The following is a 288,358-nucleotide window of genomic DNA, read 5'->3' on the forward strand; positions in this document are numbered from 1 at the left end:
AATCATAATCGTCCTAAAGGGCATCAAACAGAAATAAAATAAAAAATCTGATATGTTTAAGCCATTCCACTACCCTATCTACGACAAAAAAAAAAAAATAATGTGCCTTTAAATTCACTTAAAGTGGAGGTTCACACAAAAATTGAACCTCAGCTTTTCAGAACCCTACGCCCCTCCAGTGTCACATTTGACACCTTTCAGGGGGGAGGGGGGGCGCAGATGCCTGTCTAAGAGGTATTTGCACCCACTTCTGGACATAGACTCCCACGGGAGTCTATGCCTCTTCCTGTCCCGCCGTGATGCCTGCTGGGACACACATGGGTCCCAGAGACAGCTCAGACCATTCTCATTGTGCTGCGCGACTCACACATGCGCAGTAGGGAACCGGGAAGTGAAGCTGCAATTCTTCACTTCCTGATTCCCTCACTGAGAATGGAGGCGGCAGCAGCTCGGCTTCGGCTGCCAACATCACTGGACTCCAGGACAGGTAAGTGTCCATTAATTAAAAGTCAGCAGCTGCAGTATTTGTAGCTGCTGGCTTTTAATCATTTTAATTTTAGGTGGACTCCCTCTTTAAATACCTACAACTGTACTGTGTTATACAAGCTTGACCCTTAATCCCACAATATCTGATCCATATTGGGGCACATCAGATGGGTTATGTCAGTACTGCGCATTGTGATAGTTGAGGGGGGGCATTTTTGTGGCACATTCTGCGGTTATAACTGGAAGATTCCTGGGCAAAACTGGTGAATGTTACTGTATATTAAATGTTACATAGGGAAGCGTTTTTCCGCATGATTGGAAAGGTTTCTACACTGTGATATAATCACAGGAAAAGCAAAAGGCAGAGGGTCTAAGGCAGTGATTCTCAACCAAGGTTCCTCCAGAGTTTGCTAGGGGTTCCTTCAGCATTAGGCAATTTCTGCCTCTCAGATAAGTTCCCACTGACTCCATTGATCTTTTTAACTGTCTGTAAGGAGGTAATTCTTCCCAATGACCACAAGTATAAGGAACATTCTTCCCACTGCCCATCACACTAATGTATCATGAGTTGTAGCTTTCTAATTTTTAGCAGGGGTTCCCTGAGCCCGGAGAACTATTTCAAGGGTTCCTCTGTGTTGAAAAGGTTGAGAAAGGCTGGTCTAAGGCAACTGTGGACTCTCATGGTACGGTAAGGGCTTACATAGACATTTGTATAAAAATATATAACTATTTAGCGAGACAAAGACATGATTAAAAAGGTCCTAAGAAGAGGGAGTATACAATACATATAAATTAATTCTCTGAAGAAGACCTGAGCAATTGGACATGCATCCATCCAGGGAAAGGAATCGGAATGTCATCCTAGATCAGTTCAAACTCGACATATTTTGCGGCGTGACCGCTTCTTCAGGAGCATGTTTCCACATTATAGACATTATATGCAGTTATTTCTATAAAGGACAGACAAATAAAAAATTAAGCTTATAAACAAATCAATAAAAAATACATGCAATAATTATTGTAATGATTGGAACACATATGGACACTCCTCAAATCTGCCATAGAGGTGAGCACGTTCAAAAATCCAAAGATCCCCAGTGGGGCACATCAGATGGGTTATGTCAGTACTGCGCATAGTTGGGGGGCATTTTGGAGGCAGATTCTGTGCTTCAATTATCCCAATTATAACTGGAAGATTCCTGGGCAAAGCTGGTGAATGTTACTGTAAATTAAAAGTTACACAGGGAGGCGTTTTCCCCATGATTGGAAAGGTTTCTACACTGTGATAAAATCACGTTTAATCCAGAGTAGACAAGATACATCAACATAAATGAATCACTTGACTTGCTGATTCTGACTATTTGAAGAAGTGTATACTGTACCTGTCTCCATAGGCAGGAAGTGTATGAGTATGTATTAATCATTTGTTATTCAAAGTATTTGGCACAACGTTGAATTTTTCCTGTCAAGACAGAAGCCAACCTACACACAGCGGAGCGCTCAGATTACCATACAGTTGACTCATCTTGTCAAGGCATGTCTGTACATCGTTCTAATTGGCTTATGCATTTACTGGCCGGCTGCAATGCAATGCAAGGCTGGTCTGTTTACTATGAAGGCTTCCTCGCAATTGTTCAGGTAAACCTGCTATAATACTAAACAAATACAAAGTCAGTTGCATAAGTAAACATATTTACATGTGGATTAAGGCAGCCAACCAATTAAAACCATGCCGTGTGTGCACTATAGAAGATTTTAATAAAATGCTTGGTCTGATGGTATTACCATTATCACTTTATGTATTTTTCAGGTGATTTGCAGATATGTCTGATTACACTAAAATGTACCAAAAGTTCAGCAGGAAGTGTAACAACAATAAATATACACACACACACAACACATTGACTCATTGCCATTCACTGCATGTCTCTCACCCATATACTAAACATTAGGCTGGCTTCATTTACAGTTAAGAAAAAATGTAAAGTATAAGCCCCATACACACTATCAGATTTTCTGCTGATTTTTTCCTACAGATTTACCAAAACCATATAATATGAGGTCAAACCTTAGAAGTTTCAAGTATGCAATCAGGCAGGCCCTTCTACCACATGGTTTTGGTCAATCTGAAGACAAAAAATCAGCAGAAAATCTCATAGTGTGTATGGGGCTATAATTTCAGAACAATTTTGCTCAGGCTGGCCATAGATTTTTAAATCTAAAAGACTTCTCCATCCGCACTACACAGCACTGGCGAATGAAACCCCTGCTGGACCATTTTATTATTGATTGGATGCAGCCGTTGTTCGATCAACAATATTCTGCCCAGCTCCTTCAATTTTTCAGTCAAAGGATGTCAGGCCAAAGTGGGTAGATAGGGTCACCCACAAAGCAAAATTCAGCTAGTTTATCAGGAACCAGACAAAATTTGCATGGTATATGGCCAGCTGAAAAGTAGATGGCTTCCAATCATAGCAGATCACTTCCCACACACCAAGCTTAAAGGAGAAGTACAGTTTCTTCTGCACTCCTATGACCTGTTGGCTGACATCACAGAGCTGGTCCAAGCTGGGAAAAGATTGTGACCATATGGTCAAGATCCACACAGGAGCCTGAACCAGTACCTGGCTCAGCCTCTCGTAGAGCCACTGAGAGCCTGGGCCAGCTACTGCCGTCTCCTCCACAGCCCCGGGCTCTAGTGAGCATGACTGACAATCACCAGCTCTCTGCCTACAGAGCACTGAGAACTGAGCGATCAGCAGTGTTTGATCACTTGTTTCCCAGTCTTATAGCCAGCAAGGAACAGATGTAGCATTGGATCGATGCTGCATCCGTCTAGGTAAATATGATTTAAAAAAAAATAAAAAATAACTTCTCTTTTAAAACCTAACTCCTGCTTTAGTTGAAATCTTCCTCCTCCAACCCCCCCCCCCCCCACCACCACCACCCCACCACCCTCATCACCCTAATTTTCCAGTGCAGAAGGAGTTAATGGAGCTGAGGGACATGCCATATGCACTCATTAAGAATGCCAATTATGCCTGCCCTTTCTGCCCAGCTCTTATATTCATAGATGCTCTACTATAGCCTTGATGAATCAAAAACGATCTGAAAAACAAGGACACATGGGTGATTTAAGGGGTCCACCTTCTTCATTCATACATCGCAGTTCAATCATAAAAGCTTTAGCAAAGCTTCTATGAATGGAGAAAGGAAGCGTAAAAGGTGGACATAGCCAGCACTCTTGATGAGTGAATATGACAGATCGCTGGGTGGTTCTGTTGACCCCCTTTGCACAGCAGTATTACAGCAAGTGGGATCAGAGAGAGGGAGTGGGATCAGAGAAGGAAGATTTCAACTAAAGCAGCAGATAACAGCACAAGCTTTGTGTTAAATATGCTATGGGTACAATGGGTACAGAAGAATATCTGTTCATGTTAATCCTGCCAAACATCCAGTGAGCTTCCAACTTCCTGTTTCAGCTTACATAGTACTCAGCCATAAATATTATGGATAACATCTATTTGATTAGCCTTTTTAGCCACTTCTCTACCATGCTATAGCTGAAGGATGGCTACAGCACCACTATTTAGTTCTGGGAGGGCATCCATGGACATTCTCTCAGAACCACATCTCCCGCGTGCCACCTGGGGCATGCTCTGAGACCATTGTTTCCTTTGGACACAGCAGATTGCGGTAAAGGGCCAATCACAGCAGCCCTTTACCATGTGATCAGCTGTGTCTAATACAGTGCCCATCAGTGCTGCCTCATCAGTGCCCATAAATGCAGCATATTAGTGCCCATTAGTGCCGCCTCATCAGTGCAGCCATAAATGCAGCCCTTTGTCCGTGCAGCCTCATCAGTGCCCATCAGCAAAGAAGAAAATATACTTATTTGTAAAACTTTATAACAGAAACTAAGATTTTTTTATCTTTTTTTGTTTGTTTAGCAAAAAAAAAAACAGTGGTTAATAAATATCACCAAAAGAAAGCTCTATCTGTTCAAAAAAAAATGGTAAAAATTTAATTTGGGTACAATGTTGCATGACTGTGCAATTGTCATTGAAAGTGTGACAGGAAGTGTGACCCAGGACAGGGCCTCTGTGAACAGAAGTAATTCCCTTCCTGAAAATTAATCAGTAATCTAAACAAAGTAATTAGGAGCAGAAGTACTACTGCAACCAGCATATAACATTAACCATAAGTATCCAGATACACACCAGTATGGGGAGAATACCAGCTTTAGATAGTAAGGTTAAAATATCCAATGTACAAACAGGTAATATAAACAAAAGGTCTGAGTGGAATTGTGCACCTATACCCAGGTATATATACTGTATATACTCGAGTATAAGCCGAGATTTTTAGCCCTTTTTTTTAGGCTGAAAGTGCCCCCCTCGGCTTATACTCGAGTCACCGCCATCTGCCTACCTGATCAGGCATGTCATGTAGACAGACGGTGGCCAGCGTGTCATAAAAACATACAGCGGCCATTCCAGTATTTAAAAGCCGCGCCTCCTCCTCGTCTGATAGGCAGAACACTCAATTTCCCAGCAGTCAGTTTTCAGCCTATCACGGACATCCCCTCATCCTCATTCCTCATACCCCTCACGCCATAGGTTTTTATGACACGCTGATCGGTGGCTGCAGATGGGCACAGGGAGGCATGCACAGGACACAAAGGATGAAGATTAGCACAGGTAGGCTACAATGGACACAGGGAGGTATACACAGGACACAGTGAGGTAGGCAGATCTGCACAGGACACAGGGAGGCATACACAGGGCACAGTGAGGTAGGCAGATCTGCACAGGACACAGGGAGGCATACACAGGACACAGTGAGGTAGGCAGATCTGCACAGGACACAGGGAGGCATACACAGGACACAGTGAGGTAGGCAGATCTGCACAGGACACAGAGAGGTATACACAGGACACAGTGAGGTAGGCAGATCTGCACAGGACACAGGGAGGCATGCAATAGACACAGTGAGACATGCAGCTGCAGATGGGCATTGTTGACCCTCTTTGCCACTTACAGTAGCTGCTGCATTTCCCACCCCCGGCTTATACTCGAGTCAATAAGTTTTCCCAGTTTTTTGTGGTAAATTAGGGGCCTCGGCTTATATTCGGATCGACCTATACTCGAGTATATACGGAATGTATATTTATTAGAAGAGATACCTTCAGATGAATGCTGCAGCAAAGTCCTATTTCAGGGGCCCCTGAGAATGATCACAATGTGGCGTCTATCTCGTCGTCGAAGACCTGAACACAGATTATGGGGAGATGAACACTGATGATGGGGAGATCCTACAACCATTGTCCAACAAGTCTGGAATGTAGCTTTTTACCAGCAGAAGCCATGATGTCAGCCTAGCCTGCTTCTTAGTCCCTAGTAACTTCTAATCTGCCAAACAGCTGAACCATTAACTACCTAATGGGATGTTGATGCCTAACCTGGCTCTAGCCCATGCTGGTTATTGAGTCCTGAGCTAAAATTAGCTATAGCATCCCAGACCAGAAGGGGCAGGGTTAACTAAAATAAAAAGAGCTGCAAATAAACTACTGCAATACACATTTTCACCTGCCAATATACTGGAAGGTGACCACTACACACATACAGTTGTACAGACCTAGCTATCTGGCACTGTGCATGCGGGATAACAACAATAGGACAGGGACTTGTTTGTCACTAGGATTCAGATCAAGAAAATATGGGTGGGTATAGTTAAACAGCCAAAACACAGGAATAATTACCTAATAGTCTCTGCTTCTGCAACAATCAGGCCATTTTAGTACAGTAAGTGGCAGCTCTGCATGGAACAAATTTCCAATGAAAATTATACAATTATTCCAGTCACATGTTGATCCTTCAACATATTTGTTTATCAAATAAAAAAGGAACAAAGCTTTTTCTACATATACTTAACATCCTTCTATTGAATACATCAGGAAGATGACTGAATTTGTGGTTGCACATAAGTGCCGATTCACACAGGGGCGACTCAGATCCGACTTCAAGTCGCCCCTAGTCACCTCAGGTCGCACAACATGTAGAAATCAATGTAAGTGAATGAGAGCTGTCTTAATGCACGCTACTAAAGTCGCTCCGACTTCAGAAAAGGTTCCTGTACTACTTCAATCCGACTTGTAGGCGACTGGTACCCACTGATTTCAATGGAGATCGCCTCCAAGTCGGATCTCCGTCTATACAGAGGCGACTCTCAGAGAATTATCAGCTCTCAAAAGGAGATCCCCCCTAAGAGCTCATTCTCTGATTGGCCACGGCAAGTCGCCTGGCCTGGGGCGACTTAAAGTAGTGTTGTAAGTCGTGTCCAAGTCGCGTCCAAGTCGCGTCCAAGACGCGTCCAAGTTGCCTCCAAAAGTCGTGTTGCCCCTGTGTGAACCGAGCCTAAGTCACGAGATAGCACAAAAGAGCCATAACAACATAATAAATAGACACACACTTGAAATGGGTTTGATGGACAAAATTGGCACAGTGTTTATTTTAGCCCTTGTACACACAGTCGGACATTGTGACAACCAAATCCGTTGGATTTTGTCCGACGGGTTTTGTCCAAAACTGTTGCATACACACGGTCGGACAAAGTTGTCAGAAAATCCGATTGTACATAATGTGATGATGTTATTTAGTTACGACGGGACTACATTCAGGCTAGTAGCCAATAGCTTTGGTCTAGGAATTTAATCTGAGCATGCGTGGCACTTTGTCCATCGGAGTAGGCTACACATGATCGGAGTATGTCCGATCGGAGCATTTTGTCGGAAAATTTTACCGGCAAGTTGGAAAAGTTGGTCTGTCGGATATTCAGACAGTATAAACAGTCCGATGGAGACCACACACAGTCAGAATATCCAACAAAACGGTCCGATAGGACACATTCCGTCGGAATCTCTGACCATGTGTACAAGGGCTAAGGGGTGACCCAAACTTAATTTTAATTAACAACGAGTAACCAACTTAGATCTCATGTATAACCTAAAAGCGATTGTAAACCTTCACCTTTTAAAACAACTGACTCAGTTTACAATTGAAATGAAAGGCAAAACATTTGAGTATAGTTAAAAAAAATCCTAATTTTTCCTGTTTAAAATACAGCAGCAGCTCCTGTATGTGGTCATGTAGTATCCAAAATCCTCTCTATCTACTTCTGAGGTTTTCAACTGAGCCTCCCAGAGACAGGAATCGCATATATAATTAACTGTGTAATATTAAGAACACACATATTCAGACATACAGACAGTCATGGGCGTCCGCAGAACTTTTTCCAAGGGGGGGCATCATTTCAAGGCCACTCATGCTCCGCCCCTTTTCGACAATCTCATGAAAATCTTTCCACTGGTAATACATATGTGTTATATAACAGATAATTCATCTTCACTTTGTATTGGAAGTTACTCTGGCAGCTGTGTTCCAGGCCCATATAGCCTAGAGAATGTACATCTTTTTACATTGCAATACATCTGTTGTGGCCATATTTTGATCTCATACTGTCACTGTATTGGCTGTTTTCATCAAGATAAAAATATGGCAACAACAGATGTATTGCAATGTAAAAAGATGTACATTCTCTAGGCTATATGGGCATGGTACCCAGCCACCTGAGTAACCTTGCGGACGCCCATGCTTTCAAATACCAGCCCAGGAATTTTTTTTATACCAGCCTCACAGCATTATTATACCAGCCCAACAGCATAACGTCATTATTTTCTTGTTCATGAAAGGGAAAACCATACATTTTAAAGCACATTTGATGAAGAGAGTATTAGATATAGATATGAAATCACATAGGGCTTTTTATATATATATATTCAAATTCCAGTTAATAGTGGTAAGTGATCAATCATCAAGGGGGACCCCAGAAACTCAGAACGTGGGGGGGGGGGACCACCTTCTGCAGAAAGAATACTCTAAGGTAAGGGGGGTGGGTTACTAATATAAGGAGGAAACCCTTTATATCGGTGCCCCTTACATTATCGTATTCACCCCCCCCTTACATCAGTGACCCCCGACTGGCCTGGCGGTGCTTTCACTGACCTCCTCTCAGGTGCACTGGGCAGGGCTCAGTCAGTCGGCTCCAGCTTGGAGGTTTTATCCTATAGTCTCCTGTCCACAGTCCACACAAGTCTGACTTCTCCCATGACCCCCATCCTGGCGGTGCTTCCACTCTTGACTCCTCTCCAGACTCCCTCAGAGACTGCAGACATGCTACAGGAGATGGACAGAGACTGCAGACTTGAAACAAGAGCTCAATGCAGCCTCACCAGTGCCCATCAAATTCAGCCTCACTGTGCCCACCAATGCAGCCTCACTGTGCCCACCAAATGCAGCCTCACTGTGCCCACCAAATGCAGCCTCACTGTGCCCTTCAAATGCAGCCTCACTGTGTCCATCAAATGCAGCTTTACTGTGCTGTGAATGCAGTCTCACTGCGCCCATCATTGCAGCCCCTCCTGTGCCCCATGTCCCAGTCTACAGTCCGTGTCTGTGGGAAGGTGTGTTGTTGATGCTTGGTACAGTACCTTACATGCCAGCAGGATATCCATGACGGCCAGCAGCAGGCAGGGTCTGTTCTCGTTTTGGATGGGGACGGTGCTCCTTCCAGAGAATCTGTCTGCTGTGGGATGGAGTGGTCCCTGGCCACCTGCACCTTCAGCCGTCCTCATTTTCTGGCCCCAGTCAGCCTGCCCTCTGGTCCTGGGGAAGTGGGGAGCACTGAGTGGGAGTTGGAGAGAAGGGGGAGCAAAGAGTACTGGAGGGGTTGGAGAACACATGGGTGGGGGCAAAGATCAAGGGGGAGTGGAGATCACAGGGGTGGGGAGCGGAGAGCGCTTGGGGGGAACTTGAGAGCACTGGGGGGGCCAACAAGAACAGGGGTACAGAGCACGGTAGGCTGAGAGCACTGGGGGGGCTAAGAGTGTGGGGTGGTGAAGAGCACTGGGCGGGTACAAAGAGCAGGGGGGAGTGGAGAGCAATGGGGGGAGCTTGAGTGCACCAGTGGGGGCCAGAAAGAACAGGGGTGGAAAGCACGGGGGACTGGAGAGCACTATGGGGGGTGGAGAGCACATGGGTGGGCGCAAAATGCAGGGGGAGTGGAGAGTACAGGGGTGGGGAGTGGAGAGTGCTGGGGGGGAGCCAAAAAGAACAGGGGTGGAGAGCACGGAGGGTAGAGAGCACTGGGGGGGCTGGAGAGCACCAGGGGGGCAGAAAGAACAGGGGTGGGGAGTAAGGGGGGCTGGAGAGCACTGGGGTGGGGGCTGGAGAGTGATGGGGAGAGCTGAAGAGCACTGGGGGGGGGGAAAGAACAGGGGGGGGAGCATTGGGGGGAGTGGAGAGCACTGAGGGGGGAGCACTGGGGGGAAAGAACAGGGGGAGAGAGGAGAGCACTGGGGGGGAGAAAGCACTGGGGGAGAGCACTGGGGGGAGTGGAGGGCACGGGGGGGAGAGCACTGGGGGGAACAGGGGGGAGAGCACTGGGTAGGGGAACGGGGGGGAGATCACTGGGTAGGGGAACAGGGGGAGAGCACTGGGTAGGGGAACAGGGGGGAGAGCAATTAGATGGTGGCTAGAGAAGGATGGGGAGAGCTGGAGAGCAGCAAGAACAGGGGAGGAGAAAACTGGGGGGGGGGGGGGCAGGAGAGTGTGGTGGTGGAGGAGAGCACTGGAGGGGTGGCAGGAGAGTGTGGTGGTGATGGAGACCACTGGGGGGGGCAGGAGAGTGTGGCTGTGGAGGAGAGCACTGGGGGGGGGGGCAGGAGAGTGTGGTGGTGGAGGAGAGCACTGGAGGGGGTGGCAGGAGAGTGTGGTGGTGATGGAGACCACTGGGGGGGGCAGGAAAATGTGGCGGTGGAGGAGAGCACTGGGGGGGGGGGGCAGGAGAGTGTGGTGGTGGAGGAGAGAACTGGAGAGGTGGCAGGAGAGTGTGGTGGTGATGGAGACCACTGGGGGGGGGGGGGGCAGGAGAGTGTGGCGGTGGAGGAGAGCACTGGGGGGGGCAGGAGAGTGTGGCGGTGGAGGAGAGCACTGGAGGGGTGGCAGGAGAGTGTGGTGGTGGGGGAGACCACTGGGGGGGGGCAGGAGAGTGTGGTGGTGGAGGAGAGCACGGTGGTGGAGGAGAGCATGGGGGGGCAGGAGAGTGCGGTGGTGGAGAGCACTGGGGGGGGGGCAGGAGAGTGCGGTGGTGGAGAGCACTGGGGGGGGGGCAGGAGAGTGCGGTGGTGGGGGAGAGCATGGTGGTGGAAGAGAGCATGGGGGGGGCAGGAGAGTGCGGTGGTGGAGAGCACTGGGGGGGGGGGCAGGAGAGTGCGGTGGTGGAGGAGAGCACTGGGGGGGGCAGGAGAGTGCGGTGGTGGAGGAGAGCACTGGGGGGGGCAGGAGACTGCGGTGGTGGAGGAGAGCACTGGGGGGGCAGGAGAGTGTGGTGGTGGAGGAGAGCACTGGGGGGGGGCAGGAGAGTGCGGTGGTGGAAGAGAGCACTGGGGGGGGGCAGGAGAGTGTGGTGGTGGAAGAGAAGAGCACTGGGGGGGGGGGCAGGAGAGTGCGGTGGTGGAAGAGAGCACTGGGGGGGGCAGGAGAGTGCGTGGTGGAAGAGAAGAGCACTGGGGGGGGCAGGAGAGTGCGGTGGTGGAAGAGAGCACTTGGGGGGGCAGGAGAGTGCGGTGGTGGAAGAGAGCACTGGGGGGGCAGGAGAGTGCGGTGGTGGAAGAGAGCACATCCTTCTATCCAGGCACTGTAGCACGGATGGACATCTACTCCTCTGGATCATAACACTGGCTGGCTCTGTGTTCGGCGGCCGCTCTGTAACACAGTCCCGCCCCCCCCAGACCAGCTCATGTCATAGGCGGAACATGGTTCTCTCTACTATCACACAAACTGGTCTGGGGGGGGCGGGGCTGTGTTACAGAGCGGCCGCCGAACACAGCCATCCAGCGCTGTAATCCAGAGGAGAGAGCGGACTCAGAAAAAAAAATGCAGCATGGAGGCGGCGGTGGCAACACCTTGGGAATTCCAGGGGGGGGGCACTTGACCCCCCTTGCCCCCTGCTGCGGACGCCCATGCAGACAGTAGAGACAGCAGATCCCTACAAAAGGTTTGTGCCCATATACTGTGTTTCCCTGAAAATAAGCCTGACTCTTATATTAATGTTTGCAACAAAAGACACAGTAGGGCTTATTTTCAGGGTAGGTCTTACCATGTAATGTGCTGGCTTCTCTACCCCTCTCCCTCCCTGCCTCTCAGGAATGCCCAGTGTGAACCGAGTTAAAATGCTTGTAAAATTCTATAATCCACTCTATTACAGTAGTATATAATGTACAATGTGTGTGTTTCTGTAATATAATTGTGCCAAATACCTTTGTTACAGTGCCGCTCAGTGCTTCCGTGACCCACCAGAGCTCTCTTTCCCGCACTGAGCACTGGTGGGAGGGGGGCAGTTCTGCTGAGCGCTGAGCAGCGATGTTCTGAAGGTATTGGACACAATTATATTTCAGAAACAAACACATTGTAAATGATTTACTACTGTAATAGAGTAGATTATAGGATTTTACAAGCATTTTAAACTAGGGCTTATTTTTGGGGTAGGGCTTATATTGCAGCCCACCCCGAAAATCACAGTAGGTCTTATTTTTGGAGAAACATGGTAGGTAATGGCTGGGCAGCTGAAGCTTGTTGAAAAATGAAATCTTTGAAAGATGTGGTTATAAAAATATGTCAATAAGTATGACAGATCTCTAAGTATGATACTGCTAAATGAGTGAACTAGGCAGGGAAAAAAGAAGTGGCTGAAGCAACAGCTTTCAAATGTTAAAAAAAAAAATTTAAAAAAATATATGGATTTTCCACCTAGCCCGTTTAGTACTGAAGAAGATATTGATTGCCTGCAGGTTAAAGGTGTGCCATACTCAGCTAGATAAAAGCAAGTTATACAAAATCAATCATCACTTGCAACAATCAGGCCATTTTAGTACAGTAAGTAGCAGCTCTGCATGGAACAAATTGCCAATGAAAATTATACAATTATTCCAGTCACATGTTGATCCTTCAACATATTTGTTTATCAAATAAAAAAGGAACAAAGCTTTTTCTACATATACTTAACATCCTTCTATTGAATACATCAGGAAGATGACTGAATTTGTGATTGCACATAGGTCACAAGATAGCACAAAAGAGCCATAACAACATAATAAATAGACACACACTTGAAATGGGTTTAATGGACAAAATTGGCACAGTGTTTATTTTAGCCCTTGTACACACGGTCGGACATTGTGACAACCAAATCCATTGGATTTTGTCAGACGGATTTTGTCCGAAACTGTTGCATACACGCGGTCGGACAAAGTTGTCAGAAAATCCGATTGTACATAACGTGATGACGTTATTTAGTTACGACGGGACTACGTTCAGGCTAGTAGCCAATAGCTTTGGTCTAGGAATTTGATTTGAGCATGCGTGGCACTTTGTCCGTCAGAGTAGGCTACACATAATCGGAGTATGTCCGATCGGAGCATTTTGACGGAAAATTTTACTGGCAAGTTGGAAAAGTTGGTCCGTCGGATATTCCGACGGAAAGAGTCCGATGGAGACCACACACAGTCGGAATAGCCAACAAAACTGTCCGATAGGACACATTCCGTCGGAATCTCCGACCGTGTGTACAAGGGCTAAGGGGTGACCCAAACTTAATTTTAATTAACAACGAGTAACCAACTTTGATCTCATGTATAACCTAAAAGCGATTGTAAACCTTCACCTTTTAAAACAACTGACTCAGTTTACAATTGAAATGAAAGGCAAAACATTTGTGTATAGTTAAAAAAAAATCCAAATTTTTTCCTGTTTTATAAGTGATCACATTTCCTCTGTTCTCAACTGCATAAGAGCTAGGGGAGGAGAAGCAACAGCACACTGTGCTTCACAGTGACTGGCTGTGCAGGTAGGACATGTCAGGACAAGTCTGATCATTGGAGGAGAGCAGACAGAGTTCCCAGCTCAACTGGGGAGTGACCACACTGTGCACTCATACCTAGCATGGTCAGTTTTTAATAGGAAAGCAGAGGAACTGGCAGGAACACCAGGGATTTCACACAAACAAAGCAATACAAAGAGAACAGGAGACTTCCTCATACAAGCACATGGTACAGCAGGCACATACCAGGAATAGGAAATGTTGGGATAACAAACTCTTTAAAGACATATACTAAACGCTAGAAACTATTTCACAAATTAAATCATAATTTTCATCCAGCCTAAATAACAAAGTTACAGATCTAAAAAAAAATATTAAACAGGGAGGGTGTATGGGAGTTGCAATCCAGTCCTCTCAGATAACTAGTTGTGCAGGAACAGTGGAGGTATCAGCTGCAGCACTACACGGGGTGTAGAGCCCTCCAGATTCATCCAATCGGGGTGCTGCCGCTGGAGGAGAAAGGGGCTGCAGAATCCAATGGCAATCTACAAAAGAAGAAAGGAGGTGGAGAAATAGGCCAGAGCTTTTTGTGCTATCCCATGAAGGTCTTCACTGAACACTATGTACCCAATCATCACAGGGCAGTAAGATTTCTCACCTCTTTTTACTCTATTCTAAGCCAGTTTAGGCTGCTTTCTTACTAGGGTGGGCGGACATTGATGGTAAACCGCAGGTAGTTTTAAGGGTACTTTACCGTCATTTTAGCGACGCTATTCAGCCACTAGCAGATTGCTTTTAACCCCCGCTAGGAGGCGAATAAAGGGTTAAATGTGCCCATGTAGCGCCACTGCCGAATCACTTTGCAGGTAGCGCTGCCCATTCATTTCAATGGGCAGAAGCGGTGGAGGAGCGGTGTATACACCACTCCTCCACCACCCCAAAGATGCTGCTTGCAGGACTTTTTTTTAATGTCCTGCTAGAAAATCAGCGCAGCGGGAAAGCAGTCTGGCTTTCACACTGGGACTGCAGGGGAGGCGTATTACAGGCGCTATTTTTACCCCAAAAGCATCTGTGAAAACGCCTCAGTGTGAAAGGGGTCTTAAAGTAGGGTAAGTATATATAGGCAGTCCATGTATGTTTCTTTTTTTTTACTGTACTCTGAATCACTGCAGGGCTGCACAGTGAAGATCTTAGAACAGGGGGGTGAAAGGAAATGACAAAGAACAACTTCACTAAAAGTCAAGTTGTCCTTTAAGCTACAGTTGACTTCCTGCTGCCTGCTACACCCCATTCCCTTCCCACAGACGTCATTTGTAAACTCAGCCACACTAAACGTACAGCTTAGGACATAGTATTGCAGAAATCTTGTCAGCGCGTTCCTTTAACCACTTTCAGACCGGACCAATTTGCTGGTCAAAGACCAGACCACTTTTTGCGATTCGGCACTGCGTCGCTTTAACTGACAATTGCGCGGTCGTGCGACGTGGCTCCCAAACAAAATTAACGTCCTTTTTTTCCCACAAATAGAGCTTTCTTTTGGTGGTATTTGATCACCCCTGCGGTTTTTATTTTTTGCGCTATAAACAAAAATAGAGCGATAATTTTGAAAAAAACGCATTATTTTTTACTTTTTGTAATAATAAATATCCCCCAAAAATATATAAAAAAACATATTTTTCCCTCAGTTTAGGCCGATACGTATTCTTCTACATATTTTTGGTAAAAAAAATCGCAATAAGCGATTATTGATTGGTTTGCGCAAAAGTTATAGCGTTTACAAAATAGGGATAGTTTTATAGCATTTTTATTAATAATTTTTTATTATTATTTTTTTTACTAGTAATGGCGGCGATCTGCGATTTTTATTGTGACTGCGACATTGTGGGGGACCCATCGGACATTTTTGACACATTTTTGGGACCATTGTCATTTATACAGTAATCACTGCTATATAAATGCAGTGATTCCTGTGTAAATGACACTGGCAGTGAAAGGGTTAACCAGTGGGTGGCAGTGTAGGGGTTAAGTGTTCCTAGGGGTGTGTTACTAACTGTGGGGGGGTTGGGCTGTCATTTAGTGTACACTGATCTCTGCTCCAATCACATGGAGCAGAGATCAGCGTCACTAGTTGCTAGGCAGAATGGGAAAATGTTGTTTATACAGCATTTCCTCCATTCGGCCGCTCCGTGAGACGATCGCGGGGATGCCCGCGGCGATCGAGTCCGCGGGTCCCGCGACCGGACTCACGGGGGTCCCGACCAGCGCGGGAGCGCGCCGCCGGCGGCGCGCTCCCGATGGCACGGCGGCAACGAATATTGGACGTACATGTACGCCAATATGCCTGCCCGTGCCATTCTGTCGACATACATCGTCGTGCGCTGGTCGGGAAGTGGTTAAGGAAGCCAGATCATGCGTGGAACACAAATTGTCATCTAGATATAGACATCTCATATACAGTGCCTTGAAAAAGTATTCACACCCCTTGAAATTGTCCACATTTTGTCATGTTACAACCAATAACGTAAATTTTATGTGATAGACCAACACAAAGTGGCACATGATTGTGAAGTGGAAGGAAAATGATTTTTTACAAATAAATATCTGAAAAGTGTGGCATGCATTTGTATTCAGCTCCTATTACTCTGATACCCCTAACTAAAATCTAGTGGAACCAATTACCTTCAGAAGTAATTAGTAAATAGAGTCCACCTATGTTTAATTTAATCTTATGCCGCGTACACACGTTTTTTTCCGGCAGAATAAACTCTGACAGTCTTTCAGGCGGAGTTCAACTGAAACGGACTTGCCTACATACGATCACACCAAAGTCCGTTTGTTTAGAACGTGATGACGTACAACGGGACTAGAAAAATTAAGTTCAATAGCCAGTAGCCAATAGCTGCCCTTGCGTCATTTTTGGTCCGTCGGAATAGCATACAGATGAGCGGTTTTAGATAGGGTTAAAACATGTTCTATTTCTAGGTCCATCAGAATTTTTGAAAAAAAAAGTCAGATGAAGCCCACACATGACCGGAATATCCGATGAAATGATTCCATCTGATCTTTTCTGCCAGAAAGTCTGGCCATGTGTATGTGGCATCAGTTTGAATACAACTGTACTGTAAAGCCCTCAGAGGTTTGTTAGAGAACCTTAGTGAACAAAAAGCATCATGAAGGCCAAGGAACACACCAGACCAGTCAGTGCTAAAGTTCTGGAGAAGTTTAAAGCAGGGTTAGGTTATAAAACAATATCCAAAGCTTTGAACATCCCACAGAGAACTATTCAATCCATCATCCAAAAATGGAAAGAGTATGGCACAACTGCAAACCTACCAAGACATGGCCATCCTCCTAAAGTGACAGGCCAGACAAGGAGAGCAATAATCAGAGAAGCAGCCAAGATGCCCATGTAAATTCTGGAGGAGCTGCAGAGAGCCACAGCTCAGGGTGGAGATTCTGTCCACAGGACAACTATTAGTCATGCACTCCACAAATCTGACCTGGAAGAGTGGCAAGAAGAAAGCCATTGTTGAAATAAAGCCATAAGAAGTCCCTTTATCAGTTTGTGAGAAGCCATGTGGGGGACACAGCAAACATGAGGAAAAAGGTTCTCTGGTCAGATGAGACCAAAATGTAACTTGTTGGCCTAAAAGCAAACCACTGCACATTACCCTGAAGACACCATCCCCACCATGAAACATGGTGGTGGCAGCATCATGTTGTGGTTTTCTTCAGCAGGGACAGGGAAGCTGTCGATGAGTTGATGGAAAGATGGATGGAGCCAAATACAGAGCAATCTTAGAAGAAAACCTGTTAGAGTCTGCTAAAGACTTGAGACTGGGGCAGAAGTTCACCTTCCAGCAGGACAAGAACCCTAAACACACAGCCAGAGCTACAATGGAATGGTTTAGATCAAAGCATATTCATGTGTTAGAATGGCCCAGTCAAAGTCCAGACCTAAATCCAATTGAGAGTCTGTGGCAAGTCTTGAAAATTGCTGTTCAAGATGTTCACCATCCAATCAGACAGAGCTTGAAATATTTTGCAAAGAAGAATTGGCAAAAATGTCACTCTCTAGATGTGCAAAGCTGGTAGAGACATCCCCAAAAAGACTTGTAGCTGTAATTGCAGTAAAAGGGGGTTCTACAAAGTATTGACTCAGGGGGACTGAATACAAATGCACACCACACTTTTCACATATTTATTTGTACAAAATGTTGAAAACCATTTATCATTTTCTTTCCACTTCAAAATTATGTGCCATTTTTTGTTGGTCTATTACATAAAATCCCAATAAAATACATTTATGCTTTTGGTTGTAACATGCCAAAATGTGGAAAATTTCAAGGGGTGTGAATACTTTTTCAAGGCAATGTAAAATAGTCTCAAATTGAAATAGAATTGTAGGAAAAATTTTATTTATTTTTTTTGGATAGAGTAAGGGAGGGTTGTAACCCTTGTCAGTTTTTCTTTTCCATCTGTGTCCCATTGGGGAGATTTCTCATCACTTCCTGTCTTATAGCCAAAACAGGAAGTGAAATCTGAAAATTAGGGGGATCAATTGCGATCACCCAGGTCTCTAGAACCAGTGTCCCTATTAGAATTTTTTCCCTCTATTACTTTTCTGGGGACAACCCAAAATGTGGGATTTTCTATTACTGTCATGTTCAATGATAATGGTAATCAAGACAAATAGAGAGGGAGAATGTCCCAAACGGGGACAAAGACCAAAACTCACAGGTGTTCTAATCGCTCTCCACTGTCCAAAACTAAAAAAAAATCTTAATCTTAAATCTTTTGTTTCATTTTCTAAAGTTGGTTGTGTTTGTCAATCGTATTTGGCACAGGCCTTTTGCTATGGGTCTTCAGAAGTGATTACATTTACTTTTTGTGTCTATATTATTTAGCATAGATTTGATATGGTACCTTCAATTTAAGCAAAAAGTCACATATGGCTATTGTCATAGCTCCCAACTGTCCCTGATTTTGAGGGACTGTCCCTGTTTTGGAACAAAGACCCTCTGTCCCTCTTTCCTCCTCATGTGTCCCTCATTTTTGGTCTGATCTATATGGGTGTATATAGTTTTGCAATTTTATCTTTCAAAAAGTGTTTCACAGAGCAAAACGTTTTATCCAAATTCTAAATTACTGCATTTGTAAATTTCAAAAGCCAGAATGAAGGAATAGTACAGGGGGTCCCCTACTTACAAACATCCGACTTACAAACGACTCCTACTTACAAACGGATAGAGATAACAGGAAGTAAGAGGAAATCTACCTCTAGGAAGGGAAATTCTCTCCTATAATGCCGCGTACACACGATCGAATTGTCCGGCGGACTTAGAAAGTAGTTTTGATTCAAAATTTGCCTGCCGGACTTGGCTTTCAGCGGACAATCCATTCGTCAGTGTGCTAGTCTGGCGGACTAAGAATGACGCATGCTCTGAAGAAAGTACAAGAAGGAAGCTATTGGCTACTGGCTATTGAACTTCCTTTTTCTAGTCCCATCATATGTGCTGTACGTCATCGCGTTAGAAATCGCCAGACTTTTTGGCGGATTGTTTGCCGGACCAAGTCTGCCCGACAATTCGATCGTGTGTACGCGGCATAAGAGTTAATATGGGGAAAAGGTGTCTCCATTGATGCTTTATCACCAATCCTTGTTTCCCTAACAGCCCAAAATTTTCAAAATCCAATTATCATTGGGACAGAAAGTGAGGTGAAATCTTCTGAACAGGGGCACAGACAGCAAAACAAATGTTACAGGGGTGATAACCCTTCCCTATGTAATCCAAAAAGCTTAAAAATAGATTTTTTTGGCTGGAGCTACACTTAAAAAATGTACGTGTTCCGACTTACAAACAGATTCAACTTACGAACAAACCTATAGTCCCTATCTTGTTTGTAACCCGGGGACCCCTTGTAGTGGTAAAAAAGCACTAGTGGGTTTAATAAATTTATTTTTTTGTATAATTCTTCTTTAAGGGGGCATGACAGGGGATGTGTCCTATGCCTACATACTTTTGCTAATAGGTGCCCCTCGTTACCATCTCAAAAAGTTGGGAGGTATGCTATTGTTAGAAGATTTAGGTTAAAGTGGACCTTCAGTCATTTTTTCATCTTTCCATCTATGAAATTTTCAGCCCTTGTTGTTTTAATTTTGGATAGTAAAACATTTTTTGCCTGCCAGCAAATACTTTATACAGCCCACTTCCTGTTTCTTGTCTGGAAAAAAGCCTAGGCTTATGACATCATGCACAGCTCTCGTGAGAGTTTGCCAGGAAGGGGAGGGGGGGGTGAGTCATAAGAGGGCCAATGAGAGCTGCAGAGCTGGAGGCGTGTCTGTGTAAATCCAGGAAGTGAACAGGCAGCAGCTTTAGCTGCCCACAGTTAAAATGGTTGTAGCCAGACTTAGTAGAGGGGGATTTCTGCAGCATATTTGGCAAGTAAAGAATCACAGTATATATAAAATAATATGGCAAAGATGTTTTAATTACAAATTATCTTATCTTAAAGGTTAGGCCGCGTACACACGAGAGGATTGTCCATCCAACTTAGTCCGCTGAACCGTGTTTCAGCGGACAGTCCGCTCGTGTGTGGGCTTCAGCGGACTTTTTCAGCGGACAGTCTGGCGGACTAAGTCTTTCGGAATTTCCGTAATACAGTCCGTCCAACTTTGGTTTCAGCGGACAATCCGCTCGTGAGTAGGCTAGTTGGACGCACTAAGTATGGCGCATGCTCAGAAAGGAATTACACGGCCAAAGGTTGCATTGCAGTGTATTGGACGTCGTATTTCTAGTCCCGTCGTACGTGCTGTACACGTCATCGTGCAAGCTTTCAGCGGACTGTCTGTTCATCGTGTGTGGTCAAGTCCGTTCATTCAAAAGTAGGACGGACTGTCTGTCGGATTGTCTGACGGACTTAGTTGGACGGACAATCCTCTCGTGTGTACGCGGCCTTAGATGTAGGGGTTAGGTTGAGGGCTAGGCATTAGATTTGGGTGAGGTTGGAGACTGGAAGTTAGGCTGAGGTTTGTGGTCAGTGGCTGAATCGGTTAGTAATAAATAATTAGTAGTTTTCACAGATGAAAATAAAAATCCAATTTATTATAATATATGTCAGATCTCAGGTGTTAAAAATGTCCACACTGATGTTTAGAGTGAATTCTGTATTAAAAGATGACATTGACTACTTCCAGCACCCGATACAGTATGGAAACGTTTATATATGAAACTGTGAATATTATGATCAGCTTCTTTTTGTAAGTCAGCTTGTAATAAGTGCATGATGTCCATTTAGATTCTACATACTGCTAATTCTACTGCTTATTTTACCTTGCCTGTCCTAATGTTGAAAATACAAAATCACTTGACAGGACTGTATAGCTGAGAATATATTATCTGCTTCCTTAATGCTGGAAATTTCCCTTTGTGCTTCTATTTTCAGTATAGGTACTAAGTCGTTTCCTGCTGCAGCTATAGACTATCTACCCTTTAAAATATGGTGTCAGAAGAATAGAGGAAAATACACTTCCTCTGTATTTTTATGACGGCTGAGCTGGTATGATTTGACATTTGTCAGAGACGTAAATAGATGAGCAAATCGGTTCATCTCAACTAGGATTGGGCAGATTTAACGGCACTTGGATGTCCAAAGAAATTGCCTGATCCACTGTGAATGTCACTCAGATTCCTCTTTAAATGAACTGAAAAAAGATGAATCTCCGATGAGGAAAACAAGAGAGGTACTTTATTTAAATGACTGACAGCAATGCAAGGAGTTATGGCGTAAGAATTCTTAACTCCATGTCATTTACCCATATAAAAGAAATATTGACTGGTGGTTGGGAACCATTTAATACAAAAAAAGAAAAGGCATTGTAAATACCCAACCCTACGAAATCAAAGGTACATATTTGGTGGACTACCCACTACTAACGGAGTGGATTCTCAATAATTTGCTCTTTAAAGACAAGAAGCTTACACACGCACGCACGCAAGCACACGCACACGCACGCACACACACGCATATGCACGCACACACACACGCATAAACAGCCAAAGACAGAGGAAAAGCATGGCATCCAAAAGACTGGTATGCATGTAGCGCAATCACAAGCAGATGTTTAATTATTTTTAGTCAAAGCACAACCATATGAGTTCATGGTGTATCAGCCATTACACTTCCTTCGGAAAAGACAAAATCACAACGCTTGAGATCTTCTTAGCTTCTAGGTTTCTAGGTTTCTATAGGATATATTGTTTCTTTTTTGCTCACCATTTTCTAGGTGCTGTTTTTTTCTTTTTGTGGGATAAACCATGCAAACTGTCCCCTCCCTGTCCAATGAGAGTGCCTCCGTGGCTAATGAGAATGCTCTTAATGGTCAGAGAAATGACAGTCAGCAGGGTGTAACCCAGATGTCTAGAAAATCAGACCCCTTAATGACAGAGTAGGTCATGGGTGCTCCAACTGTGGCCCTCCAGCTGTTGCGGAAGTACAAGTCCCATCATGCCTCTGCCTTCATGAGTGATGCTTGTAACTGTCAGCCTTGCAAAGCCTCATGGCTAGTTCTGCAGCAGATGGAGGGCCACAGGTTGAGCACCTATGGAGTAGATGCCAGATTTCAGTGGACGAAAGGACTTTTGCTGATGTGAAAATGTGACTTCAATAGATATGTATAGTAGGTATCTTCAGAAGGAATCATAAACGCGCAGCATTTTTACTCTTAAAAGCCTAAAGCCCAATTCTGGGCTAGAGTGAGCCCTTCCCCTGTAAGCCCCCTTGGAGCTAACATTAAACTGTAATATAATAAAAAAAAAAAAATAAATAAAAAAATCAACACATAGCTCTGATCAGATGATGTCAAAAGTCCTCTATTTCCTTGGGAGTTGGGCAGATTCTAAATGCTGCAGAGAGCAAGGCCACTTCAATGTGGGGCTGCTTTTTTACCAGCTTTCAATGGACCCAATATTGGGAGATTTACTATAACTGGAGTGTGCAAAATCTGGTGCAGCTTTGCATAGCAACCAATCAGCTTCCAGGTTTTTTTGACAAAGCTGAAGTTAGAAGCTGATCATGCACAGTTGCACCAGATTCCGAGTGCACAATTTTTCGTAAATCTCCCCCCACTGGTTGCTTGAACCCTTAAATTAAAATTTGTCTTTAATAGCTGACAGGAGCACTTTAACCTCCCCGGTGGAGTGTGGATTTTTTCAGTATAATTTTTAGTACCAAAAGCGGTAACCCCGAGCCACACTCGGGATTGAAACACAGGATCCAGGCAAAGTTACTTACCTTGTCTCGCCGTTGTGTGTGCGAGCCATGTCCTCCGCTCAATTCATCACAGTGCCAAGCTCCGTTCCCTGTGAGGGTCGGGACACATGGGGACAGAGTCCCGACGGCAAATCCAAAAAAGTTAAAAACACACAATACATCCAGTGCACTGTAATCTTACAGATTACATTACTGTATCAAATTATTTCACATCCCTTTTGTCCCTAATGCTTTGTCCAGTACCCTGCATGCAGTTTTATCCCTTTCGTGACTAAGCCTATTTCTGACATTTGGTGTTTACAAGCTAGAATCTGTATTTTTTGCTAGAAAATTACTTAGAACCCCCAAACATTATGTATATTTTTTTAGCAGAGAATCTAGAGAATAAAATTGTGATTGTTGCAATATTTTATATCACACGGTATTTGTGCAGCGATCTTTTATATGCAACTTTTTTGGGAAAAAGACATTTTCACGAATTTAAAAAAAACAAAACAGTAAAGTTAGCCCAATTTTTTTTGTATAATGTGAAAGATGATGTTACACCGAGTAAATAGATACCAAACATGTCACGCTTTAAAATTGCGCAGACTCATCGAATGGCGACAAACTACGGTACCTAAAAATCTACATAGGCGACATTTTAAAAAAAATGGTTACCAGGTTAGAGTTACAGAGGAGGTCTAGTGCTAGAATTATTGCTCCCACTCTGACAATTGCGGCAATACCTCACATGTATGATTTGAAAACAGTTTACATATGTGGGCGCGACTTCCGTATGCGTTTTCTTTGTTGCTCGAGTTCGCGGAGATGTGGCGCTTTAAATTATTATTTTTATTTATTTATTTATTTTACATTGTGTTTTTTTAATAAAAAATAAAAAATTTTGATCTCTTTTATTGCTGTCACAAGGAATGTAAACATCCCTTGTGACAGTAATAGGTGGTGACAGGTACTCTTTATGGAGGGATTTGGGGTCTAAAAACCCCCGATCCCTCCTTTAAACTTCAAAGTATTCAGATCGCCAAAAATGACTATTCTGAATACTGTATATTTTTTAAAAACCGGCGCCATTGGCAGCCAAGTAAACAGGAAGTGCTGTCGTGACGTCACTTCCGTGTTTACAGAGAGAAGACTGGAACAAAACTATTTCCGGCTTCGTGCCAGTCTGTCTCTAGCCGCCGGAAGTGGCGGATCGAGGATCGGGTTGGGACGGGAGGCCTCCAGGTTAACAACCAATTGGCTTTTAGCCACATCGGTTGTTATCCCTGGATAGCTGATCGCCTGCTCTAAAAAAATTTACCAGGATGATGCCTGCAGCTGCAGGCATCATCCCGGTATAACCCCCTAAAGCTGAGGCTGCATATCTGTGTACACTCGGCGTCAAGGGGTTATATTATATATACTGTTCTTTCTGCCTGGAAACTGGAGAATGTCAATAGCAAACAAAAAGTGTCCCTTTACATCAAAAGTGGTTTTAGACCAGGGATAATAAATTAGAATCATTCGCAGAATTGAGCGATAGTGATTTGTGGGGAAATTCGTCATCAAACACTGAAAATAACGACAGCGACAATTCTGCAACTGAGCAAATTTCAGTGTTTTTGATTTGACTACATTATTGAATACATTTTATTATCATTATATTATTATTTGTTATAATTATTTATAGTTATTTATTATATTATAATTTCTGATTTCGTATTTCAAACTTTATCATACCTGGGATGTCTACTAGACTCTGGTTTGGACAGATTTAAGTGAGTTATTCCTAAGAATTACAGGCCTACAATATAAAACGCCAAATTTCAATGCAAAACATTGTACCTCTTTAAGCATCAAAAATCTGACATAATCACACCACCAGAGAGGTTAAAGCCTCAGGTACAGAGGCAGCACATACTTGTATAAGGCCCTTTCACACAAGTGGTCCAATCAGGCAGGGCTCGAGTCCTGCGGGAACGCGTGGGAACGGCGTCCCTGCACTTTTTTCACAACAGGAACGCCGTTCCCTTTGCAGGACTAGAGCCGCCCGAGGCTCTAGCACAGGCATCAACTAAATGGTGGACCGCGGGCCAAGTCTGTCAATGATCTGTGCGGCCCCGGCGCGGTCACGCCATTTAAGATGTGCATTCTGCCGCTGCCTGCTAGCTTTGTTGTCTTCACAGAGCTGACATCGGAAGAGCAGCACAGCGATGCACGGAGGGCAGGGGTTGGCCCAGTTAACTGATTGGTTAATAGAACCGCTCTGCATTCTATCAACCAATCAGTTAACTGGGGCAGGTCCCGCCCTCTGTCCATCCCTTTGCTGCACTTCCGATGTCAGCTCGGTGCCTCCGATGACATCTGCTGTGTCCTGTGTAAGGTAAGACAGGGAAGAGGGCACTGTTATGAAGGAGGGAGGGGGAAAGTATCAGAAACTGAAAGGAATGAGGAGGGGTGATATAAAAGGGAGGCAGGGCAGGAATGTGAAGGGGGGTTCTACAAAGGGGTTGAGGACAGGTTTAAATTTTAAAACTGGCTACTTGGTCATCTTCTGTAGTATGTAACATTCGCATTCTGGTCATCTCCTGTACTATGTCGCATTCGCAGTCTGGTCATCTCCTGTAGTCACATTCGCAGTCTGGTCATCTCCTGTAGTCACATTCGCAGTCTGGTCATCTCCTGTACGTAGTCGCATTCGCAGTCTGGTCATCTCCTGTACGTAGTCGCATTCGCAGTCTGGTCATCTCCTGTACGTAGTCGCATTCGCAGTCTGGTCATTTCCTGTACGTAGTCGCATTCGCAGTCTGGTCATCTCCTGTACGTAGTCGCATTCGCAGTCTGGTCATCTCCTGTACGTAGTCGCATTCGCAGTCTGGTCATCTCCTGTAGTCACATTCGCAGTCTGGTCATCTCCTGTACGTAGTCACATTTGCAGTCTGGTCATCTCCTGTACATAGTCGCATTCGCAGTCTGGTCATCTCCTGTAGTCGCATTCTGGTCATCTCCTGTAGTCGCATTCGCAGTCTGGTCATCTCCTGTAGTCGCATTCGCAGTCTGGTCATCGACTGTAGTCGCATTCTGGTCATCTCCTGTAGTCACATTCGCAGTCTGGTCATCTCCTGTAGTCGCATTCGCAGTCTGGTCATTGCCTGTAGTCGCATTCTGGTCATCTCCTGTAGTCGCATTCGCAGTCTGGTCATCTCCTGTAGTCGCATTCGCAGTCTGGTCATCGCCTGTAGTCGCATTCGCAGTCTGGTCATCTCCTGTAGTCACATTCGCAGTCTGGTCATCTCCTGTACGTAGTCGCATTCGCAGTCTGGTCATCTCCTGTACGTAGTCGCATTCGCAGTCTGGTCATCTCCTGTACGTAGTCGCATTCGCAGTCTGGTCATCTCCTGTACGTAGTCGCATTCGCAGTCTGGTCATCTCCTGTAGTCACATTCGCAGTCTGGTCATCTCCTGTAGTCGCATTCGCAGTCTGGTCATCGCCTGTAGTCGCATTCTGGTCATCTCCTGTAGTCACATTCGCAGTCTGGTCATCTCCTGTAGTCACATTCGCAGTCTGGTCATTTCCTGTAGTCACATTCGCAGTCTGGTCATCTCCTGTACGTAGTCGCATTCGCAGTCTGGTCATCTCCTGTAGTCACATTCGCAGTCTGGTCATCTCCTGTACATAGTCATATTCGCAGTCTGGTCATCTCCTGTACATAGTCGCATTCGCAGTCTGGTCATCTCCTGTAGTCACATTCGCAGTCTGGTCATCTCCTGTACGTAGTCATATTTGCAGTCTGGTCATCTCCTGTACATAGTCGCATTCGCAGTCTGGTCATCTCCTGTAGTCGCATTCGCAGTCTGGTCATCTCCTGTACATAGTCATATTCGCAGTCTGGTCATCTCCTGTACATAGTCGCATTCGCAGTCTGGTCATCTCCTGTAGTCGCATTCGCAGTCTGGTCATCTCCTGTACATAGTCATATTCGCAGTCTGGTCATCTCCTGTACATAGTCGCATTCACAGTCTGGTCATCTCCTGTAGTCGCATTCTGGTCATCTCCTGTAGTCGCATTCGCAGTCTGGTCATCTCCTGTAGTCGCATTCGCAGTCTGGTCATCGCCTGTAGTCGCATTCTGGTCATCTCTTGTAGTCACATTCGCAGTCTGGTCATCTCCTGTAGTCGCATTCGCAGTCTGGTCATCTCCTATACGTAGTCGCATTCGCAGTCTGGTCATCTCCTGTACGTAGTCGCATTCGCAGTCTGGTCATCTCCTGTAGTCACATTCGCAGTCTGGTCATCTCCTGTAGTCACATTCGCAGTCTGGTCATCTCCTGTACATAGTCGCATTCGCAGTCTGGTCATCTCCTGTAGTCGCATTCTGGTCATCTCCTGTAGACGCATTCGGGTCATCTCCTGTAGTCGCATTCGCAGTCTGGTCATCTCCTGTAGTTGCATTCTGGTCATCTCCTGTAGTCGCATTCGCAGTCTGGTCATCTCCTGTAGTCGTATTTGCAGTCTGGTCATCTCCTGTAGTCGCATTCGCAGTCTGGTCATCTCCTGTACTATGTTGCATTCGCAGTCTGGTCATCTCCTGTACTATGTTGCATTCGCAGTCTGGTCATCTCCTGTACTATGTTGCATTCGCAGTCTGGTCATCTCCTGTAGTATGTCGCATTTGCAGTCTGGTCATCTCCTGTACTATGTCGCATTCGCAGTCTGGTCATCTCCTGTAGTCACATTCGCAGTTTGGTCATCTCCTGTAGTCACATTCGCAGTCTGGTCATCTTTTGTAGCATGTCGCATTTGCAGTCACTGTATTTTATGTGAAATATATATATGCATATGAGCATATCTTTTTTTTGGTGGGGGAGTGGATCTTGGGTGGGAGTTCCCACACTTTTTCCCCCAGGACTTGACCCCTGCAATCAGGTCTGCCTGTCTGTTTTTCAGATGGACCTCATCGGACCCTCTATTCTCCTCTATGGAGCGGCAGATGTAAAACAGAATATAGCCTGTTTACACCCACTTACCTTTAATCTGATCTGATCCGGCAAAAACAAACGGAAGGAGATCTGTTCCCCTTGGTCTGGCAGAATTTAATTGGAGGGCAGTTGGGTGTGAATTGACAGCTGGTTGCTTTTACACCCGACTATCCATAGAGTAGAGAGGGTTGTGTCAGCTCTGCTTAAGCGGAGCAGACATGGACCGGTCATCCACCCACTTTGCTCAGCTCTGCTGAGAAAAATTGATCTGGTCTGTGTAAAAGGGCCTTAATGTGTAGTATACTGTGTAGTGTGAGGAAGTGGTTAAAAGCCACATGCTTAATCATGCAATGTGTTTAATTTAGATAACTTAGATAACTTAATTGTTTGGTCAGACAGAAAATCGTATTTACTGATATGAAAGTATGTAAATGCAAATACATTTAAACTCATGTAAAGTGATGCAACTATACTGATGTAAAGTGTGTTTCAATATAGGTGGAGACATATAAACTGGATTTCATTAAGCATAAAAGGTAAAATACTATTGTTTCACTCAACATGCTTCTACATGCCCAAGAAGACCATTCTTATGTGAATGAGTACCAAACACAATCTGTCTGTACATGTTAGGCCACAGGCCACATCAGACATGCAGCTGACCAGACTGAGAACTTATGCCACATATGTCCCACCTAATAACATTTGTTTTCAACCAAATATATTTGAGTGATTCTGAAATACCAATTTCACTAAGCCAGGGTTATGTTTTCTTTTTTTTTTCTTTTTAATTTGATCAAAAATTTGTGTAAATCGAGTCTAATCATCTGAAGGTATGATTGAAGGTATGCCTTCTTGTGCAATATTTCAGTCTGAATGATAGCCTTTTTCAGACAAGTCATAACAATAGTAATGTCAGATACTTATCTTTTTCTTGTTTTTTTCAAAACATTTGTTCTCTGCCAATTTCTCAGACAAGGAAACTGAAGGTATTTGAGTTAAAGTTCATTCAACTTTTACAGCCCGTTCACACCTGAACGTTTTGTAGCCCTACGCCTGAAGCTACAAAATGCTGGAGGGGAAAAAATCCATTATTCTCAATGGAGATGGTTCACATCTCCACTCTATGTCGCCTGAAGCTCTACGCCTGAAGCTCAAACAAGTTCCGGACCCTTTTTTGTCGCGCGAATTGGGCTGATTTGGGCGTTTTCATTCCCATAGAAACTAATGGAAACGCTCGATTCGAGCGTTTAGCGCGACCACGAGCGTTTCTACGGCCGTTTTGACGCTGTATCTGCTCAAGAAAAAATAAGCAGATGAAAAATATTTTTCCTATTGGCTGAAAAAAAACGCCGAAGTTAAAAAACGCCCGTTGACGCGCGTTGTAGTGTGACAAAACGCTCGTTGTCGCGCGTTGTAGTGTGACAAAACGCTCGTTGTCGCGCGTTGTAGTGTGACAAAACGCTCGTTGTCGCGCGACAAAACGCCGGTAAAAACGTTCAAACACGCTACGCTCAGGTGTGAATGCAGCCTTAGAGCAGGAGCACTATAGAGCATAGAAGTATATTAGGACTGTTACTGATTAAAATGTTTGTGTTCGATTAATTTTTTTTGTTTTTTTTTTGTTTTGTTTTTAATCAATGAATCAACTAATTTCGATTAACCACTTGACCACTGGGCACTTAAACACCCTTAATAACCAGACCAATTTTCAGCTTTCGGTGCTCTCGCATTTTGAATGACAATTACTCAGTCATGCAACACTGTACCCATATGAAATTTTTGTCCTTTTTTCACACAAATGGAGCTTTCTTTTGGTGGTATTTAATCACCGCTGGGTTTTTTATTTTTTGTGCTATAGAAGAGAAAAGACTGAAAATTCGGTAAAAAAAAGAATTTTTCTTCGTTTCTGTTATAAAATTTTGCAGATTAGTAATTTTTCTTCATAAATTTTGGCCAAAATTTATACTACTACATATCTTTGGTAAAAATAATTAAAATCAGTGTATATTATTTGGTCTTTGTGAAAGTTATAGAGTCCACAAGCTATGATGGCAATGTCTGAAAATTGATCACACCTGAAGTACTGACGGCCTATTTCAATTCTTGAGACCCTAACATGCCAGAAAAGTACAAATACCCCCCAAATGACCCCTTTTTGGAAAGAAGACATTCCAAGGTATTTAGTAAGAGGCATGATGAGTTTTTTGAAGTTGTCATTTTTTCCCACAATTCTTTGCAAAATCAAGATTTTTTTTTCCTTTTTTTTTTTTCACAAAATTGTCATATTATCAGTTTATTTCTCACACACAGCATATGCATACCACAAATTATACCCCAAAACATATTCTGCTATTACTCCCGAGTATGGTGATACCACATGTGTGAGATTTTTACACAGCGTGGCCACATACAGAGGCCCAACATGCAGGGAGCGCCATCAGGCGTTCTGGAGCACCCAGGACAATTCTGACATTTCTCTCCTACATGTAAAAATCATCATTTATTTGCTAGAAAATTACATAGAACCCCAAAACATTATATATATATATATTTTTAGCAAAGACCCTAGAGAATACAATGGTGGTCATTGCAACTTTTTATCTCGCACGGTATTTGCGCAGCAATTTTTCAAATGCGTTTTTTGGGAAAAAAACAGTTTTGTGCTTAATAAAAAACAAAACAGTAAAGGTAGCCCAATTTTTGCATAATGTGAAAGATGATGTTACGCCGAGTAAATAGATACCTAACAGGTCACTCTTCAAAATTGCACACGCTCATGGAATGGTGCCAAACGTCGCTACTTAAAAATCCCCATAGGTAACGATTTAAATTTGTTTACCGGTTAAATGTTTTGAGTTACAGAGGAGGTCTAGAATTATTGCTCTTGCTCTAGCGTTCGCAGCGATATCTCACATGTGTGGTTTGAACACCGTTTTCATATGTGGGCGGGACTTACATATGCGTTCGCTTCTGCATGTGAGCACATGGGGACAGGGGCGACCTGTCACATGTCCCAGATGACTGACAGGAGGCTTAGCCCTTCCTGTGCCAAAGGAAAGTGATGTCAGGAGCCCAGGCACTGAAGGAGGCAGACTACGAGGGACCCCCTAGCAACAGGTATTTCTTTCCAAATCTTTTTTTTATTTTTTTAGGAATTTTAATAATTTTTTTTGTGTGGAACACCACTTTAACTCCTTCCCTGCCAGTGTCATTAGTACGATACTAGTGCATATTTTTAGCACTGATTACTGTAATAATGTCCCTGGTTCCCAAAAGAGTGTCAAAAAAGTCAGTTAGGTGTCCGATGTGTCCGCCGCAATGTCGCAGTCCCGCTAAAAATCACTGATCACCACCATTACTAGTAGAAAATAAATAAATAATAAAAATGACTTAAAACTATCCCCTATTTTGCAGACGCAATAACTTTTGCGCAAACCAATCAATATACGCTTATTGCGAGTTTTTTTTATAAAAATATGTAGCAGAATACATATCGGCCTAAACTGGTGAATACATATTTTTTTTAAATGTTTTATAGCAGAAAGTACATTTTATTTATTTTTTTCAAAATTGACACTCTTTTTTTGTTAATAGCGCAAAAAATAAAGAGGTGATCAAATACCACCAAAAGAAAGCTCTATTTGTGGGAAAAAAAAGGACATTGGGTACAGCGTGCAATTGTCAGTTAACGCAAAAAATAAAGAGGTGATCAAATACCACCAAAGAAAGCTCTATTTGTGGGAAAAAAAAGGACATTGGGTACAGCGTGCAATTGTCAGTTAACGCGACGCAGTACCATATCGCAAAAAATGGCCTGGTCAGGAAGTGGGTAAATCCTTCCGGGGCTGAAGTGGTTCACAGTACAGAACTGTTTTTGTTGCTGTGCTGAATGAAGCAAAAATCAGCCAATCATTTCCCTCCCTTTGGCTTTTAATTATCCTAAAGCAGGACAAGCGAAAATTGTGGTTGTCTTGTTTAGGAGGTCAGTTCATTTCTCTATTAGTAGGCATTTTTGCTCTAGAAGAAAGTCACAAACAGGTATGTTTATTAGCAATCAAGAAACCATGAGTAAAGTATGGTATTTAGACTTACAGCAACCTTTACAATGTTTACTGAAATTACCATCATATACGTTTTTCATAGAGAATCTTACTGGTATATTATCAAATGACAAGGACTCCAGTTCCAGTTTATCACCCAAGACTGAGTTACTTTCCTGTTGGGTGCTGCCGTCTAGAGTCTCACACAGCATATACAGTAGGTGAACCCAGATTTTTAACCGCAGCCTGCATGTCAAGGATATGACAGCCCTTCCTGTGACAGTTATGTGTCACAGCGTTCTGCATCTGTCTGCGGCCAGGAGGAGTAGTTATTGATGGAGATGATACCAAGTAACCACTATTTAGTCTTCTTAGGCTGACTATACATTATACAATTTTCTTGTACAATTTTCCTTTAGAGTTACTAAAACCATATAATATGAGGTCACACATAAACATTTTCAATTTGTATGCAACCAAGCAGGCCTTTGCACTACATAGTCAATTTAAATAAGGAAATGTAATAAGAAAATTGCATAATGTATGGCCAGACTTAGGCTGCACTTTCAGTACCCAATCATCTGCAAGGGAAATAAAAGAAATAAAATAAAACCTCTGATAGCACAGAGTTGGGTATTCAAAATGAACAATGGTTCACTTTATCTACTAATACTCACTTTGCAAAGTGAACATACACTTTGCTAACCGATCTGCCTCTACCTTTAGTAAATCAACCCAATTGCACCTTGAAGGTAATATCAGTTGAGTTTGCTTACTCATTAGATAATCCATAGTGCTCTCAGATTCCTTTATCTTGTGTTACCGATTAAAGATTATATCAGTGTTTCTCAACTCAAGTCCTTAACGTGCCCCAACAGGTCAGGTTTTCAGGCTTTCCATTATTTTGCACAGGTGATTCGGTCAGTTTAATTGCCTTAGTAATTACCACAGCTGTTTCACCTGAGGGAAATCCTGAAAAAATTACCTGTTGGGGTGCCTTGAGGACTGGAGTTGAAAAACATTGGATTATATATATATATATATATATATATATATATATATATATATATATATATATATATATATATATACACACACAGTTGTGCTCATAAGTTTACATACCCTGGCAGAATTTATGATTTCTTAGCCATTTTTCAGAGAATATTAATGATAACACAAAAACATTTCTTTCACTAATGGTTCGGATGAAGCCATTTATCAATCAACTGTCTTTACTCTTTTTAAATCATAATGACAACAGAAAGTACCCAAATGACCCTGATCAAAAGTTTACATACCCTGGTGATTTTGGCCTGATAACATGCATACAAGTTGGCACAAAGGGATTTGAATGGCTATTAGAGGTAACCATCCTCCCCTGTGATCTGTTTGCTTGTAATTAGTGTGTGTGTATAAAACATCAATGAGTTTCTGGAATCCTGACAGACCCTTGCATCTTTCATTCAGTGCTGCACTGACGTTTCTGGATTCTGAGTCATGGGGAAAGCAAAAGAATTGTCAGAGGATATGTGGGAAAAGGTAGTTGAACTGTATAAAACAGGAAAGGGATATAAAAAGATATCCAAGGAATTGAGAATGCCAATCAGCAGTGTTCAAACTCTAATCAAGAAGTGGGAAATTAGGGGTTCTGTTGAAACCAAACCATGGTCAGGTAGACCAACTAAAATTTCAGCCACAACTTCTAGGAAAATTGTTGGGGATGCAAAGAAAAACCCACAAATAACTTCAGGTGAAATACAGGACTCTCTGAAAACATGTGGTGTGGCTGTTTCATGTTTCAAGATGCACAATAAGGAGGCACTTGAAGAAAGATGGGCTGCATAGTCGAGTCACCAGAAGAAAGCCATTACTACGCAAATTCCACAAAGTATCCCGCTTACAATACACCAAACAGCACAGAGACAAGCCTCAAACCTTCTGGCACAAAGTCATTTGGAATGATGAGACCAAAATTAAGCTAGTTGGTCCCAACCATAAATACTACATTTGGAGAGGAGTCAACAAGGCCTATAATGAAAGGTACACCATTCCTGTGAAACAGAGAGGTGGATCGCTGATGTTTTGGGGATGTGTGAGCTACAAAGGCACAGGAAATTTGGTCAAAATTGATGGCAAGATGAATGCAGTATGTTATCAAATAATACTGGAGGAACATTTGCATTCATCAACCAGGAAGCTGTGCATGGGACGTAATAATGATCCAAAACACAAGGCCAAGTCAACCTATCATTGGCTACAGCAGAATAAAGTGAAGGTTCTGGAGTGGCCATCTCGTTCTCCTGACCTCAATATCATTGAGCCACTCTGAGGAGATCTCAAACATGCAGTTCATGCAAGAAAGCCCAAGAATTTACAGGAACTGGAGGTTTTTTGCCAAGAGGAATGGGCAACTTTACCACAAATACCACAAAATACTTCAAGCTGTCAATGAGTTAAAGGGGGCAATACACTATATTAAGAACTGGGGTATGTCAACTTTTGATCAGGGTCATTTGGGTAGTTTCTGTTGTGAGTATGATTTAAAAAGAGTGAACACAGTTGATTCATAATAAATGGTTTCAGCCAAACACTAACCATAAGGCCGCGTACACACGGGCGGACTGTTCGCCCAACTTTGTCCGCTGAACAGTGTTTGGGCGGACAGTCCGCTCGTGTGTGGGCTTTCAGCGGACAGTTTCAGCGGACAGTTGGACGGACAAAGTCTTTCGGAAATTCCGAAAAACTGTCCGCTGAAACTGTGTTTGAGCGAACAGTCCGCCCGTGTGTGGGCCTGTCCGCTGTACTTTCGAAATGAGCGGACTGTTCCCGCTCGGAAAGTCCGCCCATTTCGAGCGCGTGTACAGGTAGGCGGGGCCCGCGAAGGAGACGTCGCGGGCTCCGCCGCCTGGAATGGGCTTAAAGGGGAACCCCAACGCCGAAAAAAATCGGCGTGGGGGTTCCCCCAAAGTCCACACCAGACCCTTGTCCGAGCACGCTACCCGGCCGGCCAGGAAAGGGGGGCGAGCGAGCGCGCCCCCCCTCCTGAGCCGTACCAGGCCGCGTGCCCTCAACATGGGGGGGTGCCTTGGGGAAGGGGGGGGCCGCGCGGCCCCCCCACCCCAAAGCACCTTGTCCCCATGTTGATGAGGACAAGGGCCTCTTCCCGACAACCCTGGCCGTTGGTTGTCGGGGTCTGCGGGCGGGGGGCTTATCGGAATCCGGGAGCCCCCTTTAAGAAGGGGGCCCCCGGATACCGGCCCCCCACCCTATGTGAATGAGTATGGGGTACAATGTACCCCTACCCATTCACCTGTGAAATAAAGTACAAAAAAAAACACAGGGGAAAAAATATTTTATTGCACAGCTCCGGGGGTCTTCCGTCTTCGGGGGTCTTCTCGCCGGACTCCTCCGCTATCTGTGTGTAGCTCTTTTACTAGCGGAGGAGTCCGGCTTTCTTCCTCCCCGCCGCCGGCCTCTTCTCCCGACTTCGGGGGTCTTGTCCCCCTCTTCGGTTCTTCTGCCGGGCCACCGCGCCTTCTTGTAGCTCTTTTACAGGCGGTGGCCCGGTCTTCTGTCGCCGCTGCCTTCCGTTCTTCTGTCGCCGCCTTCGGTTCTTCTGCCGGGCCACCGCGCCTTCTTGTAGCTCTTTTACAGGCGGTGGCCCGGTCTTCTGTCGCCGCTGTCGTCGCCGCCGCCGCCGCCGCCTTCCGTTCTTGTTCTTCTTCTTGTTCTTCTGCTTCTTCTCCTGGAGATGTTGACTCGACGAGCTCTCCGGCCGGAATGCCAGAGCCGCGCTGTGCGGTCACTTATATAGTGACAATGGGGCGGTGTCACATGGTATATGTCACATGGGTTGGTCACATGGTGACCCCGCCCCCTTATGATGTCATAGTCCCCATGTGACATCAACCCATGTGACCAACCCATGTGACATATACCATGTGACACCGCCCCATTGTCACTATATAAGTGACCGCACAGCGCGGCTCTGGCATTCCGGCCGGAGAGCTCGTCGAGTCAACATCTCCAGGAGAAGAAGCAGAAGAACAAGAAGAAGAACAAGAACGGAAGGCGGCGGCGGCGACGACAGCGGCGACAGAAGACCGGGCCACCGCCTGTAAAAGAGCTACAAGAAGGCGCGGTGGCCCGGCAGAAGAACCGAAGGCGGCGACAGAAGAACGGAAGGCAGCGGCGACAGAAGACCGGGCCACCGCCTGTAAAAGAGCTACAAGAAGGCGCGGTGGCCCGGCAGAAAAACCGAAGAGGGGGACAAGACCCCCGAAGTCGGGAGAAGAGGCCGGCGGCGGGGAGGAAGAAAGCCGGACTCCTCCGCTAGTAAAAGAGCTACACACAGATAGCGGAGGAGTCCGGCGAGAAGACCCCCGAAGACGGAAGACCCCCGGAGCTGTGCAATAAAATATTTTTTCCCCTGTGTTGTGTTTTTTTTTGTACTTTATTTCACAGGTGAATGGGTAGGGGTACATTGTACCCCATACTCATTCACATAGGGTGGGGGGCCGGTATCCGGGGGCCCCCTTCTTAAAGGGGGCTCCCGGATTCCGATAAGCCCCCCGCCCGCAGACCCCGACAACCAACGGCCAGGGTTGTCGGGAAGAGGCCCTTGTCCTCATCAACATGGGGACAAGGTGCTTTGGGGTGGGGGGGCCGCGCGGCCCCCCCTTCCCCAAGGCACCCCCCCATGTTGAGGGCACGCGGCCTGGTACGGCTCAGGAGGGGGGGCGCGCTCGCTCGCCCCCCTTTCCTGGCCGGCCGGGTAGCGTGCTCGGACAAGGGTCTGGTGTGGACTTTGGGGGAACCCCCACGCCGATTTTTTTCGGCGTTGGGGTTCCCCTTTAAGCCCATTCCAGGCGGCGGAGCCCGCGACGTCTCCTTCGCGGGCCCCGCCTACCTGTACACGCGCTCGAAATGGGCGGATTTGCCTCCGCCTTACGTGGGCGAGTCCGTTCATTTCAAAAGTTGAGCGGACTGTTTGGCAAACAGTTCGTTGAAACAGTCCGCTCGTGTGTGGGCAAGTCCGCTCATGAAAATTTTGAGCGGACTGTTTGCCGAAACTGTTTGACGAACAAGGTTGGGCAAACAGTCCGCGCGTGTGTACGCGGCCTAAGTGAAATAAAGGTTTTTCTGTTATCAATCAAATTCTCTGAAAAAGTGCCAAGAAATCATAAATTCTGCCAGGGTATGTAAACGAATGAGTACAACTGTAAACGGTAAAGTCTAATTCCGGTGTCTTTGGGAAAGAAGTCAACATTCTCCAGTTACTGTGTTCAGCCACCAGGACAGAAAGCTCTGTGAACGCTATTAGTCAATAAAGTTTTAGTGTACATGTGGCTTTGGATCCTCTATGTAACAGTGCGACCCGGAGAAGAAGAAAAATGACGTAGAGTCGGCATGACTAGGGGAGGAACAGGTCCGGGGAAGGGTTAACAAATAGGTAGTTTGTGGGGAGTAGGGGGCGTCTCTTACCTGATTGGTGTATTTGGGGGCTGTAGTCAGGATGGAGCTGCAGGGGGTATAGTTCATGCTAGGGATTATGGGTAATCAGTCTGGAAAAGCTTGGTGGATTGAAGAGTTCCCTCCCTCCCGCCTTATATTTGGTTTTAGGGGTAAGTTGGGGGGTTTGATGCTGATGTTTCCTGTTCGTGACATAGAAAATAAAACATTAAAAAAAAATTATAAATAAAAATAATAAAATAATAATAGAGATAATAAGGATAATAATAAAACAAAAGAAAAATCAAAAGAAAAAAAATATTATTTCTTCTGTCACAGCAGCTGGCGGGTCAGGGGGTCTTTGGGGGGGTCAAGGATTAAACAGATTGGAGAAGAATTGGGGGCCCATCTAGGGTATGGTGCTCACATATGTTTGGTTGTTGGTGGTTCTCCCAGAAGCTAGGTCTCCTGGGGGAAAGTCAAAATGTGGAAATCGCAACGTCTTTGAGCCGGATGGGGCAGGGCTGAGGACATGGTCAGTAATAACAGTGGCAGTGGCGGCCCGTCCATAGGGGGTGCTCGGGCACCACCCCCCCAAAAAAAATGGTCACTAAGAGTGACCAGGCACCGGTCAGCTGATTGCAGGCTGGGAAGCTGATTTGCCATGTTTTGGGGAGTGGTCAGAGGACGGTGGGTGGTGCTTTTTGCGGCACCACTTCCAATTTTCCAGCTTACTGCTGTGTGGGGAGGACGGTCAGGCTGAGCTCGGTGCGGTGCTGTTCTGTCGGCGCTCTGCCCCCTTGCCGTACCCCGAGGGGTCTGGTTTCTGGGGCTGACGGAGGATCGGGCGGAGTAGATACTGAGACCCCCATCCGGAGGAGGGAGCGAGGAGGCCTCTGCTGCTCAGGGGTTACGAGGAGGATCTGCTGTGTGGGTTCCCCAAGGAAGATCGGCAGGGATGGCCGGGATCCTGAAAGTAAGAGAGATCCACAAATACATTTGATGGGCACAGTGGCAGCATTTGATGGGCACAGTAGCTGCATTTGATGGCACAGTGGCAGCATTTAATGGACACAGTGGCTGCAATTGATGGGCACAGTGGCTGCATTTGATGGGCACAGTGACAGCATTTGATGGGCACAGTGGCTCCAATTGATGGCACAGTGGCGGCATTTGATGGGCACAGTGATAGCATTTGCTGGGCACAGTGGCTGCAATTGATGGCACAGTGTCTGCAATTGATGGGCGCAGTGACAGCATTTGATGGGCACAGTGACAGCATTTGATGGGCACAGTGACTGCAATTGATGGCACAGTGGCTGCATTTAATGGGCACAGTGGCAGCATTTGATGGGCACAGTGACTGTATTTAATGGTCACAGTGGCTGCATTTGATGGGCACAGTGGCTACATTTGATGGCACAGTGGTGGCATTTGATGGCACAGTGGCTGCATTTAATGGGCACAGTGGCGGCATTTGATGGACACAGTGGCTGCATTTAATGGGCACAGTGGCAGCATTTGATGGGCACAGTGACAGTATTTGATGGTCACAGTAGCTGCATTTGATGGGCACAGTGGCTACATTTGATGGCACAGTGGTGGCATTTGATGGGCACAGTGACGGCATTTGATGGACACAGTGGCTGCATTTGATGGCACAGTGGGGCACAGTGGCTGCATTTAATGGCACAGTGGCTGCATTTAATGGGCACAGTGGTCGGCATTTGATGGGCACAGTAGCTGCAATTGATGGGCACAATGGCTGCAATTGATGGGCACATTGGCTGCAATTGAGTGTACAGTGGCTGCAATTGATGGGCACAGTTGCTGAAATTGATGGGCACAGTGGCTGCATTTGATGGCACAGTGGCTGCATTTGATGGGCACAGTGGCTGCATTTCATGGCATAGTGGCTGCAATTGATGGCACAGTGGCTGCAATTGATGGGCACAGTGGCTGCAATTGATGGGCTCAGTGAGGCTGCAATTGATGTTTTTTTGTAGTATTTTTCAGTTGGTTTGCGCACCCCCAAAAGTTTTGAGCACCAGCCACCACTGCTGCACTTTGATACTTTAACTGACAATTGCACGGTCATGCAACGCTGTACACAAATAAAATATATGTACCCATAAATTGAGCTTTCTTTTAGTGGTATTTGATCATCACGTTTTTTTATTTTTTGCTCTATAAACAAAATAATTCCCTGTACACACAATAGGATTTTCCAGGGGAAAACGTTTGATAGGAGCTAGTTGGTTCTCAAATTTTCTGACAACAAAATCCATTGTCGGAAATTCCGATTGTGTGTACACTATTCCGACACACAAAGTTCCACACATGCTGGGAATCAAGCAAAAGAGCAGCACTGGCTATTGAACTTCATTTCTCGGCTCATCATACGTGTTGTCACCACCTTCTTGACGTTCGGAATTTCCGGCAAACTTTGTGTGACCGTGTGTATGAAAGACAAGTTTGAGCCAACATCTGTCAGAAAAAAAACATGGATTTTGTTGTCGGAAAATCCTATTGTGTGTACAGGGCATAAGACTGACAATCTTGAAAACTTTTTACTTTCTGCTATAAAACATATCCAATAAAAAAATGTAATCTCTTCATAAATGTAGGCAAATATGTATTCTACATGTTTTTGATAAAAAAAATCCCAATAAGCGTATATTGATTGGTTTACGCAAACGTTGCAGTGTCTAAAAATACAGGATATATACTGTAATTTGTATTTTTTTTTATATCAGTATTGGCAGTAATCAATGACTTACACGGGGACTGTGATATTATGGTGGACAATCGGACACTAACTGACACTTTTGACACTTTGCAGGAACTAGTGACACTAATACAGTGATCAGTGCTAAAAATATTCACTGTCACTGTACTAATGACACTGGCTGGGAAGGGGTTAAACATCTAAGGTGATCAAAGGGTTACATGTGTGCCTAGCCAGTGTTTGTGTCTACTATGTGTGCTGCTTTTACTAGGGGAAGAGATGGATTTGAGTCCCTGCTTTGCAGGAATACAGAATCCATCCCTTCCCCCATCAGAACGGAACTCTGCCATGTTCACATAGGCAGAGCTCCATTCTTAGTCTCTGTTGAACGATTGGCGGGTGCCAGTGGACATCGAGTGGCCGGCACCTGCAGTTCGGCTTCTGCTGTGAATAAAGAGTGTTGGCGGTGCTCGTGTGCCCCCTGCTGGCTGAAGTGCACAATCACGTATATATACATGATCCTGTGCACAGATGCTGCCCTGTAGCAGTAAAAGGGGTATAGGGCGGTCAGCATGTGGTGACAGAAAGGGAGTCCTGGCTCGCAGGTAGGTTTAGTATACTATGCTGCTATACCCATAGGAGACAACATAGTGTGATTTTTTTTTGTAAAGCTGACTTTACACTTTAAAGCTTTTTCATTAAAGCTTCATCCACTTTGCACTGCAAGTCCACTTGGAAGTAAAGTTGCTGTAGATCCGAGGGGGACATACAAGGAAAATAAAAAAAACAGCATTTTAGTTTGCACATGATTGGATAATAAAATCAGCAGAGCTTCCCCTCATTTCAGATCTACCCCTCAGATTTACAGCGACTGTACTTCCAAGTGCAGTGCAAAGTGGAGTTGCCTTTCGTAAATAACGCCCGATGTCCCCGAATTTTTGAAAACGCATTCACTGCAGTGTACTGTTTTATGGTGTGAATATGCCCCTAAAATATACATTTTCTGATAAAATACAGCATTCCTGGAAACAATTTTCACATGTGAATTGATATTCAGGCTGACACACCTTGAGAAGAGAGGAGTGTCTCTGTGCAGGGTGTGAAAGGCCACACGTAGGGCTAGTCCGATAATGCGATTAGCATATTGATGATGTAACAAAGCTGGAACAGGGCACGTTGTCTAACATAAATGTATGACAAATGATACTGTAATTAGCAGAGCCTTTGTGTTTGCACTGTGTGACCTGCACTGACAACTTCAAAGTATATAATGTAACCAGGTTATTTAATGCTGAGTTATTTATGGTTCTTTGGAGTGTAACAGATCTATATTCAAATGTTTAGTTAGTCATTTTACTGCAAAGCCATGGTTTACTTAATATCAGATGTCAGCAGTCCTCAAAATTCATACATTTACTTTATTATTGCTATAGGGGATACTTTACAATAAAAGCAAAGGGGGTTATTTACTAAAGGAAAATACACTTTGCACTGAAAGTGCACTTGGAAGTAAAGTCGTTGTAGATCCGAGGGGGACATGCAAGGAAAATAAAAAACAGCATTTTAGCTTGCACATGATTGGATGATAAAATCAGCAGAGCTTCCCCTCATTTCAGATCTACCCCTTAGATTTAGAGTGACTGCACTTCCAAGTGCACTTGCAGTGCAGATTTGCCTTTCGTAAATAGCCCCCAAAGTTTCAGGGATCATCCTAAATAAAACAATCCGCATGCAGTTTTTGATAGATAAAATGAGTTCAGTTGAACTAAACAAAAGATCATTTAATGTCCTCATCGGAACATGTCATATTCTCTAAAGATCAGGCTAAGATTACAGCAGATGTTTTCTAGCCTCAGAGATGCAAATCTCCCAGTAACAAGCCCCCCGCTGTTCTGCCCAACTGCTGGAGATATGATAATGGCACTCAGGCTTTTGATCCCTGTACTTCTTAATGAGACAGTTTGGGTGTGGATCCACACAACATGCAGTCGTTCCGGGTTGTCAAGGTAATTCATGTTTTTCTAAACAAAACACGTTTAACAGACTTTACAACAAAACTCTAACTGGATTACCAGTATCAACAGTCTTTTACTTTATTTGGTCCCTGAAATGGGGAAACTGAGGGTTTGCACATTGTCCTGTCTACATCACCAGGCTAAACCTAGAAGTCTGTCACATTGGGACGTATTCACACTATGCAATCCATGATGTCACCGGCTGCATGTACAGTAAATATCTCCTAAACTGTGCACTTTTAGGAAAAATGTACAGTACCTAGAGGTAAGCTTTATTATAGACTTATCTATAGGTAAAATTATTGTATGGGAGTTTACTCCCATAATCCACTTACAGACTGCCCGCCATCATTATACATCGGCTCTTTGAAGTGAAATATCGTTGTTATGGCGGCAGCTAGTTGCCATAACTCCGGTATCCACTTCTTCAGTGGGCGGTCCGCTTTAAGTTAAAAGTGGTCTCAGTGACAGATTCGTTGTGAGATTACTTTTATCAGTGACGGGAGAGTGCCTCCTGCTGTGCTCCAGTGCCCTGCGACGCTCACCGGAGCCGCTGGCAGCGGCGGAGGTGATCGGATCCTGTCCCCTGCTTGGCATGGAGCTGAGTGAGGGGAAGATGGTCCCCACACATCTCCATACCATTGCAGGGTGAAAGCCATGTCAAAATGTCACTTCTGCCCATAGCTTTTATTGGGACATTTTTTTTTTCAAACAACTTTTTTATTTTATTTTTTATTGCATTTTTGTGTAAATATGAGATCTGAGGTCTTTTTGACCCCAGATCTCATATTTAAGAGATCCTGTCATGCTTTGTTTTCTATTATAAGGGATGTTTACATTCCTTGTAGTAGGAATAAAAGTGACACTTTTTTTTGTGTAAAAATAAAAAATAAAAGGTAAAACAAATAAAAAATGTTAATGTGCCCCGTGCCACCGAGCTCGCATGCAAAAGCTGCATATGGAGATTTTTAAGGGTAAAAGTTTGTCGCCATTCCACGAGCGGGCGTAATTTTGAAGAATGACATGTTGGGTATCAATTTACTCAGCGTAACATCATCTTTCAGATCTTTAACATCTTTCTCCTTAAAGGAGAATTAACCAAAAAAAGGTTAATTAAATTCACAAGGACTCTTTACCACTACTATTCCTTTATATTGGCTTTTAAAATGTACAAATGCAGCAATTTCGAAATTGGATGAAAGGTTCAGCACTGGGAAACACTTTTTGAAAGCTAAAAAGTGCTTTTAATATACAAATATATGGATCAGACCAAATTGAGGGACACATTGTTCCAAATCAGGGACAGTCCCTCCAAATCAGGGACAGGTGGGAGCTATGCATTAGTAAAACCCCATCTGTAATATGCCGTTCAGTTTTGGGCACCAGTTCACAAAAAGGATATCGGGGAACTGGAGAAAGTGCAGAGAAGGGCAACCAAACTGATAAGAGACATAGAGGAATTTGGTTATGAGGTAAATTAGAGGAACTGAATTTATTCTCTCTTGAGAAGAAGAGTTTAAGGGGGGTATAATCAGCATGTATAAATACACAAGTGTTCCATTTAGTGAACTCGTGTAGAGTTATTCACTTTAAGGTCATCACAGAGGACAAGGGGGCACGCTTTACGTCTAGACTAGAGGAAAAAAGATTTATTTTCCAAATACGGAAAGGCTTCTTTACAGTAAGAGCAGTGAAAGTGTGGAATAGGCTCCCTCCAGAGGTGGTTCTGGCCAGCTCAGTGCTTTAAAAAAGGCCTGGATTCTTTCCTAAACGTAAATAATATAACTGGATACTAACATCAATAGGTAAAGTTGATCCAGGGAAAATCCGATATCCTCTCGGGGATCAGGAAGAATTTTTTTCCCCTGCTAGAGCAAGTTGGATCATGCTTTGCTGTTTGTTTTTTTGCCTTCCTCTGGATCAACTGTAAGTTGTGTATATAGGATTGTACATGTTTTATTTATTTTCCTTTATATTAGTTGAACTGGGTGGACTTGAGTCTTTTTTGAGCCAGACTAACTCATGTAACTATGTGTGAAAAGGGCCTCAGGCACAGGGAGAAAATGCAAACTCCAGGCTACAATCATTCATTGTATTGTTCCTATAAAGGAGAAGCCGTGTCATCCTCAGCTGCTCTCATGATTGGAACTACAAACACCTCCCATTAACCTCAACTCCATTACATTAAAGGGCGTTGATTTCAGTTCAATGAACAGGAAGTTAAACAAACACTGGATTTCTGACAGCATCAAACGGTACATTTTAGTGCTTATAGAAAATAAACAGCCTTATAAGAAAAAAAAAAAATGCTACCACTACATTTAAGAACTTGTAAGCTGCAATGAATAATATTTTTGTTCTTGGGTTTAGATTAACTTTAAAAGAGAAGCATGGACTTACAAAAAAACAAACATCTGTACTCACCTAGGTGGATACAGCATCAGACTGACCCCCTGCGGTTCTGCAGTGAGAACTGGGCAATCAAAGACCGCTGAACGCTCAGTTCTCCCCCTCCACTCTGAGCAGAGAGCTGCTTAGAGACTGAGCCAGGTGCCAGTTCAGGCATCTGGGTGGATCCCAACCACATGGTAAGGATCTTTCTTGAGCCTGGATGGGCTGAGTGATGTCAGCCGACAGTAGATTTTAGCCCGCTGTTGGCGGAAAATGGGTCACAGGGGTGCAGAACGAACTGAACTCCTGTGAACTAGAGGAGACATTTAGCCAAAATAGCTTTGGCTATGTTTCTCCTTTAAGTTTGACTTATCTCAACAATTCCTTGATGTATGAACACTTTTTGGCCCGTACCTGTATTTCTAAATAAATGTTTTCTAAACAATTGTATATGTTTTTTTACATTTTTTAAATAACCAGAAACTTAAGGTGGCCATAGATGGACCGAAATTCGAAGAGTTCAGCAGGAACCGATCTTAATGTGGCTCTCCTGTTAGATCGACTTCTATCTATGGAAAACCTTCATTGATCAGCTGCATCCATTGATTAGTGTATTCTGACAGCCTCGTTTGTGTTGATGGAGGAATCTGTTTTTATTTTCACTCAGCCAATACACGGCCCTACATGATTAGTTGGTTTTTGTTCAGCCAGTAGGCTGAACAAGAAAAAATAAAAAGATTCCTCCTTCAGTTGATTGGCTGCAACTGCTGTTTGATGGAAAATTTTCAAGCGTGCCCTACGACAGATTAAATAGTCAACTTCTGTCAAGCAGGTAAGGTCACACACTGATCGAAATGTAATCGGTATTGGCCATCTTTAGCCCTTGTACACATGGTTGGAGATTCCGACAACCAAATCCGTCGGAGTAATTCAGACGGATTAATTCCAGAAGAGGTCTGGAAGTGATGTTGCATACACACGGTCGGACTAAGTTGTCGGAAAATCTGATTGTACATAACGTGATGACGCTATTTCATTACGAGGGGACTACGTTCAGGCTAGTAGCCAATAACTTTGGTCTAGGAATTTGATATGAGCATGCGTGGCACTTTGTCCGTCGGAGTAGGCTACACATGATCGGAGTATGTCGGATAGGAGCATTTTGTCGGAAAATTTTACCGGCAAGTTGGAAAACTTGGTCTGTCGGATATTCCGACAGAAACAGTCCAATGCAGACCACACACAGTCGGAATATCCGACAAAACGGTCCGATAGGAAACATTCCGTCGGAATCTCCGACCGTGTGTACAAGGGCTTAGACTTTCTAGAATATTATTTGTAACTGTTTACTTGTTTATTTGACTGACATATAACAAGAGTACCTCTGGCTAATTAACTGTGACTTACATTTTCTGGTGATCATTTAGGTTTGCAATTATCCAATTGTCTTCTCACCATTGCGTTAGGAAGAGGGAAGGTTGGGCCAGGTCACACTGTGATTTTATAGCAAGTTGTAAAATCTCTATAGGGGCATTGAGAGCTTTTCAGATGTCATATTCACAAACCAATGTCCTGAGGGCAGCCCAAATACTTCTCTGAGCACCATAGAATTGTGACTGTATTGGGACATTTGTGGCCAACTTTGCACATTGTTAAACTATACCAAACAATTGATAGTTAATTGGCAATTATCTTGTGTATGCAAATCAAATTAGACTGTGGAAGCCAGATACCTTCCAGTTAATAATAGGCTGATAATTCTATCAGTGTTTAGGGGTTGGGAAGCCCAGGAGCATTCCCTCCAGCAGCTAACATGCATGGTCTGCATTGCCCCACTGCCTGGTCCTGAAGACCGTCAATCAGGATAGAGTGTGGAGACCCCAAGCAGTAGAGAGACAAAGGCACTTCATGTAGGGTGGGTCATGTTGGGTAAAAAGTGAAAAGACCTTTGTATCTTGGAATACACTCTTCCCATGGGTGGCAGACATTACTCTCATGCCTATGAGCACTGAGTGTTACATCACACTAGGATCCTTGGATTGAAACAGCCATCCTAGATGGTAAGCTCTATCGAGCAGGGCCCTCTGATTCCTCCCGTATTGAATTGTATTGTAACTGTACCGTCTGCCCTCATGTTGTAAAGCACTGCATAAACTGTTGGCGCTATATAAAAAAAATGCTGACCCACTGGGGGGCTGTTCAGTTAAGAACTATGAAGGACAAGAGCTGCAATAACAGCACTAACAGACACTTCAGCACATAGTCCATTTTAAAGGATAATTTCATCTTTCTGACCATGTTCCATCCATATTTAGGGTGTAACATGAAACGTGGTCAAGGTACACAGCCCTCGTGTCCCAAACCAACTCCCTTCTTCTCCCCGCTGGCTCCTGCCATTTTTCAAATTTGACCATGCACAGTCTTGTCATTCATTCACTCACAAGATGTTGTAGTCCTAATTCAACACAAGTACAGTGATATCACCACACTTGTGGTCCGCTGATACGTCCAGCAGCTTTGTAACTGAAAGTCCATAGAGCTATACGAAACCAGGCAATGAAGGAAGAGCCTGCAGGACCTATATTGATGCACATTTGATATACTGACTGTGCTTTCAATGCATTGGAGGCTAAAATACAAAGTAATAATAATAATAATGATAATAAGTGTATATTTTTTGCAAAACGGTGCATTTATTATTTTTTTGCGAAAAGCGGACTTCTCCTTGTCAAAGGAACATGTTTCTGAGCGTTCAAACATATCCATTGGACCAGGCTTGGCAGATGTTTCAGGGAACTTGGTGTAAAGTGCACTTACAGTATACAGTAGTCAAAGTGAAACCACATTTGTCGAAGCACACCACAATTACAGACGTTGACATTCTAAATGAGATTAGAATTTGTTTTCTTTCAAATCTACATGGACATAAGGAGGCAAGGCAGACCATATAAAACTAGTTCCCCTGTCAGAACACAATAGCTCAGCAGGGAGATTGCTGTACTAACATCACCTAGTTAGTACAGCAAGCTACTCCCAAGCTACTCAGTTCCTTGGGTTGAACGGAAAAAAAAACTGATAGCACGTACCAGGCTTAAGTCCACCTTAAAGAACATATTGCATGTTACAGCCATATTTAGGGTTTAATGTGTAACATGGACCTCCCCCCCACATCCAAAACAGCCCTCCCTCTGACAGCGTTTGGGGGTTCTTCTCCCCCACAGCAACTGTCAGATATCAAATCAAAGTGGCTGTTTGGGGTTCCAACTGCATAGATGTGTTATTAGTTACAGAGATCTGTAAAGGAATAGACTACAAATCCCATCTTCCACCACGATGGATGGACTTGTAGTTCTCAGTGGAGTGATCACCCCACTCATTGTCCATTAAAACTTTCTTTAGCTCTCCAACTGAAAGACTGCACCTCTGTATGGGCATAGAGCTGGAAAAAGAGTCTGCGGGAGCCTAGCATTGCACCCATGGACCACTGATTGAAGTTACAATGCTGTGAAGGTTCATTTGCAAACAAATAAAAAAAAAAATACAATTTTTTTCTGACAATATACATTATATTGTCAAAAGTATTGAGACATTTGCCTTTACACGCACATGAACTTTAATGGCATCCCAGTCTTAGTCCGTGGGGTTCAATATTGAGTTGGCTCACCCTTTGCAGCTATAACAGCTTCAACTCTTCTGGGAAGGCTGACCACAAGGTTTAGGAGTGTGTCCATGGGAATGTTTGACCATTCTTCCAGAAGTGCATTTTCTGAGGTCAGGTGTTGATGTTGGACGAGAAGGCCTGGCTGGCACTCTGCCCTCTAAATCATCCCAAAGGTGTTCTTTCGGGTTGAGGTCAGGACACTGTGCCTCCACCCCAAACTCGGGTTGAGGTCAGTCAAGTTCCTCCAGCCCAAACTCGCTCATCCATGTCTTTATGGACCTTACTTCATGCACTGGTGTGCAGTCATGTTGGAATAGGAAGGGACTGTCCCCAAACTGTTTCCACAAAGTTGGGAACATGAAATTGTCCAAAATATCTTGGTATGCTGACGCCTTAAGAGTTCCCTTCACTGAAACTAGGGATCCAAGCCCAACCCCTGAAAAACAACTCCACACCATAATCCCCCCTCTCCACCAAATGATTTGGAACAGCGAACAAACCAAGGTCCATACAGATATGGATGAGCGAGTTTGGGATGGAGGAACTTGACTGGCCTGCACAGAGTCCTGACCTCAATCCGGTAGAACAGCTTTGGGTTGAATTAGAGAGCAAAGAGAAAAAAGAGAAAAAATTTGTGTAGCGCTTCAATAGTAATAAGTGTAATCAACATAAATTGGAAAAAAATAATCAAATAACAAAAATCATATAGTTAATATAAATAATTCAAGACGAAAGTCCATAAGATGCCCCTGTCGAAGACATTTATGTCGAAACGCGTTGGGCTAGCTGTTGGCACCCTACATTGCTTTTAACTTTATTTTATTCTATTTTTGTGATCACCAAGTCATTAATAACTTTTTGACTTCAATAAATTCGCATTTTATACCGTTTGACCCGCACCATGTGGAGCTCTTTTTTCTTTTTTCTCTTCTTTTTGGTCTAAACCCCCAAACATCTTCCTCCCCACTTGGGGTGATTGGAGTATCGGTGTAATGGGCCGCGTCTGAGCTGGATTTCAAACTACCTCGATGTTCCATCTGTGAAACACACCATTGAGCATACAGCCGTTTGAAGTTCCTCCACCAGTCCAACGGACCTCCCTCCATATACCCCTTGGTCCCAGATTGTGACCTCAAGCCTTTTCAGACTCAACTGTCATACGACTGTGTGAGTCCAACAGAGTTGGTAAGAAGTATTTATCTACCCTCTTTGACGTTTACAGACAAGCTGACTTACATGAACACATCTGCTTAGTGTGATCTGTTTTTGCCTTATGACGGTCCAGTCATCTCCATACCAGCTTTATTGTGAAATTGGTGCCCATCTTATGGACTTTCGTCTTGAATTATTTATATTAACTATATGATTTTTGTTATTTGATTATTTTTTTCCAATTTATGTTGATTACACTTATTACTATTGAAGCGCTACACAAATTTTTTCTCTTTGTTTGCTGAACTTTGTTTGTTTTTAGTGTTAGCTGCTATTTTTGGCTGTTGAGGCCGTTTTTTTATATATGTTTAACTTTAGCGCAGTGTTTTCCCCCTAATTTGAATTAGAGAGCAGACTGCCAGCCAGGGCTTCTTGTTCAACATCAGTGACCGACCGCACAAATGCGCTTCTAGAAGAATGATCAAACATTCCCATAGACACACTCCTAAACTTTGTGGACAGCCTTCCGAGAAGAGTTGAAGCTGTTATAGCTGCAAAGGATGATATTGAATATTGAATCCTATGGACTAAGACTGGGATGCCATTAAATTTCATGTGTGTGTAATGGCAGGCGTCTCAATACTTTTGGTAATATAGTCTATGTGACTTTATCATTTTCTTCCAAAAGGTACACAGCATTAAAAGCATTATCACATCACTATCAATAAGCTATAGTGGACTACTGTGGCTGATGTTCTGCTGAGAATTGCTGTGTGGGCTGTCACGTTACAGTTCACATCCATAAAAGTTTATAATCCAAAGGAATTTAAGTATCCATTGTAAATATTGTACTTTGTACATGAGTCAGGGATGATTTCATGGTGTAAGGGAATACCTGGCCTATAAAGCACAACTTACTATTTACAGTACTGGATTTGATTTTATAGATTTTCTGAAAGCCAAACCCAGCCCCTCCTTAAAGACTCAAACAAAGCTTCATCATTATTGTATGTTTCATATTAGGATGTGTCATATTTTCCCATGTATGGGTTGTATAGTAACACAGTAGAAAATATAGAGAAGAGTGTGGTGTTATACAGTAGGCCACATGCAGCTTGTAGGCCATGTTTAAATAGAAGCTATAATGATATGCGACCAGTTTTCTTTGATAATATACAAGTTTATAGCCTGATATATCATTTTCATCACTTTCATAAAATCTGGGAAAAAAACTTTTTTGGCAGCATACCGGCTTAAGACGGTTCGAATCTTGCCCAGTTTAGCAGTAACTGGCCCAGATTAGAACCATGTATGGGCAGGCTGAATGTACCCAAGTTGATTGATTGATCAACTTGGGTACAACCAGCCTGTTGGGTTTTACATGTGATTACTGCTAGCAGCTGTTATAGCTGCTAGCAATATTCGCTGTGTTCTCTGCTGGAGGGATTCCCGCGTCAACACTAATGCTGCGTACACACCACCGGACTTTTCCACGGACTAGATCCGACAGTCTTTCCGACGGACTTTCGGCGGAGGTCCGACGGACTTTCCGAATAAGCGGACTTGGCCACACACGGCCGGACTAAGTCCGTTCGAAAGTCCGTTTTGAACGTGATGACGTAAATGGGACTAAACAAGGAAGTTCAATAGCTAGTAGCCAATAGCTGCCCTTTCGTCGTATTTGGCCCGTTGGACCAGCATACAGACGAACGGTTTGCATGCTAGAAAGCCGAGTCCGTCGGACAGATTTGAAACATGTTTTATTTCTAGGTCCATCTGACTTTTGGGAAAAAAAAGTCAGCTGGAGCCCACACACGATCCAACTGTCCGCCGGACCAAGTCTGCCGGAAAGTCCGATCGTGTGTACGCAGCATTACTATGATGGGGAAATCAAGCGATTTTCTTTCCTGCAACCCATGATTGCAGGAAAGAAATCGCTCTGTCTATAGCTGGCTTTAGGCAGGCCATGGATGACTCGATTTTCTTTCCTGCAACCTGTGGTTGATGGAGGAATCCTTCCAGCGAAGCTATTGTGTTATTGTGGCAGGGACTAGAAATCTGGCATCGATGGATCAACACTGGTACATCCTGCCCATACAGGAATCAAATCCTAGCTGGTCCCTGCTAAACCGGCTGAGATTCAAACCATCTATGGTTAATTCGCACCCCCGTGCCTTGAAGTGCTAGGGTCATCAGTCTGAATCCCAACCATGACCATTGAGTTCATCGGCATGTTCCCCTTGTGCTTCTGTGGATTTCCTCCATATACTTCACTTTCTTCCCACCTTCCAAAGACGTACTGGTAGGTTAATAGGCTTCTGTGTAAACCGGCCCTAGTATGTGTATGTATGCATGTGCGGGAGGGACCTTAGATTGTAAGCTCCTTGAGGCAGGGACCGATGAGAAAGCACAATAAAACGCTGCGTAAATACCTGCAAAAAAAAAAAACATAAATAAGACAACTATTTCCATAAAATTTAGGCTGTACCGGCATTTTAAGAGTGAATTTCATCAATGAATTTTCACTTACCTGTATCTCCAAGCAGGTCCATATCTACTAAGAGAGATGGAGAGCAGGGGCGGACTGACAACTCATGCGGCCCCCAGGCAATAGGAGATTATGGCACCACACAGTATACACACACACAGTATACAATCACACAGTATACAATCACACAGTATACAATCACACAGTATACACCTACATGTACACACAGTATACACAGACATGTTTCTATTGGCTGAGAAGGTACTGGAGAGGTGGGGCAGCTATAATCTCTGGATTTTTAGACCAAAATGATGTCGGTAAGGGACATTTCAGAAACAGATGTAAAAAAAAAACACAGATTTTTACATACTGTCGCTGGTTTTACTGAGGTTGGCAACCCTGATGGGGGTTTACTACCACTTTAATAAAAGATTAAAAATATTAGAAATGACCTTTGAAGTTTTAATAACATATTAAAATGTATATGAGATTGTGATTGGATTGACGTCTCCTTTAGCCTACCATTACAATTTGGATTGTAGGAGGGGGTTGAAGTGCACAGACACTAATATTATGCTGTACATGCTTGGGCATGTTTCTGGCAGCTTCTTCACATAAGATAACTTTTTTGGTCTGTACTGCATTTCTATGTGTGGATCAGGACACAATTCTAATGAATGACCAGTGAACCCATACTTTGGTGTTGTAAGCTGATGTGCAGTAAAATTTGCACATTTCTGTGCATTACTGCAGTGCATAGCCAGCTTTTGCAGAACTACAAGTCCTATGAGGCATAGCAAGACTCTGACAGCCACAAACATGTCACCCAGAGGCAGAGCATGATGGGACTTGTAGTTTTGCAACAGCTGGAGGTCCGCTAATTGCATATCACTGGACTACACCCACACTTGTGTGATTTTTCAAGATGCGCTTTCCATTGAAATCAATGGAAAGAAACCAAAACGTGGTGACAAATGTTGGATGGCAGGTTTAAAAATTTTCCACGAACAAATGCCTGTTGTTGGATTTTCCGAGCGTGTGTACATAAGTCCGTCGGACAAAAGTCCAAAGTACAAACATGCATGCTCGGAAGCAAGGACGAGCCAGAAGCGTTCGGTCTTGTTAACATTTGTGACGTTGCGAATTATGAAATCTTGAAATGCAGCTCACATTCTCTTCTTCTATAATGGGATAATAATGAAGCTGCTTTGCTGGTGATACTGATGGAGTTATTGCAAACACATTTTCAAAGGCTTTTTTTTTTCTAGTGATATCAAGAATAATATTATTATGCTTTTTATTTTTTTTATGCAAGTTAACACCAACACCATTATCCCGTAGTTTTTAAGATCAAAGATACAACTATGTTGGTGTCCCTTGTTAATTTTACATTGTATTTTTTTAAATGTAACTGCCTATTCCCAAACTGTCATTTGAAGTAAAACACATAGCCAAGTATTATTCTACACAATTCTTTTTACTTCGCATTAAAAAAAGAAAACAAATAAAATTAGACATGTTATCTGCCAATAGAACTTAACCAAAAAGTGCTTTCTATGCATCCAAAAATATAGAAAATATAACAAATAAAATCATTATTCAACCAAAAAAATAATGTCAAAGCAATAACTCCAAGGCCAATAATAAATAACACGCTATCACCTCTGATTCTGCAACATGGCTGGTTGGCGAACGGCCGTTCAGAAATGAACTGAAAAGTGTGAATAGGGTTTTTTGAACAGGGGGACCGGAACGGTCGTTTCCTGGCAATGTTAGCGCAGCATGATCTACCTCTGACGGTGATACCCAACATCACATCTCCCTCGGGCGACTCGGTCTCTTCCCTTCCAGACATATTGGCCGTATTTCGGCAATACTATAGCTCCCTCTATACCTCACACCTGCCCCCAGACTTTAGGGCGCAAGACCTGGCACCTTGGCTGGACCCCCTAGCACTCGGCTGGCTTTCAGACGCTGAGAGGGAAGCCTTGGTGAGCCCCATTACCCCAGAGGAGGTTCTGAGGGCCATTAGATCCTTTCCCACCGGCAAATCCCCAGGTCCAGACGGTCTCCCCATAGAGTTCTATAAAACCCAAGGAGACCTACTTGCCCCCAAACTGGCCCAGTTAGACTCCCATTGTCTGACGGAAGACGCTCTTCCCGATTCCATGAGTCATGCACACATCATACTAATTCACAAAGCCCCTAAGGACCCCACATTATGCGCCTCCTATAGACCTATAGCCCTACTTAACACAGACTTCAAAATTCTTACCAAACTGCTTACTATGAGACTACAGCCCCTATTGCCGTCTATCATAGAGACTGACCAAACCGGTTTTATGGCTAATAGAGCCACAGATGTCAACCTACGATGCCTATTCACCAACATTCATGTGCAACACCTCAATGAGGGTTCACCGGTAGTGGCCTCCCTAGATATAGAGAAGACCTTTGATACCGTGGAGTGGCCTTTTCTGTGGGAGGTTCTCCGCAGAATGGGATTCCCTTTGATTTTTATCGGGTGGATACAGACGCTCTACAGACACCCCACGTCGGCCATTAAGCTGGGGGGGAGTCTGTCTCGGCCCTTCCCTCTTTGCAGAGGCACGCGGCAGGGCTGCCCTCTCTCTCCGGCCCTTTTCGCCATTGCCATGGAACCTCTGGCGGAGGCCCTGCGCACTTCCCCGCACATTAGGGGCCTGCGCGTGGGCTGGCTGGAGGAGAGGGTTGCCCTGTATGTGGACGACCTCCTTCTCTTCCTCAACGATGCAGACTCCTCACTCACAGGGGCTCTGCAGATTCTAAACTCATTCTCCACTGTTACGGGCCTTAGAGTTAATTGGTCGAAGTCTCTTTTGTTTCCTATAGACCCTGCTGCGCGCACCAACGCCCCTCCCGATATACCCCTGCAATGGGTGGATAGTTTCAAATACCTTGGGGTGGAGATCTCAAGGCAGGCTTCAGACTTTTTTCCTCTGAATCTGTCCCCAATAGTGCAGGAGACACGACTGCTACTGAGGGCGTGGGAGTCGCTGCCTTTATCACTGCTAGGCCGGATAAATCTGCTAAAAATGAAAATCCTGCCCAAATTTACCTACTTGCTTCGCCAATCTCCGCAATGGATTCCCAAATCCTTTTTCACTCGGCTACATAGTCTCTTTGCCTCCTTTGTCTGGGGGACCCAGTCCCCCAGATATAGTTGGTCAACATTAGTGCGCCCGGCCTCTCAGGGGGGACTTGCGTGCCCTGACCTGCACAAATATTTCCTGGCCACCCAACTAGTTACAGCGGTCTGGTGGCTCAATCCAGATAGGACGAACCCTGCCACCTTGGTTGAGGCGGCCGTGTTGAAATCATTGGAGGCGCTGAAATTTTTACTTTTTCGTGGCCCAAAAGCCCCATACCAGTTGACCCCCTCCATGCGCACCACACTTCGTGCATGGGCGGTGGGACTTCAACTTGAAAAATACCCTAAAACTGCATTCTCCCCGGGTGCCCCCTTGTGGTTAAACCCTATCCTAGGACATTTTTACAAACTACCTGAACCCCACGCTTGGACTAAACTCGGCATAAAAACGGTGGTCCAGGTGATCTCCACTCAGTCGCTGGTTCCATTTTCTAAATTGATCTCTGACTTCAATGCCCCGCCAAGCTATTTTTTTTAGGTACCTCCAACTCTCCCACGCCTTTAGTCACCAATTCCCCAACCCCCCCGTCCAGATCATTCAATCCGCCCTGGAGGACCTCCTCAGGTCCGGGTGCACACATAAGCCCACCTCACGACTCTATTCCCACTTAGTATTGACCTCCCTTCCCACTTTGGAAAAACTTAGGAATAAATGGTTGCACGACATCCCGGACTTCTACAATGACGATTGGGATGACGTGTGGGACTTTCCTTTTAGATCCCTGGTCTCCCTGAGAGATCGACTAGTACAATTCAAGATGGTCCACCGTGCATATTTTACCCCACATAGGCTACAAAAAATGAACCCCACCTCCCCCCCCAGCTGCTGGCGTTGTGGGGAAATACCGGGTGACTTCACCCACATTTTCTGGACCTGCCCACCCATTGCCGAATACTGGAAGGAGATACTAAAGGTCATTACACAGGTCACCACCATATCGATCCAACCCTCCATAGCAATTTGCATACTGGGCCTGATAGAGCAACTGATTCCCACTGTGGCTAACCGTACTCTGGTCGGGCTGCTTCTCTTTTACGCCCGCAAAGCCATAGCCCTTAGCTGGCATAAGCCCACTCCTCCTCCTCTCTCTCTGTGGAAACGACTAGTCAACGACAGCCTGCCCCTATACAAAGACTGTTATGCCAATAGGGGTTGCCCCCAAAAATATAGTAAGGTCTGGTCCAAATGGCTGGCAGATCCCTCCACGGCTTCTGACTTGCCCCCTTCTTAAATCTTAAACCTGACACCCTCCCCCTATGAATAAGAATTTGTGATGGTAAATGTGCTCTCTGTTTGGTGATAGACGTTCTAGCCCCATGGCGCCATATCACCCTTGCATGTCACAGGCTGGGACCATCGTGAGATCTCGAGCTCACTGATATATTACTAGTAATTGATTGCCTCATCTTATGTCTTTGCGGGCTCCAAAGCCCATTATTGTCACGACCAATGTGTGCTGCCTCTTCCTTTTTTTTTTTTTTTCTCTCTTTCTCTCTTCTTATTAGTTTTGGTTTTGTTAGTTGTCTTTGTGTTTTGCTGTTAAATGTTACAAAACTCAATAAACAGATTTTCAAAAAAGAAAAAAAAAGAAAAGTGTGAATAGAAAAGTGCAAACTGAAAAGTGCGAAATGAAAAGCGCAAATAAACACTCAATAAACTTCTACTAACACAAAATTAGCAGAAGGAGCCCAAAGGGTGGCGCTAAAGAGCTGAAAAACAACATAGTACGTCACTACGTTCGTATTTGTTGGCCAACAATTCCTTGCTATTTGTATGAAAGACAAGTTTGGGCCAACGCCCTTCGGACAAAAGTCCGAGGCTCTGTTGGCCAACAACCCGATCGTGTGTATGAGGCTTTAGAGTTTTCCCCAGGAGAAGAGCTTAAGGAAAATCTTCCAAAAGGGACATCTGTTCTAGACAGAATGAAATTAGGCCGGTCCCTGCTAAAGCAGCTGCATTTTAATCCATCTATGGGCAGGCTGGTTGTACTAAAGTCAATCTATCAAGCAACTCCAGTACAATCATCCTGTCAGTTTTTTTTTTCATGTGATTGATTACTGCAGCAGGCTACGACTAGCAGCAGTAATCGTATTCTGATTGCGGGAAAACTCATTTTGGACAATTTCATGCTCCCAAGTTTGTAGGAACAGTTCGGCGATGGCTCCTTCCTGTTTCAACATGACTGTGCACCAGTGCACAAACAAGGTCCATAAAGACATGGATAAGTGAGCTTGGGGTGGAGGAACTTAACTGGCCTGCACAGAGTCCAAAAAAATTGTTGTTTTTCTTTTTTCATAAATTTTGGTCTTTTTCCGTTTCTTTAGCATAAAAAAAAAAAAACTCTAGTAGTGATTAACCACTTCCGGCTGGCAGGGCATACATGGACATCTTCCGGTTCCAGTGGTTAAACTGGGATAATGACTGCCCCTACAGGATTCATCCTGGTATCGGTCTTTTCAGCTGGCAATTCTGTACAAGGCAAAAGTGATCTGAGTGGCTAATTAGCCACTCGATCACTTCTGCAGGTGGCAAAAAGGGGTCCCACCCCCCTCCTGCCACCGCCTCTCCCAGGCTCTCTGGTCCCATTGCGGAGGCCGGAAGCAATGTGGCCGGTGGCCATGACTGCCCTGAATGGAGAGAGAGGAACTGACGTCCTTCCCCTCTCTCTGTAACCCCAGAAATTGGGAGGGACGAGTAGTTTGTCACTTCTGGTTCCGCCCCTTTGTTTACCTGGACACCAATGGCCAGGTAAGTAGCCGATCAAACCGATCTGTGTCTGATCAGCTACATGGCAGGCCAGAGGAGAGATCTGGGTTCTAACAGACCCCAAATCTCTCCAAAAAGAGGACCTGTCACAGCCCATGCTATCACAAGCGATGTTGTTCAGCCCTTGTGATAGCAATAAAGTTAGTACAAAAAAAGTGTAAAAAATAATATTTTTGTATAAAACAAAAAATAAAAAAAAATATTTAAAGCCCTGTCCCATCGTGCTTACGCGCAAATGCGAACACATACATTACTCCAGCATGCATATGTAAATGCCGATGGAAATACACATGTGAGGCGTGGTCGCGAACATCAGAGTGGGAGCAATAATCCTTTCACCAGACCTACTTTTAAACTCTAAACTGGTAACCTGTATAGGAGTTTAAAGCGTTGCCACCGTAATTGCCACCATTCCATGGGCAGACACAATTTCTTTTTTTCTTTACAAACTTTTTATTGTATTATTATAACATAAGGATACAAAGAAGCCTGATATGAAAGTCACAAGGCATCAGTGGCATCTCTAGGGGGTGGCTTTTTGGGGTTATAGCCCTGAATCTGGGGCCCATAGCCCAGAGTCTCTGCAGGAGTCCCCAAGGGGAGGAGAGGCTCTCTGGGGATCCTGATGCAAGGGGAAGGCTCTCTGGGGACTCCGATGTAAGAAGGGGCTCTCTGAGGACACTGATGTAAGGGGGGGGGGCTCTCTGGGGACCCTGATGGAAGGGATAGGCTCTCTGGGGACCCTAATGCAAGGGGGAGGCTCTCTGGGGACTCTGATGTAAGAAGGGGCTCTCTGGGGACCCTGATGTAAGTGGGGGGCTCTCTGGGGATATATACACACACATGCGTATATTACTGTATTTACATGTGTATGCCCACCCGAGCGTATGACTTTCTTTACTATGTTGTTATGTGCTCTAGCCCCAGATCGTTTGTAGACCTAGCAATGCCGCTGCAGGGCAGACACATTTTTTTTTCTTTACAATGTTTTATTGTATAATAATAACATAAGGATACAAAGATTATTATTATCATTATTATTATACAGGATTTATATAGCGTCAACAGTTTATGTAGCGCTTTACAATATAAAAGGGAGACAATACAGTTATAATACAATAAAATACGACAAGAAGAGCTCAGAAAAGCTTACAATCTAATAGGGTGGGGCAGGTGGTACAAAAGGATGTAACTGTGGGGAATGAGCTGTTGGAAGTGGTAAAAGAGACTAGCTGGAGACATGATAGGCTTTCCTAAAGAGATGAGTTTTCAGGGAGTGCCTGAAGGTAGCTAGAGTAGGGGATAGTCAGACAAGTGAAGGTAGCGAGTTCCCGAGGATTGGAGAGGCTCTGGAGAAATCCTGGAGACGAGCATGGGAGGAGGAGACGAGGGAGCTTGAGAGTAGGAGGTCTTGAGAAGAGCAGAGAGGACAGTTTGGGAGATATTTGGAGACAAGTTTGGTGATGTAGCTCGGGGCAGAGTTGTGAATGGCTTTGTATGTTGTGGTTAGTATTTTGAATTTAATTCTCTGGGTGATTGGGAGCCAGAGTAGGGATTGGAGGAGAGGGTTGGCAGACACTTAGGCCGCGTACACACGGGCGGACTGTTCGCCCAACTTAGTTCGTCAGACAATCCGACAAACAGTCCGTTCAAAATTTGCATGAACGGACTTGACCACACACGATGAGCAGACAGTCCGTTGAAAGCGTGCGCGATGACGTGAACGGCACGTACGACGGGACGAGAAATTCGACGTCCAATACACTGCAATGCAACTTTCGCCGTGTAAATCCTTTCTGAGCATGCGCCAAACTTAGTCTGTCGAACTAGCCTACACACGAGCGGACTGTCCGCTGAAACCAAGTTTGGACGGACTGTCTTACGGAAATTCCGTAAGAATTTGTTCGTCAGACTGTCCGCTGAAACAGTCCGCTGAAGCCCACACACGAGCGGATTGTCCGCTGAAACACTGTTCAGCGGACTAAGTTGGGCGAACAGTCCGCCCGTGTGTACGCGGCCTTAGCGGTTGGTAAGGTGGATAAGTCTGGCAGCAGCATTCATGATAGACTGAAGAGAGGATAGCCTATGGAGAGGCAGGCCAATGAGAAGGGACTTGCAATAGTCAGGGCCAGAGATAACGAGGGAGTGAATGAGGAGCTTGGTGGTTTCATTTGTTAAAAAGGGGTGAATTTTAGAGATGTTATGGAGGTGAATTCTACAAAGATGGATGGTATATGTTATAAAGATGGAAGTCATAAGGCAGACGTCATTTTAACCACTTGGGATCCGCGCTATTGCAAAATGACGGCAATAGCGCGGACCCACATTTTCGGGACTACGTCTATTGACGTAGTCCCGGTTACGAGCGGCCTGCGCGCCCCCTGAGGGGCGCGCGCGGCGCGCTCTGTGATCGGCGAGTCCGTGAGACTCGCCTGATCACCGATCCGTGTAAGGGGTCGATCCCGACCCCTTATCACGTGATCAGCTGTCAGCCAATGACAGCTGATCATGTGATAAAACGGAGCCGGTAATCGGCTAGTATTCCTCCTCGCGCTGACAGCGCGAGGAGAAAAAAAAAAAGCCGATCGCCGGCGGCCGTGTTCGGGACATCAGTCCCGATCACGGCCAGTAATTTAAAAGGACACCTGCCCCCTGCCAGTGCCCACCTGCCACCCGCAGTGCCATCCTGAAATAAAGTAAGTGCCCCCCTGTCAGTGCCACCCAGCAGTGCCCATAGTGCCCACAGTGCCACCCAGCAGTGCCCACAGTGCCACCCAGCAGTGCCCACAGTGCCACCCACAGTGCCACCCAGCAGTGCCACCCACAGTGCCACCCAAAATCTGCCTCAGGTGCTGCACCCCAGTGCCGCCCATCAGTGCCCAGCAGTGCCGCCCATCAGTGCCCAGCAGTGCCGCCCATCAGTGCCCAGCAGTGCCACCTATCAGAGCCACCTATCAGTGCCCATCAGTCCCATCTATCTGTGGTACCTATCAGTGCCCATCCGTGCCACCCATCCGTGCCACTTATCCGTGCCACCCATCCGTGCCATCTTATCTGTGCCCATCTTTGCCCATCAGTGCCGCCTTATCTGTGCCCATCGGTGCCGCCTTATCTGTGCCTATTAGTGCCGCCTTAACTATGCCTATCAGTGCCCACCAGTGCAGCCTATCAGTGCCCACCAATGCAGCCCATCAGTGCCCACCAATGCAGCCCATCAGTGCCCACCAATGCAGCCTATCAGTGCCGCCTAATCAGCGCACTTCAATGAAGGAGAAAAATGACCCGTTTGCAAAATTTTATAACAAACTATTAAAACATGATTTTTTTTTTTTTTTTTTTTTTGCATCTTTTTTTGTTTGTTTAGCAAAAAATAAAACTCCGAGCTGTAACTAAATACCACCAAAAGAAAGCTCTATTTGTGGGAAAAAAATGATAAAAATTTCATTTGGGTACAGTGTTGTATGACCGCGTAATTGTCACTCAAAGTGCATCAGCGCTGAAAGCTGAAAATTGGTCTGGGACTGAGGGGGGTTTAAGTGCCCAGTAAGCAAGTGGTTAAAGTGTGACATGTTAGGTATCTATTTACTAACATAACATCATCTTTCACATTATACAAAAAACTTGGGATAACTTTAGTATTTATTTTTTAATTCATAAAAGTGTTTTTTTTTTTTTTATCAAAAAAATTGTGTTTGAAAAACCGCTGTGCAAATACAGTGTGACCAAAAAAAAAAAATGGCAACACTCACTATTTAATTCTATAGGGTCTCTGCTAATAAATATATATATATATATGTATATATATATATATATATATAATGTTTGGGGTTCTATTACATGTAAAAGTGAAGTGATAGAAATGGCAAGCGGGTAATACCACCAAAAGAAAGCTCTATCCGTCTTAAAACAATGATACAGGCATACCCCACTTTTAAAGCGGTTGTATACCTGCTGATTTTTTTTTTCCACACCTGCAAAGCAAAAGGCATAATGAGCTAGTATGCACCGCATACTAGCTCATTATGAAATACTTACCTTAGAACGAGGCCCCGACATCTGTCCTGATCCACGCCGAGGGAGCTGACATGTTCCCTCTGCGTTTCTTCCGGGTATCGCGGCTCCGGCGCTGTGAGTGGCCGGAGCCGCGATATGGTTACTCCGAGATTTCTCCCCCCGGCAGGGTCCGGCGTCTGCCGGGCTTCCAGCCGGGAATCCCCTGTGTGCATGCGCCGCTGCAGTCAGCGGCGCATTGCGAGGGCAATATCTTCTAAACCGTACAGGTTTAGGAGATTTTTTTTTACCTACAGGTAAGCCTTATTATAGGCTTTCCTGTAGGTAAAAGTCCCCAATTTGGCTATACAACCACTTTTAAAGTGGTGTTGCCACCAAAAATATAACCTAACTTGTATGTGCAGCAAAGGGTCTTAATAAAATTAATTGGATAATAAAAAAATGTTTACTTACCTATTTCTTGCGGTTGCTAGGTGGTCCCACGAAATCTGCCTCTTCCATTGCCCGGGCTAAAAACGTCACTTCCCTCGGCAGCCCGGCTCGCTAAGGCTCCTGGGAGAAGTATGTCACCATTTCCCAGGATGCCTTGGGCATCACCGAGGGTGTAGTGTCATATTTTGCTGCCTATCACAGGATGCTGCGGAAGTGACGTTGCGGCCAGAAATTGCGTACTGCGCATGCGCGATGTGTTCCAAACACTCGCGCCGTGCGTTCCAACAGGCAGCAAAATATGACACTACAACGGCGCTCGATATAGCGCTGACTGCGCATGCGCGAGATCTAATCGAACGGGTGGTGCATGCTGGTCTTTTATCAGCGTACTCTCCCGGAAGAGGATGCCTGTGGGCTTCACATGCCCACAGGCAAAATGACAACTGTCAGGAGACGGTTTTATAAAAATCTTTTTTAATGACAAAACAGCATGCTGCTGGATGGAAAAAACGAAAAAGCAAGTGTTAGATTTAATTATAATAATGATTGTCAGTATGCAAAAAAAAAAAAAAACGATCAAGACAGTGGAATCCCGCTTTAACTACACAATGGGCTTTATTTACTAAAGCTGGAAAGTGCAAAATCAGACTCACTTCTGCATATAAACCAATGAGCTTCTAACCCCAGCTTGTTCAATAAGGCCCCTTTCACACTGGGGCGGTGTGGGCGTCGGCGGTAAAGTGCTGCTATTTTTTACCATCGTTTTAGCGGCGGTCTGCGGGTTAAAACCGCCCCGCTAGCGGCAAAATTTTAGTGCTTTATAGATGCCAGCTATACATTTTTGGTTCTTGGACTTTTATGTTTTTAAAGTAGGAGAATAGGGAAGCTGGTATTCTTTAACATGATAGAAGATCGTCTTCACGGTTATTAATGCTCACCTTTAAGGCCCCTTTCACACTGGGGCGGGAGCGGCGTCAGCAGTAAAATGGCACTATTCGGCCGCTGGCGGGGCAGTTTTAACTCCCCGCTAGTGGCCAAAAAAGGGTTAAAAACGCCCGCAAAGCAACGCTGCAGCGGCGCTTTGCCAGCGGAAAAGCCTTGCTGCCCCATTGATTTCAAAGGGTAGGAGCGGTGAATACACGGCTCCTTTCACCGCTCCAAAGATTCGGCTAGCAGGACTTTTTTCACCGTCCTGCTAGCGCACCGCTCCAGTGTGAAAGCCCTCCGGCTTTCAAACTGGAGTGAAAGGGGCCATTTTTTTCAGGTGCTACTTTTAGCGCTGTAGCGCCTGAAAATCGTTCCAGTGTGAAAGGGGCCTTAAGGTTTGGTAATAACACCTGGAAGCTGAGTGGTTTCTATACAGAAGTGAGCCTGATTTTGCACTTTCCAGCTTTAGTAAATAAACCCCATTGTGTACTTAAAAGCGGGGTATGCCTGTACAAATGTTGTTCAGGTACAGTGTCGCAAGACCGCGCAATTGTCATTCAAAGTGCTAAAAATTGGCCTGGGCACAGTGGGTAGGAAGGGGTGAAATTGCCCTGTGTGTAATGGGTTGCATGTTGAGTACATATACACTTTTGGGGGTCACTCTATGAGAGGGAAGGTAGGGTGTGGTGTGTAGAGCGAGCCCTGTGTGTGCACACAATGATTACAGGAAGAATGCAGCACACACAGCAAGCCCGGGCTCCACATGACCAGCCAATGGCCAATGACTCACATCTGACTAATGAAAAGACTTTCTCTGCGGCTAAACGTCACAGCCAATCACAGGTCGGCCTTGGCAGGCCAATCGCGGCTGACAGCCCGGGCAGCCAATAGCGGACGAGCAGTTGCAGAATGCATTGAGTGTAATTGAAGATAACTAGAGCCGCTGCCTTAGAAAGGAATGGAGAGTCGGGCAGCGCCGGAGAGCGGCAGGGCTAGTCCATCACATCGCCGATGAAGTGAAAGCCGCTGAGCCTTCCTTCCTTCCTGCTCCCCCCCCCCACCCCCGGCCACCATGAGAGAATACAAAGTAGTAGTGCTTGGCTCCGGCGGGGTGGGCAAATCGGCGCTCACCGTCCAGTTTGTGACCGGCTCGTTCATCGAGAAGTACGACCCGACCATCGAGGACTTCTACCGGAAGGAGATCGAGGTGGACTCGTCCCCGTCGGTGCTGGAGATCCTGGACACGGCGGGCACCGAGCAGTTCGCTTCTATGCGGGATTTGTACATCAAGAACGGGCAGGGCTTCATCCTGGTCTACAGCCTGGTCAACCAGCAGAGCTTCCAGGACATCAAACCCATGAGGGACCAGATCATCCGGGTCAAGCGCTATGAGAAGGTGCCCATGATCCTGGTGGGCAACAAGGTGGACTTGGAAGGGGAAAGGGAAGTATCCTATGGGGAAGGGAAAGCCCTGGCCGATGACTGGAACTGTCCCTTCTTGGAAACTTCGGCCAAAAACAAAGCGTCTGTGGACGAGCTCTTCGCCGAAATCGTCCGCCAGATGAACTATGCTTCCCAACCCAATGGAGATAACCAGTGCTGCTCCTCTTGTGTCATCCTCTGAGGTTCGACCCCCCCCCACCCCCCTCCCTTTTCGCTCCACTTTACAATGCACTATCTCCTCTTTTTACTTGTAACATGATTGCAACCAACTTTGCATCCAACGACTCCGGAACAGGGTGCGTTGTGCTGGTTTTGGCCGAGGTCACCCAGGGCCACCCGTTGAACGATCAGTGGCGGTCAACCAAAGCTGCCAGCCCTTGGGACCCCTGTTAAATTACTGGCAGCAGTCAACTTGGGCCACCAGTGCTTGGGACTTCCAGTCAACCACTGGCAGCAGTCACAATGGGCCATCTGCTTTGGGCCCCCTTGTTCAACTACTAGCAGTGATCAACCTAGGTCACCTGTTTAATTACAGACAGCAGTCACCTTGGGTCACCAGTTTTTTGGACTTCCATTCAGCTACTGGCAGAGATCACATTGTGCCACAAGTTTTGAGTCCCCTCGTTCAACTACTAGCGATCAACCTGGGCCATCAGTTTTAGGGACTTCCATTCAAATAAGGGCAGCAGTTACCTTGGGCCAACAGTTTTTGGGCTCTGTATCTAACCATTGGTGGGCACCCTGGGCCACCAGTTTTTGGACCCCCTGTTCAACTACAAGTTGTGGTCGCCAGTTTCGGGCTCCCCTTCAACTATTAGCAGCAGTCACCTATTCAGCTACTGGTGGCCACCAGTTTTTGGAACTTCTGTTCAGCTAATGACAACAGTCATCCTGGACCACCTGTTTTTGGGCCCATCATGTCAGCAGTTATCCTGGGTCACCAGTTTTTAGGCCCTTGGTTAAAGAGAAGCACTTAACCGTGCATGGATTGAAAGATAGGACTTCATAAAAACAGGAGGGGTCCCAGGGGGAGGGGGCCAGCTTGGTCTAACATCTTGTATAAATGGGCCCCCAAGGGCAGTTCAACAGTCTGCACAAATGGTATGTCCGCCCCTGGCTGAAATGCCATCATGTATTCACAAGCAACTTTCCAACTTGTGGTCATCAGGGTCTGCAGAGCAACAAAGAAAAGTTTTTCTTTCTGGAGGGGTGTTGTTGGGCTACACCATGCCCTGACGGAGAAGGTGGCACCAGGAGGGTGAGAGGAGAGTGACCTCCATGAGATCGGAGTCACCCTAGACTGTTTAGCCGATGACTCTCCTTTTCTATGCAAAGTGGGATTATTGTTACAAAGTATCCATTCATAAGTATTGCACATCTTCAACTGAAACAAACAATGCCAACCCAGTGGGGATGGGGGGTTGCCGGCGTTGGCACCCTTGCTGCTGGTGTGTGTGTGTGTGTGTGTGTGAGAGAGAGGGGGGAAATCTATTTTGTTTACCTGCTGTATAAAATGGGAATTTGGGAAGACTGTTAGTATTTTTTTATCAGCTGTGAAAATTGTTACATACGTTTTCTTCTTTTTGTCCTGTGAGCTGGCTAGAACTGATTTTTTTTTTTTGATGCCCAGCTTCTATTTAAAGTACAGTGACATGACTTCTGCTTACTGGGGTCACCAGCACCCAACGTTCTTAGAGTGCCTTCAAAATTCAGCTGTTCCAGCCGGTGCCAACCTGTGAAAATCTCCACACAATCCCATTATCTCCTATTCTGCAAACCACTTAACAGTTTCCTCTCGGTAATCACACTGAACAAGTGTGGACAAAAGGATCTATTGTCCCTGGAACCCGTTTCTGAGCCTGTAAATGTAGTTTCCATGTCTTGCACATTATTTTTTTTTTTTTTTTTTTGAGGGGGTGGGATGGAGGGGATATTAGTTGGTTAACCATTTCTGTGCCATACTGAACGCACATACTGACACAGAAAGGGTGCGGATCTTTTACAAGGTTTTTAGTTTTTCTTTCCTTTGTCATGTTGCAAGCAGTGGTTTTAACATTGCGAAGCAGCCCTGAGATTTTTAAAATGAAAATGTGATGTACCACAAGACCATGAATACGTGTAATTTTGATTTTCTTGGGACGTGCTGGCACAAGCTTGTCTTTTATGTTTTAAACTATGTTGAATACAAAATTCATTGTGACATAACATGAAGTGTGTTTGTTTTTTTTTTTTTTTTTTTTTCTTTGACTTGGGGCGGGGTGATGTGGTGGGTTCTCATGACACATTGGCAGGCTTGGTATAGTGCGACTTGCAGCGCTGCCAGCTGTGAGCGTGATGACGGATGCATTGCTGAAGACAATGATAACCTTTTACATCAAATATTAGGGGCCCAGTCTCTGTGTTTGTGACTTTTGCTTTTCCTGTGTTGCATGTCCTGAAATGACATACACTTGGGGTATGCCCATACTGTATTCATTTTTAATAAGTTTGCAGATTTGTGACAGGGGCATATATATATATATATATATATGGTAGTACTACCCAAAGCATAGACATGGCAACATGCCTTATGTCCTGCTGTTGCGTTGGTGTGCACTAAAAATAAGTAGGGTAGGATACATTTTTATACAGCGCAGAGTGTTGCAATGCATAAAGTTGAATCAAATGATATTCTTTGACATTTTAATAACATTTAAAAAAAAAGGTAAACGCAAGGCATTATAAAAACTTATTGAGCTTTCCCAGTGTTTTATTAAAAAAAACAAAGAAAGAAGTTATAGTGAGTATCTATATATCATTGTTTTTTTCTTTATGTTGGGGGCCCATTCATTCCAATGGGCGCACGTTATACACAGCATAACCTGCTCCTGCTGGTGTGAGTGGTCCCTTGATGTAAAAAGCTGTTTTTATTACAAAGCAAAATTTTAGTGCTTTATAGATGCCAGCTATACATTTTTGGTTCTTGGACTTTTATGTTTTTAAAGTAGGAGACTAGGAAGCTGGTATTCCTTAACATGATAGAAGATCGTCTTCACGGTTATTAATGCTCACCTTTAAGGCCCCTTTCACACTGGGGCAGGAGCGGCGTCGGCAGTAAAATGGCGCTATTCGGCCGCTAGCGGGGCAGTTTTAACTCCCCCCTAGTGACCGAAAAAGGGTTAAAACCGCCCGCAAAGCAACGCTGCAGCGGTGCTTTGCCGGTGGCATAGCCGCGCTTCCCCATTGATTTCAATGGGCAGGAGTGGTGTATACACTGCTCCAAAGATGATGCTTGCAGGAGTTTTTTTAACGTCGTGCAAGCCCTCGGCTTTCACACTGGAGACACAGCAGCGGCTATTTCAGGGTACTTTGCAGGCGCTATTTTTAGCGCTGTAGCGCATGCGAAGCCCCCCAGTGTGAAAGGGGCCTAAGAGAAATCTCCCCTCACTTGTCCTGGTGACAACGTTTGTGGAGACGCAGCAATAAAAAGCTACTGAGGTTCTAGTCTTCCCCCATTCTCCTATTGGAGGAGCTGCGCTGTAGGACTGCACAATGCCTCACATACTTTGATCCATAACATATGAGGAGGTGTTCTGTAGTCCACAGAGGTAACTTAAATTGGTATTTGACCCAAAATTGGAACTTCGGCTTTAAGGACTCCTCACCCCCTGTTTTTTTTATTTTTATTTTTTTTATTTTTATTTATTTTTTTCTTCGGGGGGAGTGCCTAGGTTTGACAGGTACTTAGCTGCCACTTCTGCTCATGCTGCCTAGGCGGCGTCTCCTTTTCCCCTTCCCTCCCTGCGATCTTTGGGTCACGTCACAGGTCCCAGAAGATTGCTCGGCCATTCAGGAGGCGCAGCGCCACTCGTGTAGTGCGCACCCAGCTGTGAAGCCGCAACCTGTCACAGCCGCGTGCACACACTTGCAAAGCTGGCGCTGGCGACAGGAGTGAGGCTTTGGACTGTGGGACAGGTGAGTGTGTGTTTATTAAAAGTTAGCTGCTACACTTTTAATAAACAGAAAAACTAGTGGAACTCTGCTTTAAGTCCCGTACACACAAGCTGAATGTCGGGAGACATCAGGCGGTTAACAAAAAAAAAAAAAGACTGACATTCGGCCCGTGTGTATGCCACCGTGCCCGACAGAAGCCAGCCGAGCATGCTGGAAAACCAGCAGCTGACCGACTCCCGATCGGTGCTCTCTGCCAATCAGAGTGTTCTGGCAGGGTGCTGTCCCCCTGTCAGAACACAACAGCCCAGCGGGGGAGATTGCTGTACTAACTTTGCATAGTGAGTACAGCGGATCCAAATGGAGCTGACAATTTGTTGAATGAAAAATTCATAGTGTGTACCAGGCTTAAGGCAGGAAGATAAAACTGCTTGAGATAACATTGCAGAGGACAGCACTGGATTTCTGGCAGAATCCACAGGTATTTGCATGTATAAAGATGTAACAAAACATTTTTAAAAGTATATTTAGTAGATCAAAAATTAACAAATAAAAGCTTGTTGTTGAGGTTTAAATACCTTTTAAATTAAAGCAGACTTTCTAACTTTTGCAGAGCTGCAGTGTTTGCTGACTAGAAATGGCCTTGCTGGTTGAATGGAAATGCTCTTTGAGGCTGGGTTCATACTATTACGAATTGGATGCAGCCTTCTCCACATCCAATTTGCATGTCAGTAGATTGTGACCGGCTCTCTATGGTACCAGTTCACACAATGCCAGGGCAGGGATCCAGAGCAAATTGCACAGGAGTCCTGTGCGTCTTCTGGACCCATCTAAGGTCCGAATTTAGGCTGAAATCGGACCTGAAATGGTGAACAGGGATGCACCAGTGATCCGCTCCGTGCTTCAGTGTGAACCCAGCCTAAAGCCTTTTAAAGTGAATCTGAGTAGCTTCCAGCTGACGTCCTGAATGGTTGGTTTACTGATTTGGGCCCTTTCACACGGGGTGGACTCTGCTCCAGCATGGGATCTGTCTGCTAGTCCCCGTTGAGCAGGCGGGTGACAGGTCTGTGGCCAATCCGCTTATGCAGAGCCGACACAACCTGCTCTCCTCTATGGGCAGTCAGATGTAAACAGATCGCCTGTCCATTTACACCCGGCTTCCATCCGACTCAGTGGACGGAAGGGGAATGATCCCCATTCGTCTGTTTTTTTAGCGGATCAGATTGGATTTAGTTGGGTGTAAACTGACACGTCCATTTATACCTGTTACTCCATAGAGGTTCTGATGGGGTCCACCTGATATAAACACGGCCAGACCCGATCAGAACATTTGTGTGAAAGGTCTTTGGAAATCATTTGCAGCCTGGGCTGAACGGAAGGCCTTTCCCACCAGAGGCTTTCTAGTTTATTGAAAATAATGCCTGGTAATGTCTATAAGTAGATCCATCACATTATAATAGAGACATTTGTACATGTCCATGCAGGGCATAGTGACCGTGTCCCTACAAGGGGTCCCCCCCCCCCCTCCATATACTCAGGGGGCTATGCAATGACACTGTCACTTTGACCTGCATGGACAGGGTTTTTACTTTAACATTAAGCCAAACAAATATAATAACCAAAAAAGGTGATGACTAGTCAGGACACACACAATAAATGCACAGTTTTTTTTGCAAACATCAACACAGATTGGTGCTATATTTACATATGGTATAAGTGCAAAGGGCCAATTTATATCTTCTCTTGTTACACACTCCAGCTGTTATTCCTGCTTAGGAGTACTGCACAGTTATTGTTCTTTGTGTTGGTACACTGCCTGCATTCAGGGACCTGCACCCACACAGATGTCATATTGGGACACAGTGACTGTGGCACGGAACTGTGCATGTCAGTGTGGGTAATTGCATCCTGCACAAGCATATAATATTGAACGCCTTGTGTGAAAGCAGCCTAGAACTGATTCACCCTCTCTTTGTCCTGGTGACCTGTGAAAGAAAATCCCAAATTATAAGGACAAGAATAGTGGAAATCTTCCAATGGGGACACTAGTCCTGGTGACTACCAAAGATTCCCTCACTTTGGAGCGATTTCCTCTCACTTCCTGTTTGGCCTATGGGACAGGACGTGAAAGGAAATCTGTTCAATGTGACACAGATGTGTCTCACCCCCCAAAAAAAAACTGACAGGGATTGTAACCCTCCCCTTGTATACAAAATGGGGAAAAAAAGTTTCCCTTTTAGTTTGCAAAGTGGCTTAGTTACCAAACATCTGTGAAGTTTATTTCTTAATGCCAATACAAGTAGTATCTGTGTGCTTATATATATACTTGTATAGCGCTGTCAGTTTACACACACATATTTTATATATAGTGTGTGTATTATTATTTTTTTTTCACATCAGTATCTGCCCTCAAGGAGCTTACAATCTAAGGCCTACATTCATACATATATTAGTGCCAATTTATACAGGAGCCAATTAACCTACCAGCATGTCTCTGGAACGTTGGAGGAAACTGGAGTTGCCAGAGGAAACCCACACAGACAGAACATGTAAACTCCAGGCAGGTAGTGCCACGGTTAGGATTTGAACTGACGACCCCGGTGCTGTCAGGTGGAAGTGCTAAGCACTTAGCCACTGTGCTGCCCCACGATTAAGATGATTAGTGTTTGATATTATTCGTTTAAAGCTGAACTGAGGTGTAAAAATACAATACCTATAATTATAGGTGTCCCATTACTGGCTGCTGTGAAACTCTTATGCCCTGTACACACGATTGGATTTTCCAACGACAAATGTTGGATGTGAGCTTGTTGGCTGAAAGTCTGACCGTGCGTATGTATGCTTCATAGAACATTAGCTGTTGGACTTTCCGCCAACAAATGTTGGCTAGCAGGTTCTCAAATTTTCTGCCAACAAAACTTTGTTGTCGGAATTTCCAAACGGTGCACAAAAGTTCCAGGCATGCTCGGAATCAAGCAGTAGGAGCCTCACTGGCTATTGAACTTCCTTTTTCTCGTCGTACGTCTTGTACGTCACCACGTGCCCACGTTCAGAATTGTAGGCCAACATTTGTGTGACCATGTGTATGCAAGACAAGTTGGAACCAACATCCTTCGAACAAAAATTCAACTCTGTAACAAAAAATGAAGTCAGCAGCTACAAATCCTGTGGCTGCTGACTTTTAATAATAGAAAGCTTACCTGTACAGGGACCCAGCGCTGTTCTCACCTGGACTAGTTCTTCACTAGCCTTCGGGTTACCAGTGCCGGCATCTTAAGTGTGGGCTACACAAGTCCGCTGTACTTTGTTAATGGTCCCGCAGTCTTATGGCACCTGTGATGTGTTCCAAAAGACTGCAGGGAGAGAGTGGGAGAGGAGAGCAGAAGTGAGATCTGGTACCTGTCAAAGCTAGGTACCTGCTACACCCCCCCCCAAAAAAAAATAAAAAATTGCATGCCAAATAAGTTAGAGGAGGGGGGAGGAAAACATAAAGCATAATTTCTCCTTTTGGGTGAAGCTCTGCTTTAAATGTTTAAATATAATTTGTTATGGGTTACTACACAACCTTTTTCTTTGTCATATAATATATGTCTGGCAACATTTGCAGGTAAAGGAGAAGTATGGGAATCAAAAATAAACATGCATATTCACCTCTATGGCTGCAGGATCGCTGTGGTGCTGCAGCTGCTCCCCACCTGCTTTAAGACCGAGAACAGAGCTATCATATGACTAAAGATCTTCATTGAGCAGAGAATGGTGACTCTCAATCACTACTCTCTCTATTCTGCCCCTCCAGTGGGCTACTTGGGGGGAGGGGGGAGAGAGAGAAAGAGTGGCTGGCCCAGGCTCTCAGCAGCGTGCTGAGAGGCTGAGCCAGCTGGCAACTGGGCATCTGGGTGGATCCCAGCATTATTGTTGGGATCCTTCCAGAGCCTGGAGCAGCTCTGTGACATCAGTTGACAATGAGTTTTACCCCACTGTCAGCTGGTTCTGGGTCACAGCAGAGCAAAAGTAAGTGCACTGCTGTGCCCCAACAGAGAAGTATGGCCAGAAAAACTTTGGCCATACTTATTTTAGATTAGGTTCACTAGGTTTAGATCCAATTTTCAGTGTGACTGTAGTGCAGAATTGCACTGGAATCGCACCAAAATAGTACAGGAACCATTTCTAAAATCGCACCAGGCTTAGTTGCATTGATGTAAACGCATACCACAACCAAAACAATGTGATTTCCATTGTCTTTTGATTCGGTGTGACACAATTTGCATCTGAAATAACATGTTAACGGAGCCCTAAAGCTGAAGTGGGGAGAAAAAGGCTGTAATAATTGCCCCAGCGCTCTTTTCAATGCTTTGGTTTGGTGCAGGCCCACAACATCCTCGTATTCAGTGCAGGACCAGTGTTCCAGCTTTGTATGTGATGGTGTTAACCCTAGGTGCTGACAGTACGCAAATATGCGGCCTATCGGTAGGTGGGCCTTGGGGCAGAGCAGCTGCAATATTTTGCCAATTTGCCAACACAGCTGTGCCAAGATCATGTGCCCTGCTCTCCCATCACAGTTACTGGCAAGACATCGCCTTGACAGCCAATCGTGGTGGTCACATGATTATAAACTCCACATCGCAGTATCAGAAACGCCTTAAAGGGCTGGGTGGTGACGGCACAATGGGGTTAACATGCAACCGTCATCTGGGAGGACCATAGAGAAAAGACCTCTGGTGGACCAGTTACACAGCATGGAGGAAGACTGCCGGAGCAAAGAATTAGGTAAGTATCACAGCACTTTAAGTCGTTAGACTTAAAGTGCTTGTAAACTCTGTTACACCACTTGTACCTACAGGTAAGCCTATAATATGACTTACCTATAGGTACTAAATATCATCTAAACTTGCAAAGTTTAGGAGATATTTACTATATGCACTGCTGCTGACGTCATCAGCGCATGCGCACTGAAGAAACGGCCTGCTCGAGCCGTTTCTTCAGTACCTGTGCCATGACTGGTGGCACCCGTGCACATGCGGGAGTGAAGACATCTCCTTTCCAAGCATAATATGACCAAAGTGTAAGTTCCCTGTACTCACCAGGGCACTGATATCCACCATGAGGAGACATTTGCCTTTTTTATTGGCAAAAGCAGAACTAGCAGCAGCAGTGTTGTACTGTCTTCTCCATCAAAGAAATCCAAACTTTCAAAAAAGCAGAACTATAATTATAAAGTAAGGGAGGAAGTAAAAGGCTTGTCTTTCATTGAATGAATTGAATGATGATAGAGAACATATGGGTGTGTATATTAAGTGCAATTTTATATACATTTTTTTTCCTTAAGCCAGTTTTATATTTTGGTTCAGTCTCCTACTTTTTTTTCTACTTTAGATACACATCTACCTATAAGTAATTATCATTATAAACCCAATACAAAGCCCAACTGTTATCAAAACGTTGTTTTGGGTAAACTGGGAAAGAGTCAGACGTTCAGCCAGGTCTTTATTGCCATTTGTGTCACCATTTGGGGCCAAGGTCAGGAAGTCATGGTAAATCTCTCCCCATCAGGGGCACATTAAAGGCAGTAGTAAAAAATGGGCTTACTAGCACATTATGACAGACTTACCTGAAAACTAACCCCTCCAGTGGCACATTGTCAATACTGTAGGTGATTCCATCTTCACCCGGTCTTCTTTCTGGGTTCATGGGCTTCGACCATATGAATGGCCGAGCAGCGATGATGTCACGCCCATGGCACAGAGTTCTGAATGGATGGCACAGTCCATTTAGAGCCCAGTGCCCTTGTGCTGATGGCATCATTCTGCTGCCAGAGTAAATATCTCTGCACATTTAGGAGGTATTTACTGTACCTATAGGTAAGCCTTATTATAGGCGTGCCTATAGGTAAAAATCAAAGAAGTGACTTCACTACTACTTTAAAAAGCAAAAACCCTCTTTTCATAAAGTGGGTTAAAGGTTAGAAATTCTGACAATTATTATTCAGGATTTATATAGCGCCAACAATTTACGCAGCGCTTTACAATATAAAAGGAGACAATACAATAAAATACAAGAGGATTAAGAGGGCTCTGCTCAGAAGAGCTTACAATCTAATAAAATGTATTAATGACTGTCTATGCCTTCCTGCCCTGGTGACAACCACCCCTCCCCCCCCCCCATTTCTTGTACAGTTGTCACAGAGACAGGAAGGGAGGGCAAAATGTCAGAAGGATATAAAAATGTAAACAGAAATGGCAACTGCCCCATTTTAGAACCAGCTTCTACAACAAGGTGCACATTGCGGTAGTAAACAAAACAAAATCAGCTCTTTTCTGTTCTCTCCAAAAACTGAAAGAAAATAACGACTGCAACTAGGCTTTATTATTATGTGATCAATGAAGGATCGAATCCGATTTTAGGCAGTGTTTGGACGTGAATAAGCAGATTAATTCTAGAAGGATTTTTCCTCCACCACCTGAGCACAGCTTGCACATTCATATCTTAAACATTCACGTCTATGTGACCTCAGCCCCGGGCACGGCTATTATGTGGGTGTAACAATGTCAGCCACATTCTCCAGCCTGCCAGACAGGCTTTTCCTCCGGGGGGAATTGTGCCATGGATGTCTGCAGGAGACTGAAAGACTCAAATGACATTTTGTCACCTAATCCAAACTTGCAGTAATCAGACAAAGGTCATCTAGTATCTATGGGTAAAGGTGCCTACAGACACAAGCGAACACTCATCTCATGGTTTATGGTCTGATCAAGGAATGTGCGAATGTCTCTAGGCCTTTTCCGAGATGTCCGAACAATGGCTGACTGCGTAATTTGAGGGGGCAAAACAATCCATCAGAATGGATTTTCCTGGTCAATTTCAATTATGCCCCTGGTTTAAAGTGGAACTAAACTTAAAAAAAACAAAAAATACACATGCATTCGGGGTTATTTACGAAAGGCAAATCCACTTTGCACTACAAGTGCAGAGTGCACTTGAAATTGCACTTGGAAGTGCAATATCCGAAGGGTAGATCTGAAATGAGGGGAAGCTCTGCTGATTTTATCATCCAATCATGTGCAAGCTAAAATGCTGTTTTCAATTTTCCTTGCATGTCCCCTTTGGATCTACAGCGACTTTACTTCCAAGTGCACTCGTAGTGCAAAGTGGCGTTGCCTTTAGTAAATAACCCTCTATCTCCATTCTGCAATACAATGCTTACCTACCTGTTCACAGTCATCTTTAGAATGTACACTAAGCTGTGCATGCATGGAAGAGCGATGTCATCCTGTGCTGGCCAATCCAGGTGGCCTAAGACAAGCACCCGGAAGAAGCTGGGAGAAGATGGCGGCGATGGTACAAGTGTCAGGCAGTTGGGATGAAGGTTATTATTCTTACCTTTAGTTCCACTATAAGCTGCAGCTTTCATAGCCATGTTTTTTTACCAGTCCCGTGCACAGCTGCCATCTAAAGAATGTAGGTGCCATAACTTTAGTCACTTTTATTGCAGCTTGTTTTATCAATAAATACATGTAGAGAGCAATTTTAGGTATAGTGAAAGCATTCAGTGATCTGCTTATGGCTGTGATTAAAGCCTCATACGCACTACTGACAGCTCAGGGCCACGGTACTAAAAATCTGATGTTAGTACAGCGATCTTCCCTACTTTTCTATTCTGCTCTAACCGGAGGGCACCCCCCATCAGAACACTCCGGTCAGCTCTCTCAGCCATTGGTTGAGCATGCTGTTAGTGAGCCAGTCGGTTGAACTTTCGCAGGGCTTCTAATCTTCTACACCGCCATCTTGCATTTGAGAGCTGACGCTGTCACCTTGCCCACAGCCCATCCCCTGCTGCGCATGCATGAGATCACAGACTACAGGGAGGTTGGTCCTGTAGCCTCCTGGGGTGTATGATTTGTATCCCAGGAGGCTGTGGGTGGACTGAGGATTAAAGCCAACCGAGGAATTTTCCTTCCTGCAACCACAGGTTGCAGAAAATAAAATTGCTTGATTCCCCCATCAAAGCAGTCAGTGTATTCTCCCAGTGGGGGAAGCAGTCCTCCCCTGGAGAACACAGGGGTTATTGCTAGCGGCTGTAATAGCTGCTAGCAATAATCACATGTAAAATCTGGCAGGCTGGTTGTACCCAAGTGGATCAATCATCTTGAGTATATTCAGCCTGCCCATACATTGGTCAAATCTCGGTCGATTCCTGCTGAGATTTGAACCATCTATGGCCAGATTAAAGCAGGACTTTACCCATAACAACTTAATACAAAATAATGTTCTTTAGGAAGGAACATACATTCCACATTAATAACAATGCCAACAAAATGATTGTGTGCTGTAAATTGCCTCCAGCATTGCTCCTGTTTCTTCTTGCTGGAGGCTGCCATTTTGCTGAAGCCCAGAGCCCCTGAACAGCAGTAAATCATAAAGCGGAACTAATCTCATTGATTTAATAGTTCCAAAAAAAAATTCCTGGAATGCCAGGATTGTTAACTGTGACGTTTGTGTCCTCAACCAAACTGACAAACCATCAAATGGCTGGTGTAATAACTGAACTTATGTGCAGCACTATGGCAGATCAAACAGAAGCAACTTCCTTGGCTGTAAAGTATAAGAGAGTTTAGGTCCCTTTAATTACTACCCTGTTTCCCCTAAAATAAGACCTAGCGTGATTGTCGACGATGGCTGCAATATAAGCCCTACCCCCCAAATTAGCCCTGGTTAAAGTCCTTCTATGTCTTATTCTCAGGGTAGGGCTTATTTTCGGGGAAAGAGGGTGGGGTTTATTTGGGGGTTAGGGCTTATATTGCAGCCTTCTCCGACACTCATGCTAGGTCTTATTTTAGGGAAAACAGGGTAGTTCACACCAGATGCAGTTCTGTGCACTTTTTTCTGCACTAAAAATGCATGCACAGTGTTTTCCATGTATTCCAATGGCTCTAGTTTACACCATGCAGTCAGTTTCCAGTGCAGAAAAAAAAAAATAGTGCATGCTGTATTTTTTCTGCACAGAACTTTACTGGAACATAGCAAATTGTTTCAAAAATGCACTGGAACTGCGTGTGGTGTGAATTGTAAACAAAAAAAATGATCTGGAGCGTATCTAGAGTGCATTTTTGTGGTGTGAACTGGCCGTAAAAATGCATCCACAGTGTTTTCCATGTATTCCAATGGCTCTAGTTCACACCAATGCAGTCAGTTTCCACACCAAAAAGCAAAAAAAGATACTTGCTGCCTGGGGAAAAAAACCAAAAGCTGTGTTTGTATCAGACAGAGACGATTGTTTGGGTGATCCTCTAGAACATGTGTACTGCCCGAATCCTTTGCTGAATTACATCTTCTGTCTCTACTTTCAGAATCCCCAATTACAAATGGATTTCTAAGAAAGGTTTGAATCTGATTGGCGGCTGTCAGAACTTTTAGTATTGGCATAGTTTGGGGGAGAAGCTGCAGGGAGTGTTATGACATCACCAAAAGGTGTGTTCCAGGATCACCACACTATCAGTAGAAGGATGTTGGTGGCATACTAAAGCCGGCCATAGATGGATCAAATCTTGGCCACTTCATCAGGGACCGGATGAGATTCGTTCCATCTATGAGCAGGCAGCTTGTACTGAAGTCCACCCATCAATTGACTTCTGTACAATCAGCCTGTCAGATTCTTTGCATGTGATTACTGCCGACCGGTACAGCTGGGAAGCCTTTCCAATGGGAGAACACAGTAGTGCTGTGGGAGTAGAGTTGACACCTCATCCCTTTAAACCCGAACACATATGAATTACACAGGTTCTGAAGCGAATTGAATGCAGGTGAGGCACGAAGTGAGTTTAATTACCACCTTAATCAGCCCCAGAACCTGTGTAATTAATATGTGTTTGGGTGCGGCGAGCAGTATGAGCTTGTACATTGTCCTGGAGAAATAGGGCACCCTTAAGCCTCGTACACACGATCATATTTTCCGACAAAAGTACAAAACACACATGCTTGGAAGCAAAGACAAGCCAGAAGCGGTCGGTCTTGTAAACTAGCGCTCGTAATGGAGAATTAACATTCACGACGCGGCAAATTATGAAATCTCAAAATGCAGCACACAATTCTCTTCTTTAATGGGATAATAATGAAGCTGCTTTGCTGGTGATACTGATGGAGTTCTGCCAAATGTATTTTAAAAGGCTTTTATTTTCTAGTGATATCAAGAATAATATTATTATGCTTGTTTTTTTTTTCTTTGGGCAAGTTACCACAACACTATTATAACATTATCACACTATTATAACATTATTACATTATCCCGTAGTTTTTAAGATCAAAGATACAACTATGTTGGTGTCCCTTGGTAATTTTACATTGTATTTCTTTAAATGTAACTGCCTATTCCCAAAATGTCATTTGAAGTAAAACACATAGCCAAGTATTATTCTCCACAATTATTTTATTGTGCATTGAAAAAAGAAAACAAATCAAATTAGACATGGTATCTGCCAATAGAACTTAACCAAAAAGTGCATTCAAAAATATAGAAGATATACCAAATCAAATAATTATTATTCAACCAAAAAAATAAAATAAAAGCCTTGTGCTTGTGTCCTGCTTATTAATATAGGGGGCCAACAAAGCCAAGAGTTGGTGAAAGCAGGGGTCCATCATCCAGAGAGAATTCTGAAAATAATCTGGATTACTCTCTTGGAGCTCCCGCAGCAAAGGCATATGACATAATTGGTCACGATTAATAAAGCAACCAATTTTTGGTCCAAGAAATTCTCCTCCTCCTGTCCCTGGACTGGACTTGGGTCAAAGCAATAACTCCAAGGCCAATAATAAATAACACCTTATCTCCTCTGATTCCGCAACATGTCTGGTTGACGAACGGCCTTTCAGAAATGAAATGAAAAGTGTGAATCAACACTCACCAAACATCTAACAGGAAATTAGCAGGAGTCCAAAGGGTGGCGCTAAAGAGCTGAAAAAACACGTAGTACGTCACTACGTTCGTGTTTGTTGCCCGACAATTCTGTGCTGTTTGTATGCAAGACAAAATCCAGACACACGCCTTTGGACAAAAGTCTGAGGTTTTGTCTGTGGAAAATCCGATCGAGTGTACGAGGCTTAAGAAACAGTCGCCAAATACATGCTTCATTTTTAGGGCTCGTTCACATGTAGTGTGGCAACTGCTGTTTTTCTGCACTGAAAAACCCCTACGGCACATAGAAAATGAATGTTTTCCATGGGCCACATTTGCAACGCAATGCAGCCGGAGTTGCGGTGAGCTGTGTAAAATGCAGACATGTAGCATTTTACTGCAGCTCACAGGAAGGCATTACATGCTGTGCAAATAAAGGAATGAAGTGTCACTTTTTAACACTTCTAACATAAAAGTAAATCATCCTATGCATTGAAACGCACATGGCACACCCCCTAACTGCAAGTTGTGATAATACTGCGGGCTGGGCACCCCAAAGGCTGTGTGAAAGGGCCAAGTCAGCCATGTTTTGTAACACTAGGAGACATAACAGCAATGATTGCCTTTACATAATCTCAGGAAGGCATATTGTACAATTAACAAACTTTTAGCTGCATTCCAATGACTCCTATCAGTACTTTGATAGGATTAGCAGAATCCAACACAATCCACATCTCAGTCTCCTGGCCATCATAAAACTTTCAAGCTTTCAGGCTTGAGTAACTAGCGTAAATGTAACAGACATCCCTCTTAGTATCGGATTTATCACCTGTTGTAAATAGCTCAGCTGCTAGACCAGCCAAATACGCATATACAGATGGCTGTTAGCAAAGAATAAAAACTTCAGTGTACTTTATAGCTGGTAATAGTACAACCAGAACAAGGATACTTTTATCTGTATCAGGTAATTAGCATCATTTTAAGCCCAAACACCACTATATTACAACGGGGCTTGACAAATTTGCTTTGAATCTAGGAGCCAGCTAAAAGTTAGGAGCTTGCCTACTGGGCACTTTCACCCCCTTCCTGCCCAGGTAAATTTTTAGCTTTCAGTGCTGTTGCACTTTGAATGACAATTGCGCGGTCATGCAGCACTGTACCCATATGAGATTTTTATACATTTTTTCTTTTGATGATATTTAATCACTGCTGGGTTTTTTATTTTTTGCTAAACAAATGAAAAAAGAACATTTTGAAATTTTTGTTTTTCGTTATTTCTGTTATAACATTCTTCACTGATGTGCGCTGATGAGGCTGCACTGATGGACACTGATAGGCTGTACTGATAGGCACTCATGAGGCTGCACTGATGGGCACTAATAGGCTGCACTGATGGGCACTGATATGCTGTACTGATAGGCACTGATGAGGCTACACTGATGAGCACTGATAGGCTGTACTGATAGGCACTGATGAAGCTGAAATGATGGGCACTGATGAGGCTGCTCTGAAAACCGCTTGAGGGGTGTATCTAAGGGAGGGACTCACAATTAAGAAATTCTGTATAGGTGATTGATGTGTATATGGCCCTCGGGAGTATGGGAAAGTAGTAAACGTGGCAAGCCAGCTATATGCCAAGTGGAAGGTATCTAGTACTAGGGCTTCAGGAGGGAGTTCGCAAGCTGTAAGTCAATACATAAAGCCTCTAAGTACAGATATTTCAGAAATGCTAATAAGTCCATCAAGCAGTGTTGTGTTTACTATGCCTGTGTGGAAGGATTGGGGAACAATACATAGCACGGCATGCCGCTGCCTGTCTCCTGGAGTCATGTTCCATGTACAGTGTGTGTACCTGGTTGTTCTGCAGTTCCAACAGGGCCCCCAATTTGTGGGTAGCACGGGCTCAAGGGGCAGCTGCTTTGGGCATGTGGCAGCTGTCCCTTTTGCCCCTCATTAAAGACAGCCCTATGCAAAATGCATCTGTTGTTTTGGGAAGGAAAAGCTGAAGTTTTTCTTTAAGCAAGCTGCTAGCAGGCTTCAGCAGGCTTTCAACAAGCTTCAAGAAGTCCTGAATCTTGCTAGCAGCTCATTTAAAATGGCAGTCGACACTCCCAGTAGGATCTGTGTTCAACAGTTATAAACTGGAGTTGAATGGTACTTTAAAAGCTTCAAAAAAGCTTGCTGAAAGCTCTGCAAATGTTTTGTGTGAAACAGGCTTAAGGACTAGTGTATATATCCCACGGTACCTAGCTGCCTGCAAACTGTAATTCATGTACTGACTCCTCTTGAAACTTTCCTCTCAGCACCTCTGTAGAAGGCAGGCTCTGTGAAATGTGTGACACAGCAGTGCCTACTCAAAGGGCATAGTGACTATGTGTCAGAACTCAAGGTTTTAAATGTAAATGATCTACTGCTCCCTGTCATCGGGAGCAGTGATCGCTGTCATGTCAGTGGTAGCCCATCCACGCAACAGCTAGAATCACTCCCTAGGACACACTTAACCCCATGATTGCCCTCTAGTGTTTAACCCCTTCCCTGCCAGTGTCATCTACACAGTAATCAGTGCATTTTTATAGCACTGATTGCTGTATGAATGACAATGGTCCCAAAATAGTGTCAGAAGTGTCCGATGTGTCCGCCATAATGTCACATTCACAATAAAAATCGCAGATCGCCGCCATTACTAATAAAAAAAAAATCAATAATAAAAAAAAATGTAGAAGAATACATATTGGCCTAAACTGAGGAAAAAAATAGTTTTTTTAAAAATATATTTTGGGGGGGATTTATTATAGCAAAAAGTGAAAAATATTGCTTTTTTTTTTTTTAAATTGTCACTATTTTTTTGTTTATAGCGCAAAAACTAAAAACCACAGAGGTGATCAAATACCACCAAAAGAAAGCTCTATTTATGGGGAAAAAATTACGTCAATTTTGTTGTGGTGTAACATCGCACGGCCGCGCAATTGTCAGTTAAAGTGACGCAGTTCTGAATCGCAAAAGGTGCTTTGGTCAGAAAGGGTGTAAAATCTTCCAGGGCTGAAGCGGTTAATGAGCACAAGCTAAAAAGCAAGATGTGCCACATATAATTTCACAGCCAGCAGGAAAACCTGTGTATGCAGGAGAAAGGTATAGGAGGAAAAGGAAGCCGTAAATCAATAATATATATATATATATATATATATATATATACTGTGATCCGTTCAAGATTGGGCAGTTTCAGGATTTGTTGAGCACATAAGACTAGCTTCCCACAGACTGTTCTGCTGGCAGCTGTAATGCAGACATTTTAGTGGGTGGAAAATGGCAGCGGTAATCTTTTTATAAAGTGATGTATGCTCACACAAGCATCTCCCCTGAGCTGATTCACTTTTAAGTTCATGTGCCTCAAAAACGACATATGGCTGCGTAAATTCGGCTTCTTAGTGCAGTAGTGAGACTTTCTTTGCATGAAACTTGGAGGAAAGATGAGATGTCACATGGCTGTCCAAATTTGTAAAGCACCACTCACACGTATGTGACCCGCTGTCATGTGAACGATGGTTGCTTTTTATCTTTTCTCTGCTTCAGAGTACTGTAAAATTGCCATTTGAGTGTAGCGTGATCTTAGATTTAAATAGTGCTTATGCAATAAGAGACGCTGCTGGGAAGTGAATGTCAGCCCAGAACCTATTTGCAGAAACAAAGTACCAGTGTACTAAGCAATGGCCACCCGGGTAGAGGCAGATATAACGGGCGATCTCTGCACAATATTTTACTGATTCTCTTTTTAGAACCTAATTTACAGGTAAAAGAAGAAAACTATTCAATTATCTTATCAGTTATCAATTATATATACACCAATACTCCTGAGGCGTCCATGTGGGTGCATGTTTGCACATTGCAGACTGCGATAGAACACAAATGCCCTGTACACACGGTCGGACTTTTCCGACGGAAAATGTGCGATCGGAACTTGTTGTCGGAAAATCCGACCGTGTGTGGGCTCCATCTGACTTTTTCCAGCAGAATCTAAAATTTTCCGATAACAAAATCCGATAGTTTAAATTCCGATCATGTGTAGACAATTCCGACGGACAAAGTGCCACGCATGCTCAGAATAAATTACGAGACAAAAGCTATTGGCTACTGGCCCGTTTATAGTTATAGTCATACGTGTTCTACGTTACCGCGTTCTGAACAATCGGATTTTCTGACAACTTTGTGCGGCCGTGTGTATGCAAGACAAGTTTGGGCCAAAATCCGTCAGGAAAAAATCCAAGGGATTTTGTTGTCGGAATGTCCGCCCGTGTGTACAGGGCCCAAGCCTAAGGGCTGGAGTAGCAGGGAAGCTGCAAGGAAAAGAGCTGACAGTGGAGAGCTTGTTCTTTTGAAAAACAACATACTTACTGGCTGGATCACGAGATGAAAATAGAGGAAAGAGAGCCTAATAAAATAACAAATGCAGCCAAGCCATTACATCTAACACACGAGCGGAATATCCGACAGAAAAAGTCAGACAGAGACTTTTCATCATATATTCCAATAGTGTGTATGCCTCACTGGACTTTTTTCTTTTTTTTTATTCTGAGGGACATAGAAAATAGAACATGTTTTAAATATCTCCGATGGAACCAATTCCTATCGGGAAAACTGCTCATCTGTATGCTGCTCTGACGGACCAAAAATGACGCATGATCTGAAGCAAGTACGAGATGGAAGCTATTGGCTACTGGCTATTGAACTTCCTTTTTCTAGTCCTGTCGAACGTGTTGTATGTCACCGCGTTCTTGATGATCGGAATTTGGTGTGATCGTGTGTACGCAAGACAGTTTCAGCGGAATTCCATCGGAAAAAAACCTTCACAGTTTATTCCGACGGGAAAACCGGTCATGTGTACAGGGCATAATAATTGTTTTTAAGGAGTTTATTCTATGGTAGGTGTTTTGTATTTTGGGGCAATAACGCTACCTGGATGGTGGGTCCACATGTCCAAAGAAGTTCCTCTGATGGTGAAAGGCCCTGACTGGGTTTAGAGCCACATGTGTGTCACTGACCTTCCATGATAGGAGGTCTGTGTAAGCTGGTAAGCGAGCACTCTGTTTATGGTGGAGGTGATAGTTGAAGGATCACACACAAAGGTGTTTCTTTTCTTGCACAGCCTGCAGGCTGAACTAAAAAAATCTCCCAGATTCCTCCAACTACTTTATACAGCACAGATGGATGAATCAGCAATGCTAGGTATTGTAGTCTGACAGCCAACGCCTTTGATTTTTTTCAATTGAATTGTAGGGTTGGAGAGTGGCAACACGGCCATCAATTAAGCAAATTTTGTCCGGGTTCTTCATTGGTGTATGGCCAACGTAAAGTGTTTTTCCACTTTTGCATTCAAGTTTTAGAAAACGACACTATATGTTATGCGTTAACATTCACACAGCATACCCAATTATTTTTCTTAACTTTTAGATGTTTCTTAGGCTAAAGTGCCATTACTGGCTTATGTTTCTCAACAAATTCATTGTGAATCTGTCCCAATAGAAAGGCATAGGGCAGGCTGAGTTTCCTCTCATTGACAAACAATGTAGAAGGCAAGCTTTAGGATGGATAAAGAGATAAAGAGATCTGACAGCACAGTACAGGGATAGGGTAGTATGCACCCAGAAACAAATTCCTGGAAATCAAGCAGTCTGTGTTTTGGGCATTCATCCCTGAGCACATACAACCGTAAACATTAGTAGTGCTCAGTGTATCACAGGGAAAGTCGGTCTCTCATAGACTTTACATGCTGCTGGCAGCAGGGCTGACCTGTGTGCCTGTACCTTCCTACAGTTCCTACATGCAGAGGAGTACCTATAACCTTCCAGCCCCAGTGCAAGAAACCATAAAGGACTCTCCTGATCCCTGGCCACCCCCCTTCCCCGTGGTGGAAGGGCCTGATCGCAAGTGTGACCTTTGCGACCCTGGTAGTTCTGCCATTGGTGTGAGTATTTTTTATTTTTTCTTGTTTTTTTTGTTACTTTATTTATTTATTTTTACCATTTTATTTATTTATTTATTTATTTATTTATTTTTTTATGAGCCCTGATGGAGGGCTTTGGTGAAATATCAGGGGTCTAAACAGACCTCTGATGTTCCACTTTTGACACAGAGAATGGAGACTGAGGACACAGCCTTCAATGTCTGTCTCTGAAGCCTCATCTGCACAGAATGAATGGACAGGAATAGCTCTGTATAGAGCTTCCAGTTTATTATCAAACTGAAGCACAGTAAACACAGTTTACTACACCTTAGTTATGAATGAACAGAGTTTTCAATCGGTACAGATCATTGACTCTATTATTTCCTGAATTGTCCCCCGCAGCAGCCGGAAGGATGAGTGGGGCTAGAAGAGAGCACAGGATCGATAACATCAGAAGGTTGATTGGAAGGGTGGCATGTAGAGGAACTGATCTCCTTCATTTTCTTCCTGCAGCCACTGAAGGGCTGCAGGAAGAAAATGGAGGTGATTGGTTCCTCTACATGCCGCCCCTCCTATTCAGGTGTACAGGGGGCCGCACGGGCCCCCCTAGAGCATGGGGCCGGGTCACAATTGTGACCCCTGCAACCCCTGTATGTACGCTCCTGTCTACAAGTACAATGGAACCTTGGTTAATGAGTAACGTGGTTAACAAGCGTTTTGAAAGACAAGCAACTTTAAAAAAAAAATCCTGACTCAATTTGCGAGTGTTGTCTCACACAACGAGCAGCGTTCAAGCTAATGTAGTGTGCAGTAGCGCATTTGGCCAGAGGTGTGGGGGCGCCGGGACACTCGGAACGGTTGGGAGCCGTTCGGAAATATTTGGAATCACTTGGAAATACTCCATTCCTGAGTGTTTCCAAGCCTTTCCAAGGGTTTCAGAGGTCAGCCGAGCTGTCCCCGAGTATTTCTGAGGCTCTCCGATGCCCCCCACCTCTGGCCACAGGCGGTATTGCATGCAATATAAGTCAACCTGGAACGAATTATCTTAGTTTCCATTGACTTCTATGGGGAAACTTGGATTACAAGAATTCTGGAATGGATTATGCTCGTAATCCAAGGTTCCACTGTAAATTCCCAGCAGCTGTGCAGGAATGCTGTGTGGGTGGAAAGAGGAGCTGCTGCTGCTGCTGCATAGTGCAATATTTTCTGTGATGGCTAGCTTTTTTTGGAGCTTAAAAAAAAAAACAGTGCACAAAAAAATAAAATGCTGGTAGTTCATCTGGAGCCACACAAAGTCCACATGGCTAAACTTGGTAAAGAAGCTTATTAATGATACAGTTTTTCTCATTTAATCAGCGGGTTGATAAAAAAAAATGGAATAAATTCCCCCATCCACACTTGCGAGGTGGATGGGGGAATTCTCCCCACTGAGCTATTGTATTCTGACAGCAGGAATACATCCCTGCCATCAGAAAACACTGATCAGCAAATATATAAACAAAAGACTTGTTGGTGTGGAAGAATGGGCCAAAATCACACCTGAGCAATACATTTGCCTAGACTAATTTCTCCACACAGGAGGCGTCTTGAAGATGTCATTACCAACAAAGGATTTTGTACACAGTTTTAAATACATTTCAGTTAGCGTGTGCAATACCTTTTTTCCTGTGTCATTCCATTTTATTGCATATAACTTCATTTCTGAACGTATTTGTTTCGGTTTCTTTGTATGTATGGATAGGATGGGCAGTTACTGACGTGATGAAAATTTCAATAGCACCTTTAGAAATATATTTACCTAGAAGAATGGTGACGTGTTCAATACTTGTTTTACCCACTGCATAGCTCCCAACTGTCTCTGATTTGGAGGGACTATCCCTGATTTGGAGCAATGCCCCTCTGTCCCCCATTCCTCCTCATTTGTCCCTCATTTTGGTCTGATCTATATAGTTGTATATAAAATGCACTCTTTATCAAAAAGTGATTGGGAGGTATGCCGCTGTATGTATTGTGGTCTTGAAGTGGATAGAGAAGCACAGAGGACCAGTCATATGACGGGCAGGTGGCGTGGCTCTCGTTCTGGGTGGGTGTCATATGTCGTCCATCCATTTAAACAGAGAATGTGCGTGATCATCATCCTTGTTCCTTCTGTGGCGGCATGTCATGGAGACACCACTCACCACCGAGGGGGGTGAACAGCCATTGGGCATGGCTGTTTACCACATAATCGGCCGTGATGAAGTCATGGCTGATCTCAGATGGTACCACTTTGCATGCGCAGGAGCGTGCTGTGCATGCATGTCGGTGGCAGCGTGTTCCCGGGAACACTGCTCATCACCCAACGCTGGTAGACATCCATTGGCCGGCGGCTGTTTACCACGTGATCGGCTGTGATCCTTTCACTAAATTTAAATATAGAGCGGTAACAAGATGTTACCGGGTTCTCCTCCTCACACACCGATCGTGTGTGAGAAGGAGATAACATCTTATTACTGCATACAGTGTACACCAATCACACTGATTGCCCCCCCAATAAAGAGGACCTGTCGCCACCCATCAAAGTACCTGTCACAGTTCATCTGAGTATCTCTCACAGTCCATATGAGTACCTGTCACAGTCCATCAGAGTACCCGAGTTCCTGTCACAGTCCATCTGAGTACCCGAGTTCCTGTCACAGTCCATCTGAGTACCCGAGTACATGTCACAGTCCATCTGAGTACCCGAGTACAGTTCATCTGAATATTAGAGTACCTGAGTACTTGTCACAGCCCGTATGAGTACCTGAGTACCTGTCACAGTCCATGTGAATACCAGAGTACCTGAATACCTGTCACAGTCCATATGAGTACCCATGTACCTAAGTACCTGTCACTGCCCTTCAGAGTATGGGAAATCCAGTCACCAGCCCATCACAGTACCCGAGTACCTATCTGTAGCCCATCAGAATACCCGAGTACCTGTCAACAGGCCATCAGAGTAACCGAGTACCTGTCACCAGGCAATCAGAGTACCTGAGTACATGTCACTAGGCCATCAGAGTACCCGAGTACCTGTCACCAGGCCATCAGAGTACCCGAGTACCTGTCACAAGGCCATCGGAGTACCCGAGTACCTGTTACCAGCCCATCAGAGTACCCAAGTACCTATCTGCAGCCCATCAGAGTACCCGAGTACCTATTTGCAGCCCATGCCTCATAAAATATACGTTAGGGTGTTTGCTTTCCAAAATTGGGTAATTTTGTAGGTAATTCCATTGTCCTGGTGCTCAAGAGCCTTCAAAAGTGTGATAGGTAGGAATGAAATGAGATGTGTAATTTATGCTCCTAGAACGCCTGAAAGTACTACTTCAAAGTTGGGCCTCTGTATGTGGCCAGGCTGTGTAAAAGTATCACACATGTGGTATCGCCATAATGCATTTTCATTTTTTTTTTTTACACATTTTCCAAAAACTTCTTAGAAAAAAATTAACTGTTCAAAAGACTCATTATGCCTCATAGATTATACGTTGGGGTGTTTGCTTTCCAAAATGGGGTAATTTTGTGGACAATTCCATTGTAATAGGTGGCTGAGAAATGAGATGTGTCATTTATGCTCGTAGAATGCCTGAAGGTGCTACTTAAATGTTGGTTCTCTGTATGTGGCCAGCCTGTGTAAAAGTCTCCTCACAGCAGAATGTATTTTGGGGTGTAATTTGTTGTATGGATATGCTGTGTGTGAGAAATAACCTGATAATATGCCAATTTTGTAAAAAAAAAAAAAAAAAAAAATAATTTTGCAAAGAATTGTGGGAAAAAATTACAACTTAAAAAAAACTCACCATGCTACTTACTTAATACCTTGGAATGTCTACTTTCGAAAAAGGGGTAATTTGGGGGGGTATTTGTACTTTCCTGACTTGTTAGGCCTCTTTCACACGGGGCGGATCATCACTGATGGTGGATATCTGCTTGCTCAGTGGGGATCGCTCTGCCGATCCATGCTGAGCGGGCAGATGACAGGTCCGTCTCTGCACACTGTACAGGTACGGACCTGTCAGAGTGCCGCTCTCCCCTATGGCAAATCGGGTGGCGATGGACCGTAGAGTCCGTCGTTACCTGATCCGATTTTTTCTCCGTCACACTTTTTCGGATCGGACATGTCACCTCTGACATCCGACGCTCCATAAACCTCTATGGAGCATCCATTCAGGTCTGCCTGAAAAACTGACAGGCGGACCTGAACGGATCGGCCGCGTGAAAGAGGCCTTAGTGTCTCAAGAAATGAGATACACCTGATGTTCTGAAGGCCTGATCAGATGTGATCAATTTTCAGTGATTGGCACCATAGTTTGTAGACTCTATAACTTTCACAAAGACCAAATAATATACACTAATTTGTGTTATTTTTACCAAAGATATGTAGAAGTATAAATTTATGAAGAAGAATCACTAATTAGCAACATTTTATGACAGAAACAAAGAAAAATGCATTTTTTTCACAAAATGTACAATCTTTTTTTATTTATAGCACAAAAAATAAAAAACCCACTAGTGATTAAATACCACCCAAAAAGAAAGCTCTATTTGTGGGAAAAAAAGGACGCAAATTTCATACGGGTACAGTGTTGCATAACTGAGTAATTGTCATTCAAAGTGTGAGAGCACTGAAAATTGGTCTTGGCAAGAAGGGGGTGTAAGTGCCCTGTATTGAGGTGGTTAAGAATCCACTGAAGCAAGAGGTTGTTAAAGGAATACATATTTAGGCTCAAAACATTTTAGAATCTTTTATTTCTCTTTCAAACTATGCATCTAAAAAATATTAAGTAGTTAAAGCCCTTTGCTCTAAATATGTATTACTGAATTTTGTGCGTTGCCTGCAGCTTTCCCTTAAGACACACTTGCAGACAGTTAAAATCTGTAGATGACCCTTTGCTATATACATGTTTTAGTGTGTATATTCATATTTAATTACTCTTTCACATTTCAATCTTCAAAAAAACAAAACATTTTGTTCAACTCTCTGTGTCGATCAATAGTACATATATTTTACAATGTAAATCTTGTTTATGGATCTTAAAGAACGTGATGTGCTAAGTTGAAAGTCAGCTGTGACTTGAGAAAACCGTCCATGCAGACTAAAGGGAATGGGGTCAGTGAATTATATGTTTGCATTAAATCATATGAGTCGCAATGAATGCAGGACTGCTGCTGACATGTCAGAGTGAATAAGATCTTCCTCTCCGTGCACAGTATTTGTGATTGACGTGCTGTTTCGATGCTCTAATATTGTAGCTGGAAGGGTAAGGGCACCAACACAATAAATCGCATCTAGCTATTTTTACTAGAATATTTTCTCTCCAAAGTAAAGTATAGAATCGATTTTTAGGAAAAAATACATCAAATAAGGAATGCAAAGGCAGCTTCTTGCTTCCGAATGCATACACTATAGTTATTTTGTAGTCAGCTATGTGTTAAGGGGATGTCCATATCTTCACCCACCTGATGTGCAGTATAGGAAAATACCCTCATGCTATTATAACATACAGTGCCATATCTGAATAGTCACTTGGTGGTGGTGGTGCTGCTGGAGGAAATGAAAATTCACAGAATGTGAGGTGGAGAGGGGGTGCAAGCTTAACCACCTCCGATCCAGGAAGGTTTTACCCCCTTTCATGACCAGACCATTCTTTGCTTTTTGGCACTGCGCTATTTTAACTGGTAATTGCGTGGTCATGCAATGCTGAAATTTATATAATTGTTGTCACACAAATAGAGCTTTCTTTTGGTGGTATTTGATTACCAATGTTTATTTTTTATTTTTTATCATATAAACACAATAAAGACTGAAAATGTTGAAAAAAAAACAATATTTTTTACTTTCTGCTATAAAACATATCCAATAAAATAAAATGTAAAACAAAAACAAAATCTCTTCATATATGTAGGCCAAAATGTATTTTGCTACACGTCTTTGTTAAAAAAAAAACTATAAACTATGGTATATATACAGAATTTATTTATTTTTTTAATACTACTAATGGTGGTGATCAGCGACTTATAATGGGACTGTGATAGTACGGCAGGTAATCTGACAATGAGTGAGAACTGACTAACTGCCACTGACATCACCAGTTACACTAGTGCCGTGTACACACGACCGGACTTTGACAGCAAAGTCCTGACGGAACAAATCCGTCGGACAATTTGATCGTGTGTGGGCTTCATCAGACCTTTTCTGTCGAAAAACCTGACGGACTTTAGAAATAGAACACATTTCAAATCTTTCCGCCAGAACTAGTTCCTATCGAGAAAACCGCTCGTCTGTATGCAGGTCCGACGGACCAACAACGACGCTATGGCAGCTATTGGCTATTGAACTTCCTTTTTCTAGTCCCATCGTACGTCATCACGTTAAACGATCGGACTTTGGTGTGATTGTGTGTAGGCAAGTCCGTTTCAGCAGAACTCCGTTGGAACTCGGTTGAAAAGTCAGTCGAAAAGTCAGTCAGAGTTAATTCCGACGGAAAGTCCGGTCGTGTGTAAGTGGCATAATATTAAAATCAATGATAATATTATACAGTCACCGTACTAATAACACTAGCTGGGAAGGGATTAACATCCTGGGTAATCAAGGGGTTAAATGTTTACCTAACAATGTGTAATGTGTGCTGATTTTTAGTGAAGATCTTTGTTTCTTCTCCCTGCTTAGCAGGGAGAAGAAACAGAGAGATTGTTCCCTCTGTACAGAGCCCTGTGTTCATTATCAACATGGCTCTGGGCTGTGATTGGACACAGGTGATCAGAAGGTCCCAGCCATGAATCATTTGCTTTGCCTGTACGGGCCCATCTACAGTGCATTGTGGGTGGTCCACAAGTGCTTAAAGTATAACCAAACCCAAGAGCAACCAAGAATAAAAATGTAATATAGTGCAGCATTCCCTAGGGGAGCTGTGACAAAATGCCTAAAAAATTCCCTAAATTGCCATAAAACTGTCAACAAGCCAGCAGGTGGATCAAACCCACATTTTATTGTTCCATAAAGCCACAAGTTTTTATTGTGAAACATTACAACCTTGGGCACTGTGTAGGCTCGTCGTCAGCGTCTTCACAACCGACGACGCCACCAGTTGATAAGGAGCACATCAAGAGTCTGCACAGCATCCTTGTTTATTCCTCCCTATCAGGAACTACATTAAGGAGAAGAAAAGCGCTGGGATACTAGTGAGTACCAATGTGAAAAGGTATATTTGCTTTGTAAAAATAAATCACCTCCAATGTTGGGTGACCTATGTCTGTGGATGCTCTTGCTTTATGTTTTTTTTTTTTATTATAAATTGGAGTGCCTCCAGATTGTGCATGATTTTTAACCGCTTAAGGACTGGAAGGACTTGCCCCCTTAATGACCAGGCCAGTTTTTTTGCGATACACACTGCGTCGCACTCGCTTTAACTGACTATTGCGCGGTCGTGCAACACTGTACCCAAACAAAATTGCATCCTTTTTTCCCAACAAATAGAGCATTCTTTTGTGTGCTATAAAAAAAAAAGGGCCAATTTGGAAAAAAATAAAAAATAAATTTACTTTTTGCTATAATACATAACCAAAAATATATATATAAAAAAAAAAAATTCTTCATGAGTTTAGGCCGATATATATATATGTCTACATATTTTTGGTAAAAAGGAGAAATCACAATGTGTTTATTGATTGGTTTGCACAAAAGTCTACAAACTATGGGACAGATTTAAGGACTTTTATTTATTTTTTTATTGTTTTTACTAGTAATGGCAGTGATCTGCGATTTTTAGTGGAACTGCGACATTGCGGCGAATAAATCTGATCCCAGTGATACCAGTGACATTATTACATTGATCAGTGCTATAAAAATACACTGATCAATGTACAAATGACACTGGCAGGGACAGGGTTAACACTAGGGGGCGATCAAGGGGTTAACTGTGTTTCCTAGGTGTGTCCTAACTGTAGAGGGGATGGGCTGCCAGGGACATGACAGAGATCACTGTTCCCGATGACTGGGAACAGTAGATCTCTGTCATGTCCCTTGTTTACAAAGGTAGATCCCTGTTCTGCCTCTGTACTAGTGGTGGGTTGCCGGTGGACATAAGAGTCCGCCCGATCTGTGGGCTCGCTCGTGCAGCGGGCGCAAGCACAATAGCTCAGCAAGGGGGGATTGCTGTACTAACATCACATTTTTAGTACAGTGGCCATGATCTGAGCTGTCAGATTTTTTTTCCGTTCAACCCACTGGGTTGAATGAAAAAAAAAACAGTGGTGTTTACCAGGTTTTAGTGTAACTACCCTAGGACAGGAAGTATGTTAATAGCAGGATTACTAATAGAACATCTAGGGAAAAATGCTGAAAAAGAAAACAAATGCATACAATTCAGCTAAGGACAGGCAATATTCGTTTTTGGGTTTAGATATAAAAATGTAAGTACACCCTAACAATAGACTTTTCCTATTTACTCCCCTTTGGCCTTCTAAATATATCATGGACAGTGTTTTGTTATTGATATGTATAGAAAATACCTGTTACCTCTTAGGGCACTTTCAGATTGAGTCGACAGGGCGTCGGGGGTAAAGAACCGATGCTTTTAGCAGCACTTTACCATCATTTTAGGGGCGCTTTCGGCTGAAAGCGGGGCAGTTTTAACCCCCGCTAGTGGCCGAAAAGGGTTTAAAAGCGCCAGCAAAGCACTGCTGCAGTGGGGCTTTGCCGGCGCTTCTGCGGCGCTACTCATTGATTTCGATGGGCAGGGGTGCATTAGGAGCCATGTATACACCACTCATAAAGCGGTGTCCTGCTGCTTGCAGGACTTTTTTTAGCATCCTGACAGCGCACCACTCCAGTGTGAAAGGCCTCGGCCTTTCACACTGGATTGAGAGGAGAGGCTCTTTGAGAGCGCTATTTTTAGCGCTATAGCACCTGTAAAGAACCTCGGTGTAAAAGTAGCCTTATGCCGCGTACACACGATCGGAATTCCGGCCAGAAAAAGACAGATGAGAGCTTTTCATCTAAAAATGCGACCGTGTGTATGCTCCATCGGAATTTAGCTGTCCAAATTTCTGCCAGCCAAAAATTGATAGCATGTTCTCAATTTTCCCGATGGAAAAACTTTCTATCGGTAATTCCGATCATGTGTATGCAATTCCGACATGCCAAAAATCATGCATGCTCAGATTCAACTACGAGACAGAAGCTATTGGCTACTGGCTATTGAACTTCCTTTTTCTAGTCCTGTCGTACGTGTTGTAAGTCACCGCGTTATAAATGATCGGAATTTGATGTAACCGTGTGTAGGCAAGACAGCTTGAGCCGAATTCCGTCGGAATTCCGTCGGGAAAACCATCCGAGCTTTTTCTGATGAGAATTCCGATCGTGTGTACGTGGCATGATGTTCATAACTTCCTGTGCTCTCTATCTACAAGGAATAGTTATAGACATGAGGAGGGGTTATGGAAAACACATAGGTCTATGTTCTTTGTAATCCATAAGAATGAAGTAGGCAGGGCTGACCCCACGTGCTGAGGAATTCAGTGATGTGTTGTCATGTAAAAGCAGAGTTCTGACTACAAAAAAAAAGAAACTAAAAGTCAGCAGCTACAAATACTGCAGCTGCTGACTTTTAATAATTGAACACTCATCTGTCCCAGGGACCAGTGATGTGGGCAAACAAAGCCCCGCTTGTCTCCCCATCCTCTCTGTGGCGTCAGCATTGAGACTGTGGGCACACACTGCGCATGCGTGAGCCGCGCTGAGCAATGTGACTGGCCGGGCAATCGTCGTCTGTGACATGTGACGTCCCAGAATATTACCGAGAGGGAGGAGGGAGAGCCCTCTAAAGAGGGGGTTTCCACCCCCCCCCCAAAAAAAGTATGACATGCCAAATGTGGCATGTCAGGGGGTCACCTTCCCTTAAAGTGGAAGTTCCATTTTTGGGTGGAATTCCGCTTTAAAGTAGAAGGTAGTAGCACTTTATATTTCTGGCGCATTCACTGTTATTTTTCTTTACTTGCATTGCGTTTAAAGGGATAAACATGGGGAAATATTCATGTGGCCCAGAGGTGTATTAAATATGTTTTTTGGTCGAGTATTTAGACAGCTCTAACTGCCAGAATATAATAGCTGGCCCTGGAGAATCCTCCTTTCACGTTGTTTAGAGTAGATGGAGAAATATATTGATTTTCTCTCATTTAGCCACAGGCCGTGTATAGCTAGCATAAAACCTACTAAACTAATAAATAAGATGAGAGTCAGATTCCCATCAGCAGCATAAGACTTCTATCAAACATTTGATTTTGAGAACAATTGTCTAAACAGAAAGGTATCTTCACCATGTTCCTCCACCACTCTGTTCTTCTGCTGGAACTGTAAGTAAATACTCAGTGCTCTTGGGTGTGATTAACTGGCCCCAATAAGGTTACTGAACCAACCATGGCTTCCTTGGAAGGGGAAGAAATCATTAACCTTGTGTAAGCTCCCACACCTTTCCAATAAGAGCTTACACAGGGTTTGGATTCCCAGAACCAATGAACAAAAAAGGCACCCAGAGAAGCAACAAAGATAAATATCAGTAGGTGGGGGATTATTCTTTCAAGAGAACCTGCAAGTGTTTCGACATAGTAATATAATTTACAATCACATTTTCTAAGTCATCTTTATTGTTAGTGCCATTTGTAATGAAATGAGTGGTGTGGAAATAATATTAAAGATTGCCCAGTAAGAGAAAGGAGAAGAGATTGCCTTCAGCTCCCTATTATCTTATGAGAAATTAGTAAATGCTGCAGTAGAAATGGCATTTTACACAAATACTTCCCCATTTTACCTCCAAGTAAAAGAAAAGATGCTGATCTGGATTAAATAGTAATGAGCTGTGCACATTTGACAAAATTCCAGTATGTCTTCGGACTGACAGAGTCTGTTGCAACATGTCTGACCTCTGTAAATAAAGAAATGTATCATCAGTAATACTGATTCTTGTGTTTGTAAAGCTTCATTTTTTTCCCCTAAAAAAACATACTATACCTATCTGCTCTGTGCAATGGTTTTGCACAGGGTGGCCCTGACCCTCTTCTGGGTCCCCTTCCAGTGCTTCTCTTCTCTAAGCGTTTCCATAGCAAGCGGCTTGCTATGAGGACAAATGTGCAGGCGCACTCCTGAGCCAGGCTGTGCGCACCCATAGACACACACAGCACAGCCCCACCCTCCATGCTCTCCTTGCAGTATTTGATGAACAGCAGCAGGAGCCAATGCTTCCTGCTGCCGCCGGAGTCTTTTGTGAACACAGGAAGAGGGGAGAAGAGCTGCTGCAGACTGGAGAGCGCTGGATCAAGAGAAGACCCAGGTAAGTGTTTAAGGAGGGGCTGATGGGAGCTGCTATTGAAAGGTTTTTTGCCTTAACCCCTTCAGCCCCGGAAGGATTTACCCCCTTCCTGACCTGGTCATTTTTTGCAATACGGCACTGCGTCGCTTTAACTGCCATTTGCACGGTCCTGCGACCCTGTATCCAAACAAAATTGATGTCCTTTTTTTCCACACAAATAGAGCTTTCCTTTGGTGGTATTTGATCACCTGCGGTTTTTAGTTTTTGCGCTATAGACAAAAAAAGGGACAATTTTGAAAAAATCATAATATGTTTAGCTTTTTGCTATAATAAATATCCTCAATTAAAAAAAAAAGTTTTTTTTTAAACTAGCAGTTTAGACCGATATATACTCTTCTACATATTTTTGTTCAAAAAATCACAATAAGCATATATTGATTGGACACTTTTGACACTTTTTTGGGACCGCTGACATTTATACAGCGATCAGAGCTAAAAATAGCCACTGATTACTGTATAAATGTCACTGGCAGGGAAGGGGTTAACACTAGGGGGCGATCAAGAGATTAAATGTGTTCCCTCTGCGTGTTCTAACTGTAGGGGGGGGGTGGGACTGCCTTGGCGAGGAGACAGATCGTTGTTCCTATATACTAGGAACAAACGATCTGTCTCCTCTCCCCTGCCAGAACATGGATTTGTGTGTTTACAAACACAGATCCTCGTTCTGGCTCTGTCAGGAGCGATCGCGGGTGCCCGGTGGACATCGAGGCCGCTGGGCATGTGCATCGGCTCCTTGTTACCCCGGCGGGGGCGTGAGCCTCTGGTGGTGCGCGGTGGCTCCCTATACCTCTTAAAGTGTCCGCCGATCGGCAAGTGGTTAATGTAGAGAATGCATGCAAGGTAAAAAAAAACTTTTCCTTTAGAACCACTTTACATTTTTTTTTTATGATGGTGATAAGAGAACCACTACGACCCTTACACAGGGTGGGCTCCGTTGGAGTCCGCCTGCTCAGCCGAGAATGTAAACGGATCACCTGTCCATTTACAGTCGACTCCCATATGATCTGCCAGGTGGATGGGGAACAAACACATGTCCATTGATCTCTTGATCGCCCCCTAGTGTTAACCCCTTCCCTGCCAGTGACATTTATACAGTAATCAGTGGCTATTTTTAGCTCTGATCGCTGTATAAATGTCAGCGGTCCCAAAAAAGTGTCAAAAGTGTCCAATCAATATATGCTTATTGTGATTTTTTGAACAAAAATATGTAGAAGAGTATATATCGGTCTAAACTGCTAGTTTAAAAAAAAACTTTTTTTTTTAATTGAGGATATTTATTATAGCAAAAAGTTAAACATATTATGATTTTTTCAAAATTGTCCCTTTTTTTGTCTATAGCGCAAAAACTAAAAACCGCAGGTGATCAAATACCACCAAAGGAAAGCTCTATTTGTGTGGAAAAAAAGGACATCAATTTTGTTTGGATACAGGGTCGCAGGACCGTGCAAATGGCAGTTAAAGCGACGCAGTGCCGTATTGCAAAAAATGACCAGGTCAGGAAGGGGGTAAATCCTTCCGGGGCTGAAGGGGTTAAGGCAAAAAACCTTTCAATAGCAGCTCCCATCAGCCCCTCCTTAAACACTTACCTGAGTCTTCTCTTGATCCAGCGCTCTCCAGTCTGCAGCAGCTCTTCTCCCCTCTTCCTGTGTTCACAAAAGACTCCGGCGGCAGCAGGAAGCATTGGCTCCTGCTGCTGTTCATCAAATACTGCAAGGAGAGCATGGAGGGTGGGGCTGTGCTGTGTGTGTCTATGGGTGCGCACAGCCTGGCTCAGGAGTGCGCCTGCACATTTGTCCTCATAGCAAGCCGCTTGCTATGGAAACGCTTAGAGAAGAGAAGCACTCATCCCCTTCATTCCAGAAAAGGAGAAAGCGGTAGTAGTTGGAACAATCATCAATTTGCGACTCGACTACGCAAATTCCCTCTACATAGGACTACCTAATTGCTAGATTGCCCGCCTACAAGTCATCCAAAACACAGCAGCAAGACTAGTCACGGGAAAGAAACCCTGGAAATCCATCTCCTCATCCCTAAGGACCCTCCATTGGCCAACGGTAAAGGATAGGATCACATTCAAGACCCTCTGCCTCACCCACAAATGTACACAAGGAAACTCTCCTCAATACCCATGTGAGAAAATAAAACACTACATACCCAAACGCAGCCTCCGCTCAACAAACCAAAACCGCCTCCTCATCCCCAAGTCCCACTACAAATCTAAGGGAGAACGAAGATTCCCAGTCCAAGGACCATGGCTATGGAATGCTCTACCCACCAACATCCGCATGGAAGAAAACCATCGGGTCTTTAGAAAAAAACTCAAGACCCACCTCTCCTAAGAAGCAGAACAACACAGCACAGACCAAGCGCCTTGAGGCGATTCAGTTCGCATTTGCAGTGCTATACAAATCATTTATTCATTTATGGTATGCTAGGCAGAACTTATATTTAGCCAATTTTAATATATCAAACATTAGTAATAAATAAACAATAAACCAATATGTGTGGAGTTAAACGGCCGCGGCCTTTTTATTATAGGTTTAAATATAAATCAATATATATCTATTTTATTCAGCATAAAATTGTCAAAAAACACAAATTAATATTTTAACAACATTAACATAGCTTAGCTATTAAAGCTCAAGCCATTTAAGCACACAGAATAAACAGTCCCTTTTCAAACAAAAGGACAAATAACCTCATAATACAGGCCGCGACATGGGAAGGGGGGGCGGGAACGTCTTCTTCTCTTCTTGTCCTGGTAACTGCCACTTGTAACGCACTTTTCTCTACCCTTATAGGCAGCAACTCGTGCCAGGACCGTTGCTGCCTGATACCACCAATCATAGGCAAGCATTTTAACTGTTCAACGACAATTGGTCTGCCAGCATCCCATACATGGTGGGTGGGGACAATTCTTGCCCCTCCCACCATTTTCATGGTATGCTAGGCAGAACTTATATTTAGCCAATTTTAATATATCAAACATTAGTAATAAATAAACAATAAACCAATATGTGTGGAGTTAAACGGCTGCGGCCTTTTTATTATAGGTTTAAATATAAATCAATATATATCTATTTTATTCAGCATAAAATTGTCAAAAAACACAAATTAATATTTTAACAACATTAACATAGCTTAGCTATTAAAGCTCAAGCCATTTAAGCACACAGAATAAACAGTCCCATAAGCCGAGCTTATGAAACATAAGCAAGGCACCCCACCCGGCCCACGGCCAACTCCACACTAGATTGGACATTCATATTAAGAATATCCAAAGCAATATCCGACAGGTGAATGCCGTCATAGCGGTAAAAGCCCAGCACACCACCCTTCAGCTCCACGTGTCGGTAAGCAAAACCATCAATAACAGTCTTTAAATTAGCAAGAGATCAATTAATTTTCTTTCTCATTTTCTCAAAATGCCTACAAGGAGGCGAAAAACATTGTAAGCAAAGAATGACCTCGGAAAAAAAACAAAAACGCAACCAGGCATAATATTATGAAAGCAAAGTAAATCAGCCTTCATATTAGCTAGTAAATCCAAAGTTCTAATACAACCGAGGTCATTCCCAGCCAAATGGAACACCACAATATGCGGAATAGGCCATCTGGAATGCAAGAAAGAAAATACCCCTTTCAAATGATGCCATCTCATACCCTTTTGTCCATACCAATGTAACAAAAATTTTGACGAAGAGAAATCCAAATTAACACCATAGCATCTGGAAGCCGCTCTTTCATGGGCCCAATAGACAAAGGAATGGCCGATGATCCACACGATGCATTGAGAATCTGAAATTTAAACAGAATTATTAAGACGAACATAATTACGAAAACATTGAGATCGCCATCTACCAATACATTTAATATCACCGGCAGAAAGACCTAATTTAGCCGCAGCAGTAGCTGCGCCAATACGAAAGGAATGGGAAAAAAAAGGCCAGATGATCCAATTTCAGATAAACCAAACATCGTTTGAAAACAGCATTAAATTGAAAATTAGTCAATGGGGAACCATCGGAATGGATCAAAAACTGCTTGTTAAAAGAGGGCCTCAAGGTCAAATAAGAAAATGTTAGAGAAACTGCACAAATCTCTACATTCACATGACAGCGAATAGTGATCCAATGACCACGACCCAATTGATCAGATTTACTCTTGGTCAAAAATAAACGGAGAACCCCAGCATCAAGGTGAACCGAAGACATTGCCATGCCTAAACTAGAAGACTTATTCGGAGGAAGAAGCTCAGATATTCTCAAAGCTCCATAAAAACACAAACAAAAAGACACTTTAAACAATAAAGCTTTGAAAGAAGAAGAACACACTATGTCAGTGGCAGCGCAAAGCTTACCCAAAACATCAACAGATATAGGCAATCTTCTATCAGGAACCTTAAATCGTTTACGATACCCTTTAAGAGCCAATTGAACAGAAAAATATGAAGTGCATGAAGAACCACCATTTAATTTACGAAAAAAGGAGACACCAGCTAGAGTCTTAACAATATAAGAATATGAGTAATTTTTTAACATTAAAGAATTAACAAAAGCTAAAACTAAACCCTCTGAAATATAAGCACAATCAAGACCATAAAGGGACAAAAAAGAACACCAAAACCCCCACGCGGCTTCGTAACATGCCCACGTGGAAGGGGCCAAAGATTGTTTAATAGCAGATTGTACTTGCATCAGACCAACGTCCACAAAGGAGGAGGACAAGGTTCCCCAATCGCCTCTGCATCCGGAACCAACTCTCAAAATTTGCCGATCTGTAGGCGAGATAAAGCATCAGCCACAACATTGTGAACACCACACACATATTTTGCTTTCAACCAAATATTAAATCGTAGACATTGCAAAACTAAACAACGTAAAAGAGAAATAACAGGTAAAGATTTAGATACTAAACAATTAAAAACAACCCCTTTATTATCAGAATGCAAAAGTATGCGTTTGTCCCGAAAATGAGAGCCCCACAATTCCAAAGCAACGACAACAGGAAAAAGCTCAAGAAGAACGATATTCTAAAGAAAACCTTGCTCAGACCAAGAAGGGTGCCACTTTTCAGCCGACCACTTACCACACCAAAAGGCACCATATCCAACACCACCCGATGCATCAGTATAAAGATTGAGTGCAGAAGCCTCACAAAATGACGATTGCCAAAGGGAATATCCAGTAAAAGAAACCAGGCACTCTTGCCAAACTAACAAATCCTCCCAAATATCATGAGTTATTCGAATATAGTGTTTTGGCGAGGAAACACCAGAAATAGCCCGATAAAGTCGTCTAGAGAAAACCCTCCTTACAGGAATAACCCTAGCAGAAAAGGCCAACAAACCTAATAAAGATTGAATAGTCTTTAACTGTACTTTCCGCTTAGACAAAATAAAATCTAACAAAAATCTAGTTTTAAGAATTTTGTCCAGAGGAAGTCGGAACTCCATACGTACCGTATCTATTTGAACACCCAAAAATTCCAAACACGTACAAGGCAGCACCGATTTTTCATCAGCCAACGGTACTCCAAAAAGGTCACAAATAAATCGGAATTGATTAAAAAGATTCAGGCAATCAGAACTATTCGCACTCCCTACAAACAAAAATTCATCAAGGTAATGCAAGCAATTACTAGAATGAGAGCTGAAACGAAGTACCCAGTCTAAAAAAGAAGAAAAAAGTTCAAAATAAAAACAAGAAATTGAACAGCCCATAGGTAAACATTTATCAAAAAAGAACAAATCATCAAACACAAAACTAAGAGAATTAAAGGCAGCAGGACGAATAGGCAGAAGCCTAAAAGCTGACTTTATATCAGCTTTCGCCAACAAAGCTGATTGACCAACACCCCTGATCAAGATCAAAGCATCATCAAAAGAAGAATAAGATACCGCACACAATTCAGGGTCAATATCATCATACCCTCAGGGTAAGATAAATGATGAATAAGTCAAAAAGTACCTTTCTCTTTTTTAGGAATAATTCCCAACGGAGAAATTCTAAAATTAATAAACGGAGGAGTTGAAAATGGACCAGAAACCCTCCCGGCCGCAATTTCTTTATAAATCTTGTTCCGAACAATCTCCGCATAAGTAGAAACAGATGCTAAATTCCTATGAATAGTACAACCTTCCCCAGAAAAAAACAGGCAAAAGGAAGCCCAAACGAAAACCATCAAGCAAAATGTCCACCTTCTTGCGATCTGGATTCCGAAGCAGCCACAGGAGCATTCTTTCCAAAATCACCGGCATTACCGCTTTTAAGAAAGGAATCCTTCACATAGGAAGGTGCATTATGAACTTGTTTCTTGAAACAACGGACCGCAGGGTGTAAACCAGCACAATGAGCACATTCATGCTTGTATTTACAATTTTGGAGCCATTTACAATGACCTTCATTAAAATTAAAACATAAACCTTTACGAAAAGGTCCAATTACAGGTAGCAAAGGTTTAGCCGCAGGTTTATGGGGTAACAAAAGATTAAGCCAAAGACCCACATCCTTCATACCCCATTTCAAAGAGGTATGAATAGAAAGTTTTTGTCTAAATGCTTTGTCATAAAAAAAACAAGACAAACCCGGAATTTTTTTTATAGGCCTCCAAAATAATGTCAACGTGCTGGAACATACCGCAGCACAAATCTGAACGTCTTTCACCCCTTACACTTGCATATATACAAAAAGCTTGCAACCAATTTTGAAAATTGCGAGGGCTCGACCGATGTCTCTCAACATCCAATTTGTCAAATTCTCTTTTATCAGAACGATGATCTTTAAAGGACGGCAAAAGCGTCATTAAATCAATATATTCACATCTCCATATTTTTTCTTTAAGAGCCATAGGTAAATGAAAATTCAACGGTGACAGCTCACAAGAAAGCACCTCTTTTAAATACGGTTCAGGAACCGAACATACAGGAACATTGGAAGGAGACACAGACAAATCAACAGACGACAAATTGACATTATGTAATACAGTAGCATCTTTAACCGCATGCACATTATCCTTCCACACTGAAGCCAAATGAGACTGATCGTCAGACGCAGAAGAAGCCGGGTCATTTAAAAATTTGTTAAATAAAGCTGACATATTAAAAACAAATTCACGTAGAACAGAGGCATCCAAAGACTCACCTCTCGATACAGTAGCAGGGGTATGATCTATAGCAGTGCCAGCAGCACGGACGACATCCAAAGGGACAGCCTGTTCAGCAGCTGTAGCAGAGTGATGTGGAATAGTAACCATAGCAACATCCTTAACAACATCAACTGCAGTAGCCATAATAGGATTATGTGCCATCACAGAGTTGCTAGTCCCTGAAACACCTTTGTCCAGCATATTGCTATTTAAATGTTTCATTTTTTTCTTCTTTTTCAAAGAAACAGCATCTGTACCTGTTTCCGAACGAATCTGTATGTCAGAAGATTCAAATCTTCGCGGCAGTCTTCTTGTTCTCTTTTTTCTAATAGCCGGATCCACTGCGCATGCGCCGTCTTCCGAGATCGGAGAATACGCCGATTCAGCGCGGAAATCTCCGAATGACGAACCTTGCATCACGGGGTCAATAGGAGGAGCCCATCGGGAGGAAAAGGAAGTCACAGGCGGCGGAACATCAGGTCAGGTTAGGAAGATGGCAGAAGATGGCAGAAAACCGGGGAATCGCTTCTAGGTACAGCCAAACAAGACCGTAACCATTGCTCGCCATCCTCAGTGCCAGCCCGCTCAAGCACTTGCCGCAGCAACGACTCCATAACGCTAGCACCGGAGAGCAACGTCTTCTTCTCTTCTTGTCCTGGTAACTGCCACTTGTAACGCACTTTTCTCTACCCTTATAGGCAGCAACTCGTGCCAGGACCGTTGCTGCCTGATACCACCAATCATAGGCAAGCATTTTAACTGTTCAACGACAATTGGTCTGCCAGCATCCCATACATGGTGGGGGGGACAATTCTTGCCCCTCCCACCATTTTCATTCATTCAGTTATTTCAACAGTTACCCCACAATGACCAGCTAATGTTTGTATTAGGGAAGCACTGTTGCTTTGCTATCCACAGGAGCCAGCGTTTGATTTACCCAGAGCAGAAATTACATCACCAGCCATAAACTCTAACCTACGCATTTCATCACATCCTGATGTTGTCAAGGTGCGGTGGACAGAGCATTTCAACTAAAACCCCATCCAGCTTTAAAGGACCAGCCCTTCAATCTGCTGATAGCTATTCAAAAGTAAATTGTTATTTCTGTGTTGCAAGAATTGTTTTATTTCTCTCTTGCCTCCACTGAGAAAGGGTGACTGGACAAAGGGCTAGAAACCTGACTATATATACAAATGCTGACTGTATATCCACTTAGCGGTCGACCACAATCTACTGTGGACAATCGGCTACTGTAGGAAAAGCGATGTACTGGCAAGTCACTGCCTACTTCTGGGTTTAGGGAGCGCACATGTTATTGTACACAGCGGGAGACTGTCAGAAAGTCCCAGCCAATGATTCACGGCCGAGACATGCTGATCAGCTGTGTACATTCACAACCCAGACCCCTGTGAAAACATACAACACCGAGCTCTGTAAACAGAGAATGATCATTGTTTCTCATCCCTGTAAAGTAGGAATGAGAAACTTAGAGACCAGTTAGTAAAAGCAGTACACAGACACACATTACTCATTGTTAGGCACATATTTAACCCCTTGTTCACCCTAGATGATAACCCCTTCCCAGCCAGTGTCATTAGTACAGTGACAGTGTATAGTATTATCACTATTCACTGTATTAATGACACTGGTGAGGTCAGTGGCAGTTAGTCAGTTCCCCCAGCTTCAGTTAGTGTCAGATTGTCTGGAGCAATGTCACAGTCCCATTGTAAGTGGTTGATCGCTGCCATTAGTAGTATAAAAAAGTAGAAAAATAAAAATTCCGTTATATACAGTGTCTTGAAAAAGTATTAGTTAGGGGTATCATGGTAAGGGGCTGAATACAAATGCATACCACACTTTTCAGATATTTTATTTGTAAAACGATTTATCATTTCCCTTCCACTTCACAATTATGTGTCACTTTGTGTTGGTCTATCACATAAAATTCCAATAAAATACATTTACATTTTTGGTTGTAACATGACAAAATGTGGAAAATTTCAAGGGGTATGAATATTTTTTCAAGGCACTGTATACCATAGTTTGCAGACACTATAACTTTCACGCAAACCAATCAATATACACTTATTGGAATTTTTTTTTTTTTTTTAATCAAAAACATGAAGCAGAATACATTTTGGCCTAAATCTATGAAGAAATTTGTCTTTTTACATTTTTTTTATTGGATAGGTTTTATAGGAGAATGTAAAAAAATAGGGATTATTTTTTCAAAATTTTCTGTATTTTTTCAGTTACATCGCAAAGTATAAAATCCCAGTGGTAATGAAATACCACCAAAAGAAAGATCTATTTGTGTGAAAAAAATAATATACATTTTATGTGGGTACAGCATTACCTAACCACACAATCACCATTTAAAATAGTGCACTGCTGAATTGCATGAAGTGCATGAAGGGCTGAAGTGGATACACAAGTGTTTGCCTTGCATTTGTATTTTATACAGAATGGGTTGTTTTACAAGAGATGGGTTCACATATATATAGCGGTAGGGGGATGTGTTTTTATGATTTATTTGGAGAACTTGGATAGGAGAGGGGAATTGGTAGGATACTCCAAACTAATAATTTCCTAAGTGTACGTAATATAACTGGGTACTAAAATTTATAGGTAAAGTTGATCCGGGGAAAATCCGATTGCCTCTCGGGGGATCAGGAAGGAATTTTTTCCCCTGCTTTAGCAAATTGGATCATGCTCTGCTGGGGTTTTTTGCCTTCCTCTGGATCAACTGTGGGTATAGAATTGGGTATATGGGCTGGTATATTTATTATATATATATATATATATATATATATATATATATATATATATATATATATATATATATTTTTTTTTTTTTTGGTTGAACTGGATGGACTTGTGTCTTTTTTCAACCTGACTAACTATGTAACTAATATTCACAAGCGAGGACGACTTTCTTAATAGAACTGTGTAGCAGGCTATCAGTAGAACTATGCAGCAGGCTTTACGGAATAGAGCAAGTCCCTTTGTAGAAGAAGGAATTTAATGGACTTTTCTTCTTCAAGACATAGCCAGTGTCCCCTTTAGCTTACACCCAGTATGCTGACTTCTATGACCAAATGACCAAGAGGGGGATTTTAGCAACAACAGTCTCTATGATCACTGTGGGGGGGTTGTCTGTACTCTCAAGGCCCTGGCCGCAGGTCACCTTCCTTGGTGAAACCAGACAGGAGCAAGTAATTATCAAACTGTATCCACTGTAATCCAGCCCAAGTCGCATATTACTTACTGTTTAAAGAGAAACTTTAAAAAAATTGTTTCCAGGGGTTAGGCAGCGCCATCTTAAGTATTGTTTTCTGAGTCCACAGTGGAGTGTATTTCCGCCCTTACATGGAGCACTTCCTGTACTGTTAACCAAGCCTCCTTCTCAATCCAACTTTTCTATGGCAACCCTGCTTCCCTGTTCATAGCTTACTTGTTTTATTTCATTGTTCCGTCTAATGTCTAATGTTTGCCTGTGTCAGTCTTATTAGCTTCAGCTGGCCAGGTTTACACTGCATGTGATGTCACATGGTCACATGGGGGTGTAGGAGGAAGCTCTGAGTGATTATGCAGCCTCCAGATAGACAAGCACATCAAGAATGTTTCGTAAATCAGGGGAGATCTGGGCATGCTCAGTGACGTCATTCTAAAGAACAAAAATGATTACAACCATATTAAGCAAGTAAGGAGATATCTACAAGCAGTGTTCATTAGGGTTTTTATGCAGATTTACATGGGACAAAGTTGTGGGAGAGAGTTTACAACCACTTTAACAAGAATCATGCATTTTAGTTTCAGTGTTTCAGGCCCTCAGGTCACCCACCTGAGGCCGCATGGCAGCCTGTGCTGGGGAGAAGCAGCAGCCCCCTCCCCACCTGGACCTCTCTCTCCAGAGGAAGACTGAACCTTAAGCCCATGTGCTCTTCTGATATAATTACAGTTACCCAGCATACCTTGGGGTACATCCACTTCTATTTGGCCAGGGTTGTAAAGACACCGGTGTTCTCATTTTCCAGGTTTCCTCCTACCATCCAATATGCTTTATAGCTATTGGATCAGTATGAAACATCAAGACAGCATGAGCAGCACCAGAGCACACTGAGCAGGCTCTATAAATTAATCACAGCCCTCTGTTAAGCAGACAACACATATATTTGTCTCCCTGATAAGCAGAGAAACCAAAAACTATATACACTCACTCTAACACCTAAATAAGAGGGCACTACATCCACCCCCGCCAAAAATAAGCCATGTCCTCATTGGCCTGGGCAGCTGCCCTTACAAAAATGTTGTACATAAATGTAGGCGGAGTATCCGACAAACTTAGAAAAGGTGGAAAAGGGAAATAACAAATGAACAGTTGGCCAGTATGTACAAAATAAGTTAAGGTGAAAAAATATAAGGCATCCGCTGTAAAATATATACTAGTTAAGGCACTTTTTTTTATGCAACCCCCGTCAAACAAAGAATGGTTGGTAGGGCAAGATAACCAACACAACCTGACTAACTAAGCTATCTACAAAATATATTACAATAGAATGCCTCGGCCAAGGCATTGACGCTCCCTGCAATCCTGCAGATGAAAAGAGAAAGGAAATGCATATATACATCGCTGACAACTTACAGTGGGAATATCCTCTCCGCACAGGCGACCTTTCCTCCTGACATGCACCTACTACTAACATTCACGTAGAGGCAACTCTGTGAATCCTGCCCCCTAAGGGCAACTCTTGACACGTTGTCTCTCTGTGTTCCTGTAAGAAAACAAAGCAAACATCCTACCTAATCTAACTAGCTAGGAATGTTTAGATAACTTTTTAGCGCAAAAATGGAAAAGTCCCTTTAAGTACCTGGGTTCTGATCCCTGCCTGGTCCACTCAACTGGTACCTGCAGTGCACCACTTCTGCAGTATCAGGAGCAACACATCTTCTTCTTGGAGCAAGCCATTGTCTGAGCCTACAGCAATGACTCCCCTTTATGCAGACAACAAAAAAGAGTCCATTGAATCTGGAGAAGCTTTCAGTGGAAGTCCTTTTCCCTGGCACTTCAATTGTTGGAAAACTGAAGTAGATTTCCGTAGAAGTCCTTCCTCTGGCATATTACTTGAAGAAAAAAGGTGCCCAGCATGCCTTCTACGTGGCCAGGGCTGTACAGACATCAATGCTCTCATCTGCCAGGTTTTCTCCCACCATATAATATGTTCCATAGCTATTGGATCTGTGTGAAACATCAAGACAGCATGAGAAGCACCAGAGCACACTGCGCAGACTCTATCAATCAATCACAGCTCTCTGTTAAGCAGACAGCACATACATTTGCCTAGCTTTCACTCTGTTAAGCAGAGAAACCAAAAACTATATACACTCACTTTTTAACTAGGAGGATGCTACATATACTTTAAGACAAACATTATAGTGGTACCAAGAAACAAACATGGGAGGTGATGTCATGGGTGTAATCTAGGTGTCATGTGTTAGTCTGCTGCAGGCAGGTGGAAGCAATTCCTCAGTTTCCTTTTCTTTAGCGGTCAGACTGCAACATTGTAACGTCATAGCAACAAGGTAACAGGCTGCAGAAAGGGTTGATATGTGGCAGATATTTGTGAACACGACCAATAATTGACCAGGCATCAGTGGTTGCTGGCTACCCTCTTAGCTTCTTGTGAACCTAGCATCAGCATGTGCATGTATTATTTGTGTATTATAATGTCACACCTATAAAGGACCAGTCATTACCCAAAAGCAAAGGTCAGAGGTGCCGCAGACAAATTTGGCCAGTCTGTGGGTTACCACGTACCATCTAAGCCAGGGATCCTCAAACTACGGCCCTCCAGCTGTTGCGGAACTACGTATCCCATGAGGCATTGTAAAACTTTGACATTCACAGACATGACTAGGCATGATGGGAATTGTAGTTTCTGAACAACTGGAGGGCCATAGTTTGAAGACACCTGATCTAAGCAGTCATTTTCTGTTGACTCTAAGTATTATCTTTAATTTCTAAAAATAATTCATACACATCCACTATCTAATGGCCCTAGAATCTATTTTTCATAAAATTGTTCCTTATTGTGTTTTTCTGCCTCATTATAACATCCTCCATGAGATTCCAAAACCTTTCCTTTCCCCCTTCATTTTTGTTTCTTTGTAACAGACAGTACACGATACCTGCCCTTAATCTATCCATTAATCTATCCATTCTTATATGATCCATATCTACTATGGAGGTCCTGGAAAATTTGAGTTAGGATGACAGTATATACAGAGATTCCTCGGAATGGCTACTGCTGCTTACAGTGCTGTGTCTTGGCCTAGACGGACATGGCCCAGGCCTAGGGTGGTAGTTTGTGGGGGGGCAGCAAAAAAGCTGCCCCCTGCATGAAAAAAGCCCCCTCCTCCCGCACACAGAGCCACCATCTCGGGTTAAATTCTGGAGCCCAGTGCCACAACAAGTTCCAGCATTGAGCTCCGGTAACCGGCCTGACAGGGGCGCGCTAGCATGGGCACCTTGGACATCTTCCCACACGCGGTGATCGCCCATCTTTTGCAGCCGATACCTCTCCCCCCACTGACAGCCAGATGTAGTTTAACGCGGATCCTCCTCCCCCTCCCCGGTTCCAAAGTTCTGATGTACACAGACAGGAGAAGGAGGAGCTGGGGAGGAGGGAGATTTCCTCCCATGGCGTCCCTCTGTCACTCTTCCCACAACGTCCCTCTGTCCCTCTTCTCTTCTCAATGTTCCTCTGTCTCTCCTCTCATGGCGTCCCTCCCCCCTCGAACATGACATGACAGATCTTAAACAGGAAGGTGTGTGACCTTGACAGGAAGGGATGAGTCATATTTAAATTAGGGGTGCACAAGTTTACTCAGGCCTAGGGCAACACAAAACCTAAATACACCACTGTCAACTTATACATTTTTTTGCAAATGTGTGCAGACAAAACCCTCTGTTTTTAACGTAAACTGTTACACCAAAGGACCAATTTGGTTGTTTTGTAGGCTGGTCAGTAAGTGTGCTGGGAAATTTTTTGTTTGCTTGTGATAAGCAGTACATGATAGTTGAAGTCATGCCCTGCTCAAACTATGCATCCCATAGTCCATACTCCATCTTGGGAGTGAGCAAGAGAGGGTGGCTACATTTCTACATACAGTGCGTTAATCCCTCTATAGTCTCCCCATAGTCTATGCTCCATCTTAAGAGTGAGCAAAAGAGGGCGGCTACACTCCTACATAAAGTGGGTTAATCCCTCCATAGTCCCCCCATAGTCCATATTCCATTTTTGGAGTGCGCAAGAGATGGTGGCTACACTCCTACATACAGTGGGTTAATCCCTCTATAGTCCCCCCATAGTCCATACTCCATCTTGGGAGTGAGCAAGAGATGGTGACTACACTCCTACATACAGTGGGTTACTCCTTCTAACAAGAATCTAGCTGATCACAGCAGGAATTTTAAGATTTGGAGTAGGTTGGGGCGGGAAGGAGGGGGGTAGTGTTACTAATATCCTGGAGTTAAGCTTTTAGACAGAACTTTTAAAACATTTTGTGATATGTAGAAGACCACTAGAGCGAACATATGCAAAACTGCAGTAATCCAAATATGGAACAGCAAACATGTAAAAGCAGGAAACAAATAAGGCAAATGACATCATAGTTTAACTGTAATATAACTAGATTTACAATAACATTTTAAATGTAACCATATTTTAATATAATACTACCATTGCAAAGGGATTTGTATCAAATGTGGAAAGCATTACCCCTCTGTAACAAGAAGTTGTATAAAGATTACCAAAGGCTATCACATTACTAGCTGTCTTACCCTTTATACACATCACTTCCAATGCCAATACCATATTTACTCAGTAAACTGATCTCTTCATAATCCTCAGTTGCAGTTCCAGAACTGAATGCATGAATACTTCTATTTGTACAATGTGACTGAATATACGGTGCTTCATCTTGACTACCATGTGCTATAATATTGACGAAGAAAAAACAAGGGTAACAGTCAAGTATGTTGCACGTTTTAAATGATTGGTATCTTAAAGTATAGCTAAAGGCAAAACTTTTTTTTTTTAGTTTTGCACAGAGTGGAGCGGGATTTGAACACCTATTAGGTTGTATGTTGCTGTCTGTGCACATCAGTGTAATTGGTGATCTCACTGACCAATGGTTACATAGTGTTAGGGGATTGCTTTAAAGCCCAACTCCAGGGAAAGTAAAAATCACACCTTGCAGTGGGGAAGAGCTTTTAAAAAATATGAAAATAAGAGCCGGTTCACACAGGGGGCGATGCGAGGCGACACGACTCGCCTCGCCTCGCTCTCGCAAGTCGCCCCCGTTCTGTACAATGAAACCGTTCTGAGAGGAGCGACTCGAGTCGCTCCGACTCAGAAAAAAGGTTCCTGTACTACTTTTGGGCGACCTCGGGGCGACTTGCATTGACTTCTATACAGAAGTCATCTGCAAGTTGCCGCTGAGGTCGCGGCAGGTCGCGGCGAGGCAAGTCGGAGTCGCCTCGCCTCGCCTGCAGTGTGAACCGGCCCTAAAGGAACACTATTATCGTTTAACTGTTACAAAGAATAAAACAGAATATGTAAAAAGGAAATCAAGGACATAAAAATTCAAAACGAGCGACAGATTGCAAAAGATAGTAGAACAAACCCCCAAAAATTCTTCAAATATATTAATAGTAAAAAGGTCAGGTCTGAGCATGTAGGTACTTTTCAAAATAATCTAGAGTGGGTAACTGGAGACAAAGAGAAGGCAAATGTATTAAATACTTTCTTCAGCTCTGTGTATACAGAGGAGCATGGTGGTAGTGACTCAGCCCCAAATGATCCACAATGGCTCAAAAGTGATATGGTCCAGAAATATTTAGACAGACTAAAGGTGGATAAAGCTCTTGGACCAGATGGCATCCACCCACTGATCCTAAAAGAATTGAGCTCTGTCATTTCAAAGCCATTGTTTCTAATTTTTTAGGGACTCATTAATGACTGTAATATTACCACTGGATTGGCGTAAGGCCAATGTGGTGCCCATATTTAAAAAGGGATCAAAGTCTTTACAAAGTAACTATAGACCTGTTAGTTTAACTTCTATAGTTGGGAAGATACTGGAGAGTTTACTAAAAGGCCACATAGATGAGTTCTTGCTGGAAAAAAATATTTTAAGCAACAGACAGCATGGGTTAATGAAAGACAGAAGTTGTCAGACAAACCTGATTTCTTTTTATGAAGAGGTAAGTAAAACCTTGGACAGAGGGGTGGCGGTGGACGTGGTATACTTGGATTTTGCAAAAGCGCTTGATACAGTTCCCCACACATGGCTAATGTGTAAGGTAAAGTCTACAGGCTTGGAAGTATCCGTTTGTAAATGGATAGAAAACTGGCTGAAAGACAGAATTCAGAGAGTAGTGGTTAATGATTCATACTCTGAATGGTCTAAGGTTATCAGTGTACCCCAAGGTTAAGTGTTGGAACCCTTAGTTGTTAATATCTTTTGTTATAGGGTCTGGGATTAAAAGTTGCATTTCAGTCTTTGCAGATGACACCAAACTATGCAGTGGAATATTGCCATTACAGGATGTCTCCAACTTACAAGCCAACCTCGATGTCTAATTGGGGGACTATGTGGTAGGTGAGGTTTAATGTAGATAAATGTAAAGTTATGCACCTGAGGGCTAAGAATATGAAAGCATCATACATACTAGGGGGAGTACAACTGGGGAGATCCATACTGAGTGGAGAAGGATATGGGGATTTTTGTAGATCATAAGGTCAATAATAGCATGCAATGACAAGCTGTGGTTTTCAAAGTGAGCAAATTCCTTTCTTGTATTAAGAGAGGTATGGACTCCAGAGAGAGAGAGATCATTTTGCCCCTGTACAAACCATTAGTAAAACCTCATCTGCAATATGCAGTTCAGTTTTGGGCACCAGTTCACAAAAAGGATATCAGGGAACTGGAGAAAGTGCAGAGAAGTGCAAGCAAACTGATAAGAGGCATGGAGGAGCTCAACTATGAGGAAAGATTAGAGGAACTGATTTTATTCTCTCTTGATAAAAGAAGATTAAGGGGGATATGATCACCATTTATAAATATATAAGGGGTCCATATAGTGAACTTGGTGTTGAGTTATTCACGCTTTGGTCAACACAGAGGACAAGGGGGCACTCTTTACATCTAGAAGAAAAGAGATTTCATCTCCAAACAGGAAAGGTTTCATCATAGTAAGAGTTGTCAAAATGTGGAATAGACTCCCTCCAGAGGTGGTTCTGACCAGCTAAGTAGATTGCTTTAAGAAAGGCCTGGATTATTTCCTAAATGTACATAAAATAACTGGGTACTAACATTTATAGGTAAAGTTGATCCAGGCAAAATCTGAAGGATTTTTTTCCCCTACTGTAGCAAATTGCATCATGTTTTGCTGGGGTTTTTCGCCTAATCCCTTGTTCCCAAAAGCTTCCTCCACGCTATATGACCAGCCCCCCCATGCAGTCTGCTGTGAGATACAATGCAGGACCAATAGTCCTACATTGTGTGCAAGGGCACTTAGGTACCACTCACAAGCCAGAGTGTCAAGAAGAAGACAACGGTGCCAGCTGTCGGGAAACAAGGTAACTAAAAATCCTTGTTACTAGGACCTTAGGCATAAACATGTATTTAACACTTGAATTACGGTGGAAGCTCTACTGCAAGGGAGGAGTTTCTTTTCCTGGGGGTGTTCAGCTTTAAAGATGACAGCCTTCAACTGAACATTTCCAAAATATAACTGGAAGTTGCACTCAAAATACCTCTGACTTGTGAGCAAATAATTAGAATGTAAAAGAGGAACAACACAAAATGATGATTCATTCATAAAACAAAATGTCTTTTCCCCAACTGATCTATGAGCACTAAAAAAGTGAGACCATCCTTTTACCCAAATATTTTCACAATCTTGTTTTTAATAAGGTAATAGGTCACTGGTGCTGGTGAATTGCACTTTACTTTGAACCCCCATGATCTCAGGCTCTAGAATGTGTATTTAAAGGGTTCACCTTTTTTTTTCTTTCTTTTTTTTTTTTTTTAACTCCAGCTTCCATATGTACCAATATACCATTAACATACTGTACCTGTTGCGGAAAAGAAAAAGCTTTTTCTGTATTCTAGAGCAGGTCTCACATCAGCCCCCAGTTTCTCCTATAGAAAACTCACACAGGTTAATGGAAATGCAGAAGTATTTTACCTTGGTCAATTGCCAAAGTTTTTCAGCACCTATGACCCCCATACTGGGATACCTGGCCTTCATTCCTGGTGAGTCAGACAAACTTTTTGGAGTCTGGGAAACTAAAGGGCTACTACCGAAGTTCCACCTCTAGACCCTTGGTGTAAACTGCAATTGTCTCACTTGTTGCATTCTGTCCTGACCCGAAACATTTTGCTTGAGAAATTACTCATGTATCAGAAGGCATGTCTCTCAGAGAGGCCGGATTTCCTTTCCAAATGGGAAAAGGACCTGTGCGTGACTTTTTTCAGATAGGAAAAGGTTTTTCCTTTTGAAATTTTCCAAATTTTTTTCATGTTACAACCAAAGATGTATATTGGGGATTGTATGTGATAGACCAACACAAAGTGGCACAAAATTGTGAAGTGGAAAAAAAATGATAAATGTCAGGCGCATGCGCGGCAGCTTTTCGGATGGACGCCTGATCCAAGAGCTGTGCACCGCTCCGGCCGTATAACCCCTCCGCCCGGCGCCGCTCTTAAAGCAGAGCCCGGCCGCTTATAGTCCATGTGGCTAGGGGACACACCACAGGATCCCAGGATGGCAAGTGGAACAGCCAGGAGAGACCTCTCCCGTGCCCTAGACACTGGACCGGGACCCGCGTCCTCAGCCAAGATGGGGCCGAGAAGGAGGTCAGGAGATGGAGGAATCCATAGCAGACTAGGATGTCTGCTCAGCAGGGCCGCCTGGCCCCACAGTGAGTAATCACACACATGACTGCATGTCTCCCACCTCCACAGAATCACTTATTAGCAGGACCCTGGAGGACCCTGGAGGACATGCCACTCTCCCCCATGGAAGACTTCACTGCCAGCCCAGAAGCCTGTAAGGCCTACTCACAGGGCTTACCCTCCACCCCTCAAGACTTTTCCTCCATGATGTCTATATTTGCTACAATGCTAACAAGGGGTCTTTCACAAACTGATAACCAAATTACCGCTTCCATACAGGCTGACCTACAGCATTTAGGTGCACTAATTGAATCAATCAAAATCAAAGCAGACCAGACAGTAACTAGAGTAAACAAGAATACTACCCGTATCCAAGATTTGCAGGACCAGCTTGAGAATGCATTCTCCAAAATTTACGATCTTGAAAATCGTTCAAGGAGATACAACTTCCGCATTAGGGGGGTCCCTGAATCCTTCAATTACACTGATCGCATTGTAAGAACATTCATTAAGGAACTTATCCTCAACATCCCAGAACATCGCTTAGAGATGGATCTCACCCACAAAGCACTACAACCTCCCTACCGAGATGGGCTCCCTAGAGACATTATAGTCAAACCGCACTTCTACAAGGTCAAGGAGGAGGTGATGCAACAATCCCGAGCAAAAGGGCCCCTGACGTACCAAGGTAATCCCATACAAATCTTTGCGGACTTATCCCCCTTCACTATACAGAAAAGGAGATCTCTAAAACCGCTCCTCCTGCGCTAACCCAGAAATCGATCACCTACAGATGGTCTTTCCTCTTTTACCTTTCATTCACCTTCAATGAAAAACCGTATGGTTTCTCATCATTTTCGGAAGGAGAAAAGCTCCTGCTCCATCTGGGTCTCATCTCCCAGGATCATGAGTCGACACAGACCAGCAGAGCACCCAACTCGTACTCCAAAAGGGCGCCACCACGAAGCCCCATCTCTCCAATGTGGCAGAAGTGCCTCTCCAAGAAATCCAAGGATTCCAGGCCTCCCTAATAGAAACCTGAAGCACGGGTACCACCTGGACCCATTCTGACCCTCTCTGATCCACCCGGATCTTTTGAAGATCACTTTCACACCACTACCCAATTGATACACCAGAGGTAGCACTCCTTGTCCTGACTCCATAGTCGGAAATTGCTAAACAATAGCACCCATGGGGTTCCACTCCCCTTTTTCTTTTTACAAAGTTTTTCAAGAAACTGTTCCATTCTGGTTGATATCTTGAAGTTTTCAGTTTAACTGTTTTTGTTGCCTTGTCGCCCTACATATAAACACCTCCTGTATATGATATAGTCACTAAACTATTATAATTTTTTTTTTGGGCTATTCTACCTGCAAAGGTACACCTGGGCAGCTGAGAAATAGCTAGTTAGGGACTTATATGTTCATGGACTGTACTGTTGCAGTCTTCAAGAACAGCTTTGTTAACTGTTCTTGAATCTGGCCTGAAGTTACTTAAAGGGGTGCGTGGTGGTACATGGAGTATCTAGAAAAACAGGGCCTGTAAAGCACACACAGGGTACGAGAGGAAGGCCACCACAAAGGCTGAATGACAGGAGAGTCATGAACTTGTAAGCGGAACAGCAGCCAGCTAGCATGGAGTAGTACCCGTCTTGGATGACAGGTCCTCAAGTAGCGAGGCTGTTGGCTCCTTTCCAGCTGTCAGTTGACATGGAGCAGAGTGCTTCAGAGGAACACTATACAGCTGCATGCAGTTGACTTTCACATGAACGTGGCCCCACCTGGTCCTGGGCATTGAGGAGTGTGTGCACATGAGGAGAGATACCCGCCCCCTGTGCAGGGCGAGAAGGCCCCACCTACACACTGCTCCCAATGTCATATTGGAAAACTGGGAACAGAAACTGCGCTACGGAATTAGCAATAATCTTAAAAATTGTCTGAGAAAGACCTGATGGAAGCTGCAATTCTGCTGTACACCAACAATACAGAAAAAAATTATATGGAAAAAAATGTGAATTGCTCTAAACCTATAAAATTTATTTAAGTGTATGTGAATGAACCATGAGTTATAAATCATATGCTCACTTTAACAGACAGAGTCAGACTACAATGATCACGAGAAACTTCTCAAAGATCATATGAGTCTGAACCTGTCACCAAATATTGTGCCCAACCCTACTCCAACACGTTATGATAATATAAATATCCAAAGCGCACCAAATTTAAGTGAAATGCTACCTAGTGCTGCAACACTTATTGAATAAACAATTATCGCAAATTAGTAGTAAGTAGTAAGTAAAAACATAAATAGTCCACCCAAAATAATATGTGAAAGAGTCCAACAAAAATTCAATGTATATATAAAGTCCAACAATCAAAATTTTTTTCCCACCCATATGTGAAGAGGTGAAACACACAGCAAGTCCAGATGCGACTCTTCAGATGTGTAAACCCTATTGAATCCACCACCACCTATGTGAATATTTGCTCATTACCAGAAAAACATGACCCTCCCCATAACAGAGGGTCACAAAGAGCGTAAGAATGGTATTGCAGCCTCTCGAGCCGTCAAACCGTCCCACTGATTTTGTAGTCTCCACAGCACAGGGTTAAACCAATCCTATCCAAATCCTTCCCCTCCCGCACAAAGCTCACCGATCAATGCAGTTGCATATAAAAGATAGGAAGGCTCCAAATAGTGTAAAACCTTAACTTTAATTGTATAATAGGTTACGCTCCTGGACGATGTAACCTATTACGGCACATGTAGGGCGGAGCAACACGCTGACGTCACCTCCTGTTTGTGTTCACAACATCAGGAAGGACAGGTTTGTTTGTGTGCACCATACTTGAGGCCTGACATATCCAGTGTTTATAAGTGTATTTTACCATTTTTATACAAATAAAGTTAAGGTTTTACACTATTTGGAGCCTTCCTATCTTTTATATGCAACTGCATTGATCGGTGAGCTTTGTGCAGGAGGGGAAGGATTTGGATTAGTTTAACCCTGTGCTGTGGCGACTACACAAAATCAGCGGGACGGTTTGACGGCTCGAGAGGCTGCAATACCGTTCTTACGCTCTTTGTGACACTCTGTTATGGGGGGGGTCATGTTTTTCTGGTAAGGATCTTCACATAGGTGGTGGTGGATTCAATATGGTTTACACATCTGAAGAGTCACATCTGGACTTGCTGTGTGTTTCACCTCTTCACATATGGGTGGAAAATAATTTTTGATTGTTGGACTTTATATATACATTGAATTTTTGTTGGACTCTTTCACATGCTATTTCGAGTAGGGTTGGGCACAATATTTGGTGACAGGTTCAGACTCATATGGTCTTTGAGAAGTTTCTTGTGATCATTGTAGTCTGACTCTGTCTGTTAAAGTGAGCATATGATTTATAACTCGTGGTTCATTCACATACACTTAAATTAATTTTATAGGTTTAGCGCAATTCACATTTTTTTCCCAATGTGACATACATGCAGATGTGGGTGCACGGCCCACACCGAGTGCAAGCCTTAAAGGCTAAGTTCACCTTTTTTTTTCCTCTAAATTCCAGCGCCCCTATGTACCAATATAGTATTAATGGACTTCTTTTGCAAAAAATAAAAACGCTTTCCATTTATTCTACTCCCGCTTACCTCACTCTCTTCATGAATGTTTAAAAACCCTGCTCCATTACTTCTGCCTTACTTCCTGGTCAGACTTTAAATTATGACATAGGAAGGAGTTGACCAGCTGATCTCATTAGCCCACACCCTGCATCATCTACCCTCAGCTGGTCAACTCCTTCCTGTATCATGATCTAAAATCTGTTCAAAAGAAGGCATTAATGCTATATTGGTACATAGGGGAGCTGGAATTTAGAGGAAAAAAAAGTGAACAAAGGTGAACTTGGCCTTTAACTGTTTGATATCCGCGCTATAGCCGAATGACGGCTACAGCGCGGACCTGCTTTGTCGGGATGACGTCTATTGACGTTGTCCCGTGCGCGAGCGGCCTACGTGCCCGCGTGATCAGGCGAGTCTATGAGACTGGAGCAAGGGGTCAATCCCGACCCCTTACCACGTGATCAGCTGTCAGCCAATGACAGCTGATCATGTGACACAACAGAGCCGGTAATCGTATTTAAAAAAAAAAGCCGATCACCGGCGGCCGTGAGAGAGACATCAGTCCCGATCACGGCCAGCTTATCAGTGCCCACCTGCCCCCTGCCAGTGCCACCCAAATAATAAAAAAGTGCCCCACATCAGTGCCACCCATCAGTGCCCACAGTGCCACCCATCAGTGCCCACAGTGCCACCTATCAGTGCCCATAATCTGCCTCAACAACAGTGCTGCACCCCAGTGCCAGATATCTGTGCCCATCAGTGCCATCTACCAGTGCCCATCAGTGCCGCCCATCAGTGCCCAGCAGTGCCACCTATCAGAGCCACCTATCAGTGCCCATCAGTCCCATCTATCAGTGGTACCTATCAGTGCCCCTTAGTGCCACCCATCTGTGCCACCCATCCATGCCACCCATCAGTGCAACCCATCAGTGCCATCTTATCTGTGCCCATATTTGCTCATCAGTGCCGCCTTATCTGTGAACATCAGTACTGCCTTACCTGTGCCTATCGGTGCCACCTTAACTGTGCCTATCAGTGCCCACCAGTGCAGCCTATCTGTGCCCACCAGTGCAGCCTATCAGTGCCCACCAGTGCCGCCTCATCAGCGCATTTCAATGAAGGAGAAAAATGACCTGTTTGCAAAATTTTATAACAAACTATTAAACATGATTTTTTCATTTTTTTTATTTTGCATCTTTTTTTGTTTGTTTAGCAAAAAATAAAACTCCCAGCTGTAATTAAATACCACCAAAAGAAAGCTCTATTTGTGGGAAAAAAATGATAAAAATTTCATTTGGGTACAGTGTTATATGGCTGCGCAATTGTCATTCAAAGTGCATCAGCGCTGAAAGCTGAAAATTGGTCTGGGCAGGAGGGGGGTTTAAGTGCTCAGTAAGCAAGTGGTTAAAGCGGAGTTCCACCATTTTTTTTTTTTAAGTCAGCAGCTACAACTACTTTTAAAATATGGATGCTTAGCTGTCCAGGGTGCCTGCGATGTCAGCACCAAAGCCGATCTATCCCTCGGCTGTTGGGTGCTGCCGCCACCATCCTTGCTAAGGGAATCAGGAAGTGAAGCCGCCAGGTTCCCTAATGTGCATGCTCGACATGCGCTGCGCTATCCCACTGGTCCCTGCTGTTTTCTGGGACCCATTTGTCTTCCAGAATACAGCGGGGGGAACAGGAAGTGGCGTAGATACGTGCGGGTGGCTTGGGTATCTATGCCTGGAAGTGGGAGCAAAATATCTGCTCCCCCCCCCCCCCCCGAAAGGTGCCAAATGTGACACTGGAGAGGGGGGGGGAACCAGAAAAGTGGAAGTTCCATTTTTGTGAGGAACTCCGCTTTAAGGTTAATTGCTTGTACACACAGACAGTAGATCAGCCTCAGTGTTTGATAGAATTAGCAGCTCACAGACTGGTTATGCTTGTTGCTTTCTTATTATGATTACAGAGTGTGATCACCTATAATATAGAGTGGATGATGACAGCTCACCAGGGTCATCCTACAAGCAGCCTTTTTCTTCTAGCTGTTGCACATCAGCAGTTGATAGTGTCGCTGCACACTGCAGTGCATGTAAGTGGAACAGAATGTGTTTCCATCTGTGAATAAAAGGATATGAAAGAATGAATTAGCCTGCAATCATCTGTATATGTCGGCAATGCACACTTCCCAGTCATCTGGTCACACTTGTCTCAGGTTCAGCAATTGACTTACAGGAAGGAAGGGTGGGTCTGCTTGAGATTTCCTGTCTTGCCATGACTCACACATAGATAATACTGTTCTATGCATTGCAGCTTCTTATATCAGAATGTCAGGAATGTGATTGTCAGTGTAAAGTACTTTACGTTTCTCTAATCGCTCTGCGCTCATGTGGTGCCGACTTTGTTTTATCATAAGAGCTCTCAAGTAATCAAATTTCAAACCCAATAAACATAAATGATTCACATACCTACTAATAACATTCTTCTATAAAATATAAAATGTGTTACTTTTTACACACGGTAATATATGGATACTGCTGTCCTGATGATCGCTAGTCGTTCATTGCACAGCTATCTCATTACTGGGAAATAATACCAAACTATTTTCTATTTGGAAGGTGAAGTGTATTGTCTTTGTGTTTGGAAACAGAAGTCAAACAGTCTAGAATAGTTGTTTTTCCTCTTTAAAGTGTAAGTTCACCTTTACAGAAAATTTGTAAGGTGAACTTACATTGGACCCCCTCCCCATCTCCCCCGGTCCTACTAACCTGGAGTCCGGCGTTTCCCTGCACTGGCATCTCATATTACCACTGTACTGGTCTAGGGATTTGAAATCCCCCGCGACTTTCTTTCCTCTTCACCTGTGGTGACAGGATGGGTTAAACGGTTTCTGATTGGTTGACATCGACCAATTAGATTGCTCCTAAATGTACCTCCTGATGAGATACGTTTTTGATATAAGCTGTGGGGGATTTCTAAGACCCCCAGCGACCCAATGTGTCAGTGCGGGTGATCGTTGTGCTCCAGGTCAGCAGGACGGGGGGGGGGGGGGGGGTGTAGGAGGGCATCCTGTGTAAGTTCACCTTACAGATTTTTCTGTAAATGTGAACTTACCCTTTAAAGAAGACCTCCGGGCAAACTTTTTTTTCCCTCTTTTATATGGGCAGTCAGGGGTTGGTAAAAACAGGAGGGTTGAGTGCTGGTTTTACTGTCCCCTGACCGCCCACCTAAAACCTAACATACAGCCTGAGGGGTCTGAAAACATGATGGGGCCACAATGCTTTGCACTGCAGTTGTTGTGGCAAATTTAACAACTTTTTGAGTTGACAGGCAGTGCCATCTGAAATATTCACTCAGTCCAGTTAATTGGGCTTGCACTACAACCGTGATCCAAATGCTTGGCCTGCAGTTGCAGCCTGTCAGTAAGTTAGTTGTACTGTTTAATGGCTTTGTTCAACTATTTTATTGAAAAGATCAACAGATAGTATAACAGATATTTTATAAAGAAGTACCATTGTGTTGAGGAATAGTACAGGTAAGAGGAAAAAACTAGCTGGCCTATCTGTTGACAAGCTGTGTACCTAAATTCAAAGCAATAAGACTAAAACCGCGTACACACAATCAGACTTTCCGAAAACAAAACCATGGAATTTTGTTTGAAGGATGTTGGCTCCAACTTCACACAGGCACACAAATGTTGGCCAACAATTACGAACGTAGTGACATACTAGGCATACGGTGAGCCGATATGATACCTCCATTACAAGCGCTTCCGGCTCATCCTTGATTCCGACAGACTTGTACTTTGGACTTTTGTCCGCCAAACTTGTGTACACACAATCATAAAGTCCAACAACACACATTTGTTGGTGGAAAATTTGAGAACATGCTAGCCAACCTTTGTTGGCGGAAAGTCCGACAACAATTGTCTGATGGAGCATACACAGGGTCGGATTTACGGCCAACAGTCTGACATCCAACATTTCCTGTCTGAAAATTCAGTCGTGTATTCGAGGGTCAAACTTACATATATAGACTCACTTTGAACAAAATATACATTCAGCAGTCCCTCAAGAGTATGATACCATGGTCATCCAACTGCTGAGTTACGGCCTAGTTATACCCCACAATGGAGGTTACTTGACAGAAGAGGTAACAGGGGTAAGGTGGGGGAGGGAAACGGAAGCAAGAGAAAGAAAAGACAGGAAGGAAAAGGGGGAGAGGAGGAGGGATCCCCAAAAGCAGAGCTACCACCAATGTAGTATTGAAAAGAACATGTGGCTGTGCTCTGCTACCAATGCTAGACAGTGGCGGCAGACAGTGTGCAGTCCATGCTTACTGTTTAAATTATGCTGGGGCAGCATGTGTACAGCCCTGAGCAGCTGCATGCCCAGATTCAGGCAGACAGTTTAAAGTGATTATAAAGTCTCATTTTGTTTCCTAATAAAAATAACAAACATGTTATGCTTACCTGCTCTGCTGCAGTGGATTTGCACAGCGCAGCTCAAATCCTCTTCTTCACGGGTCCCTCTTCGGCTCTCTTGGCCCCTCCCTCCTGTTCAGTGCTCCCACAGCAAGCAGTTTGCTACGGGGGCATTCAGACATGGAGCCCTGACCTGGCCCCACCCCCTCTCTCCCCTGATTGGGTAGCTGACTTTGATTGCCAGCAGCAGCAGCCAATGATGCCGCTGCTGTGTCTCAGCCAATCAGGAGGGAGAATCTCGGACGGCTGAGGCACTCATCGTTATCGCTGGACAGGGACCTCAGGTAAGTGTTAGGGGGACTGCTGCACACAGAAGGCTTTTTATTTTTAAAATCATTAAAATCATGCCATTCGGTACTGTGCAAAAAATTAAAAATTTAGGCAGGAGTGAAGGAATGCTGTCAATTAAAGTAGAATTATAAGCAAAACTTTTATTTCATTTTGGATAGAGAGTAAGGGAGGGTTATAATCCCTGTAAGCCCCCCCCCCCCCCCACTCCACCTGTGTCCCATTGCAGAGATTTCCCTTCACTTCCTGTCCCGTAGCCAAACAGGAAGGGAGAGGAAATCAGAGCAAATTACGGGAATTTTTTTGGGCCCCCCAGGTCACCAAAACTAGTGTCCCCATTGGAAGATTTCCCTTCTATTACTTTTCTTGGGACAACCCAAAATTTGGGATTTTCTTTTTACTTTCACTTTCAGGCTGGGTTTACACTTATGCAAATTGGATGTTGGTTTTCCCCACATCCAATTCGCACGACAGGAGAGTGTGACCGGCTCTCAATGGAGCCAGTTCACACATCTCCAGGGCGGCTCCATTTCAGGTCTGAATTCAGGCGAAAATTCGGACCTGAATTTCCCCAGTCTCAATGATAGTGATAAACAGGACAAATAGAGGGCATGAATTTCCCTAATGGGGACAGACAACAACAATAAAAACCTGATAGGAGTTCTAATCCATCTCCACTCACTCACTATCCAACACAAAAAAAAGTTTTGCCTTTAGTTATACTTTAAGGATGCTTTCATAAATAGTGAAATAGTGTTAATAGTTTATCCCATACAAACTTATACCCTTATCTTATACAATTAGAAGGCATACACTGTACAGTGTGGCACGATAATACAAGATAATACATACACTTTAAGTGGATAGAAAGGAGTTGTTCCCAATAAATTTTTCTTATATATTACAACTTTTTTTTCTGTTCCATAGCACACGGTTTACATACATTTAACAAATTGGAAAGCAAATGAACAGAAGAGAAATCCAAATCAAATCAATATTTGGTGTGACCACGCTTTTCCTTTAAGGCTGGGTTCACACTGATGCAAATTGAATGCGGTTTTCTTTGCATCCAATTCGCATGACAGGAGAGTGTGACTGGCTCACAATGAAGTCACACCTCCGGATTGGCCGCGGTCAAAATTGCAGAAGGGTCTGTGTGTCTTCTGGTCCATTTCAGGTGCAAATTCAGCCCAAAATATGGACCTGATTCCCACCTGAAATGTTGAACAGACACGCACCGGACCCCTAGCCGCAGCTAGTGTGAACCCAGCCTAAACCAGCATTAATTTTTCTAGGTAGACTTGCAAATAGTTTTTTGAAGGAACTCGGCAGGTAGGTTATTCCAAACATCTTCCAAACAACTAACCAGAGATCTTCTGTGGATGGAGCCTACCTCACATCCTTCAATTCCATCATGTAATCCCAGATAGGCTCAATGATGTTGAGATCTGGGCTTTTTAAATTACAAAAATAACTTTCTATTTCTGAAAACATTCAGTAGTGTGTGTTTTTTTTTTGCTCTCTTCAAAATGGAAAAAAAAGTTTTAGCTGGTGTTCCCCTTTACTTAACTACTTTTTTTCTACATTTCTGCCAGTTATTGTTATGAAGTTGGGTAACAAAATAATGTTTATGATTTTTTTTTTAATTACTGCCCCTACCTGTTATGAGCAATCTGACTGGTTTTGTAACAGATGTTTAGTTACCTATTTATTAAACCAGTTTGCAACATGACTTTTCCCAACCCCACAGATAATTACAATTGGATTACACAGCAAGGTGACAGTTCTTTGTTCATTGCTGCAGGAAGTGATGCATGTGGAATTATTCTACTAGTAGGGTGGATTCCACCAAACAGCCACAGGGCAAATTAAACTTCAGAGAAGTACCAGCTAATAGGATTTGTCAGACAAAGTCACTGTGCAAAGATGGCCATAGATGGATCAAAATTCATATGGCTCAGCAGTGACCAACCAAATTTCAGTCCATCTATGGGCATGCTGGTTGTACACAAGTCGATCTCTCGATTGACTTGTGTACAACCAGCCTGTTGGAAAAAAAATTCTCAATCAGTGCCGCCAGCTATAGCCAGCGCTAATAAATGTATTTCAACGGCAGGGAAGCTTCCCTACTGTCAGAACATTATAGCTCCACGGGGAGGGGATTCCTCCAACCACCTTTAATGTGTGGATGAATGAAAGAAAATGGACCATGTATGGCCCGCCTAAGGTACAGTTTCTACATTAAAGTGTAACTAAATGTAAAAAATAAAAAATTGTGAAAGGCAAATGTCTCTTCTGCAACAAAATACATTTACCCATCTTTTCACAATTCTCTGTGGAATGTACTATGAGCTGTGCATGCACACGAGATTCATGTGACATGGAAATTAGAGCCATGGGTGGCCTTGTCGATACCACCAGGCTCGACAGGCTCAGCATCAGGGCTGGACTGGGACAAAAATTTGGCCCTGGACTTCATCCAGACCGGCCCACTTTAATTTTGCAAACACGCAAAAAACAGTATATAAACTATAAATCAGGGTCCCCAGAGAGCCCCTCTTACATCAGAGTCCCCAGAGATCATCTGCCTTACATCAGGGTCCCTAGAGAGCCAACCCCTTACATCTGGGTCCCCACAGAGCCCCCCCTTACATCCGGGTTCACAGAGAGCCCGTCCTAATATCAGGGTCACCAGAAAGAGGGCAGGTAGTGGGCCGAGACCTTGTGGTTGGGGACTCCTGCACTGACTCTGGGCTATGGGCCCCAGATTCAGGGCTATAGCCCCAAAAGTCCCCCCCAGCGATGCCACTGGCTGTCACTGAAACCGGCCCACTGAGCCATCGGCCCACCGGGAAACTCCCTATAGTCCCTATGGCCAGTACATGCCTGCTCAGCATACTGCCAGCATGCTAAACAGTGACTGCGGTCAATCAGATGTAGCTGCTGTTCGGGTATTTGGCTCTCAGAATTGGCTCAGCACACTTAACCACTTTCAGACCGGACCATTTTGCTGGTAAATGACCAGAGGTCTTTTTACACTTTGGCACTGCGCTGCTTTAACTGGTAATTGCGCGGTCATGCAATGTTGTACCCAAACAAAATTTGCGTCCTTTTCTTCCCACAAATAGAGCTTTCTTTTGATGGTATTTGATTGCCTCTGCGATTTTTATTTTTTGCGATATAAACGTAAAAAGACCGCAAATTTTGAAAAAAAATGATATTTTCTACTTTTTGTTATTAGAAAAATCCAATAAACTCAATTTTAGTCATACATTTAGGCCAAAATGTATTCAGCCACATGTCTTTGGTAAAAAAAAAGTCAATAATTGTATATTTATTGGTTTGCGCAAAAGTTGTCACATCTACAAACTAAGGTACGTTTTCTGGAATTTACGCAGCTTTTAGTTTATGACTGCCTATCTCATTTCTTGAGGTGCTAAAATGGCAGGGCAGTACAAAACCCCCCCAAATGACCCCATTTTGGAAAGTAGACCCCCTAAGGAAATTGATAAGAGGCATGTTGAGCCCATTGAATATTTTATTTTTTTGCCTCAAGCAATTGAATAATGACAAAAAAAAAATTTTTTTTTTTTTTTTACACAAAGTTGTCACTAAATGATATATTGCTCACACATGCTATGGGCGTATGTGAAATGACACCCCAAAATAAATTCTGCTGCTTCTCCTGAGTATGGGGATACCACATATGTGGGACTTTTTGGGAGCCTAGCCGCGTACGGGGCCCCGAAAACCAAGCACCGCCTTCAGGCTTTCTAAGGGCGTAAATTTTTGAGTTCACTTCTCACTACCTATTACAGTTTTGAAGGCCATAAAATGCCAAGATGGCACAAAACCCCCACAAATGACCCCATTTTAGAAAGTAGACACCCCAAGCTATTTGCTGAGAGGCATGTTGAGTCCATGGAATATTTTATATTTTGCCACAAGTTGCGGGAAAATTACAAACTTTTTTTTTTTTTTTTTTTTTTTCACAAAGTTGTCACTAAATGATATATTGCTCACGCATGCCATGGGCATATGTGAAATGACACCCAAAAATAAATTCTGCTGCTTCTCCTGAGTATGGGGATACCACATATGTGGGACTTTTTGGGAGCCTAGCCGCGTACGGGGCCCCGAAAACCAAGCACCGCCTTCAGGCTTTCTAAGGGCGTTACAGTTTTGAAGGCCATAAAATGCCAAGATGGCACAAACCCCCCCCAAATGACCCCATTTTGGAAAGTAGACACCCCTAAATTTAGGGGTACACTAGTGAGACTAGGTAATAAATGGCGGGTGCCCTGAAACTATAAAAAAATAACTAACCAACCAGCGTCACCTGTAACAGTTATATGGTGATCACTGGTGAAAGGGTTAACTAGGGGGCAATTAGGGGGCTTTATGCGGTAGTATATGGGGGTCCCTGGCGCTATAAAAAGCTGCAGCGAACCTAAATACCTACCTGCCTAACTAGCGTCACCTGTGACACTAATACAGCGATCAGAAAAACGATCGCTTATTAGGCTGGGTTCACACTGGAGCGATGCGGGAACGCCACGAATGCGCGGCGGGTTCCCGCATCGCATGCCTCCCGGCGGCAGTTCACACTGCCCTATGCGAACTGCTGGGAGTGTCAGTGAAATGTTACTGACACCCCCAGATCAGTTCGCATATCGCAGTGCGATCTGCAAACTCGGATCGCATGGTGTGAACACCCATGCGATCCGATTCTGCTGCGGGCCAAAAAAAGGGTCCCGTGCGAATTTGCGGCGGGTGCGGCGAATGGCTGAACTCGAATCGCACAGAGATCGGATGTGATTTGCACTGCAGTGCGGTGCGAATCACATCCGTTCTCATAAACCGCTGCAATGTGAACCCAGCCTTAGTGACACTGGCGACGGGGGGTGATCACGGGGTTAAACCTTTATTGGGGGGGTTAGGGGGGTACCTTAGAACTAAAGGGGGCTAACCCTAACTGCCCTAACAGTTATTAGTCACAAATGACACCCGCCGGGTGATCAGGGGGTTAAACCTTTATTAGGTAATAAATGGCGGGTGCCCTGAAACTATAAAAAAATAACTAACCAACCAGCGTCACCTGTAACAGTTATATGGTGATCACTGGTGAAAGGGTTAACTAGGGGGCAATCAGGGGGCTTTATGCGGTAGTATATGGGGGTCCCTGGCGCTATAAAAAGCTGCGGCGAACCTAAATACCTACCTGCCTAACTAGCGTCACCTGTGACACTAATACGGCGATCAGAAAAATGATCGCTTATTAGGCTGGGTTCACACTGGAGCGATGCGGAAACGCCGCGAATCCACGGCGGGTTCCCGCATCGCATGCCTCCCGGCGGCAGTTCACACTGCCCTATGCGAACTGCTGGGAGTGTCAGTGAAATGTTACTGACACCCCCAGATCAGTTCGCATATCGCAGTGCGATCTGCAAACTCGGATCGCATGGTGTGAACACCCATGCGATCCGATTCTGCTGCGGGCCAAAAAAAGGGTCCCGTGCGAATTTGCGGCGGGTGCGGCGGGTGTGGCGGGTGCGGCGGGTGCGGCGAATGGCTGAACTCGAATCGCACAGAGATCGGATGTGATTTGCACTGCAGTGCGGTGCGAATCACATTCGTTCTCATAAACCGCTGCAATGTGAACCCAGCCTTAGTGACACTGGCGACGGGGGGTGATCACGGGGTTAAACCTTTATTGGGGGGGTTAGGGGGGTACATTAGAACTAAAGGGGGCTAACTCTAACTGCCCTAACAGTTATTACAGTCACAAATGACACCAATGCAAAAAAAAAAAAAAAAAAAATGACATTGGTGTCACTGTGACTGGGGGGCAGGGGTAATTGGGGGGGTGATCGGGGGGTAAAGGGGGGGTGTGAGTGTGCCTGGCATGTTCTACTGTGTGTGTAGAGTGTTGGTGCAACTTACTGATCCTCTCTCCTCCGTGTCGGAACGAAAAATACCGACACGGAGGAGAGAATACATCACTTCCTCTCCTGTGTTTACATTACAGGAGAGGAAGTGATGTCACCGGGGATTTCTATTCGTCGGGAGCGATCGCGAGGGGGTGGCCATGAATGAATGGCCGTCCCCTCGTCCGGGATCGCTCCCGTACGAATACCGACCGCCGCAGGCACCGGGCGGGGGCCCGATCGGGCCCCCGACCCGCGGGAGGCAAGGGACGTACATGTATGTCCTTATGCCTGCCCGTGCCATTGTACCGACGTACATCGGCGTGCGGCGGTCGGCAACTGGTTAATCAGCTGAAATGAAAAACCGTGGGTGACCCTGCTGACACCACCAGGCTCGACAGGCTCAGAGCATACTGCCAGCCAGCTGAACAGTGACTGCAGCCAATAGGATGCAACCGCTGTTCAGATACTTGGCTCTCAGAATACATAGATGGCAGCAGGAGATTTGTCCATCCATGCTATTTAGTGTGTATTTAGGAATCTATGAAGAAATGTTTACATGTGGCCTTTCTCAGGAACACAGGATGCATTTATCTTAAAGCAGGCCATACATGGTTCAAATCTCGGCCGGTTCAGCAGGAACCAGCTGAGATTCAAACCGCTAATGGGCGCAAATAAAAACATTGTAGATTAGGGAATTTTAAGTATGTAGCACCCTGCTAGCATTAGGTGAATAGGTGTAAGCCCTTGTACACACGGTCGGACATTCCGACAACAAAATCTGTCGGATTTTGTCTGAAACTTGTGTTGCATACACACGGTCGGACAAAGTTGTCGGAAAATCTGATCATACGTAACGTGATGACGTTATTTTGTAACGTCGGGACTACGTTCAGGCTAGTAGCCTTTGGTCTAGGAATTTGATCTGAGCATGCGTGGCACTTTGTCCGATCGGAATTCTCAACACACAATCGGACAAAGTCCGATCGGATCATGTTGTCGGAATGTTTTATAGCCCAGCTCTAAAACTTTTTGCGTCAAATATTCAGACGGAAACAGTCCGATGAAGCCCACGCACAGTCGGATTATCCGACAACGCGGTCCGATCGGACATTTTCCATCAGAATGTCCGACCGTGTGTACAAGGGCTTATGGTTAGGTAAATTTCGTTTTGGTTAACTGTATCCAGTGGAGTAGCAGTTCCTTGTTAGTCAAATTTAGTTCTGGCTCAATGTAGCCAGTATGACTGTGTGGATTGTTCTGGTCTATTCTGTGTTTCAGTGGCTGCAGGACTGACTGTTTCCCCCTGGCTGGTCCAGAAAAGATCTGGAAGTTAGTGGGCAGGAAGAGTCTACCCAGCAGCTAAATATTCGTGCTTGCCCCTAGGCTCTTCTGCCATGAGCCTGTGAGGTATCAAGGCCTCAGGTGGGTGACCTGGAAGCCTGCTTTGCTGAAAGTGGCTTAAAACTGATTGAGGGACTGTCGACTAAGGATCTAGTCTGGTATCACAGGATAGTAGTGTCGCAAGGATATTGGAAGGAGGCAACCTTCCAAGGACAAGCACATTTGTGAGTAAAGACTGGTGAGAGAGATCCTATAGACTCTGTGCTGAGACCATCCCTCACGTTCTAGACTCAGCAGGTTTGAAGGGGACACTGTGTCCTGAAGTGCATAGTGTAATTCTCAGTGAAAGGATTCTACTTGGAATTTCCACAGAGGAAGATAAATCTCAAGTTGCTAAAGTCCAGTTCACTCTTTGCTTTTAGAAGGGCTTGGCTCATAGTTCTGCAAGAGAAAGTTCAGTGTCCTCAAATCATTGTTAAGGGTTACTGGAGTATCTCACCATTACCCACAACCTATCCAAGCGCTACAATAAAGCATCAGAAAAAGCATACCCCTAGACTGGTTAATGAGCATGAAGAGTGATTGTAACTCTGTGTTTTCTGCAAGAAAACTATTTGGAAAAGGATCCGGGACAAACTACCTAGCGGCTCCCACTAGGGTAGCGCTACAAATATAGCATTCAAAAATGTATATACACACCTTGGAGAATAATATATCTACTGTATAGTATATGTACACTGCCTTGAAAAAGTATTTAACCCCTTGACATTTTCTACATTTTATCATGTTACAACTAAAAACCTAAATGTATTTTATTGGGATTTTTTGTGATAGACCAACACAATGTGGCACATAATTGTGAAGTGAAAGGAAAATGATAAATGGATTTCAATTTTTTTTTACAAATAAATATCTGAAAAGTGTGCTGTGAATTTGTATTCAGCCCCCTTTATGCTACTACCCCTAACTAAAATCTAGTGGAACCAATTGCCTTCAGAAGTCACCGAATTTATAAATAGAGTCCACCTGTATGTAATTTAATCTCATTTTAAATATAGTTGTTCTGTGAAGTCCTCAGAGGTTTGTTAGAGAGCCTTAGTGAACAAACAGCATCACAAAGGCCAAGGTACACACCAGACAGGCCAGGGATAAAGCAAGTAAGAACAAGTAACTGTTTTCTTCAGCAGAAAAGACACAATTGAGCATGTGCAGGTTGAGGTTGGCTACCTTGCCTGCTCTTTCCAAAGTAGACATTGCAGGAGGTGGAGAATATATGCATACAGGATAAAACAGCCTTTTTATACAATGCAGAGAACTAACCCATAAAGTTCCACAGTGAGTATAACAAGCATCATACTATTCTGCATATACAGACTGATTTTACTGTTGTGGGTTTAGTAACACTTTAACTTTTTGGCCTAAAAGCAAAATGTTATGTGTGGCGGAAAACTAACACTGCACATCACCCTGAACACACCATCCCCACCGTTAAGCATGGCGGTGGCAGCATCATGTTGTGGGGATGCTTTAGCAGGGACAGGGAAGCTGTTCAGAATTGATGGGAAGATGGATGGAGCCAACCAAATACAGGTCACGCTAAAGCCTCATACAAACAATCAGAAATTCTGTCAGCAAAAGTCGGATGTGAGCTTTTGGTCAGAAATTCCAACTGTGTGTATGCTCCATCAGACTATTTTCTGGCAGAATTCCAGCCAGCAAAAGATTGAGAGCAGGTTCTCTATTTTTCGGTCGGAAAAAGTTCTGATCGGAAATTCTGACCGTCTGTACTAATTCCTATGCGCAAAATTCCTACGCATGCTCGGAAACAATTCTACGCATGCTCGGAAGCATTGAACTTCATTTTCTCGGCTCGTCGTAGTGTTGTATGTCGCTGCGTTCTTGATGGTCGAAAGTTCAGAGAACTTTTGTGTGATCGTGTGTATGTAAGCCAAGCTTGAGCGGAATTTAGTCAGAAAAACCATCCAAGTTTTTTCCGATGGAAAATCCGCTCGTGTGTACGGGGCATTAGAAGAAAACCTGTTAGAGTCTGCAAAAGACTTGAGACTGGGGTGGTGGTTCACTTTCCAGCAGGGCAATGACCCTAAACATACAGCCAGAGCTACAATGGAATGGTTTAGATCAAAGCTTATTCATGTGTTAGAATGGCCCAATCAAAGTCCAGACCTAAATCCAATTCAGAATCTGTGGTAAGACTTGAAAATTGCTGTTCACACTTGCCCCCCTCCAATCTGACAGAGCTTGAGCTATTTTGCAAAGAAGAATAGGCAAAAATATCACTCTCTAGATGTGCAAAGCTGGTAGAGACATCCCCAAAAAGACTTGCAGCTGTAATTGCAGTGAAAGGTGGTTCTACAAAGTATTGACAAGCATTGAGAGGTTTCAGAGTAAAGGGGACTGAATACAAATGCACGCCACACACACATATTTATTTGCAAAAAAGTCTGAAAACCATTTATCATTTTCCTTCCACTTCACAGTTATGTGCTACTTTGTGTTGGTCTATCACATAAAATTCCAATAAAATACATTTACGTTTTTGGTTGTAACATGACAAAATGTGGAAAATATCAGGGGCTAGGAATCCTTTTTCAAGGCACTGTATATATATATCTATATATCTATCTATCTATATCTATATCTACTGTATATCTATATCTACTGTATATCTATATATATATATATATATATATATATATATATATATATATATATATATATATATATATATATATAGAAGTGTGTATGTATATATATATAGTTATATATATAGTTGTGTGTGTATATATATATATATATATATATATATATATATATATATATATATGGATGAAAGTGCATAAAATTGATTTGATAGGTTTAAAAACCTCATAAATACATAAGTGTGAATGGCATACGTGTGACCACCTCAATTACTGATGTTCAGACATACTATAATCACAGATTAACATGCTTCATGGATTTCCTCCAGTTATTTATGACCACTGTGCTACATGATCATAGTTTTATAATTAACTGTATTGTGGTCTTCACACTTCATCAAAAACAAATAATTATCATAAGCATAGAAAACAAAGGGAACATATAATATGAAACAAAATTGAATAAATATAAACAATGATCTATTTGGAAGTGAATGATGGTGGAATCTGGAATGATGTATGTTAGGGACTCTTGTCTATGTTATCCGCCTGTGTAGCTGGTGGGGACATTCACTCTCTCTATAAGTCATGGTGACCATTTTCTCTGGTACAAAAAGTAATAACCAAAATGTTTAATTTGTCATAGGAACAGAAGGTGAGGGAAAATGTTCCAATGTGTAAACCTGTTCTGGTGACAGCTACATAAAAGGGGATATATTTTTGCTTTTAATAGATCTCATGTTTTTTTTTTTTTATTGGAAAAAGCCAACTTTATTTGGATAAACGTCATTTTACAAAGTAGCTGCTTATGTGGAATAATAAACAGTACATTACAACAGTCATTTTGTGTGAGATCCTTTGTACATCCATGCTAAGACACAAGTTTATGAGGGTATAGACATCCAGTATTTGAGAGACTTCATGTCATTCTGCTACCAATACAGTTCTGATTAAGATTGTCATGGTTTACACCTTCATAGAACAGTCACTTTCTACTTTCATCTAAGTAGGCCTGTCTGCAGGGCTTGGAGTATTTTAGTCACATGTTTCTTCATCCTCTCCAGCTTCTCCATCTATCCCACACCTTTGAGTACTCATGCACACACTTTCTATGGGCATTTTTTTAAGTGACAGTGCATCATTAACGCCCCTCTTCCATTGGCGTATGGAGGGAGGCTGAGCCTGCATACCTTGGCTATGCCCTTACGCACCATAAACAGAGTTTCATTTAGAAATGTAGCTTGGTATTTGTCAATTTCTACATCTGGCAGAAGTCCCAGAAGACATAGTTTGGGGTCTAATACTACTGGGGATCCCATATTGTCATGTAAAAACTGAACAATCTGCCTCCAATATGTCTGAATGTTTGGGCAGCTCCATATGATATGGAAGAACGTACCTGGTGCTGCGTGGCACAAGTGGCATTTCGGGTCATTTGTATGGAGGAATTTTGCCTTTTTTAGGGGAGTCAGGAAGGCATTTGACCTACAGTTTCTGATCTTTAGATACAGGGTCAATAGGAGTTTAGAGGGTTCCTCTCCCAATTATTATATCCAGAACTGGGGGAGAATCTGACACTACCTCCATATTTGGTAATTGTGTTTTTAATGCATGGCGGAGTTGTAGATACTTAAAAGCCATCTGGTTAGGGAGTGTATATTCTTCCTTAAGTACTTGAAACTGCTTGAGTCTGGAGTTAGATAACACCTGATGGAGGTATATTATGCCATGTGTAGTCCATACTGTCGATTCGAAGAAAGATTCTAACTCAGGTATAATAGATCTCATCTTACTTCCTGCTGTGTCTTTGGGACGAGAGGCAATGGGAAATCTTCCCAAGAGGACACATACAACAACACCAAAAAAAATAAAAAATAATAATAGGGGTCTTAAAGCACTTCATCTACAACGAAAAAAAGTTTTGGCTTTATACACACTTTACCACATTCTAGAGAAACAAGCAGATATTTCTTGCTTTCGTTTTAGCCACTGTCACTTACCTCCCATGCTATTATTTTACAATAGTACTCTTGAACAAACACACAGTATTAACTATTATGGCAACTACAAAGCAGAGACAATAAAGTGAGGAAACAAAAGGGATGGTAAGAAGGTAGAACAGTAGAAAAATACAATTTCTCTGAGTCAGAACTTATATTGTATTGTCCATATTCCCATTGCAAACATTCCTGGGCATAGGGTCGTGAGTAGTGGGTGCTGTAACTGCCAGCTGGAGACTAAGCTTGTCATATTTGCCAACACTCCGTGGATCATCAGATATCATCCAAAACTTTTACTGCAGAAGAAGCATATCTCGAAGGACCAAGTGCAACTTTTCAGATGACCCCTTTTTGAGGATTGTGATATATTGGGTCTCTAGTCCCCAATCCTATTTATACCCCTTCCTATGGATATATGTAGGGTATGTATGCAATCACATTGACTTGGGCACGAAAGTAATACAAAGCCCTTATAGATTCTGCTGCCCTAGGAACCAGTGCTTACCAATTTCTTTTTGTAAGGTTCTCACTTCTCACCTTTTTTCACAAGCTGTGATATGCCACCGTTGTCATTCGATTTAAATTACAGTGGGTCTGATGTTCTTATCCATAGCAGCCAATCAGCTTCCAGCTTTGTTTTTACAAACTAGGTTTAAAAATAAATCAGTGAAGAAGATAGGTTGCTATAAGTAACCATACATTTTGCCTTTAGTGCCTTCAGTCAATGTCATACATCAGGACCAACATTTTGTTCAAGCAGTACGGTATTTACATTGTATGTATGCTACCATGGGATTGTGCTGCCCACTTTTCAAGAGCCGGTGAAGAAAGAGAACATGACTGTTTGTTACCTCGGCTATAAAGAGTCACGTGATTCTTCTTAGCATTGCATCTAATTCTGCTGAAGACGTTTCTCCAAAGTTTTATGAAAAGGGGAGGGGAAAACTCTGTGGGACTTTAAATGAAACGTATGTGAATACGCATTCATCCCTAAATCAGCAGGGAAAACATATAGGTGAGACTTTAAATGAGGTATGTGTGGCAGCAGAAAAACAGTCAATGTAAAAACGCAATGTTTATTTCTGGGTGATATGTTAAAAAATTCACTAACAAAACATTGTAAATAAAACTGGCAACAACAGCAAATTGATAAATTGTATAATAGATATATGGGAACTGTCAGCAGCATCAAAATAATGCATTATAGGATAAATATGTAGCAGTCATCCTAGATGACATGGACCACCTCGGAGATAGAATATCAACATGAAATCTGTATGTATAAAACAAATTGAACCATGATGCATCAAATAATCCGTACGTGTTTCATGGATTTATTTGACGCTTCAGGGGAAAATGCATCAGGTGAAAGTTTCCTGAAAGCGGAGTTCCTGGCTCCTTCAGAAAAAAATTAAGTCTGCAGCTACAAATACTGGAGCTGCTGACTTTTAGTATTAGGACACTTACCTGTCCAGGAATCCAACGGTGTCCTCACTTGAGTTGATTTTTTAATCGGCTCTCGGGTGCTGGTACAGCCATCTTGGCTAAGGGACATGCGCTGTGTCTGTGAATGACCTGCCGGCAGGGGAAGGAGGAGGGGGGCTGAGCTTCCAGCTGAATTTGCCACGGCAAACTCACCAGTCAAATCCAGGTCCCCTAGACAAGCAGAGCTTCCTCTTTTAGGTGTAGCTCTGATTTATGTGGATAGACAAGGCAAAGAAAAAAATAAATAAACACATTTTGTAAATGAGATTTTGAAGAAGCCCCTGCCTAACCTACTAACCCACAGCCCTAGGGTAGTCCTAAATGAAGAAATGTTTTCCAGTAGCATCATACATTCTACATATTGTCCTGGGAACAACACTGATAATTATTTGTTTTACGATTTCAAACTATTTCAGGTTTTCTGAGCTCTAAACACATGAAAACACACTTAATAAAAGTAAAAGTACAAGAACCCTTGTTTTGGCCCTGTAATGTTTAGCACTTGGAGCTCATCCAGTCATCCAGTCCAGGACTGCAAATGCGCTCAGCCTATCATTCAAGCTTTTACGCTACATTTCATTTCATTGAGGCTTCACATTGACTTCTTTGGAAATCGGCCAAACTGCTGAGTAGTCAGTATGCCTGTACACATGGAATGATCCCTGCCTTCTTCTGCTGGCACAAGCTGTAATTAGCAGCTTTGTTTACACTGATCTGTTATAAGGTTGAATGAGAGTGCCCGGGCACATCTGACCAGGATCAGTAGGCTCCCTATTTGTGTCTGTGGTCATGAGGTACATTTAGTGATTCAGCAGTCAGCTTTTTATAAATCAAAAAACATTACAGTGTTCAATTATTTTGTATCCACATTTACACATTCCCATTACTTAAGAATCCACAGCCTGAGATCATGTCACCAACACAAAAAATTACACGTAAAAAGACATCAAATTAAAGTATTGTAAATGTTTACAAGCAGTGATTTTTTTTTAATTAATATTTACTTGCAACGTACCTTTGAATTTTCTAGAATTTGACTACTCCAACAGAGTCAATTACTTAACACAGCCACCTTTCTTCTTGTATGTCATAGCCCTTTCATCTTCTGGAAGTGTCTAATTACTGTCTTTGCTGGCCCAGCTCCCCCGCCTCTCTCCACACTTCTATACATAGAAGATGAAAAAGCTTGAACAGACCTCTAAACCACAGACCAGAAAAAAGTTTACATTATAATTTATTAACAATGGGAGCTCATAGTAGAAAAGCAATGGATTGCCAACCTTGTATAATCATCTACTTTAAAGGGCTACCACAGGAGACATATCATTGTAGACTCAGAAAGGGAAATGTATTATTCCTTGGACCCTCAATAAACAAAAAAGAAAAATATATATGCTGCCAGCTGCTTAATAAACGTCTTTTTATTGTATCTATTACTTTAAAAGAACCAAAAACATATTTAGGACACATACAGTAGGTATACCGGTTAAAAACATTAACCCAAACTAGCTGATCCCTAAATAATATAAAGTAAATATAAACATCCCAAACAATAGAAATGTAAATGGGATTGTAACATGACTTTTATGTAGTTGTTGAGGGATACACAAACTGGAATACTATAGAGCAGGGATTGTGTCAGATGCGTCTAGCACTCCTGTTCTTTGATAGCTACTGATCTCATTCTAGCATCCTGATTTTGGTTGTGATGCATTATTCCTGCCTGTCTGTCCACCTGAAAGATAATTGATGTAGCCAGTCTCAGGGCGGAGACCATACCTGGATTTAAGCCAGCCAAGCCTGCAATCTTATTCTTGTGACACTGTGTGTAACACATGCTCTAAGCTCCCTGTTTGTCGGCCCCTGTCTGCTAGTTTGTATTCCCTTATTGATGACCTTGGATCAGATATTGAATATGCTCAGAACTCTGCCTGCCTTTTGACTACTTATTTGACCCTGACTGTTCTGAACCTTGCCTGCCTTGTACCTGGACTTTTATTGAACCACCCTGCCTGTCTACCAACCATAATTACTTGATTGCTGTGCTCAGTTCACGCCTGCCCCAGCATGGTAGCTAGGCACTATAGTATTGTGTATATACGTCCTGGGGGCAACCAAGTATTGGTAACCCTGCTTGCCTTATGAGAAGGGTTGCACCGATACCGATACTAGTATCGGTATTGATACTGGGCATTTGCATAAGTACTACATGATGCTTGTCCCGATACCTGGGCAGCCTCAGGGATGATCGGTACAGAGGTGGGGGGAGTTACAAGCACTGATCTCCCTGTTCTCCTCTTCTCCCTCCTGTGGCGATCAGGGAGATCGGTGGTCACCCTGCGTCCTCCCTGGCTCTCTATTTACACCCCTGATATCTCACCCAAACCACCCCCCCCTCCCAACAAGGCTGATAAATAAAATGTAAAAAAACACTGACACCGTCCCACACATGCATTGTAAAAAAAAAAAATAACATAAAAATATAATATTTAAAAAAATTGTAAAAAATATTATTGTAAAAACAAAAAAAATACTGACACATGTGCCACTGTTACATGACATAAAAAAAAAAAAGTATTGTTAATCAGTATTGGCAAGTACTTGAAAAAAGTTTCGGTACTTGTTCTCGGTCTTAAAAAAGTTGCATCGGTGCAACCCTACTTATGGGAAAAGGGGGCAACTATAAGTGAAGATCACAGAAGCTTGCTATAGTGCCTGACCGCCTGCGTTTGATAGGCAACCTTTGAGGGTTGGAGATCTACCTGAATGACATGAAAGAGATCAAAGATCAGAGGTGCTGTGCCCTTTATTTATTTATTTATTTTAATATCTAGCACATCCCAATTAAAAGTTAGAACAACATGAAGAAAACTGTACATAGGTCAGTAATATGTATGGCAATGTAAAGATGTCAGTAGTTGGTAGAGCGGTGTACAGAGGTCAGTATTATGAAAAGAAGTGTGCAGGAATCAGTAGGGCAGAGGAGAGAGATAAGCAAGGCAAAGGACAGGGGGTCATTAGGGTAGAGGTCAGTAGGTCAGAAGACAGAGGGTCAGCAGTACAGATGACAGGGATCAGTAGGGCAGAGTGTAGGGCCTCAGCAAAGGCAGAGGACAGGGGTCAGCAGGTCAGTGTATAGGGAGGTCAGGAGGGCACAGTATAGGGGAGTTAGGAGGGCACAGCACTCGGAGGTCAAAAGGACATGGCACTTGGGATGGCAGGGGGCATGGTACTGAGCGATCAGAAGGACATGGTACTGGGGGTCAGGGTACTGGGGAGTCAGAAGGGCATAGTACTGGGGGATTCAGGAGAGTACACTACAGGGGAACAGGAAGATACAGTACTGGGTGTCAGAGGGCACACTACAGGAGGGTCAGTAGTCTATATTACAGAACCGATTTATTGATGGAGAGCAGCACAGGGAAGCTGCTGTGGCAAATCTACCTCTTTTGGTGCACTGCTTCCCACCGCCCTCCTCTCTCCTTTATTCCACATTATGTCACCTACAAGCACCTTGAATAGATTGTGCAGAGGAGGGCTGGTGGAGATCAGCGCACTACACTCAGAGGATGAGTTCAAGCATGTTAGGAAAAGAGCCCAAACCCATTTGTCCCACCTAAACAGCCAACAGCAAATCAAATGCAGTGCGGGCATCCCCTGCCCTGCAGCCACATGTAGTGCCTCCACCATCTGGGACTGGCTTTGACAGCTTCCCAGCTTGAGAGCTCAGGGGACAATCATTACGCTGTGGTAAGGACATGGCACTTGGGATGGCAGGGGGCATGGTACTGAGCGATCAGAAGGACATGGTACTGGGGGTCAGGGTACTGGGGAGTCAGAAGGGCATAGTACTGGGGGATTCAGGAGAGTACACTACAGGAGAACAGGAAGATACAGTACTGGGTGTCAGAGGGCACACTACAGGAGGGTCAGTAGTCTATATTACAGAACCGATTTATTGATGGAGAGCAGCACAGGGAAGCTGCTGTGGCAAATCTACCTCTTTTGGTGCACTGCTTCCCACCGCCCTCCTCTCTCCTTTATTCCACATTATGTCACCTACAAGCACCTTGAATAGATTGTGCAGAGGAGGGCTGGTGGAGATCAGCGCACTACACTCAGAGGATGAGTTCAAGCATGTTAGGAAAAGAGCCCAAACCCATTTGTCCCACCTAAACAGCCAACAGCAAATCAAATGCAGTGCGGGCATCCCCTGCCCTGCAGCCACATGTAGTGCCTCCACCATCTGGGACTGGCTTTGACAGCTTCCCAGCTTGAGAGCTCAGGGGACAATCATTACGCTGTGGTAAGAGCCAATAGAAACATAGAATGGTTGTGAGTCCTTCTATTTACGCCTGCATCTCATTTGAGCCTCCGTAGCGCGGCCTGGGATCTGCAAGGTCTGAGCATTTTTAGAAACATAGAATAGCTATGGCAGAAAAAAGACCAAGTGGTCTTCCTTTTTTTTTTTTTTTTTTATACATGTTTTTTGTATGAGTATACATCTGCGTTTGTCCAAGCATGTAATATATAGAAAGAGACATATATGATGCAGTCTGTCACTAGCATTAGCATGGTAGATTTTGTTTTTCTGAGAACACGTCCCACATCCCACATGACATAGGAGTTGATTTCTAAAACTGAAGAGTGCACAGCTGTGCATGGTAGCCAATCAGCTTCTAACTTCAGCATGGTCAATTAAGGCTTGTTTCACATTTGAAAGTCATGTGATTTTACAGCGATTTTGCCGTGATATCGCAGCCACTATTTTGCTGCAATTTCATGGAATACCGACCTCAACTCACATAAAAGTCGGACCAAAGTAGTACAGGGACTACTTTGAAGTCGGTGTGACTTGAAGTCATGCAGTTATGAATGGTTATTATTGGAAATAATGGGGTATGACTTGTCATGATGTCCAAAGTTGAAGGAAAAGTCACACAAGTGTGAACAGGGCTTAAGCTTTGACATCAAAACCTGGAAGGTGATTGATTTCTATGCAGAATTACACTAGATTTTGCACTCTACAGTTTTAGTAAATAACTCCATAGTTTTACTATCTGTTCAGTACATAGTAGATCCATTATATTTTCACCCTTGTAACAGAGTGAAAATGCACTTCAATCTAAATTTAACTCACTGCCCTCTGACCTTGTGGGGAAAATAGCCTTGATGTAGTACTAAACCTTGGGTGTTTTTTCATTTATTACACAAAGCACACTGAAATAAGCATTTCCAGTAAACTATTTGTTAATATTCTTACCACAGCAGTTGGGAGTTTACAACTTTCGAAACTGCTGGCTTCTGCTCTTTATGTGCTGCTTCCTTGAACTTCCAGTTTCCACAGGAAAGACTTATCAGTGGACAGTGCAGTTTTCAGCCAGTTGAATCAGTTGATATCATCCTAGGCTATGGGGTGTGGGGATTTTATTGATGCACATAGTGTAAGGAGGCACAAGACCCTGCATGCAAGGGTGGCTCCATAAGGATTCTGCAAGAGAAAGGAGCCACTTTAAACAGGAAAGCTAAGGCAGGGTTCATGGCTCCAGCTTATACAGGAATATAGGGAAGAATTAACAGATAAAGAAGTTGCATGCTCAGTAAGTTAATAAATCAGCCGCTGAAAGTACTTAAAGTGTTTAATATCACTTTAAGGCTGTCATATATGGCTTCATTTCCTCTTGTTCAGCATGCTGTTTATTGTATTCAATTGGATGTAGTCACAGTTGGCTGATCATTTTCCACCTGGCTCAGTCGATTTTTAAATCAGCGTTTCTTGAGCCAATGCTTAAAAAGATTTCTGCAAACGGAAGCCTAATTCCAGCTAGCAAATTTTAAACAGGTCCATCAACAGATTGTATTTATCTATTTGAATTTTTTTTTTTTTTACAAATATGTTTAAAAGCTGATTGTTGTAAGCCCCCCTGCAGTGTTATGTGGCTTGCCCCAACCTCTGTAGCTGTCACTGCTGCTGGACAGCTTGGCCTGCATGTAAATGAGGAAAAAATTTAAATAAAGCATGTTACATAGTAAGTGAGGTTGAAAAAAAGACACAAGTCCATCAAGTCCAACCTATGTGTGTGATTGTATGTCAGTATTACATTGTATATCCCTGTATGTTGTGGTCATTCAGGTGCTTATCTAATAGTTTTTGGCAACTATCGATGTTCCCCGCTGAAACCACCGCCTATAGAAGGGAATTCCACATCCTTGCTGCTCTTATAGTAAATGCCCTGTACACACGGTCGGACATTCTGACCACAAAATCCGAAACTGGTGTTGCATACACACGGTCGGACACAGTTGTCGAAAAGTCTGATTGTTCGGAGCGTGGTGACGTTAGTTGCGTACGTCGGGACTAGGTAGAGGCTAGTAGCCAATAGCTTTGGTCTCGTAATTTGAGCTGAGCATGCGTGGCACATTGTCCGTTGGAATTCTCTACAAACGATCGGATTTTTTTGTCTGAAAATTTTCGATCCTGCTCTCAAATTTTTTTCCGACGGAAAAAGTCCGATAGAGCCCACACATGATCGGATTTTCCGACAATATAATCCGATCGGACATTTTCCGTCTGAATTTCCGACCGTGTGTACAGGGCAAAAGAACCTTCTACGCAGTTTAACGTTAAACCTTTTGTGGCCACTTGTCTTGTTAAACTCCCTTCCGCAAAAGCGTTTTATCCCTATTGTACCAGTACGGTATTTGTAAATGGAAATCATATCCCTTCTCAAGTGTCTCTTCTCCAGAGAGAATAAGTTCAGTGCTTGCAACCTTTCTTCATAACTAATATCCTCTAGACCCTTTATTAGCTTTGTTTTCCATCTTTGTACTCGCTCCAATTCCAGTACATCCTTCCTGAGGACTGGGGCCCAGAACTGGACAGCATACTCCAGGTGCAGCCAGACCAGAGTCTTGTAGAGCGGGAGAATTATCGCTTTATCTCTGGAGTTAATCCCCTTTTTAATGCATGCCAATATTATGTTTTGCTTTGTTAGCAGCAGCTTGGCATTGCATCTCATTTCTGAGCCTATCATCTATTAGGACCCCCAGGTCCTTTTCTATCCTAGATTCCCCCAGAGGTTCACCCCCTAGTGAGTAGATTGCATTCATATATTTGCCACCCAAGAACAGGGGTACAGAAAGGCATAACTGTGTAAATTGGTTGTGCCACATCCTATAACGATTGCAGAAAGAAGAAATTGCCTATGGGTGGACTTTGAAGGCACATACCACTTATACAGTGAAGTATGAAACTCTGTTTTTATTAATACAAAATCTAAGTATACAGAATTCCAAAACAAGAAACACAATGTAATACAAAATGGTTAAAAATAAGATAACGATGTTGATATTGCAGAGTTGGGCAACTGTACACGACAAGGTGCACCTTGGTATTTATTGCCCTACATGTTTCGGAGGAAAAATACACTCCTTCATCAGGGATAAATAAAGATTTTGTAGAACGGGATTCTAGTGAAAGACAATAATGACAGGATGTTAGGGAAAAACAAAAACACAAGCAGTGCAAAACGAAAAGACAGGACGGCAATAGTAGTATAATTTTCATTACTTACCGTATATACTCGAGTATAGGTCGATCCGAATATAAGCCGAGGCCCCTAATTTACCACAAAAAAACTGGGAAAACTTATTGACTCGTGTATAAGCCGAGGGTGAGACATCCCTGTGTCCCGTCCATCCCTGTGTCCATCCCTGTGTCCCGTCCATCCCTGTGTCCCGTCCATCCCTGTGTCCATCCCTGTGTCCCGTCCATCCCTGTGTCCATCCCTGTGTCCCGTCCATCCCTGTGTCCCGTCCATCCCTGTGTCCCGTCCATCGCTGTGTCCCGTCCATCGCTGTGTCCCGTCCATCGCTGTGTCCCGTCCATCGCTGTGTCCCGTCCATCCCTGTGCCCATCCCTGCCTACCTGTGCCAATCTGCAGCCTCTGTGTGCCATGCCGCACCTCTCCTCCTCGTCTGACAGACGGCGGCCATTCCACTGTTCAAAAGCCGCGCCTCTCTGTCTGTGATAGGCGGAACACTCAATTTCCCAGCAGTCAGTGTTCCACCTATCACGGACATCCTCTCATCCTCGTCCGTAGTATGAGAATGAGCGGATGTCCGTGATAGGCGGAACACTGACTGCTGGGAAATTGAGTGTTCCGCCTATCACAGACAGGGATGCGCGGCTTTTGAATAGTGGAATGGCCGCCGTCTGTCTACCTGATCTCCGTGACTCGAGTATAAGCCGAGGGGGGCACTTTCAGCCTAAAAAAAGGGGCTGAAAATCTCGGCTTATACTCGAGTATATACGGTACATAGCAAGTAATAGATACCAGATACACCATGTCTATGGGGCCTTGCTTTATCTAGATGGCAGCTCACCTCCTCATAGAAGGTTAATAGATTGGTTTGGCAAGAACGAATCTTCATGAATCCATGCTGATTACTGCTAATGATACCGTTTTCATGACTAAAATCTTGTATATAGTCCCTTATCATCCCCCCAAGAGCTTGCATACTATTGATGTTAGGCTAACCGGTCTATAATTCCCAGGGATGTATTTTGGCCCTTTTTTAAATATTGGTGCTACATTGGTTTTTCTCCAATCAGCTGGTACCATTCCAGTCAGTAGACTGTCAGTAAAAATTAGGAACAATGGTCTGGCAATTACTTGACAGAGTTCCCTAAGTACCCATGGGTGCAAGCCATCTGGTCCCTGTGATTTATTAATGTTAAGTTTCTCATGTTTATTTCTAATTCTGTCCTCTGTTAGCCATGAGGGTGCTTTCTGTGATGTGTCATGAGGACAAACACTGCAGTTTTGGTTACTGAAGCCCCAATTGACCTAACAACTAGCTTCCTGACGCTAATACTCAACAATACAATACAATACACAGGTACTCAACAAGTCAATACACAGGTACTCGCCGCCCACGTGCACTCACAGACCACGTGCACTCGCAATCTAGTGCACTCACAGACCACGTGCACTCGCAGTCTACATGCCCTTACAGCCTACATGCACTCGCAGACCACATGCACTCGCAACCTACATGCACTCGCAGCCTACGTTCACTCACAGACCACGTGTACTAGCAGCCTAGTGCACTCGCAGACCACGTGCACCCGCAGCCTACATGCCCTTGCAGACCATGTGCACTCACAGCCTAGTGCTCTCGCAGACCATGTGCCCTCACAGCCTACGTGCACTCGCAGACCACGTGCCCTCACAGCCTATGCACACTCGCAGCCTACGTGCACTCGCAGGCCATGTGCACTCGCAGCCTACATGCACTTGCAGCATATGTGCACTCGCAGACCACATGCACTCGCAGCCTGCGTGCACTCGCAGACAACGTGCACTCACAGACAATGTGCACTCACAGACAACCTTCACTCACAGACCACATGCACTCACAGCCTAAGTGCCCTCGCAGACCACGTGCCCTCACAGCCTACGTGCACTCGCAGACCACGTGCCCTCGCAGCCTACGTGCCCTCGCAGACCATGTGCACTCACAGCCTAAGCACACTCACAGCCTACGTGCACTCGCAGGCCACGTGCACTCACAGCATATGTGCACTAGCAGACCACATGTACTTGCAGCCTACGTGCGCTCGCAGACCACATGCACTCACATCCTACGTGCACTCGCAGCCTATGTGCACTTGCAGACAATGTGCACTCGCAGATCACGTGCACTCGCAGATCACGTGCGCTCACATCCTACTTGCACTCGCAGTCTATGTGCACTCGCAGACGTGTACTCGCAGACCACGTGCAGTCACAGCCTACATGCACTCTCAGATTATGTGCACTCTCAGACTACGTGCACTAGCAGACAACATGCATTCACAGCCTACGTGCGACCCGCAGGCCACGTGCGCTCACAGCCTACGTACACTAACAGCCTACGTGCACTCGCAGACAATGTGCACTTGCAGCCTATGTGTACTCGCGGCCTACATGCACTTGCAGTTCCCGTGTACTCACAGCCTATATGCACTCGCAGCACTCGTGTACTCACAATACACAGGTACTCACAATACACAAGTATACACAATACACAGGTACTAAGGATCCACACACACTACTCAGACAACACTCAGGTACTCACAATACACAGGTACCCCCAACACTCACAATACTCATGTACTACCTGACATTAATACTCAATACAGCCCACGTGCACACCGAGCAGTCATGTACTCACAGTCCATGTGCACACTCAGCAGTCATGTACTTACAATGCACAGGTACACACTCACACTACACAGGTACTCACACTACACAGGTACTTTGACCCCTGTTATATCCTCCTGTGTTTTAAACTATGGTTTTTAACTCACCACTTAGTCCAGTTCCAGCAAGTTCCAGCATGTGAAATAAATAGAATTCTATAATTTCAGGTATTTATCTGATATACCAAATCAAGATAATTACCACTCCAGGTGGTATTGCTTGTGTTCAGACAGTCCTATTAGTAGGAGATGACGGGTACCGGGTCAGCAAAGTCAAATGGCAGAAAAATGGAAAAAGGATGGCCGCACTCTAAAATAATGCCTTTATTGAATAAAGCTTGATCCATACATCAATCAGAGACACAGGTCCAGATGATAACTGACTGACAGCTATGATTAAGCACCATAAACGGTGCGAAACGCATCAGTTATCATCTGGACCTGTATCTCTGATTGATGTATGGATCAAGCTTTATTCAATAAAGGCATTATTTTGGAGTGTGGCTGTCCTTTTTCCATTTTTCTGCCATTTATCTGATATACTTATCAGAATGCAATATTTTAGCTTTTGTGGTCCTTTAATTTAATATTTAGTTAATTCAATAGAATGAACAAAAGACGGTCGCCCTGCTCTTGCAATTACTAAAGTGATAATTTATTCCATCAACACTCTATTAAAGCAGATCATTTTGTGTGGTGAATTCACTTTTCCAAAAGGTTTAAATAGAAATTTGAGTAATTATTGTAGTTAGTTTTGCTTTGTTAATCAGAATTTCTAATACATTTTTTTGCTGGTCTATGCTTTTCTTTTTGTGAATATATATATATATATATATATATATATATATATATATATATTTATATTAGGCACTAGTGGCTCAGTGCTGTTACCCTGTCTCATCTGATTAACTGTTGTGATAAAATAGCAGCCCCATAGAGAGTGAGTGCATTGTGTACAATGAGTTGGCCTTTGAATTGTGAGATTCAGTAAAGCACAATCATTGTGAAGCGCTGCAGAAATAGAAGCAGTCCCAGCATATATAAAGTACAAATATGTCTGCCCACATGTACAGATATAATTACACATTATAAATAAGACTAGGTTTGTTAAAACATTAAAACATGCTGATAAAAAGCAGCCTTATCCTTGCTATCTGCAGGGGATAAATAGGTACAAAACCACTATGCATTACCATTAAGAGAATAAATGAATAGTCAGTTATTATTTAGTAGCAGTGACTGCAGAATCTGTAGTTTGTGCTTTGGAAATGCTTCTTAACAACTGGATCGCCCGACACCAGAGAGTCATTACCTATATAACTACTGCTCTAAATTAGTAGTTGGAGCGGAGCCACCCGTTTACACTCCCTCTGACGCCACAGGGAAGCCATTGGTAAGTCCCTTTAAAGTGTGTCTTGAGTTTTTTTTTTTTTTTTTTACACTTTTTTTGTGAAATGGTATGGGTACAATTTACCCGTTACCATTTCAAACAGGGGGGGGCGGGATCTGGGCTTGTTAAACCCGGGCAAGGGTTGTGGGGATGAGGCCCTTGTCCCCATAAACATGGGGGGCTACCTCAAAGCACCCTCCCCATGGAGCTCTCCCCAGGGCGCTCTCTCACCCCCCCTCTTTTTCCTGCGGCCTGCAAGGTTGCCTGCTCGGATAAGGGTCTTTCACTTCCACTTTTGGTTATAATGGTCACCAGGACAAATAGAGAGGTTAAATCTTCCTAACGACCGCACAGAGATCAATAAAAACCCATTGGGGGTTCTGATCCCTCTGCACTCTATATAAAACCAAAAAAAAGTCTTCAGTTATACTTTAAAGTAGAAGTAAAGGCTTTTTTTCTATTTTGAATAGAGTAAGAAAGGATTAAAACATCTGTCAGTTTGGGGGGGGGGGGGTTGTTATCTGTGACAAACCAATACATCAAGTGAGAGGAAATCTATACCTCCCAACTTTCTGAGATGAGGATGAGGGACACCTATTAGCAAAAGTATGCAGGCACAGGACACACCCCTTGCCACACACCTTTAAAGGAGAGTTATACAAAAAAAACTTGTTAAACTCACAAGTTAATTTTTACCACTACTATTTATTTGTATTGGCCTTTGGTATTTACAAATACAGCAATTTAGAAATAGAATGAAAGCGTTAGAACTGGGGAAAACATTTTGATAGATATATAGTGCATTGTATATATAGCTATATAGATTGGGCCAAATTGAGGGACAAATGAGGAGGAAAGAGGGACAGAGGGATCTTGGCCAGAATGAGGGACAGTCCCTCAAAATCAGGGACAGTTGGGAGCTATTGGAAATCCCTCTAAAATTAGGGAATCCCTTGTTGTTACCAGGGTCACCAGAACTAGTGGAAGATTTCCCCTCTATTCCTGATCTGGTGACAAACCAAACCTTTTCACTTTCAATGCTAACAGTAAACAGGTCAAACAGAGAGGATTAATCTCCCTAATGGGGGGTACAGACAGCAATAACAACTGACAGGAGTTCTAACCCCTATTCCATAGCTCCCAAATGTCCCTGATTTCGAGGGGCTGTCCCTGATTTGGAGCAAAGTCCCTTTGTTCCTCTTTCCTCCTAATTTTTCCCTCATTTTGGTCTGTCTGTACAGTTGTATAGCGCACTTATTTTTCAAACTGTTTCTCAGTGCTAAACCTTTCATCCAATTTCTAAATTGCTGCATGTGTAAATTTCAAAGGCCAGTATAACAGAATAGTAGTGGTAAAAAAAACAAAAACAAAAAACTTGTGGGTTTAACTAGTAATTTTTTTGTATGATTGACCTTTAAGGGGGAGTGGCAGGGGGGTGTGCCATATGCCTACATGCTTTTGCTAATAGATGTCCCTCATTCCCAAGGGAGGGATGCTATTCCACTCTATCCAAAAAAATAAAAATGTCTACATTTTGTTTTGCTGTCACTTGCAGCTTCTTGACAGTAGGGGGCATCTGGTGACAGAAGATTGTAAAAGAGTAGCACTTAGGTGACACTACTTTTTCAGGTGATCACTGTCAACAAAGCAATGTCACACAAGTGCACAATCACCTGTACAGCAAGGAAGATCTAGGTTTGGGTGCCCTAAAGAAAAAGCCGTAACTGGAAAAAAAATATTTATAGATTATTTTCCTTAATATTATGATCTGCAGATTCTATGATTTTCTAAACCAGGCAAAATGTTCAAATATGTTTTCTTCAAATTAATAACTTACAAGAGATCTGTATGTGTAAAAATCCCCTCTGGAAGTCATATTTCCTACTTGTGTAAGTGATCCCTATATTGCATGCATTTTATAAGGTACACTTTGGACCCACGGCCCAATTTATGCAGGTAACGCTCAGCTCAGCTAGATCACTCTACCCCTCTAGTCTCTAAGGCCTGGTTCACACCTATGCAGGTTGCAGTTTGCATATTCCATGTGCATTTTGCATTTTTCAATACTGTACACGTTTTTATTCATTGAAGCCTATGGAACCCAAAACCAGATAAAAGTCTCTGGCCCTCTCCATAAAATGCACAGATGTGAACTACTGAAGAATAGAAATAATATCTAATATTCTTGTATCTCAAGGGCATTTCTGGATGAAAAGCATTGATCATCAGACTGACTTAAAAACAAAGTGTGAGTTTATTTTCACACAGTTGGCATCATAAATACAATGAAAAAAGTATAAAAGAGTTCAGTTCAGTGTAGGTAAAAATATACGAAATAGAATGTAAATAAGCCTTAGCGTTGATATTGCAAATGTGTAGAGACAAGATATAAATATAAGATTAATTGAAAAATAGAAAAAACCTAAATGACTAGGCTGCGACCATGTCAGCGTTCTGTCACTTTAGGGTTAATATTGTGTCTAATGGTGCGCTCAAGTCAACTTTCTATTTCATTGACTGCTCAAAAACTATAGGCGCTTCACATGAGCCCACAATGGCTAGGGCTCCCTTACCAATATGTATCAAACTATATTGACCACTGTGCAAATATACAATATAATGTGCAGAAATTATGTAAACAAATATCCAAAGTGCAAGGTGCTGTGCAAATAATGCAATATTAGATATGTGCATATACTAAAAATTCCACTAAATTATTTAAATAAATACCAAATTCTAAATCTATTAAAGTGCAAGTGTGCTGTTTCACATCTACTGATCAGCGCAAGATTCCAGATAACCCATATATAATCCAACAAATGTGCAAATTATACTATTTAAAATGATCAAAAATTAATATATATATGTGTATCTGTGCAAACAACTATAGCAGTGCACTATGCCCAAAAATACTTATAATCAAATTTATGACCACAGATTTGCATAAACGATAGTCACTTAAACCATATCCATATGCAGCTTCAAATGCAGTTGGATCACGATCAAAGAGGGTGCCACTTATATCTTCACAATAGCTCTCCAAGCAGTGTTAAAATTATATTACTCACGATCGTATTATCCCAGGTATGAGCATTAAATAAAGAAAGCTTTCATTGCGCAATGATTACTATTCCTGTGTGCTACACACACACGACAATTTCACTCACATAACCATGACCGCCAAGTAGCGCATTCAAATAATCAGCTGGAAGGAGGCGTTCCCCCCACAGGCTTCCCTGATAGCTGTGTTCACGAAGGCTACAAACGAGTGACGTCAGTAGATGTGAAACAGCACACTTGCACTTTAATTTATTTAGAATTTGGTATTTATTTAAATAATTTAGTGGAATTTTTAGTATATGCACATATTTAATATTGCATTATTTGTACAGCACCTTGCACTTTGGATATTTGTTTACATAATTTCTGCACATTTTATTGTATATTTGCACAGTGGTCAATATAGTTTGATACATATTGGTAAGGGAGCCCTAGCCATTGTGGGCTCATGTGAAGCACCTATAGTTTTTGAGCAAAAGAAAAAAGGAGAAGAAATGAACCAGCAATTACATATAACCACCAGAAAAACATGCCCCCAGGGACTTTATGGGTGGGGGTTAAGCATGTAGTCGGTGCAACAGAGTATAAAAAAAAATGTATAAAATACAAGTTTTATGGATACATAATAATAATAGTAACACAGACAAAAAATAAAAAAAAACAGCACATTGTATGCAGAGACTCTTGCAGGATGTACATTGAAGAAGCCAAAGATTCTTAAATAATAAAAGCATTATCCAATATACTCCCAATATCCAACATGTTTCAGATTAATATTTATGTTTAATTCCTCGTTTGTTTTCTTTAAAACAATATTTCTGGTGTCTTCTGATCTGCCTAGTAAGTGTATTCTAAACGCTTCCTGCATCCTTTGTTTCAACCACCTATACATGCTTTATGCCAAGTGTTACATTTTGATTAATTAATATTGTTTTTGTATGTTTGTTAGATATTGCAGATCCTCTTTGCGATCTGTGAAGAAGGAATTAAACATAAATATTAATCCGAAACATGTTGGATATTGGGAGTATATTGGATAATTCTTTGATTATTTAAGAACCTTTGGCTCCTTCAATGTACATCCTGCAAGAGTCTTGGCATACAATGTGCTGTTTTTTTGTATTTTTTGTCTGTTACTATTATTATTATGTATCAATAAAACTTGTATTTTATACATTTTTTTTATACTCTCTTGTACCGACTACATTCTTAACCCCACTCATAAAGTCCCTGGGGGCATGTTTTCTTTTTCTATTGATCCTATAGTTTTTGAGCAGTTGGCTTGAGCGCACCATTAGACACAATACAAAATAGAATAGTTATAAAGCTGTAATAAGCTTATGAAAGCATGTGTGCTTCATGGCTGTGGCATTCTGTCTCCATGCTGTCTTGTGTAACCAAAAAGAAGCAGGAAATGACCTTCTTCTGCTGCGTACACGCGAGCGGAATGCCCGACAGGCAGAAGCTTTTCATCGTATATTCCGATCGTGTGTATGCCTCATTGAACTTTAAAAAAAAAAAATTCTGACGGACCTAGAAATAGAGCATGTTTTAAATATTTCAGATGGAACCAATTCCTGTCGGGAAAACCGCTCATCTGTATGCTGTTCCGATGGACCAAAAATGACGCATGCTCTGAAGCAAGTACGAGACGGAGGCTATTGGCTACTGGCTATTGAACTTCCTTTTTCTAGTCCCGTCGTACGTGTTGTACGTCACCGTGTTCTTGATGAATGGACTTTGGTGTGATTGTGTGTACGCAAGACAGTTTCAGGGGAATTCCGTCAGAACTCCGCCGAAAAAACCTTCAGAGTTTATTCCGATGGGAAAACCAGTCGTGTGTACAGGGCATTAGACTTCTGGGAGAATTCAGCTGTTCCAACTTGTTAAAGCCTTTGTGTAAATATGTCTTTGTCATCTCTCCTAGTGGGTGTGTGTGTGTGTGTGTCTGTCCGCCCTTCAATATGGAAGCATTGGCTTTATATGTTACATGTGAACGTCATAACCTCACAAAAACTTAGAACCTTGTATGGCATACATTCATTTCTGCTAACTTCAGCAATATGCCATACAAAAGGAGATACTAGCTCAGAGAGTCATATGGAGTTTGATTGACAAGCCCACATGTAACACTCTATACTTGAAGTAATGTGCTGATCATGTAATGTCATATAACCAAACATCTACTAATATGAACACATATTACCAACTTTAACTACATACTAATACAGTGATTCTCAACCAGGGTTCAGTGGAACCCTAGGGTTCCTCCAGAGGTTGCTAGGGGTTCCTTCAGCATTGGGAATTTCTTCCTCTCGGATAGGTTCCCACAGACACCATTGATCTTTTTAGCTATCTGTAAGGAGGTAATTCTTCCCAACGACCACAAGTGTAAGGACCATTCTTCATTGTTGACCATCACACTAATGTATTATAAGTTGCAGATTTCTAATTTTAAACAGGGGTTCCCCAAGACTGGAGAACTATTTCAAGGGTTCCTCAGGGTGAAAAGTGTGAGTAAGGCTGTACTAATACTTATTAATATGACTGGGACTACACTAAACTAACTTAACAGGATATAAACAAATATGTATTATTCCTATAGCTACGTAGATTTGTATCTATTTTTGTCTTCTCATGGCATTCTATACCAAGATACCTTATATGCCATTCTCATACACCAGAAACTTCCAACAATACTCAGCTTTAGATGAAGAATCATATCAAATCAATTGATCAAGGTAATTTACACATACTATATTTATTATGACCAATCATAAAAACAAATATGTTTTGCAAGCTTGCCATAAATATAATATAACACCTGTAAATGCAGAATTATGAATTTGGAATAATATTCTAACAACTACATTTATAGAAACCATGTTAAATGGACTGTAGTGTGTTTCTGCAAAACTGAAAATGCACTAAAAAATGCCAAGGTGTAAACCAGGCCTTATAACTACATTTGCAGGTAATTCTCTTTCAGTCAGATTGGAGTTAATCAACTGCAGCTCAATCCTTGCAGAGAAACACGTTGTTGTATGGTAAATGACACTATCTTACAACCTTGACTCCCCTGGTAATTCTCTTCTCCTTCTGCACAATTGTGCACAACAAGCAGACGATAACAGCCAGGCAGACCATCTAACAATAACAATTCATTTCCTTCTATTCAAAAACATGTCTCATGCTCAAGAGCTGAAAGGGTTTTGTTTCATATTAATGAAGAGGGGGAAGAAAGACATTACAGTGATGAGTCTATTTAAGGGGAAGAAACATGAAAGGCAGCCGTACTCTAGTAAAAAAAAAAAAATTGTGCCGCAAACTGTTATATTTTATGACAACAGAACAAAATTCATTTAAACAAGTGTATACTTACAATTTGTTCTAAGAAATTAGAATATGTAAGTGATTGGAAACAATCCAAATAAAGTTGCATTTATAATCTGATTTAAAAATAATTGAATATGTTTCGAAGCAATCAGATCACTTAAAGAGAAAGTAAAGCCTGTAAAAAAAAAAAAAATACACCCTGCAAGGCAAAGTCATAATGAGCATTATGAATAACTTACCTGAGATCGAAGACCCCGAAGCAACCCTCGTCCACGGCCTCCGTTGCTGCCATGATACCCAGAGTGACTTCCGGGTATCGCGGCTTCCGCCGCTATGACTGGCTGGAGCCGCGATGACGTCACTCTGGTGCATGCGCAGGGGAATCGTCAGTGACGGCACGCTCGCTTTCACTTGCGGCGTGCTCAGTGTGACGGCGCGCATGTGCCCGGTTTTTGGAAAATATCTCCTTAACCGTGTAGGTTAAGGAGATATTTCTTGCACCTACAGGTAAGCCTTAATCTAGGCTTACCTGTAGGTTAAAGTGGTCCCAGAGGGTTTACAACCACTTTAAGCTGGACTCCAATCATGCCCCTAAATACACAATTAAAATATATACAGTGGTGTGAAAAAGTGTTTGCCCCCTTCCTCATTTCCTGTTCCTTTGCATGTTTGTCACACTTAAGTGTTTCGGAACATCAAACCAATTTAAACAATAGTCAAGGACAACACAAGTAAACACAAAATGCAATTTGTAAATGAAGGTGTTTATTACTAAAGGTGAAAAAAAATCCAAACCATCATGGCCCTGTGTGAAAAAGTGATTGCCCCCTAAACCTAATAACTGGTTGGGCCACCCTTAGCAGCAACAACTGCAACCAAGCGTTTGCGATAACGTGCAATGAGGCTTTTACAGCGTCCTGGAGGAATTTTGGCCCACTCATCTTTGCAAAATTGTCCTAATTCAGTTACATTAGAGGGTTTTCGAGCATGAACGGTCTTTTTAAGGTCATACCACAACATCTCAATAGGATTCAGGTCAGGACTTTGGCTAGGCCACTCCAAAGTCTTCATTTTGTTTTTCTTCAGCCATTCGGTGGTGGACTTGCTGGTGTGTTTAGGATCATTGTCCTGCTGCAGAACCCAAGTTCGTTTCAGCTTGAGTACACGAACAGATGGTCGGACATTCTCCTTCAGGATCTCTTGGTAGACAGCAGAATTCATAGTTCCTTTTATCACGGCAAGTCTTCCAGGTCCTGAAGCAGCAAAACAGCACCAGACCATCACACTACCACCACCATATTTTACTGTTGGTATAATGTTCTTTTTATGAAATGCAGTGTTCCTTCTACGCCAGATATACTTGGACACACACCTTCCAAAGAGTTCCACTTTGTCTCATCGGTCCACAGAATGTTGTCCCAAAAGTCTTGGGGATCATCAAGATGTGTTGTGGAGAAATTGAGACGAGCTTTGATGTTCTTTTTGCTCAGCAGTGGTTTTCTCCTTGGAACTCTGCCATGCAGGCCATTTTTGCCCAGTCTTTTCCTGATGGTGGAGGCATGAACGCTGACCTTAACTGAGGCAAGTGAGGCCTGCAGTTCCTTGGACGTTGTTGTGGGGTCTTTTGTGACCTATTGGATGAGTCGTCGCTGCGCTCTTGGGGTAATTTTGGGCGGCCGGCCACTCCTGGGAAGGTTCACCACTGTTCCATGTCTTCGCCATTTGTGGATAATGGCTCTCACTGTGGTTCGCTGGATTCCCAAAGCTTTGGAAATGGCTTTATAACCCTTTCCAGACTGATAGATCTCAATTACTTTCTTTCTCAATTGTTCCTGAATTTCTTTGGGTCTCGGCATGATGTGTAGCTTTTAAGGATCTTCTGGTGGACCTTACTGTGTCAAGCAGCTCCTATTTAAGTGATGCCTTGATTGTGAACAGGTGTGGCAATAATCAGGCCTGGGTGTGACTAGAGAAATTGAACTCAGGTGTGGACAACCACAGTTATAGTATGTTTTAACAAGGGGGGCAATCACTTTTTCACACAGGGCCATGATGGTTTGGATTTTTTTTCACCTTTAATAATAAACACCTTCATTTACAAATTGCATTTTGTGTTTACTTGTGTTGTCCTTGACTATTGTTTAAATTGGTTTGATGTTCCGAAACACTTAAGTGTGACAAACATGCAAAGGAACAGGAAATGAGGAAGGGGGCAAACACTTTTTCACACCACTGTAACTATGAGCTATTTTACCTGCCAAAGAACTGGTGGATCAGTTCAGTCAGTCCTGGGATCCAAATACTCCTATCGGGGTCCATCCACACTGGGCTTAAAAACAGGAGTTTTGAGTTTGTTCTCCTGCCTGTAGAAGCAGCTCAATGATACCCTATGTATCCATGCATATAAGGGTGTTTTAGAGGCAGATTTAAAGAGGAAAGTAGAGGCAGAGAAAAAAAACTTTCACAATTGCGTTTTTGAGGAGTTTTCAGGTAGTATAAGAGGAAAATGTTTTGTAAAAAAAAATGCTTAACCACTTGACCTTTGGAAGATTTAACCACATCATGACCAGGCCATTTTTTGTGATACGGCATTGCGTTACTTTAACTGACAACTGCATGGTCTTGCGGTGCTGTATCCAAATTTTCCACAAATAGAGCTTTCTTTTAGTGGTATTTGGCCACCAATGCGGGGTTTTTTTGTGCTACAGTATCTCACAAAATTGTGTACACCAATCACATTTTTGTAAATATTTTATTATACCTTTTCATGTGACAACACTGAAAAAAATACTCTTTGCTACAATGTAAAGTAGTGAGTGTACAGCTTGTATAACAGTGCAAATTTACTGTCCCTTCAAAACAACTCAACATACAGTCATTAATGTCTAAACCGCTGCCAACAAAAGTGAGTACATCCCTAAGTGAAAATGTCCAAATTGGGTCCAATTAGCCATTTTCCCTCCCCGATGTCATGTGACTCGTTAGTGTTACAAGGTGTCAGGGCTGGGCTCAGTCCTTCCTTCTCTGAGCTAGCCGCTCAGCTGTCAGCTAATTACCAGCTCCTATCTCTCAGGTACTCAGCTGTTGATGATATCGTGCTCATCAGTCCTGCCTACTTAAGCCGTCCAGCCCAGAGGATCTCTGCCTTCACCTTAGTTACCATCACAAAGATGCTCTCCTGCATTCCTGTTTAAGGACTTGCTTGGCTGACATCCCTTCTGGCTCCAAATTCTGCTTGTTGTTTTACTATGCTCATCTCTGGCTCCCTGACATTTGGCTTGTCTGACTATCCATTCCGGTTCCTGAACTCTATGTTTTGACTACGTTTTGTTCTATTTACTTTTATTATTAACCACTAGGGGTCCACGCTATAGCCAAAAGACGGCTACAGCACTGCGCCCAATTGCCGGGAGGGCGTCTCTGGAGGTCCTCCTAGTTACTTCCCCCCTGAGTGCCACCACAGGCGCGCATCAGGGAAATTCTGTGTTGGCCGTGTCCCTTGGACACAATCAATCACAGATTGTGCTAAATGGCCAATCACAGCGGCCATTTAGAACTCGATCAGAGTGTTCAACGAGAGATGATCTCATATGTAAACATATGAGATCATCTCTCATTGCCGGCTCTCCCTCCTCACACAGAGACAGTGTGTGAGGAGGGAGAGCTTCCTCCTGCAGCGTGAGTGTAAAAATAAATAAATAGAAAATACAGTGCCAACAGAACCTACCAGTGCCATCTGTCATTACCATCTGTCATCAGTGCCACATCAGTGTCATGTGTCATTGTCCTGGTGCTCCAGGGCCTTCAAAAGGGGTAATAGGTAGTCAACAAGTTAGATGTGTAATTTATGCTCCTAGAACACCTGATGGTGCTCCCTGCATGGTGGCTAGGCTGTGAAAAAGTCCCACACATGTGGTACCGTAATACTCAGGAGGAGTAGCAGAATGTATTTTAGGGTGTCATTTGTGGTATACACATGCCATGTGAGAGAAATAACCTATAAGCCCTTGTACACATGGTCGGAAATTCCGATGGAAAATGTCCGTTCGGACCGTGTTGTCGGATAATCAGACTGTGTGTGGGCTCCATCTGACTTTTTCCGTCGGAATGTCCGACCAACAAAGTTTGAGAGCTGAATATAAAATTTTCTGACAAACATGATCCGATTGGACTTCGTCCGATCGTTTGTAGCGAATTCCGATTGGACAAAGTGCCACGCATGCGCAGATCAAATTACGAGATCAAAGCTACTGGCTACTAGCCTGAACGTAGTCCCGTCGTAACGAACTAACATCATCACGTTCTGAACGATCGGATTTTCCGACAACTTTGTCCAACCGTGTGTATGCAACACCAGTTTCTGACAAAATCCATCGGAAGAAACGGATTTTGTTGTCGGAATGTCCGACCGTGTGTACAAGGGCTTACAATGACAATTTTGTGGGGAAAAAAAATCTTCCCTTTGCAAAGAATTGTGGGATAAAAATGACAACATCAAAAACCTCACCATGCATCTTACTAAATACTTTGGAATATCTACTTTAAAAAAAGGGGTCATTTGGGAGGTATTTGTACTTTCCTTGTTAGGGTCGCAAGAAATGAGGCCACCAGTACATCAGGTGTGATCAATTTTTTATGATTTTCACCACAGCTTGTAGACTCTCTAACTTTCACAAAGACCAAATAATATCCACTAATTTGGGTCAGAGGGGGCGGGGTCAGGTGACGGGCTGCCCCGCCCTCCGCATATAACAAACGTCAGCCCGCCGGAATCTCCGCAGTGTCTCCTCAGTGGAGACAGAAGAAGGATGGATTCGCTGCGCTGATTCAGATGAGCCATCGCTGGACCACGGAGAGATGACCGTCCGTCGCTGGATAGCAAGAGTGGATTACTACCGCTGGAATCTTTTTTTAATTTTTTTTAATTTTTAATAAAGGAATTTTTCAAAAGTGTGTTTGTCTTATTTAACTATTTTTTACACTTTCTTTGTGAAATGGTAGGGGTACTTTTGTACCCCCTTACCATTTAAAACAGTGGGGGGCCGGGATCTGGGGGTCGCCTTGTTAAAGGGGGCTTCCAGATTCTGATAAGCCCCTCGCCCGCAGACCCTCACAACCACCGGCCAGGGTTGTGGTGATGAGGCCCTTCTCCTCATCAACATGGGGACAAAGTGCTTTGAGGGGTCACAGACCCCCAAAGCATCCTCCCAATGTTGAAGGTATGTGGCCTGGTACGGTTCAGGAGGGAGGGGGGGCCACTCTCTCATCCCCACCTCTTTTCCTGCGGCCTCCCAGGTTGCGTGCTCCGATAAAGGGTCTGGTATGGATTTTTAGGGGGACCCCCACGTCAATTTTTTTTTCATTTGATGCGGGGTTCCCCTTAATATCCATACCAGACCTGAAGGGCCTGGTAATTGAATTTGGGGGACCCCCACGCTTTTTTTTTTTTTTATCAATGACTTTCAACGAGTGTTCTCTGTATTACGGAGCCGACAATTCATAATAGCTGCGAGTGATTTTTAAGGACTTTTTTTCCTGCATAAATGACACTTTGTGCAGGGACAGTTCTAAGCACCAGAAACATGCGCCCCTTCACAGGCATACTGTAGACACCCCCCCCCCCCCCCTACGAAATTTAAAGGAATATTACACTTTTATTGTTTCACTTTAATCATTACTAACATCACTGCTCCCGAAAAAAATGCCATTTTTAAAACTTTTTTTTGCATTGATACATGTCTCCTGGGGCAGGACCCGGGTCCCCAAACACTTTTTAGGACAGTAACTTGCAAATTAGCCTTTAAAATTAGCACTTTAGATTTTGAACGTTGGAGTCCCATAGACTTTAATAGGGTTCTAAAGTCACACGAAGTATGCTATATACTAGCTCCGTCGAATCTTCTTTATACATTTGACAGACACCATAAGCCTTCAAAGACAGATTCGACCATAATTCATGTGGATTTTCGGACGAATGCAATTTTTGAACGAAAAACTAAATAAATAAAAACGAATTTCGGGAGTAACTACATAAATATATTTTTCGGACGAAAACAAAATTCCGAAACAAAATATTTTACTCTGCACATGTCTACTCGTGACCAGACCAAATTTGCTGGATAGCAAGAGTGGATTACCACCGCTGGAATCTTTTTTTTATTTTTTTTTATTTTTAATAAAGGAATTTTTCGAAAGTGTGTTTGTCTTATTTAACTATTTTTTACACTTTCTTTGTGAAAGGGTAGGGGTACTTTTGTACCCCCTTACCATTTCAAACAGTGGGGGGCCGGGATCTGGGGGTCGCCTTGTTAAAGGGGGCTTCCAGATTCTGATAAGCCCCTCGCCCGCAGACCCTCACAACCACCGGCCAGGGTTGTGAGGATGAGGCCCTTCTCCTCATCAACATGGGGACAAGGTGCTGTGAGGGGTCACAGACCCCCAAAGCATCCTCCCAATGTTGAGGGCATGTGGCCTGGTACGGTTCAGGAGGGAGGGGGGCCGCTCTCTCGTCCCCCCCTCTTTTCCTGCGGCCTGCCAGGTTGCGTGCTCGGATAAAGGGTCTGGTATGGATTTTTAGGGGGACCCCCACGTCAATTTTTTTTTATTTGACGCGGGGTTCCCCTTAATATCCATACCAGACCTGAAGGGTCTGGTATGGATATTTAGGGGGAACCCCATGTCAAATTTTCTTTTAAATTTGACGCAGGGTTCCCCTTAATATCCATACCAGACCTGAAGGGCCTGATAATTGAATTTGGGGGACACCCACGCTTTTTTTTTTATTTTTTTTTATCAATGACTTTCAATGAGTGTTCATTGTATTACGGAGCCGACAATTCATAATAGCTGCGAGTGATTTTAAAGGAATTTTTTTCCTGCATAAATGACACTTTGTGCAGGGACAGTTCTAAGCACCAGAAACATGCGCCCCTTCACAGGCATACTATAGACACCCCCCCCCCCTACGAAATTTAAAGGAATATTACACTTTTATTGTTTCACTTTAATCATTATTAACCACTTCCCACCCGACCAATGCACATATACGGCCAGGTGGGAGCCGTTTACTTCTGATAGGACGTTCAGGAATGTCCTTCAGAAGGAGCGGGATCGCGCGTGCTCGTGTCACCCGGACACGGCGCATCTCAGATCGGCAGGGGGGCTCTGTGATTGGCCCTCCTGATCACATGACGGCCGTGTCCAATCATGGCCATCATGTGATGTAAACAAACAGCCGGTTGCTAGGCAATCGGCTCCTCCTCTCCTCACACAGAAGTCATCGCTGAGGAGAGGAGAGCAGATCGCTGCAGCTGGCTGATGATCAGTGAGTATGAGCTGTTTTTTACAGCTTTTTACTCACTGATCATCAGTCTAGTGTAAAGACACAACACACCACACAGTATAAACACAGTCCCCAAAACACGCATGTCCCCAAAACATGCATGTCCCTAAATAATAAAAACACATGTCCCTAATAATAAAAACATGTCCCCCACATATGTCCCACTAAAATCACATGTCCCAATGATTATCTGCACACATATGTACGTGATCACCTGCACACATATGTACATGATCATTTGCGTACATATGTCCGTGATCACAGAAACCAATTATTATACACTTAATGGAATTTTTTTTTACCAAAAACATGTAGCAGAATACATTTTGGCTTAAATTTATGACAAAATTTGATATTATTGGATTTCTTTTAACCACTTTCAGACCGGACCATTTTGCTGGTAAATGACCAGAGGTCTTTTTACACTTTGGCACTGCGCTGCTTTAACTGGTAATTGCGCGGTCATGCAATGTTGTACCCAAACAAAATTTGCGTCCTTTTCTTCCCACAAATAGAGCTTTCTTTTGATGGTATTTGATTGCCTCTGCGATTTTTATTTTTTGCGATATAAACGTAAAAAGACCGCAAATTTTGAAAAAAAATGATATTTTCTACTTTTTGTTATTAGAAAAATCCAATAAACTCAATTTTAGTCATACATTTAGGCCAAAATGTATTCAGCCACATGTCTTTGGTAAAAAAAAAGTCAATAATTGTATATTTATTGGTTTGCGCAAAAGTTGTCACATCTACAAACTAAGGTACGTTTTCTGGAATTTACGCAGCTTTTAGTTTACGACTGCCTATCTCATTTCTTGAGGTGCTAAAATGGCAGGGCAGTACAAAACCCCCCCAAATGACCCCATTTTGGAAAGTAGACCCCCTAAGGAAATTGATAAGAGGCATGTTGAGCCCATTGAATATTTTATTTTTTTGCCTCAAGCGATTGAATAATGACAAAAAAAAAATTTTTTTTTTTTTTTTACACAAAGTTGTCACTAAATGATATATTGCTCACACATGCTATGGGCGTATGTGAAATGACACCCCAAAATAAATTCTGCTGCTTCTCCTGAGTACGGGGATACCACATATGTGGGACTTTTTGGGAGCCTAGCCGCGTACGGGGCCCCGAAAACCAAGCACCGCCTTCAGGCTTTCTAAGGGCGTAAATTTTTGAGTTCACTTCTCACTACCTATTACAGTTTTGAAGGCCATAAAATGCCAAGATGGCACAAAACCCCCACAAATGACCCCATTTTAGAAAGTAGACACCCCAAGCTATTTGCTGAGAGGCATGTTGAGTTCATGGAATATTTTATATTTTGCCACAAGTTGCGGGAAAATTACAAACTTTTTTTTTTTTTTTTTTTTTTTCACAAAGTTGTCACTAAATGATATATTGCTCACACATGCCATGGGCATATGTGAAATGACACCCCAAAATAAATTCTGCTGCTTCTCCTGAGTACGGGGATACCACATATGTGGGACTTTTTGGGAGCCTAGCCGCGTACGGGGCCCCGAAAACCAAGCACCGCCTTCAGGCTTTCTAAGGGCGTAAATATTTGACTTCACTCCTCACTACCTATTACAGTTTTGAAGGCCATAAAATGCCAAGATGGCACAAAACCCCCACAAATGACCCCATTTTAGAAAGTAGACACCCCAAGCTATTTGCTGAGAGGCATGTTGAGTCCATGGAATATTTTATATTTTGCCACAAGTTGCGGGAAAATTACAAACTTTTTTTTTTTTTTTTTTTTTTTCACAAAGTTGTCACTAAATGATATATTGCTCACGCATGCCATGGGCATATGTGAAATGACACCCCAAAATAAATTCTGCTGCTTCTCCTGAGTACGGGGATACCACATATGTGGGACTTTTTGGGAGCCTAGCCGCGTACGGGGCCCCGAAAACCAAGCACCGCCTTCAGGCTTTCTAAGGGCGTTACAGTTTTGAAGGCCATAAAATGCCAAGATGGCACAAACCCCCCCCAAATGACCCCATTTTGGAAAGTAGACACCCCTAAATTTAGGGGTACACTAGTGAGACTAGGTAATAAATGGCGGGTGCCCTGAAACTATAAAAAAATAACTAACCAACCAGCGTCACCTGTAACAGTTATATGGTGATCACTGGTGAAAGGGTTAACTAGGGGGCAATCAGGGGGCTTTATGCGGTAGTATATGGGGGTCCCTGGCGCTATAAAAAGCTGCGGCGAACCTAAATACCTACTTGCCTAACTAGCGTCACCTGTGACACTAATACAGCGATCAGAAAAACGATCGCTTATTAGGCTGGGTTCACACTGGAGCGATGCGGGAACGCCACGAATGCGCGGCGGGTTCCCGCATCGCATGCCTCCCGGCGGCAGTTCACACTGCCCTATGCGAACTGCTGGGAGTGTCAGTGAAATGTTACTGACACCCCCAGATCAGTTCGCATATCGCAGTGCGATCTGCAAACTCGGATCGCATGGTGTGAACACCCATGCGATCCGATTCTGCTGCGGGCCAAAAAAAGGGTCCCGTGCGAATTTGCGGCGGGTGCGGCGGGTGTGGCGGGTGCGGCGAATGGCTGAACTCGAATCGCACAGAGATCGGATGTGATTTGCACTGCAGTGCGAATCACATCCGTTCTCAAACCGCTGCAATCTGAACCCAGCCTTAGTGACACTGGCGACGGGGGGTGATCACGGGGTTAAACCTTTATTGGGGGGGTTAGGGGGGTACCTTAGAACTAAAGGGGGCTAACCCTAACTGCCCTAACAGTTATTAGTCACAAATGACACCCGCCGGGTGATCAGGGGGTTAAACCTTTATTAGGTAATAAATGGCGGGTGCCCTGAAACTATAAAAAAATAACTAACCAACCAGCGTCACCTGTAACAGTTATATGGTGATCACTGGTGAAAGGGTTAACTAGGGGGCAATCAGGGGGCTTTATGCGGTAGTATATGGGGGTCCCTGGCGCTATAAAAAGCTGCGGCGAACCTAAATACCTACCTGCCTAACTAGCGTCACCTGGGACACTAATACGGCGATCAGAAAAATGATCGCTTATTAGGCTGGGTTCACACTGGAGCGATGCGGAAACGCCGCGAATCCGCGGCGGGTTCCCGCATCGCATGCCTCCCGGCGGCAGTTCACACTGCCCTATGCGAACTGCTGGGAGTGTCAGTGAAATGTTACTGACACCCCCAGATCAGTTCGCATATCGCAGTGCGATCTGCAAACTCGGATCGCATGGTGTGAACACCCATGCGATCCGATTCTGCTGCGGGCCAAAAAAAGGGTCCCGTGCGAATTTGCGGCGGGTGCGGCGGGTGTGGCGGGTGCGGCGGGTGCGGCGAATGGCTGAACTCGAATCGCACAGAGATCGGATGTGATTTGCACTGCAGTGCGGTGCGAATCACATTCGTTCTCATAAACCGCTGCAATGTGAACCCAGCCTTAGTGACACTGGCGACGGGGGGTGATCACGGGGTTAAACCTTTATTGGGGGGGTTAGGGGGGTACATTAGAACTAAAGGGGGCTAACTCTAACTGCCCTAACAGTTATTACAGTCACAAATGACACCAATGCAAAAAAAAAAAAAAAAAAAAAAAAAATGACATTGGTGTCACTGTGACTGGGGGGCAGGGGTAATTGGGGGGGTGATCGGGGGGTAAAGGGGGGGTGTGAGTGTGCCTGGCATGTTCTACTGTGTGTGGGATGTGTTGGTGCAACTCACTGATCCGCTCTCCTCCGTGTCGGAACGAAAAATACCGACACGGAGGAGAGAATACATCACTTCCTCTCCTGTGTTTACATTACAGGAGAGGAAGTGATGTCACCGGGGATTTCTATTCGTCGGGAGCGATCGCGAGGGGGTGGCCATGAATGAATGGCCGTCCCCTCGTCCGGGATCGCTCCCGAACGAAAACCGACCGCCGCAGGCACCGGGCGGGGGCCCGATCGGGCCCCCGACCCGCGGGAGGCAAATCACGTACATGTACGTGCTTATGCCTGCCCGTGCCATTCTGCCGACGTACATCGGCGTTAGGCGGTCGGCAAGTGGTTAAAATAGAAAAAAGAAAATATTGTTTTTTTTCCAAATTTCCGCTTTTTTTGCGCTTATATCGCAAAAAATAAAAGTCGTGAATAAATACCACCAAAATAAAGCTCTATTTGTGCGAACAAAATGATAAAAATGTCATTTGGGTACAGTGTAGCATGACCGCGCAATTGTCACTGAAAGTGCTAGAGCCATGAAAGCTGAAAATTGGGCTGGGAAGGAAGGGGGCAAAAGTGCCCTGTATTGTAGTGGTTAAAATCACTGCTCCCGAAAAAAAACGCAGTTTTTAAAACTTTTTTTTGCATTGATACATGTCCCCTGGGGCAGGACCCGGGTCCCCAAACACTTTTTAGGACAGTAACTTGCAGAATCTTTGTCAAATCTTTTTTCTCTGTCGAATATTTTCTCTATATAATCTTGGACTAATAGAGGTAAGGTTAGGCACATTCGACCACAGGTTCTATAGACAGATTGTTATTGTCGGAGTCACGTCAAATCTCCTATTCTATATCGAACTGTTGTAACAGTGAAAACGAAAATAAAGCATTTATTTATGTCGGATCTTTTGTTTTTCGGATTCTGTGCTTTCGTTATCGTTTGTCAAAACGAAAACGAAAATAACTGAAATTCGGACGAAAATGCATTCGGACGAAAACGAATGCACATGTCTAGTCACGAGGTGGGTTTAAGTGCCCAGTAGGCAAGTGGTTAAACAAGTGTGATTTAACTGTACTTCTGTCTCTGTCTCATTTCATGGTTTCTGACACAAGGTCTCAGGTGTGAATGGGGAGCAGGTGTGTTAAATTTGGTTTTATTGCTCTCACTCTCTCATACTGGTCACTGGAAGTTCAACATGGCACCTCATGGCAAAGAACTCACTGAGGATCTGAAAAAAAAGTTGTTGCTCCACATAAAGATGGCCTAGGCTATAAGAAGATTGTCAAGACCCTGAAACTGAGCTGCAGCACGGTGGCCAAGACCATACCGCGGTTTAACAGGACAGGTTCCACTCAGAACAGGCCTCCCCATGGTTGACCAAAGAAGTTGAGTGCACGTGCTCAGCATCATATCCAAAGGTTGTCTTTGGGAAATAGACGTATGAGTGCTGCCAGCATTACTGCAGAGGTTGAAGGGGTGGGGGGCCAGCCTGTCAGTGCTGAGACCATACGCCACACACTAAATTGGTCTGCATGGCTGTTGTCCCAAATAGAAGCCTCTTCTAAAGATGATGCACAAGAAAGCCCACAAACAGTTTGCTGAGGAAAAGCAGACTAAGGACATGGATTACTGAAACCATGTTCTGGGGTCTGATGAGACCAAGATAAACTTATTTGGTTCAGATGGTGTCACACGTGTGTGGTGGCAACCAGGTGAGGAGTACAAAGACAAGTGTGTCTTGCCTACAGTGAAGGATGGTGGTGGAAGTGTCATAGTCTGGGGCTGCATGAGTGCTCCTGGCACTGAGGAGCTACAGTAAATTGAGAGAACTATGAATGCCAATATGTACTGTAACATACTGAAGCAGAGCATGATCCCCTCCCTTCGGAGACTGGGCCGCAGGGCAGTATTTCAACATGATAACGACCCCAAACACACCTCCAAGATGACCACTGCCTTGTTAAAGAAGGTGAGGATAAAGGTGATGGACTGGTCAAGCATGTCTCCATACTTAAACCCTACTGAACATCCTCAAATGGAAGATGGAGGAGCGCAAGGTCTCTAACATCCACCAGCTCCGTGATGTGATCATGGAGGAGTGGAAGAGGACACCAACGGCTACCTGTAAAGCTCTGGTGAACTCCATGGCCAAGAGGGTTAAGGCAGTGCTGGAAAATAATGGTGGCCACAGAAAATATTGACACTTTGGGCCCAATTTGGACATTTTCACTTAGGGGTGTACTCACTTTTGTTGCCAGCGGTTTACACATTAATGGCTGTGTGTTGAGTTATTTTGAGGGGACAGCAAATTTATACTGTTTTACAAGCTGTACACTCACTACTTTACATTGTAGAAAAGTGTAATTTCTCCAGTGTTGTCACATGAGAAGATATAATAACATATTTACAAAAATGTGAGGGGTGTACTCACTTTTGTGAGATACAGTATAAACAACGGCTGCATAAACAGTGACTTATAGCGGGACTGCGATATTGCAGAGGACAATTAGACACTAAATTACACTTTTGACACTTTGTGGGAGCCAGTGACACTAATACAGTGATCAGTGCACTGTCACTGTATTAACAGCACTGTTTGGGAAGGGGTTAAAGGCCTAGGGCAATTAAAGGGTTAACCGTGTGCCTTAACCAGTGTTTTTGTAACGTGTGTGTGCTGCTTTTACTAGGGGAAGACAAGGATTTTAATTCCTGTTTGTAGGAACACATAAGCCATCCCTTCCTCCCTGACAGAACAGAGATCTGTCTTGTTTAGATCCCTGTTCTGTGTGTTTAACACACGATTGCAGGTGCACGCAAACGTCCAGTGCCTTGCACCCACAGATCTGTGATTAATCACAGCAGAAGCGGGCCAGTGGCAGGCCCCCGGCTTCACCCTTGGTGGAAGTGCAGAATCACATATGTATAGGTAATTCTGCACAGAAGAGCCTCTCTGTAGCAGTAAATCTGCTATGGGGCAGATTGCAAGTAGTTAATAAAGCAAATGGCTATAAATTCTCCTAAACTCTTGTGCAATACGAGCCACTATGAACATTTTTTCTGCTGCCTTTTGTTCTGCCCCTAATGTGCATGGACAGTTAGAGAGTACAGCATGGGCCTCTGTACACTACACTGTAGGTAAGCAATACAGCATGTTCCAGAAGCTGCTGCAGCTTGTCAATGGACAATGACAAAGCAGCATTGGACTTGTAAGGTCATCCTTCTGCTCTGCCCATCTGTAAACATGTTCACAGACAGCCATGTGAAAAGCAAAAGGAACCTTCATTGGCTAATGCCCCGTACACATGATCGGAAATTCCACCAGCAAAAGTCCGATGAGAGCTTTTTTTCAGAAAATGTGATCGTGTGTGTGCTCCATCGGACTTTTGCTGGTGGAATTTCGGCCAGCAAAAGATTGAGAGCATGTTCTCAATTTTTCTGTCGGAAAAAGTTCTGATCGGAAATTCTGATCATCTGAACAAATTCCAACGCATGCTCGGAAACAATTCCACGCATGCTCGGAAGCATTTCCACACATTTTCTCGGCTCATCGTAGTGTTGTATGTCACCACGTTCTTCACTGGCGCAAGTTCAGAGATCTTTTTTGTGACCGTGTGTATGCAAGACAGCTTGAGCGGAATCCTGTCGGAATGAAAATGGTGGGAGGGGCAAGAATTGTCCCCACCCACTATGTATGGGATGCTGGCAGACCAATGGTTATTAAACAGTTAAAATGCTTATCTTTGATTGGTGGTATCAAACAGCAACGGTCCTGGCACGGACCCGCCCCCCCCCCCCCTTCCCATGTCGCGGTCTGTATTATGAGGTTATTTGTCCTTTTCTTTGAAAAGGGACTGTTTATTCTGTGTGCTTAAATGGCTTGAGCTTTAATGGCTAAGCTATGTTAATGATGTTAAAATATTAATTTGTGTTTTTTGACAATTTTATGCTTAATAAAATATATATATATTGATTTATATTTAAACCTATAATAAAAAGGCCGCGGCCGTTTAACGCCACATATATTTGTTTATTGTTTATTTATTATTAATATTTGATATATTAAATTGGATAAATATAAGTTCTGCCTAGCATACCAAAACCATCAGAGCTTTTTACGATCAAAATTACGATCGTGTGTACGCGGCATTAGACTGTTCCCTCGCCCATGGTATTTTGTGAAGCGGACTACAAGAGGCCATCATCAAGACCGATTAATGCCAGCCATAGACGATTCAGATCTTGGCAGGAACCAGCTGTGATTCGAACCATGTATGGGCAGTCTGAATGTATCCAAGTTGATCGAACGATAGATCAACTTGGGTACAACCAGCCTGCTGGATTTTGCATGTGATCATTGCTATTGGCTGTGGTTGTAGGAAAGAAATTCCTTCTGTCTAGTGCCGGTTTTAGGTATTTATCCAATTTGTTGTATCTGTACTGGAAAAATAATTGGAGTATATTGTGTTTTAATATCTGCCTTCAGTATAGCTTTACTAAGCTCACTGGGTGACTCAGAAATTTGACGAAACATTCTTATGGCTAAATATAAAATATCTGAACTTTTGTGCTAAAGCCAGTTTGACGACTTTGTGCTAAGGCAGCATGACAACTATAGTTATGATATGAATGTATTTTCGTTCATTTCAGTATCCAAACAATCTCTCTCTACCTCCTACCATTATAACATTTTTGGTCTCTGTCATTCTCTACAAAAACTCTCGGCTGTACTGTATGTACTGATCGTCTAAACCTATTCATCCTAATTGCAGGCAGTCCTGCCAGTACACTCAGTACTGCCGATACCCTCTGTTCAAAGTGTCAGACACAACTTATTGTGGTTGTAGATGGTTTGAAAATTACAAGCAATGATACCCAATTTAAGCATTGCTTGGTACTATTTCTGAACTCAATGAGGGTGGCCTTGAGCAGTTACAAGCTTTCACTGTCATTCAGATAGATTTTTACTTTATTGGAAAATCTTCCTGTGATTGGGCCTGATCCTTTCTGGAATTGGGGTTGTGAAGCACTGGACTCAGTTGGGGTTCTAATCGGATGAAGTGACCACTGCATTCTGGCATTAATGGGAGAGCCTGGGATAGTCAACATATGTGGAGTAAAGGGATGATTCGTCTTTTGTTCTTTCACTCCATTTAAGTATTTTTTTTCTGTCCCTGTTGTTCCACAAACCTTTGAATCAGAGGGGTGCTTGAACTGTGGGTTAGGACCCAGATTGAGTTGCAAGGTTGACAAATTTGCGGTACATTGTATCAAACTTAAAGAAGAACTATGGTCATGAAAAAAAAAATACCTTAGCTCCTGATTTTTAATGAACAAACATTTACCAGCCCAGGAGTCCAGCATGGTCTTCACCTGGCCCAGTTCTACACTGGTGTTTGGTTCCCTGGCGCCACCATCTTGGCTGTTGGAAGCCAGCTGTGACTTCCTGCTGTATCACAGATGGCTCACTGCTGTACATGAATGAAATGCACTGTGCTTTCAGACTGTTTCCAATAATAATAGAGGAGGATGAACGGTACTGTTCTGCTTCTGAAAGAGTGATCTCTATAACTGATCCAGTTGTGATGAGATAGCTTTAACCACATGCGCTATAGCAAAATTATGGCTACAGTACAGTCTGACAATTCTGGGAGGGCGTCATATGATGTCCTCCTGTGATGGTACCCGCTGAAGAACTGGGGCGGCACACTCTGTGATCACTGTGTCCTCCAAACACAGCAGATCAAAGGTCAGGGTAAAGAGCAAATCACAGCAGCTCTTTACCACGTGATCAGCTGTGTTCAATCACAGATGAGTAGAATGTAAAAAAACTTGCTGTTTATCGGCATTCCTTTCCACGCGCTATGACAGCGTCAGGAGACAGCCAGTAACCATCTAGTGTGAAAGAGGGACATCTGCACTGATAATCAGGGCGCTGATCTTCAGTTGATCATCAGTGCAGCCCCAACAGTGCCCTTCAGTACTGCAAATTAGTGCCAGTCAGTGCCCATCAGTGCAGCCTATCAATGCCCATCGGTGCCACCTATCAGTGCCTTTCAGTGCAGCTTATCAGTGCAGCCTCTTAGTGCCCATAAGTGCCATATCAGTGCAGCCTCATTAGTGCCTCTTCATCAGTGTCCATCAGTGCTGCCTCATCAGTGCAGCCTATCAGTGCCCATCAGTGCTGCCTATTAGTGCCCATCAGTGCAGCCTCATCAGTGCACATCAGTGAAGGGGAAAAATTACCTGTTTGCAAACTTTTATAACAGAGACTAAGAAAAACTTTTTTTTTTTCAAATTTTTTTTTTTTTCGCTTATTTAGCAAAAATTAAAAATCCCAGTGGTGATTAAATACCACCAAAAGAAAGCTCTATTTGTTTGAAAAAAAATTATAAACATTTCATATGGATACCGTGCTGCGTTGCCTGCGCAATTGTCATTCAAAATGCGACAGCATTGAGAGCTAATAATTGGCCTGGACAGGAAGGGGTAAAAGTGCCCAGTAAGCAAGTGGTTAACTTACAGTCTCAGTAGCTTGGCAGACAGTGGCTTGATCCAAATAACACCTTGCAAACTGTAGAAAGCTTTATAGACTTTATAAACTAAAAACATTTTTTTTTTGTTTTGGATAGAGTGGAAAGGGTGTAGAACCCCTTTCTGTCTGTGTTGCCGGTAAAGGAGATTCACCCTCTTTATTTGTCCTGTTAATCATTATTGAAAGTGAAAGTAATGAAAATCACAAATGTTGGGTCGTCCCCAAAAAAAACATAAGGGGGATATCTTACAATGGCGACACTAGTTCTGGTGACCTGGGGGTCCCCAAGGGTTTCTCTTAAATTTTAGGGATTTCTTCTCACTTCCTGTTTGGCTATGAGACAGGAAGTGAAGTGAAATCACTGAAATGGGACACGAATGGCAAAAAAACAGGGAGTATAATCCTCCTACTATCCAAAATGAAAAAAAAAATGTTTTCCTACATTTCTACTTTAATCCAAAACTTATGCATATGATATAAAATGAACATCAGATAGGTCAAAATATCATAGATCCATATCCAATAGAATACAGTATGTGGTGAATGGAGGCTAAAGCAAAAGAAGAAGGGTGATACGAATCACATCCCCTAGCTATGGAGTGAGATAGCATAGAAATGTAGCATGGTAGGAACTTTCACTTTTAAGTGAAGTTAAGCTTTAGTTTTCTAGTCCAGAAATCAGTGGAGAGTTGATTTCTGATAAGAAGGTCATCACCGCACTTGGAGCAAAAAAAATAAAAAATGCAGCCACTTGATCAATTTAAAACTAAAACTGGCCTTACACTTTGTCTGGTTCCTGAAGAACCAGCCAAAATGTTCTCTGTGGGTGGCCCTGCTGTCACTCTCCCGCCCAACATCCTGTGATTGAAAACCAAAAGGAGTGAGATAGAAATTGTCAGACAAACTGACAACTGCAGATGCAGTTGCTCATGGGGTTTTTTGGAAGATACTGGAGCCGGCTGCCAGACTGCCCTTGGTGCAGTGGGAGAGCCAAAACTGAATAGTGTGGATGGAGGAATCTGCTAGATTTTTTTAATTTAGTCCAATGGTTGAACCATAATATCTAACTGTGTATGGGCAGGTTTATAAGCACACTGGGAATGGCACACATGATGAAAAACTCCCCAGCACCCAGCCCTACCTTTTACCTACGTGCAGGGCCGTCTTTAATATTTATTGGACCATGGGAAAAAATTTCTTGGGGGCCCCCCATGCAATTTCACTCTCCACCTGCTCTGAGACATAAAATAAATAGCAGCTAGACTTAAAATCAGTTTACTGTATCAGATCAGGCAGCAATTGTGATTGGTTGCCAGCGGTTACAGCATAACATTACTGCTTACTGACTGGTCGCTAGAGGTTACAGCACACATTACAGCTCACTGATTAGTTGCTAGAAGATACAGCAAATGATTTCTGCTTGTTGGTTGCTAGAGATTACTGTACAGTAATACTGCTGATTGGTTGCTAGAGGTTACAGCACACCATCTCCTCACTGCACGGGGGCATGATATACATATGAATGCCGCCTTTATTTACAAATCAATGCAGCCGGCCACAGCTATGTACTTATAAATGCCGCCAATATTTACATATGAATTGTCGGTTATTTACATGTACACACGGGGTCTGCAGTCATCTGAACACAACAATAGGGCAAAGCTGGGCAGCATTAGTAGCAGCACTTCACACTGAGATATCGGGACACATCACATGACTAAAACTTCAAGAGACAAGGGAATTTAAACTGGGATAGTTGGCAAGTATGAGGCAGCTGCTTTGGGCCCCACAACAATGACAGGGCCCAGGGCAGCTGCTCCTTTTGCCTTGCCTTAAAAACGGCCCTGCCTACGTGGATACAGCATTGTTCTGATGCTGCATCTGTCCCCTGCCGGCTCTAAGCCTGAGAACCGAGTGATCAAACACAGGAGATCGCTCGGTTCTCAGAGTTCCCTGAGTAGAGAGCTGGTGACTGTCAGTCATCGTTGTTTGCTCTTCCCCTGTCAGCACTCACTGAAGCGCTGGGCTGTGGAGGTGGTGGGAGCGGAGAGACTAAGCTGGGTGACGGTCCAAGCATGTGGGCAGATCGTTACCATATGGATCCCAACGTCACAGAGCTGGACTGGCTCTGTGACATCAGCAGACGGCAGGCTTCAAATGGGTCACAGGAGTGCAGAATGAACTGCACTCCAGTGATACATACGAGAAGTACAGCCAAACGAGTTTCGGCTGTACGTCTCCTTTAAAGCAGAATTAACGTTTTTGTTTTTCTTTTTTTTCATATTTGTAAACATTCTGAAATTGCAAGTTAAAGTGTATATAAAACCAAAAGTTTAATATAATGCAGTTCTTAGATTTGGTGGTTGCATTCATTTGTTTTCATTTGACACCTAATGATTCTGCCAGTAACACACATCTAGTCCCAGAATGACAACGGTCATTCACCCTAATGTTTTAGGGAAGAAAAAAAAACAAGACAGAACTACGGGACTCTATTTCTGTCAGTGTGTACATAATATAGATAGGCGCTAGACATGGTTCTATAGTCCTGAGTAGTGATGGACGAACGTTTCGCCCGGCGGTCGTTTCGCGGCGAATTTCCGACATTCGCGGTCCGCACGTTCGAACGCCTTTTTCCGTCGTTCGCCGCGGCGGACTTACGTGTTTAATGTATACAAGAACTTTAACCTTTGGTGACACGTTTATCATGTGATACAGGACAGCCAATTGAGACATGACAGCACATGGACACTTGTACATTCCCCCTAACCTATAAATACACCCGATCCGGTGGCCATTTTACATTCTTTCTTCTGTTACGATAGGGACAGGTTCCTGTGTGGAGTAGGGAGAGATAAACCACTAGCTATTTGGTACACAAAAGTTCTTTTCAGGACTGGTATAGGTGTTAGGTGTTGATAGGTTTGCTGTGCTGCTGATTCTTGCAGCAGCCTGAGTGTCTTTTGTTAGTTTAGAGAAAGGGAAAGGACGGTGTATGCTACAGGGACAGCCAGATTAGTCTTTCATCATCATCATCATCATCATCATCATTAGCTGTTACTATCAAGGTCCACAAAAGAGCTGTTCCAGTAACCACTAATCGTTCTCTTTTTTTGCCAATTTGTATAGGGACAGGAAGGAAGCAGTGTTGTCAGGCAGTGAGGGTAATTTTAAAGACTTGCTGTTATTATTAGTTCCACAAAGGTTCTTTTCAGGACTGGTATCAGTGGTACAGTAATAGGCTTGTACATGTATAATATTCTTTCTTCCAAATATAGAAAGGATATTATACTTGACTGCTGCCCTTCTGCTGCAGTCTGCTAAACATTCACAACTCACTTGTTCCACAAAAGTTCTTATAAGGACTGGTAACTTGGTATAGGGTGCTACGGTACATAGGCTTGAGTGCGGTACAGTCTGCTGTTCTGTAAGGACCGCTATCGGTCCACAATAGATAGGGTTGACGTGCACCACTGCTGACCGCTGCCCTATACTGCAGCAGTCCTTCAGCGGTATAGGGACTGACGTACAGTCTGCTAAACACTAATACACAACCTGCTTGGTCCACAAAAGTTCTTATAAGGACTGGTAACTTGGTATAGGGTGCTACGGTACATAGGCTTGAGTGCGGTACAGTCTGCTGTTCTGTAAGGACCGCTATCGGTCCACAATAGATAGGGTTGACGTGCACCACTGCTGACCGCTCACCTATACTGCAGCAGTCCTTCAGCGGTATAGGGACTGACGTACAGTCTGCTAATCACTAACACACAACCTGCTTGTTCCACAAAAGTTCTTATAAGGACTGGTAACTTGGTATAGGGTGCTACGGTACATAGGCTTGAGTGCGGTACAGTCTGCTGTTCTGTAAGGACCGCTATCGGTCCACAATAGATAGGGTTGACGTGCACCACTGCTGACCGCTCACCTATACTGCAGCAGTCCTTCAGCGGTATAGGGACTGACGTACAGTCTGCTAATCACTAACACACAACCTGCTTGTTCCACAAAAGTTCTTATAAGGACTGGTAACTTGGTATAGGGTGCTACGGTACATAGGCTTGAGTGCGGTACAGTCTGCTGTTCTGTAAGGACCGCTATCGGTCCACAATAGATAGGGTTGACGTGCACCACTGCTGACCGCTCACCTATACTGCAGCAGTCCTTCAGCGGTATAGGGACTGACGTACAGTCTGCTAATCACTAACACACAACCTGCTTGTTCCACAAAAGTTCTTATAAGGACTGGTAACTTGGTATAGGGTGCTACGGTACATAGGCTTGAGTGCGGTACAGTCTGCTGTTCTGTAAGGACCGCTATCGGTCCACAATAGATAGGGTTGACGTGCACCACTGCTGACCGCTGCCCTATACTGCAGCAGTCCTTCAGCGGTATAGGGACTGACGTACAGTCTGCTAAACACTAATACACAACCTGCTTGGTCCACAAAAGTTCTTATAAGGACTGGTAACTTGGTATAGGGTGCTACGGTACATAGGCTTGAGTGCGGTACAGTCTGCTGTTCTGTAAGGACCGCTATCGGTCCACAATAGATAGGGTTGACGTGCACCACTGCTGACCGCTCACCTATACTGCAGCAGTCCTTCAGCGGTATAGGGACTGACGTACAGTCTGCTAATCACTAACACACAACCTGCTTGTTCCACAAAAGTTCTTATAAGGACTGGTAACTTGGTATAGGGTGCTACGGTACATAGGCTTGAGTGCGGTACAGTCTGCTGTTCTGTAAGGACCGCTATCGGTCCACAATAGATAGGGTTGACGTGCACCACTGCTGACCGCTCACCTATACTGCAGCAGTCCTTCAGCGGTATAGGGACTGACGTACAGTCTGCTAATCACTAACACACAACCTGCTTGTTCCACAAAAGTTCTTATAAGGACTGGTAACTTGGTATAGGGTGCTACGGTACATAGGCTTGAGTGCGGTACAGTCTGCTGTTCTGTAAGGACCGCTATCGGTCCACAATAGATAGGGTTGACGTGCACCACTGCTGACCGCTGCCCTATACTGCAGCAGTCCTTCAGCGGTATAGGGACTGACGTACAGTCTGCTAAACACTAATACACAACCTGCTTGGTCCACAAAAGTTCTTATAAGGACTGGTAACTTGGTATAGGGTGCTACGGTACATAGGCTTGAGTGCGGTACAGTCTGCTGTTCTGTAAGGACCGCTATCGGTCCACAATAGATAGGGTTGACGTGCACCACTGCTGACCGCTCACCTATACTGCAGCAGTCCTTCAGCGGTATAGGGACTGACGTACAGTCTGCTAATCACTAACACACAACCTGCTTGTTCCACAAAAGTTCTTATAAGGACTGGTAACTTGGTATAGGGTGCTACGGTACATAGGCTTGAGTGCGGTACAGTCTGCTGTTCTGTAAGGACCGCTATCGGTCCACAATAGATAGGGTTGACGTGCACCACTGCTGACCGCTGCCCTATACTGCAGCAGTCCTTCAGCGGTATAGGGACTGACGTACAGTCTGCTAAACACTAATACACAACCTGCTTGGTCCACAAAAGTTCTTATAAGGACTGGTAACTTGGTATAGGGTGCTACGGTACATAGGCTTGAGTGCGGTACAGTCTGCTGTTCTGTAAGGACCGCTATCGGTCCACAATAGATAGGGTTGACGTGCACCACTGCTGACCGCTGCCCTATACTGCAGCAGTCCTTCAGCGGTATAGGGACTGACGTACAGTCTGCTAAACACTAATACACAACCTGCTTGGTCCACAAAAGTTCTTATAAGGACTGGTAACTTGGTATAGGGTGCTACGGTACATAGGCTTGAGTGCGGTACAGTCTGCTGTTCTGTAAGGACCGCTATCGGTCCACAATAGATAGGGTTGACGTGCACCACTGCTGACCGCTCACCTATACTGCAGCAGTCCTTCAGCGGTATAGGGACTGACGTACAGTCTGCTAATCACTAACACACAACCTGCTTGTTCCACAAAAGTTCTTATAAGGACTGGTAACTTGGTATAGGGTGCTACGGTACATAGGCTTGAGTGCGGTACAGTCTGCTGTTCTGTAAGGACCGCTATCGGTCCACAATAGATAGGGTTGACGTGCACCACTGCTGACCGCTGCCCTATACTGCAGCAGTCCTTCATCGGTATAGGGACTAAGAGTTTTGTCACAGGGTCATTTAAAAAATGACAGGCAGAGGAAGAGGCAGGCCCTTCCGCAGGGGTGGTAGGGGTAGGGCAGGAGCAACAGGCTTGAGCCAAAGTGGGAAGTTGCAGAAGGTGCGTTCAATTACTTTAAAGGATGCACCAGACTTGGTTGAGTGGCTCGCTCAGCCTTACTCTTCTGCACCCTCCTCATCCTCTCGATCTGCACCCTCTTCTTCACTCTCTGCTATGTGCACCCCCAAAGACACTACCACCAACAACACGACCACCACCACCACCACCACATACCTTCCGCTTGAGTCACTGGAATTATTTTCCGATCCATATCAAGAGGACATTTCTGATGCGCAGCCACTCTTGGTATTGGATCAGGAAGAGGAGGTAGCAACAAGCGCTACTCAGCAGTCTGACGCCAGTACCCAGATCAGCCCAAGGAGGAGGTTGGTCCCCGGTGTTGCTGCCTACTCCGAGATCTCTACTTATAGCGGTGGGGAAGGTGACGTTGATGATGACGTGTCTAGTGATGTCACGTGGGTGCCCACAAGAGAGGAAGAGGAGGGGAGTTCAGAGGGAGATATGGACCAGCAGATAGGGAGGAGAAGCAGCAATGACTTACATTGCACAGCAGGGACAAAGCAGACTGCAAATGTATCAGGAGCGAGTCATCGACCATGTACGGTCACATCTGGCGCTCCCAGGACACCGGCACATGGCTCCGCAGTGTGGGCTTTTTTTAACGTGTCCGCTGCTGACAATAGCGTTGCCATCTGCAATCTTTGCAGTCAACGCGTTAGTCGCGGTAAGCCCAATACTCACCTAGGGACGACCGCCTTAAGAAGGCACATGAGCAGCCATCACCGAGCCCAGTGGGAGCAACGGAACACACAAAGCCACACTGCAGGCTCTCACCGTCCAGCCTCGTCTTCTACTTCTCCTTCTCCTCTCTCCTCACAATTGTCCTCCACTCCACCTTCCATCACGCCAAGCTCACATTTTTCTGCAAAAAGGCAGGCTTCCGTGGGCCTAATGTTTGAGCGTAAAAAAATGATGACGCCGGATAACCCTCTTGCCCAACGGTTGGCGGCTGGCTTGTCAGAACTCATAGCCCGCCAACTACTGCCATATAAACTGGTGGACTCGGAGGCCTTTCGCAAATTTGTGGCCATTGGAACACCACAATGGAAGGTCCCAGGAAGGAAGTATTTCTCAGAGAAGGGCATCCCAGAGCTATATGGCCATGTTCAGCGGCAAGTGAATGTATCTCTGGCACACAGTGTCGGTGCCAAGATACATCTGACCACAGACACGTGGTCTAGCAAACACGGGCAGGGAAGGTATATCAGTTTTACTGCCCACTGGGTGAACCTTCTGACGGCCGTCAAGCATGTAACCCGTGGCACCCGTGTAGATTTGGTTTTACCGCCACGGATTGCATGCAGGCCTGACTCTTCTTCTCCTCCTCCTACTCCATCCTCCTCCCTCTCCTCCTCAGCTGCCTCCTCCTTTTCCGCTGCTAGCGTCTCTTCCACTGCACCGCCCAAGCTCCCCAGAACCTATTCCACATGCCAGGTGAGACGTTGCCATGCCGTGCTGCGTCTGTTGTGCCTGGAAGCAAAGAGCCACACTGGCCCGGCACTCCTTTCAGCTTTGCGTTCACAGGCAGATGAGTGGCTAACACCGCTCAATTTGACAGTTGGTAAAGTGGTGTGTGACAACGGTGCCAATCTGCTTAGCGCATTGAAACAGGGCAAAATCACGCACGTGCCGTGCATGGCACACGTCTTAAACTTGGTCGTGCAGCGATTCCTTGTCAAATACCCTGGGGTCCAGGACATCTTGCGGCAGGCAAGGAAAATCTCGGCCCATTTCAGAAGATCTTACACGGCCATGGCTCGCCTTGCTGACATTCAGCGGCGACACCATCTGCCGGTCAGACGTCTTATTTGCGATTGCCCGACGCGATGGAACTCAACCTTCTATATGCTTGATAGGCTGCTCCAGCAGAAACGTGCAGTTAACGTCTACCTGTATGAACTCTGCGAAAGAAACGGTTCTGGGGAGCTGGGTTTTTTTTCACCGCGCCAGTGGCTGCTCATGCGCGACACATGCAGACTTCTGCGGCCATTTGAGGAGATCACCAAACTGGTCAGTCGCAGCCATGGCGCCATCAGTGACATGGTACCTTATGCCTTCTTTCTGGAGCGTGCATTGCGTCGTGTCATTGATCAGGCTGTGGAGGAGCAGGAGCGGGAAGATGAGGAAGTCGCAATGCTGGATGAATTCCCAGGGGGGGCTACTCTATCTGAGACAAGTCAACAACAGGAGTCTGATGAGGAGTCAGAGGAGGATGGTGCCGGGGCGGATGAGCAGGAGCAAGAAGAGCATGCTTTAAACCTTTCTGGGATCCCTGTTGTGCGAGGATGGGGAGAGGAGAATGAAGAGGACGACATTATCCTGGATGATGAGCAGGAGCCAGGCCACCACACCGCTTCCACTTTAGTGCAAATGGGGGCCTTCATGCTCCAGTGTTTTAATAGGGACCCCCGTATAAAAAGCATGAGGGTCAAGGACCAGTACTGGGTGGCAACGTACTTAGACCCCCGGTACAAACACAAAATGGCGGAAATGTTACCGCCGTCGCAGAGGGCTGTCAGAATGCAGCACTTCCAGGCCTTGCTTCGAGAAATGCTGCATTCTGCTTTTGCGTGCGCTGGCAGAGGAGCAATTCCCACTCCCAGAGAAGGATTTGCGGGTACCAATCCAACAGCGCCTGCAAGAAGAGGCCGGTTTGAAGATGTGTTGGTGACTTCGGATATGAGGTCATTCTTTCAGCCGACCCATCGACAGGTGTCATCCGGATCCAGCATCAGGGAACGCCTAGACCGTCAGGTGTCCGACTACATTGGGTTAACGGCCGATGTGGACGCTCTGAGGAGTGATGAACCCCTAGACTACTGGGTGGGCAGGCTTGACCTCTGGCCAGAGCTTGCCCAATTTGCAATCGAACTGTTGGCTTGCCCCTCATCCAGTGTCCTGTCCGAAAGGACGTTCAGCGCAGCAGGGGGGATTGTGACCGATAAGCGTACTCGCCTAGCTCACCACAGTGTTAACTACCTCACATTTCTAAAAATGAATGAGGCATGGATCTCGGAGGAATTCAACACATGTGACCAGTAGACCATGTATATGTCTATAAACTATTTTTTTAATCAAGCACACAGACCTTCTTAATTCATTTGGCTCACTTCCTTGACCCAAAAAAGCACACCGTACTATATGCCCCTACCCTCCTCTTTGAAGAGGTTGAGCGGTGTCATATTTCTACTGGGGCTGCTTATGATATCCCTGTGCTGTGCTGACTTCCTCCTGGGGGTTCTTATTATGAAGGGATCACACTATCCCTGTGCTGTGCTGACTTCCTCCTGGGGGTTCTTATTATGAGGGGATCACACCATCCCTGTGCTGTGCTGACTTCCTCCTGGGGCTGCTTACGGTGCTGCTGTCAGTGCTGTATGTCACGGTGCTGCTGTCAGCGCTGTATGTCACGGTGCTGCTGTCAGCGCTGTATGTCACGGTGCTGCTGTCAGCGCTGTATGTCACGGTGCTGCTGTCAGCGCTGTATGTCACGGTGCTGCTGTCAGCGCTGTATGTCACGGTGCTGCTGTCAGCGCTGTATGTCACGGTGCTGCTGTCAGCGCTGTATGTCACGGTGCTGCTGTCAGCGCTGTATGTCACGGTGCTGCTGTCAGCGCTGTATGTCACGGTGCTGCTGTCAGCGCTGTATGTCACGGTGCTGCTGTCAGCGCTGTATGTCACGGTGCTGCTGTCAGCGCTGTATGTCACGGTGCTGCTGTCAGCGCTGTATGTCACGGTGCTGCTGTCAGTGCTCTGTATTACGGTGCTGCTGTCAGATGCCTCTATCACGGTGCATGTGTCATTCCGGTATGTCACGCTGCTGGTGATCATCTCCTGCACCCTCTTCTTTGCCTACCCTGGTCCCTGACCTTCCCTCTCCTCCATTGCCTTCATTAGCTCCATAGTCCTGAATTGTTAGAACAATTTCCCAAATAAAATAAAAATGCTTGTAGTTATCGATCCCAAATTCACCTCATACATGTATTATGTCATTGTCCAGATGGTGGGACTACGTTTTACCCCCTAATAATTACCACGTGGCCGCAAATTCGACATGAAGGTTTGCAAAGTTCGCCTCCCATTGAAGTCAATGGGGCCCGCGGCGAACGTTCGGTTTCGCGAACGTTTGGGTCCGTTCGCATTTCGCGTTCGCGAAACGTCCCGTCGGAAGTTCGTCCATCACTAGTCCTGAGGGATAGCTGAGAATACTGCAATTGATCATAGTCAGCACAGGTAGAAAACACATTACCTTATTAGGTCACAGGATTTCTGGCATCATCATCATTTTTATTTTTTTGGAATTATTAAACCCATACGGCAAACCACTTTCAATAGGATATTTAAAAGACCAAATGGGACCAAAAAAGAAATGTAATTATTGTATAGGAAGCTTTACTCTACGGTTTCCTAAGCCCTAGTACACACGGTCGGAGAATCCGTCGGAATGTGTCCTATCGGACCGTTTTGTCGGATAATCCGACTGTGTGTGGTATGCATCGGACTGATTCCGTCTGAATATCCGTCGGACCCAATTTTCCAACTTGTTGGAAATATTTTCCGACAAACTGGTCCGATCGGACATACTCCGATCATGTGTAGAGAATTCCGATTGGAAAAAGTGCCACGCATGCTCAGTTCAAATTCCTACACCAAAGCTATTGGCTACTAGCCTGAACGTAGTCCCGTCATAACTAAATAAAGTCATCACGTTCTGAATGATCGGATTTTCCGACAACTTGGTCCGACCGTGTGTATGCAACAGTTTCGGACACAATCCGTCGGACAAAATCCATCGGACAAAATCCAACGGATTTGGTTGGCAGAATGTCCGACCGTGTGTACAGGGGTTAAGATGCACTGAATCTGTTACATTATTACTTGTTTGGTGGACTGCCCCAAGATAAGATGCTAATGGGTAGCCTTCTACCAATTACCATACACATTCCTGGGAAAAGCATCAGGAAAAATCCCTGGAAAGCCTTGCTAAATTAAAACACTTCAGGCTGTATTAACTCCGAATTCAAGCTATATTTTATCCTTACAGCTGGCAGGCAAACTGCAGCAAAGGCATAGAAATCAGCAATATCAATGGTAGCCCAAGGTAAATGTAAAATGTCTTGGTATCTAATAAACTAAAAGCTTTCAGCATCATTGCACAACTCCACATGCACATTTAATAAGGTTTGGAGGTCCTGGTTTAGATTCGGGAGTCTACAGCCTGTAGACCAAATTCAGCCTGTTAAAGAATTGCAACGGGTCTGCAACTAGGAACAGGTTCGCCACCACTGCGCTATATTTCTCTAATGCCAAGTACACATGACTATTTTTTCCATCAGAATAAACTCTGAAGCCGCGTACACACGGGCGGATTGTATGGCCTACTTAGTCCGTCATACAATCCGACGGACAGTCCGTCATACTTTCGAATGAACGTACTTGACCACACACGGATGCACAAACAGTCCGTCGAAAGCTTGCGCGATGACGTGTACAGCACGTACGACGGGACTAGAAATAGGAAGTCCAATACACAGCAATGCAACCTTTCGCCGTGTAAATCCTTTCTGAGCATGCGCCATTCTTAGTCCGTCGAACTAGCCTACTGACGAGCGGATTGTCCGCTGAAACCAAAGTATGACGGACAGTATTACGGAAATTCCGAAATACTTAGTACGCCAGACTGCACGTTGAAAAAGTCAGCTGAAGCCCATACACGAGCGGACTGTCCGCTGAAATGTGTTTCGACGGACTAAGTTGGCCATACAGTCCGCCCGTGTGTACGCGGCTTGATGGTTTTTCCGACAGAGTTCCAACAGAGTTCCTCTGAAACGGACTTGCCTACACACGATCACACCAAAGTCTGATCGTTTAGAATGCGGTGACATACAACATGTACGACGGGACTAGAAAAAGGAAGTTGCCCTTGCGCCGCTTTTGGTCTGTCAGAATCGCATACAGACAAACGGTTTTCCCGATAGGAATTGATTCCGCCGGACAGATTTAAAACAAGTTATATTTCTAGGTCCGCCAGAATTTTCGAAAAAAAAAAAAGTTAGCTAAAGCCCACACACAATCGGAATATCCGATGAAATTATTTAGTCTGACTTTTTCTGCTGGAAAGTGCGACTGTGTGTACATGGCATAAGTCAGTTCACTGCTAGGATCACCAGCATCTTAGCAATCAATGAGTTGCTTGCCCCAGCAGGAGTCTACTTTGTCCATACCTGCTTCACCTCTGGACTCCTACCCTGCTGCTACACTGACTACAGCTACACTATAAGCATTGTAATGGAGGATCTCTGGTTGGGAACATAATGTAAGGGAGGCTCTGATAGGGAGTCTGCGGTAAGGGGGGACTCTGTTGTGAGGTGGGCTCTGATTGGGACCCTGATGTAAGGGGGTAGCTAATGGGGACCACAATGTAAGGTGGGCTCTAATGTAAGGGGGAACTCCTAAGGTGGACTCTGATGTAAAGGGGGATTCTGATGTAAGGAAAATCTATGCTTTCTCTTTTCTTTCTCTTTTGTTCTGAATCATATCATTCGGATTCCAAAAAAGATCCAAATAAAATGTATTCATTTATTATTAACTTACAAAACTTTTTTTCTGCTCAGAAATATATGTAAAATATACAATGAGATCCTTGATCTGAAAAGTTTGGGGGCCCCTGCACTTAACCAAAGTACCCATGTATGACCCATTATACACATAGAATATTGTACATCTGTTGCAATACATTTATTGAATGAAAAGCCTTTAGTTAAACTTTGTTTTCTGACTCATCTGTCATGTCAGCTACAGTAAACCCACATGATGCGAGTGATGAGCGAAGCCATTTCCTGTCAGATGACAACATAAACTAGAGAGAACAGAAACTCAAGTTGCTATGCTGACTGTGAAGCCGAAGTTAGTTCCTGAAACTATGAAGGAAATTGAAGAGATTTTTTCTATAATTATGAAAGATGGGAGATACAACAATTTCATGGTGATATTTACAGAAACACAGAAATGATCATAAGACAGCACACATTCCAACAATTTTCACAGATTAAATGTCATATGCGCATTTCTAAATATTTATTATGTAAAACATTAGTACAGTGTATGCAGTACATGCTTGTATGACTATTTTATTAAACACATTGATCTTTAAGGTTTTATAGCTTATTTGTATACAGTCTCTATAAGCTAAAATGTAAAGAAATAAAATAAAAAAGTAATAATTATCTGTTATTCTCACGTGGACATTAAAAAAAAATGAAAAAGCTAAATGTTCATCATATAAATTGGAATGGAGTCTCAAACTCATCTGCGGAGTAGTAAAAAAAAAAAAAACACAGTGGGTACATGACATTTGGGAACCACAAATCCAGCCCTGAAACAGCCAGCTTTCTGTGTAACCATGATTTCCATCATCAATTATGTGCAAGCAAGCATTATATCTCTTGTAGCGGCACACAATAATAGTGTAGCACCCTCGTCCCTAGAATAGGGTTGCAGGTAAATTTAGTTGCGCTAGGTGGTAGCCAGCCTGGCTAATTTGTAGTGTTTAGTGGTTAACTGATTTTTGTGTTAATTCCATTTGAGTGGAGCTTCTCCCTTTTGTCAGTAGGTGGCACTGTTGCCTTTGACAGTATGATTAGCTACAGTATATGCAAGTTATGGATAAACATACTTTTCTCAGCCAGTCATATTTTCTGCGTTGCATGCTGGGAAAAGTTTAATGTAACAAAGTCAGGTGACCGAGCCAGTTCTTTCCTGGGTGGATGTGGGTAAAGTTCCTGGCTGCTAGCTCTGAAACCTGAGGCCTATCCAGGTGGCTGCCGGCTACTAGACTTGTCTGAGGCCTATCACATTTCAGGTAAAGAAAGCCTGCCAAAGATTTTTGGCAGGCTTTCCAAAGCCAAAGCCAGATTTTTGTGTGTTTTTTATTTGAAAGATTGTAGCGAATCGAAGATTAACACTGGGGTTTGGGTTCCTGGAGGACTGGGCCGACTTCTCAGTCAATAACCAGTACTATAGAAGGGATGGTCTGCACCTAAATGAGGAGGGTGCAGCTGGGAATCAAGATGGCCAAAAAGATAGAGGGGTTTTTAAACTAGGCAATGGGGGGAGGGTCCAGAGGTAGAGATAGTCAGATAGTCAGCGCGGAACATATTCCAGAGGGTAGTATTGGGGGCATTAGTGGTAGGTTGACCAAAGCACATAAACCCAAGGTAAGTATAGTAGCACATCCTAGTTGCAGATCTCCTATCACAATTTGGATTAGCAGCAAAGATGGGAAGTGTTATCATAATGGGGGATTTTAAATATCCACATATAGACTGGGCGGGGGGGAACCACGCATTCATCTAAGGCTCGCCAGTTCCTAAATGTCTTGCAGGACAATTTTATGGGTCAGATGGTAGACGCACTAAGCCCCATACACATTTGGTAATTTGGTAAAAAAATCAACAGGAAATCTGATAGTGTGTATGGGGCTTTAGGATTATTCTTCTCCTGTGATCAGTCAAACTCCAGATGTATTAAAAAGCAGACAATTTGTTTTCAGATGTGCCGACACAAAAGGATGATGCTTACAAGTCAAAGAATGCAGTAAGAATCATACAAAGGGATGTACAGTCCTCCTAATATCTACAATAATAGCTATAACGCTTCTATTGGCTGAGAAAATACAGTTTGCGTGCCTGGTACAAAATGGTACATACTTTATTGGCTAATTAGCATTTCCTGTACAGTCTGTACTACCATATATGGTTAAGCCTAATCATCCTACAACTTACTATGGAGTTAGTTAAAACAAACGATACAGCAAGTTAATACAACAACGTGCTCAAAAGGCATCTTAAAAATCAGTCTCAGGGTTTTTGTTTTTCTAATATTCACACAACAAAACTTTTCTAACACGCACCAACTAGATATAAAGCGTTACTGGATCTACTGATTACCAACAATACAGACCTGATCAAGGATGTGGACATATGAGGCAATTTAGGTGGGGAGAGAGAGAGAGGTAGAGCAGCGCCACTTTAAGGGTAGTAAGTAGGTTAAAACAAGGCTTTATTAAGTTTAAATCCCATGATACAGAGTCTCTTCTACGCTCAAGAGCTGGCTGCCACTTGCAACATAAACCAGAACCTAATAACATAAGTCTGGATTGACTAAACAGCTTTTTAATCACCACAAAACTGTTTTCCTTTTACTGCCCTATGATACTTCACTAGGAGCTCCTAAAATAGCACTCCATCCCCTTCTCCTTTTGGGGCAATTTAGCTAACAGGGAGCACAGGTCAATTGGCTTCAGTATAAATCACACAAATAAGAAACATAAGGGGAATACAAAGACACTGAATTTCAAAAAAGCCAACTTCCCTAAACTAAAAACCTTGCTAGAAGGCATAAGCTAAAATCTTAGGAACAAAAAACACGGAGGAGAGATGGGTTTGCTCTAAGAACATATTAAATAAGGGCATTGGCCAATGCATCCCATTGGGTAATACATTTAAAAGAGCGAACAAAAGTCCTGGATGGCTTAACTTAAATGTAAAAATGCATATAAAATCAAAGGAGAAGGCCTTCAAAAAATACAAGGTTGAGGGATCATCAGCATTCAGACTTTATAAAGAATGCAACAAGCAATATAATTGTGCAATAAGGATGGCTAAGATAGAACATGAAAGACACATAGCGGAGGAGAGCAAAGAAAATCCCAAGAAATTCTTTAAGTATGTAAACAGTAAAAAAGGGAGGACAGACCATATTTACCCTCCTCAGTTTTCACGAGGGAATCAAGGGGCTTCAGTAAATAAAGCTACAGTGTTTATCCTCATGACACATCACAGGAAGCATCACCATGGTAAACAGAGGACGGAATTAAAATTATACTTGGGAAACTTAACATTAATAAATCACTGGGACCAGATGGCTTGCACCCAAGGGTACTTAGGGAACTCAGTCAAGCAATTGCCAGACTATCGTTTCTAATTTTTACTGACAGTCTACTGACTGGAATGGTACCAGCTGATTGGAGAAAAGCCAATGTAGCACCAATATTTAAAAAGGGCCCAAAACACATCCCTGGGAATTACAGACCAGTTAGCCTAACATCAATGGTATGCAAACTCTTGGAAGGGATGATAAGGGACTATATACAAGATTTTAGTAATGAAAAAAGTATCATTAGCAGTAATCAGCATGGATTCATGAAGAATCATTCTTGCCAAACCAATCTATTATCCTTCTATGAGGAGGTGAGTTGGGCCATCTAGATAAAGGAAGGCCCGTAGATGTGGTGTATCTGGATTTTGCAAAAGCATTTGAAACAGTTCCCCATAAACGTTTACTGTACAAAATAAAGTCCGTTGGGATGGACCATAGAGTGAGTACATGGATTGAAAACATTCACCGGCCTATAACACGCACCTCAAGTTTAGAAAGGAATTTTAAGGAAAAAAACCTTTAAGAGGGAAGTTTAAGGAAAAAAACTTACATTTAAATGCCCATCGATGCAGCCTTGTCAGTGTCATTTGCAGCCTTATCAATGTAATTTGCATGCAGCCTTGTCAGTGTCATTTGTAGCCTTGCCATGCAGCCTTGTCATGCAGCCTTGTCAGTGTCATTTGCAGACTTGTCAGTGTCATTTGCAGCCTTGTCATGCAGCCTTGTCAGTGTCATTTTCAGCTTTGCCATTTAAAAATGGCAAAGCCGCCGCCAGAGCCGGATGTCCTGCTTTCGCCCACCTTCGGCCGTTCTCGGCGGCTTTCGGCCACCTTTGGCTGTTCTTGGCGGCTTTCGGCCGCCTTCGGCCGTTCTCGGCAGCCGAAAATGGCTGAGAGCGAACCGAAAGCTGCCGAGAATGGCCGAAAGCCGGCGACAACAGCCGAAGGCGGCCAAAAGCTACCGAGATCGGCTGAAGGCTGCCGAAAGGTGCAGAGAGTGGCCAAAAGCAGCCAAAAGCCACCCACAGGCTCACAATCAGCGGGGGATTGGCATGTAACACGCAGCCAATGATTTTCCCCTGATTGTAAAGGGAAAAAAGTGCATGTTATATGCCGATAAATAAGGTAATGGGATGGGCAACTACATGGCAAATGAGATTCAATGTAGAAAAATGTAAAATAATGCATTTGGGTGGCAAAAATATGAATTCAATCTATACACTGAGGGAGAACCTCTGGGGAAATCTAGGATAGAAAAGGACCTGGGGGTCCTAGTAGATGATAGGCTCAGGAAACTTGAAGTACAATTATTACAATAGCATATAAAATACAGTTGACTAGTAATATACCCTGCACATATAGAAAATGCCGATCGGCGGCTCTCCCTGTCAAAGGGGGGGTCTGCACTGATAATCAGCACATTGATTATCAGCACAGCCCTCATCAGATGTGCCCATCAGCTGCCAATCACTGCCCATCAGCTGCCAGACTGTGCCCCATAAAGAACGCCTGTCAGTGCCCATCAAAGTGCCAATCAGTGCTCATAAAAATGCCAACCAGTGCCCCATCAGTAATGCCTGTCAGTGCCCTTCAGATGTCACTTAGTAATGTCCGTCAGTAGCTCCTCATCAGTGCTGCCTATTCAGTGCCATCTATCAGTGCCCATCAGTACCACCTATCAGTGCCCATCAATGCCACCTATTAGTGCCCATCAGTGCTGCCTATCAGTTCCCATCAGTTTTTTTTTTTTTTTCAGGCTTTTTTAGTGTGTTTAGCAAAAAATGAAAATCCCAGTAGTGATCAAATACCATGAAAAGAAAGCTCTATTTGTGGGAAGAATATTATAAAATTTAGCTTGGGCACAGTGTTGCATGGCCACTCAATTGTCATTCAAAGTGTGACAACACTAAAAAAGCTGAAAATTTTCCTGGGCAGGAAGGGGCAAAAGTGTCTGGTATTGACGTGGTTAAAGATGCTTTACTACTAGAAGCTACTGGCTGGGGTGCTACAAAAAATATATCAGCAACAACCAGAAGACATGCTTACAAATATAAATTATTTTTAGATATATTTTATAGTTTCTTACAATACCCTGCTGAGTAATATTTAAATTATGGAGCACAAGGTTTATGACATATGAATGCTATTAAATCATCTTTCATAGCAATTAAATTAATTGACAGAAGTTCCTGCTGAGATTGTGATCCATGCCCATAAATTTTGCAGTGAATCATGCAGGGCAATCATTGATAGCGTACAGTATAGGAAAGCTTACAGGGAGGTAATAGTATTTGCTATATTGCTATATTGCCTTTTGACCCTGACCAGTTAAAGTATATGTAAACTGTAACAATGGACCGGTAAATACACCAGTGAACGTATTTTACTATATCTGTTCAAGTGCACAAATACTTGTTGAAGCTGTCAGAAATCCAGTACTGCCCTTTTAACTTTGCAGTGATATTTCAGTTAATATAATAGGCCCTGCCCAGGTTACTTCTGTGGCCTACAGAACCTCTCCTATGATATGGAGACAGGGAAAGGAAGGTGTTCTGTAGTCCTAACACACTTCCTGTCTAAGGGTGACAATTCCGCTGCTTCATAGATACAATACAATAAGTGTTGTCACCTTAGGACAGGAAATGTGTTACTGGCAGTATTGGCAAGTGAAAAAAGCCTTAAAACAAGAACACAAATGCAGCCACTGCATGTCAGTGGTCTACTGGCAAGTTACAGTTTATCACATTTTTGTTCCTGGGTTTAGATATACTTTATGTATTCTCATTCAGAACTAATGCATTTCAGAGGGTTCAGTTTTAAACTACTTTGATTTATTTTACAAAGCAAAATTCAATGCCCTATAGCACAGTGAATGTTTATGGGCCCAATTGCACCTAAATTCAGTGCACTTTAAACATGTGTAGTGCTACTACTGTTGGAGTTGCAGGAATACTGCCCAGGTCTTTCTCACAAGATTTTCCCCACAGCCAGGCACACAGGTTATTTCTCCAATTACCAGTCTAGGGGAGTTGTTTTTGTTGTTGTTAGTTTTGGAAAATTTGGATAGGGTTGGGGGAATTAGGTGGGATACTCCAAAAACAGGAACTGCAGTATATTACCAAAAGTTTGGCACACCTCTCTTTACATACACATGCACTTTAATGGCATCCCAGTCTTAGTCTGTAGAGTTAAATATTGAATTTGACCACTCAGCTATAACAGGTTCAACTCTTCTAAGAAGGTTGTCGACAAGGTTTAGGAGTGTGTCTATGGGAATGTTTGACCATTCTTCCAGAAGCGCATTTGTGAGGTCAGGCAGTGATGTGGACGAGAAGGCATGGCTCGCAGTCTCTGCTCAAATTAATCCCAAAGGTTCATCTATACAATGCTATTCCACATGATAAAGGTATTGAAGTTATACATACTCACCTTAATGAAAGGGGCCCTTCCTTTTCAAAGTACAGTAAATTTGTTCTTGAACTACTTGACTATATTTTGAGACATAATATCATTTTGTTTAATTCCTCCCACTACCTCCAAGTGCAGGCGGTTACAATGGGGGCTAAATGTGCCTTATCGTATGCCAACCTGTACCGGGCGGGGGGGGGGGGGGGTGGGGGGTGGAAGAAGGATGTTTTTTCCAGAGATGATCGGACATATTATGTGGATAAGATCATCTCTTGGTATCGTTACATTGACAATGTTCTTATTTTCTGGTCAGGTACTGAACAAGAATTAGACCAATTTTTAAGTCTAATCTCCAAAAACAGCTATAATTTGAAATTCACCATGCAATGTAGTCAAACTCATATAAATTTTTTAGATTTGGTCATCTCCATTGATGAAGACAGCAAACTGAATTCTGCCCTATATAGAAAGCCCTCTGCGGGCAACACTATCCTTCATGCTAAAAGTTCCCATCCAGTGTCGCTTGTTAACAGTATACCATATAGTCAATATCCGCAACTTAAATGCAATTGCAGCAAGGACCAAGATTTTCAAATTGTGGCTAAGGATCTCTATTGTCGTTTAAAAATTCAAGGCTATAGCCATGCCTGCCTCAAAAAGGCCTAAAATTGGGTTAAAGCCAAAGATAGGAACTCTTTGATTTTTTCATCTAAACACTCTGAAAAATGTGATACAGTGAGAGTTATTACCCGTTACTCTAACCAACATATGTAAATTAAAAACATTCTAAATAGGTTTAAGCCACTCTTGTCGGCAGACCTGATTGCCAGGAAATATATAAATGAGTACCCCGAAGTTACCTTTAGATGAGTTCCGTCGAGGACTGTCCTGTCCACAGTCACTTTGACATTAGTAGCAAATTTAAGAGACAAGAAAATACTGGCACCTTTCCCTGTGGGCATTGTGACATTTGTCAGTATATTGATTGCAGGCATCGATTTAAATTGCCTAATGGTAATTGGCATTCTATAAAGTTTAGAGTCACCTGCCAGACACCAGGTGTCTGTGCGGTGGTTTCTATATAGGAAAAACTAAGAGACAATTTTATAAGAGGATCAGAGATCATATTAAGCCAATAAAAAAATGGACACTGCTATCAGTCGTCACATTGGTCTATATTATGCATTTAATCCTATTGTAATTACATTTTTGGCATCGGAGCATATTCCCTTGGACTCGGGGGGGCAGTTTTTCCAGGGTTCAATGAAAGTCTGAGTTTCAAGCCTTTTCTTTGAATTAATATCCTCTGCTCTTTTCCTGTTTTTGTGTGCATTTCCTCCCTCTTCCCCTGACCTCCATGTACTTTATGTTTTGGTGTTTTTTGTGTGTATTTTTTATTGATTTATTGATTTTTATTGATTTTTCAATATATATTTTATTGATTGTCAATATTTATTTCATAAAGATATATGACTACTCTTCAAAATTGTTGAATCCATGTGACTTTGATATATTTATTCACTATTTGAAGTTATTCATTGTTTGTTGTGTGTGGGACTATTCTGCCGACTGTATACCCGCAAGGTTATAGCAGGATGCAGTTCTTTTTGAGCGATACTTTTTAAATGTATTTTCTTTAAAAATCCCCCCTTGCCTCTTTTTATCATCTTGTCCTGCCACAGACCATCCATAGCCCTTCCACCTTCTTGCCCCTTGTGTGCTTTCAGTATGCATCATACGGACACCCAAGGCACTGGGTTATTTTTTTTACCATTGCCCGCTTCAGCGCTGCGTGACCCTGAGTCCAATCTCCCTGGGCTACGTTTACATTCTCCCTTCAGCTTTCCATCTGCTTTTGTTGTCAACTGCCACTTTCTTCCCATTGGCCAGCCGGTAGCGGGGGCATCATCTTTTTCCATCGCGATGGATGCCTCCGTTGTTTGTGGCGGCGTCCCGCCCTCTCCCCGCACGGCCTCTTGGGTATTGTAGTTTTCTGGGATCCTGTTGGTCTCTGGGTAATGTGCACTAGCGCCATCACATCCGCATTGAGCCGGTGACGCCAGACGCCGGCTCGATGGAGGTCAGGTATAAAGACCAGCTTGCTTGTCACTCCGTTCAGCTAAGCGCTGGTGGGAGTGACTTTCTTATATTGAACAGAAAAGACTGGTGAGTTTTTGATCACTTCTAAAATTGTTGCCCTTTACCTTGGGAATTTCCAGGCCCATTTAATATCGGCCTTATAATTACATTACATTATTTAAATAATTTTTATTTATTTATTTTTTTAAAACATATTTTTATTGGGAAAAAAAAAAGTTTTTGACAATACATATCAGTCAACCAGTAAGACAGTATCATGGTAGAGAAATGTATAAGAGAGAATATAAAACAGAAGAAGGGGAGTATTGCCTCCCTACGACCCGAAGAGTCACGATATCATGCGGTTTAGTCTTTAATAAAGAGGAAAAAGAAAAAAGAAGAAAAGAAGAGGGGGAGAAAGAGAAGAAAAGAAAGAAGAGATAGAGGAGAGAGGGGGGGGAAGGTTGGTTAGGGGGGGGGAAGAAGGGATGAGGAACGGTACCCAGGGAGGCGAGGACCCCCTCATAATCACATTGAGGAAGGGTAGCAAAAAAGAAGTTACTGGGCAGGCATATCACCCCTACCTGGGAAGAGAAACAACAGCAAAAAAAAAGAAAGAAACAGTAACAGCTAAACCCAAGACCCCTACATGTAGGACAGAAGAAGAGCACTAATACTAGTACAAGCAAAAAACATGAGTCCAGGAAGGGTTATGGAGATGCAGAGGGAGGAGTAGAGGGTTGCATGTCCTCTGGTGCAGACGAGATGGGGTTGAATATATCCTGTGGTAGTTGGTCCAACAAGAGAGCAGAGTCCTGTGAAGGAGAAGAGCTGGTGTGGGAGGACGTCAGCTTGAGTCTCCCCAATGCGTTGCCGACATTGTGGCGTAGATACCAGCTTGTATAGCAAAAGGGGTAAACAAGGGAATTGATCTCCTCCGAGTTAAAGGATTGCTCGAAAAAATCCCTCCATCTGGCAAAGAAGCGAGGAGTGGAGACGAAGTGGGACGAGATAACATCAAGTCGTTCTATGTGGAACAGCGAGAGGAGGGTTTGTTTAACGCCCGTTAGACTCGGTGGAGTCGTGGAAATCCAGCAATTCATAATAGTCCTGCGAGCTGCCAACAGGCATATGTGAGTCCAATGAGTAAGGGTAGCCGGACAAGGAGACTCTAGCGACAAGGGTGGAGGGTTACAGCTGAACAGGCAGGTCAGCGGGTCCTTAGGTACAGGTGTCTTGGTAATGTGCAGAATATAGCCCAAGACTGAGTCCCAAAATGTTGATATTAAGGAGCAGTCCCAGAAACGGTGCAGTAGGGTGGGGCGCTCCATGGAGCACCATGGACATTTGGCTTGCGAGGGATCCTCAGTGTTGGTACGGAAGGGGTAGTAAGCTCTATGGGTGATCTTAAATTGAGTTTCCCTCCATTTCTCCGAGATAACAAGTTTGTGAACAAGTCTGTATCCTTGCAGGATTCTTTCCGGTAGGTTCATGTCATTGAATATAGAGGCCCATTGCTTAAAAGGGGCAATGTGGTACTTGTCCGCCTGGTAGCTGATTAGGTGGGAGTAGAGGGTAGAGATGGAGTAATCACCTTGTTGAAGCACAGCATCCAGTTGCAACTTTCGGAGGCAATCCGGGCGTAATCCTCCTATCGTTTTCAGGTAACTCAATAGTTGGTGGTGATGAAACACATGGTGAGAAGGGAGTGAGAATTCCTGAGACAGGGTTTGGAAGGATTTGAGTGTTCCACGCCCAGGCTCGTAGAGGGAGGCCACTTTGAGTAGACCCCGTTTCCCCCAGTGATCAAAGGCCGAGTGAATGGTAGAGGGTGGAAACAAAGGGTTGCCTTGGATGGGTAGATGAGAGGAGATGTTAGCAGGTAATCCTAAGAGCCTCCTAATTTCCCTCCAAGCCACCACTGTGTCCCGAATAAGGATGTTGTACTTAAGATGATTCGGTAGAGCGTGAATGTTGGAATGAAGAACCGCAGAAAGCGTGTATGGATGTACCAACGCCTTCTCAAGGTTATGATTGGAGTATCTTGATTTACCCGCTATCCAGTCAAGGCCCTGTCTCAATAGGCACGAGAGATTATAGAAACGGAGATTGGGCAGGCCTGCACCCCCGTCAGACTTCGGAAGGCATAGTTTCTGGAGAGCAATGCGAGGTTTCTTATTGGCCCAGAGAAAAATGGACAGGGCTCTCTGTATCCTCTGCACATCAGAGTGTTTAAGAAGAAGTGGGATGGTTTGCATCGGGTAGAGTAGCCTCGCAAAGGAGACCATCTTGAAGAGATGACATCTTCCAAAGAGTGATAACGGCAGGCCTGCCCAAGCTTCCAACTCCTGCACAATCCTAGCAATCAAGGGTGGGTAATTGAGGGTATAAAGAGAAGAGGGTTCCCGATCTATGCGCACCCCCAGGTAAGTGATATGGTGTCGTGCCATAGCAAAGGGTGAAGATGATTGCCAGGACATGGCTTTTCGCGGATTTAAGGAGAGGACCTCACTCTTATCAAAATTGATTCTAAATCCCGAGCATAAGCGATACGCCGCGAATAGGTCACGAAGTTTATCAAAATCAGCCGGAGGGTTGGACGAGAAAAGTAAAATATCGTCCGCAAAAAGCGCAGACTGAAGGTTCTGGTCCCCAAACGCAATTCCGCTGACACCGTCAGGTGAGTTTAAAAGTCTAGATAAAGGTTCTATTGCTAGATTGAACAAAAGGGGGGACAAGGGACACCCTTGTCTCGTCCCTTTGGTGAGAGGGATAGTGGGTGAAACAAAGTCCGGAGTAACTAATCTGGCAGTCGGGGCATCGTACATTTGACATAGGAAGTGCGTAACCGGGCCCGAAAAGCCAAAGGCTTGTAGTACTTTAAATAACCAGGCAAAACTAATGTTATCAAAAGCCTTTTCGGCATCGAGGGATATGATGGCTAAATCTTGTTCTGGGCATAGTTTTGCTCTTTCCTTTGCGGATATTTAAAGTCGCTGATCTGCCAGTTGTGAATCCTGATTGGGCCTGGTGCAGGAGAGTGGGGAGAATGGTGGCTAGGCGTGAAGCTATAATTTTGGATAGTATCTTAACATCAACATTTATAAGGGAAATGGGCCTATACGAACCTGGGTATAAGGGGTCTTTGCCATGTTTGGTGATCAACTTAATGTGGGCCTGTGAACCCGTAGGGGGGTAGGACCCACTTTATTTTATCTGTAGTGTTCTTATACACTTCTGATCGGCTTTGTTCAATATGACATCTTGAGTCACTCTTCCATCCATGCTGTGTTAATTTGCTTTTAAAGTTAGGCCGCGTACACACGCGCGGACTGTTCGCCCAACCTTGTTCGGCAAACAGTTTGTCAAACAGTCCGCTCAAAATTTGCATGAGCGGACTTGCCCACACACGAGCGGACTGTTTGACGAACAAGGTTGTGCAAACAGTTCGCTCAACTTTTGAAATGAACGGACTCGCCCACGTAAGGAGGAGGCAAATCCGCCCATTTCGAGCGCGTGTACAGGTAGGCGGGGCCCGCGAAGGAGACGTCGCGGGCTCCGCCGCCTGGAATGGGCTTAAAGGGGAACCCCAACGCCGAAAAAAATCGGCGTGGGGGTTCCCCCCAAGTCCACACCAGACCCTTGTCCGAGCACGCTACCCGGCCGGCCAGGAAAGGGGGGCGAGCGAGCGCGCCCCCCCCCTCCTGAGCCGTACCAGGCCGCGTGCCCTCAACATGGGGGGGTGCCTTGGGGAAGGGGGGGGCCGCGCGGCCCCCCCACCCCAAAGCACCTTGTCCCCATGTTGATGAGGACAAGGGCCTCTTCCCGACAACCCTGGCCGTTGGTTGTCGGGGTCTGCGGGCGGGGGGCTTATCGGAATCCGGGAGCCCCCTTTAAGAAGGGGGCCCCCGGATACCGGCCCCCCACCCTATGTGAATGAGTATGGGGTACAATGTACCCCTACCCATTCACCTGTGAAATAAAGTACAAATAAAAACACAACACAGGGGGAAAAAATATTTTATTGCACAGCCGGGGGTCTTCCGTCTTCGGGGGTCTTCTCGCCGGACTCCTCCGCTATGTGTGTGTAGCTCTTTTGCCAGCGGAGGAGTCCGGCTTTCTTCCTCCCCGCCGCCGGCCTCTTCTCCCGACTTCGGGGGTCTTGTCCCCCTCTTCGGTTCTTCTGCCGGGCCACCGCGCCTGGTCCGGTGGCCCGGTCTTCTGTCGCCGTCTTCCGTTCTTCTGTCGCCGCCTTCGGTTCTTCTGCCGGGCCACCGCGCCTTCTTGTAGCTCTTTTACAGGCGGTGGCCCGGTCTTCTGTCGCCGTCGCCGCCTTCCGTTCTTGTTCTTCTTGTTCTTCTCCAGGCGATGTTGACACGTCGCTCCCTCCGGCCGGAATGCCAGAGCCGCCCTGCGCTGTGACTTATATAGTGACAATGGGGCGGGGTCACATGGTATATGTCACATGGGTTGATGTCACATGGTGACCCCGCCCCCTTACGATGTCATAGTCCCCATGTGACATCAACCCATGTGACCAACCCATGTGACATATACCATGTGACCCCGCCCCATTGTCACTATATAAGTGACCGCACAGCGCGTCCCCGGCATTCCGGCCGGAGAGCTCGTCGAGTCAACATCGCCTGGAGAAGAACAAGAAGAACAAGAAGAAGAACAAGAACGGAAGGCGGCGACGGCGACAGAAGACCGGGCCACCGCCTGTAAAAGAGCTACAAGAAGGCGCGGTGGCCCGGCAGAAGAACCGAAGGCGGCGACAGAAGAACGGAAGACGGCGACAGAAGACCGGGCCACCGGACCAGGCGCGGTGGCCCGGCAGAAGAACCGAAGAGGGGGACAAGACCCCCGAAGTCGGGAGAAGAGGCCGGCGGCGGGGAGGAAGAAAGCCGGACTCCTCCGCTGGCAAAAGAGCTACACACACATAGCGGAGGAGTCCGGCGAGAAGACCCCCGAAGACGGAAGACCCCCGGCTGTGCAATAAAATATTTTTTCCCCCTGTGTTGTGTTTTTATTTGTACTTTATTTCACAGGTGAATGGGTAGGGGTACATTGTACCCCATACTCATTCACATAGGGTGGGGGGCCGGTATCCGGGGGCCCCCTTCTTAAAGGGGGCTCCCGGATTCCGATAAGCCCCCCGCCCGCAGACCCCGACAACCAACGGCCAGGGTTGTCGGGAAGAGGCCCTTGTCCTCATCAACATGGGGACAAGGTGCTTTGGGGTGGGGGGGCCGCGCGGCCCCCCCCTTCCCCAAGGCACCCCCCCATGTTGAGGGCACGCGGCCTGGTACGGCTCAGGAGGGGGGGGCGCGCTCGCTCGCCCCCCTTTCCTGGCCGGCCGGGTAGCGTGCTCGGACAAGGGTCTGGTGTGGACTTGGGGGGAACCCCCACGCCGATTTTTTTCGGCGTTGGGGTTCCCCTTTAAGCCCATTCCAGGCGGCGGAGCCCGCGACGTCTCCTTCGCGGGCCCCGCCTACCTGTACACGCGCTCGAAATGGGCGGACTTTCCGAGCGGGAACAGTCCGCTCATTTCGAAAGTACAGCGGACAGGCCCACACACGGGCGGACTGTTCGCTCAAACACAGTTTCAGCGGACAGTTTTTCGGAATTTCCGAAAGACTTTGTCCGTCCAACTGTCCGCTGAAACTGTCCGCTGAAAGCCCACACACGAGCGGACTGTCCGCCCAAACACTGTTCAGCGGACAAGGTTGGGCGAACAGTCCGCCCGTGTGTACGCGGCCTAAGTATCAACTATGCTATATTCTCTGAAATCTTAGTTACCTATACATTATTAAAATAAAAATTTCTTCATAAAATCTCAATAATTAATACATTTTTGGATAGTCAATATGGATTTTTTCCATTTTTTGCTGCCTCGATTTGGCAGACAAAATTTTTCCTTACTTCCATATATTTCCTTTGTATGCTCCCCCCCCCCCCCCTTTTTTAGCCTGGTCCTTTCCTGCCCTCTATGATTGCATGGAGTGCCCTCGTAGGTGTGAAACTTTGTGTGAAACTTTGGGCGGTGGCTGAATGTGGGTGGACATGGCAGGGGGTAAGCTTGGCCTTGGGGGTGTCGGTCTGACAGTATATCCTTAACTATTCTAAGAATTATTTATTTCATGTATAATTCTTTCTTTTTGTATATTACAGTGTTTGTATTGTTGTATTGCACATCCCCTGAAGAAGCAAACAGCGAAACATGTCGGGCTAGTGTGCAATGATCCTTTCTTTACATTCATCCGTGATCCTCGAAGATCGTCTATGTAAACCACTGTAAAGTCTTTTGCATTGTTTCACTTGAGCAACATATTTTTTAATCTTGATTGTAATAAAACTTCATACAAAAAAATATTTTTTCATATTGTTAATTTGCACCGTTAAAATCTCTTTTTTCAAACCTTCTCATTATCTCATTCTAACTTGGGATGTGGTGCGAACTCTAATGGTTTTTTCCTATGTAGCCGAACTAAAACTTAATTGACTCATCCCAAATGTGTTCTATCAGGTTGAGATCAGGACTTTGTGCAGGCCAGTCAAGTTCCTCTACCCCAAACAAGTTTGTGCACTGATAAAAATCATTTGGTGAAGGGGGGATAATGGTGTGGAGTTGTTTTTCAGGGGTTGGCCAATCATTGTAAGTTGGCAGATCTAAGCTTTTTTGCCCAAGCTCCTTTTGGATCATTATTACTCTTACATACACCTTATGAGCGTTCCACAGGGTAAATATATCAACATAAAATACCTCATTAGAGGTAAAGAATATGTCTAAATGTCAATTGATTGTATCCTTGGCAAAGAGAGGGGGGATTGTATCCTTGGTGGTGGAGTCACTAAGCAGCTTAGTATTGCAGCACCATATCCGAGTAGGGTGACAGGATATTTACTTCCGATATCGTGATAGAAATAGCTGCATGGTCAAACCATGTGATATCAGCTGTATCGGAGTGGGAAATCTGCTGTAGTAACCACTTGTCCACCAAGAACATATCAATTCTAGAATAATAGTTAAATCTGGGTGTGTAATACGTATAATAACTTTCCAAAGCATGTACACATCTCCACACATCTATACACCCTCCTTAAATAGGAGGTTGGCTAAGGAAAATGATCCAGCCCTTCTTTCAGAGGTGGAATCCAGTTTGGGATCGACTACTAGGTTCATATTCCCACAAACAATGAGATTGCCTTGTTTGTGTTTAGCAATGCATTTAAACAGATTACGATAAAAGGGACCATGTCTCGAGTTCAGAGCATATACACCCATTATTGTGTATAACCTCTCATTAATGAAACATCCCAGTAAGACATAGCACCCCTCAGGGTCAATTATGGAGGACTGCAGTATTCTGCTGAGAAAGGAAATGGAAAGTCTTTATGCTGACATTTAGGAGCGGCTGTTGCCTTGAAGTGAGTCTCTTGTACGTTCACCACATCAGCATTGGACTTGCTGACTTCTTTCCATAGGGGAAATATTTTAGCTGGTTGATTTAGTCCTCAGGCATTTATGGATAGGAGTTTAAGTGACATGGAACTTGTGTTGAAGCTTGATGTTGTTGATTACCTTCCTTACTTGAGGTGAAATGGAACATGAAGCAACTGAGATGGTAATAGTTGGAATCATAGGTGCCGCTCTAAGAGCTTGTTCAAAGAAAGTATGCAGATTGTGAGATGCGACTTGTAGAATTTGTTGAGCATAATGTCTTGTGGGTGTAAAAGGGTAGAAAGAGCTAGATGATGATAGCCGTCGGTGGGTTGCCGTTTATGTCTTTTGATACTGATAAAGGCAAAAAGTGTGTACATCAAAGAACTAATTTCAGCAAATTTACCTATAAAATGGGGAAGAAGACATTTTTTACATTTTTTTTAAACACAGAGATGGACTGTCTGCTGCTCACGGATCATGGCCTGAGAGTGGGGAAGTCCATCAAGTAGGATTGCCCAGCGTAGTCTTTTTCTTGCTGCTGTGCTTGTGTGATGATTTATTCCAGTACCAGGACGGTCTGGTCGGCGGGTGGGACTGTGCAAGTTCAGGAGGGTTCTCTGGTATAATCTTCCATTCCTTGAGGAGTTGCAGCCCTTCTTGGATAGTATTGATGAGGGCGGTAGAGGAAATCTTTAAAATGGTGGGGTATTTCCACTGGTAGCCTATGTCATGGTTACTTAAGGCCTTAGTGATAGAGATTACATTTCTATTCCTTTGCAGGGTGTGCACAGAGAGGCCCGGGAGAACCTGTACAGAGGCAGCACATTCTTGTAATTGAACTTTTTTGTGGAATGCGAGGAGGACCAATTCTTTCACTTTAAAGTAGTGCATTCTTAGAAGGACATCCCATGGGACTTCATCTGGCAGGAATGATGGTTTTGGGTTTCTGTGGATTCTGTCAATCATAAGATCGGCTCTTGACAGTGATGGTGCCACGGCTTGGAAGAGGTCTCGTGCATAGTGAGAAAGCTGCAATGGCTGCACTGACTCAGTAACGCCTCTAATCTGCAGCGATCCTCCAGGTCTGCTACTTTGGATTTTAGCCATGTAATTTCCTCTGTGTGAGCTGTGTGGTCGTCGACCATATTGTTGTATGAGACAGTACACATACTTATGGTCTCCTCTAGGTGGTGCACTCTACCCCAGATTTTGAACGTCTGCAGCATATTGCTTAAAACAGGCTAACCTGTCAGCTTGCAATGAAGAGTGAAATGATACGAGCATGTCCTTCATGACAATGTCAGACTTAGGTTGTCCCACTGTGGGGAATGAGGCAATAGGGTCAGAAGATAAAGTGCCTGATGATGTGGAGGGATCACCTACATCCATGCCTGGGTCCTCCGTCTCATCCATGGCAGATTCTCGCTGTGAGCGAGATTTGGCCAGGCTGGGAGTGTCAGGGGATGCAGGCACTGTTGGCTTTGCAGGCTGTGTCCTCCACTGCTCTTGTATCTCCCTGTTGGAAGATGAAAGAAGCCGCTGCTAGAGGTCCGCCCGCGGCCGCGGGATGACGTCTCCATTATCATTTTGTTGGAGACCACTTTGGATTGGAGGGAAGAAACTGGAGAGTTTTTGGAGCTGCTGCTCCTCTCTTCTTCTGCGGGAAATCTCTGGTTGTTCTGGAGGCAGGTAGTCATGATTGTGGGTGTGCACACTGCGCTGAGGCTCACGGATGGGCCGTAGATCTGGACAGCAGGACGTAGCTGAGGTTTCAAATGGTCATCTTAAACAGCGGTAACCACGCCCCCTTCCCCCCCGTCTTGCTTTATGCTTTAACGTGCACCACAATGCATAGAGCATTTTCATCTATATGTTATAAGGCAGGCGTACATTGTATATGTGTGCTGGGGGGCAATCAGCAATGGCAAAGCACAAACTTTTGGGCCAATTTTACTTTTGTTTTTCATTTAAGTTTACACTTTTCTATAACTTTTGTTTTATATCTGTTTCTTTTACAATCTCTAAACAAGCATGATGGATTGATTTTTCTAGGGAGGTTTAGAATCGGTTTAAGGGCTGTGTTTGGATTGTGTTATAGCATATGCATTTACACACATTTTTGATGTGTTGGCAATGTGTTCAAACTCATTTTTCCCTTTTTTTTTCTGATTGTGACACAAAATCTCAGGACATCCCAGTGCATTTACATGTGTTCCTATGCCTTTACATGCGTTTTACAGCATTCCATAGAGAAAAAAAATGCAGCAGGTTCTGGACATTTGTGTGAACATTTTAATAGGTATCCAGAACAAAAAAATACTGGACTTCATCTGGTGTGAACCAGCCCTAAAGGTTGTTTTGAATAGATGTTTAGGAAGTGATACTACCATCTCAAAATGCCTGTTTTTCTGATAATAAGGGACAAATACTGCTCCACAACATGCTAAGCATTTGGCACATGGCTGCGGCACGTTCTTACTGACTTTAACCACTTGCCGACCGCCGCACTACGATGTACGTCGACAGAATGGCACGGGCAGGCATATGGGCGTACATGTACGTCCCTGCCTTCCCGCGGGTGGGGGGCCTGATCGGGCCCCCCCCCCCCCGGTGCCAGCGGCGGTCGGATTCTGTGCAGGAGCGATCTGGGATGAGGGGGCGGCCATTCATTCATGGCCACCCCCTCGCGATCACTCCTGACGAATGGAATTGCAGCATTGCATCACTTCCTCTCCTGTAATGTAAACACAGGCAGTGGAAGTGATGTAATCTCTCCTCCGTGTCGGTATTTTTCGTTCCGGCACCGAGGAGAGAGGATCGGTGAGTTGCACCAACACTACACTATACAGTAGAACACGCCAGGCACACTTTCACCCCCCCTTCACCCCTCGATCACCCCCCCAATCACCCCTGCACCCCCAGTCACAGTGACACCAATTGCATTTTTTTTTATTATTGCATTGGTGTCATTTGTGACTGCAATAACTGTTAGGGCAGTTAGGGTTAGCCCCCTTTAGCTCTAGGGTACCCCCTTAACCCCCCCAATAAAGGTTTAACCCCGTGATCTACCCCCGTCGCCAGTGTCACTAAGGCTGGGTTCACATTGTAGCGGTTTATGAGAACGGATGTGATTCGCACCGCACTACAGTGCAAATCACATCCGATTTCTGTGCGATGCGAGTTCAGCCATACAGATAGTATGGCTGAATTCGCATCGCACCCGCCGCAAACTCGCACGGGACCCTTTTTTTGGTCCGCAGCAGAATCGGATCGCATGGGTGTTCACACCATGCGATCCGATTCCTGTCCGAGTTTGCAGATCGCACTGCGATATGCAAACTGATCTGGGGGTGTCATTAACATTTCACTGACACTCCCTGCAGTTCGCATAGGGCAGTGTGAACTGCCGCCGGGAGGCATGCGATGCGGGAAAACGCTGCGGATTCTTGGCGTTCCCGCATCACTCCAGTGTGAACCCAGCCTAATAAGCGATCGTTTTTCTGATCGCTGTATTAGTGTCACAGGTGACGCTAGTTAGGCAGGTAGGTATTTAGGTTCGCCGCAGCTTTTTATAGCGCCAGGGACCCCCATATACAGTTTTTTTTGTAGCGTTTTGATACAGTCGCTGACAGCCTAGGTGCTTTTTTACCTGTGAGTCTCACTAGTGTACCCCTAAATTTAGGGGTGTCTACTTTCCAAAATGGGGTCATTTGGGGGGGGGGTTTGTGCCATCTTGGCATTTTATGGCCTTCAAAACTGCGATAGGTAGTGAGGAGTGAAATCAAAAATTTACATCCTTAGAAATCCTGAAGGCGGTGCTAGGTTTTCATGGGCCCCGTACGTGGCTAGGCTCCCAAAAAGTCCCACACATGTGGTATCCCCGTACTCAGGAGAAGCAGCAGAATTTATTTTGGTGTGTCATTTCACATATGCCTATGGCATGTGTGAGCAATATATCATTTAGTGACAACTTTGTGAAAAAAAAAAAAAAAGTTTGTAATATTCCCGCAACTTGTGGCAAAATATAAAATATTCCATGGACTCAACATGCCTCTCAGCAAATAGCTTGGGGTGTCTACTTTCTAAAATGGGGTAATTTGGGGGGGGTTTGTGCCATCTTGGCATTTTGTGGCCTTCAAAACTGTAATAGGTGGTGAGGAGTGAAATCAAAAATTTACGCCCTTAGAAAGCCTGAGGGCGGTTCTTGGCTTTCGGGGCCCCGTACGCAGCTAGGCTCCCAAAAAATCCCACACATGTGGTATCCCCGTACTCAGGAGAAGCAGCAGAATTTATTTTAGGGGGGGGGGGGCATTTCACATATGCCCATGGCATGTGTGAGCAATATATCATTTAGTGACAACTTTGTGAAAAAAAATAAATAAAAGTTTGTAATTTTCCCGCAACTTGTGGCAAAATATAAAATATTCCATGGACTCAACATGCCTCTCAGTAAATAGCTTGGGGTGCCTTCTTTCTAAAATGGGGTCATTTGTGGGGGTTTTGTGCCATCTTGGCATTTTATGGCCTTCAAAACTGTAATAGGTAGTGAGGAGTGAAATCAAAAATTTACGCCCTTAGAAAGCCTGAAGGCGGTGCTTGGTTTTCGGGGCCCCGTATACGGCTAGGCTCCCAAAAAAGTCCCACACATGTGGTATCCCTGTACTCAGGAGAAGCAGCAGAATTAATTTTGGGGTGTCATTTCACATATGCCCATAGCATGTGTGAGCAATATATCATTTCGTGACAACTTTGTGAAAAATAAATAAAGTTTGTAATATTCCCGCAACTTGTGGCAAAATATAAAATATTCCATGGACTCAACATGCCTCTCAGCAAATAGCTTGGGGTGTCTACTTTCTAAAATGGGGTCATTTGTGGGTGTTTTGTGCCATCTTGTCATTTTATGGCCTTCAAAACTGTGATAGGTAGTGAGGAGTGAAATTACAAATGTATGCCCTTAGAAATCCTGAAGGCGGTGCTTGGCTTTCAGGGCCCCGTACGCGGCTAGGCTTCCAAAAAGTCGACCACATGTGGTATCCCCGTACTCAGGAGAAGCAGCAGAATGTATTTTGGGGTACAATTCCACATATAACCATGGCATATGTGAGCAATATATAATTTAGTGACAACTTTGTGTAAAACAAAATAAAAAATTTTTTTTTGTCATTACTCAATCGCTTGAGGCAAAAAAATAAAATATTCAATGGGCTCAACATGCCTCTTATCAATTTCCTTAGGGTGTCTACTTTCCAAAATGGGGTCATTTGGGGGGGTTTTGTACTGCCCTGCCATTTTAGCACCTCAAGAAATGAGATAGACAGTCATAAACTAAAAGCTGCGTAAATTCCAGAAAATGTACCTTAGTTTGTAGATGTGACAACTTTTGCGCAAACCAATAAATATACAGTTATTGACTTTTTTTTTTACCAAAGACATGTGGCTGAATACATTTTGGCCTAAATGTATGACTAAAATTGAGTTTATTGGATTTTTCTAATAACAAAATTAGAAAATATCATTTTTTTTCAAAATTTGCGGTCTTTTTACGTTTATATCGCAAAAAATAAAAATCGCAGAGTCAGTCAAATACCTTTAAAAGAAAGCTCTATTTGTGGGAAAAAAAGGACGCAAATTTTGTTTGGGTACAACATTGCATGACCGCGCAATTACCAGTTAAAGCAGCGCAGTGCCAAATTGTAAAAAGACCTCTGGTCATTGACCAGCAAAATGGTCCGGTCTGAAAGTGGTTAATAGGCAAGTTTGGCAAACAGCACCACTTAGCATGCTCAACGTGCAGAATTAAAATTGCTGCACAGTGAAGCAAAGCATTTGGGGCTATGGCAATGTGAGCAGATCCAAGCAGCTGCCATGTTGCATTATAGGTAGGTGGTTGGAGGCCAGTACAAATGCCTTTTTTTTTTACCACCCCACAGCCTCCTGTATGAATACTTAGCCATCTAATAAGAGAGCAGTCACTGATTTGCAAACAATGGGCTTATTTCATCACAGCTATAGTCATGGCAATAACATTAAAAAATGAGACTAGAGTTTTATTTTATGGATAGAGGAATGCATGATATTATTTAATATGTTATATATATCTGGCTAAAAAGTTTTTAAATATATATTTCAGGTCTTATGACTGTGATAAACATGGAAAGAAAATATGTACAACACCACTGTATATTCCATTTCAAGAAAGGCAACAGAACATAATTGGTTTTGCCAGTTCTCAGGAAGAGTTAATTAAGCTCGATGAGCCAATGCTTTTCTCCCCTGTGCTCAGCTCACATTAAACTTGGCACCATGCTCATGTGAGGACAAAGACTGGCAATGCTCAATGCACCAATTTTCTTGATAAAAAGAACACAATAAGAAGAAAACCACATTTTTTAGCATCGATCCTCAGCTGTTAGCAAGTTGTTATCTCTGGGACCAGGACAGTTTTAAGTAGTATAGTATATTGTCAGTGAGAACACATTGTCACAATGTCACAGTTTTAACCCTTTCTTTTTTTGGACCTTTGCATGAAAAAAGAACACGTTTTGCTTTCTTGATGTAATTGTCCTGTTTTTATGGGTGTTTACTTTCATATTATTGTGACTGAATTATATAAAACAAATAAAAATATAAAAAATAAAAAAAAATTGGGATTTTTTTTTTTGCTTTTGTTGGATTTTATTTGTCAGGATATTTGTGCAGTGTCATTGGGACCCTTTAAGAGGTTGTAAAGGCAAGACATCTTTTTATCTGCATTCCCTGCAATTAGGTAAAACATGTATCAGTATTTGGATCACCCCCTCACCTCCCTATATACTTACCTATTTCACTTCAGAGCTGTGCCCATCTACAGCACTTCTGGTCTCGCTTCCTCTCCTCACAGGTCACAGAGGCAGCAGCAGGAGCCTAGCTGTGTGTGCCTATGTGGTTGTGTGTATATAGAAAGAAAGGGAACTGATAGTGAAGTACTGTAAAATAGGTGTTTATTGTGCAAAAGATTACTCTACTTACAAAACACCAAAGTAAAATAGGCATGTTTGTGAATACAAGAATGCAATGCAGGAACATCGCATACCACTTTTGCCGGTATTTGATCACCTCCTGCGGTTTTTATTTTTTTCACTATAAACAAAAGGAAAAAAAAGAGCGACCATTTTGAAAAAAACAAACAAACAATATTTTTAACTTTTTGCTATAATAAATATCCCCAATTTAAAAAAAAAATCTTCATCAGTTTAGGCCAATATATATATTCTTCTACATATTTTTGGTAAAAAATGGCAATAAGCCTATATTGATTGATTTGCACAAACGTTATAGCATCTACAAACTATGGGAAAGATTTTTGGCATTTTTATGGCATTGTTATTATTTTTTTTTTTTTTTCAACTAGTAATGGCGGTGATCTGTGTTTTTTTGCGGTACTGCGACATTGCGACGGACAGATCAGACACTTTTGTGGGACCATTGACAATTATATATCGATCAGTGCTATAAAAATGCACTGATTACTGTGTAAATGTCACTGGCAGGGAAGGGGTTAACACTAGGGGGCAATCAAGGGGTTAACTGTGTGTTCCCTCAGTGTGTTCTAACTGTGTGGGGATGGGAGTGAGTAGGAGAGGAGACATATTGTTTTTCCTACTTAGTAGGAACAAACAATATGTTTCCTCTTCCCTGACAGCACAGAGGGATTTGTGTGTTTATGATCGCGCATGCCCGGCAGCGATTGTGCCCACCAGCCACGCGCATCGGATCCCCCGCCGTGCAGATGGCCTGCGCACGTCTCTGGCGTGAGCCATTTGGGAACCAGTTAAGAACCATTCAGAGCAGACTATACCCTAGATTGTTGTGCAAACTAGGGTATAGTCTGCTCCAGGGAGAAGATCTGCCCTTCTTATGTACTGTATTTATTTTACTCATACAAGTTCACTCCTGCGCACAAAAACAAGTGCATGCTGATTTTTACAAACTAGTGTGTAAGTGTCTGCTTGCTATGGCAAAGCTTTTGATAACACTAATGGTGATGGACACCAAATACATATACACTATATTGCCAAACTTTAATGGCATCCCAGTCTTAGTCCATAGGGTTCAATACTGAGTTGAACCACCCTTTGCGGCTATAACAGCTTCAACTCTTCTGGGAAGGCTGTCCACAAAGTTTAGGAGTGTGTCTATGGGAATGTTTGACCATTCTTCCAGAAGCGCATTTTTGAGGCACAGATATTGGACAAGGCCGGGTTCGCAGTCTCCGTTCTATTTCCTCCCAAAGGTGTTCTATGGGGTTGAGGTCAAGGACTCTGTGCAGGCCAGTCAAGTTCCTCCATCCCAAACTCGCTCATTCATGTCTTTATGGACCTTGCTTTGTGCAGATGATTTTCTGGATGGTGGATTATGGTGTGGGGTTGTTTTTCAGGGGTTGGGCTTGGCCCCTAGTTCCAGTGAAGAGAACTCTTAAGGCGCCAGCATACCTAGACATTTTGGACAATTTCATGCTCCCAACTTTGTGGGAACAGTTTGAGGATGGCCCCTTCCTGTTCCAACATGATTGCGCAAAGTAAGATCCATAAAGACATGGATGAGCGAGTTTGGAATGGAGGAACTTGATTGGCCTGCACCTCAACCCAATAGAACACCTTTGGGATGAATTAGAGAAGAGACTGCGAGCCAGGCATTCTCGTCCAAGATCAGAGCCTGACCTCACAAATGCACTTCTGGAAGAATGGTCAAACACTCCCATAAACACACTCCTAAACCTTGTGGACAGCCTTCCCAGAAGAGTTGAAGCTGTTATAGCTGCAAAGGGTGGGCAAACTCAATATTGAACAATACAGACTAAGCTTGGGATGCCATTAAAGTTCATGTGCGTGTGAAGGCAGGTGTCCCAATACCTTTGGCAATATAGTGTACTTTTGTCTGGTGATTAATTGGAAAGTGATCACTTTATAAAGCAATGGCATCCTTTACTGTAAAGATCGCATGTATGCTTCTTCCTTCCTTCCCTTATATGGGCAGAGAAAGAGGAGCCTTTCCATGGCTTCCAATCTACTTACAATCAAACTTTTTAGGACAAAGTATCCCATTCATTATATAACATTGATAAGAAGTCATTGTTAAACCAAAACTGTTGATATCAGTAAATATATAATACAAAAGATCAGAAAATTCTATTGAGTAAAAAATGTAAGAGTTATAGAAATACAGCACATTATTCTAAATCTCTATAGAATCACAGGCAATTTAGTTGTGAATTACTAAACCATGAAAGAAGCAGGACACACAGCTCTACAAATACAATTGTAAGGGAAAATGGACTCAAATTCGAATATAATACAATGAATGGTGTCAGATATTTTTACTTCCTGTCAGTACATGATGATAATAGACAATCAGTTTTTACTATTTGTGGACTTAAAAATAGGAATCACTTATTGTGACAATTATTAAACTCAACAATCAGAATATAAAAAGATTTGCAATTTTATTCATACTATTTCTTTTTTTTTTACTTGTTTTAGCTATACAAAATAAACTTTTGCTAACATGTTTGTAAATTAGTGTTTTAAATCAAATCTAATTCAAATCTATTTAAAACAAAACTTTCCATTATCCAACGATGAAACAAAAAGGTACTTTCAGAGTCTGTTCCATTGGCTGTTTTAGTGCACTAGAGCCAGCAGACTACGTAGTACTTCTGATGGTTTTTGACTTTCTGGCAAAAGCTAAGTCTTTCTCCTGATCTCTACCCATGCCTGGCTGCTGGCATTTGCTGACAGTAGTGACACATGACTGCCAAAAGAATGGCAGAGGTGTCAACGACATGTGGGCCATGAATGGTAGCCTGGCTATGCATTCTCTATGCTGTGCAAAATGGTGGAACACAATTGAGGAATTACTGGGTCCCTGGGCATAGACTATTTTGATTTCTACAAATTATGAGCTGGTTACTTGTATATAAGCTTAATAGCTCATATGTGGCAGCAAGGCCATGCCAAGGGGTAGGCAGAAGAGGTGGTCACCTTGGGTACTTCAGAAGGAATCAGGTGCAAAATAGGGAAGGACCTACATTATGCTGCTGAAGTATACAGCTCATGAGGATGGTGGATGCACTTTGGCCTTTTTCCCTTTTCTGCTATAGGACCTTGTACCAGCACTGTCTGCTGGTGTTTTATCTAAACATCAGCCAAGGAAAGAATTGTTTTTAATTTTTCAAAAGAAATTGCCCACGTGCTGGAATTATCTGAAAACATGATCTAGAATTGGTTGAAATTGAATATGAAAATACCAATTAGTCAAGTTGCTTCAATTATCCTTTCATGGCACTGTGAAGGGATAGGTATGGGAATAGAGTAGAAGGCACATTTTGATACAGTTCTCTCTCTCCACACTCTACTGAATGAACAAATTGTGGATTGGGTGGATATAGTGCCTTTGCAACTGATTGTGTCGCCAAACTAACAAAAGGACCAGCATCAAGAAAAGAGAGGGCAGTCAGATCCTGCTTAAATATTTATCAACTGTAGCCCTCAGTTAAACTGCCAGAACTTGTTTGTCTAGTCTGACTTCCAGCAAAGGGTGTGTCCACCACTAACTTCTAGGGCAGCTATTCTGAACCTTACTTGGAGGAACCCTTGAAACAACTTTCTGGTTTTGGGAAACCCCTGCTAATAAATTATCATAACTAGTATAGATCACAGTATGATGTTCAGCAGGAAGAATTCTACTTACAGATGTGGGAAGAATCTCCTTTTTATAGATAGATAAAAAGATCATTGGTTTCAGTGGTTACTTATACAAGAGGCAGAAATTTCTCATTTCTTAACCCCCTCACACGGACCGTACGCAACATATTTGCATATCTCCCTTTGTGCTGGGAGCACGGTACGCGGTGCACTCCCAGCACAGAGCCTGGAGTCTCACCAAGAGACTAACTATCGGGACCCAGAATGACCATTTTTAGGTCACCTGTTTGCTGTAATAGCCTCTGATTGGCTATCACAGTGATCAGCCACCCCCCATATTTTCTGTCTCTGTAAATGGAGGAGAGAGATACATTGTATTGAACAAAAACAAAGAAAAAGAAACAAAAAAAAAACACTAGATCGGTCTTTAGAGGCAGATTGGATCAACAATATTGGTAAAAAATATTTTATTTGTACATAAAAATGACATAAACATACAAAATATAACATTTAAAAAGGTGTTTCCACTCTAGGGGCAGAGAAAATCCTTTATGGTAGACTTCATATCAGATAGTAGTCACACAATAGCTGTATTGACATAAGTGGTCACATCATATTTGTAAGATCATTATAGCCTGATTAGGACACTGACGTTACATAGAAGTTACATACTTATTAACTCCAACTGCATCTATCCCCAGGGGACCAACACCTATTTGTGTGCCCATATGGTATTCCCAGGAGCTGTCATCATACAGATACATTGTATTATTCGCTGTCCTTGTAGAGATAGGAAAAAAAGTTAGGTTATGGTAGTAGCAAGAAATATACAGTTAATCTTTAAAAAAAAGTTTTTTGTTTTTTTTACTATTTTGGGCCAGTTTTGCTTTGATAATACAAAAAATCACGAGATATTCATTACCATTTACCACCAAATAAAAACCCAATTTGTTTTGAAATAAAACAAGGCATAATCAACCTGGATGCAAAAATAGTTGCGATGATATGTACGGTTTTACTAACACATGGCAAAATTGCAAAATTGGGCTTAGGCATTTAGATTTTTTTACCCTCTGGAAGAACCCTAAAGCCAGCCATACACAGCCATACACAGACCAAATTTCTTTCCCTCCTGCCAAGCCATTGATTTCTCCCAGCAGGGGGGCAGGGGACGCTGTCCCTGCTGGGAGAAGACAGTGATTATTGCTAACTTGGTACATTCAACCTGCCCATACATGGTTCGAATGTCGGCTGGTTCCTGATGAAGGTTCTTTGGAACTATGATTGACTAAGGTTGTTCTAGAGTCAGGTTAAGAATAAAAATGGTAAATTTCAATCCAAACATACAATAATCTCATAGGTTTTATGATTCGATCATGGGAACTCCCAATTAATTAACCATTTTTTATTAGCTCTTTAACAAATGAATGGGCACGTGGTGAGCTTGAGTGGAATACACTACTAAATATCAGTCTAAACGCTGTAAAATATTTTATAATTTAAAAATATATATTTTAAATAGAAGGTGTAGTTTTGCTCATCACATACTCACTATGTTGAAGGTAAACTTTATTTTAGTTGTCCAATAAATGTGCAGTTGGCTTTTGTCATGTTTGTATTTAGAAGTAGTAGATATCTCAAAATTGGCAATACGAATCATCTACAATACTGGCTACAATATTTAACAAACAATAATAGTGCAGCAGGAATATCTAAACACTAATTTGTTTAAATGAAACTACCAATTTAGTTTGTAGCAGATGGCACATCTAAATGAAAATTACCTGTAATTCAGCCAGGAAAGCCAGGGGCTAGAAGGTAAGACGGCTGTGAATAATTTGCTGTTATAATAAATGTCTTCAGTTAATGCATATACCCACCAATGAAAGTGGGACCCAAAAACGTTTATCAATGGTATTGTAATTCATACCCCATGGGCCAATATATCTTTTTAATTAATTTTATCATTGCTTGGAGATTTACTCCTCAGCAAATGCAATCAAATAGTATGTAGACTTGTCTTTCGCCATGGAGGAAAATGCAGCATTGTGATTGCTGAAAGACATCAGCCAATCTCTGGAGGTGGAGTTGATGATCTCACCTCATCTTAGTGCCCTCTGAGTCATTCAAACAGAAAAAAATCTCTTTGAAAAATACCATCAGCGAAGCCCACCCAGAAGAAAATAAAAGCTAATAGAAGAATGTTTTATGACTACAATTAAATCTTTTTTGTAATGAAATCAATTGAAATAACCAACAGCATTTATATCACAACACATTACGCAACATATTTCCCTTTCAATAAGAGATTTTTTTTTTCCAGTAAAGTGTTGAGTCAGAAGCAGAATTCATGGCAAATGCTTTATACTAAGGACTAGCTGTTGTAATAATTGTAAAGATAATTTCTTAAATGCCACCCACATTTTGCAATTCATGACAGCTGCTCATGCCAGATACCTAGAAACACATTATTTCAAACAAATTTATACGTTTGGCAAAAATTGCTTTAACACCAAGTCTTGTAACATTAGAAAATACAAACCTTACATTTTCAAAACAGATGGATATGCTTCCAATTACTAAATCCACATTATGGATTTCTGAATTATGTGACAGGCTGCTGCACTCATTATTCATACAAAAAAAACAATATACAGGTGTTTATAGACATATGCCCCTTCTTTTTAAGTCTTCCTTAATCAAGGTATAGAACAGGGTTTTGTATAATTTTTTGTCTTTGTATGGGAAGGGTCAGGTAGTTCACAGATACATCTTTTTTGGTCAGGATGGGCAAAACAAAGATAACTTTTCACCAACTAAAGCTGTCTACATAAAGACACCAGGGAGCCATGCAATGTGATTTATGCACTTTTTTGAGGAAAAGTAATGCACGTACAAACATTCATATGCGCTAGCACTGTATTTGCCTACATACATCAATGCTAGAATTGGGAAATAAATGTAATTCCTCCCATGATCGCTATGAACTTTATTTTAGGTATTTTGTCCCTTTTTGGTTTATCAAAAAGAGCGAGGAGGTATACAAAGAGGGTTGGGGAAAAACTGACTATGGTTTCTGGACTGAATCGTGGAGCTATTTACTGTATACGCAGCCAATAACATCATCGGTGCATGCGTTCTGAAGGAACGGCCACCCGTGCCGTTTCTTCAGAACCCTGTGCTGTGACCAGCCTGTGGGTGACGTCATACGGCTCCGACCAGTCACATATCTGGAGCCCGCGGACCTGGAAGGCAGACAGGGGAAGGTGGATGTGACCTCCAGTGAGACGACGAGGGCTTCATTTGCAGGTAAGTTTGACATAATGTGCTAGTGTGTGATGCATACTAGCACATTATGCATTTACTTTTGTAGGTAAGGAAAAAAATAAAAAATAAAAACAGCAGTTTACTTCCTCTTTAAGCCTAGCACACACGGGCCAAATACCAGGTTCAATAAAAAATGTCCGACATTCAGTCCGTGTGTATGGCAGCTGGTCTGAAAGAAGCCGGCCGTTCGTCCAGTGTTCTGGTGGAGGGGCTGTCCCCCTGTCAGAACACAACAGCTCAGCAGGGGAGATCTTTGTACTAATGTACTGATAATATGTACTAGGCTTAAGGCATCATAACTTGGATGGTGAAAGGCTGAAAATATGCTGAGTGTAGAATTCCAGAAAGCTGCAGGTGCCAAGTACAACCTGCCATACCAGTGAAAGGCTATACATGCCCATTTTCTTCTCATATGTGTTTCTGTGCATCTGTGTTTACCTGCGCTTGCACATACAACATACTGTAGTTCCCAAATGCATACAGCTATTCACTTGAATGGCCCCTGGCATATTTTCAGCCTCTCACCATCTGTATGCATGAGGCCTAAATGTAGTAAGGCACCAAATGTATTTTTCTTTCTATATAATCTATAGACAAAAAGATGTAAAATAAATTAAGGGGTTAAACAGGAGTGCAATTTATTAAAAGAAAAAAAAATAAGGTTTTAATTGCTGTCACACAATGATCTATAAATGAATGAAAGAGCAGACTACATGCAAGTTTAATTTTATAGAGTAAAATAGTGCCAGGGGAGCACCATCGGGGATGGGGTGGGGAGAAGAGGAGAATGAATGAGATATGTCCTATAAACTTTGTTGACGTTTTTTAGGATGTATCCTATACGTGGAACTGTATTAAAAATGGTATGGCTAGAGATGTAGGGGCCCCAAAGCAATGTTTAGACTGAGCCCCATACTGTCTCTCCCTTTACTGTGCCTGTCTCCTAACTTTCCCCATTAGGCCCTGTTCACATCTGGAGATTGGGTGATCGCGGGCAGAGTTGCCATTGTTTGCAAGGCAAAGCGCATTCCCTCAAAGCTTGTCGGCCAGAAGAAGCTCCTGCTTTTTTTTGAGTGAGAAGCTTCCCGCCATATGGTTTGTAAAACTGCAATGTGTTTGGAGTGTCTCATTACAAATGAGTGCCACCTATACATGCATGGTGCATTTTGCCACTGTTGCAGTGTGATTTGGAATCGCGGCAGAATCACAGCAATTCTGTCCCTGATCTCAAATTGGCAGATATTAATGGAGCCTGACAGATATCCAGAGTATACTAGAGGAGTCGCACTGGAAATAATGGTCATGTGCTATGCGAAGGGCAGTACTGTCTCAAGGATTCAGTCCCTGGAAATCATAAAGATTGGCGCACACAGATTTTGCAAAAGTGTCTCTCATGCATTCTAAAAGTGCTTCAAATTCATGTACCTGTCTGGAACTTGTACTTAAAGTGTTACTAAACCCAGGATTCTGCAATCTCTATATCTGGTCTCCCACAGTACACAGAAGATGGAAATGCAATTATTTTAGTAAATATAAACTGCTAAATACCTTTTCTCATCAGCAGTGTATAGCAGTCTTGTGACTTCTATGAGTGTCTGGTTAAAGCTTGTAGGAGGCCTTTTTTTTATTCTCCCATGATTATCATATGGGAATGCATGACCCCTGATCCTCTGTCTGGACAATGCTGATTGGCCCTGTGCTGATCACATGCACCCTCCCAAAAAAAAAAAAAAACCTTCTAGCAATACACACCAAAATGAGCATGTGCAGCATCTCTCCTGGCTCTGTAAATATCAGGAAATATATTGGAGTCAGTGGAAGAAGGGGAGGATCATGATCAAACAGCCTTTTTACACAATGCAGAGGATTAACCCTTTGGTTCCACAGTGAGTATAACAAGCATGCTTTACTGCATATACAGACTGATTTTACTGTTGTGGGTTTAGTAACACTTTAAATTTGGCTAAGGCTGCGCCACTTTTAGGATGCATTCAAGACACTTTTGCAAAATCTGTCTGAGACAGTTTTTCTCTCTGTATGCCAAAAGAGAGTTGGTCTTAATTAACTCCACTTTTACATTTGGCGCATTCAATGCAACGCAGTGTTAAAGTGACTATCCAATGCGACACAGTCTAAAGGTGGTGAGGCAGCTTTATTGAATTCCCCCCAGTATGTGATGTTTTTAATGATTCAATAACACCATGGATTTTCTCATCTATAGTGTGCCGTTCCCCTCATTTTGTTCACACGGATGCTAGGAAGGGCCCAGCTGCTGTAAAACAGTTACCAGTGGAATATGGTAAAGTACAATCACAAAACTGCCATTTTTCTTAGATTAATTGATTAAGACTGTCATATCATATTAGTGTTTCTGATATCCTGTCATTGTGTTTAACAGGAAAGGTGTCAGATCAAATGATTCTGCAATATGGATAAGACATAGCCAACTCTATTTTGTTATAGCAAATTGATCTAGTTAAGCTACAATAAATAGCAATAGACAAGTCTGTTAAGTAGCATTAGAGAAGATTAAGGCTGATTTAGAATCAGAAGATTATACAGCGAAAAAAAAACCGAGACATTCTTTAATCAATTATACTTCCCCTTGTAGAATTAAAGCAGATTTTATTATTATGCAATTTAATAAAGGACTTCAATAAAGTTACTGAGCACAGGCCATTTTTCAACAGGCAGATTACACAGAGAGAAATGTCAGCTTTGTTCTACGCTGACATATGGTAGAAGTCTTCTGTACAATAACAGAGGGCGGATTGGAACTAATTGCTGCAAAGGCAGTAATTTAGTTTACATTCCCTTGTTCTCGGAGGTCTGACATGATAACTGTTTTGTTCGGTAATTTTGTACAATGCTCAACGTCAGTTCATTTTTTTACTGTTTTAATTGAAAGGGCAAAGTGAAAATCTTATGTATTGTTTGAAAAATGATGAACAAAGCAATGTGAATTCTTGAATAAAATATATCAGGAAAACAAGCAGGAAACATCAATGAATAGTTTTCCATTAAAGTGTAAGTTTACCTTTAGGCTACTTTCACTGCTTACACTACTTACACTGCGGCGGGCGGGTGCCAGTGGTACAGCGGCGCTATTTTTAGCACCGCTTTACCGTCGTTTTAGCAGCGCTATTCAACCGAGGCAGTTTTAACCCCCCGCTGGTGGCCGAAAAAGGGTTAAAACCGCCGGGAAAGTGCCCCTTCAGCGGCGCTTTGCCGGCGGTTTGGCGGCGCTGCCCCATTGTTTTCAATGGGCAGGGGCGCTTTAGGAGCGGTGAATACACCACTCCTACAGTGCTGCAAAGATGTGGCTTGCAGGACTTTTTTTTCTGTCCTGCCAGTGCACCGCTTCAATGTGAAAGCACTCAGGCTTTCACACTGGAGAGACAGGTGAGGCTCTTTACAGGCACTATGCAGGCGCTATTTTTAGAGCTGTAGCGCCTGTAAAGCGCCTCAGTGCAAAAGTAGCCTTACAGAAAATCCGTAAGGTGAACTTACATTGTACTGGACTTACACTGTGATGGTGCCGACCAATTAGAATGCCTCCTATATGTACCTTTACAAGGTACGTTTCAGAGATTAAGCTGTGGGGGATTTCACCGATCTGTTAGTGCGGGAGATTGCTGGCCTCAGGTACAGTGGGACCAGGTATGATGGGGAGGGGGCCCAGTGTAAGTTTACCTTACAGATTTTTCTGTAAAGGTGAACTTACCCTTTAAACATAGTTAATAAATATATTTAGATACAGTAACCAACAGTAAACAAAAGTTTAGATATATGCAATACTGGTTACCCACTTAGCCACTTGTTTACTGGGCACTTATATCCCCTTCCTGCCCAGGCAAATTTTCAGCTTTCAGCACTGTCACACTTTGAATGACAATTGCGTGGTCATGCTACACTGTACCCATTTGACATTTTTAGCATTTTCTCTAAACATACAAAAAAAGACCGAAAAAAAAAAAAAAAAATGTTTTTCATATTTTGCTATAACATTTTGCAAACATTCTTCTCCTTCACAGATGTGTACTAATGAGGCTGCACTGATGGGCACTGATTAGCTGCACTGACCAGGAGGCACTGATGAGCCTGCACTGATGGGTGGCACTAATAGGTGGCACTGATGGGCGGCACTGATAGGTGGCACTGATGGTCACTAATGGTCACTGATGGGCACTGGTAGGCGGCACTGATAGGCAGCACCGATGGGCACTGATAACTATGGCTTTTTTTCTTCACGCTGTCAGGGTGAAAAAAAAAAGAAGATGATAACCAGCATCTGTTTATTTCCATGTTCAGCTGTCATTGGTAAAGGGCCTGCTGTAATTGGCCCCTTACCCGATTTATGATCAGCCGAGTCTCACGGACTCACCGATCACAGAGCGCAGCACCCACGTGGCCCCTGGGGAAGCATGAGAATAGGGGGGCATCCATGTATGCCCCCCCCTGGGAATTTAAGCCCACACATTAATTCTCATAACCTGTGTCACTGGAGGCCTGCCAGGGACATGTCATTTGCATATATACTTAAAATATATGTGAACTCTTACCTTATAAAACAACCCATTCAGTTGAAAAAAGAAATTAAAAACAAAACACATATACAGTATATATGTATATATAATATATATATATATATATATATATATATATATATATATATATATATATATATATATATATATATATATATATATATATACACATACACACACACACACACACACACACAACTTTCTTTTTTTGTGATCATGTAATCTCTGTCAGCTGCATAAGGGGCTTAGGGAGCTAGAAGTGTAGAAGTGGGGAAACAATAGTACACTAATCTTCCCAGCGAATAGGTGTGCAGGGAGGGGCATGTCAGCACAAATCTAACCACTGAAGTGCTCCCAGGCCAGAAAATGGTTTCTGCTCGGAAGGATGAGCTCTCATGCCTAGCGTGATCAGTTTAAGATAGGAGAGTAGGGAGACTGACAGGACCACCAGCTATTTCACACAAAGGTAGCAATACAAATTTAACAAGATACTTTTCAATACAAGTACAGGGTACAATAGACACATATCAGGAATATGAAATAATGGGGTAACATATTCTTTGATGCTATAATGTGTCCCTCTTTCCCATCACACAAAGTTGGGAGGTATGTATTCAGGGCCGTCTATAATATTGACTGGACCCTGTGCAAACATTTTCTTGGGCCCCCCTCTACCACGCAATTTCGCTCTCCACATGCTATTTACAATAAATAGCAGCTAGACTCAAAATCAGTTTACTGATTTAGATCAGGCAATGATTGTTATTGGTCGCCAACATCTATATACCACTCACTAATTGGTTGTTAGAGGTTACTGAACACCATTACTGCTCACTGATTGGTTGCTAAAGGTTACAGCACATCATCTCCTCACTGCCTGCCTGCGTATTCACATGTGCCCAAATTCAGGGTACTGTGGCACCATGTTATTTTGAAGAAGGGTTCCACCTCCAATTTGCTTACTTTTGCAGAACAGGCTGATGTTAGGCTTAATGACCACAGTTGTAGGCAGGACTTTCAAGCATGCTCCTTTATCTCCTCAGTGGGCAACATACAGCAGAAGTGACCTCAGGGGGACATGATATACATATGAATGCTGCCCCTATTTACATATCAGTGCCGCAGTCCACTACTATTTTCCTATTAATGCCGCCACTATTTACATATCAATGCAGGTTATTTACATGTAAACACAGGGTCTGCATATGAGTCATCTGTAACATGGCAATAGGGCAGAGCTGGGAAGCAGCAGCAGAAGTTTACACTGAGATATCAGGTCACAGCACGGGACTTAAACTTCAAGGGATAAGGGAATTTAAACTGGGATAGTTGGCAAGTATAAGGCAGCTGTTTTGGGCCCCACTACAATGATGGGGCCCATGGCAGCTGCCCCTTTTGCCCTGCCTTAAAAATGGTCCTGTATGTATTGGAAATATGTTGAATTCCAGGGTATGGTATGGGACCTCAGGTTGCTAAATGCACCACTCATTTTGTTCAGAGCCTCCCTAGGAGTTCATAAACCTATAACATGTTATACATGCATCAGCTGTTTGTTTGCCTTTAATTAATAAGTGTCCCTACCTCACTCCATAGCTAGGAGATGCTCTATGTAGTTAGTCTCACCCTTCGTTTTCATGCTTTAGCCTCCATTCATCACATTAGGGATGAGCTTCGTGTTCGAGTCGAGCATATGTTCGACTCGAACATCGGCTGTTCGCCCGTTCGGCGAATTCCGAACGTTATGGGCTGTTCGCGCCAAATTCGTTTGGCGCTCACGGCCCACAATGCACTGCGATGGCGCAGTGCATTGCTGGTTCATGATTGGCCAAGCATGCACTGTGACCCCGCATGCTTGGCCAATCACAGCGCCGGCAGCGAGGAGAGCCATGATTGGCTACAGGCAGGATGCCTGTGGCCAATCATAGCTCAGGCTGTGTAGTACACGCCCCACACTATATAAGGCCGCCAGCGCAGCGGACTTGTGTAGTGTGTTGGCGTCTGAAGCAGTTAGTGGGTGTTCTGTGTACCTTCAACACAGTATGCACTGATCGTTATCGGCCGATTTTTCGTTCTTGCTCTTCTGTAGTGGTTGTTGTCTGCGTGCCCTGACCGCAGTATACACCGCTATATTCACCTATATAGCTAGCTATATATCTATCTTTTATAATAGAGCTTGCAGTCAGTGTTAGGAGCTTGTGCTTGCTGTCTGCATGCTCTGAACCCAGTACACACCGCTATATCCACCTAAATCGCAAACTATCTTGCTCGTTTTAAATAGAGCTTGCAGTCAGCGGTAGGAGCTTGTGCGTGCTGTCTGCGTGCTCTGAACCCAGTACACACCGCTATATCCACCTATATAGCAAACTATCTTGCTCGTTTTAAATAGAGCTTGCAGTCAGCGGTAGGAGCTTGTGCGTGCTGTCTGCGTGCTCTGAACCCAGTACACACCGCTATATCCACCTATATAGCAAACTATATTGCTCGTTTTAAATAGAGCTTGCAGTCAGCGGTAGGAGCTTGTGCGTGCTGTCCTCATGCTCTGAACCCAGTACACACTGCTATATCCACCTATATAGTAAACTATCTTGCTCGTTTTAAATAGAGCTTGCAGTCAGCGGTAGGAGCTTGTGCGTGCTGCATGCGTGCTCTGAACCCAGCACACACCGCTATATCCACCTATATAGCAAACTATCTTGCTCGTTTTAAATAGAGCTTGCAGTCAGCGGTAGGAGCTTGTGCGTGCTGTCTGCATGCTCTGAACCCAGTACACACCGCTATATCCACCTATATAGCTCTTCTCTATTTGAGCCATCTGCCATCTGCAGGAGTTATTGGAAGTTGTGTGTGCCTCCAGCACAATATACACTACCCAATTGCTGTTTTTCCCAACTCCCTTCAGGCCATTACTATGTCTGGAAGGCCAGCAAGGAGAGGCAGACAGGCACGAGCCGATAAAAGAGGGCAAGCAGGCTCTGTGTCTAGAGACAACAGTGCTGGTCGTGGACGCGGTGCATCGTCATCATCAGCACGTGGCCATGGGACACGCTTGTCCTTCTTTTCGGGAGCTGGACATGTTGAGCCGCAACATGCCAACGACTTGGTAGAGTGGATGACCAAGCCCTCTTCATCCTCCTCATCCTCTCTCACCCAGTCTCAGGGTACTAGCAAAGCAGCTGCCAACGCATCGTCTTCCCTCCTCTCAATGTTATCATCAGTGACTCCTTCCCTAGACCCACCACGTCCTCCTGAGGAGTCTCCTGAACTCTTTGAGCACAGTGTTGGGTACATGCTCCAGGAGGATGCCCAGTGTTTTGTAGGCTCTGATGATGATACTCAGCTAGAGGAAGGCAGTAGCGTGAATGCAGAGAGAGGGGATGCTCAAGCAGGACAGCAATCTGGCAGTCATGTTCCACAAGCTGCAGCATACTGCCAGGTTTGCTCCAGCGATGAAGAGGGAGGGGATGATGAGGGCACTGACTCCACGTGGGTGCCTGGTAGGAGAGAGGAGGAGGAGGCACATGTCCAACGAGGCAGGATGCACTCCGGGGGCCAGCTTAGGGGCAGCACACCGACTGAATCCCACTGCAGAGCTCCGCCTGTGCAGGGCGCTGCCTCTGCGCGTTATTCGAAAAGTTCTTTGGTGTGGGCCTTTTTTGAGACAAGTGCATCAGATCGCACCGCTGCTATTTGCAACATATGTCTCAAGCGTAACTCGCGTGGCCAAAACATCAGCCGCTTGGGCACCACATGCTTGACCAGACATATGTTGACCTGCCATGCAGCTCGTTGGCAAGCGTACCTCAAAGACCCACACCAAAGAACAAAGCAGACCTCTCCTTGCTCCTCATCAGCTGGGATCTCCAACCCCACTAGACCATCAGTCCTCTCTGAAACCTGCTCTGAGAGGAATGAAGGTGTAGAATTAGGTGTGTCACAGCCAAGTGCTTCCGGGTATAATCAGTACACCCACGTCTGATTATAGCAGGCAAATGTCCCTGCCCCAGCTGCTGGACCGGCGAAAGAAGTTTACTCCCAGCCATCCACATGCCCAGCGGTTGAATGCTAGCTTGGCTAAATTGCTAGCACTTCAACTGCTGCCTTTTCAGTTGGTAGACTCGGCCCCCTTCCGTGAGTTTGCACAATGTGCGGTTCCTCAGTGGCAGGTCCCCAAACGCCACTTTTTCTCACGGAAGGCGATTCCGGCTCTCTACCGGCATGTGGAAGGCAATGTCCTTGCCTCTCTGGACAGGGCGGTCAGCGGTAAGGTGCATATTACCGCTGACTCATGGTCCAGCAGGCATGGACAGGGACGTTACCTGTCTTTCACGGCCCATTGGGTCACTCTTCTGGCAGCTGGGAAGGATGCAGGACAAGGTGCAGTAGTGTTGGAGGTCGTTCCGCCACCACGCCTCCAAAATGCTACTATTGGTTGTGACACACCTCTCTCCTCCACCCCTCCTCTTCTTCTTCCTCCATGGCCTCTTCCAGTGCTCTGTCCTCAGAACCAGCGGTGCTCCGTAGGCGTTCCAGTGGCTATGCAAGTACGCAGGCAAAACAATGCCATGCTGTGCTTGCGCTGGTTTGTTTGGGGGACAGGAGCCACACTGGGGCAGATGTTTTGTCAGCTCTGCAGGGGCAGGCCGAGAGGTGGTTGATGCCACGCCAGCTTAAGCCAGGAATGGTGGTTTGCGACAATGGCACCAACCTCCCCTCCGCCCTCCGACAGGGACAACTGACCCATGTGCCCTGTGTAGCTCATGTCCTTAACCTGGTGGTGCAGCGGTTCTTGGGCAGGTACCCGGGCTTACAGGATGTCCTGAAGCAGGCCAGGAAAGTCTGTGTGCATTTCGGCCGATCATTTAATGCCTGTGCTCGGCTTGGCTGAGCTCCAAAAGGAGTTGAACCTGCCCAAGAACCGCCTTATATGTGACATGCCCACCAGGTGGAACTCAACGTTGGCCATGCTGCAGCGGCTGCACATGCAGCAGAGGGCCATCAATGAGTACCTGTGCGACTACAGCACCAGGACAGAGTCAGGGGAGCTCGGTTTTTTCTCACCACGCCAGTGGGGCATGATCAGGGATGCATGCACTGTCCTGTCACCGTTTGAGGAGGCCACAAGGATGGTGAGCAGTGACAGTGCATGCATCAGTGACACTGTACCTCTTGTCCACCTCTTGGAGCATACGCTGCATGGAATAATGGACAGGGCACTTGAGGCTGAACAGAGGCAGGAAGAGGAGGACTTTCTTGCCTCTCAAGGCCCCCTTTATCCAGACAGTGTTCCTGCTGTGCCACCCATCACACAGGAAGAGGATGAGGAGGAGGAAGAGGAGGAGGAGGATGATTGTGTCAGCATGGAGGTGGAGGCTGGCACTCAGCATCAGCAGCAGCCGTCTTGTAGGGATGATTTACAGTCCCAAGAAACCCGTGGACTTGTACGTGGGTGGGAGGAGGTAGCTGCGGATCATGTTGTCCTTAGTGACCCAGAGGACTCCGGACCGAATGCCTCAGCTAACCTACGCTGCATGGCCTCCCTGATCCTGCAAAGCCTGCGGAAGGATCCTCGTATTCTTCAGATCAAGGAGAGGGACCACTCTCCTTGATCCACGGTACAAGGGTAAGGTTGCCGACCTTATCTTGCCATCGCAGAGGGAGCAGAGGATGAGACATCTCCGGGAGGCCTTGCAGAAAGGTCTGTGCAATGCGTTCCCAGAGACTGGGAGGTTACAAACTCCTGGTCCTGGACAACGTGTTGCTGAGGCATCAGTCAGAAGGAGCGGTGGAGAAGGTGGCCGTCTGACTGATGCTTTCAGACAATTTTTTAGTCCGCAGCCCCAAGGTATGATCGGTTCTAGCAACCATCGACAGCGTCTAATTTACATGGTGCAGAAATACCTAGGGGCAAGGTCAGACTTGGACACCTTTCCCACCGAAAATCCTCTGGCTTACTGGGTCTTGAGGATGGATCACTGGCCAGAGCTTGCACAGTATGCAATTGAGCTACTGGCCTGTCCTGCATCCAGCGTTCACAGGGTGCGCCTGTCCACCGAATCAGTTGATCGACTGACCTTCATCAAGATGAATCAGTCTTGGATCACCCACAGCTACCAAGCACCTGAAGCTGATGTAACCGAATAATTTTTTTTTAAATATCACATCCCTTCAAGACTACCTATGCTGATGCTGAGTGACTGTCCTGTTATGTTGATTGTCTATCCTCTTCCTCCTCCGCTGATATGTTGGAAGAACATTTCTGGTTCTGGGTGATGCCATCAGCCCAATTTTTCTGCCCCTGTTTAACAGGGGTGTTTAATTACAATTTTTGATGCAATGCTTTGCAGCAGGGCTAATTCCTGCACTAAAACTAGAGTATATGGGAGAGGTTGCAGTGTGGTGGCACCAGCACCAGTGCCTAAGGCCCAATTTTTCTGCCCCTGTTTAACAGGGGTGTTTAATTACAATTTTTGATGCAATGCTTTGCAGCAGGGCTAATTCTTGCACTAAAACTAGAGTATATGGGAGAGGTTGCAGTGTCGTGGCACCAGCACCAGTGCCTAAGGCCCAATTTTTCTGCCCCTGTTTAACAGGGACATGTAATTACAATTCTTGATATAATATTTCACAGGAGGGCCCGTTCCTGTGCCCACCCAGAGTAACTGTGAGGACTTATAGTGTTGTGGCACCAGCACCACAACCACCAATGGTCAATTTTTCTACCACTGTTCAAGAATGGCATGTAATTACAATTCTTGATATAATCGTTCACAGCAGGGCGCTCCAGCACCCACCAAGAGTCACTTTGAGGGCTTACAATGTTGTGGCAAAACCAACACCTTGTTCCGACATTTCTGCAGAGCATATAGGGCAGGCCCCTACTTTCAAACATCCAACTTACAAACATCTCCTACTTGCAAACGGAAGGAGACAACAGCAAGTGAGATGAAAAAAGATGGACGGCAAAACAAATTATACAGGGGTGATAACCCTTCCCTATGTTTTCCAAAAAGCTTAAAAATAGTTTTTTTGACTGGAGCTACACTTTAAAAATGTACCAGTTGAAAATTACAAACAGATTCAACTTAACACAACAAACCTACACAGTCCCTGTCTTGTTTGTACCGCCTGTATACTGCTGTTCTGAGTATATAGGGCCTGGGGGCCACACGCATTTCCTTTTTTTAATATGGGTACGGGGTTCCCCTTAATATGCATACAAGACCCAAAGGGGCTGGTAATGGGCAGGGAGGGCTACCCATGCCATTTTTCTCAATGATTTTCAACCATATTGCAGGAACCAGATATAACATTAAAACCGCAAGCAGTTTTAAATGATGTTATTTCCGTTAAATGTCATTTTGTGCAGGGACTGTTCTAAACACGGGAAACACATGGCACTTCACAGGCATGCTACAGACACCCCCCAGGCACCATATTTAAAGGAATATTTAACTTTTTTTTTTCACTTTAATCATCATTAAAATCAGTGCTCCCGCCAAAACAGCCATTTTTAAAAACATTTTAGGCATTGACCCATGTCCCCTGGGGCAGGAGCCAGGTCCCCAAACCCTTTTTAGGACAGCATCTTGCATATTAGCCGTTAAAATTAGCACTTTTAATTTCGAACGTTCGAGTCCCATAGACTTCAATGGGGTTCTAAAGTTCATACGAATTTGGGGTCCGTTCGAAGGTTCTGGTGCGAACCGAACCGGGGGGTGTTCGGCTCATCCCTTCATCACTGTATTCTGCTGGAGCTAGATACACTATGATTTTTTTACCTATCTGATATTCATCTGTTATGATCTGCACACATTATGGATTAAAGCTTTCATAGATCTGCCAGATGCCATTTGGTGCAACTCTGCATAGAAATCAAGCAGCTTCCAGATTTTATTGTCAAAGCTTAACTGAACAACCTGAAGTTAGAAACTGATTGGCTACCACGTACAGCTGCACCAGATTATGAGTGCTCGAGTTTTATGCAGAGCTGCACAAAATGGCATCTTGCAGATCTATGAATACTTTAATCCATAACTTTAGCTTCAATCTCTCCCATTATGATCTTTTGACCTTTCTGATGTTCATCGGTTATCATCTGCACATGTTTTTGGTTAAAGTTTTCTATGATCAGCAAGATGTCATTTGGATGGAGTCATTGTCTGCCAAGCGGCTGAGACTGACAGTTAAAGTGGTTCTAAAGTCAGAAGGTGTTTATCTTAATGCATTTTATGCATTAAGATAAAAGGCCTTCTGTGTGCAGAAGCCCCCCTCACCCCCCCCCATCTTGATTCAGCGATGTTGCACGAGAGACCTGGCTGCCCAGAATTCTCCCTCCTCATTGGCTGAAACAGCAGAGGGGTGCCATTGGCTCCTGCTGCTGTCAAAGTCAGAGAGTCAATGAGGAGAGACGGGGGTGGGGTCAAGCTGCAGCCAGGAACAGGGGCCAAGAACGCCGGTGAGGGACCTGAGAAAAGGAGGATCTAGGCTGCTCTGTGCAAAACCATTACACAGAGCAGGAAAGTATGAAATGTTTGTTATTGCTCCCCCTAGCTCCCCTAATTACTTACTTGAGCCTGATCTTGATCCAGGACTGTTCCCAAGAGCAGCAGAGCTACTGTCTCCCTCTCTCCTCATTGGCTGAGAGACAGCATGTTCTGTCAATCATAGCCTGTGAGGAGAGAGCGGGGGGCAGGCCAAGCCTTGCTGTCTATAGAGTTGAGCTCGCAGGTGTGCCACAATAGGAAGCGGCTTCCTAGGGTGGCACACTGAAATATCAGAGAAGAGGATCGGGGCTGCTCTGTGAAAAACCATTGCACAGAGCAAGTAAGTATAAACCTGTTTGTAAAGGGTAATTAAAAAATAAATTAAATAACAATCACTTTAATCTATTGCATTATAACTGGATCAGTTAAAGAAATAATAATTTCAGTGCTTAGATTGTAGAAGCAGAACAACCTACATCTCCAAATATACAAGTCTCAGCTTTTTCCAAAGGCTTTGATTTATTTAGAAACAGCTGAGATTTGGACACTTAAGCCGCGTACACACGGGCGGACTGTCTGTCCAACTTAGTCCGCTGAAACACATTTCAGCGGACAGTCCGCTCGTGTGTGGGCTTCAGCGGACTTTTTCAGCAGACAGTCTGGCGGACTAAGTATTTCGGAATGTTGGAAATACTGTCCGCTGGACTCGCATTTCGGCGGACAATCCGCCCGTGTGTGTGCCAGTCCGCCCTACTTTTGAAATGAGCGGACTTTTCCCGCCCGGAGAAAAGTCCGCTCATTTCGAGCGCGTCTCCAGGTAGGCGGGGCTCGCGACGGAGACGTCGCTGGCCCCGCCGCCTAGTATGGACTTAAAGGGCAACCCCAACGCCGAAAAAAATCGGCGTGGGGGTCCCCCCCAAGTCCACAACAGACCCTTGTCCGAGCACGCTACCCGGCCGGCCAGGAAAGGGGGGCGAGCGAGCGCCCCCCTCCTGAGCCGTACCAGGCCGCGTGCCCTCAACATTAACCCTAACCCCAAAGCACCTTGTCCCCATGTTGATGAGGACAAGGGCCTCTTTCCGACAACCCTGGCCGTTGGTTGTCGGGGTCTGCGGGCGGGGGGCTTATCGGAATCCGGGAGCCCCCTTTAATAAGGGGGCCCCCGGATACCGGCCCCCACCCTATGTGAATGAGTATGGGGTACAATGTACCCCTACCCATTCACCTGTGAAAAAAAGTACAAAAAAAACACAACACAGGGTTAAAATATTTTATTGCACAGCTCCGGGGGGTCTTCCGTCTTCGGGGGTCTTCTCGCCGGACTCCTCCGCTACCTTCTTGTAGCTCTTTTACTAGCGGAGGAGTCCGGCTTTCTTCCGCGCCGCCGGCCTCTTCTCCCGACTTCGGGGGGTCTTGTCCCCCTCTTCGGTTCTTCTGCCGGGCCACCGCGCCTTCTTATAGCTCTTTTACAGGCGGTGGCCCGGTCTTCTGTCGCTGCCGTCACCGCCGCCTTCCGTTCTTCTTCTTCTTCTTCTTCTTCTTCTTCTTCTCCAGGAGATGTTGCCTCGACGATCTCTCCGGCCGGAATGCCAGAGCCACGCTGCGCGGCCACTTATATAGTGACAATGGGGCGGTGTCACATGGCTTTATGTCACATGGGTTGGTCACATGGGTTGATGTCACATGGGGACTATGACATCGTAAGGGGGCGGGGTCACCATGTGACACCAACCCATGTGACATAAAGCCATGTGACACCGCCCCATTGTCACTATATAAGTGGAGTCCGGCGAGAAGACCCCCGAAGACGGAAGACCCCCCGGAGCTGTGCAATAAAATATTTTAACCCTGTGTTGTGTTTTTTTTGTACTTTTTTTCACAGGTGAATGGGTAGGGGTACATTGTACCCCATACTCATTCACATAGGGTGGGGGGGCCGGTATCTGGGGGCCCCCTTATTAAAGGGGGCTCCCGGATTCCGATAAGCCCCCCGCCCGCAGACCCCGACAACCAACGGCCAGGGTTGTCGGGAAGAGGCCCTTGTCCTCATCAACATGGGGACAAGGCACCCCCCCATGTTGAGGGCACGCGGCCTGGTACGGCTCAGGAGGGGGGGCGCTCGCTCGCCCCCCTTTCCTGGCCGGCCGGGTAGCGTGCTCGGACAAGGGTCTGTTGTGGACTTGGGGGGGACCCCCACGCCGATTTTTTTCGGCGTTGGGGTTGCCCTTTAAGTCCATACCAGGCGGCGGGGCCAGCGACGTCTCCGTCGCGGGCCCCACCTACCTAGAGACGCGCTCGAAATGAGCGGACTTTCCCTAGCGTGTGTGGGCGAGTCCGTTCATTTCAAAAGTAGGGTGGATAGTATGGCGGACTTAGTCCGCCGTATTAGTCCGCTCAAAAAGTGCTGTGTGTGGGCAAGTCCGTTCATTCGAAAGTATGACGGACTGTCCGTCGGATTGTCTGACGGACTAAGTTGGCCAGACAGTCCGCCACGTGTGTACGCGGCTTAAGTTTTAGGGCTTCCAAGGTCCCAATGACATTGAACGGTACCTGAAGCAGCCTGCATTGCAATCTGATTACAAATGTATTCAATTAGAAATAAAAACTCTGATTTTCTCCAACACTATTCATTGATGTGCATAGTGCCTTTATATGCGCCTAAGGGCTAGACATACTTGAGCATTTTTTTTCATTTCAATGGTCAGAATAAATACATTTTCTGGCAAATGAAATAAATGCCCAAGCCCTTGATGCACCAAAACGTGTTTGCAAAAATGCAGCTTAGGTGTGTTTTTGCAGGTACTTTTCTCCTGCCAGGAGACAAGCATTTATAAAAGCCCTTGTGTGCATGAATCCTTAATGTACAGGCAACATCAGAACTACATCTTCCATGAGCACTGTCATCAGAGGAGAGATGAGAAAGTGATATTGAGCTAACTTAGGTCATGTCAGCATGGCATTTTGTAATTCACCCACAGACATGCAGGGCTGAAGCTGCTGCTTACCATTTCAATGCAACAGAGTCAGTATTGATGGACCATGCAAAAAGGTTAGGTGGGGCTTTTTTTATGGCAGGTCACCAGATATATTTTACTGTAATTAGCAGCCCCAGTTTAACAATGAAATAACAGGATGATGTATTTATTTATTTTGACCACACATGCACTTATATTTTCCAATATAATGTTTATTATTAATACCTCACATTCTTTAATAGTCATATAACCCCTTAGAGAAGCCTAAATATACCCGGTAAGTCTGACTCCTATCTGTTCTATTTTGACTTCCAGCTGGGGAGAACAAGCTAGGCTCCACTATTATTTTTCAGGGACCATTAGAAACGTTTTTCAGCAATTAAAGCTTGTTATGGCATGCTGTGTTGTTAATGTAGCAAGAAAACGGGAATTTTATATTCATGTAGTCTTATAAGCAAAATTAGACATGATAGCATTAATATAATAATTTGCCTGCAAATCTGTAACCACTGAGATATCTTCTGCTAACATGTGAGAAAAAACTGGGGTCTGCACAAACTCTTCTCGGAGCTTCTCTAAAGGATGGTGCCTATCATCACCTTCTAGACTGGTAATACTGTATAAATGAAAAATCTGACTATGAGGGGCACATGCAATCGATCAAGAGTCCACTCTACTCTGCCCGGGGAAAATAAATAGGTAACCACCTTCATTTCATCCCTAACACAGATTCCCACTATTTAGGACCATTTGTAGTCTGAACCAGACATGAGCCTGACCATAAAAAAGCAAGTTAAAACAGAGATACTCATCATGGCCTACACAGCAGAAGCTTTACCAAAATGGACCACCAGAAGAAGCTTCCTGTATGTCATTAGCAAATTGTAGCCACAAGATGGCAGTGTCTCGCAACTTAGTCATCACACAACCAATACAGTAATGCTGGGAGCTTTGGGTCTTGTTTGCTGCAAACAGGATTCTTTCACGCAGATTAGCTGGAACTGAAATACACTGCCAATGAGGTCTAGCACCCAAGGAAGAAATTAGTTGGTTTCCATTTAAAGGGACATACTCCAGCCAGAATCTGTTTCCCCTTCTTTTCTTTCCAAAGCAATTTCTGGTACTATCTGACGTCCTAAGTGATACTTCACCTTAATCTCACATTCTTAAAGAGATTCTTCACCTTGATCTGACACACTTAAACTGAGTCTTCACCTTACCAGTGCTTATTAAAGGGGGATTTCCTTTGTCATTTTAGGCAATTTGTCTTTTAGGCAACTCAGTGTTCTTCAAAGAGACTACATTCCTATTGTGCACCAACGTAAGGGCCCCAACTAGCCAGCAGAAGAGATCTTCATGTGCTTGGGGTATGTGCTAAAAAGTTTTTTGTCTAGATTCCTGAGTTTTAAACCCTGACCGTTTTCACTGTGAGCTAGCCCAGTGTTTGTTTGTTCTCATCTTTTTTGCTCACTTGGGGAATTTTTTTCAGTTTGGGAGCTCTAAATCTTCAGTCCTGCAGGACAGGTAGGAGTAGCTTAAAGTGATACTGTATTTTGTTATATTGTCTTTTCATGTTGGTGTTTTGCCATTTGAAAGACTGTTTTTCTTTGCCTGTTTTGTCAAAAGATTTATCTAATTAGTGTGTACTTGTTTATCCTTTGTGTAACAGCCAGGGAGTCACCTGGTTAGAGTATTTTGGTGGCCCAGTAGTGAACATGTGTTTTGCTTTGTCTCTAATAAAGGTTTTGACAGCACTGAAGAAATTACACTTTGCTACAATGTAAGGTAGTGAGCATCCAGCTTGTATAACAGTATAAATTTGCTGTCCCCTCAAAATAACTCAACACAGCAATTAATGTCTAAACCACTGGCAACAAAAGTGAGTACACCCCTAAGTGAAAATGTCCAAATTGGGCCCAAAGTGTCAATATTTTGTGTGGCAACCATTTTTTTCCCTCAATGAACTGCAGTTCCCCTGTCCCCGCAACACTCATGCAGTTCCAGACCATGACATTCCCACCACTATGCTTGGCTTGGCTGTAGGCAAGACACACTTGTAGGCACGCTGACACCATCTGAACCAAATAAGTTTATTTTGGTCTCATCAGACCACAGGACATGGTTTCAGTAATCCATGTCCTTAGTCTGCTTTTCTTCAAAAACTGTTTGCAGGCTTTCTTGTGCATCATCTTTAGAAGAGACTTCCATCTGGGACGACAGCCATGCAGACCAATTTGATGCAGTGTATGGTGTATGGTCTGAGCACTGGCAGGCTGAACCCTCACCCCTTCAACCTCTGCAGGCATGCTGGCAGCACTCATATGTCTATTGCCCAAAAACAACCTCTGGATATGACACTGAGCACATGCAATCAACTTCTTTGGTCAACCATTGCGAGGCCTGTTCTGTCCTGTTAAACTGCTGTATGGTCTTGGCCTCCAAGCTGCAGCTCAATTTCAGGGTCTTGTCAATCTTCTTATAGCCTAGGCCATCTATATGTAGAGCAACAATTCTTTTTTTCAGATCCTCAGAGAGTTCTTTGCCATGAGGTGCCACGTTGAACTTCCAGTGACCGGTATGAGTGAGTGAGAGTGATAAAACCAAATTTACCACACTTGGCCCAATTCGAGCCTGAGACTTTGTAATTTAGACATTTTCACTTAGGGGTGTACTCACTTTTGTTGCCAGCGGTTTAGACTTAATGGCTGTGTGTTGAGTTATTTTGAGGGGACAGCAAATTTAAACTGTTATACAAGCTGTACACTGACTACTTTACACAGATTTAGATTGGGGAAGCATAGAAATTATGGCCATTAAGGATTCTGAACAAAAAGAGTGTCCCCTCAACAGCGTATTGAAGGCCTCAGTTAGGATAGGAGATAATATATTATAACATTTCTTGTAGTACAAGCTGAAAATTAACCTGGCCTGGGACATTTATTATGTTTTAAAGCTTTAATAGCCACGATGACTTCTGTTGCAGAGATGGAACACTCTAGTCGTTCATGGTGAGTTTGTGAGAGTGTTGGAAGGCTAATTTGTGAAAATCAGCAGCAGCATGGTCAAAATTATGGTTGGGTGAATATAATTTAGCAAGATTTGAGAGAAATGTGTGTAAAATTTTGACAGGGTTACTTATGTATGAATCACAGTTTAGTTTTAGTCGCACAGATGTAGGTTTTTGCAGTGAGCATAAGGTTCGAGCTAATAGGATATCTGGTTTGTTTGCTTTGAGGTAATAAAGGTGTTGTGATTTACAAATTAATTTATCTGCAGAGTCAATGAGAAACCGTTCAAATTCTAAGTGGGCTCTATCAATCTTAGCTTTAGTAGAAGATCAGGTAGAATTTTAGAATGCATCTTGACACAGATTGAAGACATTTTCAAATTTGTGGGCTTCCCAATGAGTGAGAGGGGAAATATCTGCAGAAGTGTTATCATTGAGAGCATGTTTAAAATCTAGACAATGGGATGGGTGAGTTAGAATGGAATCATTAATGCACCTGGGATCTCAGTATAGGGTAGGAGATGGTAGTACAAACTGCACTATGATCGTACCAAGTAAAGGGCATAATAACTGATGATAGGAAGATATGATCAATCTTAGAAAACAATTTGTGTGGATGGGAGTAATATGTAAAGTGTTTACAAGCTGGATTGAGCTCACACCAAGAGTGTAACATGTTATGCTTATAGATAATTTGCTGAAATAAAAGTTTAGGGGAACAGGAGGAGGGAGAAGGGGGAGATTTATCCAAGAAGAAAAAAAGAACCTGGTTCGAGTCTCTATATAATAGTTTGTGTGAATCAATTACATGAAAAAGATGGGAAAGAAATTATATTGGGATGTTTAATAGGAGCATATAATGATACAATGGTTACAGCAACATCAGAAATTTGCCCAATAAGAATGAAGTAGCTGCCTTCAGGATCTTTAATTTCAGATGAAAGTACAAATGGGGTTGTATGGTGAATAGCTATAAGAACACCTCTTGATTAGTAGCTGCCAAGGCTGTATATACCTGTGGATAAGTTGTAAAAGGGACCCTAAAAGGAAGGGACAAAAAGGGACTTTAAAGCGGAGGTCCACCCCAAAGTGGACCTTCCGCTCATTGGAATCCTCCCATGTACAGTACAGGTATCTGCACCCACTTCCGGCATAGCTATCTGCGGAAAGGGGTGTAGATTACGCCCCTTACTGAAAGTCCCCCACTGCCTGCTGGGAAACACATTGATCCCAGAGGCAGCGGGACCATCCTTATTGCGCAGCGCGACTCGTGCATGCACAGTAGGGAACCGGGAAATGAAGCCGAAAAGGCTCCACTTCCTGATTCCCATACCCAAGATGGCAGCGGCAGCACCCGAGAGACGATCGAGAGATCGGCTTCGGGGTGCCGACATCGCAAGCGCGCTGGGCGGGTAAGTGTCCTTATTTTAAAAGTTAGCAGCTGCAGTATTTGTAGCTGCTGGCTTTTAAAAAAAAAAAAACGGCGGAACTCCCGGCGGACTCCCGCTTTAAAGGCGAACAGAAAAAACCTATATCATAAAAATATAATTATTTATTTGAAAAACAATGCTTGGAAGAGCCTATATAAAAACATGATAATAGTCTATACAAAACATTTGAGCAAAACAAGAAACGATTTACACACAATACATTCTTTACAAATTCAAAAATGAATACAAATTCCTCCATAAGCCTAAAGTGTTTCAGGACGATGTCCCTTCTTCAGAGGCTTTTTTTTTAAGAGAGAAAGTAAGTATATTCTGAAAAAAGTTAAAAAAAGTCTTAACATGGATGCTTTTTCAAGCAAAGTCAACATTCCAGTATCTGAACCTGTCCAATATACATACCAATATTGAAATATCTAGAGAAGTATATATGAATGTACTAATGTACATGAATGTATAATGATCCTGAGAAGGTTAAATAAACGTTTGCCAGTTTGTCCACCAAGAGGTGATGGACACCATCCATACTCAGAAAAGCCCTCAGAAAGGTCCCCCAAAGGGACGACCACCACAGCACAGCCACAGACAAGCTCCTAGGGGTAATAAAATACCTTATTAGTATTGGTTTGGTATCTTAAAATTGCGCATCAAAAAACCCTCCGAACGTACCCCTCCCATACATCAGGACCTGTTTCTAAATGCTTTACAAAGATTCCATTGATATACTCAGAAGAGGCATTGACTTCTATAGTACAAACCTCCCCGTGCCATTAAAGTTGGTTACAAAAGTAAATAAAAAATAGGAAATAGGAATATCTCTCAAAAAGAGCAAGGGGGGGGGGGGGACATTTTCTCCCTCTCCTTACATAAGGTAAAAGCATTAAGGTTCAATAGAAGCCAACTCAATTGAGCTCTATACTTACTTTGGATGAGAGTATAATTGACGGATAGCTGGAACGTTGCAGCTTTTTACAGGCATAGTTTGCACTGAGCAAGGCGCTATCTGCGGGCTTTAAAGACCGCCAATGCCTACGCAGTGCTGGTCTTTTTACTAGTGTCAGCAGAGTGTGTTAGTTTGTGAAGGCCGCATCATCGCTTATAGTAGCGCGATGACTTCATAACAATGCGACTTTGAAATAAGAAACAAACCAGACCAGATTTTTAAATCTTTTTGATGTATTATGTACTAATCCAAATATACATCAATGATAATTGTATACATCGGCAAGCACACACACATGGTCAGATATGTATGATTGAATCATGTTGAAAGAATAGTAAAAATAAATGAATATTAGGGAAAATACAATATATATTATATATGTGAAATGTGAATTATATTTGTGAAATGTCATACAACATCAAATTATGAATTACAGTATTCTCATCAGTCATCTTAATTTTCATTGTATGAAATTACAATAATATAGAAACAACAAAGATGCCTCACAAAAACAAAAACACATCAAAAAGTTCCTTACCCAGATAATTTTACAAGTATGGATAAGAATATAATAAATCCCTGATGGATAGTCACTTCTTTTCACATCCCCGATACAAAACCACCCAAGAATGGACGAAAGTTAAATTGTGTATTAAGTCCTGGAAATAGAGTTGCATTGAGATCAGCAATCCAACGGACCTCCCTCTGGAGCAAGATTTTGTTCCAACCACCACCTCTATTGTCCGGATGGACCCGATCGAGAATGGTGAAACGAACATGGGGAAACTTTCCCGCAGGATGATCTTGCACATGTCGCCCGAGGGAGGTCCGGGCTCGCATGCCTCATGCTAGTGATGTGTCGTGCTGCTCTCTTATAGAATTCTAATTTGGTTTTACCAACATAAAAACATTTACCCTCGGCATGTTAAAAGATAGATGACACCAGGCATTTTGCAGTTGGCAAAATATCTGGGTCTGTACATTTTGCCATTTGGTAATACAAATTTTGATTGTGTGTTTGTGTATCGACAATATGTACACCCACCACAGGTAAAAGTCCCAAATCTTTTACACACATCAGAATGGAAGATGGCGGTATACTTACACCTATGTATTTTTAGTGCTTTTTGCATTTTGCAGATTTGCACTAGAGTCCATTTAACATGGTTTTCTATGGAACACCTTCTGTAGTGAAAATCTTCAAAATGCAAAAAGCACAAAAAATGCATAGCTGTGAATCCAGCCTTAGTGAGCGCACTCGTCTGAAGGTAATGGTGGGTGTTGCAGATACATGTGGTCTTGGTTAGAATCAATTTATAACAGGTGCCAATGCTTCTGTAAAATTGTCTTAATGGCTCTATGTTGCTTATTGTAAGTGGTTATCAATCTGGAGATTGAATTTGAATCATCAGATTTTTTTTTTTGAAAAAAGTAAGTTCTGTTTTAATTGTCCATGTGCACATTTAAAGACCTTTTTCAAACATGTGGATGAGTAACCTTGATCCAGAAGTCTTTTCTTTAGTAAATTTGCTTCACGGATAAATTCAGTGGCCGTGGAGCAATTGCATCTGAGCCTCAGATATTGCCCATAAGGAATGGACAAAACCAAGGACTTGGGATGCGAAATGGATGCATGTAATATAATATTTCCAGCGGTCTCCTTATGGTAGAGACCGCTGGATAATGAACCATCTGTTGATTTTGTGATGTTTAAATCAAGGAATGTGATAGAAGTATCACTAAAAGTCATTGTAAAGTATAAGTTGAATGCATTTTTGTTCATAACATGCATGAATGCTTCTAAGTCCTCTGGTGTGCCATCCCATACCATTAGTATATCATCTATATATCTAAACCATGCCACCACATGGGTGGTATACGACGATAAACTATCAGCAGACAACAAAGACTACTCCCACTCCCCCAGGTACTGGTTGGCATATGATGGGGCACAGCAAGTCCCCATTGCAACCCCCTGTACCTGGAGGTAGTGGGATCCATCAAAAGAAAACATGTTATGTGTTAGAATAAAATCCAATGCCTCTATTAAGAAAGAGTTTAATCTTTGATCGTCTTTATGGGATTGTGATATAACGTGTTTTATTGCTGAAAGACCTAAGTTGTGGAAAATGGAGCTATATAAGGCTTCCACGTCAACAGCAACTAGAAAGGAGTGAGGTTGGATATGTATCTAGCACTTACCCCCGAAGGAGCTGCTGTTTTTGTTGGGCTTACCGTTACCTCACCTGCTCACTGTGTCCATCTTAGGGGTCCCAGTGTAGAGTGGATTAAAGAATATTAGCTCCGACACTTAGTCCTTTTTCTGGATGTTTATTTAACAAAAACACACACTTCTGCAATAGAGGGATAGAGGATAAGGAGAATTCAGGTACCTTTGTAGTTTTGCGGGTTAAAGGTATTTCCTTGATCCAGAGGACAAATGATTTCCACAAGCTGGATCTAGCAATCACCGGATAGGCCTCTCTCACTGACCTAGCAGCCGGTGAGATGCTCAAACAAAGTCTCTGCCACAGACTTGATAAGTTTAGAGATCTTGTTATGCAATCCTCTGCCACAGGAAGGCACAATAAGCTTCTGGTTGCAAAATTAAAGAGTTTCCCCACAGTACCTGATTCTTTTAGCTGACCCGGCGATACTGTGTGGTAGACAACCCAGGATGCATCCTTCAACGGAGTCTCCAGGCTTCTCCATGAGGCACCAGCCTTATTGGTCGGTCCTCTTCAGAAAAGTCCTCCCCTGGATGCTCCAGTTGCTTGCTTTCTCCCCTCAGGCAAGACAGCACAGGATCATCTCTGGATTATTAGGCCCCAGAACCTCTGGGCCTACTCTTCAGTTGTGAAGCCTCAGGCCAGCCGGCCCCGAGGCATTGATCAAAGCAGCACACACCCCAGGCCAGGAGGGCCATGAGATCAGGAAAAAAGAACCACTGAAAATGGTGTCGGTACCTTAAGTAACCTTACCCAGAATGCACAGCGGGTAGACCACTCCCACCGGGCTGTTTCTGAGTAAAAGGGTACCCAATACATTTAGCTTGTTGCATTTCCAACACTTACCGATGGTGACAGCGACACCCACGGTCAAGTGGCAATTAGCACAACCCAGTCAAACTGGTAAAGAAGCCAGAACTTTAGCATAATTAGTCTGAGCCAAACTGCAGCTTCAGACAAACTTGAATTTACAAAAATTGAATTGGACTATTGAAAATACCAGCGCTACATGTAATTCTTCTAAGTTTTTTAATAGATGAATGGTATTTTTGATATATGGAAATAAACTAGCAACAAAAGGTCTGGGATGACTGTCAACAAATTTGCTCAAATTTTCAGTTATAGAACCATTCCCAGAAATAATGGGACGGACTGGAGGAATCTTTTGGTTCTTGTGTATTTTTGGGAGACAGTTAAGGGTGGGAATGCACGGATAAGGTGTTATAATGTACTCCCAGACATCTTTGTCGATGACCCCATCAACCAGATCATAAAAGGCGTCATTGAATTTGTCAATGGCGCCCTTTGATATGGGTTTATACCATGATTTATTTGTAACGACCTTTTCACACATCGCTGTGTACTGCTCATTCGTCATAATGATAATATTTCCTCCCTTATCGGATGTTTTAATTGTTAAAGAATGTTCTTTTTTAAAAGATTCTTGAGCCAACTGTTAATCTTTAGTAAGATTACTACAGGGTACATGTGATTTTATTTTATTAATCTCTGATGTGGTTGAAGTTATAAAGGCCGCTAAATTGGCACTACCGGTAAATGAAGGGAATTTATCAGACTTTTTTTTTTTTGCCTGACAAAGGTAAGGGTTCTTCTGCGATATTTTCCTCTAAGAGGGCCTCAATATCCATCCAGTCAATGAGGTTGCTAGGATCCTGTTCCTCAAGAAGAGTTAGCCCTTGTACACACGGTCTGACATTCCGACAACAAAATCCGTCTGATTTTGTCTGATGGATTTTGTCTGAAACTGGTGTTGCATACACACGGTCGGACAAAGTTGTCGGAAAATCCGATCGTTCAGAACATGATGACGTTATTTCGATACGACGGGACTACGTTCAGGCTAGTAGCCAATAGCTTTGGTCTAGGAATTTGATCTGAGCATGCGTGGCACTTTGTCCGATTGGAATTCACTACACATGATCGGACAAAGTCCGATCAGATCATGTTGTCGGAAAGTTTTATAGCCCAGCTCTCAAACTTGGTCCGTCGGATATTCAGACGGAAACAGTCCGATGGACCCCACACACTGTCGGATTATCCGACAATACGGTCCAATCGGGCCTTTTCTATCGGAATGTCCGACCGTGTGTACAAGTGATAAGAAGATCATTTAGAGCTTCATCTGATTTTTGAATCTCCACTTGAGAAGTGTTTTTTTCTTTTTCATTTGAAAAAATACTTTTATAGTGAAGTTTTCGAGCAAAAAGATGTAAATCTTTTATTACTTCAAAAGTATTCAAACCAGCATCTGGACAGAAACTAATACCTTTGTGTAGCAAATCCCTCTCAGCTTGAGTGAGTGAATAATTTGAAAGATTGACAGTTAAAATTAGAAGGAAAATCTGATGAGAAAATAGGTGGTGAAACTACATGTCTGGAGGACTCTGCTCCATTCTGTGAACTAAAAAATCATGGATCCTACTTCCACCCAACAACCACCCACTCTTTCATCTATTGGTAAAGGTAATTCACGTGGTGTCAATCAATCTTCCTCCATAGGACTTTCTGGCATGGGTTCTACTTCATCTACACATACTGGTGATTCTTCACTATCTACTATCACTACTACTTTACTACAGACAGACAAAAAAATTTTAGTTCACAGAATGGAGGAGAGTCGCAAAAGAATAACACATTTTCTTTTGATGGATCCAACTACCTCCAGGTACGGGGGTTGCGATGGGGACTTGCTGTGCCTCATCATATGTCAACCTATACCTGGGGGAGTGGGAGCAGTCTTTGTTGTCTGATGATAGTTTATCGTCATATGCCAGCCATGTGGTGGCATGGTTTAGATATATAGACAATATACTAATTGTATGGGTTGGCACACCAGAGGACTTAGAAGCTTTCATGCATGTTATGAACAAAAATGCATTAAACTTATACTTTACAATGACTTTTAGTGATACTTCTAGTGATGATCATTCCTTGATTTAAACATCATGAAACAGATGGTTCATTATCCATCGGTCTCTACTGTAAGGAGACCGCTGGAAATACTATCTTACATGCATCTAGTTCACATCCCAAGTCCTTAATTTTGTCCATTCCATATGGACAATATCTGGGGCTCAGACGCAATTGCTCTATGGACACTGAATTTATCCGTGAAGCAAATTTACTAAAGAAAAGACTTCTGGATCGAGGTTTGAAAAGGGCCTTTAAACGTGCACGTGGACAACTAAGACAGAATGTACTCTTTTCTAAAAAAAAACTGATGATTCAAAATCAATCACCAGATTGATAACCACTTACAATAAACAACATAAAGCCATTAAGAAAATTTTACAGAAGCATTGACACCTGTTAAAAATTGATCCTAACCTAAAATCAATGGTGGGTCCATTACCTTCAGATGAGCGTGCTCACTAAGAGATCATTTGGTCAAAAGAAGTGAGTATACCAGCATCTTCCGTTCTGATATGTGTAAAAGATTTGGGACTTTTACCTGTGGTGGGTGTACATGTTGTCGATACATGAACAAATTTGTATTACTAAATGGTAAAATGTACAGACCCAGACATTTTGCCAACTGCAAAATGCCTGGTGTCATCTATCTTTTAACATGCCAGTGTAAATATTTTTATGTTGGTAAAAGCAAATTAGAATTCTATAAGAGAGCAGCATGAACAATTTACCGTTAACAACTACCCTGGCCTTCCATCGTGTTTTTAATAATGGAATGTCTTTACAACAGACTGTTTTGAGAATATTATATCTTACAGTTGTACATATTCCCTGAAGAAGGAAATTTAGTTTCTCCGAAACACGTAGGTTACTTGAAGTAACCAATATATGTACAGACTTTCAGTATACATTCTTTGTTTTATATATACCTTTCCACTTCTGTTTTTACCTTTTTCAATAAAATTATTTGACTTTTTTGAAAAAATCTTTTTCTGAATAATTATTGTACCTGCCTTAAAAGTCCACCACTAGGGGTAACCCAAAAAGTTCTTTCTTCAAATTTTGGATGTGGCACACAAAAATTTTAAAATCATTGCCTCCCATATATTTCTTTAAACCAATACTAATAAGGTATTTTATTACCCCTCAGGGCTCATCTGTGGCTGTGCTGTGGTGGTCATCCCTTTGGGGGACCTTTCTGAGGGCTTTTCTGAGCTTGGACAGTGTCCATCACCTCGTGGTGGACAAACAGTGGCAAAAGTTTATTTAACCTTCTAAGGAAATCGTTTTTGTATACATTCATATATACTTCTCTAGATATTTCAATATTGGTATGCATATTGGACAGGTCCAGATACTGGAATGTTGACTTTGCCTTGAAAAAGCATCCATGCTAAGACTGCTTTTACTTTTTTTCAGAATATACTTACTAAAAAAATTCCTCTGAAGAAGGGACATCCTCCTGAAACATGTTAGGCTTATGGAGGAATTTGTATTCATTTTTGAATTTGTAAAGAATGTATTGTGCGTAAATCTTTTCTTGTTTTGCACAAATGTTTTGTATAGACTATTATCATGTTTTTATATATGCTCTTCCAAGCATTGTTTTTCAAATAAATAATTATATTTTTTATGATATAGTTTTTTTTCTGTTTGCCTTTAAAGTCCCCTTGTACGGGGAGGATACTAGTGTCCCTTCCTTTTAGGGGCCCTTTTAATTAATTTTGGGATGTTGGCAAAGTTTTATTGAGAATTCAATTTTTCTCTTTGTGGTTCACCATTATATATTTTACCTGTAGATAAGAGGAGCTGAAAAACGTAGGCGTAGATTGTTCATTAAAATGGGTCTCCTGTAGGCAATACTCAAACGCAAACATTTATGTTATTGCAGCTTACCAATTCTTAGATGTGGTGGTTGCATTCGTTTTTAGGGTTTATTTCTTTTATTTTCACCTAGTGATCCAGCCAGTGAGTCTTTTTTTCAACAGAACATGCTGTCCTACAGATGCAACAATTACTACTGACAGGGGTGCTTATAATGATCAGTATTTATTTATTTACATAAACCCTGTGACAGGGCGCGGCCCTGCCACTATGTGAATTTAGATAATGGTTGGAAAAATTACACAGGATTCTCTGAGAGGCTCAAGCATGTGTTTTGTGAGCAGAGAAAAATAGTGTTTTACGGTTTCTATGGTTATGGTAGTCTTGACTCGGGGGTTGTAGTTTAAAGGTTCCAAATAATCTTGGGCGGGATAGATTCTTCCTGTGTCCAGGATTGATGACTCAAAAGAAAATAATTCAAAATAGTGGAATACTGTAAAGGTTAACACTACAAACAATGTAAATAAATACATCATCCTCACATTTATATCACTCAGGAAGTGCGAACCTGTGATTCCCACACCACATGCCAGCTTAATGTGTACTAAACACCTTATCAAAGGTAGGTCCTTTTAGGCACAAAGTCTGGTAATTTTAAATCTCTCTCCCAGTCTTCTCAGTTCTCAGCATTTTTACCAGCTATAAAGTGCAAACCTGTGAGTCCTACACCGCCTGCCACCTGTGTGTGTGCTAAGCAGAGATATACAAAATTGTTCTTTTTTTGTTTTCCTCCCTGGTGATTTTCTGAATAAGCCTTGCCTCTTGTAATTTTAGCACTGATGTGAGAACCTGGGCCTGCAGAACATGACACAATCATAAATATCTAAACAATTGCTGCCTGGGGATGTCAAACTCCTCTTGCAACATTATAAAGTACTTCAATATATCACTCTAGTATAATTGGTACATAAACCGATAACCTTGTCACACCAGGTTTTAAATCTGTCCAGGTTTGCTAGCTCTGAATATTCAAGATTACACCAAATTGATGTGCACCTAAGGAATCCCACTGCCCCACATATTCTTTCAAAGTCTGCCATAACTTTTTAATAAGTATCACCTTAGGGCAATGTTGTGGTAAGTTTGGGAGACCTATTTCTAAATGTGATAACGCAGTGAGGTTATCTTCGGAGCTTATTAATAAACTATGTATAGTATAGGATCCGATTTATCTATCCTATTCCATCCCGTTTTTTATTGTAATTGAGCCGCAAGAAAGTAGATTCCCTGGGTTTACGCCTGCCAGTTCCCTCTGGTCTTTGGCAAACTGAAGAGCAGTATATTTAATTCTAGCAGGTTGCCGTTTCCAAATGTACAAGGGTTTCAACACATATGCATTGCTTAATTCAATATGCAATGGTTTCTTAATCTCCCTCTATTGATACAAGCTATCTAATTAGATATTATTCCTTACTTTCTGACAAGCCACCTGCTTTCTCCTGATGAGTGTCACCAAGCCCCGAAACGCATTGAGCTACCAGATGCTGTGTATTCCAGTAATTTAGTCTCAACACTGTATGCCATTTACCCACCCCCTTATACCTTGTGATAGGATCAGAAAGGTCATAAGCCATGCAGTCGTTACCTTGTATTATATGTGTACCCCATTATGGCCATTGGTGCAATTTTATTATGGTATTCATTTATAACCATGTTATTATCAGTTACAACTGTGAATAGTATGTTTCTATATATATGCAATAAATGTAAGTAACCTTGTTTTTACAGATCATTAAACTTTTTAATATCCACCATTGTATTCTATTCAACCCCTAAGTCCCACCCTCTATTGCTCTCAATTTCTCATATTAACAGGGATGGAGGCACATGACCTTACCAGGTCATGGCCTCATTTGATGTCCCAACATTTCTCCCATTCCCCTTTTCCCAATAAATTATTTACATATGCATTGCAGTAATTCACAGCATCTAAAAAGAAAAAAATTATATATATATATATATATATATATATATATATATATATATATATATATATATATATATTGGAGCATATTAGGTGTGCTAGATTTGTTTTTTTGTGTGAGCATAGGCAAATTTACGCAGCCAGAACGACCTGTTTGTTTTGGTTTGTGTGGGCTGGAAGTGGCTCAGAGTTAGCAGCTGGTGACTCACAGGCAGTATCTCACTTTTCCTTCTGGAGGATTGTAGAAGGAGGAGGAGATGTTCCATTCCTTGCTACACCATAGGGGCATGCGGACCCTGCCTGCAAAAGGCAATTGCTAAAGCCTGTATGAGCCAGTGTCAGGCCTAACTTTAAATGTGCTAGCTGCTCCTGGAAGTAAGGAGTTGTGCAGGAGGAAGGACGAAGAATAGTCTGCAAGCAAGGAAAGTGCTAGAGGTGATTGAAGTGGTAACATGTACAGAGAAGTGTATATAGTTGTCCTAATTGATTGATATACAATTCACTGGGCATCCCATATTTCCCTTACCCCATCCAAGTTAAATTCCATAATAAATATAACAAAAACAAGCACATGGACTGTTTTCTGCCTGAGAGTGACTGAGGAGTGAACGCCGAGCTGGGCAGGGTGATAGGTGGACCACTACACTCAGCAGCTCCTACGGGGGCACTGCTACATTTATACAAACAGCAAAGCAAAGATGAGGAAGCAAACATGTTGATCATTAAAACAAGGGTTTCAAGAAAAAGAGTCATATAGAAGTTGAAGAAAATAACATGCCAGGTCACCAGGTTTCCTAAGCTTGGAAACCCCAAAACACAATATTTGTCTGTGGTCAATACACAGAAAAACAGTGGGCAATTACAAAACACAAGAGAAGATTTTCAGTTTTCCTGTGCTATGTCCAAAAAAACAAAACAAATGATACTGATTAAGATATTGGAAAAAAAATATGACTACCAAAGATCAAACTCCAGACGAAACAATTATAGAAATAAGAACATAATGACTCAAGTTATTGAAGCTATATCACTGCAACTGCAAACAAAAGAATGAGTTGTTTTCTGACACATGAAAGTAACTTTTTATTTTGCTTTTTTTTTTACTTTATTACAGATAATTATTTTTTCTTATAGGGAACGTTGAAAAACAAAAATATTTCTCTGCCTTTTAAAAGAAAAATTAAAAAAGGAAGAAATTGTGGAAAGGCATTTTTCTTTACATTGGGACATAATCTTTCAAAAGATCAAAATAACTTTTAATATATGTGTCATTAACCACAACCTCCCTGACCGCATCTTAGCACATCATTCCAGCTGTCTTCACTTTGCACTCATCAAACAGCCTTTCATGTTAGACTGTCTCTGCCGGCTGCACTTTTTGCAGTGCATACATGTGCAACGTTTGCATTCATTATTATAGATGAGTGACATTCCATTTGCTTGTTTGAATACAGCTCACCTATAATAATAAATGGGGTTCAATGAAAAGTAAGACCTCCAAATGAATATTGCTGGAATGCCAAGAAAGATTGTTGTGCATGACAGGCTGCACTCGGGGCTGAAGGGGGGGTGGTGATATTTATTAAATGATGCATTCATTAAAACTGAACAGGTGCATTCAATTGCAAATTAGGATAGAACAACACACATAGCAAGTGGTTTGTTCATTACAACGTGACAACACAAAGAACAGTTAGCATGGATGACCTTGTGGTGTTATTCTTTTTATATGTTTTTTTTTATAATAAAGCAAAAATAGTACACAATGCATCATTGCACTTCAACATTAATATTCTGTACATATTTACATACTGTATAGTAGATTCATACTTTTAACAATGCATTTGTTCTGTTTCACTTTCCAAGTGCACTTTTTTTTCTTGAGCAGTACATTTGAACGAGAAAAACAAGTTTGAGATTTTTAATTGCAGTAGAATAAATCAGTATATGGATGATAATGTCACTTTGAAAATCCTGTACAGAAACAAATCACATTTATATAAAAGATTGCCTTACTCATACTACTTAAAACCTCACAGGATCACTTTAACAATGTATATATAAATCACATCTTTAATATCTCAACAACACATTAAATATTTAGGTCAGCTTAAGGGGTTAGATCACCTTTACTGACTCAATTTTGTTAAAGAATATTTAATTTTCAGCAGCTCATTTAATTTCTTTTCTCCCTCTGTTCTGTAACATGGGCATGAGCATTGGATTGGTGGCCTGAGTTTCTGAAACCACACATTAAATGCTCGGTACAGCCTGCGGGACCGAGAGGGGCCAATGAAATAGAACTAAAAGTTAACCTTTAATTTCTTTCATCAAATCTTTTAAGAAATACGTGATGTGTTTTTTTTTTTATGTATTTAAGGATACCATTAGATTTCCTATAGTTCAGTAAATATACGAATGGACAAGTTATTACATTAGGAACATATTTTCTGGTTTTCCTAGAGAGAGAGACACACACACACACACACACAACATATGTAATCCGAGGTGTGTGACTGGCTGACTATAACTCATAAATAGAAGGAAGAGTCTGGAATTTGAAGGGGTATCAGATTTTGATAACATGTAACATGAGCTGGGACCTCTTCCCCATATACATAAATCAACAAAGAATAACCAAACCGAAATTCAATTATATCTCCTATCATTGACAAAAATCCTATTCTGGTATTCCACAAAAATAACGTAGCTGGCTAAAATATATACAATAGGTACACCTAAAAAAGTGAGTCTGTCCCCACTGCCACTTGGGCTGCTCCAACCAGTTCCGACACTTTTTGGTAGTATAGAAATTTTCCCTTTCCTGCTTATCATATTGCCATTGGCCTATGTCTATGTTGGGCTGCATGAAGCATAAGGGAGCAGGCAAGCTCTGACATTACCAGGAAATGATGATACTCAACTCTGGGTGTGTTATTCTTGTTAGCAAATTAAACACACAATGTGGATTCCATCCTGCCTCCCTGATGCAGCAAATATGAAAGTGTAAATAAAGTAATTATTTTGTGAGTTTTGCAGATTGGTACAAATTATAGCCTAGTGACATCTAAAAATGAAAAGCTCTAGTTAAGAAGCATAATTTTTTTTTTTTTTTTTTACTGATAAAATAATTTGTTTGCTTGGCAATTGTAAAAAATCATTACTTGTTTTATTATTGCCTTTCATAGTACAGTTTTTGTTGTACAGCCATAGACAATAATAAGTGTGCTGTGATCATTACAATCCAAACTACCGTATGTGTCTGTTCATGTTCATCACACTTACCAACTGTTCCAGATTTGTCGAGACAGCCCCAATTTTTGTTCAATGAATAAATGAGATGCAGGATGTGCATATATATTAGCTGTGGGATTTACATATACATGGGTCTCTAAATTTGTAATGAATGAACCAAAGATGGGGCAGATTCAGCTCTTTCAAATCAGCCAGCCAGCGGCAGTACTATGTCTTGTCAGACCCCAAGATTGGACTACAAAAAATGTAGCATCCCCTTACTGCCTGGTGGTTAGGGACAACCAGGTGGCTTTGTAAGCTAGAATTTCACCTCAGGGTGGAATTTATTTCTCTTTGTGGGATTGAAAAAAATTGGGCACCAATACATTTAAGAAGGTTTAAAAGTTTATTACAGGACCAATAAACTCAGGAGCTCAGCAGCAGCTTCAACCCAGCTTGTTGGACTAATCCAGGTAATCACATTCCTGTTTCTATTCCCCTGAAAGTATCCTCCAGCAACTGAGCAGGAAGCTCCATGCCTACCCTATCTAGGCAGCAGGCGTGGGAGATCAAAAAAGAGCGGCACATACCTACTCTCCAGAGTAAGCCTGGGAGCAAAAGAACTTTACAAGGTCGTTCTCAAATATGCATACCCATCCCCAGCATGCTCCACTGGCAATAAACCTCCCAGTGGTTGGCCAGGGAAACATAAATATTAATAACTCATGTTATTGGGTTTTCTTACTCTATTGCCAGGGACAGTCCCCAATAGCAGACATTATTAACAATGACATTAGGGAGAACTTGAGAAACGCAGAACTATGATTCCATGCTCAGGATTACTACAATCCTGCAGCACTTAATTTAAAGAGACATCTGTGAGAAGCCTGTTACATCTAACTGATAATACTGCACAAGCCATTGACTAACTGCTTATATACAGCATCAGCACACTACCAGGTATAGTCAAGCATGCCCACACCTCCTTAGGCTATTCACTCTCATCTTATATTCCAATAGAATTTCTGTGTGGCAGGATTATTATTCAGAGGACTAAATTCACAAGACATGTGCCCACACACAGGCTAATCATCTGACAGACTGCGCAATTTTAAATATAGTTTGCTAATAATATTGTGTAGACTAGAAAATGAAGATGGGCACATATTTCAGTATACACATTCAATAAACTTCTTACTTTAAAGCTTGCAGAGTGATTCAGAAATTCTGCTCAGGTAGGGAAGGTTAGGATTTTTCAGTCGAGGATATCAGTGGTGAAAATCAAGCTGTTCTAGATTAGGAGACTAGATAACTGTATGGGCACATTAAGGAACTAACATTTTTAATTTCAAGAAGATTAGCCCTCAGTGCACACTCTGTATGACGATCTATAAACCAGCTCAGAAATTTGTATATCCATTTCCTGATTCAATTCCATAATCACAGGGAGACTTCAAAATTCTTTGCAAGATAAAAACATGAAACATGGTAGGACACATCAGCTAATGACATCCACTGTCTAGTGGGCAAGTGGATCTCTCTATCTTTTTTTTTTTGGAGATCATCCCGTCCTTGTTCAAAATTTTCCCCATATAAAGAGGATAACACACCATGGTGTACCAAAAGTCTGAAACATGCATAGGACACACAACAGATCACACTCTTATTCCCCAAAGTGGCAGTATTATATTTGATAACTAAAGGATATGAAGCAAGCAACCAGCATTTTTTCCCTGTAAGTCCTGTTCTTAAATAAAGAATATAAAAAAAATTCACAAAATACATCTTGTCATTTGGTTTGACTCTGAGATAGGATTTTAAACCATTAGTATACATGTATAATTGCATGTAGTCTGTTGACAGATTTCAGACACGCAGGTAAAATTACAATGCATACTGCAATTATGTGACTTTCTTAATACTTCTTTGAATAATAAATGGGAAAAAATTAAATTTGAAGATATTTTGTGTTTGTTGCGTTAATGCAGACTATATTATTATCGGATGTTGGGTAACAATCAGGATGTCTAAAGGCACCTTCAGACTTCAGCAGTCACCCCCACTCAAAATATTATGGGGGGAAAAACTATCAGCGAGGGTTATCAGCCTATCCAAAACATCATATACTGTTTTTTAGTGTAAAGAAATATTGTGTACCAAACCACTCTCTATTGTCTATGTGAGTGAAAAATTGTGAGATGGTTTAAGTACACTCTGTTTTTGCACGTGGTTGTCTTCTTTTAAGCCATCAACATCGTGTTGCTAATAAAAGAGAGCTGCAAGAACAGGTGGGCAGTAAAAAGTAAATACTGGGCTCTGAGAACCCCAAACCTGAAAAGGCCATATTAATATAAAATAAAAACATATATACATCGCAAAAAATATAAAACAATAAACTATCACTGTCCTTTTTTTAAAAATTGCTATGGATGGGACAGTAACTACAAGTGATTGCTGCCCTCAAATCAAGAAATGAAAGTTAAAGCAGAACAATACTCACCCTAGTAAAAGAAAGAAAGTGAATATAGTGCTGCTGCAGTGGTTTTCAATAACTAGATAGTACCCAAGGTCAGGTGAGGTAATCCAGGTAAAGGTGTCTCAATCCCCTGGCCGGTGTAAGAACTCTGGGGGGGGGGGGGGGGGGAGAAAGTGCTAAATTAATAACAACGAACAATGTTATATCATTGGTTCTTATATTTTGTTTCAATACACTGCCAGTATGACTGCTCTCAGCCCCTACTTTTTGTAGTGAGGAGACTAAATTATCCAAAAAAAACCTTCACTATGCCTTTTAAGCTTGATAGCCATTTTCCAAAGGTCATGCAGTGCATTATTTTTGTATGAAAAAAAAAATAGCCTGGTTGAATTCACACAAAAATTAACCAAATTCAGGGTCATCATGGATATACCCCCCCTAGGATGGCATCTTGATGAAGCCTGAGCTCAGAGTACTATTTGCCTACACTTTATTACATCATTCAGTATAGAAGTAAGTGCCTTCCAGGGGAAAAGAGGAAGGATCTGTGGCATCACATGACTGACAAATTGAGTGTCAGGAAGGAGTTGGCTGTTTTGGAAATAAGTTGATGTTTAGGATTTAAAAAAAGTAGAGCTTCTCAAACATATCCAGAACATATGAAGCACTAACTTGTGATGTGCTTGATCTTTGAGAGCCTTTTAATTAAACTGGGGAACTCACGCTTATTCCTGCAAACATCTAATTACTCCTGCTGGGATATATAATTGTGTGTGCATCTTTTGATTTTTTTATTATTTACATCAATTTTGGGCTAGTACACCACAGTCTTTCAGTTTAGCAAGCTTGCTCAACATCAATAATTTTGAAAGTCTCTACTGGCCTTTTGCTATATGGGTGTGTATTCCTTTATGAATGTGGCTGGTTGGCTTACAGGTTTCTATAGGTGATGCACTATGAAATGGTATGAATATTTCACTACTGTATTCTAGTTCTTTATAAATGATTATAAATATATTGATTTCAAAGTGCCAGCATCTGTACTGCTGTTAAAAATCACAAGGCCCCCTACAGCCTAGCTGACAGTCCACCCCCCCCCCCCCCGCTTTCCAAAAAGAAATGAAAACAATAATTTCACTACACATACACTACAAGTCCTTGCGGGGGCCCAAGGCAGCTCTTCTGGCCTCTCCGCGGCCGCTTGGCTGCCAGTTAATCTCAGCCATCGGCTCCAGGGGGCGGAAACATGAAGGGAGTGGAGCTAGAGGAGACATCTTCGACCTCTCTGTGGCCGCACAGCCGCCCATATAGGTCAGCCGTCGGTGCCGAGGGAGTCACTATGAAGTGGGAGGAGCTAGAGCAGACACCTGCTGCAGGCACCTTGGAGCCGGATGAGAGAGAATGTGAGTGCGGTCCCTCTGTAACGTGGATAGGAGGAGCAGTGGGGCCAGCTGAATTTAGAAGAATCATTCTCTCCATCTTCCTCCTGCAGTCTCTGAATGCCTGCGAGAGGGAGAGGAGAGGCAGGCATTCCAAGACTGCAGGAGGAAGATGGAGAGAATGATTCTTCTAAATGCATCTGCCCCCCTGTGCTCCCCACATCCCCCCATGCACTCCAATTCCCCCCTGTGCGCTCCAATCCCCCCCATACTCTCTGCTACCCCGCTGTGCTCTCCACATCCCCTCAAGCTCTCCTCCCCCTATGCTCTTCGCCACCCCCCTGTGCTCTCCACCTTCCCCCATGCTCTCCACTGCCCCCCTGTGCTCTCCACATCCCCCCAGTGCTCTCCACATCCCCCCATGCTCTCTGCTGCCCCCTGTGCTCTCCACATCTCCCCATGATCTCTGCTTCCCCCCTGTGCTCTCCTCTTCCTCCCTGTGTTCTCTGACTCTCCCCTATGCTCTTGCCCAACCCCCTGTTCTCCAAGTTCCTCCCTGTGCTCTCCACCCCCCAATGCTCTTACCTGGCCCCCCTCGCCCCCACACCTCTGCCAGGTGCCCTCCTCCCCTCTCCTGGGGGATTCATCAGGGTGGATAGCGGGGAAGGGGCCAGTTAAAATGTCATGAGCTGTTCAATTCAAAATGCCTATGTTTTGTCCCAATCCGGGCCTGGTTTCCGATCACTCATTGTGTTCATTCACAAAAGGAAGGGGCCAGTAAATATAACATATTTTCCAACCCCTTTTCCGCTCTCCATCCTGAAAGGTTCCCCCACCCTGTGTGCCTGCAGGAGCCGGCGAGAGAAATGACAAGGGAGGCGGCAGTGCTGCAGGTTGGGGGGGAGGCATGGGGGAGCCCGGGAAGCAGGATGAAGAGGATGGTGCACATGGTGGGGTGATTGATGGCAAATTACAGGAACTGATGCCCTGTGTGTCTGTCCCTGCAGCAGTTGAAATCTGGGAGGGAGAGGAGAAGATTTACGCTGTTGCAGGGACAGACACACAGGGAATCTGTTCTTTTCCACATCCAATTCTCCTGCTGATCCCTGACTGGTACAGGAGAATCGCGCTACCTCCTTACCAGGGGCCCTTTTTATAAAAGGTTACAGTCATCCATGTAGTTTAGCCCTAACATCCTCATATATAAAAACAGGCTATTAACAATGGGTAAATATCCTCTTCACTGTTGTGTAAAATGAAAACCTGAAAGCCAATTACAGGGGCCTGGATTAAAGGGTCTGCATTAGTGGTAAACACACAGATGAAGGCTTCAGGTACCGTAAACATGCCTGTAAATTAAGTTTGAAAGTTTTTCCTTTTCTTTGTTCCTTTAACTATCCCTGGCTGCATGCAGCTGTAATATATACCGTGATTGAAGAAAAACTACTGGTGTGGGTCAGCTGGACCTTTCACTTTTTATGTCCCTAGATGAACTGCTGGAACATGATATGCTTAGTAAATATAGGTTTCTGTTCTAAGTAACATCGCCCTGTGCCTCTCTGCAGCCTTCACCATCTCGCACGCAATCATCAATAAGGCTAAATGAGTTGACAATGTCATTCCTGTGTTTAATCTTTCAAAGCAGCAGCGCATTTTATCATGTTTCTTACTGTATGCATTGTTATGCAGCTATATTTAGAAAAGTAGAGCTTACAACCCAAGATGAAAATGAAGATATCTCAGTAATGAACAGAAAAAGTAGTATTAAACCCTTGTTTTTTTTAAATAGTTTATGCCTAAGTTTTGATATGATCTTTTGCAAAATGTCCTTACTTTTTATTAAACCATTTTTATATATTTATTTTATCTTTCTAAACTCACCATCAAAATTTTGACTTTTTCATTCGCTGCGCTCCCCACAACTTTTAGCTGGGGAGCACACAGTCCCAGCAATGTGCTTATGGCAGGGTTACATTTCCCATGGGCACTTTCTTGTTATTCCAACTATGAATGAGAGCCGTGTTTTTGTGCTTTATTACTGGTCAGTGTCAGTGCACAGAGCTTAGAGATGTGGAGGTGTAGTCCTCTGTTTGGGAGTACGCATGCTGTGGTGTCTACAGAGAGATACTGTACCTCTTGGGAGAGAGAACACTGTGTAATGGGAAATCAAGGGAGACAGAATTGCCAACTGCTCTTGTCATTTGGGTCAAAGCGACACAGATTGAAAAGTTTGAAATATAGCTGTGCATATGATGTAGTAATTTTAACAGTTTGAATTTAATAACACTGAAGGTTCTAGTAATTAAAAACATAATTACCTTTGGGGAAAGGGGTCACTAAATTATGTGTCCCTAAATAGAGAATACAAAAAAAAAAAAAAAAACGTAATGTGTTCCCTATATTTGTGAGTCTGTAAAAAACAACATTTAATATTTAGCAAAATGGATTATAGAAAGACTTTAGAGGTGCCGATGAAGTATTTGCATAACACACCACATTATTAAAATAGGGTAATTCCCCCACACAAAGTTTATTGTTACAAAAAGAATGAAAGAAATTAATGCGTTTCTTAAAAACAATCATAAAGACATCTGCAAAAAATGTGTCTCCCAGATGTATAAGACTATAAGACATTTCCTGAAACACATAGCGGTTATCACCAAAGTACTCAGAATGGGCACAAGCCCTTACAATAAATAAGCCTTTAAGTGGTTGGTTTGTAGTTTAATCTGCAGACAATGTCTCAACACATTTCACAGGAACTGAAGCCTGTTTCCTCAGGTGATCAGTGGGAAGAATATGGTTTGCAGAGTATACCTGACTCCAGAACGGGCAATACCACAAGACGAGGATCAGGGCAATGGTTCCATCCTCATGTGCAAACACAGGGACCACTCCAATGGACACAAAATAAATGTAGGCTAGGACAACCCTGGAAATGAATGGAATTCTGGCAGATTTTGCTTCCATACTCAAGGCTGGTGGACACTATTCACCTCTCTTGTTATCACTATGGCAGTATAGGGACTACATTGAATACACTTGGCATATCTGGCGGCAATCACACCTTTTTATTAAATGGGAACCCTGTTACTTTTGGATGTTATGTCTGCCCGAATAAGCAGCATTACATGTTCCTGGCATTTACTTTTGCCCCATTGAAGTGGTCCCTACACATGTAGGAGGGGAAAGACGTTGCTGTGATCCTTTTCCCGGGGTATTTACTGTTCTGGAGCTGGATATACTCTGCATACTGTATTCTTCCCACTGATGTCCTGAGGAAGCATTTTTTAGTTCCTGTGAAACCTGTTGAGACATGGGGGTTGATTTACTAAAACTGGAGCATGCAAACTCTGGTGCAGCTGTGATTTTTAGCCAATCAGCTTCTAACTTCAGCTTGTTTAATCAAGCTTTGACAAAAAAAAAAAACTGAAAGCTGGTTTCTATGCAGAGCTACACCAGATTTTGCACTCTCCAGTTTTAGTAAATCAACCTCATTGCACGCAGGTTAAACTACCAACCAACCAATAAAAACAAAACATACAGTGCAGTTCCAGGTATATTAGCAGTTTGTTCCCCAAAGAGTCCAAGAGGGTTCTAATATAATTCACAATAGTCTATAAAGTCCATAATAAAGAGTATGCAACTATACAGTCAGCTCCACCCAGAGATAGGAATGGATCTCTGAAAGACAATAGAAGAACAAAGGGGGGTGCCACTAAGTGCAGTATTAAGAGACAACATTAATGGAGCAGCCAATTCAACTCTCACATAAATCCATAGAGGAATGCTTGTATGTGCAGTAATATCTGTGGAGGATAGTCCAGTCTCAGGGTACAAAAATGGGCAACAACCTGCAGCATGAAGAGATGAGCTGGGGAGCTGCTCATCTGCTGAGATGGATCGGCTTCCGGAGCCAATGTGGAATACGGAAACCGGAAAGGACGTTGCACTGGGGGACTATCCTGTTGCCATGGTAACGAGCACCAATTAGCTCCTTTGTCAAGCCAAATAGTCTGTGAAGTTCAGTGCTAGTACTGATAGGTGAAGTAGGCATGGAGCCAACAGGAGAGGCAGACTGTGCCGACACTAGGAAAAAACTGGAAGTGCTGCAGGACTACACAGCACCCCACATATGAATATGGAATATGTGTGGACTCATATGTGGGGCACTGGGTAGTCCTGCAGCACTTCCATTTTTTCCCTAGTGTCAGCACAGCGTGCCCCTCTTGTTGGCTCCGCATCTACTTCAACTATAAGTACAAGCACTATTATAAAAAAATCAAGGCAACAGGATCATCCATCGGTGTGACATCACTTCCAGTTCCACCCCCGTAGTGTTTCCGGAACTCTATTTATCTCAGCTGATGAGCGGCTCCCTGACTCATCTTTTCATGCTGCAAGCTGCTGCCAATGCTTCTCCTTCGAGACTGGACGATCCTCCACAAATATTACTGCACATGGATACACCCTTATGGATTTATGTGAATGTTGAATTGGCTGCTCCAATAAAGTTGTCTCTTAATACTGCACTTAGTGGCGCCCTACTAACCAAGCAAAATTTGATTTATTTATTTAAGGGCTTGTGTCCATTTTGAGTACTTTAGCGGTAACTGCTATGTGCTTCAGGAAATGTATTACAGTCTTATATATCTGGGAGATGAATTTTTGTAGAGAATGTTGCCTTTGTGATTGTTTTTAAGAAACACATTTATGTATTTTATCCTTGATTTGTAACAATAAAACTTTGTGTGGGGGAATTACCCCATTTTCTAATTTGGTGTGTTATGTAAATACTTCAATGACACCTATAAAGTCCTTTTTAATCCATCTTGTTATATATGATTTTCTGGGGGTGGTGCCTCAGTTACTTGTCTCAATAAGCCCTTTCTGCTAAAAAACATTTGATTTTTGATTCAGAAATTCTAGTAATGTGACATCTATTTGTTCTATTGTACTTATTTTTAGCACTTCCCAAAGACACCAGATAATTGATGTGCAATTGTACTCAAATCCTTATAACCAGGCTTCAAGAAATATATCTTTGATTAAGAAGCGGCCATATTTTTGGATAAAAAACTGTTTGCTGGGGACATGATAGCCGCAAACACTGTATATTTCAGGCAATTGCAACAACTTTCTACCAGATTTAAAAAAAATAACTGCAAGGATCAAAGCAATGTAGCACCAGAACCTTAGATCATTTTATGGGATCGTTAAGAGACTTTTAGTGGCAAGTTTGATTAATTAATTTTAGTCATTTTAGTGATCAAAAGCTTGTTGAAAGTGGTTTAAAACTATAAAGTTGCCTGTAAAATTGCAGTGTATGATACTTAAAGGAAACTTTACAGATATGTATACAGGCTACCATTGCTGACTTCTTTTACAATATTGATAGTTGCTCAACTGTTCTGTTGATACTCTGACCTCAGTGACGCAGAACAAGAATGCAAGGAGGTTCAGAGATAGAACTCATCATCTGCAGATTATTTTACTGTCAGTGACCCAGAATGGGATTAAACATTAGTTTAGTACTGCAGGTAGCGAACTAACATTTTCAGGAGAGGTCAGTAGTGGTGCCCTCAGCATTTTTACAGGCACCCTTACTAAGGGTGTACTAAGCAAAGTCATACATGTGCAGATCTGACCCCATAACAGCTTCTGTATGGGCATCCTGATTTGTAGCAAATTTAAGAAGTGGCTGGATATACAGTAGCAGATCCAGGTAGTCCATTCACACCAAACATGTTGCTCATGCAGCAGACAAGAACAGTTGTTATCTATGTAAAAATAGCCATAGAACTATTTGCCGCAAAACCATACCCATAGAATCATATGTGATATAACCACATCATACAATCCAGAGAACTATATGCCACATAACCAGGGCTTTTTTTCAGCAGGAACTAGGAGGAACCCAGTTCCACCACCTCTGGCTCAGGTCTTCTGCTCCCTGCTCACCACTATCACTTGGTAACACTGAAGTCCAGCTTCTGCGTTTAAAAGTGATAGCTTATCTCCCAGTAGCTCCCACAGGTCAGATCTCCTGCGCAGATCCCACTGAGTGGCAGACAGGGACAAGGGAGATACGGAACGGGTGCCCAGGGTTCAGTGCAGTCATGGGCAGGAGAGGGTACACGGTAGGCTGCACCCTCTGTGGTCTCCATTTTTTCCCTGGTGACCAGTTGTTGATGCTCCTACTGCATGATCTTCTATGCAAGTGACTGTTGTATAGTATAGTATGCTGGAAGGTACTACAAGGTACTACAAGTGGATAGGTGCTTCAGCTTAATATTGCAACAAAGGTAAGTCATTTGACAGATGGTGGAGCTTTTAAGGAGGGGGGAGAAGATGAGGGCAGTGGAGGGAGGGGGTTGTATGCAGAGGAAAGAGCTACTATTTGATGCCATTTGCCAGGTATGTGTGTGTGGTGTGCATAGTTGAGTTCCTGCACCTATTCTCTGAGAAAAAAAGCCCTGCACATAACAATATCCATAGAACCACAAACCAAACCATAGAATCAAATGCCATGTAACCATATCTATAGAACCGTATATACCACATGGCATATTCCCATATCCATAGAACCACAAGCCATATAACACATGGCGTATTACCATATCCATAGAGCCATATGTCACATAGACATACCCGTAGAGCCACAAGTCATTTAACCATGTCCATAGAACAATAGAGAAATTCTCCAATCTACAGCTAGTCAATACACAGAGCTTATCTAAACTGTCTCAACAAGTTTAAACCGAGTACATGTGTAGCCACACTGTCCTGAGCAAGTGTAGTCTCTACGGCTCCATGCACACTGGAGCTCCTAAACTGAATTTTTTTGGAGTTTGGGCGTTTTTTTTAAAAGCCCATAAACTCCACTCTATGTTAGCCTATGTGTCCATGCACACATGGACGTTTTTTAGCTTTAATGAGCAGTGGCGTTTATGGGCTTTTTTCTGAACACCGAAAATTTGTGTTCAAAGTGCCGTTTTTCACCGCCAAAAAATGGCAAACGCACATAAACGCTCATAAACACGCATTATTTATTGTTCGGCGTTCTATTTTTTCAATGCAGTGTGGGAGTTTGGAATGCACTGTGGGATTTTTGGAGTGTCCTCTGTGTATTTTTATTAAAAATGCCCATAAACACTAACGCTCATAAACGCTAGTACAAAACGCTGTTAAAAGCAGGTTTTTCAACCAGCGTTTTCTGCCAGCAATCTGGCGTCCAGAAAAAGCTTTTTTGAGCTTCAGTGTGCATGGAGCCTTAATATATATATACACACATACAAACAGCTGAGCTGCACGATTAATTATGTATTCTAACTCTCATCACTGGATTCATGTGTACAAATCAATGGAATATAAATACTGCAATTTCTGCAAATAAATGTATTTTCATCCTTCCCTTAACCACTCAAGGACCGCCTCAAGCCGATATACGTCGGCAGAATGGCACGGCTGGGCACAAGCACATACAGGTACGCTGCCCTTTAAGAGCCCAGCCGTGGGTCATGTGCGTGCCGCCGGCGGCGCACTCATGACCCGGTCCTGAGCTCAGTGACCGTGGCCACGGGACCCACAGACCCGATCACCACCGGTGTGCCGCGATCGGGTCACAGAGCTGAAGAACGGGGAGAGGTAAGTGTAAACAAACCTCTCCCCGTGCTTCCTAGTGAGCTTGTCACTGATAAAGGGTCTGGTATGGATTTTTAGGGGGACCCCACGTAAACTTTTTTTAATTTGACGCGGGGTTCCCCTTAATATCCACACCAGACCTGAAGGGCCTGGTAATTGAATTTGCGGGAACCCCACTCTTTTTTTATCAATGACTTTCAATGAGTGTTCCCTGTATTATGGGAGCCGACAATTCATTATAGCCGCGAGTGATTTTAAATGACTTTCTTTTCTGCAGAAATTACACTTTGTGCAGGGACAGTTCTAAGCACCAGAAATATGCGCCCCTTCACAGGCATACTATAGACACCCCCCAGGTACGAAATTTAAAGGAATATTACACTTTTATTGTTTCACTTTAATCATTATTAAAATCACTGTTCCTGAAAAAACTGAAGTTTTTAAAACTTTTTTTGCATTGATACATGTCCCCTGGGGCAGGACCCAGGTCCCCAAACACTTTTTAGGACAGTAACTTGCATATTAGCCTTTAAAATTAGCACTTTAGATTTTGAACATTCGAGTCCCATAGACTTTAATAGCGTTCTAAAGTTCACACAAAGTTTAGGTCTGTTCGCAGGTTCTGGTGCGAACCAAACCGGGGGTGTTCGGCTCATCCTTTGTTCACATTGAGACTTCGCCAAAATGGGATGTTTGCATTGAGACTCCACCAAAATGGGGTGTTCACATTGAGATTCCACCAAAATGGAATATTCACATTGAGACTTCACCAAAATAGGATGTTTGTATTGAGAATCCACCAAAATGGGATGCTTGGGTTGAGATAGACACACCAGAGGTGACATCAGTGACCTCTTCTGAAGAGCTCCCAGTCATCCCAGTCAAAATAAAAAAGAAACCAAACAGACCTAGGCCAAAGACAACTTGAGACCCCAGTAAAATTAGAAGTTCACACTTATACCACCACCAAAATGTGACGTTCACATTGAGACTCCTTGAAATTGTGATCTTTAGACTGGGACTCCACCAAAATGTGATATTCACATTGAAACTTCAGCAAAATGTAATGTTCACTTTGAGAATCCACCAACATGTCATGTTCACTTTAAGAATCCACTAACATGTTACAGTCAGAATGAGAATCCCGCCAATTTTTACGTTCACTTTCAGACTTCACCAAAATATGATGTTTATCAAATTGTGATGTTTAGGTTGAGATACACATACCATGTGCCATCAGCTCCCTGTGCAGAAAAATCCCCAGTCATCCCAGGCAAAAGAAAAAGAAACATAACAGACCAAGGAAAAAGAGAGACTCTGACAAAATGTGATGTTAAGACTGAGACTCCCCTCAAAAATTCTGCAGATTGGGACTCCACCAACATATGACGTTAACATTGATACTCCACCAAAATTTGAAGAATTGAGGTTGGTTTGAATTCATGATGTCATTTGGCTGATAATAAAAGAGTATTGAAGGATAATTTATGTGAAAAACCAATAAAGTGCTGCGGTCATTTTATTTGCCAAAAAAATTTGGTATCTTGAGTCATTATTTTATATATTGTATCTTGCATTTTTGGTAGGGGTGTGGCATACAATCTCATAGTTTTTATCATATAGCCACAAATGTGTGGGTTCAATTTCGATTTTATTGCATTTTTTAAATATAAGGTAACTCCACTTTTGTGGGAAAGAATATTAGTAAATAAAAATACAAATAATAATATAGCATATGCAATTGCTACACAAGTCATATTATAATTGAATGTTATTAAAAATTACCTTTCCTTTTCAATCTGCAGTGCTGTCATTTTCTGTAAAATGCAATGCAATAGGGCTGCGTGGAGGTATTTTGTATACTATTATTCCTATTACAAGGAATGTAAACATCCCTTGTAATAGAAATGACATGTCCTCTTTATAGAGAGATCTAGGGTCAGTTAGGCTGAGAAACACTTGTGAGTGGCCGGAAGAGGGAGACATCCTCCTGCCACTTCTGAAGCGATCCAGCAGCCAATGAGCCACATGGAACCCTTTCATGAGAAAGCTAGCCACAGGCTGAGAAAAAAATAAAAGGGTTATGGCTGATAACTTCAGCTATAACCAGTGGCAGCCCATCCATTAGGGGCGCATAGGCGCCTTCCACATCCATGCATCCTAATCTACATGCAGGGTGACAGACAGATGGATTCCAATGTTTTTTTTTCTTTTTTGAAGCACAGGATTAGAGCCTGAGGCTCTAATAGGTTTAAAAAAAAGGTGGGCTTGGGGTGCAGAGCACTGCCTCCTGATCCCACCCAGTTGTGTGACAATAGCAAATGAATATTCGCTATTGTCACACTGATTCTCCTCCAGGCCAATCAGGGAGCACGTCCTGAGACCTGTTTTCCGATTGGCAGAAAGGAGAAGGTATTGGCCTAGGAGGAGGAGGGAGGAGATGCGTGGCTGGAAGAGACACAAAGGAAGCCCAACCAACCCAACAGCTGCCCCTGATTGCCTTGACCTCTGCACTGCTGACATGCTCCCCTGTTCCGAGCACAGCTAATGATGCTGCCTGTCATCAATGGTGCACAGAGCAACAGCTCAGTTGATGTGGGTAAGGTCGGTGTGATTAGTGGGGAAGTTCTCATCCGGTACTCAGCAAGCACCTGACCCTACTACTTACCTACCTGGGGGATGGCTGGAGCATGTATGCCCCCCCTGTACAGTCATGAGCCTGCCTGCTAATACATAGGTAAGAAGAGAGCCCAGCTTGCTCTATTGCCTGTCACTGATTGCATTTATAACATGTGAGCACATTGCACTTAGAGGTATATTAATACCCATATTTGACTGATCGACCAACCGAATGGGGTGGGGGGGTAGGGTGGTTTGTTTACCGCCCCCCCCCCCAAAAAAAAATAGAGCACCAGCCACCACTGGCCATAATCCCCGGTAAACCACTTGCAAACCGCAATGTATATATACGTATTGTGGTAGACAAGTGGTTATAAAATCACTCCCATACAGATTCACTAAGCACATGAACACAGATAAACAAACAACTATATATTCAGAATAACTAAAGGTAGGACTTTGCATCAAAAAGTTTGTCAAAATCCTTGCAATGTACATAGATCACCCAGAGTGCAATATTTTTTTCTCAACAATAGTGTAGTTACTTTTTAACTGTCTCAAATCAATAAAACTATCACAGCTGCATCCGTTAGTCACATGAACATGTCCATTTCTTGCAAGTTTCACTGAAGAGTATTTTGAGTCACAGTGCAGGCCACCAAGGCTCAGATTACAAACATAAAAATAGGCAAATACATTCTCTGTAATTTAAATAATGTTACAGCAGGAAGCTTTGATGTAGCCATATTCTTTGAAGTCATATTTATTTGATTTTACTTCCATCCTTTGTTCAGAAAGGCTTCAGTATTTTCTCTGTTGATGTCTTTGAGTGAGACTACATATGGTGGGCAGATCATTAAAACCATGTTGCAACTAAAGACAATACTGGGTGAGTAAGCTTCAGCCACACATGAATAACCAATAACATGTTAAAGTAGAGTTACCATTCAAAACAAGAATACTGCCGCAAGTACCATGACCTGAGATGCAGAAAATATACCTTTTTAGAGTAGTCTAACCCAGCCCTCAAAAATTCCATTTGCTTGCTCGCATTTTGCGAGTGGATTTTGTGGGCTGGTGAGTGTGGGCTGCCTGGGGGGAGGGGGGTAAGCACTGCCGGCAGCCTGAGTTGTATGGGAGCCACTCTCCCAGCGATCGGAGGGGAAGAGAGAGGAGAGCCGCTGCCTGGTTGATCAGAGCATCGGGAACATAACAGCTTTCATTTCAATAGCTGTGTGTTCACCCCATCACGTGCCGTCACATGCAGCCCCTCCTCTTTGTCTGGGCACTTTGATAGACAGATCACCTGTCCAATCCTGGGATGGGTGATCTGTCTATCAATGTTTCCCGGACAAGTGACGGCACGTTGGGGAACACACAGCTATTGAAATGAAAGCTGTTATGTTCCTGGCATTCTGATCAACCAGGCAGCAGCTCTCCTCTCTCTTCCCCTGCAAAGGTAAGCTGCATTAGTGACACAGGCTGCATTGGGGACACAGGCTGCACTGGGGACACAGGCTGCATTGGGGACACAGGTTGCATTGGTGAGACAGGCTGCATTGGTGAGACAGGCTGCATTGGTGAGACAGGCTGCACTGGGGACACAGGCTGCATTGGTGACACAGGCTGCATTGGTGACACAGGCTGCACTGAGGACACAGGCTGCATTGGGGACACAGGCTGCATTGGTGGACACAGGCTTCATTGGTGGACACAGGCTGCATTGGGGACACTAGCTGCACTGGCAGACACAGACTGCCACGTTTAGGGGTGGAGTTGGGGGCGGGGCATGGTAGGGAAAACTGGTGGTGAGTAACCCCTGAGGCCTGGCTAGTAGCTCAGGACTTGAAATTTTGAGCCCTGGTCTAACCTATAAAAGAGCACTTGAGCCAGTAGGATTTGGTAGTGCATGGTGGGAAATTTTACAAGTGTCAGCGCTGATTATCAGAAGAATAACATGCATGATTTTTGCTGGTAAATGTGGTACTCATCATGTAAAAGAAGACAATATAAGTAGCTATACAGATAACACACAAGCAGTGTTCTATACTGTACATATTAAGTCACATGCTATGTCTGTATGTCTGTTATTCATAGGAAGCAGCCTATTGATGACACCTGTCACACATAAAGAATATCCCACTTTTGTGGGGAAAAAATTGCAAATAAAGAAAACAAAATATAGCACATATAATTGCGACACTAATCATATTGTAATTGATGTTATTAGAAATTACTATACCTTTTCAATCTGCAGCCACTGTAATGTTTTGAGAATGGATTGCAAAATGGCTACATGGAGTTCTTCTGTACCCAGAGTGTGTACTGACCACTCCCCAGAAGCATCATTTCCTGCTTGTGTAATTGGCTCACCAATTTTTCCAGAAGTCTGCCTAAGATACAAGTCAGATTTCCCTTGCAACAAAAATTAAATTTTTGGAGAGATGCTTTCAATACAAGCATGTCTAAATGGATGCAGGCCCAGCAGATTTCCTCATTAGCGCCCTGCAGCTGCACACTTGACTATTATTTAAACCACTCCCATTAGACCCACTTAGTCCAGAGGCATAGACAAACACACATGGATTTCTTTAGGATAACAAAAGGTAGGAATCTGCAACAAAGGTTGTTATAATCATTGCAATGTACATAGATCACCCAGAGGGGAATTTTTTTTCTCAACAAAAGTGGAGTTACGAATCGAAGAAAAGGCTGGATGGCCACACTCTGTTAACAGTAATTGAAGACAGATTAAAAATTCTTCTGATACAAAGACATCAGAAGCACAGGATCAATGAAAAGCTGACATGTTTCGCACCACTGGGTGATGAGGGAGAAAAGAGGGGCGTGACCTAATGCATGAATCATTAGTAAAATTTATTCTAAACAAATAAATTAATACAACGAAAATTACTACATGTTCATAAAAACAGGTTACAATATTCTCATTTGATAAAATAGTGGAAATGATTAAAAAACTTATGCAAGGGTATAGGCTGAATCAATGGCTCAATCAATGGCTAGCGCGTTTTAAGGGGATTCCTCTTCATCAGAGCCTTGGCAGACAGAAAATGGTCTGTATCATGGGGTGGATTTATATAGATAGCGATGACTGTGTAGGAGATGTGTCACATGACAGATGGTGGATTCTCCTCTGTTCTAGTGGTGTTTCCATCCACATCCCAATGCTCTCAGTTCCGTATGGTATGTACAGTAATTGTAGTTCATTAGTTGTTAATGTTGGTCATTTGGACCTGCACACCGGCTGGTGAAGGAGTAGCAGCTTGTATAAAATGTCTACAGGTCTGGATCAATCGTTGGCTGATCCTCCTGTCAGGTCACTGATCCTCCTGTCAGAGTGCTGTAGTGTGCTGAATCTGTCCTATGATTGAATTACAAATCGAAGAAAACGGCTGGCCAGCCGTACTCTGTTAACACCTTTATTGAAGACGGATCAAAAATTATTTTGGTACAAAGACATCAGAGACACAGGATCAATGAAAAGCTGACATGTTTCACACCACTATGGGGTGCTTAGTCATAGCTGTAGGAAGATGGAATGACCATCCATATATATGAGGATGAGAAAAAGGTCAATCAAACAGGAATATGTAAATATTCATACTTAAAATTTGGAACAGATTAATCAATGAACAAATGATGAAGAAAGTGAAAAAAAAAATGCAAAAGAAAATAAATGAATAACAAAAGTCTAAATACACAAAAGAAAAAGTAAAAGGCAGAAAAAAACAAGTACCATTGTGCATATATATATATATATATATATATATATATATATATATATATATATATATATATATATATATATATATACATATATATATATATATATATATATATATACAAATGCATGTTAAAAACATGAGTTTATGGAAATAAACTAAAACACATTTAAACACATTGGGTTTGATTTACTAAAGGCAAATCTACTCTGCACTACAAATGCACTGCAAGTGCACTTGGAAGTGCAGTGGTTGTAAATCTGAGGCTAGTGCCTTGTACACACGGTAGGAAATTTTGACAGAAAAGGTCCTATCGGATTATATTGTCAGAAAATCCGATCGTGTGTGGGCTCTATCGGACTTTTTCCATCGGAAATTCAGCAGAATCTCAAATTTTCCGACAAAAAAATCAGATCGGACCTTTTCCGATTGTTTGTGGAGAATTCTGATCGGACAAAGTGCCACGCATGCTCAGATCAAATTACGAGACCAAAGCTATTGGCTAGTAGCCTCAATGTAGGCCCGTCATAATGACCAAACGTCATCACGTTCTGAACGATCGGATTTTCCGACAACTTTGTCCGTGTGTATGCAACACCAGTTTAGGACAAAATCCGTCTGAAAAAATCAGACGGATTTTGTTATCGGATTGTCCGACTGTGTGTACAAGGCATAAGATATGAAATCAAACCCCAGGTCTTTTGTGTTTGTTCTATGTTTGTTCTATATAGCATAGAGTATTCGGAAAGAAAAGAATGACATATAATCAATATATATATATATATATATATATATATATATATATATATATATATATATATATATATATATATCAATGATATTGTAATACAAAATATTTCACTGATTCCAGTACTGCTATGTACATATAACTATGATAATCATAAGCAAAATAATAGTGTAGCGCTAATTGAATAGTGATATATTCACAAGGGAAAATATCCGTGTGTAAACAATCGTAAATGCTAAGAAAACTGGAAATAAAACCCTCTATCATGTGATTAATACATTTGAAAATAATATACTTGAAATAAGATATCTGGGTGAAGACAGTCATGTATAAAAAACAACGAATAAAGTCCTCTATCATGTGACTAATGTGAGATGAGAGGCATTCTTCAGATGAAATAGACGTTTCAGTGATCAGGTGTAGCAAGATGTGTCAACTTGTCTGAAGTAATCAAGAAAGTACATGGAATAATCTTACCAGATGCGGTGGACTCCCCAGTCTTACGACAGTAGAGTCAGGAACGCTTGGGGTCTGCACATGCGACCAGATGGTAGATTAAAAGTAGTCCAACAGGATTCCCAGAAGGCTCCGAGTGATGGAACAGCCGTGGCGGGCGTCTCTCAGGGGGATCCCTCAAGTTGTCCGGATCAGGTGTGGCCCATTTACATTTCAGACCCCAAGTGTAAAGGGGGTTCGACAAGGATGGTAGAAACAAAAGAAAAAATAAAGCTCCAAATGGTGCAGGTCAAAAAAAGTTTACCATGAGGTATTTATTAAAAAGTCATAAAAAAGGACATGAATTATGACAAGTGATCACAAAACGGAAGCGTTAATAAAAGCAATGTGGGGTGCTAGATGCGAGCACGACGCGTTTCGACAAAGAGTGTCTTCAACAGGGGCATCAATGATATTGTAATACAAAATATTTCACTGATTCCAGTACTGCTATGTACATATAACTATGATAATCATAGTATGGGAGAAATAATGTAGCTTTAGTCTGTCAATAATGTTATTTAATGGTAAAAATCCTTGAAATCTCAGATAAAGAGAGGATCCAATGGGGACACACAAAAAGGAAACAGGAAATATATGAAAACAAAGCTGACGGGGACATGCAGATTAATGCCCCGTACACATGATTGCACATTCCGACAACAAAATCCATATTTTTTTCTGACAGATGTTGGCTCAAACTTGTCTTGCATACACACGGTCACACAAAGTTGGTCGGAAATCCCGAACGTCAAGAACGCGGTGACATAAAACACGTGCGACGAGCCGAGAAAAATGAAGTTCAATAGCCAGTGCTACTCTTCTGCTTGATTCCGAACATGCGTGGCACTTTGTAAGTCGGAATTGTGTACACACGATCAGACTCTATGAGAACAGATTTTGTTGTTGGAAAATTTGAGATCCAGATCTCAAATTTTGTGCAACGGAAATTCTGATGGAAAATGTCCGATGGAGCCTACACACGGTCAGAATTTCCGACAAAAAGCTCCCATCGAACATTTTCCATCGGAAAATCTGACCATGTGTATGGGGCATAAGTCTGCACCGGTATATGAAAAGATAAAACCAGTATACAGGTAGGGGTTATAAAATAAATCGGAATAGCTTTCCTACAGGAGTGTCTACAAAAATCTACATGTATGGCTACAAATATATAAAATATATATACATATAGTGTAAAGGTTTCAAATGAATTGTACAGAGACACACAAATAAACAGAGAACCACTAGAGATGTCATAGGAATGTGAAATGGTATCAGCTTCTCACAAGAGATGAACATTACCCATATGAGGCAAAAAATAAAACAAATATATATATATATATATATATATATATATATATATATATATATATATATAGATAGATAGATAGATAGATAGATAGATAGATAGATAGATAGATAGATAGATAGATAGATAGAGATAGCTATATATAGATATATATGGCAAAATTCATTTCAAATAGTCAAATAAATATATGGATAATTGCCATATCTCTTATCTATTTAAAGTTAACCAAATGCATCTGATGCATCAAATATAGAAGTCGATTGATAAAATATTGCATCCACTTTGAAACAGCCAATATATGCACAATGCATGATATTCAATAAGCAAACAAACAAACATTATTGTGAAAAACAGTGCAGCGCTTAATATGTATAGATATAACACGCGACTGAATACAGTGAAGCAATAGATCAGGAAAAAACTTCAAAGATAATGTTTCCAAAAAGTAAAACATCAATAGTAAAAAATATAAATGTGCATGTTGTGCAATAAACAAAGAAGCTATAAATTAAAATTGGTTGTTAGACCAAAAAGATCAAAAAAAATTTTTCTTTTAAAAAAGGCAAATAGTTGTTTAAACTACAGCTTATTGCTATGAAGCACAAACTTATAATTAAGTGAAAAAAATAAACAACAAGATTGAAAAACAAATCAAAACAAGTCCCATGCCTTGGATGAGTGAAGTGATTTACAAGGCCCCATATATGTGAAGATAAAAGTTCATTAAGTGAAACGTAAGTGAATAAAACTTTAAAGTTGATCCCAGGTATCACTGGTGTAGGTGCTTGACCACGTAAATTCTTTCGCTGTACAATTTAAGTAAGTAGTAAAGGCTTACCAGAGCAACCATTAGTGTGCGCAGATACGAACTCCCAAACGATTAGGATTGGACAAGATCGTTCCTCCGACACTCCTCGTATAAATGGATGATTCGAATCACCTTTGGGGGTAGGAAGGTGAAAACTGACCCACACCTTCGGATGTTCCTTGAACGTCGTCCGTTCCGGTCAGTTCGAAAATTTCAAGTTGGCGTATCACCAAATGGATGAAAAAGGAAAAAAACGCCCAATCGTGTGATAAAGTCTAAAACACGTGAACTTTATTTTTCAACCAGATAGACGTTGAAAGCTACAAATGACTCGATCGAGTCGCATAAAATTGAACGAAGAAAAATGCTAGCAAAAATATAAAATCAAGCAGATAAAAATAGCACGAGATGTAGACGTATCTACCCGACGATCGTTTCGTCACAAATTGACGTCATCAGGGGTACGCCCACACCCTCGTGCTAAAGATTTAAATAGCCTATGGGTGAGGTAGGGAGCCCTGCCATAGGTGCAGACCAAAACGTCCGTACATAATCGGTTTAACCCACAAATGACCAGTCCCTTCGGATTGATTACCACATAATAGAAAGGATGAAGAAGGACAAAGACGGTCAACGACCAGTTTGTTAAAATAAAATTGGAGTTCCATCATAACATAATGGTGGAACTCAAATGTAAAAATAACTAATGAAAAATAACCAATGAAAAATACAAACATTAAATCCTATGATAAATCCCCCCTTTATTTGACAAATGGCCACATGCATTGATGATGGCTGTCTAACTGCATGTATGTCCCAAAAATGGGTGGCTTGGTTCAACGTGTAGGTTACCATCCAAAGGAAGAAAAATGACCGTAATATTATGGTGGGGGCCTAAACAGCATTAGCTACCCACCATTACCCATAGTCCAGTCACAAAAATTTCATGGATGAGACATATATAGCGGGTTTAGAAGGAACATTACATTCATTCTATTCTCATAAAGTATATATAGATTACATAAAAAATTGTATAAACTAACTAGCAGAAATTGCTACAGAAATACAGATAATGATAGTAAAATTAATCATCACAGTGTATAAAAACCAAAACTAAATACAAAATCAGTACAGTAAAAGGGGAAGAAGGGAATGTTGAATCAACCGTTATTGATAAAACAGTTGATGTCCCATTCGATGTTAAGTCCCCCAGGAATATGTGTCCCTAATTTATGGATCCAGTTTGTTTCTGCCCTGGAAATAGTGCGCTTGGCATTACTGCCGCGCCAGTGAGGGGTATATTTTTCTAAAGCCAGAAAGGTGGTACCTCTTGGGTCACGATTATGTTTTAGATCGTAATGTTTACTAACGTTATGTTTGTCAAATCCTTTACAAATGTTAGTGATATGTTCCCCCAGGCGCACATGTAGCATGCGTACTGTGCGTCCCACATACTCCAAACCACATGGACATCTAAGTAAGTACACGACGCACTTAGTGGTGCAAGTAATGAATGTTCGTATGGGGTAAGTGAGTCCATTGCTAGCCGAGGTGAACTCAGTGAATCTCCTACCCCGTAGAGCATTTAGCTTACAAGCTCTACATTTCCCACAGGGGTAGAAGCCCTTCAAATCACCAAAAAATGTGGGTCTAGTCGGGGGGTCAGGGACATTTGGAGCAATCATGTTTCGCAAGCTGGTTGCACCCCTAAAGATCACATTTGGTCTGTCGGGAAACTCAGGGCCCAAGATTCGGTCATTTTTAATAACCGACCAATGTTTCTGTAAAATTCTTTTCACAGCCCAATGCTGACTCGAGAAAGTCGTGATTAAGGAAACCCCATAGTTATCCATGTTGTCAGTCCTAGGTGGTCTCTCAGCTAGCAATGTTTGACGATCCCTACTATTGACCTCCATTATGGTGGAATCAAGAGATTCACTGTTGTAACCCTTAGCTAAGAATCTCTCTTTTAAGATTAGTGCCTCCTTGAGAAAATCCTCATTGAAAGTGCAATTGCGTTTTAAGCGAAGAAACTGGCCCTTAGGGACCGCTGAGAGCCATGACCTATGATGGCAGGAATCAAGTGGAATATAGCTATTCCTGTCAGTTTTCTTGAAAAACGTTGTGGTAGTTATGTTATTATCCCTGATGGAAATATTCAAATCCAAAAATTGGATATTAGTGGGGCTTGAAACATGGCTGAGAACTATCCCACGGTTGTTGTTGTTTAAATGGGACAGAAAGAGTTCTGCTGATGAACCGTCACCATCCCAGATAAACAAGATGTCATCGATAAACCTTTTCCAGGTCACCAGTTCAGGGGGTTTGTCACTAAAGACTATATCCTCCTCCCATTTTGCCATGAAGAGGTTGGCCATACTGGGAGCAAATTTAGCTCCCATGGCCACCCCCTTCACTTGCAAAAAATGGGTCCCGTCATGCCAAAAGTGGTTATGCGTCATGGCAAACAGAAGTAATTCTAGAATATAGTTACGCTGAGTCACCGAAATACTACCATCCTGGGCCAGAAAGTGATGGACTGCTTCATAGCCCAATTGATGGGAGATAGCGGTGTACAGCGAAGCTACATCCGTGGTGATCAGGAGATAGGTGGGTTTCCATTCAATCAATTGCAGAATGTTAATAACATGCTTAGTGTCTCTCAAAAAGGATGGCGTGCCCATCACCAGTGGTTGTAGATATTTGTCAATGTATTTCCCTATACGCGAGGTTACAGAGTCAATTCCACTGATGATGGGCCGCCCTGGTGGATTTTCTAAAGATTTGTGTATCTTGGGTAAAGAATACATGACCGGTAAGCGCGGCGCCAAAGGTACCAGAAAATCCCTTTCTTTTTTATTCAAAATGCCCATATTAAACCCTTTCTCAACCAACTCTTTTAATTCACCTTTGAACTGGGTAGTGGGGTCTAAGAGTAATGGAGAGTAGGTCTCGGAATCTGACAAAATCCTAGTCATCTCATTGGAATACGCGGTTTTGTCAAGTATTACAATGGCACCACCTTTGTCAGCCGACCGAACTACTACCCTGTTTCCCCGATAGTAAGACACCCCCGATTGTAAGACGTATCGGGAGTTTCAGAGGGGTCGGCTAATATAAGCTGTACCCCGAAAGTAAGACATATGTCTTACTTTCGGGGAAACACGGGGGTATTTCCGCCTCCCTCTCATCTAGCTGCGCGCCGCCTCCTGCCCACGTCCACACCGTCCCCCTCTCCATACGTCGCCGCGTCTGCCATTTCCCTCTGATCTTAATGAGCGCCGCCTCCTACCCACGCCTGAGCCGTCCCCCTCTCCATACGTCACCGCGCCGTCCCCTGCACTTGTCACTGCCGCCTCCTGCTTAAAATACGGTAATGCACACAGTATTAATCATACATCAGTAAAACATACACACTGGCATACTGGGGTATCATCTGCTGTATGTAACCCAGTGGGTATCAGCAGGTGTCACACTGGATTAAATACAGCAGGTGGTACTGTATCACACATAAATCTGTTTTATCTTCCAGTATTCCACTGTTCATTCTTACCATTTTTCATTGTTTTACATGTTATGCAATGTTGTAACAAGACATTCTTGGCACTTCCTTTTATAAAACTGTTTTGTGGTGAATACAATACTGTTCAGGTTGTTAATAAATGTTAATTTTATGGTTAAAACAAAAAATTCGACAATTTTTTTCCAATATAAGACATACCCCGAAAGTAAGACATAGTGGGGCTTTTGGGGATAAAAAGAAAGTAAGACACTGTCTTACTTTCGGGGAAACACGGTATGTCTTTCCTATTAAGCAATGAGTCTAGCCCTGCCTTGAATTCCCGTGTGGGTTGGGCTGGTCTCAATTTCAAACCATTAAGATCCTTTAACCACTTGCTTACTGGGCACTTAAACACCCTTCCTGCCCAGACCAATTTTCAGCTTTCGGTGCTCTCACACTTTGAATGACAATTACTCAGTCATGCAACACTGTACCCAAATGAATTTTGTGTCCTTTTTTTCCCACAAATAGAGCTTTCTTTTGGTGGTATTTGATCACCTCTGGGGTTTTTATTTTTTGCGCTATAAATGAAAAAAGACCGAAAATTTTGAAAAAAAACGCATATTTCTTTGTTTCTGTGACAGAATTATGCAAATTATTAATTTTTCTTCATAAATTTTGGCCACAATTTATACTGCTACATATCTTTGGTAAAAATAACCCAAATTAGTGGATATTATTTGGTCTTTGTGAAAGTTAGAGAGTCTACAAGCTGTGGTGCGAATCGCACAAAATTGATCACATCTGATGTACTGGTGGCCTATCTCGCTTCTTGTGACCCAAACAAGTCAGGAAAGTACAAATACCCCCCAAATGACCCCTTTTTGGAAAGTAGACATTCCAAGGTATTTAGTAAGAGGCATGGTGAGCTTTTTGATGTTGTCATTTTTTTCCCACAATTCTTTGCAAAATGAAGATTTTTCATTTTCTTTATTTTTCTCCACAAAATTGTCATTGTAATAGGTTATTTCTCTCACGTGGCATGTGTATACCACAAATGACACCCCCCCAAAAAATTCTGCTACTCCTCCTGAGTATTACAATACCACATGTGTGGGACTTTTTCGCAGCCTGGCCACATAGAGAGGCCCAACATGCAGGGAGCGCCATCACGTGTTCTAGGAGCATAAATTACACATCTAACTTGTTGACTACTTATTACACTTTTGAAATACCAGGACAATGACACGTGACACTGATGACAGATGGCACTGATACGTGGCAATGATGACACTTATACGTGGCACTGATGACACGTGGCACTGATGACAGATGACACTAATATGTGGCACTGATGACACGTGGCACTAATACGTGGCACTGATGACACGTGGCACTAATACGTGGCACTGATGACACGTGGCACTAATATGTGGCACTGATGACACGTGGCACTAATACGTGGCACTGATGACATGTGGCACTAATACGTGGCACTAATACGTGCCACCGGTGACAGATGGCACTAATACGTGGCACCAATGACACGTGACACTGATGACAGATGGCACTGATAAGTGGCATTGATGACACGTGACACTGACAACAGATGGCACGTGACACTGACAGGTGGCACTGATGACAAATGGCACTGATACGTGGCACTGATGACAGATGGCACTAATACGTGGCACTGATGACAGATGGCACTATGTGGCACTAATAACACGTGGCACTGATGACAGATGCCACTTATACGTGGCACTGATGACAGATGGCACTGGGGACAAATGGCACTGACAACAGGTGGCACTGGGGACAGATAGCACTGCGGGCAGGTGGCACTGGGGTGGGGTGGATTGCACTGGGGTGGATGGCACTGGGGCGGATGGCACTGGGGCGGATGGCACTGGGGCAGGATGGCACTGGGGCGGATGGCACTGGGGCGGATGGCACTGGGGCAGGATGGCACTGGGGCAGGATGGCACTGGGGCAGGATGGCACTGGGGGGGGCATGGCACTGGGGGGGGGTGGCACTGGGGGAGGATGGCTCTGGGGGAGGATGGCACTTTTTATTAAACTTTTTTTTTACTTTTTTTACTTTTTTTTTTTTCTTTTTTACACTGACGGCTGCTGCAGCCGTTCTTCTCTCCCCTCTCACACGCTGTCTGTGTGAGGAGGGAGAGCGGCGCTGAGAGATGATCTCATATGTTTACATATGAGATCATCTCCCATTGGACACGCCGATCACGCTGTAAACGGCCGCTGTGATTGGCCGTTTACAGCGATCTGTGTTTGCCTGTCCCCGGGGGACACGGCAAACACAGAACTTCCGCGATGCGCGCCCGCGGCGGCGCGCATTGCGGAAGTAAACACCAGGCCGTCCAGGGACGGCCAGGCACGGGAAGCCGCCCGCCCTAAGGCCGGCATTCGGCTATAGGGCGGGCAGGAAGCGGTTAATACCAGATCACGGAAAATATTAATGTTGGGTGCTGTATTACCAGGAGGGTTGAACAAGGAGGCGTTTGATAAACCAGAGTGCATAATTGTTGAATCCCTAACTAATTGGCGGGAGGGGTTGCTCATGATATACCTCTTAATATTCAACTTGCGTGTGAACTTTTGGATGTCTATAAATGTCTGGAATTTATTTAAATTCTGAGGGGGCACAAACTTGAGACCCTTCCCGAGAGTCTGCAATTCTTCATTAGATAACTTTTTGTTACTTAGGTTAATGACACCACTAATATCTAGGTCCTTCTTCTTTTTGGTGTGAAGACGTTTCCCCCCTCTGCACCCTCTCTTGTGTCCCCGTTTCTCTTGTGTCCCCCCCGAGTGCCCTCCTGAAAACCCTGTTGGAAATAACTGCCAGCTGAGGGTTGAATATATGATGGCCGAAAACCACCCTGACCCCTAGGGGCTTCAGAGTGCCCACTCCTGTCATCCCCAAGGGGGCCATATCTGTTAAAGGTCTCGACCCTGTAATTGGATCCCACATCTCTTACATCTGGAGGGGGTCTCCTATCCCTGCTGCCACCTCTATCCTGAAAAAAGGGTTTATTTCCCTGAAAAAAAGGTTTACCACCTCTGGATCGCCAGGGTGGAGGGGGCGCCATTGAAGTGGGATGTTGGTAATGATTAGATGGAGTTGGATGACGTTCATGGTTAAAATTACGTTTGTCAATCCTTCCTCTGAAGGACTGGGGATGTGGTTGTGATGATGGACCCATTCCTCTTTCAGTATGTACTGGAGAGGCCTGACCAATGGGGCCCCAAAAAGAGTTAGGATCACCAACACCACCTCCTCTAATTCCCTCAATATGACCTGGGGGATGTAAGCCTGGATCACCCATGGGGGGCAAGGGGGCCAAGTTCTCAGTAGAGACCTGCCATTTAAAGACAACATTGTCTTTATAATCCTTTTTATCCCTATTATATTTTTTCTTTTTCTTAGTTTTTTGTTCAGTTTCCTCTTTGGTCAGAATAGTTTTTAGGGATTCGGATCTTTGCATGTACTCCGGATCATTTTTAAAGGGGACAAGCTTAGTTTTAATCAAACCAATCTCATAATCCAATGAGGCAAGTTTCCTCGATTTTTTAGCAATCAGAAATTTTAAAAACTGAACCCCTGCCTCATTGAAATATTTAAACCATTCAGCTATTTCTGTGTCCTCCTTTTGTGGGTTAACCTCCCATCTCAAACTCCTGGGGACCATATTTTCCCTTACATATTCTTCCAGGTAGGCTATGTCCCATTTGGTGTGTAGTTCAGAAATGGTTAGATTCTTCAACAGAAATAGCTGAATGGTTTAAATATTTCAATGAGGCAGGGGTTCAGTTTTTAAAATTTCTGATTGCTAAAAAATCGAGGAAACTTGCCTCATTGGATTATGAGATTGGTTTGATTAAAACTAAGCTTGTCCCCTTTAAAAATGATCCGGAGTACATGCAAAGATCCGAATCCCTAAAAACTATTCTGACCAAAGAGGAAACTGAACAAAAAACTAAGAGAAAGAAAAAATATAATAGGGATAAAAAGGATTATAAAGACAATGTTGTCTTTAAATGGCAGGTCTCTACTGAGAACTTGGCCCCCTTGCCCCCCATGGGTGATCCAGGCTTACATCCCCCAGGTCATATTGAGGGAATTAGAGGAGGTGGTGTTGGTGATCCTAACTCTTTTTGGGGCCCCATTGGTCAGGCCTCTCCAGTACATACTGAAAGAGGAATGGGTCCATCATCACAACCACATCCCCAGTCCTTCAGAGGAAGGATTGACAAACGTAATTTTAACCATCAACGTCATCCAACTCCATCTAATCATTACCAACATCCCACTTCAATGGCGCCCCCTCCACCCTGGCGATCCAGAGGTGGTAAACCTTTTTTTCAGGGAAATAAACCCTTTTTTCAGGATAGAGGTGGCAGCAGGGATAGGAGACCCCCTCCGGATGTAAGAGATGTGGGATCCAATTACAGGGTCGAGACCTTTAACAGATATGGCCCCCTTGGGGATGACAGGAGTGGGCACTCTGAAGCCCCTAGGGGTCAGGGTGGTTTTCGGCCATCATATATTCAACCCTCAGCTGGCAGTTATTTCCAACAGGGTTTTCAGGAGGGCACTCGGGGGGGACACAAGAGAAACGGGGACACAAGAGAGGGTGCAGAGGGGGGAAACGTCTTCACACCAAAAAGAAGAAGGACCTAGATATTAGTGGTGTCATTAACCTAAGTAACAAAAAGTTATCTAATGAAGAATTGCAGACTCTCGGGAAGGGTCTCAAGTTTGTGCCCCCTCAGAATTTAAATAAATTCCAGACATTTATAGACATCCAAAAGTTCACAGGCAAGTTGAATATTAAGAGGTATATCATGAGCAACCCCTCCCGCCAATTAGTTAGGGATTCAACAATTATGCACTCTGGTTTATCAAACGCCTCCTTGTTCAACCCTCCTGGTAATACAGCACCCAACATTAATATTTTCCGTGATCTGGTATTAAAGGATCTTAATGGTTTGAAATTGAGACCAGCCCAACCCACACGGGAATTCAAGGCAGGGCTAGACTCATTGCTTAATAGGAAAGACATAGTAGTTCGGTCGGCTGACAAAGGTGGTGCCATTGTAATACTTGACAAAACCGCGTATTCCAATGAGATGACTAGGATTTTGTCAGATTCCGAGACCTACTCTCCATTACTCTTAGACCCCACTACCCAGTTCAAAGGTGAATTAAAAGAGTTGGTTGAGAAAGGGTTTAATATGGGCATTTTGAATAAAAAAGAAAGGGATTTTCTGGTACCTTTGGCGCCGCGCTTACCGGTCATGTATTCTTTACCCAAGATACACAAATCTTTAGAAAATCCACCAGGGCGGCCCATCATCAGTGGAATTGACTCTGTAACCTCGCGTATAGGGAAATACATTGACAAATATCTACAACCACTGGTGATGGGCACGCCATCCTTTTTGAGAGACACTAAGCATGTTATTAACATTCTGCAATTGATTGAATGGAAACCCACCTATCTCCTGATCACCGCGGATGTAGCTTCGCTGTACACCGCTATCTCCCATCAATTGGGCTATGAAGCAGTCCATCACTTTCTGGCCCAGGATGGTAGTATTTCGGTGACTCAGCGTAACTATATTCTAGAATTACTTCTGTTTGCCATGGCGCATAACCACTTTTGGCATGACGGGACCCATTTTTTGCAAGTGAAGGGGGTGGCCATGGGAGCTAAATTTGCTCCCAGTATGGCCAACCTCTTCATGGCAAAATGGGAGGAGGATATAGTCTTTAGTGACAAACCCCCTGAACTGGTGACCTGGAAAAGGTTTATTGATGACATCTTGTTTATCTGGGATGGTGACGGTTCATCAGCAGAACTCTTTCTGTCCCATATAAACAACAACAACTGTGGGATAGTTCTCAGCCATGTTTCAAGCCCCACTAATATCCAATTTTTGGATTTGAATATTTCCATCAGGGATAATAACATAACTACCACAACGTTTTTCAAGAAAACTGACAGGAATAGCTATATTCCACTTGATTCCTGCCATCATAGGTCATGGCTCTCAGCGGTCCCTAAGGGCCAGTTTCTTCGCTTAAAACGCAATTGCACTTTCAATGAGGATTTTCTCAAGGAGGCACTAATCTTAAAAGAGAGATTCTTAGCTAAGGGTTACAACAGTGAATCTCTTGATTCCACCATAATGGAGGTCAATAGTAGGGATCGTCAAACATTGCTAGCTGAGAGACCACCTAGGACTGACAACATGGATAACTATGGGGTTTCCTTAATCACGACTTTCTCGAGTCAGCATTGGGCTGTGAAAAGAATTTTACAGAAACATTGGTCGGTTATTAAAAATGACCGAATCTTGGGCCCTGAGCTTCCCGACAGACCAAATGTGATCTTTAGGGGTGCAACCAGCTTGCGAAACATGATTGCTCCAAATGTCCCTGACCCCCCGACTAGACCCACATTTTTTGGTGATTTGAAGGGCTTCTACCCCTGTGGGAAATGTAGAGCTTGTAAGCTAAATGCTCTACGGGGTAGGAGATTCACTGAGTTCACCTCGGCTAGCAATGGACTCACTTACCCCATACGAACATTCATTACTTGCACCACTAAGTGCGTCGTGTACTTACTTAGATGTCCATGTGGTTTGGAGTATGTGGGACGCACAGTACGCATGCTACATGTGCGCCTGGGGGAACATATCACTAACATTTGTAAAGGATTTGACAAACATAACGTTAGTAAACATTACGATCTAAAACATAATCGTGACCCAAGAGGTACCACCTTTCTGGCTTTAGAAAAATATACCCCTCACTGGCGCGGCAGTAATGCCAAGCGCACTATTTCCAGGGCAGAAACAAACTGGATCCATAAATTAGGGACACATATTCCTGGGGGACTTAACATCGAATGGGACATCAACTGTTTTATCAATAACGGTTGATTCAACATTCCCTTCTTCCCCTTTTTTTTTTTTTTTTTTTGTAAATAATTTTTATTAGAAGAATTTCACAGTATAATCAAGATACAAATCACAAAGAAATCAGGAAATGACCACCAAATAATCACAACATACTCACAAGATTGTCGCAAAGTCATCACAAAATAATTGCAAAGTAATCATAAAGAAATCTCCACATCCCCCCAACTATTATATCAGACCCTAACCTCCCTCCACCCTGAAAGCACTCCAGCACGCTGAATTAGAGTAGTGAAATGGCAGGGGGGAGGACATAGAATAGTGGGGAGGTGGGTGAGACAATGGGTGATCAAACTAAGAATAAAACTAAGCTTAACATGTGAAAGAAAGGGAGGGAAAGAAAGGAGAAAGGAAAGGAAAGAAAGAGTGAAACTGTCAGAAATTGGTCTGTCATACGCTCAAGGTTGATACTAAGTAGGCACAAGAATGGTCCCGTGTAGACTCCGCATCCTACTAGGAGTAATTGGTCAACGGTCATGGGCACACATCTGGAGTTTTCCTACGCCATGTTTCCCACATTTGCCAATTATTATCAAACTTTAACTTTTTTCCAAGCCTGAGGGCTAGGGTTGACTCATACGTGTAGTGCAGATTAGTAGTGGCCCATACCTCTGAGGCATTAGGTGCTTGATTATTTTTCCAGTATCTAGCTATCAGTGTTCTGGCCACCAGAAAAATATGGGATATCACCACTCTGAAATTAGGTGGGTATTTTTCAATGCCAAGGTTGAGAATTGCCAACCCTGGCTCGGGGGTGGAGAGGAAACCGGTGATGCTGGATATACCGCGAAATATGGCGTTCCAGAAACTGGTAAGGTGCTTGCAGGACCAAAACACATGGAAGAGGGTACCTACCTCTCCACAATTTCGCCAGCACAGGGGGGAGGACTCAGCCAGGCCAAACTTTGAAATCCTATATGGCGTAAGATACCACCGCAAAGCTATTTTTTGGGCTATCTCCCAGTGTCCAACACACTTGGAGGCTGCATAGTTTGCTCTAAATGCATGGCACCATTGTGTCTCTGTAAAGGCTTTCCCCAAGTCCTCCTCCCAGCGCAGGTAGGGACGTGACTTAACAAAGGTAAGCTTGTGTTGGAAGAAATTATAGAATAAAGATATTCCTTTAGGCAGGGTAGGAGTGGCAGCATAAAAATTCCAAAGAGAGTCTGCTAGTACTACATGAGTGGTCTTACTATCCTTCAGTAAATGAGAAATTTGGCAGTATTTGTAGGCATCAGAAGGTTTCAGATAAAAATGTACTTGTAGGGATTGGAATGGAATCAGCTCGGGTCCCTTAAAAAGATCTTGTAGCCTCCGTATTCCCCCCGCGGCCCATTCCCTTACCGTGAGATTGGGGATGATAAAGTCTAGAGCCCGCAACGGGATAGGGAGGCTAGCTAGTTTGATATCCTGTGGGGTGGACTGAAGGAGTTCTCTCCAAGCTTGCAAAGAGGCTCGGAGAGTATCGGGAAGTCTACAGAGGGACCACTGTTTAACGGAGTCTGCAAGAAGGAAGAGCCCCAGATCCCGAGTAGGGCAGAGGGCTCTTTCAATACTACACCACCTTGGCTCCTGGGTAGGGTTGAACCAATGTTTCAATTGGACAAGCCTGGAAGCCAGATAATAATCTCTAAGGTCCACCATACCCATACCTCCCGCCAGCCTATGTTTTGTCAGCAGCATCTTCGAGCATCGCGGTCTCTTGGAACACCAAATATATTTGTGCAGTAGGGAATTCAGTCCGGAAAAGTGTTTCCCGGAGGGGGGGACTGGTAGCGCTCTAAATACGTATAAAATTTGAGGGAGCATCAGCATCTTAAAAGATGCCAGGCGTCCTGACCATGAAAGTTCAGTTTTAGCTAGTCTGCTCGCCTCTTTGGATAGTTTATCTATAAGTGGAGGAAAGTTGGCTTCTGCTAAGTCCTGAGCTGATTTGGAAAGTTGAAGTCCCAGATAGGGGATAGTGGAGTCGCTCCAAGTGTATGGAAGTGCGGTCCTCAAATCAGTGAAGAGGGATGGGTTAGTGCTTAGGTCTAAAATGATTGATTTTGAAAAATTTATCTTATAGTAGGAAATCAAGCTAAATTCCTGAAGTACTTGGTGAGCTTGTGGTAAAGAAGAGGAGGGGAGGGTCAGGAAAAGGATAATATCGTCTGCAAATAAGTTAATTTTATGGGGGCCTTCGTGCATGGGTATGCCTGCGATCTGAGGATGGGATCTAATTTTTTCAGCTAGTGGCTCAATCAAAGGATTAAAAATTGTAGGGGAGAGGGGGCACCCTTGCCTGGTACCGTTCGATATAGGAAAAGGGGACGACAACATATTAGAGGTGAAGACCCTCGCTGAGGGGGGGGAATAAAGGGCGAGAATGGCTGAGAGGATCGGCCCCCCAAGGCCAAACTTCTGCAGGACCTGTTTCATGTAGCCCCAATGGATCCTGTCGAACGCCTTCTCCGCATCCAATGAGAGGAGCAGAGAAGGCGTCCGAGAGGTCCGTGCGTATTGGATAATCCCAACAACCCTCCTGGTGGCATCCGATGCCTGCCGGCCCGGTGTAAAGCCCGTCTGGTCCGGATGGATCAACAAGGGGATGAGGGGAAGAAGTCTCTGGGCAAGAACTTTGGCATATATCTTAACGTCTGTATTTAGTAAGGATATGGGCCTAAAATTGGATGGGGTAGTCGGGTCCTTGCCTGGCTTGGGAATAGTGACCACGTAGGCCCCAAGCATCTCAGGGGGGAAAGACGCAGAGTCGAATGCCTCCGCATAGACCCCCGAGAGTCGCGGGGCAAGTAGGTCAGAGAATGTACGGTAGAAATCATTCGTTAGGCCATCTGGCCCCGGAGACTTACCCAGGGGGAGGGACCTAATGCATTTCCCTATTTCTGCCGGCGAGATAGGCTGGTTAAGAAGTTCTAATTGATCAGTAGTAAGGGAGGGGAGATTAACACTTGCTAAGAAGGATCGGATGCCATCATCCGTAGGTTGAGGGGTGTCTGTATCTAAATGCAAATTGTATAGGGAGGAATAATAATCGGCGAAAGCGTCCGCTATTTCTTGAGGATTTATTTTCTTATCTTTAGTCACGGGGTGATGGATAAAAGGGATCTTGGTCCTGATCCTAGCTGCCCTCACTCTATTGGCTAAGTACTTGCCAGCCCGATTGCTAGAGGAGTAGTGCGACAGCTTGAGGAAATACACACATTTATCATACTTAGCAAGCAGTAGACGTCGGAGGTCAACACGGAGCTGAGTGAGCTTATGGGCCATGTTGAGATCCGGTGTAAGCTTGTTGGAAGATTCTAAAGCCCTAATGTCCTGCAAGATTGAGTCCAGTTGCTGATTCCTAAGTTTCTTTTCTCTTGAACAAATTTGGAGCATAATACCCCTTATGAAGGCCTTATGGGCACACCAAAGCGTAGTAGGGCTACACACTGAACCGGCATTGAGCTCAAAAAATTCAGACAGGTGCTTGGAGATAGCAGCAACATGCGAGGAGTTCTGGAACAACTGTGAATTTGCTCTCCAGACATAGGCCGAGCGTGGAGCGTGCCCCTCCACCACAGCAACAGAAACAGGTGCGTGATCCGACCACGAAATATCGTGGATGGTGGAGGAGGACACCGCCTGCAACAACAGCCTGTCTACCAGAATTAAGTCGATCCTGGAGTAGGTGTTGTGTCTAGCGGAATGAAACGTAAAGTCCTTCTCACTCGCATGTTGGCATCTCCAAGCGTCATATAAATCTTCAGCAGCTAAGAGGTGTTGGAGTCCCGGCAAGGGTCGGTGGGATCTGGACGTAGTGTCCAGTGTGTAGTCGACCGTCATGTTAAAATCGCCACAGACAACCAACGACCCCCTACGACAGCGATTAATCTTACGAAAAAGCCTATTTAAAAACAGTAACTGATGTACATTAGGAGCATAAAGATTTACAATAGTATACGCCTTATTATTCAATTCAGCAAGCAGAATTAAATATCTCCCTTCAGGGTCCATCAGTACTTCAGATAAAGAAAAGGCCACTGTGTCTTTTATAGCAATAGCTACCCCCCTCTTTTTTTCTGAGGCGGAGGCCTGAAAGATGTGAGGGAAGTTCTTATGCTGGAACCTGGGTGCAGCCGAATGCAAGAAGTGAGTCTCCTGAATACAAAGCACATCTGCCCCCAGATCCAAGGCCTCCCGCCATACAGAATTCCGTTTGACCGGATGGTTTAGGCCGTGAACGTTAAAGGATACAAAATTAAGCGACATTAGGTATGGCAGTCAATTGCAGAGCAGACAGGATGGGATTCCCTTTAAGGTAAGTACCAGCATCCTCCGAGGTTCTGAGTCCACCGAGGTGCAGGAGAAAAAAGGACCAAAATGCTGTCAAGCAGTTCGGACACAGACAGACCAGAACAGAGCTGTAACACAGCAGCAACAAAAACAGAAAAAAATAGGAACCAAAGTTTAAAGCAGGAAATGGTAAAAAAAACGACCTCCAAGGAGGTCTGAAGGCATTACGAATGCCCATTGATGTGGGGTGTAACAAGGGTGAGCACCAAAGTGCGTCCAGCGACTAGGAACGTCAGTCGATAGGAGTGTAGCAGCAGTTCGCTTCAGGGCACTCTTTTTTTACTTTTCTTTTTTCTCCTCCGCTGTACTGTCTGCCAGTCTCCCTGAGCATCCATCTTTGAAGGTAGGGATGCGGCCAGAGGTGCGGTTTGTTCCTCGGGGAGAATTTCCAGGATGCGTAGCAGATCCAGCCCTTCTTGGAGGGTAGTAACCACAGAGGACTTACCCTCGTGGGTGATCAGCAGCTTCAGGGGATATCCCCACCGGTAGGGGATTCCGTGGTTCCGAAGAGCCTTAGTAACAGGCAGAAGTGTTTTACGCCTCTGCATGGTAAATTGAGAGAGGTCTGCATACATCTGAATGTGGGAGAATCTATCTGGAAGCTGATTTTCCCTCCGGAACGCTGACAGCAGCTGCTCTTTCACATGGAAAAAGTGGACCCGCATTAGAACATCCCGCGGGATGTTGTCCGGCAAGTGTGTAGGCTTAGGGAGACGATGAATGCGGTCGATAATCAGTTCTTGATCAGATAGAGAAGGCAACAGCGTTTTCATGAGATCCTGGACATGTTGGGCGAGCTGGGTAGGGAGGACAGTCTCAGATATACCCCGCAGTTTGACGTTGTTGCGCCTGGATCTGTCCTCCAGGTCCGCCATTTTGGACTTGAGCCACGCAATGTCCTCAGCTTGATCGTTATGAGCATCCACTAAGGTATTGTGAGCTGCGGCAAAGTCCCCCATTTTACGTTCAACATGATCTACTCTCCCAGCAAGCTCACTCACTTCAGCTTTGAAGTCGCTGACGCACTGCATAAAGTCTGTGTGTAGAGATGCACGCAGGGAGACAAGCATGTCTTTAAGGGTTGCTTCAGAGACAGGCTGGTTGGTGGCAGGGAAAGCAGAGATACACTCAGGGAGTTCTCTGGTGTCAGCAGAGGAGCTATGTTCCGCACTAACCTGAAGAGCTGCATCTGACAGTCTTGGCCTAGACTTCACAGGGCTGCTGCTCAGCGGTGTTGATGTCCCCGGCGACCTTCTCCCCCGATCCAAGCTGGGTGCTGGGCTCCCGGAGGAGGCTGAAGAGGATCCAGGGGAAGAGTGCAGGCCGCCGCCGGCGCCATCTTGGCACGATTCGCGGGCCGCCGGCGGGAAGAAGTCCGGCAGTTTTCTAGGCTGTGCGGGTCCCTTCCGTTTCGGCGGCATCTCCGGAGGGTGGGAGGACCTACCGGAGTGGTTGTCCGTCGTTTTGCCGGCTCAGGGGGCTTCTAAGGCTGCAGGGTTCCCGTCGCTGGAGCGGAGCTCTCCTTCTATGCGGCCATCCACCAACGCGCGGTAGCCACGCCCCCCCCTTCTTCCCCTTTTACTGTACTGATTTTGTATTTAGTTTTGGTTTTTATACACTGTGATGATTAATTTTACTATCATTATCTGTATTTCTGTAGCAATTTCTGCTAGTTAGTTTATACAATTTTTTATGTAATCTATATATACTTTATGAGAATAGAATGAATGTAATGTTCCTTCTAAACCCGCTATATATGTCTCATCCATGAAATTTTTGTGACTGGACTATGGGTAATGGTGGGTAGCTAATGCTGTTTAGGCCCCCACCATAATATTACGGTCATTTTTCTTCCTTTGGATGGTAACCTACACGTATGTATTATATATATATATATATATATATATTTTTTGAACCAAGCCACCCATTTTTGGGACATACATGCAGTTAGACAGCCATCATCAATGCATGTGGCCATTTGTCAAATAAAGGGGGGATTTATCATAGGATTTAATGTTTGTATTTTTCATTGGTTATTTTTCATTAGTTATTTTTACATTTGAGTTCCACCATTATGTTATGATGGAACTCCAATTTTATTTTAACAAACTGGTCGTTGACCGTCTTTGTCCTTCTTCATCCTTTCTATTATGTGGTAATCAATCCGAAGGGACTGGTCATTTGTGGGTTAAACCGATTATGTACGGACGTTTTGGTCTGCACCTATGGCAGGGCTCCCTACCTCACCCATAGGCTATTTAAATCTTTAGCACGAGGGTGTGGGCGTACCCCTGATGACGTCAATTTGTGACGAAACGATCGTCGGGTAGATACGTCTACATCTCGTGCTATTTTTATCTGCTTGATTTTATATTTTTGCTAGCATTTTTCTTCGTTCAATTTTATGCGACTCGATCGAGTCATTTGTAGCTTTCAACGTCTATCTGGTTGAAAAATAAAGTTCACGTGTTTT

The 288,358-nt window shown here is 43.4% G+C and overlaps 1 protein-coding gene across 1 annotated transcript; it reads left to right on the forward strand.

The window, feature by feature from the left end:
- Nucleotides 1–63,838: 63,838 nt before the first annotated feature.
- RAP2B (RAP2B, member of RAS oncogene family) lies at nt 63,839–66,560 on the forward strand. Its single transcript, XM_077488151.1, has one exon. The coding sequence runs from the start codon at nt 63,985–63,987 to the stop codon at nt 64,534–64,536; it is 552 nt and encodes a 183-aa protein (XP_077344277.1). The 5' UTR covers nt 63,839–63,984; the 3' UTR covers nt 64,537–66,560.
- The last annotated feature ends 221,798 nt before the right edge of the window (nt 66,561–288,358 follow it).

Source organism: Lithobates pipiens, unplaced genomic scaffold, assembly GCF_037356315.1.
Source record: "Lithobates pipiens isolate NorthernLeopardFrog02 unplaced genomic scaffold, aLitPip1_a1.2 Scaffold_18, whole genome shotgun sequence".
NCBI classification, from domain to species: Eukaryota; Metazoa; Chordata; class Amphibia; order Anura; family Ranidae; genus Lithobates; species Lithobates pipiens.

Bases quoted from the DNA above. Each gene is read 5' to 3' on its own strand.
- RAP2B (XM_077488151.1), top strand. From the start codon at position 63,985: ATGAGAGAATACAAAGTAGTAGTGCTTGGCTCCGGCGGGGTGGGCAAA.